The 251,137-nt window shown below is 40.4% G+C and overlaps 5 protein-coding genes across 10 annotated transcripts; 4 read left to right on the forward strand and 1 right to left on the reverse strand.

Moving 5' to 3' along the window:
• Nucleotides 1–77,518: 77,518 nt before the first annotated feature.
• epha6 (eph receptor A6) lies at nucleotides 77,519–209,230 on the forward strand. The gene is made up of 17 exons (XM_068571845.1): nucleotides 77,519–78,051; nucleotides 87,035–87,099; nucleotides 111,230–111,893; nucleotides 147,962–148,117; nucleotides 150,547–150,882; nucleotides 183,806–183,930; nucleotides 184,817–184,979; nucleotides 187,779–187,887; nucleotides 192,835–192,905; nucleotides 194,840–194,965; nucleotides 195,466–195,651; nucleotides 200,109–200,170; nucleotides 200,672–200,881; nucleotides 202,780–202,929; nucleotides 205,368–205,561; nucleotides 205,805–205,954; nucleotides 206,863–209,230. Exons 1-17 carry the CDS (start codon nucleotides 77,973–77,975, stop codon nucleotides 206,975–206,977), a joined length of 2,961 nt encoding a protein of 986 aa, XP_068427946.1. The 5' UTR covers nucleotides 77,519–77,972; the 3' UTR covers nucleotides 206,978–209,230.
• An 891-nt stretch (nucleotides 209,231–210,121) lies between these two features.
• LOC137783175 (ADP-ribosylation factor-like protein 6) lies at nucleotides 210,122–212,868 on the forward strand. Its single transcript, XM_068572971.1, has 8 exons — nucleotides 210,122–210,244; nucleotides 210,567–210,628; nucleotides 210,765–210,833; nucleotides 210,917–211,011; nucleotides 211,477–211,606; nucleotides 212,138–212,193; nucleotides 212,338–212,350; nucleotides 212,835–212,868. Exons 1-8 carry the CDS (start codon nucleotides 210,122–210,124, stop codon nucleotides 212,866–212,868), a joined length of 582 nt encoding a protein of 193 aa, XP_068429072.1.
• Nucleotides 212,869–213,602: 734 nt separating this feature from the next.
• Nucleotides 213,603–219,383, reverse strand: LOC137782801 (F-box only protein 47-like). 2 transcript variants are annotated; one of them, XM_068572437.1, is made up of 11 exons: nucleotides 219,188–219,383; nucleotides 218,765–218,956; nucleotides 218,238–218,399; nucleotides 217,966–218,042; nucleotides 217,644–217,718; nucleotides 217,275–217,383; nucleotides 216,807–216,980; nucleotides 216,193–216,342; nucleotides 215,924–216,066; nucleotides 215,030–215,189; nucleotides 213,603–214,014 (listed from the first exon to the last, which is right to left on the reverse strand). In XM_068572437.1, the coding sequence occupies exons 2-11, from the start codon at nucleotides 218,946–218,948 to the stop codon at nucleotides 213,914–213,916; spliced, it is 1,335 nt and encodes a 444-aa protein (XP_068428538.1). In that variant the 5' UTR covers nucleotides 218,949–218,956; nucleotides 219,188–219,383; the 3' UTR covers nucleotides 213,603–213,913. The 2 variants fall into 2 exon arrangements, with proteins under 2 accessions (XP_068428538.1, XP_068428539.1); XM_068572438.1 differs by having other exon boundaries at nucleotides 219,250–219,382.
• Nucleotides 218,793–224,269, forward strand: LOC137782467 (claudin-14-like). Of its 3 annotated transcripts, none has more exons than XM_068571753.1 (6): nucleotides 218,793–220,213; nucleotides 220,421–220,821; nucleotides 221,820–221,933; nucleotides 222,183–222,199; nucleotides 222,306–222,444; nucleotides 222,916–224,269. In XM_068571753.1, exons 5-6 carry the CDS (start codon nucleotides 222,349–222,351, stop codon nucleotides 223,423–223,425), a joined length of 606 nt encoding a protein of 201 aa, XP_068427854.1. In that variant the 5' UTR covers nucleotides 218,793–220,213; nucleotides 220,421–220,821; nucleotides 221,820–221,933; nucleotides 222,183–222,199; nucleotides 222,306–222,348; the 3' UTR covers nucleotides 223,426–224,269. The 3 variants fall into 3 exon arrangements, with proteins under 3 accessions (XP_068427854.1, XP_068427855.1, XP_068427852.1); XM_068571754.1 differs by having other exon boundaries at nucleotides 222,311–222,444; XM_068571751.1 differs by having other exon boundaries at nucleotides 218,793–219,694; nucleotides 219,971–220,213; nucleotides 222,183–222,444.
• Nucleotides 224,270–226,143: 1,874 nt separating this feature from the next.
• LOC137783106 (high-affinity choline transporter 1-like) lies at nucleotides 226,144–236,896 on the forward strand. Of its 3 annotated transcripts, none has more exons than XM_068572888.1 (9): nucleotides 226,144–227,236; nucleotides 228,302–228,548; nucleotides 229,039–229,152; nucleotides 229,656–229,811; nucleotides 229,913–230,061; nucleotides 230,526–230,669; nucleotides 230,872–231,025; nucleotides 233,081–233,298; nucleotides 233,624–236,896. In XM_068572888.1, the coding sequence occupies exons 2-9, from the start codon at nucleotides 228,365–228,367 to the stop codon at nucleotides 234,275–234,277; spliced, it is 1,773 nt and encodes a 590-aa protein (XP_068428989.1). In that variant the 5' UTR covers nucleotides 226,144–227,236; nucleotides 228,302–228,364; the 3' UTR covers nucleotides 234,278–236,896. The 3 variants fall into 3 exon arrangements, with proteins under 3 accessions (XP_068428989.1, XP_068428990.1, XP_068428988.1); XM_068572889.1 differs by having other exon boundaries at nucleotides 226,144–226,401; XM_068572887.1 differs by having other exon boundaries at nucleotides 226,144–228,548.
• Nucleotides 236,897–251,137: the final 14,241 nt, after the last annotated feature.

Raw genomic sequence — 251,137 nt, forward strand, 5'->3', positions numbered from 1 at the left:
AGGAAATCTAGATGCTTAAAAGCTCATATTAATCATCAGCAGACAGCCAAATTATTTCAGAGCATTAGTGAATCCAATAAATTAGACTCTTTTGCCAATATGTCTATTGACAGGGAGCAGAGTGAAATACGCTTTTAATGTTTTAGATTATTTATGTCATCAGGGTGTACAGGGAGTGGAGTTGTGTGTGTGTGTGTGTGCTCTTGTGTCTATCTTTGTGGGGACCAATTTGAGATAAGGACCTTGAGTGTAAGGACCTTTTTGTAGTGGGGACATTTTGGCTGGTCCTCAAGTTTTCAAAGGGCTATTTGGAGATAATTGCTTTTAGGGTTAAGGTTGGAATTATGTTTAGGTCAAAGTCAGGGTAAGGGCTGGGGTTAGGCATGGAGTTGAGATTTTACAGGTTAGAGTGAGAGGATAAGGAGCGTGTCTGCGTGTGTGTGTGTGTGTGTGTGTGTGTGTGTGTGTGTGTGTGTGTGTGTGTGGTTATGGTTATCAAAAAAGCTGATGTTAACTGCAGGTTTGCGATGGGACTCTCAGCATGCTGTTGTACTGCTCAATTCCCTGCATTAGACTGCTCGCTTCCCCTGCAGCAGTTCTAAGTACGGCAGCAGGCAATCAGCGCCCACATGGCATCACATTTGTGCCTTCCACTGTTATTGCCAAAGGCTTTGGACATGCGTATTGTTGTTCTCCCACACTCTGGGCACTTGACATTGTGAGTGTGGGCCTATTCCCAACTGTAATTAATACCATTTAAAAGTATTAAATCCAGCCACCGGCCTTGAATAGTAGCATTTTGATGAATAACAGCAGATGTTTTGTCGTGCATTGATCCAGGATTAGATTCATTTATTTATATTTTATGAATTTAAAGACTTATAAATGTTATACATTATTTTTTTTCCTGCTGCCTCTGCAATAGTCATGTCATAAGTAATAGCCGAGATTACCAGTAGTGTTTGTGGTTCTGTCACAGGAAAACATTTACTAAGCCTTCCTGCTATACGCTATAAGCAGAGAGCTTCCCTCTCTGTGAGGTTAAAGCAATTCAGAGAGAAGACAAAGCTCTGTTAGAGCTCCAGGGTACAAACAATGCATCTTGTACTGAATGCAAACATAACTTTTGTATTTCTATGAAAACTCCACATGCAGGACACCTTTACCATATAGTACGTACACAAAAACTAAACCAAACTACTTCATGAAGGTTATCCTTCACCGTCCAACAGGAGTTCTTCATTCTGCAGCATGACAACATTATTGCGTTGGTGTTTCCTTCCTTTTTCCCTCTCCTTCTCCTCTCTTGGTGTATGTCCTCTGACAGGCTCATAGATCAAATCCGCCCTCTTGTCATTCAGGAACCAATCAAAGGGACAAATGACAACTTGTGACATTTACACAATGTCATTTTACACTTGTGTCTTCCCAAATGTGATGTCACATTGACATATATTGATTTCCGTCAGATTGGAATAAAAAAAAAGGTCTAGATTGCAGGTCTAATCTTTACTTATATGTTATAAAGAAATCTTCAGCCGGTTATGTGTTATCTTTCATGTGGCAAAGAATTCCGGCAAGGTTTCATGTTCAACATGCTCCGATTAATTAAAGAAGACTTCAGCCTATAGTGTTCATGCTGCTGCAAGTGTTAAACATCCATGATGTGGTGCTATCTGACTTCCTCAGATTCCCTAAAAGACAGCAAATAAGGAAACTTAAAAAAACAAAAAAAACAAGTGGTCTTGCAGCTATTTTCATGCTCAGTGCCTTTCACTGCCCCTTCTGCACCCTGTGCTTCACACCACTCAGAGATTAGTTCCCCCTGAGCGGCGCTCGCTCCAGGAAAATGGCCTCATTAACGGCACACTGAGGGCAATCTGACTCTGTCTGTGATTAGGCCGCACAGGGCCCTTAGTCTGCCCAGCGCATGATGGACACTGGCGGAGAAATTGAAACCTTCCATGGCAGGGCAGCCCTGTGTTATTATAACATAAAGAACAGTTATTAAAGTGTCTGCAGTGTGGGAGAGTCAATCCTAATAAGCTCCACAGTGCTGCCTCTGCTCTCTCGCTGTGTTCTCATTCTCATTTCCTCCTCAATCTATATCTCTTTTCTCTCATATTCACTTCTCTCTCTTCACTCCTCCATGCGTGTGCTATGAAAGTGCTGTGAAGATGTGTATATTACTTAGCTTTAACAATGAACAACCTACCAGATTGTTAACCATATTAGAACTCAACATGGAAGTTTGATACTTTAGTATATTGGTAATACATATCATAAACACTGAAGCAAGTTTTCTTCACTTATCCCTAAGCTTTAAATTTCTTAGAATTGTATGGTAAACACTGGAAAGAATGTTTGATATTGTCTTTTCAGCACTTTTCAGCTATAATTATTGGCTTCAGTGAGACTGCGGTCTTTTGATGGCCTCCACGTCTTTCAGTGAGACCAAAAACTTGTTGCCATGTGACAGGAGACACACAGGTTTTGATTTTAACTAGATGGATTGAGGCTTATGAAATTAAAAGAGATGATGCTTCAGTCCATTAAACATTGCTCTGGAATTAATGCATGAGAATCACTCAGATGCTTTTGGATAAATTTGACATGGGTGTTAAAGTCTGTTCGTCGTGAACCCCATTTGTTCCCACTCTCATACAGATGGCGGAGAAACGGAGAAGAATAGCAGCAAAAATCATCTTTCTAAAATTGGAGTTGGAGACGCTGTGTCTCACCACTCTTTAACTTTACAAAATCGTCAATCCAACAAAGTCGTCCACTTCACACAGTGATTGTTCATTCTTTACACAAATAAGTGCAACACTACGAATGATTATCTAAAAGTGTGTGCCATTATCTGCATATTAAAATGATTAACACAGCTGATGGCTGGCAAGAGTGGCTGTTCAGAAAACAGCTGTGAGATCATTTGCCTTCTGACGAGCTCTTACGAAGTGTTCCCCAAGCGTTATCCCTTTTGCTCTGGTGCTAACAGACGCTGTTCATGCCTCTCTTCTCCATCAACATGACTCAGAGCTGTTTTTGAAAGCTCCAAAAAGCTAGTAACTGGACATGTTCCTAAAGGTTAAGAATAAACTTTCACTGATCTGATTTTAATGAGGCGGTGAAAATGACCTTTTGCTAATACTAACACTGCACCAGACAAGTACCAGACATGCTAAAATGTAGTCCATCCCATAGTGCAAAGGTTCTGTCGTGTAATTCTCTGCTCTAAATCAACTCAGGAAACTAAAACTTTCTCCATCACAGGTTAACAATTGTCTTCTTGAACCTTTGATGCAAATGAGTGCCAGTTAACAATTAATATTTATGTTATCCCACACTGAACTTGATGTACAGTGTATCTTCTCGATCAAAAGGTAGGCTCGTATTCCCCAGGCTTTTGACAATATGATACAGCATGCTGTGGTCCAAGTGATCTGTTAATGGTTCATTTAAGCCCCCTGCATACTGTTGCCTCTCCAGATTGCTTAATTTGTCAACATGCCAGGGCCTTGCATACAATGCATAATTACAAAATGATTTATGTGTGGAGCAACTAGCCTATAGAACTTTCCTTTGCCGGCACAGTATTGCTCATGATTGTGTGAAAGGCATCAAGCTGTAGAAGATTTGTTTAAGGTTGTGTCACTCGGCACTGCCATGGCAGATTTGCAGTTGATCACTGAGAGAGACTTACTCTCTTGATCGGAGTGAGTCACAATGGTCACACTCAGTGATCAGAGATGAGTTATTGACCTCTCACAGAACAAAGGCTTTAGTGGAACTGCAGCAATTCATCACAAGCTTCGTGGCTGAAGATAAAAGGCTTCTCGGAAGACTTTCGGGAATTAGGGGAAACTCAAGCTTCCATTTTGCTTTACTTGACTTGTATATTGCGTTGTCCATTTTAAATGTAGTTTCCACTTCCATAGGTGGCCTACATGTGAACTACACCTCAAATATCAAACCTATAGCTATTTGATTCTACTACTGTAGTTCAGTAAGACTCCAGAGTGTCAGCACCTTGCCTGCTTTCAATCCCATTTGATAACGAAACATTTTTTTTAACTGAGAATCAGGTTGTCCTGATTGACGTCTCATTTACTGTGAGATTTAACTTTCCCAACTGTTTTTTAGGCTTAGACACGAGCTTCTCCAGCAGAAACTTGGACTGTTCAGAGCACAGTGCATGCTGGAAAAGGATCTGGATGGATGATACAGGTTTGTTCATATATCGTTTACATTTATTAAAATCCACCAGACGTGCGAACGGTGGCCTTATCTTCAATGGCTGTTGCCAGGATGAATAGACACCAGCAGATGTCTGTCGGGGGGTCAAGATGAAAGCTTCCCGAGCTGATGTTTGATGTTATACTATAGGGTTCTCACATTATCAGGTAAGCACGTCCTGATCAGTGGGTGAGTGTGTGCTCTTCATTGGAGGAGGCTATCAGCCATATGAGTAAGAACACAATTGTGCACAGACAAACATCCAAAGCAGATACAAAAACATATTTTGATCAGACAGGGGCAGTGATTGAATGCCAACATACAAAGGACCCCAGGAGAAACATCTGGCACATTTAGGATTCGTGCCAATGTGTTTTTGTATGCTTGCAACATGGTATGTCAGCATATTTGTCATACAGGTACACAAATGTGTGCGAAAGGAAATTATTTAATCTGGGATTTGGAAGTGTGTGTCCGTATACATGCTAGACTACTACCCACAAGGTGAACCCAGCTCAATTAGGAAGAACAAACACAATGTTGCTCACTGTTAGAGCAGGGACGGGTCCTGATCAATAGCTGCCTCTCCGGGCAGAGCTATTAGCAAACAGCGCCATGCCTAATAACTGAGGGCTGACCTTTCAGTTTAATGCTTTCTCCGCTCGGCTCCGGGCCCCAGCCACAGTGCAATAGCTGTGCGGCAAGGAGAAAAGGTGAGTGTTGTTTTAGTAGTTTGTAAATGTAATGCAGATTGATCACTGTCTTGCAGCTGTTATTGCTGTTCGTCAAGGCTGCAGGGAATAAAAGGGACAGGGCTGAAGTTCTATACGAAAGTGATTCATGGACCTGCCTGTCTTTATTTATATTCAAGCATGACATTTGTCTATAGAAGGCCTGGCATTTTTACACTTGAAATCATTTTCATCTTTCATGCATAATAATGTCCCATATATCACTTAAACTTTTCCACGGAGGAGGGGCATATATTTCCCGTAATAACCTCCCTACTGCTTCAACACTGACTTGACTTGAAAAGCTCTATGGAGTGAATAAAACCCAAATTGTGAGAAGTTAAATCTAAACTACAGAACATTCCAGACAGTTAAAATGAAAAACTGTGACCCTCTTTTTGAAACAAAGGTGACGATGCCGTAACGTCAGTCTCAGTTTCCAAGCCAACATCTCCCAATTTATTCCCTTGAACTTTCCTTTCCCTTCTTTATCCAGCAACTCACACACTCTCCTGCTGCTTTTTGAGCGAGTGCTTTGCATAAAGCAGCAGATGGACATCTCCATTAGCAACCCCTGACTGAGCTACTTCTTCAGCCTGTCCATCAAACTCCTGATTTCTCTCTGATCTCTGCTTTTCCACAGGCATGACAGGGGGACAGTAAAGGCACCAGTCTGCCTGCAGTGGAAACTTCTGCTGGGAGTCAAGCGGATACTCAATAATGATATCACTTCCATGGGCTCTATCTTGTAGGGGTGACGGGCTGACGATGGCCCGGGAAAACTCTCATTTATCTGGATGATAAATTGACTCGTGTTTGGGCATGCGACAGCTGGCGAACAGGCTCAAATGTTTTTGCAGTTGTATGTATGTGTGCGTGAGGCTAACACGGCCAGCGATGCACCGTGTGGATTCTCTGCTTCACAGCAGCTGGTCTTCTACAGTGCTGAGAGCTTGTCGATAAAACATCCATTTCGAGATTAGTCTTCTCTCCCACTCGCAACATCCAATTCCACACTATTGGAGTGTGCAATTGGAAGTGGAAAACATGCTTAGTTATGAAAGTATTACATCCAGCAGTAACATACTTACTGTGAATTAGGTTGCAAGCTAAGCAATTAAGTCTGCACTGTAACAGGATAGTCAATATATTAAATATTACTCTGCAAGTGTTAATTCTTACAAATTAAATTACAAATTGAAGTAAATAGGTCTCGCTCACGTTGGAGTACTTTCAATTCTGTAAGTGAAGATCCATACGTTGTATCTGTATTACAACTCAAAATAACACTGTGCCATACATTTTTAGGCAGCCTCTACAATAAAAGGACAAAGCGGCATCTCGGACTGCCTGTTTAGTCAAAATTGATCAAAGGATAAAAGCAGCCATCTTGTTTACGCATGCTAATGGTTGGCCACCTTCAGCATTTATTTTTGCACTTGATTCTAAATGCGTCCACGTTCTCCCGTTCCAGCTGCTTTAAAGCACAACTCATTTGCATCCGGCTTCTCCAAACAGGAACAAGACAGGCAGGGCTGAAGCCGGATTAGATGTGACAGTGCCCCTGAGACAATGGCAGGTAAACAGGCTCATCACAGTCATGTGCAGCTCTTTGCCAGAAGTAGAGGAATTTGCTAATTCAGCTTTCGGTTTGTGTGCCCTAAAACTCCAAATAACTAAAGCCGGCAAGAGAAAAAGAAGAGGTTCAAAAGGAGAACCAACAAAGTCGTAGTAGTGTGCACTGGATTAACAGTATGTGTGAGGCTCCAATGGAGGCCCTCCATAATATGAGCTAATCTGAAAATAACCGTGCATAAGCCATGCGTAAGGTAATGTGATATAAGTGTATCATGAGAAAGAATATTATTGACGTTTATTTTCTTCTGCATTTTTATCTTTTTGCTTTCATATTTTATGTGCAACACAACCTGCAAATTGCAATTCCCAATAAAGAGTGTTGTGCATCCAGAAGTCATCCACAAAGTCAGGCTGCTAGTTCAGCTGCACTGATCTCACGAGAGTTAATTATGTGTTGACCTTATTTTTCTTAATTTCTGTTCAAAAGCTAAGGTTTAGTTATTACATTTTTCACAGAATTGTACAGAAACATTTGATTTGTATTTTCATTTTTTATCTATCCTGCTGCAAATCACCAAATATGGGCCAATCATAAGACAAAGGCCGATGTGAGGAAGAAGAAATGCTCTCTGAATCCTGTCAGAAGTTTCTTGTTGACAGATTGACCACTCAGACATTGAATACATGTTGTTGAAATCTTACTGCAATATATGTATGCACTGTGCAGCTGTGGGGTACATAATAAAACACAGGAAGGAATACTTGATTGCACTAACCTGTTTACCCAGATGCGTTTGTCATCCCTTTGTTGCTGTATGCACCTTTATAGTTTAAATGTAATGCTCTTCAAATTAAACTGCCTTCCCTCTCAGTCTGGCTTGTTGAGGTTGGTGTTCTAACAATAAACAGCCCAAACACAGCTGAGATGTTTGTGGAAAACTGTGAATGCGTGAGATCTGTCTCGAGACATAACAGGCACCGAAGGGAGCGTGTCAGCTCAGCTGTAGTGTCGGCAGATGGAGAATAAACAATATAGATAACACAGCTGGTCCTCTGCTGCATTGCTTATAGTGATCAGCAGGAAGTGTACCTATAATTTCCCAGGCATGCCTTGGTCCTTGTATATATCAGTGTACAGATACAGAATGCACAATTGCAACAGGATCATGTTAAAACTACGAAGATACATATGGGGTGAGTGTCGAAGGAATGCAACGTAATTGCACAACACCAATCACTTCAAGGCATGTTCAATGCAGAACTGATTGTCTTGCTTGCTAAGTTGTTCTTCACCTGATGTGGACTGCATTATTTTTACGAGGGGGCATGTCATTTCTTTTTTCTTCTGTGGCAACAGTGAACCAACTTGCCCAGGGATCAAGGCTAATGAAACCTTCAATTCCTTTAGCGCCACTGGGATGTATAATTATATTAAAGACACATGTGGTAGCTTTTACATCACTACAGTTACTACTGTGAAAATCACACTCATTGCATCTTGTATGAATTGAAGGGTTAGAGGAATACAAATAGGATCTGTGGCAGTTAAAACCTTTGTAAGGAAAAAAAAACAATGTGAAAATCTCACATTCATGAAATCAATGCAAAAGCTCTTTAGATAATTTTGGTTGGTCTCAAGAAATTTACTTTGAAGAGTCCACCTGGTCTGTACTGAGACCATCTTCTGAGAGTCTGCTGCTGATTAGAAATTATACCCAAGCCCCTTTTGGAACCCTCTGCTATCAAATTACCTCTCAAGTTTCAGTCCACTGCATGCCGTACATACCCAGGAGAACGGCATTTCAAAATCTGAGGAACACTTCAACCAGTTTGCATGTGCCTAAATGCACTTCCCTCGAGTAATGACTTTACTGAGGGGCATACAGTATATTTTGATGATTCATTTCTCGAAAGTTTTACATTAAATATAAGTAATTTGAGGGCTTATAGTGGCTCTGCTGCCTCACGGCCAGAAGTTTGCGCTGTCTTGAACCTGTAACCCTGCAGTCTGAAGTCATACAACTTATGTGAAGTGGATACATTTTCTATTGGTGCGAATGTGATTGGGAAACCTGTCCGGGATGTAGCAGTCTTCCTATCTGCTGGCAGGAATAGGAGGGTATAATAAATGGATGAACTGTATGTCCCTTTTGACAATGACGTGAATAAAAATGGTCAGAAATGTTACCGTCTGTGCTTTGAGGCAATAAGGATTGAAATGCCAATCATCTAACTTTGATCATTTTGTTTATGTGTCGCAGCAGTTGCAGTGACAGATGGTATATAGCAGTGTGTCAGCAGGTTTGTTTAGGTGCGTCATGGTAATGTGTGAGAAAAATGCAGATGAGAGTAATACCTTGACAGGTCAGAACACATACAACCCAATATCATCGGAGCTTTACTTGATGTATTACTGCCCTAATGCATTTATGCACCCTGTACTAATCTGCTCTGATTTTATGAATCTGTAAAAGCTATAATGAATGAGGAAAGCATGAATAAATGTTCAACGAGCTAATCCTATTTTGTGGCGGAGATCAAACACATGGTTACACAAGGGGTTGCTTTAAAATGCAACAGCTTGTAACATAGTGTTGCTGTAAAGATAGTCTGTTCTTTTACATGTATGGATAAACATTTAAAAGTCGTACCTTTACACATCAGATATATTCTTAAAACCTTTGGTCCATTTCCCAATGTCAGCAATTTACAATTGACACTGTTGCAGTATTACTCATAAGGAAGACTGCTAAGCTTCTTCAGAAAGTGGCATTAAGTTATCGCTTTATCCTGGCCCACTATGTCTCCCAAGTTTCTAATTTGGGTTAAAGTGAGAGTTTCATATGATTGATGAATACCACACAATAAGGGAAATATGTGCCCACAACAATAGGGCCAAGACTTCCCATTGTAATTATAGATACTGGATTTGCAGTTTAATTAAAAATGATGCGTTGTGGTTTTGTCTGAAACTCAACCAGACAATAATTTGTATGTCTCATACATTTTTGACATCCTGCCAAGATATAAACCATGACTTAGATTTGTTGTAGAGAGCTGCTATTTCAATAGATTACTAAGAAAACAGCACAGTACCCAGTATTCCCAATCAGAGGTTCGTCAGATACGTAACTGTATGCCATAAATGATAAGCAACGTGTAGTTTTTGGGTAAACAATATAGCAATCATGCAATCTGCAGGTGAAAATCCCCAAAAAGCTGCAAAACATATTTTTACTATTTACAGTGAGACTTAATCTTGGCACTTGAGAGAAACTAATGGCCTTATTTTCCTAAACTTTGATGCAAGTATTAATGCAAGTACAATCTCTAGCCACAAGCATAAGTGGGGTTTAAACAGCAGATTTTGAGTGACCATTAGTGCAACAAAAAAGTCTCCCCATCTGACTGGGATAAGTCAGACTTCAGCTTCACCGCTGCCTCCACCCCGGCAGGTGATTTTGTTTGGAGCCCGCCCGCCATAAGAGCAAAAAGATGGACAGCTGACCGTGCCAGCCTAAAAATAACTGTCCCTAATGTCGATTGATAGCATTGTTTCTGCAACTCATACTTCACATAATTTAAGTTCAATCTGCTTAGCTCTTGTTTGACTACTTAAAAAGAGACCACATACATACATTTATTTGCTTGTAGGTTTATTAATCCCCTTTACCTTATTCCAATGCCGTTGGCCTGTTGATCGAACAAAGGCAACAATTCCACAGCAGTTCCACATGGGGAGGAGTATTGACTGCAGGGGGCTGTTGTGTGTTTCAACATTAAGGAGAAAAGATGAGTGTGTCTGTCCCGTTATGATGGATGGCCGTGGGCTGCGGAGGAGCTAATTGGCTCTTGATGAGGCTGGTGTTGCAGAGAGAAAGCGTACTAGGCTAGATTAGCACATTAGCAGGGTTAATCAATGAGGAAATTAAGGTGTGCTGTTCCCCTTCACTGTTTCTCTTTTCTGCTTTCCCTACACTTCTTTTTCTTCAAGTACTCATTTTGCCTTATCTCATCTACACTTAACTCTGCTTACATAATACCCTGTATTTATGTTCAAATCAAAGAGTGGCAGTTTACTTTGCGTGAAGACTTTTTTTTAAACTCTAAAGCTCTTTGGAGCCTTACAGTTGTCATTTGGACACCCAAGAAAGCAAGAGCAAGTTAGAATTGTCCATCATTTGCAGGTATGTATTTTGCTTGTGCTGATCAATACGGGGTTACCGAACAGCAATATGATCTCATTCCTTTGTTGGAAGTTACTTAAAAAATAAGTGTCTTATCTCAGAACACTGCTACAAACAAGATACAAATTATAATCATATTCATAACAAACATGACGGAACCTCAACTCTGAGAAAAGAACAAAACAAAAATACACTCTCTTTAATCATAGTGTCTGAATACAGAGTGCCGTTTCCTTGCATTTCACTATGGCTTCTCCTGAGCAAAGGAAGAGTGAGATGAGCAGTGGTGCAGTATTCTAATTTAAACTCTGGCTGAACCCTGCATTTGAATTCTTTTGAAATCCTCTACAGCCCCGTCATGCAATTTTAAACACTTCTATACAATAGTTGCGCACCTTTCATGTCTACCAGCGTATCCTATTTTCTCGCTTATTGTAGCATATTTCAAAAATAGATTTTGCTGAATTTTTCATCTTTTTTTTCACTTTGTTTTATTTCAATAGCTTGATTCAAAACCTTTTTGAGGATCACTGCCCCCACACTGTTTCACACCTGCACTCATTTTCCTTTCATATCTTGGTTCTCATCCTCCCACGTACACACACATACACACACACACACACACACACACACACACACACACACACACACACACACACACACACACACACACACACACATATATATATATATATATATATATATATATATATATATATATATATATATATATATATATAACATGGCACTTTTTTTCCATCCATGCGTGTGTCCACACGTACAATTAAGTGTAATGTGTATCTTCAAGTCTTTGTATGTACAGCAGTGTATTCATTGTGTTCATTTGGGGGGTAAGCTGTACTTTTTTAGGATTGATCATCTTTATTGTCATGTCATGCACACAAAGGGCCCAACCCTCGTGGGTTTACGAGACACCAAAAAAAATAGTTGCAAGGGTCAAAGCTTTATTCCATTACCAAAGGTACAGGTTATGTAAATGGGATGTCGGTAATAAAATACTCTTCCCCCAAACTTGGTAAAACAAAACATTTGCGAAAAAAACACAACCCTAAATGCTCCTTTAAACTCAACTTAAGTTTTCTAAAGTCATCAAGCCAAAGGAAATCAACATAAAAACATCTTACTAAAAAGTACATCACTGTGTTTGTGATACTGGTGGAACGTGTGAAACAGAATGATTTTCCAACCTTGTGACTTAAAGTGAAAAACGGTAAACTCTATATTGATGGCTTCATTAAATGAAGAGACATGCGTGGCAGGCAGTCTTTGACAAAGCCAGTGTGGAGGAGATGCCGGAATCATCTTCCCTACCCGTCTTTTTTTTCTGTCGCTATTCTTCCGTTCTCAAGTACTCATTGAAGTACTACCATTCATGTATCTGTGCGTAGGTATGTAGCAGCAAACAGGAACCTTTGTTGTATTGCTAGGCATTGGGAGAATGCTTGACTTCAGCACAGTGTGTGAGAAAAAGAGACACTCATTAATAATGATTACATGGTGACTGGTCTATTTAGCCCATGGTAAAGTAGCTTAATTTAGCAGAAACATACAGTCTCTCATTAACACAATCATTTCTATTATAATCAGGATGTTCTATTCAGCACTCAGTTCTGTCTTTATACCCACCACTGATCCCACTAATATAGTTGGGGAGTGGTTTGTGTGTATCTATCCTTTGTCACCAATCCCTTCTAAGCATGTCCCAAAAAAACTCCAGGAGGCTTTGCATAGTTTATTTGTGATTCTGTTATGATTTCATTTGATTTTCTCGTTTTTCATTTATTTATTTTTCCACACAACAAAACTACTGACACCTGGCACTGTTTCCCCAAACATGCTATGTACCCAGATAGCTTGATTATTCTTACTAGTATATAGTTAGTGTTTAGTCTGCATTTCATGCAATGGTGTAATGTTCCCTTCAGTTCAGGGTGAACATAAGTCCTTTAGGCAATGTTGTTACTTTTGAAGAATTCAGACCAAGCTATACAGAGACTATCGCACAACACTTAGATATCTTTGAAAAAGTAACTCTGAGCATTCCAGGCAATTCAGTTCTTTGAGAACATCAAGTGGAAATGCATTCAGAAATGTAGAGCTATTTGTGGAACTGTGTCTGGCCTTTTATTAATGGATCAATCAATCAATAAATCAATCAAACTTTTTTTCAGACTCAAGGTCCAGATAGTACAAAACATTCATTTAAAAAAAATATATACAAAAACAATACGTAGACCAACCAATGCCTTATAAATAGACAGCTGGACCAATGTCTCCACAGCAGAAGAAAAGGGAAAGGAGCTGTGTAAATTCATGTCTATTCCCAGTTGTAGATCATTACCAAGATCACAGAAGCCTTCATTATTCTTCAGAATTATGGTGGGGCATGGAGGAGTCACCTGAGAGTAAAGGTGGAAGGTCTGAATGGGGAATTCAAAATGACCCCCCCTGGAGGAAAGTTGACCAAAATCAGAGGTTGAGACTCCCCTGAGAAAGATGTCATTCAAAGAATGTTTGAGTTAAAATGATAAGCCATGAGACAAGGTTGAGAAGGAAAAGGAACACACTGCCATAATGAAAATGTGCGCATTGTGTGTGTGCAATAAAGAACAAAAGCAATATGTTGTGTGTTTGATTAATCAACTCATGGTCCACTTACTTTCTTGATCTGGAACATTGCACAGTCTTCATCAGCAAATTGAATTTGCTCAGTTGCCATGAAAATGTCAACTGATTCTGAGAGTTTTCTACCATGTTGAGTTAAGGTGCAGTGCGTGCTATGTTTTTGCCAAGATGAAAAAGAAACGTTTTGATTTCAGCATCCAACCTTATCTCTCTGCTGAGTCAACACAAATGTTTACTCTTGTTTTGCTTATTTTTATATCACTTCCTCTGTTTGCCGCCAAAGGTTATTTCTTGTCAGGAGCTGGTCGTTGGGTTCGCGCTAAATGTTGATGAGTATAGAGCTTCATTCATCTTTTTGTTTCCTGTGCCACTAACTGGAGGATGTAACTTCAATGTGATGTCCTTGGGGAGCTCTACTTTGTTGTTCTTTCATGTTTAACTGAGGGCAGACTGGATGCTACAGCGACTAACTACCACCCTTGAGGTAGTAGAAGAGTGGGCGTAATAGTTTAGCACTCTCAACCCGTATATATCTATGCAATACGATACATAAAGGGTCTTTGACCTGACGGCGTAACTGTTGCTTTGTAGTTCACCTTGAAAGATAAACTGATATTGAACTTGTGATCCCAAATTAATGGTCCATTTGGAACAAAGCTTTTAAATAGCAGTTTTCAGTGATTTAAAGTGCCAGTTAACAATTTTGTATCATTAAATATTTGAATAAATGGTTCACTAAAGGAAAATAAAGGAAGCCTTCCGAATCTAATGTGTAATTGAAGGGGTGGCAGAAAATAAGAGATTAGAAATTGTAATTCTATAAAAAACCTTGTTGCTGGTAGACTGGCTGTCTGCCTATGACAGCCAGCACCCATCGTGATTGGCTTCTGCTGTCCTGTCTCCCTGTCAGGTTGACCCTTGTGTGAACCAGCTGCTTTGCATGTGCATAATACCAAGATGACAGCTCATCAGCACACTAGGTTCACAGGCTCCCCATTTCCCTCTTTCACTCTCGCACAACCAGGCCTGCTCTCTGTTTGCCTGCCACTCTCTTGTTCACAGATACTATATATATATATATATGACTGTAGTGATGTATCAGTTTTTTTTGCATTCAGAGAGGAATGGATGAGTTGACATTTGGATCATATTTTGCAATCTTATCAAGTCGATCGGGTGCCCCATAGCTTTGCCAGGCCAAAAGCAGTGTGTTATCTCTCCAGCGTATTCCCGGTCTACCCCAGGTTCTCGTACCAGTTGGACACGTCTGTAAAACCTCTATAGGGACGTGTCGAGGAAGGGTCTCGATCGGATCCCTGAAACATCTCTGGCCCCTTTTCGAGACAAAAGAAGCAGCAGCTCTACTCTGAGCTTCTCACCGTAGCTCTAAAACTGAGCACATCCATCCTAATGAAGGAAGCTCCTTTTGCCCGCTTGTAACATCAATCTCATCCTTTTGTTCACTACCAAAAGCTCATGTCGATAGAACAGGTTTGGAAAGTAGATGGACTGGTAAATTGTGAGCTTTGCCTTCTGGCTCAGTTCCCCTTTCACCACACTCGTTACAATGTCCACCTGTCTTCACACCGCAACCTACCACCTGTCCATCTCAAGCTCCATTTTACCCTCACTAGTGAAAAAAGGGCTCACTCCCAACACAGAACCTAATCCATCTATTTTCTGTAGAGCATTGATGGTCAGCAGACCTATGGAAATGTGGGTAAGTAAAGGGTATAAAACGAGCAATGCAGCAATAAACGTAAAGTTGTGTGTGGCAGGCTTGTGTGGGCTAGTGAGGGAAATCGCGAGATCTCCAGATTGACCCGTAAGTGAAAGACTACACTGGGGCTAATAGATCACACCGTGGCTGATAGATCACACCTTGGTCTTATAGGCAACTTCTAGGTGTAAATGTTTTTGACTTTATGTTATGATCAGGACAATTAAAGTATAGAGTATCAGTGCTCATAAAATTTAACATTAAATATAGGTCAATGAGTATGAGCATATCATTTAATATTACCATCACCATCTTAATTAAGTGCTGCCAGAATCAGTTTCTCAATTCAATATTTTTATTCTCTTTTTTATTTTTCCCTCCTGTCATGTCTTTTTTTTTTACCATCTCCTGGGAATACAGGTTGATTGACAAGTGGGAATTAGTCATGTGTACACACTGCACACAGTAATTTTGACTGATCAACTTTGGCATCACCAATCTCAAACAACCTCCATCACCAATGGTCCTTTGCACTTTGTTGTTTCTGCTGTTTCCTGCATTTTCATTGTTGGTATGAAAGAGATGCAAGGAAAGAGAGAGAGAGAGATGCATAGAAAGAGAGATAGAGAGAGTTTATGCTGCACACCACTTAGCTGTGTGTTGCCTTTTTAGATGGAGGAGTTTCAAGGTGCTTTGAATGTTTGCAGGCCCTAAACTCAAATAAAACCAAAAGAAGTGCATATACAGATGTATTAATTGTTATAACAATAATGTTAAAACTTCTGTGTAAGAAGTCATAATAAATTAAAATCTTGCATTGAGGAAACACCTGTTAGACCTAGTGTAGTCAGAAGATAGGACAGTGATAGGTGTATTTAAAAGAAAGAAAGAAAGAAAGGCCGAACGAGAAGGACAGCACATCTGGTCTTGCACTGCTCTGGAAGTACTGATGTGATCTTATTGTCATTGGTGTAAGTTTCCTACTTTTGGAGATATCAGGCGTAGAGTTGCACCATAGACGCAAACAAAACTATATACGCAAATCCATAGATGCAAAACCATAGAAGTAAAACCCAAACAATGGGAAATACTGCTGCAGAACGATGAACACACTGAACAGGAAAAGACAATCTAGCACTGGGACAGAGAAAGCAGGGGAGTGCATATGTGTGGGGTTGGCGGAGGGGAAAACCAGGGGCGGGTGATTGAACGCAGGTGTAGGAAATGACCAATCAGGAGACACACACCTGGGACTAACAGAATCTTACAAAAGATGGGAGAATGAACAAGCACACATAGTGCGAAAGATGGAAAAACAAGAGGAGATGCCAAATCTCCATGACTGAAAGCCGTATTGAACATGTGGAGGGAGGGCTGATGGTCCAGCACAAAGAAGTTAGAGACAGAGAGCGACGCACACAGTTGTGCTTGTGGGACACAACAAATGGAGGGTTATTGAGATGCAGTGCTTTTCAGAAAGTGGTTCCATCGGCAGGTCTAATAAGGACTATAACTAATAAGTATGAGGCTTAAATGATACACTAAGCATGAGAGCGACCAGTCAAATTGAAGATGAATGTCTAATACTGCATTTGAAAGTTCTACAGAAGTCTTAAGAACTGCATGTGAGCAGTTGTGCTTTTGACTCCTTTTTTGTATTGCAGACTGGTGCTCTATTTATTTCTATTTGTCCTTCATCAGAAGCGGGGAACATGCTGGTTAAATCCAGGCAATAGTGTTATTGATCTGGTCATTTTACTCAGCAAGTTCAAAGTTATTGATTACCCCCTCAGAAGGTTGTCCACTCAACAAGGGGAAACTCTAATTCCTGGAGTCCAAAAATACAGCTATACAACATGAAAACATCTACAATGTCGAACACAACATGCTACTAATAAAAAGCTTTCATTACAATAATAGAAGCTTTGATAGCTCAATTTTCTTCAAATGCTCTGACGACAGGCATTTCTCACTGGCAAATACACATCTAGAGACATATTGTATTAGGCTCTAAACCCCAAATAGATCACATGTTTATGTTTAAACCCAGACAAAACTTCAGTTTTCATTTCCTCAGATGCATTTGTTTGTATCTTGTACAGTATGTGTAATACTATGAATGTGTACATGCAATGTGTCCCCACGTGTGGTGTTTTAAGAGTCTGTGGTCATGGGATAAGTACTGGGAGCCCACAGTTTTATAGCACTATTATCCTCAGTCGGATAATATGACCATTAATCTCACCAGCTCTGGCATTAATGCCCAAATGAGCAATAATTAACTCAGACACTAAACCAGACGCATGAGACGCATGAGCAGCTTTGCATAAACTCATACTATACTTCCACATTCCCGACAAGATGTGTATATTTCTGTTTGTTCATTTATTTTCAACCCTCTTGTGGCATGTACGGATCGACTGTTTATACAGAGTTTGATTTTTTTATTTTATTTTTAATAATAATAATATTAATTTAATGACTGAGAGAAGATTATTTAGCATGCATTATTAATTCGTCAGCCCTTACCATCAATGCTTACCCATGCAAAAGGCAGTAAACTGCTATGGAAATGAGTAGGGAATGTGCAGAGATAAATGTAAAGTGATGCCTGAGCCATTCCATTAAGCTTCAGGGTGCCCATATTACATGCACAAATTAGTGCCTTACCCTTAGCATGAATGAACTTGCACATTGAGTATTTCTCATAAACAAATGAAAATGAAAATATCCACTTGAGTGACTTTTGTGGCTGTACAAGCAATGGTGTCTTGTCTTGTATTGTACCGTGATAAGGCTGTGCAGTACAGCCTTACGTATAAATCAAGCCATGGCACAGAAGCTGCACTCACATTCTCTCTCCGATACATGAGCATCGCTTGTTGGGAGACTGTTTGAGCTGCCAGAGTGCTGTGAGTTTGAGCACGTCCTAATGACTGACAGCAGCGAGCAGCAGCTCATGCAAATCAGGCAGTGGTACCAGAGTTGAACCCCTGCATCTGTCTTGCTGAATTCACATCTGCACTGCTTACAGTCCCAATTACAACAGTCCTTCTGTGTGTGTGTGTGTGTGTGTGTGTGTGTGTGTGTGTGTGTGTGTGTGTGTGTGTGTGCACTAAAGTTTTAGTACATCAACACTATATTGCTATTGATTATTGCCATTGTTTTAGCCCAAAATTCAAACTCTTAAAATGTATTTTCTCTCATGCAGTGAATATCATCAGTTCCGAAATCCGTATATGGCTAATCGATGAGCGATTTTTATGGAACAAAAGGGAGATGTGTCGAGTAATCTTACTTCCTTGAGGCTTTGCTCCTCACAATCGACAGTGCAAGTTTTTGTGTCCACTGCACCGCACAGCAAGACAAAGTTGTAAACATAGCTTTGATATCACATCTTCACAGTAAAATAAGGCTGGTATCTGAAAATACAGGTTGCTACGTCGGGTTGATCGCTTCGTCTGGCTCAATGACACAAGCCCAGTGGTTAGTCAGTCATGACGGGACTACCATGTTGTCAAACACACAAAGACAGACTTAAACCCTATTTGCATGGGACTAGTATTACCTGGAGCAATTTCTAATAGTTGTGAAGGTCATCTGTGATCGTAAACTTGTGCAAATCTGCCAATTCTGTCATTTGGGATGTAAAATATCCACACGAATCGGTATTGAGAATCATGGAATTCATCATGGAATAAATGGTCAGTGGTGTTGACTATTATTAATTTAGTTTTAGCGTTAAGTATTTTGGGTAGAAATTCAGTTTACTGCCCTTGATTGGATCCACAGGTGTCTAATCATCTACATTGCTTCAGTGTATTTAGTCTTAGGCCTCTGTGTCAAGCGTTTAAGCGATTTGCTTGTTCCTGCCTTCTTGTGATCTCTGCCTGTTTTTTTGTTTTTGCCTCACCTATGCCTGAATTTGTTTGCCTGATATTTTGACGGATCTCCTGCGTTCTGAATCTGATGAGTAAAGATTGTTTTTCTACACCTTATCATGCTGTCTGGGTGGTGCGTTTGATCCTTTTTTTTCCCCTGGGGTTGCACAAGTCTTAACACTTGACGCATACAATTTACACACCACTATGTTGAAGTGGTGCACAGACAACTCTGGATGACACACACACACACACACACACACTCAGCCAGATGTGAACTCATCTTTCACGCAGTAGCGATCAATTAGCAACACTGAAAAGGAAATAATTTAAAAAGTAACTCAACAGAGGTACAACGATCCAGTCGTGATGAGATCTGGTGGGGAAAATTAACTCATTCAAGATATTTGTGTTTTCATTTGTACAGTTAGCAGACAGTCACTTACTTTGCTAGGTCCTCCTTCCACACATAATTATAACAAAGCTTAAGGTGAAAATTTGAATCAAAATTAAGAATACAAAAAAAAATGAGAAACTCATAGCAACCTTGATGGAATTAGGTCACACGGCTTAAGAAGATGACTGTCAGCCTTTTGTCTTGTTTTTTTTTCTCTCTCTAAATATGTTCATGCTACAACATCAACATTTTGGAATGTCAATTACAGTCATGGTTAGAAAAGGGCACCGGAAACTTAAACAACTCATCAATCATACCCGAAAGTGACTGCACCAGTATACAGGTTACTGATAATAGAGTACGGCTACAGTACTGAAATTAGCATTTTCACAGAGAAAAAGAGGAGTAAGTGTCTAATATAGGCATATATATATATATATATATATATATATATATATATATATATATATATATATATATATATATAATCTCATGCGATTGCTCATGATATCCCGAACCCCAGCCGCTGCTCAGACTGGACGGGGAAAACAATTTGCCCACTTGTATTGTTTTGAGCAGTGTGTTTGGCTATTAGCTAACTGAATTACACACACAGCTGACTGCATCGCCACCACTCAGTCACTGCTCTGCAGCCAGAGACAGTTTTAGGTGGCTTTTTATTATTTACTTTTATAGTGCCGCTAAAAATTTCAACGTTTAATTTTTTAGTTTCTTATGGAACACAAACAGCAATCTCCTGGACAAACCCCATCAACCTTGTGTGGACCCTATCTTGCTGAATTTCTTCAGCCATCTAATTGGGATACAGGTGGGTTTCCATTGGAGCCAGTCAGATGGTATCAAACAAGGGGATCTGACCAAATGTTGGGATTTGACAAGTTGGGAGTGAGTCCAGAGGTTAGCCTAATGTGGGTTGTATTCATTTCATCACACAATACTGCAGTGGCCTTTGCAGACACACCTGGCAGGGAAATGCTCTACCCAGAGCACCTTTTATAGTTTTGGACTTTTAATCTCCAACTATGTAATAAATTGAACTTCCATTGTTGTTTTTTTAGGGGTTTAAGATCTACTATCAAAAGCGGACACTAACAGGTGTCCACTTTACTTCTCACTCACTGTATTCATGAATGTATTTTTTTTACATTCCAGCAAAAACTTACAGAGGCATCATCACAGCTGTACTTATGTATCACTTAATGAAAACAGCTTGCTGCTCTCACAATTGTAAAGCCCTGACATTCAACAGGATGATTGCGGCAAGCAAGTAACCCTCTCATCTTCTGTCTTCTGCAATCTGAAGGTGTGATCCTATTGTCAACATGTAGCACACAATAGCAAGACTGGGTGAATACAAATTCCCCACCTTTTTTTTCTCCAACTTACTTTTGAGACACTCCACAGAGTGCCAGGATGTTCCTTTTATCTTCCCATCCATTTTAGTTACTTCGAGGCATGTGAAGATTGATTTTGGAATGCTCACAGGTGCTTTTGTTATGTCATCTTCGATATAATTCTTTCCTGCTTGAACGAGGACTTGTGCAAGCAATCAAAAATGGAACAAAAGTAAAAAAAAACTGCAGAATATGTCCTCAGTTTATTAAGCTTTTTATAATTTAGTCCACAAAGGCTTTTTCGGCAGGAGATGCAAAAACAAATCATCACGGCTTGTATGATATTTTGTTCTGATTGGTAATGGTATCTAAATGTAACATGGCTGATATTCCATTTTTTATAATACGCCAATAGCTCTCTTTTAAAAATGCAGCTTCGCAGGTATCCAATGTCATCAAATGTCCTGGAGGGACACAAAGTTGTGATAAGATGAATAATATTGATATTATGAGATCAACAGCAAGAGGGAGGGGGTTGGAATGGCCTCTCAGTCCTCAGAGGTGTCATCACTCATCCAAACTCTTTCACCTTCCCTCTCTCTGCCCTCATCGCTTACCTTCAATTCATCGAGCTCATTATACAAATCATCATTTCATTGTCAGCATTCACCACATATCCTTTACCTGCATAGCAATGACTTAATGCGGTCTAATGGTGCGGGTTCTATTGAAGTAGGGCCTTGGGAGTAATATGCTTTGTACTGGCTGACAGGAAAGCCAACAGATGGGTCAGAAGGCAAAGAAATGATACCTCTGAGGCAAATTGGGAATGAAGACACAACCCTACACATAGTCATTCGGTCGGTAGCTGTACAGACACATAAAGTAGCTGGATCAATAACATTAACTACACATTATACGGAGTATACTGTATTTGCATATAAATAACTATGTGAAACATGCACACTTAAAATGCACAATCTTGCTCACTCAAACACATGCACACAGGTGAACCCATACGGGGAGTGTCCCCACTGGGTGTTAATGAGGGGTCATAAACCCTGAAAAGCCTCAGTCTCCCAGAGTCCAGGGTCAGCGGAGCCACAGTCTTAAACCCATGAATTAAACATCAGTCTATCTGTCTGGCAGGTATAAATATTTCTCTTCCATTCTGACCGGACGAGTGTGACACAAGGCCAAAGTCCTTCCACAGAGTCCCCAGCACAGTTTGACATATGGGGGATGAAGATGATGATTGTCGCCATAATGGGATAGCACAGTTGTAGAGTAGGTTTCATATTAGCCCCATGAAATGATGTCCTATACTGCAGAGGAGTTGTAGAGGTGTGTGTGTGTGTGTGTGTGTGTGTGTGTGTGTGTGTGTGTGTGTGTGTGTGCTCGTGTGTTTTTAGAGGTTGTTCTTGCTCTGAATTACACTCCTGGCTGCTTCTCGAAATTATAGTATTGTACTAGTATTTTTTTTATGCGGAGTTATGCTGCACTAAAACAAGACATCATGCTGCAACATGAAGTGAAATGGTACAATATGTCACTGGAGTGTGGGATAATCCTCAAAATGTTGCAATACCAGAGTGATAGAGAAGTCAATATAAAAGTATGAAACTTGTGATGCAGAAGTTTTTTGAGATGATGCAATGACATCACAAACAGGAAAAAAAAAGTATCTACCTGGGCGCTTGAAGTCAGCGGAACATAATGGAAGTGATAATCTACAATCAGTGAGAGAGACAGAACTGCTGATGCAACATCCTGTTGTTGCCGTAACCATTTTTAATCCGTTGTTGCTCTGCATTTGCAGATTTTGTTCCTAGTGTCTGGTCGTACTCAGGTGAGAGTTTTGCAAGAACTGACCCGCCAAACGTGGAACCTGGTGGAACTGATAACATTAACAATTTACAGCTCCTAAAGGCCAGCAGCAGGTAGACAAATCTGTGTTGGCCCATGAATAACAAATTACTTTGTTTTATTCTGGTAGGCAAAATAAATATTACTTTTATTTAATTACTAATACACTATACTTTCCTTGAATTTCATCCATTCTGGTATTCCATGCTAAACACATATAGGTTAGTGTTTGACACGTGCTATTAAAAACTATTAAAATGCATATTTATTAAACATGCATATGTACTTCCCCTGCCAATACTTTCTACATGAACAGAGAACATAAGTAGTTAATCAGTTTAGGTTCAAACGTTTCTTTTGGAGCAACATTGTGGATTAAAAAAGAAACCAGCAAGACTTTATGAGATTAAAAATAAATGTTCTCAAGATTATCTAGTTAATTCCTTTATTGTTATTGAATAGTTTACCTCAAGGCCTGTCTTCTTGTTCCATGCCTGACATCATGAGCTGCATCGTACACCAGGCCAGCAGTGCAGCTATCACTGCTTGTTTCAGACTGGCGCCAACAGGTGTGTTGGTTTTAAAATGAGGCGTGGTCAGGCACATGGTTGATGCATTGCTATTATAAGGGAGCAGAAATTGGGCTGCCTCAAAAAAAACACTCGTTTGAAGTCAACTACGCAATATTGTTCCTGTTATATACTTAACTTATTCAAAGAGAAAGATTTACCTGCATAGGAAAGTTCAAAAATCAAAATTATCAGCATCAAATACTTCATTTGCACTTTCGACCTTGTGCTATAGATCATTTAAATAGAGCCCAACATCTCTCTTTTCTCTTGAACAAATTTCTTGCCATCTTCTGTAATCTTCAAACTTTGGAGTTTATACTCATCTGGCTCCTTCCTGAGGTTTAGGAATGAGAACAAAGGCCTTTGTTTGAAATCATGAGGTCGACTGAAGGTCAAGCCAATAGAGGATCAAAGCATGTATTCCCAGGCACTGAGAAGGAACCGTTCCCTTTGATCTCCACCTTGCTGTGGACAGGATGGTGAACTGCTGCTTACTACTTTGGATCCGTGTTTACTTTACCTCAAGAGTACTTTTCAGGAAGAGGATTTTATATCCTCTGACATTCAGTGCGTTTACATGATAGTATCAATTTGAATTTTGCTTTAGTCGGACTATGCTCTCTTTCGGGGCAACTGCTATTATCCTAATATACATGGCAGTGAATAAATCAAATCATTGGCCGAAAGCATGTCGTATCCGATACGATAGGTGGCGCTGTTTTCATTACATCTAGTGGTGATACAGCCATCTCCGCTTGCCCTCTTCACTCTTCATAATGGAGAGAACCCCGCTAGCTTCGGTGGTTGTCAGGGAAATAGCGGAAAGCAAACAGGGAACTAGCAGCAGCAGCGCTAGCTAGCTACAACAGGGAGCTAGCGAGGACACCCACCGAATGGAAGTATCGTCTTGTAACCCGACTTTTACGTTTTCCATGCCACATGCCGCGATGTCCGAATTATCAACCGAGTCGCATCGAGTTATCCAGGGGTGTTAATCGGATAGTAGTCGGACTGTAATTATTCGAATAAAGGTGTTTACATGAAAGGGATAATTCGATTTCAATCTGATTAAGCCAGTAATTCGAATGCATGTACCTACAGTTACTGTGTTAAGAAAGAGAACATGCACGTAAAAAGAAATTAGTCATGGATGTGCAACCCTATTTTTCAGCCTCTTCAAAACATGCAATCATTGGTCATGGGCTTTGAGAAATACTCTGCTACATAAGCAATACTTTTGTTGAAGGTACCTCATAATCGTTCAGAACTGTTCAAGTTATACAAGTTAGGAAAACAATTTAATTTAAATCTGATCATGGTGTGGGAGTAAATAACTAAGGCTCAGAGGCAAGGAAGGACAGTTTCGGTAATCCATACTAAAGACTAGACGACATGATGCTGTATCTAAAAGAACGTGTAGATGTGGCTGAATTTGTGATGTGACAGTCTTAAACATATACAACTAAATATCGCTCCATTGTTTGCCTCCCTAAAAAACTGTAAGTTTGCAATAGTCAATTATATAATGTATTAAGGGGAAATCCATAGGCTTACCTTCCAGACCATACATGAGAAGCTATAGCTCACTAGACACTATTTGATGCAGAAATATAAATGTAAAAATACAAGAATAGATTAGATGGAGAAAAAGATGTCCTGGTTCATTATTTAGACAGTCCAAATACTTTATTCCCACATTATCCATCTATATTTCTTTCCCTCCCTGTCATCTTGAAGCCTACCAACATAAACGTATAGCTTGTGCAGTTCCCATTTGAACGTCTTTCGTTATTCTTCCTCTGTGAAAAAACATAGTTTAACCTAGATAATGGCTTAATTTTCTTAAGCTATTGTCAAGGTGTGCCATCAGAATTACAGCTCTTGCATTTCCAGCAGTTAGGTACTGCAGACAAAGCTTGGAAATGTACCAGACACATTGTTCCACACAATTATCTGCTTAGTGGGATGTATTTTAGTTGAGGATTTGTTCATTTCAACGTGTTCTCGGTACATGCAGTGCAAGAAAATATTCAAACAATTATGTGAACAATGACCACTCTGTAGAAGAGCACCTTAGGGGCCGATCACACCAGACCAAGCAAGAGGCGGGCTTTATTACTTTACTAATTTCTTCCTGTTTTCGTGTGGTATGATTAGCGGGGAATTCAAAAGAAAATGGCAACCTGCGACAAGGCACTAATATTAGCAGTATTTAATTACGAAGAGCTTTCCAATTCTAGAAGGAAACACTTACCCTACTGCTCAGAAGACTCATTCCTTTTTTCTTTTTTTTAATAAATATTGTCAACCCAAAACCTACGCTTTTCGTTTTTTTTTTCTCCTCATCCCACAACACAGCAAGGGCAAGAACGCAACGTCTACTTTAATCCATTTTATAAGTGAAGTTTCATCGCCCGGTTGAGCACACAGGCCCACTGTTTTGCGCGTTTATGTCAGGGCACTTTTTTTAGCTGCTGCGCTTTGAAAAGTCGCGTCTTAATCCCTTACAGGTGGGTTGTGACATCACAAGCAAACAGCATGATTGCTGCACGGTCCATTTTGACTTGAAACCACCACCATAGTCCCACACATGAAAGGCAAATGTGGAAGGAGGACACAGGGATAGAGCCAAGCTTGTGACTGTCTGTCAAAAATCAGCAGACGGGATTCAGGAGCAAAACCTGGTGTTCCTTGGGCTTGGGTAATCTTCAGCAAATCAATGTGCATGGGGAAAAGACCTTAGGTTAAGACCGCCCCCACAAAGTGGATTGATAACACCCGGTCACGTACTGCGGCCTTCAAGTAAAAATCTGCAGATCCTCAGCCGACTTTGAGACAGCACAGCAGCACTTACAGAGTTTGAGAAGCACAGCAGCACTTACAGACGATCTCCTCTCGCGTTCACTTTTGCCAATGGGTGAGCAAGGAGGGGTGTTTTCATCTGCATGCACCACACGCGCCGCAATGACACAGAGCCGGCCGAAGAACACCATAGCATCACCCCGAGTAAGCCCTTGTTGAAGGAAAGGCCAGAGGAATGGTTAGCTAGCCACTGTCTGGTTTTATTACGTTACGTAATACATGAATACATGCCAATTAGATGGTAGTCTCCATGAGAAATAAAGAAAAACAGAAAAGAAAATTGTATAACAATTATCCACTTATAGTGATCATTTGACCTGGACAGACCTGGTCAGGTACATGACCATTGAAAAAAAATGTAGTCTTCATGGGACTGTCTGGGTAGTCTTTTTAAAAAGCAATGGCCAAATCCCTCTTGACCTGTTGTTTATTAAGACAGTATCGCTGCTTGCTTTACGTCAGATGAAATATCCCTCTGGAGTGCAATGTGTGGTCAGAGACGGTAGAGTGCTGCTATAGTCATTAAAAAAAAACATATCCAGAGTAATACCCCTATAACCATAATCATGCTGTCAGCATACCTATAATTGTAGTACAATCGAGAGCTGAAGTCTTGAGACAGCAGCAGGGGACGCTCTCTGACTTTTTTCAGCACGGCCTGACCTGGAATCTTATTATAGAGCGATGTGTATGTTAGTGTGTGTTCCTAAAAACTCACTCCACTTCCACCCCTCCTCCTCTCCAGTCTGTAAGGGATTCACACCAACTTCATTTAAAATGTGTTTTGCTTGCACCATCAAACTCTGTCACCATCAGAAACTGTGATATTGGAGGAGGAGCTAGGCTAAAGTACTAACCCCGTCCCGAACAAGAAGAAAAAACGGCTGGTTAAATCACTTCTTGTCACGCAAGCCTCCACTTCTTCTTTTATTTATTCATGACTTCGTCACTAAAAAGTGAGCTGTTGTCATCGCTGCCTGTGGTGTTTAAAAGGCAGCAACCTATGTAGCGTGATGAGAATTTAAAAAATATACATGAAACCTGTTCCCACAACCAGCTGGATGTCTGCATATATGTATTTGTTAACGTACATGTTTTTTTTTATGCCTGCAGTCTAAGAACCCCAAAGTAAAATTCAAAGCTATTAGTAGTCTATAAAAAATGCATTAAGTCATATAAGACTGTAGTTGTATATTATTCGCCATTAGTGGGCTGACAAGTGAGATCATGACCCAGGCATCCTGAAGGTCCTTGCTAGCTTCTGGAAGAAAGACTGTAACTGGGATGGGAGTAACATCCTAGTCACTCCTGTCTGCCCTGATTCTGACCCCTGAACTTGCTTTCCAGTAAGCAGTTCGGCCGACACCTGCTTCTCCTTTCCATGCGATAGTCAGGCTGACACCGGTTCCTCCTGAGTTGCAACCGACACTTGTGCCTTGTGACCTGTTTTGTTGCCAGAGACCATTCCTGAACTCCAATTGCCAGAGTAAACAGGTCATTTGTTTTCCCCCAAATTGTTGAATCCACATTGCTGGTGATGGCCTTACAGCCAACTGGGCCGCCCATCTTGCAAATGCCAGAATTGACAGACGAGTGTGAGTCTGGTTGTGCAGCAAGGCACTTTAAATCCTCCCTGTTGGCTTTGGAATATGTGTAATGGAGTCACCAGAGCTTACAGCCTTTATTGTAAAACAGTGAAACAGGAGGGTAAATTAAAAGATATATGGCAACAAAAAACAACAGATACACAGATGATTTGAGATGTGAATATGACAAAGACATTGTGGAATTTTCTAACAATAGAATTTCAATATGAAGGAAGAAAAAAGTGTCTCTTACAATTTACTCGACCTTCTATTCTCCACTCTTATGATTATCAAATTCATCTCATTCAAAGTCGTAATTGTATGATTATTTAATCCACATATTGTATTTTTTTTTCAATTAATTGTTTACTTCTATGAGCTCAAGCAGTGGGAAGATGAATATCCTACACATGAAAAAGCAAATCGTGTGCGGTGTTGTGGAGGAGTGAAGCAAAGCCTATAGCAACAGAAGGTATACGGCCGCTAATAGTTTGTATACAGCTCAGTTGATTTAGGTTTGGTAAGTCAAATGTATTGTCTTGTATTTTGATGAAATATATCAAAAATATACCTTTTCATCCTATTGCATCCCAGAAAACTGAAAGAAATGGTAGGTATTTGTATTAATAAACATGCAGTGTGCTACATTATGCAATGTTTTATTATTTTTTGTAACTTGTCGCATTATTCCTCTGAACCTTTAACAGCTGTGCTAAATAAGGAAATTAATGATTAAAATGACAAAGACCAAACCAGCTCCTCAAAATGTTTCTAAAAATAATATCTGTAGGGTTACAGTGGTAATGTGGAAACAGCAGCATTTTATCAGATCACGTCTCATTACCGAAACATTCTGCAATCAGCTTTTGTTGGCTGAGTAGACAGAGCGAGCAGTAAAGCCAGAGTTTTGATTATTAGTCTAATAATGCATGTTCAGAATCTGTGACTACAAAATTAAAAAATAATGTGAGCAGCAGGTACAAAATGTATGTAATAGGTGTATTTAAATTAGTGTTCAGAACAACTACAACGGTTGTAGCGTAAATGTATTATCTTCAAAAAAAATATTTTTCTGTATCTGTTGCCAAGGTAATTTCTATGGGTGAAAAAAACATCTACTGTATGTTGTGGTATAAAGGAAAATTGTATCATTAAATAACATCCATCAATGTAAGAACTAATCATGGATATATATATATATATATATATACTAAACATGTATATTCAACAAAACAATAATGACATTATACAATCAGCCAGATTGTTTCACCAAAAAATATGTGTAGATATTTACGGCATTGTAAAGCCCACATCAATCAAATCAGACTGTGTATGTATTTTTGTTCCAGTTTCTTACTCCTTCTGCCCTTCTGAACACATCTGTCTCTCTGCCTGCATGTGAGAGACTGAGTTGGAAGTGCAAATTATCCTCTCAGCATGCCCTTGCCCTTGAGGCCCTGTTTTGATTCCTCTGTCCTCCTGACTCTTTATCCTTCCTTCTCCTTTCCTCCCTTCCTCCTTGATCCGTTTAATTCCCCCCCCTTCACAGTGTCCTGAACAGGTTCTGTCTTTATCATAAGCACCATTTAATCTGCAATGGAAAATACATTGTACACAATTGGTGGGCCCTAATCAATTTATACAATGTAATTACTCCATTCTCGATCGTCTCATAAACGACAAACCTGGTCCCAGAGCCACTAATTAGAAGGGAACAGGATTTGCGGCTAATATCATTCATTATTTTCAAATTAGAGGCAGAGAAGTTGTCACAATATAATGATCAGGCAAATGAACGCAGTTGTTTTCTGCTGCTGGGCCTCTTGTTTTGTTCTGAAAAGAAGGCTGGTGGCTGCGTCTCGAGCTCCGGCAATGCTGGGTCTCCTGGGTCGTGTTCTCTTGCCATGTTTACAAGGAAAACAATGACAGGCTTCTTTTTTCTATTTATTTGGGACATTACTGCTAAACACGATTTGCTATATATATATTTGTCTGCTTCTGTTTGTTATAGGTTCTTCAATAGTGAAGGTGTAGACATACAACATGTATCTGAAGTAGGGTTTTCTGATTTATTTTTTCAGAAATCAACTTCTTTCTTCATCTATTTTTGATAATAAAGCAAATTTAGACTTTGGGGTTGTCACGTTTAATTAAAAGTTGATAAAATATTCAATGTGACATGATCTTACTAAATTCAAAATTCATAGTTTCTAAACCAACTCCAATCATTCATGTGTTGGGTTGTTTGAAATGTCACTGTAATCTCTTGCAGGAAGCAAGGCGTGTTCATTCATCTGAGAAATATTGTAAGCAGCTTTTGGAATTATTGTGCTATCACAATGTGCTATTATATTGTGGATTAAGGTAAGACTACTTGCTGACTTTGAAAATGCAACCGCCTCATAGTCACATCGCCACAATAACAAATATATAAAGTCAACCGTCAGACCATTAAAAGTCAGTCACATAACAGCAGCAATATCTATATTGTAATGTGTCAAATTGCATATAGGTGATTATGTTTGGAGAAGGTAAAGTTCAGCATTTTACATATATTAAAGATCTGATGACTGTGTGTTTTTTAAGTGTTTTTAAATACTGTTGGAAGACTTTCCCCATTTTTCAGTAACCATGAAAGTAATATTGTTCATTAATAGTTATTTCCGATGCATTTCATACATACAGTCCCATTGATCCGATACAGTTAATCTTCAAGGCTATTAATGCAGGTTCATGATAAACAATTTGGCATGTGTGACTTTATTTATGTGACTTACGTGCAGCTATCATTGAAATGCACGTCCTTGTTTCATCTGTTTCAAAGCAGGGGATGTTTGACACAGTGTGCAGATAGTTTGGCATTTCATAAAGCACTTTAAGTGACATTATGATGAACTGGGACATGTCCTCATTTGGGAAACGATGACTCACGTAATGTGTTTGGGGCTAGATTTTAACTCAGGATGCATAATAATGCCAGGTGAGTCAGTCATGAAAGCAGTTTTTTTATGACATTTAAGTTGCAGATGTGAAGTACCAGAAAAGTAGAATAACACAGACACAGGAAAATGATATACTTGAGGTGTCCTTGAAGAAGACAAGGCCTAACAAGACTCGTAACCCTCCACTGTGAAAGCAAACTGCTCAACAGCTGCAGGTTGTGAATGTACTTGGTGAGAATTAATCCAACCGCATGAATGTAATGGTGCAAAAAATTTGCACGATAAGGTGATGAAAAAGAATGAGAAGCTGGAGAAGGGAGAGAAGACCGAGACTGTTTATTTCAGCCGGGTGCACAAGAAGAAGAAGTGTGACTCCGACAGGAATGTGGAGAAGGTTCTTCAGCTGAAGTTGGACGCTCTTCCTCCCCTTTGTCTTCTCTCAAAATCTGTGATCTGTCTTCATTCAAGTGATGTTGAGATGAGTCACGTCAGTCGCTCTTTAGATCAGGAATACGCTGATCGAGCTGTGAGACGGCGTGCAAGATGGAGGAAGAGAACGGCTTCCGCTTCAAGAGAGGTGTTGGACTCTGGTTTGATTAGCAAGTATAACAATGATTTATGGGATTATTAATAATATAGATTCATAATAACGGGTCACCCCCCCTGATATCAGGGACCAATAACCAAACTGTCTTGAGATAAAGTCTCAAAAGTGAAGTTCAGTCAACATGTCGACAGTCGACAAGGTTTGAACCAGAGTTCTGACTGTAACATGAAGCTATTATCTATATTTAGCTATTAACACATATGCACAATTTCTCTTTGAACTCCCACAGATTTAACCTGAACAATACCGATCAAAAATCCGTCGACAAACTATACATATTCTACAACCACAGGAATACGAACTCAAAGCGAGGAACCATCAAGCGGCGAGGAGAGAGTAGGCGTATGTGTGTGTGTGTGTGTGTGTGTGTGAAAGCGAATTCCTTCGATGCCTGGTGTTTGGACTATTAGAACAAACAGCCATAGGGGTGTGGCTGTCAACAATCATTAGTGCTGCTGTCACCGTCTCAGCTCCAATAATTACTGCCACTGTAAAGCCGCCAGCATCCCTCCACCCAGCACGCAGCTACCTGAGACACCATTAGTCCAGTTCTGTGCAGCCACTTGGGCCTGTCAATTAGCGTGAGTCACAACAGATTTATTTGCATGAGAATGTGCTTTTTTTTTGGCAATGTCCTGGTGAGAGACGTGCCGTTTTGCAGAAGTATGGGGTCGACAGATGTCTCGATGTTCTTTCACTTTCCTGTCAACTTCAATGAGGCAACGTGAACGTTGGTGGGTGTGCGGCGCGCGCTCCATACTGTGTGTGAAGCATTAAGGAGTTAAAAATAGGATTGCATGTTTCCTTGTACTTTTTGTAATTACACAATTATTCAGGATTCTTAATGCATATTCTGTGTTTTGCAACATATTTGCAGCAAATCTTTTTTTCTGTGTGAATGTCATACCATGCTGGTAATCTTTTGTAACATTTATTCTTGCTCACGTGTCGTAGTCCTAGTGTTTTAATAATACATTTGATATTGTATTGTATTGAGAAGCCATGGAGAAAAATCCGCCAACAGAATTCTTTTTTTTATATTTCTTCGGTTTAACATTTACTTAGGCCTTAGTGAGTGAGTGAGCTGAATGTATTACTCCTTTCAGCCATCGCCCCGTCAACAAGTCTGCTACCATCGTCCTTTTTGCAGTCCCCAGATATCATCACAGCTTTTCTCTTTATTTGTCCGACTCTGAGGTGATTATATTCCATTCTGTTTGGAATTTGCTGCACAACAAAGTGTGTACGTAGGTATGTTTCTTATTGTTTACATAAAGTAAGGGGTAGCATTTGAATTTGGCAAAGCTGGGAGGTTCTTGTTTACCCACTTATTGTTTTGCAAGGCATGCACTGAGCACATTTAGTTTTTGTAATTTGACATTTCTAATATGCATGTTCTCAATTGTTATGGAATAATTGGTTGGCTGTAATGTGCTGGCTGCTGGGTGCTCTAACTACAGCAGACCATGAATACCAATGTGGCATTTCCAGCATGAGGACACATGCAGGCATATTGTTGCTGTCAGGTGCAAAACACGCGGTTTTCAAGAAAAGGTTAATACATTTACTACGGACTAAATACTTTTATTAGACTAACAAGTATTGCTAAAATGTGCCTGTTATTTAGAAAAAAACACCTTCTATCTGTCCGCTTTGCCAAAGGTTTCATGGAGTCTGGCCTTACTGTTCAGATGTAATTTTTTTTCTGAGGGAAAATGTGCTTTCTTCGCCAAAAAGTTACAGAGGCTTTCAATTTGACTAGATGTGTCATGACATTGGGAGCCAGACAGAGAGCGAGAGTGAAAGGGAGAGAAAGTGAGCGAGTGAGTGCTCGGGATAAAACGGGCCAGCGAGGCTGGAAGAGGAGAACCAAGGATAGGTCGATCCGGGGTCGGTGAAGGCCCGGCGGCCATGGATCCTTCTCTAGGAGGACAGACACTGATAAGGCTGAGGTAGCTCATACAGAGCTGAGGTTTAAGAGGGCACCAAGATAACAGCCTGCTGATAGGACCAACCAACGCAGCTGGACTCCAGATAAGAGGCAAGGACTTGTTGCCCTCAACAGGAACAAGACTTCTAATTTGAGCGGGACAGGTATCCTGCCATGCCGGCATTACTGTCTGGGTAAGTGTATTCGGTGGGAAAGAATAGGATGTACACCAAGAGGCTGATTTGTTTTTGTGATCACAAACAATTCAGATTTCCTCATGTTTTTACAATCTAATGCCACCGAAGCATTTTGAATTAATTGTTGTGGACTAATCCTTTTAACATAATTCCTACATCATCTTGGTTTCTTATTGTAACTGTTTCTACTTGTCTCCACTTAATATCAAAATACAACATTTCTTTCAGTATTGTTCTGTCAATAGCATTTTTGTATTATTATTTAGGTGACTATACAGTAATTATCTTTTTGTTATTTAGAGCAGAAGTTAAACTGAACAGATACTTTAGTTTCTGTGTTTGGTTTCATGGCTTCTCATAGAAACATTGAGCAAAACACTAAAGGTTTGGGAAATAAAAGGCTATTTTGTCAGCAATTAGTTTTGACCCATATCACTCAAAACCAAATTTCCGCTGCTCTTGTGTGTATTATTTATGACACACAGCTGTGTGTTCTGTACACTTCTACCCAGAGGCGTGATGAACCTGAGTTGTGCTCTTTTCACCTTTTTTTTTTTTATTTTATTGCGCATCCGTTGAAAAACTAAAAGTCAGACCTTCAAATGCAGCCCCAAGGACTAAAAGACACAATAAGTAGGAAATGTGTCATTTTGAAAAGGAGCACGCTCATTCTCTGATCTCTCCCGTTGCACATTTGTCTCACTCTGCGTGCTCCTCCCGCGGTCCTGTTGTTTGAAGTGAACCTCGGCTCGTCTTGTTTTGTTCTTGATTTAGCATTACTTTAAAAGTTTGAATATGCAATCTAGGAGTGATTTATCACCCGCCACTAAAAGAGCCTCCCACTTACTCGTGGCTTTTGTTGTTTGACATATTTGTTTATTTTCCGATAAATTGCACCAAGTGTTATTATTTAACTCGGTCCAGACTCAACTGCGTCTTACACACTGTTGACTGTTTCCACTCAACTCTGTCATCTAAATTACAGTATCTAGATTCTAGAACAATCAGATTAAAAGATTCATTCATGCAGAAAAACATGGAGTGAAAATGGTGACACATGAAATCTGGGGCTCAAATCCAGCACGTTTTCATTAGAATAAATTAATTTTTTTTTTTTTTTAAGAGCAGAAGACCATGTTAAATAACGGTGGAGGTTATACTAATTGTTTATAAATACATGTGTGTGTGGCAGTGTGTGTCTCTCTTGTACACATGTCTGTATATCTGAGGCCATTATGTATTTACGAGAGCTAAATAATGTAAAATAAAGAATAGTTTTTCAGGACTAGTTACATCCGTTTCATAATTTAATGTTGGCGAAGGTGTTCAGGGAGGCCAGTCACGCAACGAGCGAAGCATTTCAACTCAACACTGTTCCATTTAGTGGGCCAACTTCTCATACGACCAAAGTTAACTCTCCAACTTCACTACATTACCATTCATGCTGTGGGAGGCCGTTATTAACTGCCTTATTAAACTGTCTCATATATTTATCTTAACATCCCTTGATCTTTCAGACCACTGTGTGGTGGGGATTTAGATTATTTTTCTCTATCTAAAGGATAAGTGAAAGTTATCAGTACATTCTGTTGAAGATCAGGTTCTTGATAAGTTAATAATGAAGAGCTGAGACAGAGATTGAATATGACAAGAAATGTCTTCAGCTTGTGTGTGTTGGTCCTCATTTCAGCCCCGTATATATTTGGACTCCATCGGCCCATATATGGGTCTGTACCTCTTGTTCTTCATGTTCTAGTGGTCATATGAACCCCAAATGATTTCTAATACTTGTCTTATTTTATGTATTTTTTTTTCAGATTTTTTAAAAATGAGTAGTGAAAACCAAAAAAACAAACCTAAAACAATATATATATATATATATATATATATATATATATATATATATATATATATATATATATATATATATATATATATATTTAATTTGTACATTCAGCATGATTATGAGTAAGATTTGCCAAAAATCCCCTCCTCGAGTGTTCCCTGAGTTTTTTCATGGCCTTAAGATCCCAAGTTTAGTGAAAGGTTACGATCGCTGCAGCAAGTTCACAGAGTTCCGTAATTCAATTTTACAGTTACTTTACTTTTACTGTTTGACCATTTGTATATTCTCACAGTATTGTATCACTTTAAATGAAGTTAATAAACATTGTGGTTATGGAGATAATAAGGTCCATGGTTGTTGTTTTTTTTTTAAGGTTTTTTGTTTTCTTGAAAATCAGGCACAAGAGGGGCCACAGAGAAAAAGTTAAGTAGTAATAGAACACAGCTAATGTAAATCTGCTTTTTAGTTTACCATATCTCTATCCCATCAGTAGGTATCAATAATAATGATAATAACATAAATGCGTTGGTCTATTTCTCTTACATCCCCTTTCTTCGTTTGATTTTTAGTGCAACTCCTGGAAGAGTTCCTTTCACCATCCAGCTCCCATCCCCTCAACATCACATACATTTGCACACACACCACACACCACTCCATCTGTCCATCTATCCAGGGGGTGGCTGCAGGTTAGTCATCAATCAAAGTGAGAATGAGAAAGACAGTTAAAAAGACGTGCGTTTCATGTGTTCATGAATCTCCAGTACGCGCGTGTGTTCCTCGCCAGTGTGACTGTGTTATGCAAACAGATGTGTGTGTGTGTGTGCGTGTGTGTGTGTGCGTGTGAGCAGACTCCTGCTACTCTGTCAGACATCTCCCGGTGTTCTCTCTGTGGCTCCACCCCTACTGTTTCTGCACAGGGAACAACTGCGGGGGAGGGGACGGGTATCAATAATGCTACAAACCCCTGTGGATATGTTCCATACGCTGCTGTATTGATGAGAGTGTGCTCCTCCCTTCATCAATATATCTGGGCGAGGTGTCTGGCTACAAATTCCTGTCGTGAGGAGATTTCACCGGCGTATTCAGGAACAAGAAGGGTGTGCGCACAGATGTGTGTTTTGTGGAGGATGCATTCATTCGACAGCCGTAAGGAATCATTTCAAACGCATGGAGATGGTGGGTTTGACAGATGTTTTGTCCAACTGTCTCATTTCATACCCCCTTGGTTTTTTATCTGGTGGTTTGTTTTTTTTTACACTCGACGTCTTCAAATCAACGCAGAGAACGCGAGAAAAGAAAAACCTATTCAGGTACAGCACCTGAGTGTCGAAAAGACAACAAAGAGGTCTGTTTGATTACGATTTATGATGTCTGCCTCTGATGTACAGTATCCAGGATTTGATTACAGATGTTCTTCATCAATGGGGAGCCATACAGGAGTGTAATAGTTTAAGGGTATGCAGGCCCGATAATTCACTGCTTTTTTATATTGGAACAACTCAGCTGGGAGCCATGTATAAAACCTCTGGGTGCAATCTGTCTCGATTACTGGCCAGACACCTCCTCGTGTGCTATCTTGAAGCAATTAGACCGCACTTAAACATCCTCAGTCGGAGTCATTTGCTCGCTTGCCTGTACGTTGTGGCTGTCATTTTTCCAGTTTGTCTCAAACAATATTTTTTTTCCAAGTTCCCTCTCCTTCATTTTTCCACATCTGTCATGATGAACTCTATTTATCCGTTACTTTAGCCAGCTCTCTTGCACTATGTATCACTCTCTCCTGAGTCACCTTCACTTCTCCTCCTTCTCCTCCTCCTCCCATCTCACCTCCTCCTCCTCCTCTTCTGCTGTGTTTTATGGCTAAAAGCTGTTATTCCGCTCGGCTGCAGCCCGACTCCTTTCTGTAATATTTCATTCATCAGAACAATTAAAGCGGAACATTGGTTTCCAGGGTGATAATTAGGGTTTGATGAGTGAACCTGAACGCCACCAGGACAAGACAGCTTGATTACTCTCATTTGCCGGTCTCTGTGCTATTCCAGGGTTATTATCCATTGTCTTGTCAAGCAAATAGAAGAAGAAAACAGCCATGAAATGGAGAGTGGGGATACTAGAGAGACAGATAGAAATAGAAGTGTGGAGGTAGAAAGAGTCATGGGAGAGTTTGTTGGAGATGAGTGGCTTGTAATAGGAGCAGGTCTTCCGGATAGCGATACACCACATTAACCCCCGTCTCCTGCTGCTTTTTCAGTAAAACACCCGTGGCATCTCTAACCTTGTGCCCTGCCAGCCCATTCTCAGTCCCTGTGCATCTAAACCAGGCGCGTGGATGCAACCTTTAGCGCAGTGGTTGTCAAACTTTTTTCTGTCACGCCCCACTTTGGAGGAAGAATAATGTTCGTGCCACAACAAAAAGCCAATCTCCGCGTTGTAGGCTTTTCTGCTGTTTTCGTTTTGACAAATCGTCAAGAATCTTGACCATTGCACATGCGCAAGCGTAGCCCGGTAACGGCGTGATGCAAACATTTCCGCGAAAGTGCAGGCATTTCGCCGTGTGTATATTAATGACGTTTTATGTCTTTTTACTTTTGTACTATGTAAAGTTCTCATGTAGCTCACGGGGAGTGTTTGTCCTGAAACCACAAAGTAGCCGGTTCGATCCCTGGTCTCCCCATAGTTTGCATGTTGAAGTGTCCTTGAGCAAGAAGCCTCAGTGCTCCACAGCAGCACTATGCTCCTTAATGAATAAGGATATGTAAAATGCAGAGAATAATTTCCCCACTGTGGGATTTATAAAGGAATTTTTTTTTTTTTTTTTTAAATCTATCCCCCTCATGTAATACCTCCGTGCCCCACTAGGCCGTCGCCTCCCCCCCACAGTTTGAGAACCACTGCTTTAGCGGATGAATTCAATGCACATGGCATGGATCTAACTCCAATGTGAACACACCCCTGTCCTTATCACACACTAATGTAGTGATGCAGTATAAAGCGTAAGAAATATAAACGTGTTTGATAAAGGTTTTGTTGCCTCCATCTAATTTTCCAGTCAAGACAAGAATGGAAAAAATTAAAGACACTATGCATATATTGACACGCTATACCTAACACACACACACAACTGGAGCTAGAGGGGCTTGTAGAGACAGTCGTAGTTTGAAGCTTCACCGGCCAAGCTGCCGTATTTGATGCATTGGGGTGAGGATGCGTTGTCTCTCCACTGGGGAACTTCCTCTCAACATTTTAGCGTGCATCAAATCCCCTTCTCTGGTTTTTCTCTGTTGATGATTCTGCTTTTACTCATAATTAGATGATTGTTAAGCCCACACAATAAGATTATTCATGAAACCGGTCACCTCCACTTCCAAACTAATTGAGATGCAGATGAGAGTTTTGCACCAGACCAAGTACTTATATAAAGTGTAATCCAGTGTGCTCTGTTATTAAAGAATCTCCAACTTCAAGAAGAAGAAAAAAACTAAGTGAAAAATACATGTAGTACAGCTACTTAAATCAAAAAAGAAAAAAGCTGAATATTAAAAGCTCTTCACACAAAAAAATGGTTTAAAAAAAAATCCTTATTTATGTAACGAAAAGGATAGATATTTTGACTTTTTCTTCACATTATTTAACCTTTGTATGGTGTTCGTGTCTGTGGGACCCGTTTTCATTTTTCATCAAAAATAATATGATTCATTATTTTTTCAAACTCAGACTTATTGGCCTTGGCTCATTTTCTGCAAAGAACATATATCAGACAAAATTTTCACACACATTTATATTACATACAGGGTGTTCGGGTCCTGTTAAATTATCAACCGTATTTGCTGTTTATATTGCTTCTAATTGGGATGAAGAAAACATCTGGTGAGTATTTTAACATAAAATTGTTTGATTGTGTTGAAATAAAAACGCCAGACCCACAACACCTGCTGAGTAACAACAAAATGAACACCATACAAGGGTTAAACTGCCAGCTACGCAGCAAAGTGTCATTGTTCAGGACACATCAACATAGACTTTGCTTGCAATGGGGCGAACAAAAGATCCACCAACTGATTCAGCCGTAGAGAGTCCTTGTTGCTGCAAGTAATGCAAATTACAATCACGCAATCATTACAATCATTGTCTGACACGCGTCAACATGACATGTTCTGCACCACTTCAAATCTCCCCCTTTAGTCTCAATGTAAAGTCGTTGAGGCCAATGTCAGTACGTCGGGGCCTGTTGGAACACGTGTGTGTATCACAGTGTGTGCATAATGTGTTCATACACGTCAGAACTATTCAGGTATTCATAGTCAATATGCTCAATATGTTCTCTCAGAAGTATGAACCAATCCGTTAATCGGACATTACCCATTCAAGGTTGTGACCCAGGGAGGATCAACCAATGAAAGAGCTGTTTAATCTTGACCTCCCGACTACCAAGCAGCACTGTGTGATAGTCGATACGAGTGTGTGTTTTTGTTTTCTGGTGTGTTTGTGTGTGTGTGTGTGTGTGTGCATGCATGTAGTTGTGATGCTGAATGGGGGACTGTAGAGGGAGTGACCCAAATGTGGCTCAAGAAGTTTGCATTAGCTCGACAGGTAAGCAGCTGTCAGCCTTTTTTTTTTCTCGATGTAAATGTTGTTGACCTTCTGGAGAAGCTGTTTCTCACAGCGTGCAGCACTAGAATAATAGCCGTGTGATGTTTGAAGCTCGAGCTGACCTCTCCGTGTGCACACAAAACAGCTTTCCCAAGTGGAAGTAAATTCCTTCCAGTCCTTCGCCCCTTTATCTTTTTTTTTTCTTCTTTTTTTTTAAGGCCAGCTGAGTGACATTTCATGGGGCCGTGGCACTCACATCTCAATAGTAATCACTTCAAACTTGTGACGCTTCATTTGCTTAACGATTAAGCACAGAGTGGAGGCTGAAAGAATTTTGCTGCTAATTCGATGCTTTAATGAGCCTGGTAATTAGAGCTAAATGTTAGTGAACAGTCGGTAATGCAGTTCAGAGCACAAGCAGGGGTTTCGTAGACCCAATGGGACAAGATGTCTCTGAACAGCTACGGTGCCATGAGATAAATCAGAACAACACGGACCTCCAGCAATAACATGTGGTGGCTCCTTTAATGAATAGCCACAAATTACAACCAATAGCCACTACAAAAAAAAAATAATCTGTGATTACAAAGATGCAATTGCTAAAATCAAAGTATAATATAATTTAAAATAATGTGCTGGAACCTCACCAAAATGTTGTACCTGATCAAAAATAATTTTCAAAGGCATGTACAGATGTATCGACCAGATTCCCTTCGAAAACATAGTCATGTATGTCTTTAAATTGCTGTCCCCGAAAAGATTTTAAGAATATTACAATATAAGGATTGATCTTGAAATTTGATTGCACTCAAAAATGGGTCTCGGGAGGAGCAAGAGTGGGAAACTGGTAAAAAGCTGCTGTTGGGTGAGGATGCCAGAGAGGAAGGGGAGGAGGGAGGAAGTGGTGTTCCCCCTGCAGCACTCTGTCGGCTCGGCGTTCACGGTGGCTGAGCAGAGTGGAAGGCACAGCCGGCCCGCAGGGAGCACTTGGCACGCCATCAGCTCTGCACCGGGCACGCTCGCCGCCCAGCCAGCACAGCCCAAACACACAAGCATCGGCGATCAAAACAACGCCAAACAAACACGCGCCGAACACACTGACAACATGTGCTGGGGTTGGAAGTGGGGGGGAGGAGCCACAGACTCAGGCGAGCAGCAGTGTGGGCTCCCGCGTCTGCTGCGGGCGCCTCGGCCTGCTCGGCCATATTTACACTCAGAGGTGGAAGGAAGGACCACTGAACTAAAACTGCTGAAACTTGACTCACTCTGAAAATGCATAACTGTTCCCACTGTACCAGCTGTAGTTTCACATTTACAATCAGTTCCAGAAAAAACATAAATTGCTATATGAAGGAATTAGAGCCCTGGCTTGGAAGCATGATCCGTGTGACGATGTATGTTTTACAAAAAGAGAGAAAAAAGAGTTGAATACATTTTGGTGTTCCACTCCCAGAGACATGGTATAAAAAATCCCCAAAAACTATAGACTATAAGCTTTTTATATTGACTGTTTTTTAAGCATAGATTTTAAAAAAAAAAAACAGTCAAAACCCCACAGTAATTTAGTAAATAAATATTGCATTTGTGAATTAAAAGGTTTGACTATAGTACATTACTGTATGCCTCTCATTGGATTATATCAACTTTGATTAACAGTAAAACTGTTAAATGTTTTTACAAATGCTTGGTTTGTACAATAAATCTACATGGAAAAAGTTATGGATGGTTCAACAACATATGCTTGTGTATTTTGGGGTTTTCAGTGGGTATGATTGCGCTTCACGAACACCATTCCACTTGCCTCATAGAGAGGATACACTCTCTGGAGCAGAAATGTTATACAGACATATATACAGACCATATGGACTTGTCTAATATATCATTTGATTCCTCCTTTAAGGATAACACATGGATCCACCACTTCCAACTGCAAATTTCTGACCATTACGTCATTCTCACAGCATGGAGAGTGTTTTGACATCCAGTGATGAAGAGCAAAGTAGTTTTCTCTTTACTGGCCTCCTCATAAAGGTGAGACACTGTGCCGGTTCCTTTATCTTGGTGCCAGTTGTCTATGTTCCAGTAAAGCCAAATAAAAAGAGATGTAAATGGCAGCACCATCTGGAGTGTGCCCTGCTGAAGAGGGAACAGAGAGGTGGACGACGTTTGTTTTTTAGTTGATTTCAATCAGCTCCTTTACTGCACAGGAGTCACTCTATCAGCAGCCCTCAGGCAGCAGCTCTTAGAATACCGAAATATGCCAACACAAGTGCCAATGGGAGTCAAATCCCAGGCTTCAGGTTCCCTCTGGACAGCCCTGATGATGGACAAAGCATGGGCATGTATTGCCTCTGCTGCCTTGGGTTTGAAAACTATAAAGAGCAGTTATTTTGGGATTCACTTTGCAGCCTGGAGGGCGAGACAGAAACACCTCAGCACGGGATGGCAATGACTAAAGTGAAGAAAATGTGTGATTCCTTGTAACAGCCAGAAAGGTTTTTAATTAGAAGTTTGAAAGGATTTTGAATCCAAGTGGTCACAGTTGTTACTTTCTGAAGCAGGAGCACGCTCAGCCCACCAAAGGCTACACTCCCACCACGCCTTAATGCTGTATTGTGGTGTAGATATCTTCGTTTTTGTCAGGTCATACACATTATGTTTTGATGGTGAGGATGTTCAACTTGTTGGTACACTCACTGGCCCAAATGTAGGTTGAAATAATTGTTATTAGGTGACATCATTCCTCCTGTTATAATAGCTTTTTTCTTTTTGCAAATTGCAAATTTGCATTTAAGACAGGTGGAGGAAAACTGCAACTTAGATACATAAACAAGAATCTTTTCAGTGACTAATATACAATGTATTTGAATGTGCATGGAATGTATTAAGATGGACTTAATGCCTATCCTTTAAAAGTCCATATTTAATCAGAATTATAGGGCATTACCCACTTGATTTTAGACTGAACATGATTTTAGACTAAATGCATATGTTATAATGTAAAATGTAACACCGGAACAGTAATGTAAAAGTCCTTGTAAGAGTTTTAGAGTTCCTGAAGTTTTTATACCACAGGTTTTCAAAGCACCAATCAAATCTGGTCATGAAGAATTCCATACCGGTCAACCATGATACACTAATTAATTAACAACTTCCTGTTTAATCTAATTAAACAGGTTGTCAGCTCAGGAGTCCAGCCTTGAGACTTTCATCACTCACCTTTTCTTGGATCCAACCCCACGCAGTTTGACTTGTATATAATTAGACAGGTGTATCCATTTTAATTGCTTTTTCCTCGCATTAATTAGCGATGGATAATTAGTTAAGATGAACACTAATCTGGGTAGGACACTGTAGCTCTTTATCCTCTGGAGCTGAGGGAAGTCACGTAACTGAGTGAAAGGTTTAAATGCCAGTCAGCAACTCAGCCACTGTCTTTTATCGCTTTTTTTTAAAAATCATTTTAAATGTCACTTCAGACTAAACCTTTTATGGCACACACATGCAGGTGTGATGAATGATTTGTCTTCTTAAAAGCAGCGTTAATGTTTTTTCTAACTATACATTTGTATAAATGTACAGTGTAGTGACAATTACACACAGTGTACAATGTACATGTTTCAGCAGCAGAAGTTCTAACAGTTGTCTGCTGCTTTAATGCATTATTCCTCCACTATGTGATTGAAGGAATTGGAACATACTTTAATGAAGGTTTCCCGTGGGAGAAGAGCTGACTCAAGCGGCAGTGAAGCGATAACAAATCAAATGTAATTTTTCATTTTTCAAACCAACAGATTGATTTTGCGGTAGGTAATAAAAGTGTGACACAAAAGAAACAAGACTAAAAGGTGTAAACAGACAGTTCACCGTACAGAGGAAGCACACGAGCAGCACAAGTGATGGCCACGGTTATCATCACTGTCAAACACCATTGTCATTAAAATAAGCCCCTCTGCCTACGGTTTTAAAAGTAGGAGAGATTGATTTAGGAGGGCAGTAGGGAGAGGATGACGATGGACAGAGGAGGAAGAGAGATTTACATCGGACTTTGATAGGTAAAGAAAACATGAAGCAAAAGGACATATACGAAAGGAGATGCCGGTGTGTGTGTGTGTGTGTGTGTGTGTGTGTGTGTGTGTGTGTGTGTGTGTGTGTGTGTGTGTGTGGGTATGGGGTTGAAGGGGGTTGGCAAGAGGACAAGATAAGAAGAGACAACGAAAGGAAGCAGAGTCAACCTGGTAAGATGTAGAGGAGGAAAAACGAGAAGGGGGAGGAAAATGAAGAGGAAGGCGAAGAAGAGAAGAATGGCACCTACGTTCTTGGCAGGTTCACATGCGTCTGCATCATTCATTAACTCCTCCATTTCCGAGAAGCCGTTCCAAGTCTATCCTTTTCATGAGCCTTTGGAGGTGTCTACACACCATCCTGGGTAAATTTAGCGAGCTATACCTCTCACAACTTCTGCAAAAGATGAAGAATATTCTGAAAAAATAAAAGCAAACTTTTCCACCAGTATTCATGTGATAACATTCTTAAATGCAGGGACATAATGAAACATCACCAAAGTACACATCACGCTACTGTTCTAGTCCTGGACAGCACTCAATTAGCATCGTAAATCTTCTATTTCCTTTTTGGTTCTGGTACAAATGTTTGAGGCAGGGAGGGCTGAACAGAAAAGGCTTTCCTCTTTCCTTCATTAATAAATCATCTGAACTTTCACACATGCCCACACAAGTGAAAGAGTGAAAGAAGAAATACATAAAAGGACGGTGACTCCACACAGTACGTAATCGTCAGCCAATAGGCCGTTCTCATTCATGTCTTTAAATGGGTTAGTTGAACGTGTACAACTGTTTACAACAGAGCTAATAGACCTATTAGCCAATATAATATGCAGCAGCTTTTAATAATGTCTTAATAATAATAACTGATAGTGACCTAAATACAACCCTCTCCCAAACAGAATTTTATACAGTTGTCATGCTGCACTTTCAACATTCTCTAATCCACATGCAGGCTTTTTGGAGTCGACGTTGTGTGCTCCAGGTTATATTTCTGAGTGATGTGTTTGATGAAGATGTGTATTACTTTCCCTTGTATGTTCATGCCGCTTCATGGCGGCACTGTAAGATGAACTGTCATTAGTTACTAACACAACATCCCCCAGCTGGACCCGGTGGTGGCTGTGTGTGTTTACAGGCGTGTGGTTTTCATAATTGAACTTCTGCCTATCAAAAGGTTTCAATATCACATCTGTCTATACTTCAGCAATGACACCACTCTCCTTTGGTTCTACACTCTTGAATGCTCCTAATCAAGCCCACCCCTTCATCTGCGGGGGTAGGCGTGTGGTAGTTTCCATCTCTGGGCCTGCTGTCAGCTATCATTTGTAGTGAGCCATCAGTCAAAATTAACAGCCTCATCGAGCATTCAGGACGGGCATCAATTAAAACCAGTGGAGCTCAATATTGTTTTATGGTATATTTACATTTTAAAGCTTGATTTAATTACCCTGGGAGAAGAGAGCTTTCACAGTGGCCCTCCCTGGCTTAACGCCCACACATCACTTCCTTCCATTAAAATATAGATGGGAAATAATCAACAGACTGAGTGCTGAGCTGGCCACAGCTACCACTTGGTGCAGGATAAAGAGTTTATAGAAAATCTTTCATTGACAAATTGCAAAAAAAATAATATATATATATATATATATATATATATATATATATATATATATATATATATATATATATATATATGGTTATTCTTTTAAAATGTTGTGTTTCATGAATACATAGCAGGCATGAACTACCCTATTCTGTCTTCACTCCAGGAAATAAAGGCTCAAAATGCTCTAATGGGTGTTCAGATGATTAGCTAAAGAATATAGATTGATGTGGTCAGCCTCACTCCCAAATTATAAATAAGGCGTCGCTGGTTTTAGAAAATGCTTTATGAAGTACCCACAAATATTGATATTTACATAATATAAAGATAGAGAAACTACTTCAAAATGCAGTTGCGCAACATAACATTTGCATTATGTTCTCGGATATGTGCGAATGCATACAGTTTGTGTGTCATTAACGTGTGGTTGTGTTTTCATGTATTTCTTCACAGTTGTTCATAAAGTTTACTGTATTTAACTTTCAATTACAAATGATGTAGTTCCAGTCTTCTGCAACTTAATCTGTTTGAATGTGTTAAAATCGCCTATTTTGCCCAAAAATGATATTCCCACATAATAAGTGTGTGTGCGTGTGTGTGTGCGTGTGTGTGTGTGCATGTGTGTGTGTGTGTGTGTGTGTGTGTGTTGTAGCCTGTCCAGACTGTGTGTCCAAATCAACACACAATTAAATAAAAACCAGAACCCTGTTCGCAGCCTAATTAGCTCCATTGCATAAGGTTCATCACCATGATTGTTGACATCATCAGGCGGATCCGGTGCCTGTTGTTTCTGTAGGTGTTGACAACAAGCTTCCTCAGTGCATTGTCACGGCAGTAGCTGTCTGTGTTGCTGAAACAACAATACTGTGGAAACAGTGCCGTGATTTGGTTCCTTTGGCTCACAGTGTACCTTTTCTTTTCCCTCACTTTGGGAACGTGTGCCTTCTAACGGCTCACCTCTTAATTGGTGTTGAATCCCAGTGTCACAGCAGCAACACGGTTTGATCGCAATAAGGGATGGTGTGCAAATGGTGTGACAATGCTATAAGGTGTATTTTGTATTTAAATTGTAATAAAAAAAAAAGCATTAGCGAAAATTCCATACATTTTCCAATTTAATTAGCTTGACTACACCTCATCTATTTATGTCCTGTGTCCTACGTAAGCAGCTGTGATGCTGTTATTTGCTTGCATGCAGGAAGTTCCTCCAACTTTCAGGAATTTGTGAGGTGTGGGAGAACCTTTATAAAAGTATGTTCCTGCTGCCATCCTCAGTCAACAAGAACTTCTCCCACTTGACAACACTGCTTGCTACCTATAGTGTTCAGAGTGTTATCACTCGGAGCTCTTTTTTTATTGGCGTAAGTGCAACAATGAAGAACAATCCTCTCAAAGGCGTGGACTGGATGTGTTATTTTTACTCGCGAAGGCGCAGTTAAAGTGCTGTTTGCCTTCTCTGGCACCCACAAGACAGATATGTTACTTTATATTATAATTATGCTGCATATAAACACTGATTATGCATATGTATGTGTTTGTACAGCATGTGAATGTAGGCCTGTGCGCATGTGTGTGTGTTTGCTTGACCTACATGTGTTTCAATGTGATTTAAAGTGCATGTCAATATACACCATATTTGAGTTTTTGGAATTTTAGCCAGAAAGGGAAACTAAAACTCACACCTAGTTAAGAGCAGTCCAAAAGTGAAATTCAGGGTCCCTTTATATTAGTGTGGTAGACGTCAATTAACACCTGGAAGTGAAAACGGTGTTCTGGCATTAAATTGCACAATACCGAGAAGAAGCAAAGGTCTCTCTCCTCAATTTGGGATGAATACAATTTTAAGGCCATTACATTACAGCGGAAGAAGAAGGAGCTGGCAGAGACTGAAGGAGTGCAGCTGAGAAAACAAAGGAGCATAATATAAGAGAAGAGGCACTCAATGTGGAGATGGATTGAGTGGATTAAAGGAGTGAGAATAAGGGGGGAAGACGAAATGGCAGACTACTGAGAGCAGGTAGATGTGCGACGTGATGGGGAGAAAGGACTAAGAGATGGGAAGCTAAGTGTCCACTGTGGGTGGTATGGTAGGGGGATTTGTGGAGAAAGCATTCAGGGATCTACAGACAAATGTACAATATCTGGAAGGTGGATGGAGAAGAAAGAGAGCGAGAGACAGGTGCTAATGGAAGAAGGAGGGTACGGTAGAGGGGAAACCATGTATTTAGTCAATGGGATAATGATGTGTCAAAGCATGACCAAGCTGGGTAAATGGGAAAATGTCTTTCATCATCACTAAGGTGTCCTCTCCCTGACCCCTTCAGGTGAAAATTAAAATGGTGGGGACTCGATAGAAAAACTGTTTCAATTTACTTCTAAGTGGAGCAACATTGATTCTGCGTTGAAAGCAGGGCCTGGAGGCTCACCAAGTTTCTCTCCCTCTGATAGAAATACAGTTTACCATGACATCTATCTGTGTCTGTATATCCCTTTATTGATCTGTTGTCTTTCATCACAACACCCATAATAATTAAACACATTATTTTTCTAATAACAAGGTTATTTGAACATGTTTCACAGGCACAACTGATCCTGTCCCTCCATCATCAATTAATGAAACACGGAAAAGGTCAATAGCATCATAGAAAAGGAGATATTAAGAAAATTACCATATAAATACATATATATTTGTAAATGATATATCACAATCGTATCCCATTTTATGCACACGTTCACATTTTCTGTGTTGGTTATGTATTTGGAAGACTTTTTCAAGACATTTTCCTCTGCTTTCCAGTGTGTTTAGGAAACCAACATTAAGAACAAAAAAAACACACCACTTACAGTAAATTCATACGTTGACAATACAAGAGCAAAGACGCCACAGTGCGATTTCTGTTGTTCAAATGATACGTGATTAAGATAATGTTATACATAGATAACAAGCCATATCTTATCCAAAGGACCAAATTCCTTTGGGAATTTTCGCTTTACTTATTACCTAGCAAGGCTCAGTATTTATTAGCTTGTCAGTCATAATTCTAAAGCGCTGGTGCAAATGTCAATCACTGATCCGTCTGGGGTCCATCCAGACTGCCTTCCAGCTTCAAACTAGAAACTCTCCCAAACTGACCCTCAAAGCACTTTGACATGTGTTTGTGGTTTCTTTGTACATTTAGTATCACAGTATTTGAATTGTTTTTTATGAATTGCTGGATATCATCAAACTAATATATTCCTTGGGATAATCCCTCCAAAGTTGTTGCATCCGAGGATGACTTTCAAGGATAATGTAAAATGGCTTTGAGGTTGGGAGACTTGGGTAGAATTAAAGAATGTCATCCTAATGTCTTAACCACTTCCCCATGACCTTGGTGGAAAACATTGTGAGACGTGAAGGAGAAACCACAAGGACTTAGGAAAAGAAAACCAAGGTGCCAAAAGAATCTGACTGCTATTACACAATATGTAACTACGCAACGGCACATGTTATCGACATTCTTCAATTTACTGTTGCTGCAGCAAGGAACTTTTGCATGATCTCCTTTCCTTTCCTAAAGAAGGGTGCAGCGTATCGTATGCTAAAGGAGATGAGAAGCTGAGCTTTTAAATTAATCGTCCTGCTTTTATTGTGACTTCCACGTAATACTTTTAGGTCATTGCACTCAGTCAGGAATCTTCCCAAGCAAAAAAAAAAAAGTCTTGGACCGCATCCCATATGTCTGGTCCCAAAGTCCCATCGCGTGTTGTGTGTGCTGTAACCCTGCATGAAGGTTTAGCCTTTAGCGTGACCGAAGTAGTGCCTCAAGGGCTTAGGCGAGAAGAAAAAAGAGGAGACAGCTACAGGCCTTTACACACACACACACACACACACACACACACACACACACACACATTAACAAACCTTCAATATTTCCTCATGTACAAAATAAGAAGAAGTGTAAAAACACAGACACACAAACACAAGGATGCCCACCCACACACAACTGAAAATAGCGATGAACAAATCCTTGAGAAAATGTGTCAAAGCATACGTTCTTGTATTAACACATGAGGAGAGATGTCCTACTAAATATGCCAAGAAAAGGAAGGCCCTTGTTTTATGGATGAAAAATACCAAATTCTGACAATAAGTGGTGTTTTTGGTCGACACAAAAGAATGATGGCAATGCGTTTCTTTTTTTTCCTGGAAAATAAAATGTGTCAACTTTACCGGACAGAGTTGTCAGTGAGGAGGCCACACATGTCAACTAATATCCCTCCCTGTTCTAATATCGTGAAGCAATTAAAGTATAGGTTATCCGGAGTGCCGTTTGAGGGGAAGGCTGGGTTTTCAGCAAATGATTATTATGAATGGGAAGAATTGCAAATCAATGGTAATGAATGTAATTCAAAAAGGCAATAAATGAATACATTAATGTGTTCCTCTGACTTCATTGAGGTTCATTGAGACTCTTTGCTCAAGCCAACAACAGAATTGAAGAAATTACAATCATAAAAAAAAAATAAAGAATTGACATAAAGACCAGAAAATTGACCTCACTTTCCAAGGATTTACAGTCCATTTGTCTGAAAACAAGGCCTTCTTATATTCGATTGGCCTCACATGCTGTGTGAATGCACCCACACAGTCACAGCTATGCAACACTTATGAATTTGAGAGAAAAGGCACAGTGACACATATTGACTTCTGCTGGGCTGGAGACAGTATTGATTTCCCAGTCAGAGATCCACAGGCAGAAAGCGGGGGAGAGAGAGGGCATATTAACTCACCGGATGCATTCACGGCCACATTGCTGTTTCTCCAAACCATTTCTAAACCTGTTCAAACCAGATTCCTTCTGCGAAATAAAAATGCCAAACCTCATACTGATGCAAAATTTCTGTTATTTTTTTTTTTTAACACCTTGTCATGTAGAACGAGTGAAAGTGTGCGTGGCACGGCTGACTTGTGCGCTGGCTTGTGTGCATTGCTGGCGTGTTTGACACACTCGTGCAGTATAGTGTTCACCTTGGTCAAGCGCAGCGAGGTTAATGTTGGCCACATCAGCGGGTGACTTAAAAAACGTTTAGCAGATAAAATTGATGATGCAATTACTGTCCGGATAAAGCCAAAGTCTGTTTCCCTCTAGCATTGTGCCCAGAGAGCCATACATCTTGCTGCAGGCTGGCCTCTCCTTCTCATTCCTCCACGCTGCCGGCCACCCTTCAAGGAAAAACCGCCAGTAGGATTTTCGATCAGTGTAGTTAGTACTGTAAATGTAGCCATTTTGTCAATATTGGCAAAGAGCTGAAAGAGAGGTAGACTTGAGTACAATTACGTAAAACTCTTTTTAATAGCATTGCCAATAGTTAATAACCCTTTAATGTGATAATGTGATTTCCCTTTAATTAAATTAGTGTGTATGCAAGCACTCAAAAGTCAATTTTATAGGTACGCTAAACAGAATAAAAAGGTAAGTACACTCTCAATGAAGTCAGAGGAAATTACTAAAAGCGGCCGGAGCGGTTTGAAAGAAGCCTGAATAAATACAATGCTAATCTACGGTGGCTCATATTGACGAGGCTTTACTTGAATTAAAGCTGATCTCCCTATTCACCCATATGTACAACTCCCAGCCACGTGAGAATAATCACCCCCTGCCCTGGTTCAACTTCCAGGTGAACTAGTGCAATGACGGGGTCAAGATACACTCATTCACGTCATTGGGTGCGTTGATTTGGGTTTGGATCGGCCACCCTTCACCCAATTAGAGCCTCGTGAGACCTCCTGGCCGGCTGCTGCTGGAACCCTGCAATCTAAGCACAACCTGTCCGTGTGAGGAGTGTGTGTGAGTGGCACAGAGTTCATTTCACACAGCAGGTGGGAACTTTTACCGTTATTACCTCAGGGCTGTTATGCAGACAGATGCCTTCTCAGCAGGAGATCCTCGCGTGAGCAACACACACTTATAGGTTTAGGGTGTGAACTCACACCCACCTCGCTTCATTTGTATTTACTCACAAAATTGTTTGTATCAAACACCAAAACCGAGACCTACTAAGATTTGTCTTACATGTAAAAAAAATAGTTTGTCTTACATGTATACTAGTAGGTCTGGGTATTATTGCTTGATACCTTTATGAAAATAGTTTCGTCATTAATAATTATGTCATGTATTTGCTGATTATTTCTTATTAGTGTAAATATTACTTCAACGTGTTATACAATTTTCTCCACCAGATCCATTTCATAAAGACAGAGTTTCAGCAGGACCAGTTGACACAGTTTCTTAGTACAAAAGGAGAACTTTTCCAACTACTTGGCAATACCAAACTGTGAATATGACACGCGACATACTTCCCTGCTGCTGTTGACACATTCCCTGCCCTTCAGTTCATTAGCTCTCTCGACTGCTGGCTTTTCAGGCTGAAATAACTGAAAACATAGGAATGGGTGATGATAATTATTGTAATACATGTTCTCATTGTTACACATACTATATGTCTGGCTGTTCAAGTGGCCACAGCTGTCACAGTTGTATTACTGGTTTACTTGACAGTTTCTCTTTAGCTCCATGTTTTTCAGACTCACTGTAGGTGGTGGAAGGCAGAGAGACAGGGCCTTGTGGCTCACCAATTTATTAATTGGTGAGCCTGTCAACCTGTGCTGCAGTGTCATGACCTTGTCTTTGCTTTAGTGTTTTCCTATGCAGGCAGAGCCACTATTATTCCAGAGATTTCAATGGAAGCTTTTTTTACAGCAATTCCTGCTGTGCAAAACAATGTTACTAAATGTGTTCAGGTGCTGATGATGCTGATGTATCGTATAGTACACTGCAATATATATATATATATATATATATATATATATATATATATATATATATATATATATATATATATATAGTAGTATGTTGTAGAGTCCAAACGTAACGCATACTATATAGTTTAGTTCATTATGGAATAAGTAAGTATAGTATTGTATATTACAGTATATCCTAGTATATTATAGTATATTTTGGGATACATATGTGCAAAACATAATGAAACATTTGCTCTCTAGATATTCACTTTATTAACATACTTGGGTGTTTCTGTGGCACTAATTTCAAAAACTTTGTATTGTTGTCTTTTCTTAATACCCGTGACACTGCACAATATGTTTGATGAGCTGTGAAATCACCCATGGGCTGTCTGTCATTGAAATGCCCTTACCTGTTAACAAGTCGGCCTGCCTGTGAATCTGTGTGCTCTTATTTGCAGCGTGTTGTCTTTATGTGGCATGTGTGTGTGTGTGTGCGTGTGTGTTTCTGTTCGTGCATATGATTCACTGTACAAGATGAAGTGTTCAAATAATGCGCACGTTAAGTGCTGGATGAATGCATTTAAGCTTTTTCCACAGTGGAGGTAGAAACGGTGTTAAGTATGGATTCACACATTTCTTTTTGTGAAACTGTAAAATGTATTGATTAACAGAACAAAACTGTGATATTTACGAATGTTTTGGTTTTGTTGTCTTAATTTGTGAATTTATGAACCACAAGAATTGCAAGTTTACCCCAAAAATATCCATAGTATATTATAATGTACTACTGGGTCTAAAATAAACATGAATGGAAGACAAACAATTAATCAATCAATCAATGAGAAAACAAGCACCAGTTAGTTTTCACACCAGCCGTTGTAAGGATCAGTAAAACACAACAGGAGGAAATAAAAACACAAAATAAAACACTGCAAGGTCAAAGCCAGGACAAACAGGAGCCCAGTCTTCATGTACCTCACTATGCTAGCGAGACATCCGACTCCTTTATGCATCTCATGTGCTTCTTGAACTGCCGAAGTAAATATAATGGAAAGAAGCTCACAAAGGCATGATTTATTTTCTATGCTTAGTGATCTTAGATGATTCTTGCTGCTGAACGCTCCATTACTCACAACGTATGCTTATTGAGACCCCAAACTACTTTTTAATGTTACACAATATGACTCTGTATGTAATCTAGTTTTTACCTCCCGAAGTAAAAATCTTGGCTATGACAACGCTCAGCCTCATGGGTGGGTGTCATTGAAGTCAACCAGCTTGACTTTGATAATATGGAAATGGGAGATTTATTCAACTAAACAGTGCAAGACTTATAAAGGAATGATATAGCATAAACAGTCATATTAAACCCAGCTGAAAATGTTATGATGAATTCCCGCTTTGCACATGGAAAAATAATCAAAACAAATCAAGCGCTTCCTCATATTAAAATGTTTGTTTTTTTTGCCTCTCTCTGTCTCTTTTTTTCTCTCATCACTCTCTCATTACTGCCATAATTCTGTTACCTCGCCCCAAGATGAGACATCAATTCTTCTGCCACTGAGAATTGCAAAATCAGCTTTGAGGAGATGGGAGGAGACAGGGGTGGGAGGTGGAGAAGAGATACGCTGTAAAGTATGTAGCCCTTAATAACAGTGGGAGAGATTTCTGAGTCTTTCAGTTACAAATTGGGACGTCATGCACGACGGTTTGCATCAGAGCAGCGTGCTGCGTTGGCTATATTCCAGTGTGGTCCGGGTCTCGCGGAGCAGACTCCAGCCAGGGAGAAATTAGCATGCCATCGAGACTCAAACTGGCTTTGCAAGGTCAGTTGAATGGAAAATAATGAGCAATGAGCTAAACATAGGGGAAATTAGACCAACCTGTCTAAGCGCAAAGCAGAGTTATAGAGGCGTTATAAAGTTGAAATCTCCAAAACACACTGATCCTTTACTAATGCACTTTTCCCATCCATGCATGTTTTGTCAAATACTGCCTGCTTTTGATATTTGAGCATTTCCCCTCGTTCTCTTACACAAAAGCCAGACAGGGACAGATTAAATTTCTAGCATAAATAAATATTGTGAAAAGGTCACCTTTCCATCTGTTATTTGTGCAACCTCTAAAAGTAATTACATACAGAATGTTGTCGGCAAAGCTTTCGTTGTCTAAACAGCATATCTCCCTGAGCTCATTTCATATACACCTGAGCAGGTAAACAGGTGAAGTAAACACGGATAAATAAATACAAAATCGGATTGCTTTCACACTGATGTATAGGCTCATTTATAGGTAATAATTATAAATTACGAAAAACTGTTTCAGTTGTGTTTACGTTTTTTGGACAAATATATAATGGTCAGGATTTAGTCAGATTTGATATTTGTGTGACTCCTTGCGTCTATATTACATCACACAAATACCTTGACATGAAAATAAATATTCATAATGCTTCAAAACATTTGTGGAGTGCTGATTACACATTGCTATGAAGAGATAATACATTTGAAGTACATTCACGCTGAGGAGACATTGACATTGAAGGCATTGCCAATGTGTTTGCTTTGCTAATGTGAGTCATAAAATTAATTTTTCTTTTTCTTGGATCTTACTACAAATATCCCCCTTTAAGAAAAGAAAATACCATTGTACAAAAACATGTAAAGCTTTTACCACCAGAAGAATACGGTATATACAAGCCTGTGTTATCCCAGTGCCGTGGAATTAAACCTTAATCCAAGGCGTTAATGCATGCATTATGAATGGCATAATAGGCTGCGTCTTCCCTGCAGCACAGGATCGCGTGCTTGCCTCCTTTTAGGAGAGGCAACAGAAAGAGGTCAAATGTGACATCAGGGGAAGGCAAGTGATGGCACTGAAGCACCACACTGCACTTTGAAGAGAGACGGAGAGCGAGAGGGAAATTTCTCTTGGGAAGGATTTGAAAGGCCAGGTGGGTATCTGTGCTGTAACTTTAGAGCCAGGTTATCTTGGCTGTTCTCACCAGGAAAGTTTTCTTCTACGATAGAATTTGCTGCCGTTTCTGGAAAAATAAAAGCACCGGTGTGTCGTTAAAGGACATACATTTTTGCCATTTGTGTTTTTTTTTGTGTTTTTTTTAGATATTCTAGATATTATTTTGATAAACAATCTGAATTAATTGATGTATATCAGTGTTTTCATATTTCTACTTTACTATCTTACGACATTGGCTTTTATAACGTCTCGTAGACCAAACAGAAGTACATCATCACAGTCGTCACCAATCACAACCACTTTCTAGTGGTCATTGGACTGTTTCAGGCTGACCAACCGGCTTTCCAAGCTCAACATTTGACCAGGAAACTAAATTCATGTTCCCATTTATTACCGCAAGGTCAAAGCAGTTAATTTGAGGCAACTAATCATGTGATCATGCAGATCATTTACCCCATAATAAGATAATTTGACAGGCCAAATGAATCTTACAGCATGTTCCAGCTCCTATTACACTCATATTCATCTGTAAATGAAAAAGCTGTTCAGATGAGTGAAGCTATTGAGGAGCTGAGACTGTGAATACAGTTGAGTGGCAGAAATTGCTCTCAGCCGTCAGAGTGTTTGTTTGCTGTTCCCCAACAGGTTTCTACTCACATTCAGAGGAAACCTGCTTCTGTTTGCTCCCTCGCAGATGTAAAGAATGCCAACTCTTAACTGTATTATACAGTTGGCAAAGCAAAAAAATTAGAGACGGCGTGATAGCATCATGAAAAAACGCACAGTTATGAACAGTTGCAAATTCCTTCTAGAAAGCGTAAACTGAAGTGAGAACATCTAATCGAGTTACAAATATTTCAACATCAGCAGTTATTCAGAATTTTATTATTTCAACTCTTCAATATTAGAGGTAAGAGAAAGTAAAACAAAACAAAAAATGTCTTTCAAAAATTGTTAAAAACTTAAAAACGTTGATAGAAACAAATGAGGAATGATCACTGCCGACATATTCAGCTTGAGATCCATGCAAATGTGTATTACACACGTCACCTTAAACAATAAATAGGAATACAATACTCTTTACATCACTTTCATCCTTGAGTATAATTGACCATTGCAGCAGGTAAAAATGTGCCATAATAATAATTTCTTGTACAGTATTCGTGGGTTGTGTGTCAGTATTGCACCACTCGCCATTCGTGTGCCGCGAAAGAGCTCCTAGAAGTGGGATTGGACCACATTGGTGCCTGTACTTCACAGGTTTCTTCACGGGTAATATACACTTTTGAACCACACAAAATGGACAAATTGGACAGTCTGTGTTTAAAATTATGGCGACAAAAGAAAGTTTGGAATTGGATCTTTTTGGGAAGATTACTGAAATGTCCCGAGGAACACCACGGACTTGCTTGCTGTTGGCGATGACCGGCAGGTCAGCTGTCATTCCAGTAAATCAATGCAATTTTGGAGTCTGGTATCAGGCTCTTATATATCAACGGCATTTATTTCTGCTGTATGTATAAATATCGTTGACAATCCCAGAGATCTAGCTTGCGTCCAAGAGCCTGTTTAGCATAGTGTGATTTTTACTGGTGATCTTCCTCCTAGCGAGTGTGTTCAGGCTTCTCTGTCTGATGCTACTTTAAATGTTATGTTAAATTAAATCCAATGAAATATACTTCCTTTGAGTTTTATCTAAAACATTATCCTTTCAAACTAATAAATCTGTGATCATCCGTCTGCAAAGTTTAGTGAAATGAAAAACAATACATTTATGTGACTGTCGAAACACCCGCTGTGTGAGATATTACAAAGTGCTTGGTGTTTTATTGATGGAATGAAACTGTGCCTTTTGTGGTTTTGTAGTTACTGACCCATTGCTTTACCCTTGGGTGAACCTGCACACATTGGAGCAATAAATTAGAGGCAGAGTCCTAAAGAACTGATCACTTGGATGACTTTTTCGGTGATGGATCTGTAGAACTGAAACAATATTTCTCCTCGGTTAAACTCAAATAAACTAGCCATCTTGGAAACTCCGATAAGGGTATTTTGTTTGCAGCAACACAGCAATTTGTGTGTAGCAAAAAATGCTTTGAATTAATCTGCTGATAACCAACTTGTAAACTGATGTAGCATGTCTACAACTATATATATATATCAATTATATAAATGAATACTAACGTGACTACATGTCGGCCGGGGTGGTTGAAATTGATTAAAGACACTGTATGTGTGCACTTTGTGACACATTTGAATGGGTGCATAAGACATCCACTCTGGGGTTGTGTAGTGCTGTTTGACACTCCAGGATTGCAGTTTAAAAGCCGGAGCCATCTGTGCCAAGGTCTAATGTGAAGCAGCTTGTCGTAAACTCTTTGTTGGCCTCACAGTCCAGGAACCATGAGGCTAATAACATCACTGTTGTTAAAATTTACTGTGTTTCTACTGGCCCGAGTCAGATCCCTCATTGATCAGAGTAAATCAACTCTCACCAAACCGTAAAACATCATCTCGGAGTGATAGCGCTAATGATCTTCCTCCACGGACGACACCCGCTGTCTGGAGGGTTGCCGCTGTATCGAAGCCGTGATCTCGGTCTCTTCTACCCCCGTGGCTTCATCACACTTGATCTAATAATGGGAATTTACTGGAGGTCTCTTTTTTTTTTTTTTGCTCACTTGGCGAGATAAACAGGCGATTGATGAATCTGGCGTAATGCACAGGCTTACGGGCACAGACAGCACACAGCCCACAGTAAATATGTGCAGACAGGATCGGATTTCAGCATTAGCTGTGAGGAGATGCATTTATTTCCCTCTCACCCAGACTCATAACAGCACTGAGTCTCAATTACCACGTCTGAGAGGTGCAGATAATACATGCAAACGGCACCACTCCCAGCCATTACCAGCACATATATACAGTTTGCTTTTCACACTGCCTGTCTGAACTGCACTTCATTTAACGATGTTTGTAACGTCGACAGTGGAGAGATTATTCTCGGAATGACGAGTGAGTGCGTGCGGTTGGTACATGTGTTTGGACACGTGTGTTTACGTGTGCCAAGCTACTCAAGCCATGGAGAAATAAAAGGATCATAGGTCTTCGGCCACTGCTCGTACATTTATCTGATCACCGTCACATCATTTCAAATGGATCCAGACCACGTGCAGTGAAGTAACATGCTTCAGCTACACTTTTTCATGGCACAATTTACTTTTATTTATGGGGCATTTATAGTTTACAAGGACTAATAAGTTAGAGAAACTAGAAAAAATGTAAATGTTGGCCTTCGGATTCTCACTGCATCTCAAGCTAATATGACCTAGGGTTCCATAGAGAGGCCTTGCATACACAGGAATCCTAAACATTGTGTTATGTGGTCCATGCACTGAGCAAGTAGGTCGGGCTGTCTAAAAAAATGATTTTCTTAAAGCCCTGACTGAAAGGTTTTTAAAATGTCACATACAGTCATTTCACACAATCAGCTTTCAGACCTTAAACAAAAACAAATTGAATTGCCAGTTGTGAATTGAAGACTTGTGATTTGACTAAAATACCCGTGAATTGAGACTCGACCTAAGCGCGCCTTTTAGAAGTAAGACTTTCTCCATCAGTATTAAAACAGGAGGTATATCTGATGATTTAAGACTTGACTTGGAGACTTAATCTCGAGACGAGAGCGTTGCCTCAAATCATTTGAGTCTCGACATGCTCCAACAGCTTTCACACAAATTGCAGGGAGCCCCATGATTCTGTAACCTTACACCCCCCTCAACTTCACATTCTCCTCCCCTGGATACCCAGACTCAGCACCAGGAGAAGGCCCTGTTAAGCAGAAGCTTAGCTGCAGTGTGGCGCTTGCAGCCTGGGTACACTGTCAGACCCCTCCTCTCTCCTCCGCCCACTGGATGTCAACCCTGAATTGTGTTTTGATGTTTCTTCAGACCTACAATTGAGCTCCATTCTCAGCAGCCAAAACAGACATTTGTCAATTCATATGCATCAGGGCACTTTTTTTCTCCCTCTCATCCGCCGCCACTTCCTCTTCCCAACTGTGCCTCCCCCAGTTTTAACTCTACCACTGCACTCAGTAACATCAACCAGTATGAGGATATGAGTGGCCACGAGCCCCCCTGCTGTGAGTGGTGTCACATGTGATTACCATTATTTATAAAACTCACTCAGGCTTGGTTGCGTAGTCGGCCTCTCCCGGCCCTTGGCCCTGCACACTACAGTCAATATTTGCACGCAATCCTGAACTGTTGAGAGTTTCCATGGTGGTGAGAGCCTCCATTACATGAAATATTCAGGGCGCGCGGAGACTCCCTTGAGGCCCAGCGCAGGGTTTTTACTCCGATTTGATTATACGACATGATTTTTTCATGAGCTATGACAGTCCTGTTGAATTAGAGTCAGCTCTGAATCCTTGTGATAGTCACGGAAGCCAGAGAGGAGGAGGAGGTGGAGGAAGAGGAGGAGCAGGCTGTCCTCTTCCCTTAGTCCATCTTGAACTCTCCCTGTCTGAAGAAGGGGAAAACAAATTCAACCAAAAGACGAGGATCCCTTATAGAAAACACAAGATACACATGAAATGGACACTTGCTCGGTAGTACAAATTGACATCATGTCACAGATAAAAAAATCCTAACAGCATCAAATCCCTTTTTCTCTGTCTCCTTGGAAAGGTGTAACAGATAACAATGTTTTTAGACTGATATTAGGCATGTCCAAAAATAGTTTTGCGATATTTAGAGGGTGGGGCAAACAACTTTATTCAAAAATTCAAAAATCCTCATGATCATAAGTCATATTCAGCGATCACCGGTTGTATGTAAACCTGAACAAAGATAACAATACGGTCAGTTGAAGGTATATCGGCATCTTAGTCAGTGCACCACTAATAAGCCTTAAAGTGAATGTTACTAAATGAATACATTAAAAAAGTTTGCCTGTCAACGCATTTTTTGGTCTCACTTATTACATTTTTTGACATGTTTTTATGTTTTCCATTGTGATGTATCAAACCTATATCCCTTCAAAATGGCTGCTTGACCTATTCAAGATAAAGTAATGCATAAATAGTCAGGAGTTTTCACGCAAATTGGATCCTCTCACAACTTCAAAATGTCCAATCACGACTTAAGCTGCGATGATTTCAACCGAAAAAAAGTTTGGGAAACTTTACTCTCAACCTTTTCAGACAGCCAAGCTGTGCTGGATATCAAGGGTCAAGTGTTTGTTGAAATCAGCTCGAGTCCTTGACCACAAGAATAGTTGAAGGAGTGTGAATGAGAGAGAGAAAAAGGGGCAATGCATAATGAAGTATTTGACGATAACACTGGTGCCACAGACAGTTACGGTATAATGAGCGTAAAATGATCATTAGGCTTCAAATGGCAAAATCCGTCATGCTACCACTCACAAACACAGACCGTGTTATACATTAACAACGTTGTGTTGTGTGATCATTTTATGCTCCGGTAAAATATTATATATTCTTCTATTGTCGAGAAGCAGAACTTGACATGTTTTAAATATCTTGCAATGGCGAAATGGCTTGACAGCAGTCAAAATAGAATCTCAATGTATCACATGTATCATTGACTTATCAAAATAATCTGTCTGTTCACCACTAAAGCTACAAATCCTGCACCAGTTGACTGGTTTGATGAATACATCAGTGTAGAATACAAATAACAGATTATCATATTAAAAGGAATAATATTTAAGAATCAATTCCTGCAGATTTCTGTATACATTATCAGTGAAAAAAAAGATTGATAAAATATCAAGATATTTTATCACATTATTGATCAAGGTATTCTATGTTTTTTCCAATTCTTTTAACTAATTCAGAGCAAATTAGGTTATTTTTTAATTAATCATAATAAAAATCAGTAGTTGTTGCCCTAATGACACTTTTGAAGGACCCTCACTCTTTAAGGTGAAAGTTGTTTTGAACATTCAGTGTGTTTGTCAGTGGTGAAAAGTTTCTGTGATATTCTCAGACACTTTGGAAGTTTGCTCCATACAAGGATGGTCAAGGTCATTCTCAACACATGCCTTTGGTCCACTGCACTGGATGATTGTCAGCTGAATCCAACGTTGTCGGTTTGCTCTTTTGATTCACAAAAACACGTATTGAAACACACACACATACGTGCTCACACACACACACACACACACAAAGTGAGAGCGTATTGGCTCCTGGCGTTGACAGACTGAATCTTGGCTTTCCAACGAGGGACCTGTTTATGTGTGACCCATTGAAACGATGTGATTGGTCAGGGCCCACCAACGCACACCGAACGACAGCAGGGAGGAGTTAACACACACACACACACACACACACACACACACACACACAGGTCTGGCTCGAATACAAATAACTTCCCTTTTTCATTGCGAGGCTAATTGCTTTCCTTAGCTCCACTGCATGCTTTAGTGACACCAGCTTATTTTTCTAATAACAGCATACATTGATGCATGATAGAGCTTGATTCTTTTTACATCCATAAAAGGAACCTTTTAACTTCTGATAGATGTAGTGTATTCTTGAATGTGACCATATTATTCGAGTTGCCCTTTTATGATAATCACTTTTGAATAAATTCAATGATTTTTAGTGAGGGAAAAATATATTTTTGTCAGAAGAGGATCAGACAAATTGAAAATAACAGTTTTGGACTAAAAAGCTGCGTAATTAATTGACATTGAAATTGGGGATTTTTAAAAAATATATATAATTCTCCACCAATATGGCTAGTGTTTGTTGCCAGCTTGTTTTTGTTTGACTTAAGCACAGTTCTTTTTAATAGCCATCTTTGGGGCTATTTGCACTATTATTCAGAACTGTGATGTGTTTCTTGCTCTTAAAAAGGCCTCATAATTTATCATACAAGTGGAATATTCGGTCTATAATTTGTTTTGCTTTTGTTTTTTTAGCAAATGTTAATGGTATCAAAATTCAATTTTGCAACAATTAGCTTATTACCAAATAAAGACAGGATGCTCTTCCTTAAATGTCACAATTTTCAACCCAGCACTTCTGATGCTAGGTCTGTGCCCTTTGGTGTCTGATAATGATGCTCCATGCTTTCAACTAACTCCAAAGTAAATCCACCAGCATCATGAGGAAAACTTGCTCAGAGCAACGTGCGTATTATAAAGATTGACACAGGGCAGCTGGGAGCACTGGTGGGTGGACAAAGCAGCACTTTCTTTCAGTGAAACTCAAAGTAAAGGTTAACATTTTGCCAAGTCAGTCGTTTGTCACTCTGAAGCGACACGAGCCGTAAGCCAGTTAAGTTAACTTCAACCACACTCTTTTCCTAAGCCTAACTATGTTTTTTTATTGCCTAATATTAACTTATTGTGAAGTTTATTTTGAAAAAGACACAAGCATGTTACGAGTGGAAATTGACACACCGTTCCTGAAATCTCCAATTTTTAGAGTTTTTAGTTTGGACCCATGTTTGGGTACCTGACGAGTAGGGAGTTAGATTATGTCGCCTTAGTGCCCACAGAATAATTTGGACTACAAGATTAAATGAATCAATTATTATTGATAAAATGTTGTGCTACAAAATGTGCTACAAAATGTTTTATATTCCACTTTTAGGATTTATAAATATAGCTTGGCTAGCATGTAAATAAGTTATAAATAAAAATGAATTACAATTGTACTTTTATATTAATATTTACATTTAAAATATTGCGTATTGACTCATTGTATCATAATCGTTACATTTGTTGAGTTGTAAATTTGCTGTCGGACTTTAAGAAAGATAGATGGGGAAATATGCCCTCTGCACTGTGCTTTTTTTCCAGCATTTTAAGTACATCTCCCAAAACACTTGCACACAGGACATAAACTACATATATGCATATTTATATTGACCGTCCAGCCGTTCTTTGAGGGCCATCACAAATCTATGATTCTTCTTGGCTGCTCTCATCAAACCCATCCATGCAGACCTCCAATTAATCAATTGTGTCAGGAGAAAAGGTCAAGTTTGCATATTTGCTATTCAAGAAGCCATACTTACCATTTTATTTCAGAGCGTATAGGGGCGCCTGCTGCTCTGGAACGAATCAAACCCATCACTTGAGAGTGCTGCTCTTTCTGATGACTGCGGGGATCAGACTGAGCGACTGTGTCTGATTGTTTGACAATCAGTCCGAGGTAGAGCGCCTCACAAATGGCTGAGCGAAACAGCAGACAATGTCATTGTCTTTCTCCAATCGGGACATTGCGTATCCTCTTTTTTTTTTCATTAAAACAATGTACCCTGAAATGTGATTAAAAAAAATAAATAGAAATAGAATGTATTGATCCTCAGGAAATCCATGCCAAATGCCAAAATGTTCATGATGAATGATGAACAGGGATCCATAATGTAGGAAAAGACTACTGTTAGTCGTCACTGGTATAATTGACGGGGTGAGCGCTTCATCACTATAGCCGTAGGGTAAAGAGAAATGAAGAGTGCAGACTGTGACTATCTGTTATGGCGCTAATTATAGAAATATGCCTTCGGCTTAGCAACTGTCCCAGGCACTACGCTATCTGTAATCTATTCCAAAACTTGAGAGTACTTTACAAGGTTAGAAACGGGATGAAACAGACTGCACAGTGGGCGTAGCTGATGCTGTATCATCTGCCGGTATTGTCTTCAAACAAAAACAACACAATTAGCTTGGAAATTAAATGAAAGTTGGATTGCTGCTATTATTAGTGTGTTCCTGTTTGTGTGCGCAGCTGTGCGAGGGTGAATGTGGTTCGACAGCTGTGGACAGAGAGTCCGACTCGAAGGAAGTGAAGAGGTGTTAAATAAGGCAGTAGCTTTCAGAGTAGTTACACTCTTCTCTGTACACTTTCCCACTCTCTGAAAGGCTGCAATTACCATGTCATCTGCCATACTGCTAACATGAAGAAGATAGCTCAAGCAAATTATTCACTCTCTTGTTCAGTCAGCAGAAAGCGAGAGGACGAGGGAACACAGAAATTGTGAAGTGGACAAAGGCATGATCATAATTCCAACTAATGACACAGTGAATGTGATTTGATATTTAATATATTTATAATTTAATCTCAATGATCTGCAAGCTTTGTGAAAATACTAATATACTGGTGGCTTACATGTGCGCTCTAAGAATGGGAGACACCGATTACAGTTAAAACTTCAAAGAAGCAGACACCTCGAGTTCTTGGGTGTCTCACCAGGAGGGCTCAGTGAAGTTTTGATATTTTCATTTTGATGACTTTAGGACTGTGTTCATGATGATGACCTGGTCAGCCCAAACTTACATTTAAGCTAATTTTATCTTAGCTTAAAGACTAACGCAGGAAGAAAAACATGGCATTGGGTTGATTGGCACAGGCAAGTCCAACACATCTGTGCAGCAAGTCAAGAGGATGTGCGTGGTTTCTTTATTTTATTTCTTTTTTTTTTGCTCATGTTAACTTAGTTGACTAATCTTGCGGAACAATTTATGTTATCAATAGCGTTATTATCAAAATGTTTAGTATACACTTTCCATTTGTATTAAAAAAAAGAGCCTATGGCCCATCAGGCAGCCATAGAGATGGGCCACCTCAGAAGTCTCACACAAACGTGTACTGTATGAGAGTGTGCATGTCTGTGCGCAGTGAGATAGACACTGCCAGTCATTCTAAGGTGGGAAAAAAAAGGAAACTAATTAAGTGACTCAGAGTTGATCAATTAAATTCCGTTTGATGTGTTTGTGTTCACAACCTTACAATACAGCATATTACAACATTGCACTTGCCTGCCAGAGCATTGGATCCGCCCACTCTACCAAATTGACTGCTTCGTCAGGCATCATGACATCAAACCGACGTTTCTTGGTTGAAAAAGCAATTGGTCTAATCGCTTCCAAGGGGCGGGACTAACGCCCTTGTCAAGCACTGTCAACCTCTGCATCAGAACCAAGGAGAAGTGATAACAACTATGTCACTCGCTATAGACAAGTCACCACAATCAAGGCGGTTCTAAAGCACATATGACGACGGCAGGTCTTCTCAATATTGCTCATAATGGGAGATTGTTTTATGTCAGCAGTATGTTGACACAACTACGCATCAGTGTTGACAAAAAATGGCATTAGAGTCAAACATATACCTGGAGATCAAACCTCCCTCCCCCACAGAAGTCAGACTGGAGGGAATGACGGACTGAAGAGAACTATGAGGTGTAAAAAGATGACAATTTGATATCAGGCAGATATTACACTGGTTTTCACTGGGAAAAAAAAATGACTTGAATGGTTTTTCATTCATATAACTGTGAAATTGTCAAAAAAAGAGCCAATAGCGACACAAAAAAATACTTTTTCAATCACATAATAATGTCTGCTTGCAAAGTATGACTATACTGTTCAAATAAACCAGGACATATGCCCTGCAAATGAACAGAAAAAGTCTTCTCACCATGTATATATATATTTTTTTTTTCATTATTTGTCAGTTATGAAGTGATTTCTTATCAAGTTCGGATACTTTGACCAGAAGTAAAGTCCTCTTCAAAATCACTCAAACTCAAAGGTCATTCAGAAATTCTGCTACCGCTCACAATTAAGCAGGCCCCTGGTGAATTAAAGTGTATTTAAGTCTTTGAGGCTTAAAAGATTATATTGTGTCTGATGTTTATCTTTCTTCTCAGAGAAGTTACTTACAAGTACTTGCATTAGCCTAATGTGACAGCGCTTTACGTCTGACTGCCTCTCTCCATCCTCTGAAGTGACCCTATCCTCATGTAACCTACATATTTGTTATGCTTCCACATTATGAATTGTAAGAGTAATGTCGAATGTATCCGTTTTTATTAGTAGCCTTAAGACCTTTATACACGAAAGGTGCCACAAATAACTGTCAGAAAAAATACTTATACCAGGCAGCATTGGAAATTTGCGACAGTTGCAACATTTTCTATGTTAAAAGGTTTGAAAAAAAACCTTGAATATACCGGAAAAACGATTGAATAGATTTGCTAAGGCGGGCAGTCTCATGAGATCCTATTGACCAAGAGCAGCGTCTGGCAGTCTGTCTGAGCTAAATTGTTGTATAGCCGAAGCTACTGTACTTTTTTTTTTGAGGATCCTTTTAGTGGAATGCTGAGTGAACTCGAGTTCCCTCTAGTAAACAATTACGCACAGCACACGTCTTTTATTGTGAAAGGTAAGCACAGAGGGAGGGGATTTGAAATACGCTGCCTTTATTGAGGTTGAAAGGAGTAATAAAGTTTGCCGTCTTGGTTTGGAGCTTCCATGCTATTTTACAACATATTGTACGTATTGAATACGTCTGGTTTGCACAATGTGATGGTCGGTTCCTTTATTCACTGCGTGAAACCTTAGAAAAACCAACCAGACTCCCAATAGATTGACTTTTAAGATTTCATTCAGAATAACAGGGAAACTTTATATTTGAAATTGCCATGTGTAAAGGCCGTCATATATGAATAAAAGTGTCCTTTGAATGTGTGTTTCTAATCTATGCAAGAGAGCAAGGCAACACACTTATTAATAGCACAAACCTACCAGTAAGACATTCAGCAATGTGTTTTATATGCATGCTGAGGTATGTTATTGTCATTTCACTTTATAAATGATATTGTGCCCACTGTATGATGACAACGGCTTTTCTATTGCTAACGGAGAAAGGCAGCAGCACAGACACTTTGCTATTACATTATTTATCAGGCGGTAGCACTTAACTATTAGTGGGGCATTTTACATCACACACACGCATGTTGGCAGTAGAAGTGTATGCACACTCGCTTGTCCGCACTCTCACACACACTCACACGCGCACACACACGCACACACACACACAAATCTGCACCTGTCCATGAGTGACAGAGGATTTTTGCCTCGTCATTGTTTATCAACCCCGCCACCATTGATTTAACTGAGTCGGACGTGTCCCTCTCATCCCTCGGGTTATTGGGATTTTGTTTAAAAAAAGAAGAAAAAAAAGCTTATGCACAGGCGTCTTATGGGCGAGAAATTCTCCCAGAATCCTTCAAATTACGGTGCAGCAGTGCTGACGTGTAGGTATCGATGCCATCCCCTTGTCCGGATGATTGTGACAAACACGCAAAGACATAATGATAAAAAAAAAATACCAATACGCACTTGTCAAACTTCACAACAGCATGACCGAGTTACTCGTATTTACGTCTATCAAATAATTAAACACCATTAGTGTTTTAACATCTGAATCAGGTTCAGGGGTTATAGAATCGCAGCTCATCAATATTGAAGAGCAAATGCTTATATTGCAAATGTTGAAGCGCAGGCGACAGAGAAAACATTTGCGGAGGTGGTCTGTACGGCCACTAAAAAAAAAAAAAACTGCCGGAAATTACGTTCTGAGCGGACCAATCACGGCGCTTGCGGTTCGCGTCAGCGCAACGCATAGTTAAGATTTTTGGGAGGTGCGCGTCAGGCTGCGGCGTAGGTACGCCATCGACCTGACGCAGAAGCATAAGCTAGGCTTTATGATAGGTAATGATGGATGCTAATTATTTGCATTATTGCAACAGATCTCTTAATTTAGTTTAATAGGATTTAGGCCAGAAACAACAATGTTTAAATCCAGTGACACAAACTTATTTTAATTCAATGTCAGAAATCTTTGTAGATGGATTTGTTTGGTTTAGAATATTCTTCAAATTCGATGGAATACATTTCCATTTCCAAATTCTATAAGATTTAGTGTAAATATTTGTGTAAACAGTAGAATACTAGCAAATATTAGCGAAAAAAAAAAAAAAAAGGGAGTTCTAGTGCTATTACGTGTACTATAAAAACAGGTTCCACGTTGCCTAATACGTACTAGTACCGGCAGTTCTATAATCTATCCTATTCAGCTGGGGATGTGGACGTGTTGTAGTTCTGGGTGTGTTGCTCGGCTAACCATCATTGGGCCATTCGTCTTTGCATCATGTTTCTTAAGGCCTAAAGATAAATTAGCATAGTGAGCATAATATACTAAAATGAGTCAACGCAATACATTTTGTTATTTATACTTTTTTTATACACATTTAATCCAAATAAATGTATGAGATATATTCAATTTCAATATTGTTCATTGACATGAGGTCCCATCCATCTTACATGCAGGTCACTGCTGAACAAGAAAAGGGAGCATAATGGCCTTCACAGTTGGTTTGAGTACAGAGGCTTTTTTTATTCATTTTGGGGGGAAATTGTCTTTATTTTTAAAATTCGCCAAACTTTGAACTGTTAATATTTCAAAAAGAAGCTACTGAGGGAGTTGAATGTAGGTTTAGTTCAGGTGCATACCGGCTGGAGATGCGCAAGCTGAAAAAGAGCCGTGGGCCTCACTCTCTTGTGTTGACCAATGGATTTTGCTATGCTTGTTTGACAACTGCTTTGAGCCACTTTGTTTGTCATTGTAAACTGCAAATAAACCATACACGAGGGGAAAATGACCGTGTGTTCTACCTCCATTATCTTGATAATTCACTATTCAGCTATATATATATATATATATATATATATATATATATATATATATATATATATATATATATATATATATATAGGTGGCCCCTTGCTCTTTTACTCTTTATAAATGTGATGTTTTGATTTTGCGCATAAAACCAAGGCCAACGCTACCTTGAGGTTGTGTATCTTCATTGACTTGCAAATGCATTTGTCAGTTCAGTTCATTTCGGCTCCATCAGTACTCGGTATTGGTTTTAAAATCCGTTTATAACAGCAGTCTTTTATTTTTTTCAGCTGAAAGAGTGTTTTTAGAGCAGGAAAAATAGAGACAAACCGCTGCTGTATCTAGTTTCACAGAGGTCATGAGAACCAGGCTCTGAGAAGCCATGTCTGACAGAGTGGTGCTCTCTCACCCCATTTAGCCCCTGTGATGGATGGATCATTTTATACTCCATTAATCCATCCATTTGTCAATTACTAATGGAAATTTTGGGGTTGAGAGTGGGGTGTTGGCAGCTCGCAGGAACTGTCAAGTTGCTCACTGCTGACTGTAATTACATAACCTGTCTGAAAGTAACAGAAACAATAATAATACAAAAAAGGTTACAACGGGTGATAATGACATTTTTCCCATCCCGTTATCCCATTTCGGGTCACAGAGGCACTGGAGCTGAGCATTGGGTGAAGGCAGAGTTCACATATACGGACACACAACCATTGAAACCTACGGGCAAATGAAGAGCCTCCAATTAACTTGAGCTGCATGTCTTTGGACTGTGGGAGGAAGTCGGAGAACCCAGTGGGAACCCACGCTGGCGCGGGGAGAACATGAAGAACCACACAGAGGGGCCGCCCGGGATCGGGGATCGAACCCTGGTCCCTCTTGCTGTGAGGTGACTGTGCTAACCCCCAATCATGATATTGTGCTTCATTATTATTATCAACACAACATAATTCCCAGCGGGATTCATTTTGCATTTGTACTGTGCACATGATTGGCTGAGTATCATTCATTGTTTGGTTGTGTAATCACCCTCTGCAAGACAAGTGGTTTGCTGATGGCACTCCGCTGAGAAAATTATACTCTGTTTCTACTAGAGAACATTGAAAACACAACAGACACAGAAAACAGTGATGGATTTGTTCCCAGACACCTTTCAGAACTCCTTTAATGAAAGAAAAATTGTAGGAATTATGGGAGCTTATGCAGTGTGCAATGTTCTACTCAAGGGTTTGTTATGTTGTTCTGTTCGTTTTATATGAAGTCTAGAGCCCATGAGAAGAGTCTTTATTTTTTGATTAATTCACTTACACATTTTAAATGCTGTCTATCGCTCTGCGCTGTCTTTCTAATTGGTAGTCTTTAAACGTTGTACATATATTTATTGAATCTCTACCCGGCTAAAAGGTGTTACTGTGAGGATGGAAATAAACCTTAAATAAAACAGGTACATATAAATACCATTTAAAATTGTATGTGTATCATAGCCAGGAGACAAAAAAGCCCTTTAGATAGCTGAAGGGACATTATGGAGGTTGAAAAAAAAAAAAAGGGTTCATGAGAAGCTATCAGCTGTCAGTCCCTAGAAATTACCCGTGCCTGTGAAGGCGTCCTGTTTCCTTCCCTCGTCTCTGAACGATGGGCGGATGTCTCTTTAACAGCTGGGGTTAGCGACACACCGGCTCGCAGGCCTGATGAGCTGCTCTGTCTATTTGCTCTGCTCATTCTCCTGAGCACCGTGGCCATCCAGATTAGAGCCTATGGCCCATTAGGCAGCCAGGGAGGTGGGCCACCTCCGAGGTGTAGCACAATAGTGTACTGTATGAGAGCGTGCATGTCTGTGTGCAGGAAGATAGACACTGCAAGTCATTCTGGGTGGTGGGGGGGGGGGGAAGGAGAATTGGTCTGTGTAGGGTAGTTTGTGCTCCTGCTTCTCTGTTCTTTATAGGGACCAAATGCTCTAACAGGGACTGAAACCTGAGGAAAATATACTTCTTGTGAATTCGTATAGCATTTTATAGTTTTTATAGCAAGTATGGCAGGTATTATGGTTTCATCCAGATTAACCTGTGTATTTATTTATTACTGGGAACACACTGAAGAATGCAGTATAAAAATGTCAGAGTCGGCACACAGAAATTGAGCAAGACATTTTTTATTTGGTGTCCTCGACTGTGACATTACACAGATTTTCTATGAATGAAATTGGAGTTTTCATAAGTAGGGTCCTTTTCTTTTCATCACATACTGACTATCCCGGTCTTCCTTTTCACAGTCGTCTATACAAAACAAGCTCACTCTATTTCAAAGGTGAGTGAAAGTTGAAAACATTTCAACGTGTCATCAATGTGGACATGTTGTCGACAAGTATATTTAAATAAAACATATACAATTTTAGATGTGTGCCGAGCAAATCAAGTATGAAAATCAAATTTATGTCACAATTCGTGTACAATTCTATTTCACAAAGTATTTTAAAACCCATTGGGAATGCGTTACTGGAAACTAGTCTTCATGTTTAGTCTTTCTCAGATGCCGGCAGGTTTTACAGTCTTTCCTGAGGCTGTCGACAAAATCCGCAGAGAAAGCTCATGCAAACAGTGAAGCAATTTTGTCTTTTTATTACAAATTTCAGACAAATACACAATGCACTATAATACAAGTCAGCAACAACACTCTCTTTCAATGGCATTTTTTATGTAAGCCAATATAATTTGAGGAATCAGTGATTATCTGCTTCATCTGGGTCAAACTGCACCTACCATTGTTGGTTGTTAAAGTAAATGGACTGCACTTGTGTCTCGTCTTCTGACGACTCAAAGCACTTTAACAGTAAATGTCATTGTTCACCTGTTCATACATGCACTGATGGGGCTGTGGGTACCATGCAACTATCTCATATCCATTCACACACCGCAGGAATAGCATGCGGCAGCAGATCGGGGTCAAGTGTCTTGGCCAACGACACATCAACGTGGAAGCGTAGAGCTGGGGATCGAACTGTCGATCCTTCAAATGAAGGACGACCCTGCTCTGCCACTGAGCCACAGTCATGGATAAACTTAACTTTGTGAATTCATACAAAACACCTTTAAGTTTAGCTAACACAACTATTTGGTATGGTTTATGGAAATACTGTGGTTTGGGTTCAAATAGTATGTAAGTAATGTAATAAAATGTATAGTAAAATAAGTCATTTTTTGGTTTTATAGGGGACATGAACATCAGCCTCCCGACTGAAAGTCCTGTGTTTATGTTTGTTTGGCCGATTCATTGACCCCAACCGCCCCCAATACAGGCTTTGTTGCTCCTTACGCCGTGTCACGTGACTTCTGTCCTTGCTCCCGTCATAATTATCACAGCCAACTGAGGTTGTCATCATCCTCTTGTATTCTTATCGGTGATCAACCATATGAATAGATGATAATGTTGATGTCGCCGGCCATTTCTATCCCATGAGGCTGACATCCTCACATAACGTCCATTCAATTGTTTGAAGACATGCACAGGGTGGTCGTCCTTTCACTTCTGGAGTGTGTACACAATTATGCGAGCTTTACTGTTAGAGTTGTATGTTTAACTTGTTTGACTCAATCTTTGTTTCATTAAAATGCATTAAATGACAACTTGAAATGAATGTGACAACGTCACTACAGAGAATGTTCCTTAAAAGTTGACAGTAAGCAGCTGTTTTCATGAAAGAAAATTTAAAAAAAATCGGAAGAAAACTAAATAAACACCCTTTTTTCAAAAACGAGAGAGGACCAATTTGCAGCTTGAGCCATATATATATATATATATATATATATATATATATATATATATATATATATATATATATATATATATATATAATAGGTAGAGACCAAAATAGAGCTACGGTGAGACTGAACATGGGACTCACAAGCGGGTGGTCCCAAATGTGACAAATGAACAAAGATGTTGCTCTGTAACATCGTAACTGGATGTGTTGATCGGCAACTGTTTGCGAACAAGTTGGCTTTATCAACGTCATTGAAATGTTGTGTTCACAACTTGTTTCCGCTGCCGCCAAATGGCCAAAACAATCAGTTGTCGCAGGTTGATGAACATACGTTTCCTCACATGGTAGGCTTGATTTTACTCTAATGACAATGGAGCCATTGTCTAACAAAACACTGTTGGCCCAACACAAGAAGTCCTTATTGGAGTCAGTGCGCAGAAATGCATCCACCCATGCCTGTATATGTGAAGGTTAATGCTCTGCCTTCAGGGGCCTGTGTTTACAGGCAAGACAACTTTATACCAACGTGTCATTTAAATCTAAATAAAGCCGAGCTTGATTTTGAAAAGCAAATTGGAAGACGAGGCAGACTTTAAATTGTTGCAGGCAATTTCGAAGCACTGTAAACATGGTTTGTTTTTCAGAAATTGTTTTTTTCCCACTGTCACCTTTTCTTTGTGTGACGCCGTTTGAAAATATTCATTGTCATCTTCGTCTTGGGCAAAAGAATAAATCTTCACATAGATCACTGAGTGTTTCCTCAGGGCCAAATGTAATGATCAAGAATAGGAAAATGGGTTTACTGGTGCAGTGCAAATCCTTTGAGGCTCAAAAGTGTAAGGAGGATGAGGCGCTGTGTTAATGTCTACACTCTGTATATGATTATAACAGCAACATCCACATAACTTAACTTCGTTTTGTTCTGTGTATTTTCTGTAACTGGTAGAACAGTGGGCAATCAACATTGAGATGCAGGTGCCAAACCAGAATAACCCTGTTAACAACTCCTCTGACATCCAGTATCTTTAGTAGGTTTGAACTGGAGAGTTGGATTTAATTGGGTTTTTGAGGCAGAATGTAGTATTGTTATACCGCTGAGATATTTACTGTTTTGGAATTAGAAAAATTGTCTTTCAGACTAAAACATGTTTGTAGATTACCCCGAAATTGTATCCTTGTCGGTATCCCCTCAATGTTTAAGGGGATTACGTTTAAGGCTTAAACATCACATAAAAAGCTAAAACGTACTAATTAAAATGTTATACATGTGTGTGAGCAGCTCTGTTCAGTATCATGAGAGCTACATTGCATATTTAAGACAAAGACACCGCAGACAATGTTTAGATATGTTCTTGCCTCACCGTTTTAGTGGACAGCTTTGAATGGTTCATATTAGCTGTTTGATATTCACTTATTATTTAGACAGAATAATTAAAATTAAAAAAAACTCTTATCGCATGATATTTATAGATATTTTTGTTTTTAAAATGCGTATGCACTGTATCTAACTAGCACCCTTAGGATGTACGATTCTACCTCAAATGTACTTTTTTTCATTTGCATCCACGACAAGACTATCAGTAACCGCAGGCATCCTGTCTGAACTTATTGCATCCAGATGTGTCGAGGTGCAGAGAGGAAATGTTAATGTGAGGTTAGAGTGATAGGCCACTTTCTCAAAGACATGTCTTGTCACACTGCCGTTGGTTCTGTTGAGGCAATTAAGTGGAGCAATTGATATTCTTTTTGACAATTTAGTTTGGTGAGACTTCGTCAGCACCATGGCACTGGTGTCACGCATATCAATATCAACAAAGCTGCGTGTCTAGAATGCAGCCTTAAAAAGACACTCAACATTAAGGGAGACATCATATTATTTAGGAACAGAACACCCTGGCTCTGAATGGGTGGAGACCTAAAGAGATAGACATAATTTATTAGAACATATGAAAATATTTGAAAAGAAGGTTCAGGACAGAGACAAAGGCAAGACATCTAGCTCTCAACATCAGACATGACCTCATAGATGATGAAAAGGTCCGCTGTGAGTAATGTAACGACTTTAAACACAAGCTTGTTGGATCGATCACTTAAATAACCTTGTTTATTTTACATTTATTAAGGGTATTTATCTGAGCCAGAATGTTCTGTTTTTGTTTCTTAAATAATTGTTTGTTTTTGTTGATGCTGATAGGTAGACTTTTCCGAGAAGTTTCTTGATCAAACTGTTTTTCTCATACGTTTGAAAGACATGAAGACAATCCTCAGACAATATGTGATGAAGGACACTCCTCCCTCCCCTTGATTGAACCCACCTGTGTCTTTATCCCATATTGAATGCCTGTGGAGCGGTTTTTGTCCCTCAATACCCTGAAGAAGACAAATAAATGTCAAAACATTGGTAAATTATTAAACACTGTTTTGCATCGTGGCTCGGATTTCTCTTTTCCTGGTGCAGCACTGCAGTGCGTGTTCCTCCTCTCTTTCATCCTGAGAAACATTCGGGCGTGAGATTCTTCTTGAGGGCAAAGTTTTGAACAGCTTGGACTCAATCCGCGTGTGGGGCAGTTCTGTATGGGCGGGCGCTACATTGGGAACAGAACATCAGTGAAGCTATCAGCGTTGTAAAGTCTCATTGTCTCTGTCAGTTGTGCTGATGTCGTCTCGTTCCAGTTCTTTGCTTGGGATGAGTACAGATGGACTGAGCTGGTTCTCTCTGGACACGGGGACTCATAGCTCATAGTTAGGCCCCCTGTACACGACAGTCACACCTCATTGGCCAACATTACAGCTAAAGAAACCAAATCATTGCATGGGGTGGCAGTAAAGGACCTACTCTCCGCAGTCTGCCCTTTTTGCTCCGTTATCATCCTCTCCAGGCATGAGTGATAATTTAAGTCATCAGCAGTATGTTCTGTTTGTTTTTTTGCAGTAGTATGAGTAGAAATAGAGTAAGAAGTACAGTGGTACATCATGTATTCATATGCAAATGATAATCCTAATAGCCAAAGGATCAGTAAAATAAGAAGTTGGTTTAACTGTCGACAAAATATAGTAGAGTAGATGGAAAATAGGCAATTTCATGCAGAAAGGCAAACATCTGCTGACATGTAATATGTTGCAGAAGTGAGAAAGTGCTTAGAATACACTTTGCCACCAGTCTAACAGTTCTACAACATTTAGCCATCTTTTTATAGCTGCTATACATCTGACCGGTGACGTTAATAGCTTCATCCATTTCTGTGCGGCCTCCACGCAGCTACAATAGACACAAGCAGGCCACTGTGGTCAATATATTCTACTCTCCAACCCTCCGTCCTCCAATGTGTTTGCACATAGCGCCGTACAAAGTCAGTCGTCGGTTGGCAGCTTCTCTGCATTGTTTGGTGATTGGCTGGTAGCTAAGTGGTGGTGACAGATTGCGATGTTGATGTATTTACCTCCTCTGTGCTGACAGGAAGCGGTTGAGTCCTGATTGACTGGGTCTCATCACAGAAGCCAGCATTGCTTTGTTTAAGCCGGTCGGGTTGGGGAGGGTTTGCTTACTCACTCGATGAGACGTCCATGAAGATGAGAAGAAGACCTTCCCTAATCTTGGCTGACATTGGCCGCTTGGCAAGCACAGCAGTTCACGGACGCGCTGCAAATGTGTGGATGTGTAGCTACACTTCCTCCGAGACAACGGGCGTTATGTAGAAAATGCCGAGGTTTTGAGGAGATAAATCCTGATTTGTATGCCTGCTGCAGCTGCAAAGGTCACAAGTGTCCGCATGGCCTATGTGACATCACACCATCAGACACGGCCCTTTGCGGGGGTTCAGAGTGGCCGGGGTGTCCCTTGCCCGTGCACATCCCGTATTTTCCAATCATGCAGAGTCGTTTCGGCAGAGAAAATTGAGAACTTTCAGGAGCTTTGAGAATGTTCGCCGCAGGGAGTATAAAAGATCCAAACTCTACTCATCATAATTCCATATCGGCTTATGTCCGTGCAGCCAACCTAGTGGGAAGTATAACAGAGTCTTAAGTGTGACCCAAACAGTGCCCCTAAGCAAGTAATAAATGCATTATGACTTTAAGTGAGGGATTTATCAGACGACACATTTTGAATTGGACAATTTGTACCGGGTTAGTAATCGACTATCGATTCATCATTTAGTATTGTTTATATTGATTCAGAGATTCATCAAAGAACCAAAAATGTGCGCACATCCCAATAAATCACTCTGCTGCCAATGGAGTTTTGATAACTCACCTCATGGGGGTCCCAGAATGTGTCTGCTTGGTGAACCTCCTCCTTAACTTCAGGTAAAAGAGGCTGTCACAGTAGATTAGAGTGAATGCTACCACTGAATGCTCTTGCTATTTTCGGTAGTTCTAACTTTTTCATCACACATACTAGTCTCATTATATCAATCATGTATGTCATATGCATTACATGTGTTTCAAATATATTATGCTGTTAATAATGTACACACAACATCTATAGTCTTCCTGAACCAATGTGAGGTCCTGGGACAGAGGATGTCGTATGTGTATTTTGCAAAACCCTCTGAGGCAAATTTGTAAATTTGGGCTGTAAAAAATAATTTGAAATCCATCTATTCTTGTTTTATTATTCGTCATTTAAGGGTTCAGTTTAAAAAAAAAAAAATGCTTTTATTTAATTCACCATATTTTAAAACCTCTGAAACATGTTCCCTTCCATCTCACAGCATGTTCTCTCAGGTGGGGTTCAAAGGAGGAAAAAAAAAAAAAATCCTATCACGGGTCTATTTTACCATATCGAGGTCCTTGTTGAACAATTTGGAAAGCCCTGCACTTGAACCAACGAGATAACACACGTACACACACATATACACGCGCGCGCGCGCGCGCACGCACACACGCCACTGCCTTGTCAGCTAACCCCCTCTAGTGCCGAGCACCCCTGCACAGATGCGTACAGCCTCCCACCGCAGCCGCCGCTTCAGCTGCTCCTTCGCTGCATCCCCAACGCGCCTCTCTGCTCACCGGCCCCATCTCGCCGCTGCAGCGGACCGGACTGGAGACCGCCAGGGAGCTGGAGACAGACAGGGGGGTCCAGGCAGTGAGCTGCTCGTCCGCCACATCGCTGCGCGAACAGGATTTCCTCAACTCTGGCACGACTCTGTGCGCTCTCCGGAGACGCGCACGACTAACGAGGACGTTTTTAGAGTGTTTCTTTGAAACAATGCAACACCAGCGGCTGAAGTCCACGGGAGGTTTGCAAAGTTATTACGAGCTATAGGTGTTCCTCACGTGTCGGAACATTCTGATTTCACTTTCGATAATTGCGCCACTTTATCCAAACAATCGGTCCGTTCCGCGCCGTCGCCGTCGCCCGCAGGTATGGAGCTCCTCGTGTTGTGTTCCGTCAGCCGGCAGGTTTCTCCAACCGGAACCGAATGTAAGGACCAGTGGATCGGTGCTTGAGGAGGATCCCAGCCACGCTTCTCCGTGAACACGTTACCTCTCGGCTAGAAGTACCTCGTATTAAGCCGGTGATCAATGTTGCAGCAGACATGAGTTTCGGAAACAGATTTTTCCTCTTTTCACTCTTTCTTGGATTTTCCCTCACTCGCTTCAGCCAGAGCAACCAAGGTGAGTTTCATGGTTCCTTCCCACAGTAACTTATTTTTCTCTCATTTCACCACAGCAAGAACCACTACAGTCACAGACTCCACACAAGAACAGATCCTGATACCATCACGGCAGCAGACTGTCACGGAGGAAAGGTCCTGTAGTGGTATCCAAGCAGTGCGCAAAGACATTGGGAACTTGTCTATATTGTTGTTGTTTTTTGGTGAAATACAATATAGTATCACTATTTTTAATTGCTACCTTGCACATAACCGTACCATGCCACAGTCCAGATTCAGATTAAACGTGTATTTATTCCCAGTGCAGTTCAACGTGAAATAAACTTCAGCTCAGTGTTTAACAATGTCACCGATAAAAACATGAAATACAGTTTTTATGGAAATCAGCTGCTGAAGTGACAAACCTGAGGCTGCTATAATTACTCACGCTGCATCACGCGCACGCGCGCGCGCACACACACACAGTACGGGCAGACACAGGAGACAGTAAAACAGAGCAGCCACAGATTGAATCATAAGTGGGTGACAGAGTGAGAATGTGCGTGCGCCTGTTTGAGTGCAGACTCGAGTGTATGTGTTGTGCACACACAGTGAAAGGTTCTGAGCGGCCAAAGATGCACTTATTCGCGAAAGCGTATTCATGTGCACGTGCACGTGTACTTGTGTGTGCACTTTGTGTTGCTCTTAAATGCCCATTCTGTCTTCATGTGGTGTGAGTGCAGTGGCAAACGTGCCACTGCACTCACACAGGGCAACACTCCTGCACGTGCACCTCTTTTGCAGAAGCTTGTCTTTGTGTGCGTGTGGTGTGTGTGCGTGTGCGCGCGTGTATGTGCATGTGAGTGTTCCTCCGTGGCTCTATGCACACACACACACGCACACACACACACACACACACACACACACACACACACACACACACACGCACGCACACACAGCCGCAGCATCAGTGAGGTTTAAAATAGTCGTATTGATTGTGCGGGACACAGCGGGATCTGCCCCCCAGGTTATATTTTATTGTTCTCTCAGTTCAATAAGAGCGATGCTACTCCATGTTTGCCAAGACAGCTGCTACATAACAGCCTCGCTCCGTGTTTTTCTCTGCCACAGATTGAATGATTGAACTGATGTCTGCTTTCTGCTGTACTTTAGTTTCTCATATTGACCAGTCTGGGACCAGGTCCTTGTCCACCACAGGGTGGTGCAGCTCAGAATAGAAGAAAAAAAAAACTAAACAAGTGATGATAACTCAGATGACAAAGAAAAGTGTCTCATTAGAGGCTGAGGGATTTACGTTTCTCGGCTTGCCACATCACGCTGGTTTTTCAATTTATTGCAATTGCCCAAATAATTCCAGGTTCCAGCTGCGTGGCTTGTTGAGGGCAATTTAATGTCGGGCTTGCGTGGTTATTGAGGAGACTAAATTGCGCAGGGGCATGGATGCAAGTGTCTTTCTCCACCTTTGCACCCGATTCATGTTGAGATCCAGCAACCTCATGACCATAAAAAGATAAACAAGTAAACATATTGTTTTTCCTGCTGGGCGACATTACACACAGGCGTTTTTATTGTAGTTTGATACGTATGAACACAGACAAACAGAACTCAACAGATTGGGGATTTCACAGACACAATTGGGAAAGATGTCGGCTGTTAGAAGAGCAATAAAAAAAAAACAATCACCTTTTGCTTCTCACCTGTGTGCCTCCGTTCACAGCAACACATCAGATAATCCCTCACATCAACCCTACTGGGATTGCAGACAGTTATTAACAAAGCTCTACTCACTCACTGCCCAATTTGAACAAAGCTGTTTTCCCCATCAATACATCTCTTCCCATAATCTTAACTTTTTTTTTTTACCCATTTTACTCCCTTGTGAAGTCGGCAGCAGTTATATTTATAATTCAAATTCACGGATCTCGTTTCATAACCTGATTTATTGAGGCCTTGTAGAATGTTTCCGAGCAGAAGATTGCTCATAGCCAGCAAATCAAGAGAAGATGCTTTTATTTCACACTTCTGCCATTGTTCAGATTGAGGGATTCAGACATGAAAAATCAAGAAAACAATCAATCCGTGGGAAATAGGAGAAGGATCAAAGCCCCGCGTGTGACTGTTATTTTCTTTTTCGGTCAACTGCATCCTACTGACACACCGCTGGATTGTTGAAAGTTCAAAGCAAGTTAGTAAAACATAAGAGGAAACTGGCTATTGGGCTGCTTACAAATTTAGATTGCAAGACTCAAAAGGATCTAAGAAATCATCATCAAAATAATAGCTTTCTGCATGTATTCATGTGGATGGCTGAATAAAGCGTTTGCTCTCATTGGCACCACCTGCAGAGCTGCAAGATCAGCATCACTGCTGGAGATTAACAAGATGTCACCAGAAGTGTGCTGTCAAGGAAAATCAATCAATCAGTCAATTCACTGCAGCCGCAAAATTGTTCACTCTGCACCTCTGACTCGCAAGCCACAGTGTGTGTGTGTGTGTATATATATATATATATATATATATATATATATATATATATATATATATATATATATATATATATACACACACACAATTCAATATTAGTGTTTACATTGTGAAGTTCTTTGGATTTTTCTTCCTATTAGTACAAAACTGTGCATGTTCTAGTAAGCTATGTTATGATTGTCAGATGTAATTTTATCCGAGTTTAAGTTCCCTCAGTGTATACCCGACATTAAGTGAAGCACATGCTGCTACATGCAATAAAATGTGTTTCCACGAAGGTCCTCTAGCGAGAGAGATTGAAATGATTTTACACGGGAGACTGGAGTGTGAGGGCCCGGCTTCCTCAAAGGCATTCCTGCATTAAGATAACGATTGTTGAGCTGTGCCGTATGTGAGCTTTATGGAGATCTACTTCATACTTTACACTTGAGGAAAATAACTCATACCACTCATGAATAGTCAAACAAATATGCGAATCAGTGAACGCTGTTTCATTTTGTCATTTCTATGAATTAATAATGGAAAAGCTGCCCGTTGCTGTAAGCAAATCTGGAAAAGCAACTACAAAAGCTTCTTTTCGTTGTGAGTAACATACATATACACTAATGTGATCTAAAGCTGATCTCATTGAAGACTGCTGTGGCTCTCTGTGAGCCCGTGTATAGCTGCACTCTAATCAATGATACCACTGCAGGTGTTCTGCCTTTGAAAGCAGATTAAAAACACTTGTTTTCATTGCCGATGTGTGGCCGTAACTGCAACATGCTCATGTTTAACATTGTGCCAGCACTTAAGCGCTGAATGGATGATTCACATGGTATTGGTATTAATTCCCTTTACTAATCTCTCACTTACAAACACTTCCAGCAGATGACACCCGAGGTACCCCTTAAGCATCAGTTTGGGGAAGAGTCGGGGACTCTAGTGGCTCACGTGACAAACCAATGTGGAAAGAGTCATGTGACTAGCGACTGACGTCATAAACTCTACGGCAAAACTGTTTCACACCGGACATGAACAGTGGGCTCATGGGTGAAAGTCCTGTGTTTGTTTGTTTTTTCCCCCCCATCCACCAACCAATCCACACGGCTTTAGCAGACTCCTTGCTCTCAAATATTCTGTCAGTTTTTCTGACAATCTAATAACGATGCGGGAGGGTTGACTCCGGAGCACTGCGTCGCTCCAGACGCTGTGTACCAGGCGCTAAGGGGCCACTGATCAAGCTGTGAAACCGAGCGGTGAGAACGGGTTGGTTGTTGATTGTTTGATCTTCGTGGGGAGTGGAGAGAGTGTTGAAAATCTTGTCATGCCTGTCAGGTTTCCTTTGCCATGGATAGTCATCCATTACGCAGCATATCATCCCCTCTGTTGAGAGCCCAGCACTTTGTTTACACCACTAAACGACAGTGTGCCATCCTCACTTAAATACTCACCAAAATCAATTTTCACAAGACTGTGTTCATCAAATGCTGTTGTTTGTCTTTAGACTTGCTGTTTACCGGAATGGGAGCCTGCAAATGAAATGGTTTTGTTCAGAAGTAAGGTTTGCTTTTCTTTTTGAATCACCGCAAAACATTTCTTCAGCATTTAAAAAAATGTTTATTTAATCTTTCTCCACAAAAGAAACCACAGTGCTGCTGGAAGCAAATGTACCTAATCAGCCCAATAATGGATGTTTTAAGAACCACACGAAATTCATACCTTTTTCAACACTCCCTTTTTGATTCACGACAGTCCTGAAGGGAGGAGGGGCGGGGGGGGGGACACATTATAACACATAACCCACCAGGAAGCACCATTTTTTGTAGGATTTCTTCAACGAGGTGTAGATATAGCCGTTACACTAGTAGTCAGCTGGCATCACTTTTTTTTTCTTTTTCTGAACACTCAAATTGTCCCCAAATCTAATTTACATGATGTAACACTGGTTCAGACTGGCTTTGAGTCTTTTGTGCCGGCTGTAGTTATTTTGAGGTGTTTGTGTGGCCTGAGAAGGCTGTAGGCCAGACAGGAGATGTCATAATTCTACTGTAGCTCCGTATATTTATGAGCTGGCCAGCTCATGTTCTATTTATATCCAACCAGTGGAAGTCCCAAAGGACCCTCAGCTCCAGGCAGGGTTTGTGGGTGCGTCGTTGAAAGATAACTCTATGGAAGAAGAGAGAGCGAGAGAGAGAGAGAGAGAGAGAGAGAGAGAGAGAGAGAGAGAGAGAGAGAGAGAGAGAGAGAGAGAGCTCAATAGACGTTGACCCAGCCAGCACGAACAGTGCCTGTATGTAATGTTTTTTAAATTAATACATAGTTTTCGGTTGTTGTTGTTTTAGGTCATACCTGTAACTCCTCTAATGTCAATTCAAAGTCCACCAGATGTTTCATTCCAAAAGTATTTCAGTATTTTGGTTTTGGTTAAGTTTGTTTCCTGTTTTATTTTGAAGTTCCCTGCTTCTTTTGTCCAGTGGGTGTTTGACTTCTTGCCCATGTGGTTTTTCCTCCTTTCAGCTGTGTTAAGTGTTGGATTTGTCTGCTCTTTTTCGCTTGAGTTTTCTTCCACGTATTTCCCTGATCCTGTTTTATGTCATTTTGCCTGCTCATTTTTTTGGGCCCGTCCCCAGGACACAGTTTTGCAACGACACAAAAGTTGTTTCTTAGCTCTTATACAGTTTGAAAATAAGGTTTTGACCACATTTCTCTTTTAGATCCTTCCCCACACCGCCTCCTAATGTACATCTGCTGTTCTTTATTTATAGCAAAGGGAAGTGTGAAAACGCTCACTGCAGTGAGTAACACGGCCAATTCTCAGTAATTAGGCCATCATCCAGGGACAGTGCTGCTTGGTGCTTACCTGCCCACAGTAGTCTAATGGTGTCCATTAACACCATTGCATTGCCAGCGAATCGTCCAGCAAGGCTCTGGCACTGAAAAATATCTGCATGTCAACTTCTCTTTGCTGTGGTGGACAGGATAGTCAGTCACTAGAACCATCCTGAGTCATCTTCTGCTATGCTTTCATAGAAATCAATGTCCATTTTTGACAGTTTAGGCTCCGATTGAAAAAACTTAATATGTTTCATTAAATTTGCTGTTTTCTTTTGTAAAGTCTTTAGTAGGAAATATCATCTGCAGTACAGGATTTAATACACTTTATGACTTCAAGTTGTCTGGAAGTTACCAGAAGAATACCTGGGTAGGTATCATGAGTAGTTTTTGGCACAATGCTTTATCTCGCAATGTAAACGAAAGGAAAACATTTAATTTGTGTATTCGCCCCAATGATTAAGATTTGTTCCTTTGGCCCTTTGGTCCTTCTGCCAAACAAACCACACCAAAAAACAGAACCTCCTTGGCGGAGGTAATAGGAAGAGTAAAATGTTTCATGTCAGTCTTAATGGTAGAGTTTAAGCTAATTATCATAGTTGAATTACATTAATCACAAACCTTACTGAAAATCTATTGGTATTATTCAAATTGCAAAGTGGTCAGGCCTTACATATGATCAGTAAAACGTCAACTATTGCATGAACTTGTCTCGCTCTCTTCTCTTTTACTCTTGCTGCACAGGATGTCTGTCTCTTTCCCTGAGTCCTCCCTTTTGCTTAGGGAATGTGATTTTACCAATTCCCAGCTGTCAGTCATTCACACCGAATATGGATTTTTACAGATAACATTTCTATGGCACTGCCTTTAAATTTAAGGGAAAGCACATTTCTCTCTCCTTAAAAAAGCTCATTTATAGCCGAGGTTACAGGAAGCACACATAACCATTATGTTTTAGAATACATTCCCTGGCACATGAGGAGTTCCCGCTCCATTAACATGACCTCAGCAGCTCATTGCGTTTACCTCTCCTTGCATATGCCAATGGCTGTTTGGTTGGTGAGGAAATGAGACAGTGGGCAAAAAGTGTGTGCTTAAGTGGTAAAATAAGGATTCAACATTTACGATATATATTTTTCCCCCTTTTTTTCTTTTTTTCGTAAACATTAACGAGAATAATAAAGTATCTTCAATATTCTTTATTGACAAAATGTTTTAAGCATCCTGTTTTTTTTTCTCGTGGCAACTGGTTCACTTTCCAGCAGGCAGCTGTTTTCCGTAACAGAACTCTAATGAAGTTCTGTAGACGACCAACTCAGCACCAATTAGCAACTAGCTGCTGAACATAGAGGAGCGTATATGTGCTAAACAGCCAGATATGTTCCTCAATGCTTAGTGTAAACCCATGCAGTGGGTTTCCAGAATCACAATTCCAAATTAATGCTAATGCCAGTTAATATTTGTTATACTGTATGTGTAAATAGGCAACTGTTTGCTAACAAGTTTTCCATGCATATTCATTTTAAAGGTGATGCTATGTCCTTGTTTACAGCTTGTTACGCTGTCTCCAGTGGCCTAAAGTTAGATTTATTCTGTTTGTAGGCATTTTATAATTCGGATTTAATAATGAATTTGAACAATTCTACTGTTGGACAAGTGGAACTCCAGGAAAGAGTGATGTTAGTCCCTGTATCTCACTGTGAAAAACAGCTTTTTTAATTCAAATTATGGACGGGACTATGACAGAAGCTCATAGAGAAACAGGTTATATTGCATTCTTGACTATTTGAAAGAATATTTTGTGAATCAGTTAGCAGCTGTTATATTTGAGGATACTGTATTTGTTGCAGAACTCCTTGCAAATACAGAATCACAAAATCACAGAATAAATAAGCATTTTATGGCATTGTTTTTTATACATTTGCCTGCTGTACAACCACTCTGATGCTGGAAGCATCACTCTGTGTATAACAACTCGGGGGTCTCGTATCCTCTATGCTTTTCTTACCTCTTGAATGTTGTGATACACCTGTTTGACTCGATCCAAAACAGGTGTCACACTATGTTGTGTGTCACATACCAGTTCTCTGGGAGGTGGAAGTGGAGGAGCATTTAGTTGTATATGACACGCACGCAAAATGAAAACCTCAGTGAGCAGATGCTTGGACAATATCTGTCAACCACGCTCCATCAAAGGTGTACTGGCTCGTAGCTCGGGAACAGAGAGCATCAAAACTGTCCCTTCTTCCTTTATGCTCGCCTTGATCTTGACAGAGTGCATTCACAGGTATCACTTGATTTGCAAATATCACTTTCAATTTGTAAAATATATGAAAGTAGTACTTTCTTTGAGGTACATTCAGTTGTTTTAACTATACATCCCAAAGCAGTGATGTCAATGGAGATTTAGTCAGGAGATATTTCCACTGATAGAAATTTGTGTCGGCATAATTTGCCCCCAAGGACCACTTCCAGAGCTGTAAGTGGTCAGCCTTGACTGACTGATACTTGAAACGCAGTCGTAGAAGAATACACTATGATTTGTCAGAAATCAGTGTCCGTAACATTTTAAGACCGAAGTCAATGGCTACTCAAAGACAAGTTTAAAGATGAGATTTGTGTCGACTGATTTTTGATGACTCGGCACGTGAGATAAATGATTGGCTTGGACTCGAGCCTCTCGAGTCTAGTGCGGTGGTTTTTCTGCCAGCTATCACTCTGACCCTGATTACCAGTTGGTTCCCTATACTTACTTCATGATGCAGTTCATTCACACACAATTGGGACATTACGGTATTTTCACACATACTGTGCCAAATGCACATGTGACAAGGTGACTGGATGGGCTCCATGTAATATGTATGGATTTTTGAAAATGCTACATTATTTGTGTCCACAGTCTATTCCCTAATGTTGTCACAAATGTAGGCAAACACGTTTTTTTATATTTAGTCGAGTTATACTGGCATCACACTGAAGGTAAATCCAGGAAGCCATGTCTGCTCCTTTTCACTGTGAATCAGTTGTCTTTGTGAGAGACACGTTGCTCCTGAATTATTAAATATTCTTTCCTTGAGGACATGACAAAATATTGTCGAGGATGGTAATAGTTCCAGTGTGAAATGGCTTTGCCTTTTTAACACTACCTGCAAGGTTGGATTCAACTGACAATAATATCATGCTGTACCAATATTAATGTCACTGTATATTAATAGCTATACCCAAGCTCCATATTACATACCTAAAAACCATACCAATGATATTATTCCTATTTTGCATGAAGAAACAAATTAAACAAAACTACGGAATTGAAGATGTATGTCTATCCTTGATTACATTTCTGGAAGAGGCTCAGCCATAGGCAGAAGAAAAGCGTGTTGTTGTTAATGAGATCGGGGTAAAGCTGGGAAAGGGATGGCCGGGGAGGGAATGGACTGTTGACAGCAATCTGACTGTAATCCATCAGTCCCCAAATTGTGTTGCAAGTGGTGAAAATGTTGCTCCGACTGTATACGCCGCCATGCTCATAAATATTCATCCATAAAACTCAATTCTGTTAATATAAAAAAATGTCTAAATGATCACGCCTATGACTGATATTTCAATTTCCGTGTGAAAATAGGACTTTTTGTGTTTTGACAGATTGCTAATGGTTGTATTTTCCTTGCCTCTTTTTCCCATTTCAGTTGTGCTGCTGGATACAACGTCTGTGCTTGGAGAGCTTGGATGGAAGACGTATCCTATAAACGGGGTAAGGAGAGCAACTCTTGCCTTAGCGTACTTTTCCGCGCGCCTTGATCAAATTGCAGGACCATATCTGCACCGACGACATAAACTATTATCAAAATGGGTAGCAGTGATCTTTTTCATATTCACATCCTGGTATTTTTAGATCCCTTTGTCCTCATGGGAAATCCTGTAACCTCACGAAAGATAATGAACAAGGTCTCCAAGGAATCTTCACCTATGCTGTTCAATCTTTCCCTATCAATTGGGCCTCAGAAATGTTTGACTGACTCTTTAATGTCAGCCAAAGGAAAGCCGATGCTCACAAAGCTAAATCCATATTGCGAAAATGCAGTGTTCAAGTCTTCCTTTTACCTCTGGTTGTCTGTCAGTAGTTAGCGAGACAGTATAACTGCATGGCCTGTACCTTATTCTGTATTTTGGTCAGTCAATTTCCCAAAAGGGTATTCCCATTTTGTCTTGGCAGTAAATGCCTCCAGCTCTTCAAAAGTACCATGTCCGACTGAAAATCTAAACTTTTAAAACTGCAGCGAGTGCCAAACTGAAGGTATCATAATAATGAAATATAGATGTGCTGACAACAAACTGTGGTATCCTCAGATCAAAACCTTCATGTTGCATCAAAACCTCTCTCTCTCTCTAGTCTGTCAGAATCCCTGAGGGACTGATAGAAAGTGTCCTGACGTTATAGAGTGAGCAACAAATGCAGAATTGCCCTACATCCACCTCTTTCTTCACCTCCAATGTCCTGCTCTTGTCTCCATACCTATCAACTACGGCACAGGCTACTTTCAAGATGGAGAATGATTACGGGATAGCGGCTGTCCAACTGTGTCCATGCAACTCTGACTATAAGCGGTTGTTGTTTGACCATGTTTAACTCCCTCCTTTCTCAAGTGTAGAAAATCCATAGTTTATTGCCAGGAAAATGCCTGGAGCTTTAACCTTCTTTTATGTAGTGTCTTTCAAAATGTCAAGTGCTTTACTCAATGAGCTTACTGCTTGTGGGTGCAGTGTCGATCTGTGTCGTATCTTACCGGTTGTGATCTCTCGGAACATAATAAAGATTCATAAATAAGTCTATTGAGGAGAAAATTATGTTTAGAATGTGCTGTGTTTACAGTGTAAGCAGAAATAGTCTGAGGAGCTCGTGCTAGTGTGCCACCCAAAGCATGATGGGTTCTGTAGTGCCAGAACATTCAAAATAAAAAAATACAAATACTCAGGGAATATTAGTCCTCAGAACACAGACGTTTCCTTCTGTTATCTTCAATATCCCTGCTAAGATCCAGAGGCCGTGTCATGAACCTGTATTTGTAAAAAAAGAAGAAAAACAATGGTTCAAAGTGTTTACGAGCAGCACAAAGTAGTGCAAAAATAGCAGAAAAATGAGCTGAAACTCTAACTTTCAAGAAGGGGTTCATCTTGAACTCACTGCTCCATCTATCTCACAGGAATGCAATAATCAGAATGGTTATCGTGACTGTAAAAGAGGAAATAAAAACAAGATAAATGACTGCAAGCAGACTGAATAAGGGGGGAAAAAGCAACAGTGACGGATCTAACGGATCCTCTTGTTTAGGTTGTCTTTAAGCGTTTGAGAGGCCTGCCAGTAAGCACAAAATATTTTGTCTTTCTTTTTTGAGCTATGCAGTGTGTCCTCCACCCTCCACTCCCCTTAAAACTCCACACTTACCACATAAAGTCTCCCTGGGTTTTGACTTTACATGATCCTCTGCTGGAAGATCCCTAAGGTCCGCCTAGCCCTTCTCCTTCTCTCTATCTCTCCCTGCAAGGCCCTCGGTGGCCCATATCAGGGTTATGGAGGTGATTACATCATGTAGGTCGTGGTGACAGCCGCCCACAGCATTAAGGAAGAGGAGAGAGGGAGGCTGCTGCTGCCATGATTAAGCTGTCAGCCCGCTCCCATCCTCACTCATCCGCTATCCTCCGATTTACCATTAATATTTAAGGCATCGAGGTGAGAGGGCCTGAGGGAAGGTGTGAAGATCTGGGGAGGTAAAACAGTTTAAATCCCCCTCACTACCAGGGAGCCAGCAAGAGGAAGTCAATCCCCACCATATTAGACACAGCCCGGTATCAGTCCGATACAGCAGCACGCCATGTAGTAGCCTATCAGAGTCGCACACTGGTTTGAGTTCTGGATGCAAACTGCTGTCAGTCAGTCCTGCCCAATGCACACCTTAGAATAATTTCAACTGCTCCAATATGATTACCTGATGATGAGTTTGCCAGGAATACAGCTGGTCGTATGATATAAATGTGAAGGTGAAGTGGAAATTGGGGTGTATATTTATGGATGAGTTTTTATCAAAAGCCAGTAAACAGCCCTTGTAAAGAGAGTAAGGTGAGTGGTTTTGTAGAAGAGGAAGGTTAACCACAAATAGCCTAGACAGTGGTGGCCTGCCAGCATTAAAACACAGGACATTGTGGCATTCTTTACACCGTGGTCAGCACCTCTCCAACACTAGTGTGCATTCCCCCACTCGCTCATCCTTTCGGCATAATCCCCAAAATGTGTCAAGTGCCCTTGAGCAAGACACAGAAGCCCTAAAGCTGCTTACTCTCAAAATGTAAAATGGATGGAAGGTTCAATGCCAAAATCAAAAGAAATTGCATTTGATTTTGTCAATGTGAAAAGTTGTTTACTTGTGTACTTATAGCCTACTTTTTTAATTTTTTTTTATTCATAATTTGACTAATCTATGTGTAGGGCTGTAGTATTTTGCAATGTTTATATTTGCGTCCAATTTGTGATTTTAATAGATTTTAATGTATAATCACAAATACCACATCTTTGCAATTGAGAAACACTGCATGCATGGTACAAGTTAAAGATAAGGTTTAGCTGTCGGTCTGGGTAATGTAAGAGTGTGTTAGTAGTGCTGGACTATGAATTCCTCGCTATGGGCATACTTACCGTATAATTATCTCAGTTGCCTGGGAATGGTTTTCATTAAAGCAAAAGACTGAGACGCTTCAATCAATTAAATAATTGTGCTTGGTCTCCCTCATCACCAATGTATTTCCCTACAGTTCCACACCCCAGGGGTCTCCAGCTCAAAAACAGAAAAAGATGAAAACAGATGTTTACACACTGTAAACACGATCATACGTCTTGGTCCTGCCCAGCCTTCACTGGAAGGTGCCCTTTGATTATTTTACCTGCTCTGCTTGCAAGGTAAATAGACCTGTTTCAATTGGCCCACAAGGGGAAACCACGCACGGAGGACTGGTATGTTTGTTAATGACTTTACGCAATGTGGGAATATCCTCAGAGTCAGAAAACCCATTCACCCTCAAAGCTTTTACTCATTAGATGTATGCATATTGAACAGCAATTGATCTATATCCTGTCTTTCAAGGACTTTGACTCTGCAAAGTTTTCTCCCAGTAAAAGTTAATAATTGTGCGTGCTCGAGAACCCCGACGGCAAGTGGATTCTTCAGTGGGAAAGATGCAGGGAGGTTGTTTTCATGAGGCAAAGATGCGTGTCTCTATTCTCAGTCTTTCTCTCCATGTTCTGAAATGCTGAATAGTGATGAAGAACATCACGTCAGTGGGGTGAATGAGAGAGAGACAGGAGAGAGGAGAAGGAAAAGAGGGTTGATTTGGCGTCTGCATGCAGCCACAATAAGCTCCACTCAGAATGGGCAGACACACTGCTGAAATATGCATGAGTCATTTCCCAGTGGCGGGTGGGGGTGTGGAGCAGGGAAAGGAACATTTTATTTATTAAATTACATGAAACAGCTTTCAGGGATTAAAAAGGCCTAATGTTGCCTTTTGTTTTCACTCATTGACATCATAATGGCATCTGAGCATCAGCAGGTTGGACCACAGAGAGCGATGGTTGTCCATCATAAAGGGAGGGAATTATCCTATTTTTATCTATTGTCAGAGATCCCAAGCAGCTAATAAGTCAAATCTACCGGGGGCAGACAAACACAGCATGATGTAAGCGGGGAGTTTTCTTTAGCAGCCATCTACTTTGTCATCACAGTCACCTCTAATGTAGCTATGATGCAGGATTTTGAATGTGAAACAAGTTTATTTAAGTACGTTTGAATATGTACATGCATCTTCTTTTTGTCAGCCGCTGCTGCAAACAGGACTCTTTGCTTAACTTGACTGTCCATGGAAGGGACTTGTTTCTTACCCTCATTACAATATGGTTCCCATAAAGTCCCAAAATGCAGAATAGGCAGCAACAATTGCAACTGGATTGCAAATATGGCTAGTAAGATGAATCAGTGAGAATGGTTTAATTCCATTAAAAACATTTCGAAAAAGCAATCTGCACGACTTTGTATTGTATCTTATAACGTATTAGAATCCTACATGGAATGGGAAGTATTTTGTGTTACATACAATTTGTGTCTTATATCCTGCTCTTCCATGGCATCGAGATTGACTGTTGAACAAAAACTACACCATTTAATTCACATTGCTCTAAGTAGCAGGAGCGAATAGACGTGTGATTGACAGGCTGGGGAAGCAAAGCGTAGTATCTATAGAGTTTTGGATTCCAAATCATTTATGATTTGGCTACTGTAGCTTTCGCCATCAGCTTCCCACTGTGTTGCTGAGTGATGATGCACCGCAATAATACCCAGCTCTCTTTATCATTCTCCCAATACAACATGAGTAAGCTCAGGCAGGCGCTAGTTGACATAAAGTCCTCTGAACAAATAGGTCTGTCAGTTTAGAGGAACGTTTTCAGAGGATTGCCGTCAGATTCAGGCTTTGAGGCTTTTTTTTGTGGGGAGGGGTGAGGGAGGGCTGTGGGCTGTACTGGGAAGGGAGAGACTGGGCTGAAAAGAGAGAGAGAAGAGATTGAGGGAGATTGGAGGCTATGACGGGGAGGGATTGGATATAACGAGAGAAAGTAATGAAGACGAGTAACACATCAAACACACATTCAACTGCTTACGCACTCGAGAAAGCATTTGCACGCCCTCTCAAGCCTCTTTACTTCACCCCAATACTAATCCGTAATCTTTTTATTGCAATATTTAACCACAGTAATTGATTGCAACTACACGACCTGAGGCTTATCTCAAAGTACTTCCCGCATCCCTAATACTATTAGCCTTGAGAGTGAGCCCCGGACAACATGGAGGAGGAGGAGGGAGCGGGAAATCTGTATTTCAGTGTCCTTCATAGCTCAGATAAACTTCTCTAAGGCGTGCTGCTGAGTGATGGCCAGCAGCGCTGCAAAATGGAGGAGAAAAAAAAAAGGGAATAATCCAGAATCACTCCACTTCTCCCCACGGAGGCTCTAATATAAAAAAGGTATGATGATTTAGCACACCAGTGTTCGTCTCAGGGACCTCTGCCATAACCGGGCTTAAGCAGTGCCGGGGGATTCCTTAATTGGCTTGTTTCTTGTCAGGGACACACCGAGGCCAATATCTAATGCGCTCCCACTCGGCATCTCGCTGACAGCAGAACATATTCTGACAGCTTTTTGGGCTTACCCTCAGCATGTGAGGAATACAGTGTGGCTGAGTTAGAGGAAGACAGTGGAAGCGAGGGGGACCGAGACACTGGATGGATGCAAATGGGAACGAGAGGAGAAAATAATGGAGGGAAGAGTGAGGAGGTTATTAGTGCCTCGCTGAATGCAGGAGCTGAATACTTGAATATGGGAAGTAGCAGAAAAGAATTGAATATTTTGTTGCTGGAAGACAGGCGGAGTTTCGACAGACAGGCTTGTGTTTCTTTTGAAGAGTGAAAAGCTCTGGAAATCTTGAACATTATGTTTCAAATACAAACAGGTCAATAGTTCAGTCTAAAGAGACATTTCTAGATATGGGCTCATATCAATACTATTTAAAAAATACTGTCTTAATACAATACAAACCTACTCTGCCTCTGATTGGCTTACCCTGATATTCTAACCTAAACCAAGATTACCCTTTATTCCTAAACCTAACCAATTTAACAATGTACACGCCAATCAAAGGCAGAAATGGGCGGGAGTTGTTCATAAGCTCCCGGAAACACAGGAAAGGAATGTTATATTAAAAGTCTATAGCTTCGGTTTCATGTATGCTTCAGTTGACTCTAAGAATGCATAAATATCCTTTAAGCGTTCTTACAGGTGATTCTGTTTTAGTTTCATTTTATAGTTTCTAAAATACCCTGATATGATACTTTACTTATTATGATTTATTAAAGAGCTTTGCACAAAACATAGTTTTGAAGGTTTTCTGGAGCCGCATATCACTTTCGCTGACTGAAATGACAAATAGAGCCGCTGGCAGATTATGGCAGATTATAGCAGCCGTATCTAATTGAAAATATTGCCTTAAGTAACCAAAAGGCCAAAATGAGCCTTTGGGTTACTTACTCTCGCAACAGTTTGTTGTTACAGCAGTTTGTTGTAAGAGAAGCATTCTGTGACACCACGTCTTCATGTGGTGTTCTTGCATTTCCACAAAGCTAGCAGACTTGTGGCGTTCTCCAGCAGCTAATCACGGCCCCGCACATTGCTTTTTGGAATTGGCAAGTGCAGTTTTCTCTCTCTTCAGTTGCCTTGGTCTCGCCTTTTGGTTGTTCTCTTCTCCCCGTGTCTCATGATGCCCTCCCTCCTTCCCTAGTTTGACAACCCTTATCCCCTCTCCTTCACCCCTCGTCCTACCTCTGCTGCATATTGACGTTTGCACTGGAAGGGAACTATCTTGGTGTGTGCGTGCGTTTGGTTTAAGATGAGCTGACAAATGCTGGCAGAAGACTCCAAACACAGCCATAAGGAGACGGACAAGGAGAAAGAAAGCGATGCAGAGAGAGGTCGAAGCCAGAAAACAAATACTTTTCTATCGGTACTGAGACAAGCAGTTACACAGTTATACCTGTAGTCAAGCAGTCAATCATACATTAGCACAGACACGCAGATGAGCATATGTGATATATTCAGACAGTAGGGCAGCCAATAAGACAGTTGGTCATATACATTCGGAAAGATAAAAAGGGCTTTTAATATCGCGATATGGAAACATGTTTGAACAATTGGAACAGTCTGCTGACACACTCATACTTACAGAAACATTCATCTCTGATTTTTACTCGACAGTCTTCACATTCAGGTAAACAGGAAGTTCTTTTTTCTCGACTCAAACCTCACCAGTGTCCTCTATCTTTTTGTTTATGCACGCATATACGCGCTATTGCTCAGATTCTCACGTGCATATGGATTAAAAAAGAAGAACGAGGTTGCCCAGATAGAGAAAAACCTGCTCAAGGTCACAGTGCTTTATCTTCCACTCGGCTTTTTACTCCTGTCTGTTTTACTTGACTTGCATCAGAAAAAGAACATTACAGTGACACTGTGGCATTAAAACCTCAACTCTGCAATGTTCCAGCTGAGGTTTAACTGCAGAGCCAGCAGGCTGATCACGGCCCCGAAAAAGACCTTACATGTTGCTTGACTAACCTGGAGGAGTATTCAGGTGTTGGGTATAATTTTCTTCAGACTTAAAACACAGTATTGCTGGTGAGAGATTCAACCAGGAATTATAGCACATGTGTTATTGTTTTAGCTGTAGATGGTCATAGTCACACATGACCACGTGACTGATTCTGGTGATGCAGATGAGCGTTGGCTTCCTGCTCTGTTATTTTTGACCTTGTAATAAAACCTGTTCAAATCTGCCTTTTGTTTCAAATTATTCTGATGCCTCTCAGCCCTGACAGGCTCCATGTACATAATCCCACTAAATGACACGCCATCTTTAAAACATCGCTGACTTTTGAGTCTGATTTGAGAAATCGTTTCAGTGTGGTGTAAGAAGAGCTAGTTATCATTAATATTTTAGAGGTTCTAGAAATCTGCACTGGAACTTGTGTTACATATCTTAAGAATTGGATTTGTCAAAATGTTGGTGGAAAGTATTGTGTAAGGCTTCATGGTTGTATGTACAATTCTGGATAAAGCGCGGAATGACGACATGTTTTAAAGGATGTAGGCAAATGGAAATATGGATCATAATAATATAGAACATAGTAATAATTTCTGAAAGTACAATAAGCAAAATGTATTGCCAGCTCTGTTTTGTAATATTAATCTTAACCCAGTTAATAACCCAGTTTGTACAAATATCTTTAATCATGGTGAGTAGTGAACCACAACTAGGTCTCTGAAATCAGCTCCCTTTTCAGCGTTAGAACGTACTATTGTCCATGTCCTAGGTATCTTTTTGTGACTTTCTGTGACAAATTGTACACAAATCTGATTTCAGCTTTCTGAAGTACTTCCAGATTTACATTCTGAATATGATCTTCCTTCAGGATGAGAACTCTTTCTATCAACAGTTGGACCTTGTTCGTTGTCTCCCAGAGCATGTGTGGTTGATTGAAACAGGATTTTTTCTTTAGGGCTGTCTATAGTCTTGTAATAGCTTTGTGCGAGCAGAGCAATCACAGTGCTCCATCAAGGTCTGACACATCCATTTGTCACACTCTCTGTGGTCTGAAAGAAAACCACGGGAAGATGTACACACACACACACACACACGCACACACACACACACACACACACACACACACACACATGTACACGCTCACGCACACACAAACTACCATGTAACTCCCAGTCTGCAGTACATATGGTTTATTGTATTCTCCTGTCAAAATAGAACAAAATGCACCGTCATCTGTTTTGGGCTTGGACATGTCAGGAAGCTCGGAAAGAGCCATTGAAAAAAAAAAAAAAATCCAACTTCACACTTTCAAATGGAAACCAAAAAGGTTCCAACGAGAGATTAATCAACAGAAAGCTGACATTTTTATACACCATGTCTGATCAATAGAGTCAGGGAAGTGACAAGCTAGAATAGAAAATGCATTATTAGTTGTAGAATTACAAGAAAGTACCTTTGATTAGGTCATTTGTAAATGGTAGGCACATACCACTTTATTTAAATGCTTCCTTTGTTGTCAATCAACATTTTTAGCCATATAAGAAGCAAGGCAACTGGATAATACCAAAGCCATCCAAATACAAACCATAAATACATGAAAGAAAGGAGACTGTAAGGTTTACTGTATGAGGAATGGGCCACTTTATAAAATCACAAAACTTTGCAGGAGACATTACTATGGACCATAAAATAATAACCATACGAATCGTAAAATGAAGTGACATGAAGTACACTTTTAAACCAAGTCAACGTGTTTGAAAATCCCTATCATGCCATCTTAAGACAAAAACACTGAGCTCTGATTATTCTAGCAAATGGAGTTTTTATGTTAGTTTGTTTTTTGGGGGTTATATTTTTGCTTTTATTAGATAGTAGTCAGTAGATATGAGAGAAAAAGAGGGAACTCTTGATTTACTCTAAATCTAAATTTACTCATTTCAGGCTCACTGTGATTGACAGGTTGCTGCCGCTATCAGAGCCGTATACAGTGTCTCTACATTCCAAATATGGTGACTTCCGTTCACCGGTTGCAAAAAAGTCAAGATGCCGACAGCCATAAAGCAAATTGCCAAACTCTACAAACGGATGCGTGACATCCCATGACTACATCCACTGCTTACACACAGACTTTGTGTGTTACACGTGGATGACACCCTTTACCGTCGCTGATGATGCTCAATCCGTAAGCTGTTGCAGCTGCTAAAGGTCACGTATCCTGTCATGCCGAAAATGAAAATGTCTCCCTTTTCATATTCAAAAAGTCAAATCGTTTCCATTGGGTTCAAGTAACGTGCATCCATGTCCACAGTCAGTTTTTACTCTGGTCCCACGAACAGAGGGAGCAGAGAGAAATGTGCCACGTTTAATGGTCTCTCAGATTCAGCTGATATTTGATCTAATGTATCTTGGTAGCCGAGTAGAGTTTACATATTTCTGTGTAAAGCTGCTTTTGGCGGAAACAGAAAACCTTTGATTTCAGCTCATTCAATCTGAATGAAGATCACTCGCTTCCCAAATTCCCTCAATCCCAATTAACTACAGTGGAGTGTAAGGATGGATAGGAGCTTTGCTGCATGTTGTAACAGAATGCTGGAGTAGAAGATTGATCACAGCACCGCAGGACAAAACTGACACCTTCCTCTCTCCTCTCTTCTCCCTTTCTTCCTTGGTTTCAATTTACTAAACCCTCAACGACGGCAAAGTCCCCGAATTCAATAGCATTTGTTTCTAAGGCTGCCAAAACACACTTGTAAACAATATATCTGGGGAGTACGTGAAGCACAGACATAGCATATATATATATATATATATATATATATATATATATATATATATATATATATATATATATATATATATATATATATATAAATATATATATATATATATATATATATATATATATATATATATATATATATATATATATAGCCAGTGAGCATGTGTGTTTGCAAAATCAGGATGGAATAAATCAATACAATTATTTCTGTTTTTATTCATCTTAAAATTACAATTCATGCAATTTGGGGTTAAGTATCTTGCTCGAGGGCACATTAACTTCAGCTAGCAGTGCCTGGTATCAAACCATCAACACTGCTATTGAAAGTAGATCGTGCTCACCGCTGACCCACAGCCACAAAGATTTGTTTAAATAATTCCAAAGTGACCTTTCTCTGCATTTAGTTTCATCTCCTTTATATTCTTCTTCTCATTCTCCTCCAATGCTAGAGAGTTAGAGCTAAGATTAGAGTAAGATTCCTTCCCCGAATCTCCATATTTTACCGTCTGTGTCTCTTTTACAAGCAGAGAGAGAAGAATTCGCGAGAGAAATATCTTATTTTCTTCTCAGCCCTCGAGTCATTCTAGATCTTGGATGTTACATGGGAAGGTGTGTGGGGGCGCTGGGGGTCAGATGATGGTTCCCGTAAAAGGGATTCGGTTTCATCTGAGATTAATGTTTTGTCTGGCATGCTCTCTAAAATGCACTTAACATTTCATACAAATTCTGAGGATGCTGAAAGCCGTGCCGTGCCGCACCGCATGCTTTCTCCGCGCTGCTCCCTCTGTCCTAATTGATCGAGCCGGCCAGACAATCCCGTTTTGTCTGCACTCATTTCCAGTCAAGCTTGTTTAAGCGTTACAGACTGGAGTCAGATGGCTTTGCTAAGGGAAGATGTCTCCTGCTGTCACCAGACAGACAGGGAAGACAGACACAAAGACATGGGTGGATAGACAGCAACACACTAACTTAAAACCCTAGAAGGCAAACGATGTTCGGGCTAACCTTCGCATGCACACTCATTGAGACGTCAATACAAACTGCTCCTTTAAAATTCGGAATGTCGGTGTTTTATTTCAAATCTCTTCGCAAAATGTATGGTGTATGTTCTTAGGATCTGACAAATACAGTTGCCAGTTTATGAGGTACACCCAGCTGAAACTAATGCAGTCTAAGACAACAGCCCTGCAATATATCCTGCATGAATTATCTGTGTTTTATACTCAACTTTCTGAAAGCTGCAGCCTGTGGTGCAGTCGAACTGTGTTGTGTTATACTGACAGGTGATTGTGGTATGTTGTTCACCACATGTATGGAGGGAAGCAAGCAATCCCTCTGGCTTTTTTTTTTTCCAGGAGAGCATAATCATTATTTTCCCAGCAGGGAAAGGTCACTTGTCAGGAAAATGTATTCGATGAATCTTATAGTCTATCTGTCTATATCTTTCAAAAAGACAAGACGATTAATGGACGCCATTATCATTATCAAAATAGCAGAGGACTGAGAGATAGAGAATCCATTATATATTCTGGACCTTTCTTTGAAGAATTAATGACTTTGCAAACTTAGTAGTATTTGTTTTGTTTTTCGGCCCATGTTGTGTTTTACTTTTGCATTTAATTCAATGTCAGGTGTTGCCGGCTGTCCACAGCAAAAACTGTGCCTACGCAACATCCCGCCCACCCAAGCTTACAGCCATCTTAATTCTCACCTTAACCTTCAATCTCTATCCTAAAGCATCCCTTGAAAACTGTCCTCCAATTTCTTTCCCCCCTTATCTTTTCTATTGTTACGAGAGAAGCTGTTGGCCCTCGAGCATTCAGAAGTGCTGTAACACACACACACACACACACACACACACACACACACACACGCACACACACACACACCTCATCCTCACACATTGTTACAAACAGCTCTGCATGCACCATCCTCTCTTTACCTCTTGTCCACTCTGTCTTACTGTCTTGTGCCTCCGGTACGCTTCATCTTCCTCTTTCCCCGTCCTCGTGATATCTTTCTCCCATTTTCTTCCTTTTCACCACCCCTTTGTCTCAACCCTCTCTCTCTGTCTCTCTGACAGCCTCCTCTTAACAGAGAGCAGCAGACTGTGAAAACAGGCAAGAGGCACTGTGTTGCGGTTGCGTTTGTGTGTTGCATCCTGTATGTCTGCAGAGGGAGGGCAGTTTAATTAACTAAATGAAACGGTGGAATACAAGTGATGTGTATAATGTTACTCTAGATGACGCAGTTACTTCCCGTATTCTGTTTAATCATAGCTTGTCTCCTCTTAATGCTGCTGCCTTGAGCTTTAACACTTAAAGTGAATTGGGGCAGAGAGAAAGAACAAATCAGATAGTGCTAACCCTCAACAGTTTAAAATGTCAGTTGTCCTTATCATTGTCTCCCGTGTTTGGCTAAAGTTTACACCAGTTAGACCCCTGCTTTTGAATCATGAGTGCAGATCAGAATAAAGATTAGCTTTCAATACTGAAAAGGTTAAAGTGTAGACAGAACTGATGATCAGATACTCTTCTCATGAATTACAGAGTCACACAATACAGCATAAAATAGCTCCAAATAACTATCTACTCGTATTTAAGTATGAAACAATTATAAGTCGACACTGAATTCATGTTCTGGGTCGATTCTATTCGTGTGTGTCTGTGCAGCAGCTTCCCTCTACCTGGGTGACCTGGTCTTATCTAAGCTGTCTATGGATGCACCCTGATACCTCACCCACTGGCAAAGTCTGTGTGTGTGTGTGTGTGTGTGTGTGTGTGTGTGCCGCTGTGTGCAGCCGTCACTGTGATCTCACATCAGTCAGAGGCTGCTGAGCCAAACATTGACATTCCAGACTGCCTGCCCGCCCGCTTGCCTCTTTGTCAAAAATAGATATGTAAAACGACAAGCTCTTTCCCCCTCGTTTTTCCCACGCACAGTTTGCCTGAGCCGGTGGAGGGATAAAAAAAAAGAAAAGAAAAGGTCTCTGGTCCGTGTCAGCTCAGATGAGACAGAGTCAACGTATTTGGAGGGGAGGGACATAGCACCGTTTAGGCAAATAAGATCAAGGAGAAGAGGTTAATAGGAGACAATGTTCATGCCCTTATCCAGGGTTAATCCTGCAGGTAGATGGGGTTTTACTGGCATGTGGGCTTTAAAGCTGCAAAAGAATTATGGTTTTGCCAACAGTGAAGATGCTGTATGTTCATCGTGACTTGAAATCTGGCAGTTTTCACGTGCAAACATCAAGGGATTTGGTGCTTTTGTTAGCCAGGGGGTTGAATTTGCTCTTTGTTCGCCCCAAAACGGCATTGTAATTGAAACAGGAACATTGCATGAGTTTCTCTCACTGCAGAGTAGCACTCTTACCTCTTAGTCGAGCATTATAGTTATGTTAGCTATGTAATAAAAAGTACAAATTTCTATCACTTTTGCTCAAAACGGTTTTACTTATTCCAAAAAAGGAACAACCACATATTTCATGCTAATAAGACACTTTAATGTGACACAGACAATATATCTGAAGCTAATGGGAATGCTATTGGTTGCAGGTATTTGATCATTAAACAAAGTATCAGACACGTTATAATTTCAAGCCGATGACGGACGCTAGATGAAAAGTTCAGGGACCATGCAAAGGTCATCCTGAAGGAGACATTATTGAGTGTCCAAAGGTTTATGGCATCACATGCTGTCGCCGACATTGCACCCAAAACTATCACGTCAACCTGCTTTTGGTGCTACAGCTTTAAAGTCAATGCATCAGCAAACTCTCTTTCGTCGGGCACTAAAGTAGGCACCCCAGAATCTTGTTCATGGACAGTTCATGAGGTCACATGTTTGTGATGCAGTGTGGGGAACAAGGCCGTTTCTTCTTAGAGGACTCCCTCGTTGACTTCAAGGAATGTGGCTAGTTTGCAGCCGTTAATGGCAGCCTTGATTGATTTAATATCAGTGAGAGGAGGGATCTCCAGAGGGCATCGTTGTGATGGACATTATACTGGGCTTCATGGCATACATGTGTTACCACACCAGCAAGCGCTAAACTGAATCCAGTATACAACAAAGACAGAAACCAACATGCTGAATGCTTTCTTTGGCCGAAATGTATTTTTTCTATGAAAGGTGACACTCTTTATTTTATTATTTTCCGTATTAGCGATGACATTTAGAATAAGCCACTCTGTTGTCTTTTTAAGGGAAACACATGCTTGGCTTTACACAGCAAATTCATTTTGCATGGATAAACAAAAGATCCAAAATGTGGAAATAAGGTGCCTCTGATCACTGCACATAGTTCAGGTTCAGTTGTAATACATTTAGAAATATGAAGCGGTGATATATTCAATATTCTGGACCCTTAATGCCTAACCTAATGGTGAACCTAATATTGTCTTATCTCAAAGAAGTGTATACAAGCATACTCTGCAAAGATGTCACTGACAGTAAAATGTGCTTTACACTTTCAGAAGGGAGCTGTTTGCTTTGCTGTTGTTTATTCGGGTTGGTCTGTTGTCTGTCAGAGCAGAGCATTGTGACAGTTTGCTCTGTGTGCTGCAACTTGGGGAAATGTTGCTTTTCCAAATTAGATGGCAAAAGTGGAGTTCAAACCGGGTTTCTGAAACTCAAAGAAAAGCCAGGGTTAGCCCTCGTATTGGCAATACAGGCTTATGCTTGACGTCAAAATCAATGAGCAGCCAGGCTGTACTCAGCGCTGATAATGATAGAGGTGTATGGGTAAATTATTACGGTGTCAATGTCTGACCGAAGAAATAATTCCAGTGTAGTGGGAGGAATTTACTCAACAGTCTGTTAAACCTGCAATCAAATGCCTCAAGGGAACACTTTAATTTTATGAGTTTTGCTCACTGGTTTGTCATTAATTTTCCGAGGTGTTTATACTATGGCCAGAGTACAACTCTAGAGGAACCACTTAATCTGTATTGTTTGGCTGTTTTCAATGCTTCACACACGAAGATAGTGGTTATCAGCTCCACACAAACATCAGTCCAACATGAGCAGTCTTTAAAATGTCAACACGGGTCGAACTCTATCTTCAGTGCCCTCGGCTCTCTTAGGAGGATGACTGAGGCCATCACCAACAGGGTGTCACTTTGTGAGAGCGCCACAGGGATGACAGATGGATGCGGGTGCTCTGCCTCCACCCTGCTGGCCGCCCAACCACTGTCACTGTGATGGATGCAGGAATGAGTGAAGCACGGGGCCTTTGGATTTCATTTGCTCACCACTGTTCACTTCTCCTATTGATTTGGGGATGTGCCGGCGACAGGCAGTGGGATACAGTGTGTGTGTGTGCGTGTGTGTGTGTGTGTGTGTGTGTGTGTGTGTGTGTGTGTGCGTGTGTGTGTGTAAAGAGTAATGTGGCTTGTATCTTGTTTTGAATTGAAGAATCAGTCCCTTAAGAGCAGTAAGACACAACCAGATATATAAGAAGTACTAAAAATGCATTCAACTTACACGTCAAATAATAAGCATCGCACTCTGATACAACCAAATTGTCTACTAGAAAATGATTTAAGCTATTGTCTAAGTGCTAAAAAGTCTAATTTCTCAAAAAGACATCTATTTTTTTATTTGTGAAACACTTGCAGTTCGTCATCACAGCTTTGTATGTTACAGATAATAATGAAAAGGGAAATCTCTTTCTGTTATATCGTTGAGATGTGGATGCAGCTTAGCCAGACACATGTGTGTAGCAAATGCTTATAAAGTTACATTTGTAGATTAATATGGCCAGGGCGGCACATATTAGCGCTGCCGGACGATAGCTCCCATTAACTTTGCAACATTTTTGGCGACTGTTGTTCCCACAATCTTAACTGGGAGCTGCTCCATTATGGCCTCCTGGATCAAGAGGAGGCGCACTTTGTCTCCATCAGCGATGCTTTGTGCTCATAGTTGAAGTTTTCCTTGACGTCCAGTTTCATTCATGTGAAAATGCAAGCCGTAATATCTGCCCAGGGAATTGTTTACTATTGTTTTTGTTTGGTTTGGTTATGTTTTACTTGTCTAGCAAATGGGCTTTAATTGCATTACATTGTGCAACGCTGTGTCGCATGATGACAATATATTATCCTTGAATATGGACATTGCTAATCAGCTGATCGCCACACAGCTGTGATTGTGACGCATGCATGAAACAGATGATGGCAGTCAGCTATAGCGAGTGTAACTTCAGTGTGCTGTCTGAACTAACAGTATGCTCCATCTGGCGTACAGGTCTGGGTCTGAATGATAACGATTATAGCGATAATCTACTGAAATATCAGACGTCTGATATTTGCAGTCAGCTTCAGAATGTTATGTTCATAGAATTGTGTCTTTATATTTCTGCATTCCACCTGCAAAGCCTCGTAATTATAGATTGCAGTCATTAGTAATTATCATTATATATCCATTGAGTGTACTTAATCGTCCATATCTTAGAATATTTATATAAAGCCAATCTAATGGGTCGATCTAACTCCTAAGGAAAGTGTTTCAAAGACAAAATGCTATTCTCAATAATTTTAGACAAACTTAACGAACTGTCGGCTACCCAATAACGTTAAGGTTACTGGCTCTGTACTCATATAAGTCTACCACCAGGCTGTAGAATGGAAGATATGACATGTTCAATATTGTTATGCAGGTTCTCTCCAGTCTATTGATGTCAATATTCCTCATTGGCAAACCTTTACTTATTGAATTGGAAGTCCTAAAGTACACAGTGGAAATCTATTTCCATAATTCCTCAATCAAAGTAGTGATTGTCTTGTGGCCACTGTCAGACACAATGACTTTAGCCCCACTGGTCCCTAATGAGCTTTCGATAGACCAACTCCTGAAACACACACACACACAAAATGATGAAATGTACACACAAATGCAAAGATTTTGGGGTAAATAATGCTGCATATAATAATTGATTGATTGTGTTCAATTAAGCTTGTACTTAAACACAGTGAGATTTTAATTAATATATCAAATATATCAGATATCCTATTTGTAATTGTTTAGAGTAAGAGTAAGTCTGTTTTGTAGAATACATTTTATTATATTTTATGTTATTTGGTGGGTGAGTGATGAGTTGCAGGTAAGGAAATGGTTTTGAATATAAAAATGTTCCTGATGGTCTCTGAGACTAAATCACAGGAAGTGGTTGGTGAGGGGCTGGCTGATTTTATTCACTCTCTCCAACAGTCGAAATTAGCAGCCAGTGATCGTTAATATTCAGTCATAAAAATGCCGCATGAACATATTCAATTTTGCATTTGCACATTTTCTCCTCACTTTTTCCCCACTCAGTTTTAGTTGTTTCACTTTCTTTTCCTTGTTTGTTCTTTTCTCATAAAGTCAAAGAGCTGACATCAAGTTCCCTCGTGAGCAAGGACTCTTCATCCATCTCCCTCATTTCTATTGCTTCCGTGTGTGCGTGCGTGCGTGCGTGCGTGTGTGCGCGCGTGTGTGTGTGTGTGTGTGTGTGTGTGTGTCTGTGTGTGTGAGTGTGAGGTGGAGGCAGAGGCAGAGGCAGAGGTTTTTCATTCATCACTGAGGGAGGCTCTGGGATTAAATAAAAATCTCTCAATCCCACTGTCAGTGGCATCACACACACACACACACACACACACACACACACACACACACACACACACACACACACAGTTAAGCAAGATGAGACAAAGTGTATAGGGGGAAAACGGAGATAGAGAGGGCATCAAATATGAGACAAACAGAAAGGCATGGGGATTGAAAGGGGAAAAGGAGAGAAAGATAAAGGAATAATGGGGAGATAGTTTAGATAGAGATATAGAAAGAAATAAAGAAGCAGGGGAAAAGAATGTACCAGAAGAGAAAAGAGAAATGGTATTAATTACCGGGTGAATGCACACTAGGTATGAAGAAATAACAAGTCACCTAAAAACACTATGCAATACTTCCTGTTACAATAAGAACAAATGGAAATGTCCTCAATAGACCCTGACGCTTCAGATTAAGTTATCATTTTCTACCAGAGTATTAAGTGTATCATGTTTAAATTGTCTTCCGAAACAGAAGCGTTAACATCCCCTTCATGGGATTAAATGCGTATTTCGAGTTTGACAAGGCGCTGTGGCATGTTGGTGCTGCCAAATGCGACTAAGTGGTATCTTTTCCCAGACAAACTGTAATGTGATATATAGTAATAATTTAATCACCCGGCTGTGAAGTTAATGGCAAAAAGGACGAGAGAGATAAATGACCCAACAGGGGTAAGTCCAGCAGAGGGAGTAATTCTCGTTGTTTTAGAGTTAATTAGTTTGTCCTCACATTGATGAAATAAAGTATAGCAATTTTAATTTTGTGTCAACTTGTGTCAAAGATGGCAAAAGGAATCGCTTTTCAGTGTTTTGTGTGGACATATCGTCTGCAGGAGGGAAAGAAAACACAAAAAGAGAAACAAAAAAGATGGAGAATGATCTGAAGAAAGAAAAGTGCTGTGTTCATGCTGGTTTTTAAGTTTTTCTCTCCTCCCTGGTCTTTATCTTTGCTTTAATTAAAAGAGGAAGCCTCCAGAGACCAGACACACCTGCTCCCAACTCCACTGACACCGTATGTGTGTGTGTGTGTGTGTGTGTGTGTGTGTGTCTGTGTGTGTGTCTGTGTGTGTTTGTGTGTAACCACAGCAAGAGCATGTTTTGTTCTAAGAAGAGCCGGTGAGGCTACAGGACACTCGGTAGTGTCCTGCAATCCCCAGTGAGGACAAAAGAAAAATGAAATTATAAATATTTATACAGATCAAGTCTCCTGTGGCACAAATGAACACCTGCGATTTGACTGTATTCGTCTTTCACACCAACAATATACAATATGCAGTGTCCTTGTTTCCCATCGGACATTTGTAATTCCTCCCTAAAATTGCTCTGGGGCCTGCTAAATTTCAGCCTCCGAATGAAATTATGTACTGTATTTATTTTCAGTATTCATTCTTCAAGCACACAGATATTTTTTACGGAAATTCAGTATCCCAAAGTCCAACCATTTCCATACTTTGGACTATCAAGACTTGTTTATTTATTGCCATTGATTGAAATGTATATTATAACCCAAATGTACATAGTTGTATGTGAATCAGTGAATTGAGGGGATTTTAGTTCTTACTCATGGCATCAATAAAACACTTGCTCCATCACGCAGTAACTGCACAAAGTAGACTCTCCTAAGTAACAGAAGGACTAACTGCCTTGCTATTCCCTACAGTGGGAATTGCACTCACTGTATGTTTGTGTGTGTGTGTGTGTGTGTGTGTGTGTGTGTGTGTGTGTGTGCACTTGTGTGAGAGGTTTACCACAATGAGCACACACGTCTCCTGCCAGTCTAAAAGTGCTACTCCTTAACTGGCCCCATAGTTGCTTTCAGTAATATACCTAATTATTAAGTCATTCTTTATTAGCAGGTCTTAACACACTCTCGTTCACACAGAGCGACATTTGACTTTTAAAATATATTGAATTCTTTTCTTTTCTTTCTTTTTTTTGACCCAACCAAGCCGAACTCATGGAACTACTAAATGTTTAATTTCGAATGAGGACGAGTAGAGCGGGTTATGACACTATATTTAAAAGTGCTGTCCTCCATAGGGCTCCAGGTTTCACAGTTTAAATAAAAAGAGCCCATCTCCGGGCGAGTGGCCAGTGAAATGACTGGCTCTCTTTCATGCGCCAGAGCGATGGGCTATAAGGGCTTTGGTCTCAGGCTTGCAATCAATCAGACACATATTCTGACCGTTTTTCAATTATGCATGTTCAGGCTCGATGGCACGTTATTGAGGGGGCTTCACTTCAAGTTTTCTTCTTTGAAAAAGAAGCTCTTATTCAGATGCCACGCCAGCGCGACACACACAATAAAGTGGCTCTGATGCCGTCAGGTCGGTGATTTCAAAGGGACTTTAGGCTTTGGCCCCTTCGGGTGTGACGCTGTTACCGGAGCGACCCTTATATCTGGAAGTCAATTAAGAGGAAATCAATTTCATTGCTTGTAAGACAACTTGGAAAAACTCAATTTCTAGCTCTTGTAAACGTAAAGCAGCAGAGTGACTCATTTTAAAGTGCTGACTCCACGTAGCTGCTCGACATTATCCGCTAGCTGAGAAGATGTGGAAGTCTTGGAGGCGTTTAGATCATCTTTGAAAGGTATTTAGTTGGGGATTGGAGTAGCAATATGTTCCTATCACTGTGGGTTGTTTTCCCCCTTAGGAACAAGCCACAATAATATATCTGCCTCTATCTCTCTGTCTCTGGCCACAGTCTATCTACAGTGTTGTTTGAGCTCATTTAATTGCCTCCTAACTTTACTCATTCTCTTGGATCTCCCGATGAAACACTTTGCAGCATCCCTCCATGCATGCTTAACATGTTTTATTTTCATGTCTTTCTTTACCTCCTGCTTTCTATCTTCTCTCTCTCTCTCTCTCTCTCTCTCTCTCTCTCTCTCTCTCTCTCTCTCTCTCTCTCTCTCTCTCTCTCTCTCTCTCTCTGTTTCACACAACCTTCACACCCTACATTGTAACAAAAGAATGTAGTCCATTAGGAGGAATGTTTTCAGTCATAATCAAGACATTAGAACTCTGATCCCTTAAGTACAGCAACCAGCCTCATAATACGTTAGAAAATGTCCTGAGAAGAAAGGCTAAAAGCTATTTCTGACTTTGCTCTGTCGACTCACAAACACAGTTCTGTGAATGACTTTTCAGGCTCAGTTCTGTAACAGTCACTACCGATAGCTAATAGACTCAGTGGATTGCTTGGTTGCCCTTTAGCAACCAATAACGGAACATAAAGTTTAATGAAGACACTTGACACCACTCTGTACTTTAATGTCAGTCTAGCATCATACACTGAATTTAAAATAATTGTCAGAGACCAGAAAACATGTATTTAGTGTAGAAAACATTCTGACAAATACAGAATTTGCAACAATATTGATAATCTGGATTATTAAATGCTAAATCTCATCTATTTATCTCTTTGAGCTTGAAGCCATTGATACAGTTTCACAACACGTCTTGTCGAAACACCTTTATCGCCAATCTCAGTTTGTTTGTGTGTTCAACAGACTTGTACCTTTTTTCATACATTTTAATGATGACCTTCTTAATTCCCAAGTCATGTTTCCAATGTGGAAATATCAAACATCCTTTTGAACCAAGACAACGTCCTGTATTATCTCAGTTTGTTCAGTCTCTCTTCTAAACTGTCGTACTTTATTGTTAAAGCTTTTGGAGCCCGAGGATGCTGAGGGTTAGGATCTTTCCTCCTACTTACACCTCTGCAGGTCCACAGCGGACTAAGTGGTCAAATCAGATAGAAAAGGCCTGAAGGGTTGATTGAATCAGCATGTTTAAACACTTGTGCAAGTTCCATGGCCAGACCAAGCTGAGCAAATGTGTAATAAAACAGCAGAAGCGCCAAAAATATCAATTTCAAGTAAAAAAACAAACAAAAAAGAAACACGATGTTGCCATCTTTCTGAGCTCAGCCGCCTGTTACACCATGGAGACCGACCTCTAGTGGCCGGACTGTGCTCTACCAAATATCACATCAATGCAGCATAATAGAAAGTGCTTCGGTATTGAAAATCATTCCGTTTGGGTCTTTCTTTTCTGGATTTCTTCATACTCAGCTATAATACCGGAACCCTGTCCAAGCGCAGCTTACTGTAGCTTCATACTTACAGGAAAGACAGGACAGTCGTTTTAATGCTCTTTCTAAACTCTAGGTAAAAAAAACAATCCATATATAAGGGGAATACATATATCTCCCATGATGCTGAACTATTCTTTCAGTCAGAAAATAAACTGATTTACAGTATGTACAGTACAACAAGGCAAATATGTAGGTAGACATGTAAATAAGGTTGAATCTGGTTATGAATAAACCCAATGTTTAACTTCTATTAATGTGTAAAGCTACACACAGTAGATGTCTGTGATACTGTTTCTTATTTACTGCAAAGTTAACAGAGGTGAATTTATCTCACCTTTTAGAAGCATATTTTCGGCTTTTAATACAATACGCATATTTTACCTTAATTTATTGAAGTTATTTTGTATGGCCAAGAAAAATCCATCGTGCATCGCCTCACATGTAATGGGCAATATCACATTTAATCAGAATCTAATTGATTGACTGTAATTCTACAATTACACCTTGAGGGAAGAGCAGATTAAAGCCTGTCGTCCTTGGATGATTGAATTAGGACATGTTATTAAAAAGGATAATGAGTATGTGAAAGCAAACATTTGGCTTTGATTACCACTCTCATCAAGAGGTAATATTTAGCTAAGTGCAAAACAGCTTATTAAATGCACAAGCTTATCAGGCAAATAGTATTGGTAGATTAACCAGCAGCTCCATTGCAACTCTCTGGACTGTGTTTGTCTATAAAGGAGTTGTTTTCCAGCCATTAATTAGAATGGGGGATCTCTTCTCTCAGACCGGGCAACGGGGACATAACGTATGTGTTTGTGTATGTTTGTTGTCGTCAGTTTACATTTTCAACACAAAAATGATAGTTGTGTGACTGTGTTGTTTGGTAATTAATAGCTTCATCGTTAGACTTCCTTACCTCACCTCCCACTTGCATCTCTTGCTTGTCTCTGTGAAAATGTGTTGATTATAGTGTTTGGCTCCTACCAGGAGACAGTACTCTGTGTACAAGTGTGGCTGAAGTTATGGTGGGAGTAGTAATAGTTTTAAATTATACCCTCATCCTATAAAGATTAAGCAAAATGGTTTGGATATCAGTCTAAAAATAAAGCCAGACACACACAAAGGCCAACGCAGCAGCTTGTGGGCCCAGTGCTGCATTGTAAGCGAAGTGATTTGAGAGCCCCTTTTCCCAGACAAGTAATTTGATTCTTGGAGGTCGGGGTTGGATGGTTTTGGGGTCGCCCATGTAGCCAGTCCCCACTCTAATAAAACCAGAGAGCCGTGCGGGACCAGGGGGCTAAAAACCCCCATTAACTCCTCTCCCATCAACATGGGGACAGGTAACCTCATGACCCTGCAAAGCTGCCATACGGCCTGATCATGTGACCTGGGAGGTGCAGAGCTGATGACTGGCAGCTGGAGTCAGACAGCATTTAGGAGGAAACACACCTTGGAAAGTACCTGACGGAATAAGAGCAAAAAAGATTTTTTTTTTTTCTTTCCTGCCAGTGTTGAGGATATTATTCTGTCCGTTTAAATCTCTTTATCATACCTATAATACACATTTTGAGTTACAACTGCTAAAAAGTCAATTCATTTCCTGCTTGGCAGTTTGCGCCCATGTCCAGTACGTGCTGTGGATGGGAGCTCATTCAGCAAATAATGTGTTGATTGAAGTTACAAACAACCAATACCTGTATGTGAATGTAATGTAATCCATTTAGAAATTAGTAGCCAACATTAAAGGAGCTTTGTCATCAGGGTTACAGCTGCAAGCTGGAAACGAACAGCAATCTCATGTGATGATGGCAGATGTTTTGTTGACATATCCCTCCACCCAGATCAACAAGTATTCTTGGGAGCCCACATATCACCTTTACACAAGGGCTCCCATGAAGGTAGAAACAGGCAGATTGCAATATAATTTGCATACTTTAAAACAGATGAACCATTTGGATATCCACGACTCCGTGGCATGTCTTTAAGTGCCACAATCAGGACAACATTTACATTTAAAACCTTACTAAAAGCAACAGTGTGCTTCATTCTGGCCATCACATATTGAACAGACCAGCCTGCTGGGGCCACCCTCGGGACTTAATACTTTGAGTCTTATCATTTAATTACTATTGATTCATTAATTACTATTCTTTGCTTTTCCCTCTTTCCCTCTTCTTTCATCTTCTCCCCCCCATTTTCTTCTAATTTCGTATTTAGTGGGACGCCATCACGGAGATGGACGAGCACAACCGGCCCATCCATACTTTCCAGGTTTGCAACGTGATGGAGCCCAACCAGAACAACTGGCTTCGCTCCAACTGGATCTCTCGGCAGGCTGCCCAGAAGATCTACGTGGAGCTTCGCTTCACCCTGCGCGACTGCAACTCCATCCCATGGGTGTCTGGTACCTGCAAGGAGACTTTCAATCTCTTCTACCATGAGACTGATGAGGCTCACGGTGTCAAATTCAAGCCCCCACAGTACACCAAGATAGACACCATCGCCGCCGATGAAAGCTTCACTCAGATGGATCTCGGCGATCGCATCCTTAAGCTCAACACAGAGGTGCGTGAGGTGGGACCCATGACCAGAAAGGGCTTCTATCTGGCCTTTCAGGACATCGGGGCCTGCATTGCCTTGGTTTCAGTGAGGGTTTACTATAAGAAATGTCCGTTCACGCTGAGGAACCTGGCCTCATTTCCGGACACAGTTCCTCGTGTGGACTCTTCTTCATTGGTGGAGGTGAGGGGCGCTTGTGTTGACCACGCTGAAGAAAGAGACACACCCAAACTGTTCTGTGGAGCTGATGGAGACTGGTTGGTCCCCTTGGGAAGATGCGTCTGCAGCGTCGCGTATGAGGAGATCGATGGCTCGTGCGCTGGTGAGTTTTTCCCCGTTACGTCGTTCATTCCGCTTTAAACTCATCAGTTTAGCGTTGGTTGACACTTCAGCAAGTCTCGCAATACAGCGACATATGATGGTGAAACTGGCTCTAGGTTTGGAGTATGGACCTTGTCAGTTATATGCTTCAGCTAATTCGTGCAGCTATCTCAGAATACCAACCTCTGACTTAAGCATTATTTCATGTTTTTTATCAGCATCAGTAGCCCCTAATCAGCTTCTTTCCCTCTGGAAACGTGTTTCGTCTGAGCAAACCAAACCGCCAAGATGATGATTGTAGTCTGCTATGGCCTTGAATTAATCATGTCCAACACAGAAGTGTACACACGTGTTCATGTGGTCAGGATAAATGTTATTTTCCTTCAGTGTTCACCACCTGAAAACTGACATGAAAGGTATTCTTTAAGATTGTACAGCTTTCAACTGAGGGTTTCAGTATTTTTAGCACTATTTGCTGTCTGAGAACTGAGGTGAATTGCACTGTCAACTGGGAAGCTGATATCTTCGGTCTAGTCTATTAAATATAAATGCAGTACTGTTCTTTTTTTTTATACAAACATGCTTCCCTTACTTGCACACTTTCTGTATATCCCCTCCATTTTACAGTCGTCTTTATTTGTAATCTTTCATCATCATATTATGACATACAGAGTATAGTAACTAGTCCAGGAAGTCAGTTTCCTCTCAATAATACACTGCAGATATTAAAGTATCAGCCAGTCAGATAGTGTCTGATGGGAAATCTGCAGGGCTTCGTTTCTATTTACTTCATGTGTTATAACAATACATGCGACGACTACAAATGATACATTATGTGTCAGTGACTGTCCCTATTGCGGGGCTGTCATACACAAATGATTTACAAAAGCCAGTTTATCTTTCACCTTCCCTCTTCATTCCTTTCTGCTCCTTATCCCCCCTCCTTCATTTCCCTCTGCTCCCCTGGTTATTGCTTGCTGCTAACTGTGGGGAATAAGATCAGATGTAGGGGGGTTAGAGTGTTTAGGGCTGTTAGTGTGATTGCAAAAAGCTGCCGTGGTTATGTCTTAGGCTGTATTAGTGTGTGTGTGTGTGTGTGCTAGGGTAGGGTGTTACGCTCAAATTCACCAACCGGCCACTAACAGCAGAACAACCGGGAAATTATTGATGTATTCACACACGGGAGAAGATTGTCTTCAGGGATTTCTGCCAGAAAGGGTTTTTTTGTAGCCCAAACCGTGATCTTTTCCTTAACCTAACCAAGTAGGATTGTTGCCTAAACCTCAGAAGATTTCTGACAGAAAGAGATTTTTGGTACAAAGCCCTAAAAAATCCCTCCCTACACACACACACACACACACACACACACACACACACACACACACACACACACACACACACACACACACAAGCTGCAAGTTTGTCACCTTCCTCAAGCTCTCGTCGCTTTTTTTGTCTAATAAATAAGCAAAATTAACTCTTTATTTAACTCATTAACTTGTTTAGGGAACATAAAGTCCGTATTTATTGAAATTCAAATGTGAAATTCAAATATAATATATATATGCAGGCTATATGCACTGTTTTTCTCTTTTTGGGCAGTTGGAGAAGGTCCTGTGCCCCGTAGGTCCAGACACAGTGAGGGCGTGGTAAAGATGCTGGCGTCGGTGGATCTGACGTTGCGGGTGGGAGCGTGTCGGTGCACATAGTGCTGTGTCTTGTGTCGAAGCTGAAAATCCTACAATTGGAACTCTTTCAGTGGATGTGTACTGTGTCTGTGTGATTTGTATGTGTGTGTGTGTGTGTGTGTGTGTGTGTGTGTGTGTGTGTGTGTGTGTGTGTGTGCGTGTGTGTGCGTGTGCGTGTTTGTGATCGTGCAAGCGTATAGGAATATTGTTGTGCATATCAGTGGGCTACCACCCGCTGTCCCAGGGGCTACCTCGGTGTGACAGATTACCTCGGCTGGCTTGGTAGCAGTTTGATCCTCAACTCTCTGATATGAGCTTTGGGTTATCGCTGGTCGTACTACTCACTGTGAATGCAATAGCACAACAACAGAAATACCTTCATGAAGGTCCAGTGCAACTTATTTTCAAGCCATGTAAAGGCCTGATGTCAGGGCAACTGGTCTATGATACAGTGCAGATAAATCTGCAAATCTACAAGCGGCCCAATGTGCTAACAGAGAAACTAGCTGCAAAAACAGCTGTAACAATATATGTTATGCAGTTACTTCATTGTTACCTGCAAACAGTTTAAGATAAAGAAAGATACTGGCTCTTAAAGATAGCTACTAGTTGTACAAACTCTTCTTGCTTTTATCTGTATTGACTTGGCATTTGTTAGACTTAAATAAAGACAATGGACCCTTATATTCCTTTTCCCCGAATGAACTCGGAGCACGATAGATGGAAGTATTGCCACAAATTGGATGACATAAGTGCAGTTTTGTTCCCCTTCACCTATCGAACATCACAGCAAACCTGCTCTTTCTGAAAATGATTTCAAGACTATTCACTGCTCCTCTCCCACCATCCAGAACCAGATGTCCTTGTACAGTTGATTACCATTCATCTTGTGACGGGGACCGGCGCCGTTTCCCAGCTGCACTCGCAGCTGCATCGCAATCAGCGGGCCAGGGGTTAAACTGCAGCTGTGATTAGAGCCGGACTGTCGCAAACTGGTTACTTAATTTATGTCTGTCCCTTTTATTAATTTGCCAATGCTATATATAGTGATTTTGTGACAGAACAAGTGTTATAATGATGAATAAACTCACTCTTGAGGACTTGTAGGGAAAAACATTGTGCATGGTGAGTTTGCTTGCAGCTTGAAATATGTTTTCAGGCTTGTTTTTTTTATAGAGGTGATTGCATATCCAAATGTAAATGTTAAGCGTACTTTAAATCTCTCTTGGATGTGTTTGCTTCACGTCAGATCCATCATAATTGTGTTAAAAAACAGGAATTTCTGCTCTTTTCCATTTACAACAAAAAGTGTGGACAACATGTTCACCTTTCGGCATCCCCATAGGCCCGACAGACCACAATGATGTGCCTTCCCTCTTCCCTCCTTTCTATCCTTCACCCCTCGCTCTCTAAGAATCAGATTTCACAGTTGGGTTAAGATTAGCCCTTTGGGCAATGTGATGGCATTTTACTGCAATGTCAGACCTGAAATGCAGCCCTTGCTCATTGTTCCAGGATTTAAACAAGCGTCTTTATTAAAAGCCTCCGCACAAGGTACCACTGGAACGCCCTGGGCATTGAAGGAGAAAGTCTGAGGTGGCTGGCTAAGCTAATGCTTCAATTCCCAGTTTACAACCACCCGGTCCCTTAAGTGCTACGGCTGCCTGACTTGGCTGGAAAATAATGACAGGTATAAAATGATCTGTGATTTCAGTAAAATACCCTTGTTGATGAATCTTTTTAACAGAACAGGAGTGACCTTTGTGCTCCTCATCTTTGCTTGACTATGTGTTAAATTAGATTTATATGTGTGCATAGCAGTTCAGTGTTTGTGCTTACCCTTGTTCTATTGTTTTTGTCTGTGTATGTCGATAGATGGATGGATGGATGGATGGATAGATGGATGGATGGATGGATGGATGGATGGATGGATGGATGGATGGATGGATGGATGGATGGATGGATGGATAGATAGATAGATAGATAGATAGATAGATAGATAGATAGATAGATAGATAGATAGATAGATAGATAGATAGATAGATAGATAGATAGATAGATAGATAGATAGATAGATAGATAGATAGATGGATGGATGGATGGATTTTAAAAAAATAGAATCAAATGAAAGTACATTGAGAGAAAAAAAAAGAAAAACCGGAGTCAAATTATTTTTAAGGTGCACATACAAGCTATTTCTAGTGTAGCTCATGCGCTCACTTTACAGTAATACTGCATTCAGATGGAATCCGGCACCCGGTCGACAGCAGAGGAACAACTCTGTCTCGATGGCACAGAAAACACAAACAAACCTGACAGCCTGACAGAATGCAGCACCTGTCACACAAACCAATTGTTAAAGTCCAACATGGAACTGTCAAATGCATTTTAATTAGAAAAAGTGCTTAAATTGAAAGAGATTCCTGTGAATCTTGCTGTGGCGCCAAAGAGCCCCATAGTGCTGCCGTCCTGTTTAGTATGTAAATAGTTTAAAATAACCCCAAACAAAAAAACACTCCAGTTCTGAATTGCAAACCTTTAATCGTCCCAGAGAAGAGATGAGTGTAAATGAAGACTCCACTGAGGTAAGAAAAAAAAAGGACACGCTCTCCAACCAGCTAATGCCAAATAATCATTTTTTTCTAATTCAAACCAAGTGCTTTTGGTCACAATAGTACTCTAATCCCCTATTCATTTCCTGGATGAAGTTTGGAGTGTCAGTGTGCTGCAGTGAGGCTAAAGTTAATCAACTCTATCAGCAAGACCCCATACAACAATAACCCATACAAGCCATGGTTCAACTGCCACGCTCCTCCGTGTATCGACTTCGAGGCTGGTGACCGCTTCCTTTTAGCACACATTTACTTGTTATGATACTTTGCAGAAATTCATATTTGTGCTGTGATCACAATAGACGGCAGCTGGCTTTGTGGTACAGACGTGACGCAACCAGTTGCACAAAGGCTATGTTGTATGAGTTATAAAGACAGGCGACCCAATGCACAGCCCCACTAATGGTTCAGCACTATTCCACTTATCTACAGCTGTGAGTCGCACATTAGTTCTTTAATAGATTGATTTGAGCTGCCTGAATCAATTATTCACAATGCGGCTTTGTGAGAAGAGTAGAGGATCAGATGGGAGGAGAATAAAACAGTTTAAGAGAAAAACGTAAATGCATTATTAATTGTTTAAAATGAACATACACAGGTCGAGGTGAGGTGCAATGTATAAAAAATAGTATTTTATCAAAGAAGAAAATAATATTTTTTTTATACATTGCACCATGGCGTATTCTCTTTGTTTTAAAATGTATGCAAGGAGACATTGTGTGGACTAAAATATCCTTCAGTTAATTATTCTTTTCTTCAAGGAGCACAGTTAATCGGTGTGTGTGTGTGTGTGTGTGTGTGTGTGTGTGTGTGTGTGTGTGTGTGTGTGTGTGTGTGTGTGCGTGCGCGTCTCTCTCTCTCTCTCTCTCTCTCTCTCTCTCTCTCTCTCTCTCTGTATATATATATATATATATATATATATATATATATATATATATATATATATATATATATATATATATATACATATATATATATATATATATATATGTATATATATATATATATATATATGTTTATATACACACATAATATGTATATATACATACTGTTATTTAACCAAAATATAATATGTACCTCCACCTCTTCCTTGGCACTTCTCCAGCACTCCGGCATGCAACCGGCTAGTGTGCCTATGGCTAAATATAGAGCTGCACACAGACAGACACACACAAACAGACCATAACATCAATAAGAGCAATCCTCGGCGTTAATGCAGGAATACGCCTCGCTTCCCCTAAATGATTGACACACACATTCATTCAGTCTCTCTTGCTTCGTCCTTTCCCGTCCCTCCATCCCTCTTATTGTAAGACAATCTCGCTGATGCTGTTACCAGTCAGTGTTTTACAGCAGCTCTTGTGTGTGTTTGCTGGGAGAGCTCTCTGCAGCGCTATGAATAATGTAATCACAATGTGCTTGTGTGTGTGTGTTTGTTTATATGTGCGTGTGAGCCAGTGTATTCAGAGCTGGGTGCGATTTGTTATGTGCTGAACAAAAGCGGTTCTCCCCAGTGTTGGGCTGGAGCAATAAAGCAATCTATTTACATTTTAAACTAATGCAGCGCCACACACTTTGAGAATTACTGTGCGCCTCTCATTTTAAAGAACGATGAATACCCCCGAGGAGGAAAAATAACACAACACAGCGTAACATTTTAGAATTTATTTTTATTTTTTATTTCACAGTCAATGTTTCGAAAAGTTTTTCACAGTGTAAAAATAATGAAGAACAAAGCTGGAGCTGGATAAGGCTTCGATGTGTACAGAAGCAACACTTTTGTATGTATTTGACATCATTTTTTTATTTTTCAAATAAGGCTGACATTTCTCTCAGACTTCAATTTTGAGCAAACATTTAACACTGCCCGGGATGCCACTGAATGCACATTTGGTGTCGAAGGTCTGCTACACATTGGTAATTGGGCAGCTAACAGGAGCGACGGCATTCATCTTAATTGGAACGCTGGTTTACACATCCAGAAGAAACTTTCACATGAGACATTTTCAATTACAGCACGAAGACAGTCAGACAACAATTACAGCACATATCCTTCAACCTGTCAGCCCGCCAAATGAGATGTCACACACAAACACACACACACACACACACAAAAGAGGGCTGCACAGGCGAAAAACACACATAATGAATCGACACACAGGGGCAAAGACGCAACACCAAACCACCTGGCATCGTGGTCAACAACAACATCCACGACGCGCACAAAAGCCTGAAATGCGCTCAAGCGGTTGGTTTTAATGCAAGAGACAGCATTTTGCTCTCACAAAGTATGCTCTCACAAACACACACACACACACAAGGAGACGCACCAGGGGGCTCTGGCTGGCATCAGCAACAGAGCTGTTTACAGACGGGCCACACTGCAGGGAGACACTGTGACATTTCAGAAAAGGATAGTTTTAGTTTAACAAGCATGACCCTTCAGGCTTAATTGGGAGTGTCTGGAACGGAAAGAGAGAGAGAGGGAGAGAGATAGATAGAGATAGTGTGTGTGTGTGTGTGTGTGTGTGTGTGTGTGTGTGTGTGTGTGTGTGTGTGTGTGTGTGTGTGTGTGTGTGTGTGTGTGTGTGTGTGTGAGGGTGAAAGTGCTTGTAGCAAATCGGAGATTGTTAGATAAATTTAACCCCACTTCATTCAGCATCAACACACACACACACACACACACACACCCACACATACACACAAACACGCACACACATACACGCACACCTAGTTCTGAAGGACAAATCTCTTCCTAAGGGCAAAGCTGAGGTATATCATCATCTGCAGGGTCTGGAGTTCCTCCTCGTACAGCATGAAGATGACGATTCTCTTCGTCTTTTTCTCGTTTTCTATCTCCACGCATCCGCCGCTCCTCAGGACATTTCTAATCAGACATGAGGACATGTATGAATGTCCCATTGAACTGAGTATTTGTATCCACAGTCCTGTGTACTTCATACTTACGTGAATGCAAATTATACAGTGCGACCGTATGGCTCTTTGTTTGTTGTCTACACAGCCATTGTATTAGCATTTGCCTCGGCAGCCATCAGGAATAATATAATTGAAAGCTCTTTGAACGCTGACGATATGCTAATGCTTATTTCCCCCTTCCTCATTACGCTCAGTGTACCGCTGAAAGGCAAGGCGTCCCTGCCAATAGCATGATGCGGCTTGGATAATGCCTGGTGTAAATAGCTGTGATCTGCCCACTGCGCGTCTGTCTGTCACTGCATGCTGTCACAATTATCACTGAAATGATCCCAAATCAAAACCATTAACATCCGATGAACCATCATGAACACTGAAGTATACATATGGAGTTGTTGTTTATTGAAGATGTTGACATTGAAGAAAATGTTATAACCTTACCCCAATCTGTTGGTAAGTGGCTTGTTTCCAACTAGGAATGCCTAAAGCTATGTTTAAATTGACTCGTGATTGCTTTTGTAAGCGGATGTGGTCCTCAAATCCCACGGACCGTGACTGTGTTCTGTATTCTCGATATGTGGAGCTCCTCTGTCCGACTGAAAGCTGTTGACCATTGCCGTTGGGATCAATGGCCTCTTGGCACAGTGAAATATGGGTGCCATTTGGAGCAGGTCATAGAGGTCGTCATGTGGGTGGCAGTGAGTGAAGAGCGGTGGGGTCTTCCTCATGAACTCAGTGGCCATCTTCCCACTCAAGTCACGGCTTGATCTGGCAACTGACTCGCTGACAGTTGCAGACAGAGAGAAACCAATTGTGACCCCCAACATTGCTGAAAAGGCTTTAAACCAATCGTGATATATGTTAGATAGTATGTATGTATGAAATAGAGGTCTTTGACCATCACGCTGGTACTGTGACTCCACCATCAATCACTGGTTCTTCCCAGCAATAGCAGCTGACCTCTGTTCTGCAGTCAGACTGGACCGTTATCTTAACTGCAGTGTTTATAGAGGCCATTGTTCATAAGCTAATGAATGTTAAAATACTTATTTTAAAATAACTTGTATTAGTTTAACGTGATTAGGTTTTGAGCCCCACATTTAAGCTAGCTTTAAATTCTCTCCGCAAGAAAAACTAAACAAATAAACAATCTTTTTTATGTAAATTGTGCAAGACCGAGTAGTCTCACTGGATCTACTTGACACTCTGCTGTGTGACCCAATGACCTTCAATCTCTGTGTGCCCCGATTCCAAGCTTATCTGTACTTGTGAGGACCAAAGTCTGACAGTTCATTGTTCTCGTGAGGACATTATGACAGCTTTTCACATTAAGAAAAAAAATAGTTTGAGCTTGACTTAATGGCTAGAGATAATTAAAGTTACAGTAGAATTAAATTGGGGTTGGGTCAATTGTAAAGGATCAATATAAGGAATTGGGAGCATATTGAATGCCTTTCAACAGATGTCAGCATGGCAATGTTTCATTTCAGGGTTTCAGAGGAGGGACACAAACAAATAGCTCGGACCAACAAATATAAAAAATAAAAAAAACTATACGTTTGTCTGAAAGGTCCGCATTGAGTCATTGGAATTTGACTTGCTGTGATGATAACAGGGTTTTAAAGAGCACCCATCAACATGCAGAAACTCTCAAAATGGATGAACACGCGCAACCACACAATGGTTGCAAGCTAAGACACACAAATAAGTACAAACTGCCAGACAATGCAGCGTCTTGTGATGTGTTGCTTTTATTGATGTTGATAGGTGAGTGTGTGTTCATGAGCATGTTCACTTCTGTGCGTCCTACACGGCGAACTCCGTTTGCTCATTTACATTGTACATCAATTACATTTCTCGTGGTGCTTTACCTTCCACTGTCTCTCTTTAAATCAGTCACTTGATGAGCATTAGGAGACTCTCGTGTTGTCGCTCTTCAAGCTGTAATTGAGAACAAATGTGGAGAGGGAGAGTGGTTAATTGAGGTTGTCAAGCAGGGGGGCGGGTTTGTTGGGCACCTAGAGATCTGCTCATCTCTTTGCGTTTTAACAGTTTAAAGAATACATTATGCAGATTGCCGTTTTTTGCGAGTCCTAGTTACGATGTGAACTTGCGGTGACTTCTGCTCGGCTTTCCCCCCCCCCCCCTTCACTGAGAGTTACTTCAAAGCCGGGAAGTGATCAAAGACAGTTGAAAAAATAATAAATTCCCCAACGTAGCGGCACCCTGCATACATACATACAGCTCCTGCCTGTCTCGACACCGCAAACTCTCTCACTCAGAAAACAAAAGCGAGCGACACCGTATGATGTTTTTCTCTCTCTCTTTTTCTTCCCCGTCTCCTCGAGCACAGTCCTGTCAAACGTTGCAACATTTCAATTGGTTTTCCTTTTTTTTCTCATACGTGTGTGTTCTATTTTGGTACGTAAGAGACCAAGAGTCTGAATTAGTCATTAAAGGGTATGTATAGCGCGACATGGCCCAGATAAGACATCACAGGGCTGGATTGAAGAGCAGACTTGTCATAAATGAAAGAACATTTTAGAAGCTGGAGACAGCTCCTCCCTCGCAACAAAAAAACACGAGAGGAAAGGAGCGGAGGAAAAAAACGAGGGTTATTGGGGGTTCATCGTCAGTGATGACTGTGTTTTCGTCTCAGTGGCAGTTTGTGAAAGAGTTATTACTTGTGTGTCCAATAATTCAAACGTACATGTTTCATCAGACATGTACAAATGAATGATTTATAAGCAGCCCTCATTAGTAAGAGGGGTGGAGCTGGGTTTTGAAAGTTGTTCTCGTGAAGATATCACTATCCAGATTTTTTTTCATGCATACTGATGCATGAGTCAGAATTTCTTAACTTACTGCCCCATCAACACAATGACCTGTACGAGCGAGCTCCTCACCTGTACACATTTATCAATGTCCCTGTTTAATCTCATTGGCAATCTGTTCATGCATTTGCTCCAAAACGTTTCCCTTCTTTAAAGCAATTATTTTGTTATTTTAGCCCACATATGTAGCTGACTATTACCACGTTGGCTTTGAAGTGTCTTTTTCTAAATACAAGATATGTTTTAAATAAAATAGATTTATTCTTGTTTGTCGTAGCATTTTATGACAGAATGTAGGACTATAACTAATCTACCAGTCGGTTATTGAGAGATTGACACGTTTGTTAACGTCCCAGCCTTTATTTTCATGCTGGCACATATTTGACAGTAGAGTAATCGCATAAGGAATGGCACTTCCGTTGGCCGCGTGTTGATTTCTTTGCACCTGCACCTGTTTTTCTGGCTCCAAGCGCGCTTTTTTGCGCCAAAGTGGGTGAAGTGGCACCGATGAGGTTGTGCTTTCACAGAACAGACGGCTCAGTGCTATTTTGATTTGGTCATGTTGGCAGGAAAATGTACTTGTATTGGATTTCCAGCTGCTAAAACCCACCCCTAATCAGAGACGCAAGTATAACTCGTAGATTTGTAAGCTTGGATTTAAAAAACAAACATGCTCGGAAACAACCACAAAACCCCATTCATGTGAGCAATTTAAATCTTCAAAAGTGCAGCCATGTAACAAATGTATAGACCACCTCAAGAGAGCAAGTCGAATACATTCTGACATTTAGGATGTTATATCAAATGTTGCTGTGTCCGTACAGCTTGAGACTAATACAATTTTTCAACATTGTGCATAAACCAACCAAGTCCATCTCATTGCACAGGAATCTATATTTTGTTAGGATGATCTGATGAAAAGCTTTGCCGTATTCAATATGTTGCTATTCAACAAAATATGTGAATGTGTATTTATTCCAACTTTTACAGAAATGTCAGTACCTTCACCTCGTTGATACTCTTCCTCACCCCATGAGAGGCAGATGACCCGAGGGTATGAAGGGCTTTAACTAGCAGTAGGTGTCTCTCAATCTGCCGGACTGCAACAGCCAAGCTTGTTAGTCACACTGGTGGAATTGCACACACACACACACACACACACACACACTCATCCACTCATACAAGCGTCCTGTGGATAGACTTAATCCAGCCGTTGAATGCGGCCAGCAGCGATAGCAGAACTGGGTCAGTTCTAGAGAAGGCCGGGGTGTGAAACCGTTCCCCTCGGGGTGGATTGAGGTCTGAACTTTGGCTGACCCTCCCGACAAGTACAGGCGCACAATGAACCCTCCGAATTTGCTGGATGAAATCTGTTTGAATTCATGCTGACAACTTCAATGATCAGGCTAAACGTGGGTTCAAGGCATGGGAAGAGTATTTTGGACATGGATAAAATAGAGCTGTAATTGGGTTTTTTTTCATGGTGAGATTAACTAGAGGGGAGGAAGTTTAAAGCGGAAGAGCTGGGAACGATGGTGACTCACTCCTCTCGCGGTTTGTACTCCGCGTAGACGTCGTAGGAATTACACTTCCTAATCGTCATATTAAGGGTGGTTTTAAGTCGCCATTCTTGTAGCAGTTGAGTGGAGACCCTCTTTTGGAGGATTTCTAAAACTAGTTCCAAGGAAGGTAAAGAGGGTTTAAATGAAAAGGACATGTTTTGGTAAGGCCAATTATTTTGTCGTGCATGTCATATACAGGAAAAAGTTGACCTGATTTTACAGTGTGAAGTTGTAAATGAACTGATCATATTCAGTTTGAGGTAATGGTTTTAAATAATGAGGTGGCGCTGGAGGTGACCCATGTTCATAACACATTATCTCATATTGTCTTTCACATTGCAGGTGTTTTTTTTACATATCTTTCTTCATACCATTGTGAAAACTGGCTCAAAATATGGCCCTGAAAGTAACATCCTGATACGCAGAACAGGGAGAAATGTCTAAAGCCATCATCATATGACACATAACCACCACATCCTTCACTGACGATTGTTTGCAGCCATGATGCAATATGTATTCTGTGTTTGTCTGCTCATCTTGCAAGTTACAGTACAATAAACAATGTCAGTGTCTAAATGTGTTCCGTCACTGAGCAGGAATAGTAGTGATGGAGGAAAATTATAATAGCGAGTTTAAAAAAAACCCAGTGTGCATGCTGTACGTCGTGTATATTCAATTTTCTGTGCGTATTCTTTGAGTTTCCATTTGGATCCATCCATGTACAGTTTTAAGTTGCAATTTAAGTGGTAGTACTTGGCCACAAATCAGCTGAACGTTAGAATATTGCCCTTAGTGGAGCCATTTTAAACCGCCATTACTCCCTGTAATGGTAACACTCTGCACCATTAGGCTTCAGCAACTAGTCAAACGGATGGTTCATCTGAAATTCCCATAACCTCCAAAAATGCAAAGTGGCTTTTTTATAACACAGTAAAGGCCAACAGTTACAGAGACAAAAGAGCACTGTGCGATGTAATATTTTCAGAAAATGTGTGTGTGTGTGTGTGTCTGAATCGGAGAAGAAGGAAAAGCAGTGATGGTGTGTGTGTATGATTTTTCACGTGGACACTTTCCCACTGAGGGATAACTGATTGATGATGATTTCGTAAAGAAGAATGTGTGGTAAACTGTGTGTTTTTCTGATTCTCCTCTCCACATTCTTTGCTGTGTGTGTGTGTACCTATGTGGTTATTCGTCCTTATTATCTATGACCAGCTGCAGCTAGTAGGCAGCTCATCCCACTCAAGCTGATGTATGCTTATTGGGCAGCCGGAGGCTGAGACTGGAGAGCTGATTTATAAACCAATACAGCTTGTTTCATGGGGGATTGATCTGCCTGTGTCTCCATCAGTGAAACATTCTCCTTGTCTTTGTATAGAGTGACAGCAGGTAATAAAGGTATGGCGGTGAGAGAAAACGATGAAAGTGTTTACAATTACACTGCTTAGTGCCTTCACCTTTTCTGACATGCATGCAGTAAATTATGCTGCATTTCAGATACGTCAAAAAGTTTAAAGTACTTTTTTTGTACCAGGAACACAGCAGGGCACACACTGGAGACATACACTTGTATATTATTCATTAACACAATATGTAAAGGATCTCTTAAAATTCTGCTAGAAGTGTTGATTAACTCAAGATAAAACACTAATACATTTTTCGTGATGCAATATATTGTGATATGTGCTATATTGGAAGTACAGTTATCTTTAATACATGATGTATGTAACAAATCTACCAATAAAATAAAAAATAAGATAATACACTAAAATGGATGCTCTATATATGAAATAGATCATAATCCCTGTGCATTGCTTTACTTTTACATTTACAAGTTATTACAGACCGCTTGGACAACGTGCTTTGAACTGAAAAGCAGTCTCACATTAAGGTTTATTCAGCAGCTTTTCTGTAGCTTTTGATCATCAGACATGATCTTCCTCAGCAGATGGACTTCTCCATGTTGTCATTGAATTGTAGATTGTTCATAATGTACAGTATGGTTGGATTTCTTCTTGACAATTTATTATTGACCTTAAAAACAAGTCAAAGGTCAACGTAAAGCATGAGACTGAACATTCAGGACACACACAGCTGCATAGACGTTTGCGGCATTATTCAAATATTAAGCCATTACAAGAAGGATGAAGGCTGAACTACACCTCTGCGCATGAGAGGTAAGAGAAGGTGTCACAGAACTACCAGCATCATACAAGAACCATGTAAGATGTGTTAATTGCCTACATCTTATTCAATAGGTAGAAAAGCAGTACTGACAAAAAGACAATGGTGGAATCACACTTGAAGTGTCTCATAACAGTATATATAACATAGTGTAAACATATGGAAAGTGCCCAGTTTAGTATTGTTTCTATCATATCGAACTTTTTCACATGGCCCCATACTCTTGTCTAGCGTAGAATCACTTTTCTACATTGAATGAGTCCCTTTCTCCTGAGTGTTAGAAGCAGCAGGACCGGATCAGAGTCAGTGGTTAACACTACGTGGGTGTCAGGACATCAGAAGACCCCAGGGTGTCAGACCCAAACCTCGAAACCTGACTACCGTCTGTTTGCCGTTTCACACAAACACACACACACACACACACATAAAAAAACACACACACACATGCGCAGAGAACTGCCCACAGAATCAATGAAGAGGCCACTTACTGGCCACCTGGGTCTCTCTCGCCGCTTCTCTTTTTTTGTCCCCTTTCAATCAACGCAAGTTAAAAAGAAATGGTGCTGTAAGTGAAAAATACCTGCAGCTGTCGTTGTTTTCAAAGCCCCAGACAACAGAAGAAACACACACACACACACACTCTCTCTCTCTCTCTCTCTCTCTCTCAGTATCGAAGTTGTAGTGGTGCAGAAGTAACTGCAGTCCAGTTCATGTGCGGGGATATGAAAGGGATCATTTTGTTTCACGCTGTGTGTATGTGTGTGTGTGTGTGTGGGGAGGAGGGGTGTGAGAGAGTGTGTGTGCGTGCGCGTGTGTGTGCCTGCCCCTGCACTAATCCAGTTGATACTGATCTCTCTTCCAGGGAGAGACTAGAATGGGCAGTGGCGTCGGCAGTAATTCATTTATTGCCTCTTCATAAAAATCTGATCTTGATTTGTTGACGCTGGGACGTCATATTTCCTGCATTTCCACATCCCACGTATTTAGGCTGACGATACAAGGGCATTTAATTAAAACTTTGTCATAAAGTTCTGACAACAATCTGTATAATAAAACATCAACCTCATGTTATTTGCTATTGTAGCACCATTTCATTATGCCGTTTATTATTTGACAAATGGTTTCATAAAACAATTAAGCACCATTCCACTTAGTTAGCAATTCAGATCCCTTCATTTATGACCTCGTTGCCTGTGGTCAGTGTCAAAAAATACTTTTTTATCAAAGTTGAATGAATGAAAGCCATGAGCCAATTGACAGGGTTGACATCCTCAAATATAGGTGGATGTGTTTCTTCTGTCTTCATTTCATAATGCTTTAATGCTTTATTGGCTCAAAATACATCTGTCACACTGCCGTACATCCTAGTATCCTACCTTACCTGCTCATCCTTTTTTCACCTGTTTCGGTTATCACATAGTGAAGTCCATTGTCTCAGTAGTCTATTCCCACCCTTACCTTGCAGCAGATGGTACGGTATTCACTTTACTTGCCTAAAGGTGTGATTAGTCATTTGAAACTAGACTAAAGTGAACGTGTTATGCTTTTCTTAAATTCATAGAGTTTTCAACACCATACTTTTTCTTCTTCTGGAGGTAAACAATAGAGACCTCGGTCATGTTTCACTCGGTACATTATGCGGCGCCTACAGCCTAATTGAATACTGTCTAATGCACACCAGGTGGACGAGTGCGTAGGAGAGGTAAGTCTTGCTAAACAAAGTACTGGACTCCTGCACGCTGTCAGCACTATCACCGTCTCTGACCAAAACATTTTTTAATAAACCTACCGCTGAGGAGTTCATTATCTTTATATGCGCGTCTGCAAGGGGAAGCTGTTAATCTTTCTACTGACATGCTCCTTCAAACATAGAAATTATTCAGTCAAATTGCAAGAAGAGGGCAGCTGGGAAGGCTCCATGTGGAATTAGTGCTGACCAGCAAGGGGCCAAAAGTCAACTAAACACAGTGTTAATGTCGAATGGGACTGTATACAGCATGTTATCTTCGAGACAGTTCAATATGCTGATGTAGTCAGTGAGAGTATAACAGGCTGAAATATATTTAAAGGCAGCAGGAATGTTGGATGATATGCATTTGAGATGTGTTCAGAGCATAGGACTTTTAATAATCCAAAATCACAGTGAAAATCAGTTTTACATTTCTTTTTGTTAAAAATCCTTTTATAGTACAGGTATATTTTCAAGTTTGAGTGTTGAAGTGTGCCGGCTTGTGTCTGTCTCTATGTCGGATCACAGTACTGTACTGTATCGTGTGTCCTTTGTTCTGGGTTTGGCACGAGCACAAAGACAGATGGGGGATTTGAATTAATGCTAGTAATGCTGTTTCTGCATGCTCACTTGTCACAGCGTTACACGGAGACCTTTGGTGTACGCTTTCCACTCTTGTTTTCAGTTGTGTTTCTTACAGCAAAACAGAGAGCCAGACAGACCGAGTTTGTGCTCTCCTTTACATTTCGCTGTTTTTTTTCTTTCATGCAGACAATTTCCTTACATTTCAGGTTTGCTCTTAAAGGAAGGAAGATAGTCTTTTTGTCCCGCGTCTCAAGCCTCTTTGTGCATTGCACTAAAGGGGGAGTCGCTCCAGAGGGAAGGAAAACCTCAGCTCGAGTAGATAAGACAGAGAGGAGGGAAACAACAATGACTGTGGCTGATTCAGTTGAAGGGTTTTAAGACTTCTGTTTGAAATTGTTTGCAGCTGCTTGGGTGCTCAGAAGGGTCACCTGCTGGAGAACAGGTGTTTGTCAGCATCACGGCTGCCTGCAGCTTCCTACAAAAGAAATTAGCGTTTAATTGCGACGGCAGGTCCTCATCGCAAAACTCTGAAAATTGCTGTTTTTCAGATTGTGTTCCATGTATCTGTGTATTGATAATTCGATTTGTACCTCTTTTGACACTTTATGTGCAGTTTAAAGAGTAAAGGCGGGAGGGCCTGAAGGTTACTCTAGTGCTTGTTGTGTTTTTTAACAAAATCTTCTGTAATCAATTGCCGATATCAGTTAAATCTTGTCACCATATTCGATACCATTGAAGATGCTACTATATAGATCTGGTTTTATATTGCATTCCACATAATGTATAAATCCAGAGTACAAACAGGCACATTTTCCAACTCGCATCTCCATTTTGTATTTATTTTTTGGATCTAGTATTGGATTGCCCACGTTTGAGCTCATCTCCAACTAAACGGCAGGAAGTGAGTTTTGCCGAGCCCAAGCAATCACACAGATGTCTGACCATCCTGAACCGGCCATGTTGAGAGCTGAAGAGCCCACACACACACACACACACACAGAGGAACACGCTCAGTGTTCTGATTTGTCTGTCTGATAGTACTGTCAGTGAGACCGCATGTCAGAGAGAAGGAATCTATTACAGGATCGATTTGGCCATGCAATTAGGTGGCAATGGGAATTTCTCATTTCACTTTTCTCTCTGTTACAGTCGTCTCTGGAGCTTTCAAGGAGGGATACATTGATATACTGTGATGGCTAGCAGACCAGTAGGAAAGAGGCAGGATTATGAGAAGAGAAGCAGAAGTGTTTACATATTGTGTTCCTTCGGTAGATGTTGGAGGAGTTCATGCTATCGCATATAAAGAAAGTAATCTGTGTGTGTGTGTGTGCGTGTGATCATATATGCTCATCTTCTTTCACCATTTAGGAATCTCTCACCCATTGACCTGAAAATGTAACAAGTGTAAGAGCAGCGTTACTCTTGCACTTGGCTTTGGATTGGCATCTCTGAAATATTCATAAATGAGTTCATTTTTGACGCAAGTTTGGAAACGGGCCAAACACTTCTTCTGTTTTACATCACAGGCATTTTGCGTGTGTGATTTGTTAATGTATGCATTGTTGTACTAAAAAAAAAGGCTCCCTCAAAGCGCAGTCATGTTGTTGGCAACCTGACAGTGCTGTGCTTCCTCAGTAGTGCCAGAACATCAAGTTGTAACACAACATGATACAACCCTTTGGTTTAAATATGAACGCTGACTATCCCTATTACTGTATGAATACTGTTTGAAGAGACCAAAATATTTTTGTAACATATGAAATCTGTCTGGTTTAAATTGTGTACTCTCCCCGAGTCCAAGTTATAACTGAATACATGTTCAAAATATGTAAAATGATTTTACATGTCGGGGGTAATTTCCTTTATTTATTGTTGCAGTAATTCTATCGAGCCAGGTGGAAGCAAATAAAAACCTTTTTCACATCTTGATGTATCCATTTAATTAAGCCAACAAGTAAAAGTGCAGTTAAAATAAAGAAGAGGAAACATTATATTTTAGCCAAAAAAACAGCAGTGTTTGTTGTGCAATGTAAAATCTGAATGGAATTTACTTATATTAGTGTATTTTAGAATTTCCAAAGATATACATCTTTCAGTTCTTGGGCAAGAGAATACCTTTTTTCTTGCAGCCGATCACGATAATAAATGTCCATATTTTGCATACCGCTAAAGTTTCACGTTACGCAATTCGCAGCATTGAAAGTCCAAAGATTTCCATCCACATAGAGCAGGAAAATTGCCACGCCATCAGCAGTGTCAAGCTGAGTGGAAGATTTATCTGATTTCCCCCTGCCACCATGTAGTCCTACATAATGGCAGTGAGAGTTGTGTTTCAGGACAGCGCCTGGCAGGATGGAAAACGAGAGATTTAATGAAGCTTCCTCTGCTGGCTAATTAAAATCTTCCTCTCCCCCGCTCTGTCATTAAGCAATGTTTTAACAGGAAGACGGGAAAGAAAATAGCCTGGGAGTTTTCCTTTTGAAACTTTCCTGCATTGCCAGGTGTGTGTGTGTGTGTTTTGCTACACGGTACAGTCCTGAATGACTCTGTATATGGGCGGTTGTGTATGAATCTGTTCATAAGTGTTTGCGTGTCATGCCGCCATAGGTTTCCCTACACTTTGTGTTTTTCCCATCACATTGGACCTGAGGGGGTGACTTTGAAAACACAAACACAAACTTGCAGCCAAAGTGCTGCTTGAAAAACAGAAATAAAGTCTTAGCCACTATTCATTCTTCTCCACACCCTCTCTGTGCCTGTGGATAGGCTAATGGGCTGCGGCATCATCCTCTGACACGAGACATTTTTCTAATATGTTTGAACTGCTGGAGGACTCCACTGGGGTTTAATTGCGAGGGAAGTGCACAGATATACATAATTAAATCCCTTCACCGAGCCTTGTTGTCTGATATTTGTATTTCATTTAGAGGTGGAGCTACTTTATTAACTATGTTGTGATTTACAGAAGAGCTCGTCCGTTCTTTAGTGTGGAGTATCAGTTGCTCTCTCTCTCTCTCCCAGTTTATATTTTAATGTAGCAGAGACGCCGTCTGGCTCAAGGGAGCTTTTTGTCTCGGTGAACTTGTTGGAGAGCTGCACATTCAACAACCTTTAAATGATTTCAATATGCTTATTTTGATATACTATATGTCTGCCGGAGGGAGTACCTCGCCCTGGAGTCTTTGTGACTGTATTAAACTTTACTATGCAGGCTTTGAGCTACATATTGGCAAATACGCTAAACTCAAAAAGAATAGAACGCAGTGCCCTGCAGTGTGAAGCTCAAATATCATGGTAATAAATAATTTGAAGAATGGGAAAAACTCATATTTTGGCTTATGAATCACTTCATTTGTGCATTGCTTTTCATGTCTTCAGTCTGCATACATTAGTTCAACAACTGCATTTTCGTTGTGAGTGCTGTACAAAATGGTTGCAGGCCATTGTTTATACAGCATCATGTCGCCACAAACATGCGGGTTCCACTCCTGCCATGTTGACATATCGTCCCCATATTGTTCTCCCCACATTTCACACTGCTATGAGCCAATCTCATTAAATATATGCACTAATCGGGCTGGCGTAACATGGCGACTATTTCAGTAAGAGGGATTCTTTTGTGTTTAGTTTGTTTGTTTTGTTGCTACTGTCTCTGTTACCTTATTCAATGCATCTCCTGCAGATAAGTTCTTGTGCCAACCATTAGACAAGCATTTTCACACTAAATCTGTTTTATATTTTTTTCTCTCACTGGACGCTCCGGGCAGCCTTTGGTTTTCATTCCTTTCAGTAGAATATGAAAATAAACTTTAGGGCACGAGAACCTTGCTGTGGTTAGATAATCCATCACAGTAAACCTCGGGTCTTCTTGGTCAAAGTAAAATGTTAATGTTAATGTGGTAGATGACTTGTTTCCTGCAAGGGCTTGTGGGAAGGCAGGGGAATGCGTTGGGACATCTCTCTCTCTTTGTATTTATGTGCACTACACTATGTAGTCGTGTTAGTGTTGCAGATTAACCTCATTAAATAACCCCTGCACCATTTTCACTGTATATACTTCTAGTACATAAATATATATATATATATATATATATATATATATATATATATATATATATATATATATATATACACCCGCATGTTTGCATTTTCTAATTTTTTTAAATGAATATGTCCTGCTCCGCTATTTTATTATATAGTATATATTGAGTATTTCCCCTACTTCATATTTCTATGTTTAATCTGTAACTTGTTTGCTGCTGCCACAAACAAACACATTTCCCCATGGGGTTGAGTAAACTATCTATCTATCTATCCATCTATCTCTCCATCTCTCCATCTATCCATCTATCTATCTATCTATCTATCTATCTATCGATCGATCTTTTTTATCTATCTATCGATCTTTCTATCTATCTATCTATCTATCTATCCATCTATCTCTCCATCTCTCCATCTATCCATCTATCTATCTATCTATCTATCTATCTATCTATCTATCTATCTATCGATCGATCTTTTTTATCTATCTATCGATCTTTCTATCTATCTATCTATCTATCTATCCATCTATCTCTCCATCTCTCCATCTATCCATCTATCTATCTATCTATCTATCTATCTATCTATCTATCTATCTATCGATCGATCTTTTTTATCTATCTATCGATCTATCTATCGATCTTTCTATCTATCTATCTATCTATCTATCTATCTATCTATCTATCTATCTATCTATCCATCTATCTATCCATCTATCCATCTATCCATCTATCCATCTATCTATCTATCTATCCATCTATCCATCTATCTATCTATCTATCTATCTATCTATCTATCTATCTATCTATCTATCTATTGATCTGGTGTACATCCTTGATTTGGAGAGAACACCTCAAATTGAATTCCCAATGCCTTCACATGAGAGCAGTGTCTGTGTGGCAGACTATGATAGGAACGGCCCCTCGCGGTGCCTCCATTTAGCCATTGGAAGCCACATTGCTCGGACCAGTGGCGTCCAACAAGCGCCAGTGACAGCCTTCATTTGGTAGCTGGCGGTCAACATGATTAGCGAACTGCAGGAGGCTTTTACAAAGCGGACCAACTGCCTCACCCTCCCACTGCGCGGGAGGAAAGGAGCACAGAACGAGCGATGAGAAGATTGTCAAGGCAGATACACAGAGGCTGTGAGAGATCATGTGAGGAGCGCTTTTTAACCGGTATTACTTTGAGCCACAGGTGTTTTGTTTTTGTTTTTACAGCCAGACACCGTGTATGTGTGTTTACATATCACACGTTGAAAGATGTTCCACGTGCACACTCGGCATGCACGCGTTTGTTTTCCGATGCAAGCAGAAGCCCAGCCACTGCTTCATTTTCCAGTTGGCAGGGAGTTGACGTGTTCAGATATGATTTATTGATCATGTTGAGCACATTAGTTTACCCACTGTGTTCAGTTAAAAAGCAATAACACATTTTACACCCTCTGCTCCATGAGAATGCAATAACACTAAACTAATTACGCAAACTGGGGACAATGGTGTGATTTGCAATAGCGCAAGCTGCGTGCCGACTCTGAACCCTCTTCAGCGAGAATATTGGAAGTAATACACAGATATTTGATTAATTTATACACATCTTGTCTCTCTTTCCATATACCGATGTATATGGAAAGAGAGACATAGGGCAGTGACTGATTATATGCCAGAGTATTCCAGCTATTGGCTATTGTTTGCCCTTACACTTGTCAACGACACACATCATATGTAATGAATAATTCAAAATGTGCGATTGGGTTTAATAACATTGAGGATCAACAAGGAAAAGTCTGTTTTTTTTTAAAGAAATGATTGGACGAAGCATTCAACACCTAGACTGTCGATGAGAAGTGGATGAAGCGTACTGCCATTCTGAAGCCTTCATCTTGTTTTGTTTTCTGCATCCAGAGGTATCAAGAGGCTGGAGCTGCGGACAACTGAAGGCTGAATAAGATGTTTTAAGGTGATCAAAATGTTGCAATTAACATTAATACACTAAAATACAAGTTGCAAAACAACGCCAATGGGACCTGCCTTATCGTCTAGACTTGGACCACAATGACCTTATTAATTCACATAATGCTGTATTGGAAAAGTCTAATGAAGAAGATGATTCACTCATGTTTATAATGTTTACTGAGGTAATAATTAAAGTGAGAAGTAGGGCAATTTTCTCATTGACTTCGATACAATCAGACTTCTTCTGCAACCTTTCCCCTTTTAATCTAATCCCTACATGCTCGGACATGCACAGAAACACAAGATGTAAAATGCTACATGAAGCCTCTCCAACCTGGATTACTGGATTATTAACCTGGGCAAAGTGAACAACCAACAATTCGCACTACTAAAATACAATATCAACTGTAAGTCTTTATTGTTTTTTTTATACTTTATTATACATATTTGTTTGGCCCTGGTTTGTAGATGGGTCATGTGACAAAATGTAGGATTACCGACTTCATTATTTTAGTGTGTATGCACATAGTGTTTCATTCACAAACTAACTGTCACCCAGAAGACCTTGGGCCTATTCCAATCTTGGAGTATAGTGTCTGGCGTCCCTGCGTAGAATAAAATAAAGCTGGAATCTACAGTGTACTGTGTGCACTGTGCGTGACGGTAACTTGAAGGCACAAGGGTCCGCGACCTGGTTAATCTGGTCGTGGACATACTGCACACCTCTGGGCGCTTTTATCTCTCGATAAAGGGGGTGGAACTTCGGAGTTAAGAGAACAACATCTCTCGACTCTCAAAGCTACAGATAAAGTTGTAAAAATCGGCACTATATGGCTGATGCGACTTCAGTTTTCAAGATCAGTGATTTGTCACAATAGAAACATTGCAGACATGAGAGGATATTTACCAAAGCCATAACTGCAGGCGTTTGCAACCTGTGAAATATTCTCCTATAATGGTCTTTCTTAAAAGACTGTGGAGAGGCTGCAGCCAGAGGGACTTAAAAAGAGAGCATATTATATCCGTCCGAAAAACACTACATCGGCTTCAAGTACGTACTGTAATCGGCTTTAAGACACTTAGGTTGCCTATAAAGCACTGAATGGTCACGTTCCACAATAGTAGACATGCTGAAAAGTCATAAGCAACACACATCTCTCAGGTCATTTGACACTGTTCTTCTTCTTGTCCCAATTGTTCATCTTGGTGAATGCCACTGAGGCTGATATTGGTATTCATTCTCTCAGTCGCTGTAAGGCAGCCTTCCAGAGGACGAGGAAATGTGCTCAGTCTCACGTATTACTCTGTTGCCTCCCATTTTCTCTTTGTTATAGACTCGTTTGTGTGCTTGTTGTGAGCAAATGGATGTAAAATAACCGTTTTGAACCTTGTATCATTATTAGTTTCTGATTTTATTTTTATTGTATTTTCTCCGGTGTTTGAAATGTAATATGAATAGATTTTGCCCTGTTTAACCTTCACACTGAAAATCATCATCTCAACCACGTTAAGTTGTGACATGTTACGTTTCACTGCAAAGTTACACAATTTATTTCAAAAACAGACTTTTCCCTGATCCTTTTTTCATGCAAATACAATCCGAGTGTTTTCGTTCTGTCCACACACAACTATAGAAATGAATACACACACATTCAAGGCCATACACATTTTGAAAGCTCTGCAATGTTGCCACCCTTTAGCCTCATATTAGGCCAATCAGTATAATTTCTTCCTCATCATATGCTGTTATCGCTCTATAATAAAAAAAAACATATTAAACTAAAATGAAAAGAATAGCAAAGTATTTGAGGAAATGTAGCATCCATCAGCTTTTTCTCCCTTCTCTCATCATTGGTAATTGATATTTGAGGCCTCGTTTTGCGCCCCGGCCTCCTTTTCTTGAAATGAGCTTTTGGAGCGCAGAGAAAACAGCTGAGGCGGTAGAAATGGAATTGGTTGTGTGTCGGTGCATGAGAGAGCGGGATTATCCCAGCGTAATGTCAGCCTTATTAAACACTATTACACTCTATAGATCAGAGAGGGATCTGAAAAGGATATACTGCCAGCTCATATGTGTGTGGAAGTGTGTGTAAATTGGGATTATATGGCCATGAATTAGAGTTTTTAATAAGTGTCAGGTATGATCCAGTGAATGTGAGCCACCTCTGATACCGACAATATGTCTGAGGATATAATTATTATTGTCATTATTATTATAGTAGTAGTAGTAGTAGTAGTAGTAGTAGTAGTAGTAGTAGTAGTAGTAGTAGTAGTAGTAGTATTGGAAATGGTATCAGTTTTATTGGTATTATTTTCAAGAGCATTAAATATTGTTGTTATGTTAGCCAGTATAACATGTTTATTATATCTTTCGAAGAAACAAAATGATTAATGAACCACACACACACTGCTGTAAGGGGATCATGCTGGGCTAAAAGAGTTTCACTTTGATTTAGTAATTGTATGGATGTAAATTATTTCACCACACAAACAAGTTTTGTTGCCATCATGCTGTCAGATCAACGACTAAAAGCCAGCGACCAGCTGCTATTCTGTATCCGGTGCAGGGTTAATTGTGGCTGTTTATCAACAAAAATTAAAATAAAAGCAGTAAAAACTAAATTTGCAACTGTTGGAGAACATCTGACTGATATTAGCATAAAATTAACAAGCACTTTATTCATGACTAGTTTTACACCAACACACTGTCACATGAAGCTCAGCATGAGCACATGAAGAGATTTTCAGGTGAAAATTGAGCTGCTGCATCCTGCGAATCAGGATCGCAAGCCCGACAGCCAACAACAATGTGTGTTACATTGTGTGCCAAGCAGTCTCAAGGCAAGTTGAACTTGAAATATTTGGCTCTTAAAGCAGCATAGATTCACACACTGAAGGGCTAAATAACAATTAGATAATGACAATAGCATAATGTATATATATACACACTTGTATAGACACTCTATAACAACCCCTCTTGCTCATTTTGTACAAAGCAACCAAACTGATCCTTCAGTTCCATAAGGTCTGAGTAGAAAAGTCTAGTGGTAAAGTAGAACTTAGAGACTGAGCCAAGCTTTTGTGTTAACTGCCACAGCATGGCTGCAATTGGGAGGCAAGGACCCCCCTTTACTGTGATTGGACCGTTCCCTTATTAGATGGGAGGCAGGTGGAGGGAAAGCAGAATACATCCTGTAGTGTTGCCCTGTGGGGAGAAAAATGAAGACATAATGAACATGGTCAAACCCATGAACAGTATTTCTTCCAAACTTAGCACGGCTTCTAGCATCTGTGATAGAGGACGTGTGTTATTCATGTTGAGTTCGGGGAAACATGCTTCCCGGCTCGGCCTCGGTGTATCTTCGCCCATGCTTGGGTCCATTGCTGCAGCGTTCAAAGGAAACGCGATTCAATCAGTTTGACTTGTCAGATGTTACTTGATGAAGCTGCTTCTCATGCAACACAACTGTAATGACGTCAACAACTTTGGCAATAGGAATGAGTTTGGAAATGTGTGCGTTTGATATTTAAGTTAGCATGCAGGGAGAGCCTGTTCCTCAGATCATTAACAAGAGAAGCATGTGCTCCAATAGTGCTCATTCTTTCCTATTTACTGGCAAATGCTTCCCGCAAATCAATGTCAATTTACATTTTCTATTATATTACATCTTAATACTGTAAGTTCAGTTTCCACTGCAATGTTATCTACAATGTGATCTACAGCAATTGTTATTGCTGTAGATCTGCACGTTTAGTACATTTATCGCACTATGTTGTGTCCAAAATGCAGTCTGGTTTTTCACATAGGATCTAGTCTCTCATGGCGAGCCCTGGAAGAATAAAGGTCTGGGTCTACACATTATCATTCTGTCATATTGGATACAAAATGCTCTGGCTTGTTTAATTCTCTTTCTACCAATTACAGTCGTGTTGCTCGGCACCAAGCAGAAGATGCAGGGACGATCCAAGAGTTTTTTTTACTTTTTTGCAACTTATAGTCAGCTAATGGCAAGTTTATACCCACACGCTACATTTGGTAACTCGTATTATGTTTGATAAGGATAAAGATATATTTATTGTCATTATAAAAAAAAACATACAACGAAATTACGTTGGCAACAGAAAGTTAAGTTAAGACAGCAGTAATAGACAGCAGTGATCAGACAACTGAGTGTATTTGCCTTTTTCCTGAAAAACTTTCCTTTAGCTCATTGACTGGCCTATATTCAAATGGTGGTTCACACTCGCGTTGTACATTTTAGCAAAGATAAATAACTTTCTGGCAAATATGTCATTCAAAACTAAAACACTAACAATTCAAAACTCAAATGAGCAAATTCTTATGAAAGTAACTCAGCTCTTATATGCTTCCCTTAAGAGAAACCCTGGGTAGATCTTTCTATTTGCCTTTTTTTTTTCCTTTACCCCTGGGCAACATATCAAAGCTGCCCACACTGCTTCTCAAATCTCCTGGGCAGATTGTCATAAAATTGTCAGTGTTAATGCAAAACCATTCATTTAAAGCAAGCTTACTGTTTTGCCATTAATTACTGCTATGCAGGATTAAACTAACCACCATCAGTAACCAAGGCCAAGTTTTGTTTTACATTTCTAAATGCCAAAGAAGGAGATCATGCTTCTCCCAGCTGACGGACTCAACAGTGATACGATGCTGTCGTCTTTCCCCTCATTCTGTTTGGCAAATCAAAGCAGCTTCATCGAGTTTTGCATCGTCGTTCCATGATACAAACAGCGCCATCGCACTCAAAATGAGTATCTCACTTCACTCGCGCCATGCTGCCCTTGTTAACTTCCCCACAGCTGCTTCTTAGCAAGACAATTTCACACTTATTTTTCTGTTACAGTATAATTATTTCTTGTTTTTTTTTTTTTTTTTGTATTTTACCTTTATACTTTACTAACACCAAGAAGTATCTGTCTTGTAATCTACTGGCTTTTCTAAGGAGTATTCGTGTTAGGCAGCACTTAAACAACTGCAGGCACCTTTTGAGATTTTCATGTTTGTTCTATCGCCTCTTTTTTTGTCAACAGCAACAATTTCTCTCTTTGTGCTGTTGGTCCTTGAGAGACACCGTAAGTCTGAGTTACAGATCGTGATGCTCGTGGTTTACAGTAAACGTCTCTGTATCCAAAAATATTTTCCTCTTATGCATACAGCTGGTTGTATTTTAAGGCAGTTAGCGTACGTCTGTGAGAGAGAGAGATTTAAAGAAAGAGAGAGAAAGCATCGCCGAAGGCATCTAAATTGACTGCTCCATTTTAATTTCACTCCAGCGCCATTATATTGTTGTTGATGTTACTAAAGGGCTGCCATGTCATTATCTCCCTCCTTTGTTTGTGCTGTTTTTGAGAAGACATTGCTGTTGTTTATTTTCCACAAGAAGGCCTTTATGCTAATGCGACCTCTGCTAAAGACCATTTGCTGTCGATTTAACAGCGTGTTAAAATCACAATCACCATCAATCATGCGGAAGGGAAGCAGCGACTGAGAGGACCGTTTGGGGCTAAGTCATGCCAATATTCATAACATCTTGTAATAAATGCATTAGGGCCTCAGACGTATAGCCTTGTGAGTGTCATAATGAAACTTAGTAACAGGGAAAACAGAAATAAATGTGAACGAAAGGCTCACTCTTTCGGCGGCAGTAAATGAAGGGTTCCACTATTAAGGAGCTGCCTTCTTGTAAATGCAGCAGAATACACAGGACTTTTTTTTCATCCCATAACCTCTCATATTGAGATCATGCAACACAGTCTTTTTATTGATGACACCGCATTTTCATGTGGTGTTTTCCAAGCAAATCAGCTCTCAGTAAACTGACATTCGCGGAGGGACGGAAGCTTACTGCAGATGCTTCTGGGAAAGCAAAAGACAAAGAAGCCACACAAATAGGTAGTGATAATAGGAAAGGATTGAGACGGCAGAAATAAATTACAATGGAGAGTTTTGTCATGCGTACTCGGGGGATAATGAAAATTCACAGGAAATTTATCATAAGCCTTTACCCATTAGTTTTCGAGACATCGTGTCTCAGAAAATCCGACTTGACTTGAGGGCACCAAAATCAACAGAATCCATATGCATCCATATATATATATATATCAATGTGATCTGTGGTTGTTGAAGAACTTGTTTTTATTGAGTTGAAGTTTTATGTTTTTTGAGGATTTTCTTTCTAACACAACAAGGCTAATAGTTTCCAGTCTTTATTTAAGCTAAACACTGATTGTATCTTGGCTGTAGCCAAGCTACATTACAATGCAGACACAAGATTTGAATTGATCTAATCTCCCAAAATATCAGACCTTTAAGACTCCTTAAACGGGACCAAACCGTTCAAGAGACGGACAAAGCTACCGACTGACATCACCATCCTTAAACTCCAGCCCTCGCAGGGCAACAAGTGTCACATTCCACTAGTAGTTGAAGAGGTTCATGCCCACTCGCCAACGATAAGCACTATAATAGATTTACTGTTGATCATGCATTAGAGATATCCTAATACAGGTCAGCGCTTTCTTGGAGCCAGTCAGGACATTATCTCATCCGTCAAGCTCAGACCATAAAAACACAGCTTTATTGTTCATCCCGAAGCCGCTGTTTTGTCTTCAAAGTGCGATTTAGAGGCAGGCTCTTTTCTATCTGAGTTATCGGATGTCTTTTGCAAAGTTTACTACTCTGTTCCTTCATTTGGCACAAGACTCTTTCTATGTTGCTATAAACATTGCCATAAAGGGATCAGTGAGGCTGACCTCTGTAAAGTCCATAAAAAGATCTGTGTCTCTGATAATGTCACTGAGATAGAAGTGATGGCTGGCCCTGAATGAGCCCATCCAGCACATCATCTTCCTCTCATTGTCTCGCTGTTAGTTAGCACTTCTGTTTTCTTATGGGTTTGTCTTTGTTCACCTCTCACTCGTACCTCCCTGAAAATAGATAAATCCATTGTGCCAATGCATTGTACTAACCTGGATGCAAACATTGGCACTTTAATGTGTGCTGAATAACAACCATAAAGGTAAAACACACTTTTCCATTGATACTAGACATCTCTGCTGTTGCTGCAATTAATCTTCCAGTCGTGTAGTAATATACAAGTCCATTCATATTCCACAACAAAAGGAACATATTGTGTTAAGTCTCAGTATGTGAGGAGCGTTTTGTAACAATTTGAGAGGACACGTGCTGATTGATGGGCTGCATGTCCCAGAAAGCCAATAACGTAAACTGTGAAACTGTAACTTAAAAGTTAGTTCCAGTACACCTGGTACAGACAATAACAGTCACATAAGTTGAAGGTATCTTCTGGAGTTTTTAAAAACTACGAACACAATGGAGCGATACATTTGTGTCCTCAAGGATCCACAAACGGTTTGAGTGAGCAACGCTGAATGTAAACACTGAGGAGACTCCACAGGGTACCTTTGCTGAGAAAACAAGGGCGAGGTGTGTCTTGATGAGGAAGTAAGCAACATGTGTGCCGAGAGGAGCACGTTCAGGTGAATGACAGGAGTGAGAAACAAGGAAAAGGGTCTGAGTGTTTCATAAAAGCCTTACGCTGCTGTAGTTGAAATGACATTAAGCAGTGATTGTAATGGTACTGTAGAGCTTTAAGTGGAGGTGATTCGAATCCAAAGTCCTAAACATCTCCTCATCTCCATGTTGTCAATTGAGGTAATTAGCTCTGATTATCCTCGTTAATAGTATTGTTTTTTTTTCTACCAACAAAAATGTCCTGTGTTAAAAGAGCTTCTATTACCTGTGATCACCAATCATTGTATCTTATCAAAGACTGATTCAAGGCAATAAACCTTCAAGCTGCAAAATACCAGTCTAATTATACTGAGACGGGGGGGGGAAATAAATCCATGCAAAAGAAAAAGTTCAAATAATTGGCACAAAAGAATACATAAAGGAAAAAAGTTTAAGAAATTAATCGGAAATAGTGAAACATTCGCCTTAATGGCATTAACTTTATTCAGAGATGGTAAGCTTGCTTTGCCCAAGTTTGTATTTGTATTTATAACACAAGGTAAAGGACATGTAATGTAAATACTCTGTGTACAATTACACACTACACGTAAGGGAAGTCGAGAGAAATTGTCCGTAAAAGAGAAGTAGCTTGGCATAACCTTCGACATATGGTTTTGAAGATGACGATACTGATTGACGATTAAGACCTATATAAAAGTTTTATAATTAATAACTGGCTCTCACACACCTGTCACCCTGTGTTTCTAATTAAGAACGCACCTCTTCTAAACACTTCAACGGAGATGTGCTGGAGAGAGCCACTAAGCCTCCAATCAGAGATAATCCTTTCAGCTAATGAAGACAGAGGGAGTAAGAGAGACGAAGGGCTTTTCATTCTAAGAGTCTGAGAGCGTTGTTTCTGACATAAGATAACTCTGTGCTGTTTTCCAACGTGTATCATGGAGTTGCATCACATATATTGGCAGGCAAGTATGTCTGAACATCATGTATGAGCTCAGGCTGAAATGACCCCCTTGATGGGTATGATAAATACTCGTATATGTATGGAGAAAAGGGAAAGGGAAAAGGCACGATTCTGATACGCTATGCATGGACAAGATGTGTACTGTGTCACCACAGAGAAAAGGCAATAAGGCTTTTATTTGTGTTGTATTATAGTTTATTTTTGTACTTGGGGCACTGAGCAGGGTAATGTCTGTGTGGAATGAAACTGAAAATAGTCCTGCTTTTTTTTTTTCATATGCAATAAGTTTCAGGCTGCATCTCGCCTATAACGCCACCATCTCTGCAATGATCTCTCATCCTTTGCATCGCCTCCTCACCACGCTGCCTTTTGATTTCAAGAGCTGAACTATTCTGCAACATTTGTTGATGTGGTTCTGCAAGTAAATGCTGCAGAATTGTGCTCCTCTTGGAATTGTTCTTCTTCGCTGACCACCGGGAGAGGCTCCCTCCATCATCGGCAATGCACTGCAAAGAATGACACACACACACACACACACACACAAACACACGCGTGAATCTTCCCACGCCTAAACTTAAAGCCCAGATCTAAATCAGGGAAACATCCTGTGACTCAGAAATTGATCGGTCAGACTGCATAAACAACTTGAACAAGGTGTAAAGGTTATAAAATGAAGCATGTTTTTAGTGTCCGCACATCATTATTTTGGGATGTTTGTACGACCTCATTAGGTTGCTGTGGTAGAGAGATGAAAGGAAGTAAGGGGAGAGGGATATGAGGATTGGTCCATGGCTGTCATCTTAACCCAGAGGCCACCAAGGTGCCTCCATTAATAAGCTTTTTAATGGGTGTCACCTACATTTGATTCAACAACCATAATGTGCCCAGTGATGTGTCCAATGTAGTAAGGATTATGGGTAATGTTGGTGATTAACTGAGTGAGAAATGCTTTGTTTACTATAAAGCTCAATGAAAAAATCTTCATTCACTTTCTATAGATTCTGGCTATTCAATATTTCAACCTCTTTGCCAGGCAAGAAGGTCAAAATTGCACAATACAGTAAAACGTCAGGTTCAATTGCAACAGTTGCTTGCAAATAATTTTAGTTCCTCCTATATGGCATGGCAGGAACAAGGGTGAGGTCTAAGGAGAGAGAAAGATTTTACTTTTGGAAATGAAGTAAGTTTCAAACTAAAACATTTACTAGAATCTGGGGAAAGACTTTGTCAAATGAGTTGATTCTGCCTCAGCATATAAGGCGCACACTCTCTGAGCAGCAGGTTTTAAACGTTGACTGAACACAAATTGTCGACAATTAACATAATTCCGAGAGAGAGAAAAATCCCGCTGAACAACCAATTTTGGTCAGCACCTGGCTTGAGGCAGGGTGACGCATTTTTCATAATTATTCTATGCCTAAACAACTCTCACAATCTATTTCTGTTCTGAATAACCATAAAAAAAAAACATAGGTGGAAATTATCCAAAGGGGCCACTGCTTAGCGACCCAATATGTTTATTTAACCAATACAAAGTCAAACTCATCGGATGCTCATCCAGTACAGTGTGGACTATAGTAGAGTGATAAATAGACAAGCAGAGGCAGACAGACAGATCTACTCCCTATACAGGATTTGCCTGCCAGTTTCTCTGGTGTTGTTCAGGTCCGATGACTATGAAGTGGCGAGCCTCACCAGCCAATCTGCTGCCTTTGGGTCTCAGGGCCCGGCTCGGGGCTCTGAGATGTAGATGTTCTGGTTGACTTCCAGATCTCATTAACCTTGGGTAGAGGCCCGAGAGTTAGATCAGAGCCTCAAAGACCTGTGGGTCAGGAGACTGTTCTCTCATCCCCTGCTCAGCTCTGCTATAGCTTCAGAGGTGTGTACGTCATCTACACACTCTCACACTTTGCTTTACGTCGTACAGAAGGAATCATCACAACATACTTCATGTTTCTTTTTAGTTCTATCTTACATAAAGGGCATATCTATCATGGACTGCATGGATAATGCATTATGTAAGGTAGATATTATACAAAGCATTGTGACTATATCTAATATAGGTTGCCAGTTTTGTAATTTAGAGACCCTCATGCTTGATGAATTTCATAATGCCATCTATGATACATCGGTGTATGCGATGTCCGTTGAGTCACACTCAGCAGCTGTGTCTCTGTTTCCTCTGTGCGCCCACGTGTTCACTTTAAATATCTGTCACAGGCTCTGGTGTCAGGAGCCACAAACGGCACCATGGGAAAGACACATAGAATACAATATGTCCTCTCAATATAAAAACAGCCTGAGTACAGCTGATGCAGACATGATCTGTGTATTTGCAGTTGGTATGAGGCGTCACAATGGTCGTAACACTGTTTGACCTTTATTTTCTAAAAGATTTGGTTGACTGTGTTCAACTATGGGGGATAATAATTGTACTAATTATCATTATAATGTAATAACACAAAAAAATAAAACACATGTTTGTTGATACAGCCGATCTTTTAAGATATCTGAGTGTGTTATGAAGGTTCATAACTTTATCTATTGCCTTTATCTATTGTATTCATGTTTTTTTGTCATGTTTTGTGAGATTTCTAGGACCTCGATGAAACTGTTACAAAAAGGGATTCATTTTAGTAACACACACACACACACGCACATCACAAGTATCCATCCTGTTGCCTCTTTCCATTGTGCTATTTTGTTTTGGCTGTCCCACTCACTCGTCATCAGCAGCCTAATGTGCAAACTCTATCCTGTACAAAGGGTTATTGCGTCTTCATGGATCTGACGTGCAGCATATTAACTGGGGAAATAAAAGAGGTTTATTGTAATAATTGCAATACTCATTTGGTCCATGTGTGTTTGAATGGGTGAACACTAAAGACTAAAAAAGACTATTGAAATACAAGTGAATTTACCACCAATCAACCATATAACAGCTTAATAGTCAAAGTCTCCTTCATTTCACAAGTTCAGAATATTTGACTCGTTCAATGTTCTGTTAGTAATGACTGTTGTCATATCCACTGGTGTGTGTGGGGGTGTGTGTGTGTGTTCATACCAGCATGTGTGTGCTAACCTCCTTGCCACCATGTGCGTGTCCATCCTCTGGTGATGCATGGTCAGTCATTGTTCAGCACCGCCGCGGCCTTGGAGCAGAGGCTGGCCAGACGGATTGCAGCAGGACGCCGCGCGGCTCGAAAAGAAACATCCCCTCAGTTCAGCAAAGGTCAGGCAGAGGCATCATTAGGTTGTCAGAGTCTAAAACAGGGTCCAGAGAGGTGGGGGGGGGGGGGGGGGGGGTTGACTGAGGTTTTCTGACTCAAGGACATGCCGGTACCAGAGGTTAATGACGGAGGCAGCCTTGGTACGCCATAGGGGATGCCACTTATCATGCTGATGTACAGTGTGTGCTCGTGTGAGCTGAATGTAGGAGTGTATGTCAAGTTTTTGAAGGCAAATATACACTTGAATATTTGAAATTAGTCAATGGTCAGTGTTCAAAGCTGATTCTGATTCTAATTCAGCATTTTTTTTAATACTCGTTATCTTACTCACGGGACATTCATACTTTGAAATAGAAGATACTATTGTAAAATAATTTTGTATGAAGTCAGATCAATACGGTAACCTGTTGACCGCAACCTGTGTTATGTACACAACTGCTACGACTGATGGGACATATCTTTGGAAAGACAAGATTACTGAGATTTAAATTCTGCTAAACATTTCAAGATACAATCCCGACAGCTGGTACAATCAACGCCTCTGTCAGTCAACAACAACAAACAAACAAAGAATTACAACATTGAGGCAACTCACATATGAAGCCTCATAGTAATCCACCGATCGTCAACATCCCGTCTTGCTGCTTTGGCTAAGGTCCAGACAATCCAATCCAGTAAAATATTAAGTCCCAAACACATTGTTACATCAAAGAAATACCCACGGACGGCTCTTGCATTTGAAATCCCAGTTCTCATGTAAACATTGCCGATATCTTCGGATAGGCGGTGGTAACATGCTGAAGACCTGAATCTGACCTAAACAAAGGGCTGGCCATTTTCAACGGTGTACATTTACATACTTTAACAAACATGTACAGATGAACACTAGAAAAGTTTACACAGACTCATGCGGTGTGTGCGCGATTGCGTGCGTGCGTGCGTGTTAACCTCTTTGCCTCCGTCCTAATTGTCCCCATTTGATCAAAGCAGTCGTGGGTTCAGGCACTTCCTTGCCTCCCCACAGCTCCATTTATCACAGGCAGCAATGGAGACACACAAAGGCACTCTGTGCTTCAAGGTGAATTTCCAAATGGCTCAGCTTGTGTTACCTTGTTAAATCGATGTGCTTGGTGACAACCGATGGCAATGGAAATCTCACCAGGCTGAAGACTTTTACACATCTTTGTGACATGGAAGTGCTATGGAGGTTGTGAAAGGGCTATTAAAAGCCTCTGCAGCTGGTCTCTAATTAATTTCGTAAACGTCATATTTATAGTTTTTGCTAATAAGAGAGAATGCTTTTATGTATTAAGTTGTATAAATCAAACACATACTCGAGCAGCGGCTTTCTTTTTTTTCTTCTTTTTTTTAAAGGAGTTTTCGTGTTTCCTTTTTCCTTCCTATCATAAATTGTTAAAAGTTATACAGCTATCTAGGCTAAGCTGAAAAGGTAGAGATAATGTTGATATGAATCATGTTTTTAAGGTTCCTTTTCAAGGTATTCAATTCTTATTTACTCAGCTTTTACACATGACTGATATTATTTGCCTGGTCAGAGCAGAGAGTATGTAGAGACTTTGAATATTTTTTTCTCTCTTGTAATCGTAGGAAAAGCTTTGGCGTTAACATGACATTGCTGCTCACATTATTTTTACATTTAGGAAGGGGGAAGAAACATCTGTGTGGAATCCTGAATTGCGAGTGTTTTCGATTCCGGTTGAGAAAAGTGAATTTTTCTGATCAAAAGAAAAAGACATAATAAATATCTGAGTCGTGTGTCCTTTGAGCTTCCTTTGTTTTCATGTGAAGTGATGAAGATCATACTTCTCTAAAATAATAATGAAATCTCTTTATTTTAGCGAACCTTGCTGCATCAATTTCCATATTTGAAAAGCAAACCTGATTTGGATGAATCCGTTAAAAGTCTGATACCAGACATTAGCATTACTGATAATGCTGAATTCCTGATTCAATGTTGACAGACACATGGCCACTTCACTTCCTCGTTATACTATATGGTTGCTTTTAACAAATATTATATAATATTCTCGAAACATTATGTCAGCAAACTATGTGTCCTCTCGGGTCTCTTACATTGGGAAACATCATGCGGGTATGTGGTTTTCTTTCTCATGTGATTTTTTTTTCCTCATGTGACATTCAAACCTATGTGCCCATACCATGGTCTGGCTTTGCTCTCATATTTATGTCCTATTCTCATCCTGTCACCACCAGCATGCCACCCAGGCTTCTACAAGGCGTACGCTGGAAACACCAAGTGTTCAAAGTGCCCTCCGCACAGCGTCAGCTACGGAGAAGGGGCCGCTGTCTGCCGCTGTGAGACGAGCTTCTTCAGGGCTGAGAGAGATCCTCCAACAATGGCTTGTACACGTGAGTACACGTATTACTCATTAGACACATAACCACATAGATGTTCGAGGCTTTTAGTCATCTAAATTATAAATACATGTTACAATATCTCTGCACTTGTGTGTGGCTGACAGTCAGGGTAAGTTATTGGTTATGGTCCCTCAGAATTCGCTGTGTCTCATCTGCAGGACTTCTCTGGTGTGAAACTATGCATTAGAGAGTCTCTGGATGAATTACATGGCTTTTGTTCAGCTGCCTCGTCTTCATTGATGATTTACCGACTGTCATTACGACTTCATATTTGCATTAAATTACAGTTTAACCGGACTAATTCTCCTTTAATTAAAAAGCTATTTAGCTGTCACTGAGATAGACGGGGGCCACGCCTGAGAGCTCCACAGGGTGGAACAGTGTATTTGTCTCTTACGGAGAGACAAAGCCACGTCGTTGTGGAGAAGCTGTGAGTTTACAGTTTCCCTGCAAGATACACAGTTTGTCCAAATCCATGCATTTATACGTGCAGGCTTTCCAATGCAATATATATATATATATATATATATATATATATATATATATATATATATATATATATATATATATATATTGTATTAATCAAATATGCTAATTATAAAATCAGCAGGAACCTGGACCAGTAAAGAATAATGTGGAGTTTCGTGATTTGCTGTGTTTTAACCCTCACATGTGGATGCATTAGACCAACAACCAGTCCACAATATTAACAATAAATAGATAAATATAACACCAGCACAATGCCACACGTCTACTTTGAATATGTCTTTTTCAAGTGCTCTTCAACCGTTGATATTGTTAGTTGTTCAACTAAATCTTCCAGGAAAAAAGAAAATCCTGAAACTCCAACATCACGTTTGCTCCCGATACACACCCTGTGTATAAATGCTTATGGGAAGTATTACAACCCAGCAAGCTAAGAGGTGTAGACTACCTCATCTACTCTACTCAGCTCTAACAAGCTGTGAGTTCTGTGTTTACTCATGATGCATTTTAATCAGCAGCCTGTTGGCCGCAGCATAAACTATCTGCCTGATGTCTAAGTAAGAAAAAAGAAAGAAAAAGAAACAGAGATTAAAGACTGAGGGCCTGAGAGGAAGACAAAGACAGGGAGCAAGAAAGAAAGGATGTCACAGGAGGAGAGATAAAGGTGGAGAGAAAGTGTAAAGGCTGGATGGAGTAGACAGTGAAGAGAGAAAGGAAGGAGGGTGCTGATACCATCTCCCCCTAGAGGAGAATAGGAGCTGATTGATGGCAGCAGGGTTGCGCTGCAAGAGGGGAGGTGGGTGGATTCTCCTCGATGGAGAGAATAGAAGAGGTGAGATAATGGCCGATAGACGCAGGAACCGATAAAGAGAGAGAGAATGGACATTCGCTGACAGAAGTGGAGGAGGGGTAGGAGGAGCTTTTCTGTCTACGGAGATTTTTAGCAAAGGTGGTGAGGGAGATGGAGGGATGGAGGGATGGTGAAAGGAGAGGGAAGCATCCCATTGTCTAGGCAGACAGTGAGCTTGGCAGGACGGGACTTTTTAAATCCCTCAGGCTTTTTAACTCCACCCTGTTGACAGCTGGCTGCGTGCTATGGCACAATGCTGACCCTGACACACAAACACACACATGGAGAGCACAACAATACCTCAACAAGGTAAATGTGAGGTGAAATAATAAAAGTTCATACAAAGAGTTATGTGGAACAGCAGCACTGTGTTATATTTAACAATGTTATACTCCAATGTATTTGTATGTAGATTTATACATGTATTAGATGTGAGGTATCTCAGGGGTCCATTTTGGGTCCTTTGCTTTTCTTTAGTATACATAATATTGGCAGCTCTGTTACTTTAAGGGAATGATGTGTTGAAAGTGTTGAAATCCCACGCACTGATCGATAAGGAGACATCACCTGGAAATTGAAGAAACATGTTTGAGGTCAGCAATAGAAAAATACTTTAGCGATTAGAATCTACAGATTTGAAGCATATGCATTAAGCGTGGGCCCTAGAGAGGAAACAGGACAGGATCCCCTGCAGTCTGGAAGATGAGTAAAGCCAGCTGGTGTCAGATAGAAACTTTCAGCTATGGGAAAGTGGTGGATTGAGCATCGGAAGGTCAGAAATACATAAAATAAAAGGTGAAGAAATTCACCCTTAGAGGAATAAAAGCAGAGGGTGAAAGAAAGGATCATCCTGATACAACTTTCTAAGCCTCATTAGAGTGAAGAAAAGGCATCTGTTTGGCTTTTAAATGGTTCTGTAAGATGTCATTGCCACCAGGGCTTATAAGCCATAAAATGATCCACTGTTTAAGCGTCACACACAGCAAATTGTGTATCTTATGTTTTTAATATCAGCTTAAACACTGTAAAAATATCGTATCACTGATTTATCGACTCATTCACTTTTTTTTTTCTCCGGCTGCAGGCCCTCCATCTCCACCGCGCAACCTGATATTTAACCTGAACGACACCTGTCTGATGCTGGAGTGGTCGCCTCCCGGCGACAACGGGGGCCGCCGGGATCTCACTTACAACGTCCAGTGCAAACGTTGTGGCCCCGATCCCGACCAGTGCCACTTCTGCGACGAGGAGCTGCGTTTCCTACCGCGACCTTCAGGCCTGACCAACGCCACGGTCACTGTCATGGACTTCTCAGCGCACGCCAACTACACCTTCGAGATCGAGTCCCTCAATGGTGTTTCAGACCTGAGCTCCTTCCCCCGGCAGGTAGCCTTCATCACCGTCAGCACCGATCAGGGTGGTGAGTAATATATTTACATTTTACTTGATGCTGAGAGTCGTATCATGGGACCCTTTAAATGCAACACTGGGATCTTTAAAAAGTAGATTCTGGTTTATGGTGCTTTAGTTTGGGCTGAGAAATTCATAAATGTCATGACTAATGAACCCTGAAGGAAAATTGTTTCCTGCTGGATTCATAGTACAATGATTGATCTCACTTCCTTATAATGCAATGTCTATATGAGTCAATACAAACCCCTGAATGGTTTCACATGATCAATGTGAATGTGAACTATTGTCTAAAATGTATGGCCAGACCACCATATTCCACTGCGCACTGTATTTTTTGGATGATAAAGAGTCCTAAATATTTGATACTGTAAAATGTGCTAAATGTGATATTCACAGCATTAATATAGCGACAAACAACTATTTGCTGGGTAAACATCTTGTAGAGTAATGTCTTTCTGAGCATAAAGGAAGTCGCTTTCAGCTCTGTCAGCAGTGTTGCCGTTGTTTGTACTGCTAGCACCGTTCGCTGCGAGCCGCTGTCTCAGCCATCGGTATGTCGTGAACTGCTTGAAGGCCATAGATATGCAATGATTTTTTTATTTTTTATAAAGAACCTTTAAAATATAGATATAGGATTGTGGAACTGTGTTTTTTCAAGTCTGGATTTTGTAAAAACTGCTAATAACACAATCTTTACTGTATGTAGCCGTTGAGGCAGAGGGTAAAGAAAGTCATGGTTGATATTACAGTTGGCGCTCCTCTGATATTTCTAGTTTTGCATCCTTAACTGCCGCTGTAAATGATGAGAAAGGGCCAAGGAGAGGTTGTCTCTACCTGCCTACTTGCTCAAAATAAGGTGTTTATGCTGAAAGCCTCATATTTCTTCTGGGACCGTGGTCTGTATGGGAACACTTATGCTTTTAATTTTGTGATTTGCAAACATTGTGTTTGCTGTTTTCTCCCTCTTCCCTTGACTATTCTCTGTTTTTTTCTTCTATTGGTTGTTTGTCCTGTTTCTAAACACATTTGTTTAGTTTTTTCTTTCCTTCTTGTTTCTTTCCTCCCTTCGTTTTCTCCTTCCCTCCATCCTATAGTTGCTGTGGGAGTCTGGGAGTAATACATTTTCTCATACAGCCAAAATACATTAAATGCATTATTCTGTGTCACAGGGGACAGCTCTGGCCTTAACAGGTAACTCAATGTTACATGCAGCCTTTTTATGTCATTAGGATACCCAGTTTAGCACATGGTCTTGGCAGGTCCCCAAGCTGTACACAAGACCCATTTCAGCGCTAATATACCCAGCTGCAGCTGTTTAAAATGCTCGAGGGAAGAGGCAGATAGCTGGCCATGAGCCACTGATAAGCAGACTGAAGATGTATTTCACCACCATCACCTTTACAGAAATGAGCGTTTAGGCCGAGAGTCAATGGTCGGTGTCAAAGTAAAATGATTGTACATGACGTTTTGATGGTTTCGTGCTAAAATATGTGATCATCTCTGTGTATTCTGCGCATGATACAACTTGCACAAGTGTGTCAAGTAGAATTCTGGGAACTCTAATCAAACTCAAGCTATATTTCACACACTGTACAGTCCAACTTGTTTTCACACCTCAACGTGGAGCTAATTTCAAAGGATTTGTGACTGAGGTGGATATTACCAAATATATAAGACCTGCTGTCTCTTGGAGGAAGATGATTCATGCCCACAAGCAGCCCACACAGTGGCAATTACTACTGTCAGTCCTCAAATTATAATGTTGTGACTTTTTTTCCATAGTGTTTAACATATAATTATTCATGGATTACAGCAGTGCATTTTACAAACTGTAAACAGAAGCTACTGTTTTAGTGAAATGTAATGTATCTTCGGAGCTTCTTGAACATGACCCATAACTGGACAAATTCATGTGATGTATTCACACACACACACACACACACACACACACACACACACACACACACACACACACACACACACCTGTAGATGAAACTAGCTACGGTGCAGTGATGTATACTCTTCCTGTCATTACAAGAGGAATACAGACCACCGTTCCAAACCTGAATTGCTTACACTGTGAAAAAGATTGTCCTGCAGTCAACTATTGAAGTGGTGATGACACACAGCACGGTGAAACCCAGCGTTGCATTTGTCCAACCTGAACATCATTTTCTTCTAGAGTATGTAACAGTCATACAAACACTGATGAACAGCAACCTCAACATGATACTAGAAGAGGGATCTGCTCCGTTAGCCAGGCACATTGTTTTGAGAAAGATTGACATTGGCGGAAAGATAACACCTGCAGTGGCTTATGAGCATTTTTGAAGTGTGCTTAAGGTCAACCTTACTCAACTCAGATTGAGTTATTGAGAACCAGGCAAAATATATTAGGAAAAGGAAAACTTGGATGTTGCTGTGACGTGTGTTTTTTTTCTGCAACTGCCGTGATATGCATACAAACAAATAGCTTTGCACGCACGCTTCCTGAGATTCATCAACCTAAACCTCCATGTGATTGTTTGGGAAAGGTGTACAGCAAATTTGAACGCTATTAGCATAGTGTTGCCATAAGCAGAAAGGTGACAGCCATGCAAATGTCTCAGTGTTGTGAGGAATCAAGAGTCTCCTGTAATAATGCACAGTGGCCCAAGATAAATTAGACGTTGTCATTAAAATGCAGACGGTCCTTTTGGTAAATGCTTTGTGTCAGTGGGGTTAGTATATGATTTGTTGTGCCTATGATGGGCTGCTTTGTACTGTCCATATTCATGAGTGGCATATAGAAGTTAAGGCCTGTGATAATTTCATGTCAGGCGTAACCTTTTCAATATTTTGTGATTTATACAGTGAAGCACATCTAATGTATTCACAAACAGCATTCTTTATAACACACACATGCACTGAGACTCTGTGGGGAGAATTATAAAGCATAAGGATTAACAGCAGGGGAGTGTCTTGGCCTGTAGTAAATCTCCTCATATTTGGAGAAAGAGAAAAGGAGTCTGGGGAAATCATGTGCGCATTTGCAGTTCTCGAAGTCGGCACCAGGAACGTGGCACTGCCGCGATCAGACAGACTTATAAGTTTACACCTCTGGGAGGTTTACATCTGCCATGATCCATCTGCCAACTTTTTCTTTCCAGCCAGTAGAAGCTCTTGATGGTCATCATCTGCAGCCGTAAACGTAAACTCCTGTAAACTGCACCTTGGAACTTTAAAAAAAAACAACTTCCGATCCTCTCCAGTGATGACGTTTTACTTGCACATAGCTCTAAAATAGACTCGGTATCTTTCTACCTCAGACAATAAGTGTAATTGCCACACGCTGCTTTGCTTAAGGGAACCCAGGATGCCTTCCCAAAGTAGGTGACTGGGTCAGGGAGGCAAGGCTAAGAGGACAGAGGAACGTGAAATGAGGGAGAAAGCCTGAGAGGTCAATAAAGAGGATGTTATGAGATCAGAAGAAGAGCTGGACAGAGACAGATGGAATGAAATAAAAGTGTAAAAGGGAGAAAGAAAAAGATGCAGCGAAAGTGAGGAGATGATCGAAAGATCAAAGAAGGGTTGGACAAGAAATGTGGATAAAGAGAGTGCGGGGTAAGAGATGCAGAAACACAGAGACTTCTCTGCACTTGTGTTTGTGCACTGTGAGAACTCAAACTTGGAAAATTGTTCGCCTCAATGAATTTCTTGATCAAGCTAAAACACAGAATCATAAATACAGCAGGTAGACTCTAGCTGTGGTTTGGCATAGATATGAAAGGTTATTTCTAAGCTCACAAACACACTACAATTCTTGGTTTCAAGTGATGATACTCTAATGAAAGCACAGCTATAAATATTTAATTCCATTTCTATAATATATCCCCCAAATACTACCCACTGGCACTTGGATACATTTTTTAGTTTATTGTCATAAACAGCATGCACTTATGCTAAAAATCTCAAGAAACCTTATTTTTCTCTGACTTGAGGAAAGTTTCACGACTCAAGATTGTACTCAAATTGTGTTTTCTGTGATGAATAACCAATGATACCAACCATTGTAAAGATAAGTATCCACTCTCACATACTCAAGGCTTTATTAGGCACTTTTGGGACAGCTTTCTAATTCGTGATTCAGCATTGATCATGTGACTACCAGCCGTACAACCATTCAAGCTGTATTGATTAGGCATGAAGCCCAACTACCAACTCTTGTCAATAAATCTTCAGAGGTATCCATTGATCTCACTGCCTCACAAAGCAACTCGTGAGGCAGTGAGATCAATGAAGACTTCGGTTGAATTGAGAAGTTAACTCATTTTCCATCATCTTACAACTTTACAAACAGATAGATTTGGCTGCTTCTCACGTGGAGCTGGTTTAGGGATGAGGGTCGAGTTGACAAAAGATGTTTGCACTTGAGTGAGAATTTTAAAAAAAAAATGTTTTAGACTCAAATTAAAAGAAATCTGACAAACCTTTCATGGTTTGGTTAAATAGAAGAAAAGTTGGGTCTCATTCATGTCTAATATGTGTTCATGTGCAAATGCTGTCTCATATATCTCAAATAATGTCTGTGTGTATATACAACATATGAACAGGGATGATCTCAGAAGTAATTGCTGTATTTCATAATCCTGGAAATGAGTGGTGAGAGGGGGTGGACAGGTGGATGTTCGCAGAAAGGCAGAGGAGGAAGAGGAGGAGAAGGAAAAGGTGGAAATAGACACAGGCCTAGAGACAGGAGAGTTGCTTTAATCACAGGAAGCAGCTGGATAATTGTGTCTGTCACTGAAAGCAATCAGGGACAGATCTCAGTTCAGAATATTCTCTCATGTTCTCGCAACAACCTGAGAGACTCTAATCAGACGGTCTTTTGTAGATGAAACGCTGGTGGGTAAAACCAACAATCTGGGATCTGCATGATGATATGGAATAACGTGGGAGGAGCTGGCGGGGAAAGTGCTGCTCATTGACTTGGCACTGACTGCAATTGTCCAGATCATTTTCATTTGTTTCACTCACCTGAAGGCTGATGTAGAAATTGTGAAAAGATGTTATGCCACTATCCACTAAATCGGAGTCGACATGAAAGCGTGCATGTCTGCATGTAAGGGCTAACCCGCGCGCACGGCTCCCGGGTTAACGGTGATGTCACGTTAGTGTTATTATCATAGCAAAACAGAACAGAGCATGCAATCAGACCTGTGCATAACTGGTGTCATGCCAGGGTCTCATATAGCACTGATTTCCTTGGTTTCATCCATCAGTATCTTTATCATCCTCAGCCGTCGTCTGCTTCCTCCAGTAAATGGTGCAGACCACATGGATATGCCAATACCGCGCATAATCTGAGACTTCATCAAAATCTAAATTGATTTGAGAATGTGCTTACCTGGCATGGAAGCTACACCATGCACACAGAGAGTTTGGAGTTAATGGTGTGCAGAATGGGGCGTAGCGATGAAAGATTAAAAGAAATCGTGCTCCTACGGCAAACCTGAACATGTCGGTGCTGAAAGCTCTGGGATACTTTCCAATCCCGAAAGCTTATCCACACAGTGTTGTGGTGGCATGGCAACATTTTTTGTTGTTGTCGACCCCTGTATATAGTTTAATAATCAGATTTATTGAGAAATGTATCATTTAAATCAATTCTAGGGAATGGTTTAACATGTAGATCAAATGCATTGAGTGAATAGAGACGCCCTACACCCAATGCAGTAAAATCAAAATGTGGCACTGACCTGAGACTGAGAGGATTGTTCGAAAGTGTTGGAGCTTAAACAGTAAAAGTATAATCTACTTTTCTTCTGTGGATCTTTGTTGGTTACCACACCGGACGATCCAAAATATAAAAAGGAAACAGGTTTGAAATATAATCAAACCTGCATTTGAAGGAGTTCTCAAAGGAATAGGAAGCCAATGCCCGACTGGAGACCCTCTGGAGAATAGGCTTTCATGAGCGTTCTCCTTGTCCCCTTTATTCTTTATTTTTGTTATGAATATTTAATCTTTTAATCAACAACATCGGGGGTAAGTGATGGTCTTGAGCTTTATAGAATATTGACATTAACATTCCTCTCTGCAGTTGTGTCTTTTTTTATTTTACATGCCAAATTCTTTATTTCTGACTGTTTGAACTAGCAGGTGTAAATTTTGTGGCAATGTAAATGTTGTTCTTTAAGCATTTTGTTCAGTTACTCCATAAAACACAAAGAATAGCAATCATTGTTTCCAGCATGTGTATGAAATGTTTTAGCATCTGACAACCCCGACACTACAAAACTTTCATTACCACCACCGGCACTACAAATGTGTCCACACTATCGCGTCGTTTTTCTGGACCCACAATATCTCAGAAAAAAATAATAACTTTTCAGTTATATGACTCATAGTCCTCTTTTGCAGGCGTATTGCTGTTTTACTTTAAAGTCTGTAAAAAAGTAAATGAGCTCCTTGTCGCTTTGACACATTGGCACACAGTTTTCAAGATGGGTTGACATCTATAAAGGCAACAGTCCATCAAACACAATTGGAAACCTCCTTCGGTCTGACAGAATCAGACTGAAGGAGGATTTCTAAGTGTTCTCAGTTTAAAAGACAGGTCATAGATTGAAGACTGGTATGTCGGCACATTTAATAGGTTTTAGGCAAAGTCAATGTAACTCACACAGGGTTCACACACTCAAATATATTCAGGACCAATATATAATCCATAGGAAGGGCTGAAAGAGAGAATGTCAGACAGAATAAACAACTGGAGCCATACTTTAAGTTTAAAATGCATATTGAAGACTTCCTACATGAAAACAAGAATGAAAGTCTCTAAATTATCCCTTTCGTGTTAACCAGTGAACACTGTACTTAATGCATTCAGTGTGACAGAATTATTTTTAAAGTGCTTTGCAGTTTGAACACATAACATTGACACTGGCTAATTAACACTTTTCTCTTATATGACACTGAAGTATAACAGTTATATCGGGTGTCAATTCAATCTTAGTGCCAAAAGGCTCTCGAATTTGACAAAAAAGTCAAGTGGTAAGACATTTACGAGTTCTACCACACTGGTGTACTCCAGTGATGGCAATGAAGGAATGGCAAAAGGTGACCTTTGTCCAATTCCTCTGGTTAAGGCGATCGGATTCAATGACCTAGCCAAGACACTTCCGAAAGGGGTTGACTTTCGGTGCTCAGGTCTTTGAAACACTTCTTTCTTTTTTCAAATAAGTGTCGTCTGACAAAGTTCATCTGTCCAGTGTAGGACACCCTCTATTCTTACACCCTCCAAGGTACGATTTATTCACCTGAGACACGAGAATCTTGTTTTTAGAATGAATTAAAGTGGCTCTTGGTTGTCAAACACCCATAAGTGTCAAATAGTGATAGCATTATGTGCACAAAATTGTGTCAGTCAGATTCTATAGAGGAAAACCTCTGGCCCACCTTGATGTGCGATGGCCCTCTGCCATGCCCCGAGCCAGCACCAACGTAATTATGCAGCACCGGCTATGAATGAATGGTGTGTGATAAACTCCTGCCCTTCTCAGCCACGGTGCCCCTCCCAGGCAGCAGTCTCCCGGCATCGCGCCACGCTCTAACTAACTATGACAAATTAGCCCCACACTTAATTACTAGCCTGGGAAAATCACAATGATGTTTATTAGGCGCGGCATCATAAAGCGGTATGTCCGTGCCCCAAGACCAAAGCTCTGTGCCGGAGAAACACTAATAATAACAACAGCCATACAAATTGGCTGAGTGGAATGACCGGGGTTCCCGAGGCGCCAGCCGGGGTGGGGTGAAGGGGAAGGTGACTTTCTGCGGATGAATCAATACTGTGCTCTACTGTGCTGTGCTGAGCTCCGGCTGCTACCACTGTAGATCTGCCTGAGATGGCTGAAATCCACTACGTGTGTGTGTGTGTGTGTGTGTGTGTGTGTGTGTGTGTGTGTGTGTGTGTGTGTGTGTGTGTGTGTGTGTGTGTGTCAGTGGGGTAGATTTAGCTGCGATCTCTCTCCATTATGGGTTAATAGGAAAAAAGAGCACTGATGAAAAATGCTGAATATATCACATTACACACTTTTTTTTTTCTTCTCCTTTGACATATATGGGCACGTGTATCTTGGGGGTCTTCTGTCTGATAAAGAGTAAGTGTGTGCGTGTGTGTGTTTGTGTGTGTGTGTGTGTGAGAGTGTGAGAGACCACAGCTGGGCTGGTGGCACTGGCCTTGTGGAGAGAGCGGTCGTAAATACAGCCTCCATGCTTGCTGGCTTATTAACGGTTGATTTATCTGCCTCTCTATGAGGAATTCTCGCCCTTGGCACCCAAGCCCAGAGTTCGGCTCGGGGGGTCACAATTACCCAGTGGTGTGTGTGTGTGTGTGTGTGTGTGTGTGTGTGTGTGTGTGTGTGTGTGTGTGTGTGTGTGTGTGTGTGAAGATATGTCAAGGGGATATTTTGCGTCACAGTGTCGTGGATATTGCGGGCGTGTGCACATGGCTTATGATGCTGTATACATCAGTGTAACTATTTAGTACCAGGGTCATCTTCATCATCACTCTCTCTTACACACACACACATACACACACGCTTTTGATGCCAACTATAGGAAGAGATACGGGGTGGGGAGGGAGGGGGGGGCAATAGGACGGGAGGAATTTATTCGACAGCTTTCTGCCGCTACAGTGATTTATCAAAGTGTTTATCCTGCTGATGTGCCTTTATCTTTTTGTTTTATCTTCTCTCTCTGCCTCTCCCTCGTCTATCTTCCTCTCCCACACTTTTACATAAAGGCCATGTGCATGTTTGAATTGCCCGGGTTCATCATAATAAGCACTAAGTCACTACTTGTCATTATACTTTGTTGTGTTAAGACAGCTGTATGGCATTGATTTACTGAGTTTAGTTTGAGGATTAAAGGCCTCGTTTTATTCACATTGTTCAGCTTTCTTCCCTCGTGATTTTCAAGGATGTGTTTTTATAAATTGTCATATTTCAAGTTAGTTTTTTTCATCTCCCCCATCTGATGTTTTTGTCTTGCAAATTCAATCATTCTGGGAGCTCGCACTTTGTTTGCATCTTTTTTTGACAATGTAGTCTGATTAGGATTAGTGCAGTAAAGTGTGAAGAATTAATTCCTGAAGCCTAATGACAGGAATTACAATTACATTATATTCACTTTGTATTTAAATATAATTTGTTTAATATTTCCATTACACAATAATTTTACTATTATAGCGTAGTACAATTTTTGTTTCGACTGCAGGTTTTCAATTGAAAACCATAAAGCAGTTTATTAAATGTTTTATTGTTAATCTGGTGTATCTTTTCCTCCAGGTATAATCTATGTTGCACTTAATATACATCACCATTTCTGTAATGATTGAATATTAAAAAAAACATTGTAGGATGGAAAACGAACGGTCAGAAATGTTCTCAAAAGTTGTGAAATAAAATTCTGTTATTCCCTCTTTCACACGACATAATACCTGATCGGTTGTCATCAAAAATCCAATCCACTCATTAATTAGTATTTGAACACTATGTTTGGTTTTCACGAGGCAGTTCAGTTGAAAGTTCAGCCAATAAACAGCTCATGTGAATTTACATAACATTTCATTTCAGTTTGAGCACATGTCGTTTTCCGGCGTGTTGTGTTGCACCTTCTTGTTGTCCTCGAGCTCCCTAGTGGGTCTGCAATGCCGTGCTTACGGTGATCAGTGAGGTGCAAGATGAAAGACTCGCTATACTCCATGAAAGTGTTACCTGGGGGGGGGGAAATGAGTGTATCAACACTTTGCAGCATGAAAGACTTTTGCAGTTTGTCACTACAGCAAAAAAAAAAAAAAAAAGGTGTAATTTTCACAGTGAAGAGTTTTACCCCAGATATCTATTTTTACTGTTTTTATGTGAAGGTGTTTGGAAAATGTGATTAAAATGTCTTCTCGAACCTGAAATAATGTGATCCCAATTCATGGAGATCAGTTTGGGCACAATTTGAGAGACCTCAGATTGTTGCTCCTCAGAGGAAACCTCAGTAACTATCACATGTTCCTGCACATGTCCACCAGCGGCCGCATACCTCAGACTCAGTCCGGTGCTGGGTCACCCACAGTTGCAAGTTTAATTGGAATATTTACAATATCGCTCTCCTTTTCTCAGCCGCTCAAAACAGTGTGTCCCTCTGTTTGTCTTGTTAGTTATCTAGTGACGATACCTCGGGAAATGATGGAGATGGAAATTTCATCAGCTCTTGTTTGCATCACTAATGAACCTGTCTGGTCCCACTGGACGGTGAGCAGCTCAAACACACAAAGATTCAACGTTGCAGCCGTATCGTCATCACTCTTAGTTCCCTTGATCAACGCTCATATGTTAGCATTAGTGCGTGTAAAATGTGGGAAATATGTTTTTTCAAGTGCAATTAGTCGTTCATGTGATTCCCTGCATGGTGAAATTAGCACTACTGATTGCTCTTGACATAACTCGCTGGAACAGGAAGGATAAAATTATAAATAACACAACTTAAACTTGCAGTAACTGATGTATTTTGCCACTTGAGGGCTCGCTCAACGGCTGCTGAACTTTTGATAACAATGAGAAATATGTTAAGTCAGAATTTGCCCTATGGTTTCGGTGTAATTGTAACAGAACGAGCTGCATGACTCACCTGCTATGCAAGTAGCAGGTGACCAATCCCATCGCATTCTCCTCACTGCCATCATGCCACAAAAACGGATGACTGGAAACCATCTCAGAGAGCAGTGTTATAAGATTAAAGTGAGATGGACATGACTTATGGATAGTTAAACCTCTTATTTTCATGTTTGTAGAATGTATTGCAGCTTGTTGTAGATACTGTATTTGTGTTTGTGCACACTCTCCAGTGCATTCAATCATTTGGCTTGATTTGTTTTTGCAAGCACTTTTAGCACGACAATAGCCGGTGACGTACTTTGACTCAAGTTCAACTTATTATCTTTTTTTTTTGGGGAGATTTCCAACATATCACAAAATCTTAGTCAACGGATGAGTTTTGCAGAGTTCAAATGGAGACGGCTTTGTTGCCATGCTATCTCAGTGGCTGCTATGATTTCATAAACCTGCAATCACAAGAAACAGATATATTTCAAAACTAAAGAAGTGACCTTAAGACACACAAAAAAGCTGCAGTTGATTGAATGCTATGGGCTCTTTATCGCAAGCAACACGTTAGCATCACAAGTACTATGATCCGTTAAAAAGAATATTGCTTACACACACAATAAGTCCTTGAAGTCGTATTTCTTTCTTTTAATTGTGTATCTATGACGTTGTATCCGTGACATTTGGAGCAGATGTTTACTTGATGATTCCTTTTACAAACTTGTCCTTCTGTCCCAGTGGTGAGATAACACAAGATTTATTCGGCCTTCACTGCAACACACTTGTCCAAAGCTGAATTAGCCAGACAGATAACTTCCTCCACGTTGGCTTCTCTTGTGTGACGGCCTCAGACATCAACACAGTAAAGACAGCTCGCTAACGGCCAACATTGTTGAATCAAATGTTCAGCAAAGTCCCCCCACTCTTGTACTAACTACAAAAGTGCTGTGAGGATTCACTCCACAGCCCCGCTGCCTTCCAGCTCAAGACACCCTGCCTCCAACATGTGTATGTGCTCATGTACATACGTATCATTTTCATGACATGTAAGAGTTGCTCATTAATGTACTTGGTATTATCAGCATGCATTGATGTTCATGTAATAGACAACCCAGTTGTGTTGCTTATTATACAGTATATGAGAAACTATTAAATCTAGAGAAAATTCAAAGCTTGTGGAAAGCCATATCTCCCACTAATCATATTTCAAAAACATGTCAAGGACATGGCACGGTAATGACGTGACAATTCTTCCCCCAACTTATCATCACGGAGGATGGCAGATGGATGTAACATATTATCCAGTTCATCTTTGACTACAATGGTTGGTGATTTAAATGTACTATTTATAAATAAACAACTTTGCTTTGGATGTTAGAATTGTGATGTACTGTCTTCAGCTTCTTTTCTGTGGACTTTTTGTCCTGGAGCGGTAAGTGGATTTGTTCTGTACAATAACTACTGTACCAAACAGTGTGCAACATACATTTAGTTTTATATATAGCCACACTAGCATGGAACATGGCAGTTAAACTGGGACCAAATGTGACTCACTGTCACTTACCAGCTGCCAACAAACCAAAGGAGCTCTCGTGCTTTGAGTACGAATCTGCGCTGCTTTGAAGGTGTTGACCCTCAGCGAACCTCTGCCCTCGGACTCGACCTCTTTTCCTCTTCTTCTCTGGTCTATCCACTGTACCACTACAGTGTCTCTCTCCCCAGTCCTTAATCATGACAGCAGCCTTTGAAGTCGGACACAAACAGATGAAAGAGAATAGGAAAAAAGGACGACAGTCTTTCCAAAAAGGCGAAGATGTAGTGGAGGTGAGGAAAGACAAGACGGCACTTTATCATCTCCGTGCTGTTGGATACAAGTTCATTTGTGATACAAATCTTGCTAACATGTTTTAATTTACACGTTGGTGTATTTTAAAATACAATTTGGGTCTTGGTGGGAAATGTGACATTATTTTTTAATCAGATGCAGTTTCAGTCTTAATTCTGCATGACACTTTTGCAGACACAATATTCTCTGTCGACTGGTGGGAAATCATCAGTGAATCTTCCAACCGTGCCCATATCTCAAACCTGTCATCAGACGGAGTATTGATGTACTCAAGAACTGCACAATCCAGATTACCTTCAATTACAATGTGTTTTATTGTCATTGCAAATGTGTTTTTAATTACTTCTTCCCACAACATGTGGGCACGGCAAGTACAGTAGCATTGGACTCGGGGGACTTTTTTAATACACTGCGATACAGCGCTGCACATGATGCACAAAATGTATTTCCAAAACTGGGATTTGTTGTTGCATTCAAGTGCTTGACTGAAACGCTAGTATAATTTCAATCTCTTTATAGTCGCTCTGTGCTGTGAAGCTCCTCTCATCTTTATTGAGCAGATGAGAAGGTCTCAGCGGTAAATATGTGTTTGGTGGTACACACTTTATAAAGCGGACAAACCTTCAAGCCCACCTATCACTTTGAGTGCTTTGGGGAAAAGATGGTGGGTTTGTGTGTGTGGCACAGTAAGTTCTTTGAGTGTGTGCCTAATGCTGTTTGCTCTCTGGCTCTCCTGACTTTTAATAGATTAAATCCGAAATCCTCCAGGAGAAGAAGGAGACACACGCGAACACTTCCTTCACTCTTTTCAAGACATATTATTAATCTCCACATAGAAACCGGTCTGCCCGTGAACACGTCAATTGAAGTGAAATAACAGTTGGTTGTAAAAAGGCAAAGACAGACAAGAAAGACAGAAATTAAAACTGTAAACTGTAGCTTCACCATAACTAGCCATTTTGTTAACGGCCAGCCATTTCACACACAAATGAGTTTCTATAAATTCCTTCTGGGCTTTTGGCCTTTACTTTTGCATGCATTGCTGTTCATATGTATAATATACTGTGTGTGAAGTTGACTCTGTTTATGATGGTAAGACATCATGTCATACTCAAGCCTTCTCTAAGCAGTAGATATTATACTGTACTTTCCTGCAAATCATAGGAATGAAAGTCGATTGAGCTGAGCGCCAGAAAGCTCAGACCTGATTCATTATCACTTTAATGGTGATAATGAATCATTTCTGAAAGTCATTGTAATAATGCAGCATGGCACAAAACCCAATTTGTACTGAAAACATCTAGTTTTAGTCGCATTGTTTGTAAATCTTGTGTCGCAGTGGCCGCTCTTGGCATCATTGTGTCGCTCCAAAATTGATTTAACTTCTGGTGTTGCAGAACGAATAATCTGATGAAATAGCTTACATGTTAGATATTTTTAGTAACAAAAAAAAAAAAAGTTAAATTAACATGAAAGCCAAAATACAAGTGTGCTGGTAACTCATCAACCTTTCACAAAAGTTTATGGCGGTAAACTCGCAGTTTTGTCCACGCCAGTTGAATAATGCTGCATTCGTAAAAAATTAGCATGATTGAGTGCACTTGTCAGGAGAGACCACTGTATGTATTAGGGGAGTGGAGTGCTGCGTTTGCAATTGTGCAACTCGCACCGTACACACAAACACAAACACACACACACACACACATGCAGACACACATGCATTACAAACTCACAACAGAAAGAGGGCTCTGTGAAAAAGCCTGCACCTGTAATAGAGTGATAATGCTGAGTAAGACACACACACTTTTTAAAATACACAAACACACACACACACACAGACACACAAAAGACATAATGACTGTAGCTCCATCAACCTGGCGTGGGCTGTAGAATAGTGACCTAAATGGATTGGGATTGCAGCATCATTGGTGATTACCACTGAAAGCTTTCTGATATATCGCACCATAAACAGTCTAGAGGGAAACGCATGCAGACTGGAGCACACGGCTATGTGCAGCTCTTCAGTTTGAGATAAATACTGTAGATCCATCATTAGGAGACACCCCTTTACATTGGGTACACAAATGAAAATCATCAATTCTTAAAGTAAAAGCAATTTAACTTTTATAGCCAGATCTACAACAATAGTGGCTTAAGTTAGGTTGCCAATTTGTCTGTTGCCTACGTTGCATATTTCTATTTTATTTACTGGACCCCTATTAGGTACTTGACAGATCAATTGAAGTGTGTTGGCAAAACTCTCCGGGTTGTTTGTTTCTACATATTATTTGAATAATATGTTAACACAAATGTTCAAAGGTGTTCCCCTTCTGCCATCTTAGCTATGTAATGTATATTGAATTTGAAATATTCTGTATTTTGGGAGAAGTAAGCAGTCAGATTAAGATACATTTTGACAAAAAACAATTTCAATATAAGGGTATCCAACTTGCAGAATAAAAGTCTTAACAACCATCGTATTCCAGGTTCAGCAGTAGCATTGAGGGAAGCATTGCAGAAGTGTACGGTCAGCAGACAAATGCAATAGAGGGCAATGCTGAAGGACTTTAGAAACTACAGTGCAATGACAGTAAAGCAGGTGGAGAAATGTGGAGGTTTAGAGATAAAAGAGATGAACAGGTAAATCAGACAGATTGTGTTGTCGTAAATGTAAGATCATTGTAAACTAGATTATTCTAAAATGACAGACCTTATAAATAAAATGACCTATTAGTGGTACATTGGTCAACCAAACCAAATGTTATTCTTCTAATGTGCCAGAGTACAGAGCCGAACATTGTGGAAGGTAAAATAAAATCAAGAGTGTGTGATGGACAATTCATTCATGAAAAGAAACAAGAACAGAAAAAAGGGACAGAAACTCAGCAAAGTTATGCACACCAGTCACCAGTCTGCACATCTGTAATTTTTTTTCCTTCGTGGATTTATTTCCATTTAGACACATGACACATTATTGATTCTCACGCTATCGACTCATTAGATCCTGCTGATGGCCAGGTATCTGCTATTGTCCAAGCATCACGGAGAAACCACATCTATTAGATCGTGTACGTGTGTGTGGACGTTAAATGGCCATCAATTAGGCCAGTCACCACTTTGTGTGCAAAATTCCTCCGTGCTCGTGCGTGCAACAGAACCACAGATGGACGACACACATAACTCACACACATGCTCCGCTAGCGGTAAATCCCCACAGACTACACAGTCCTGTTACCAGAAGGCTTTCCTGTCAAAGTGTCCTTGAGTAAGACAGTCAACCCCTGCCTGGTGACTCTTCACGATTTGTAAAATATGCTGTGAATATTCTTGTGAAGAGCTACATAGAGCCGCCACAGTAGCACATAGAATGAAGCTCTATCACACTGTTTTAACATTCATAATTTTATCAAGTTCCTCTGCGATAGAAAGACATTTTTTTCCACCTCAGCCGTACTTTTCTCTATCAGCGGTCTCATTAATAAATGTTGCAACAGTAATTAATTATCACATCGCACTCGTACGCAGTTTAACTGTTCACTCTTTCACAACACTCTGACTTGTATTACTAATGAGCATTTTCCTATTTGTGTACCTTAAAACATTCATTGACATTTACATTGTCAAAGACATTTAATGAATCACAATACGATCTACTTTGATGCTGCAGATAGTGTCACAATCCATCATATAGAGTGAGTATAATAAACACACCCCTGCAACCGAGCCTTTCAAGTGATTGTTTTTGTTTGGTTTGGTTCTCTTATTTGATGGGATTTTATTAAATGCACTCAGAGGAAGCGCCGCACAACTCTGAAGTGAAACGTGTCCAACCGAGCTGTCTTGGAACATCTTTAGGGATTCATCAACCAATAGCCGAGGGACAGAGGAATGTGTTGAGGGGGTTGACGGACAGAAATATAGAAAGTAGTTTGAGAAAAGGGAGACTGAAGGATTAAAAGACAGAGTGAGGATGACGCTCCCCTGTGTGATTAGAGTTATGAAGCAATTTAAGAGAGGTGGGATGGTTATAAAAAACAAAGCTTGTCTACAGTCCACTTTATAAGATGCTCACATCTAACTGGTTCAAGCCAATAACATTATGCCAATCTATTAGGGCAAATAATTGTTTAGAAAACGGCTACATTTCTTATTTAGTGGCTAATACCAGCTGACTGAACTCACTAACTTGCCTACTCTTCACAAGTAGCACCTGTGTATTTGAGAATGTGGTCATGTATGTAACACTTAGCATAGTGAAACAATGAGAATTGTGAACCCCAGAGAGGGTACAGACTGAATAAAAGAATACTAATAAGTAAACAGAGCTACTGTGCCAGTCAAGGAAATTAGTCTAACCCTTGAACAAAGCTGGAATGAGTAAGCGGAACAAAGTGCCTCCTTCGCTAAACACACACAGGCACACAAACACAAACATTTTCTCCTTCTTGCATCCCATTATTGCAGTCTCTATAAATTGTCCACTGCAACAATCCAATTCCCCCGAGGGAATCATTAAAGTTTCATCCTACAAAAGGAAGATTTTGGGGGAGGTGGGGCTGCAAAGACTGGGGAGAAGAGATACCCGAGGAAGATGTCAGGTGGAGAGATACAGACAAAAACAGGAGAAGAAAGAGAGAGAAAGAGAGAGACAGTGATTTAGGCTCAGTGGTGCGTAACGGCTACCAGCCCATGTTGTCATTGACAGGAAGTGAAGGGTATGTCTTCCCAAAACCAGCTAATCAGGCTGACCTCATGGGGACAGTGTGTGTATGCATTATTTCAGGAAGACCGTGGCCTCACATTCCAGGCCTGGAATGAATGATGCTCCCAGTGGCTTGGTTTCACCCCAGTGAGCACACACTGAGCTAATGGTGAAGCTGTGAGACCCGATGTGTGTGTGTGTGTGTGTGTGTGTGTGTGTGTGTGTGTGTGTGTGTGTGTGTGTGTGTGTGTGTGTGTGTGTGCGTGTGTGTGTGTGTGTGTGTGTCTGTGTGTGCAGCACTCAAACTCACACTCAGTTGGGGCAGAATAAAGCAACTTCTCACACACATGTATGTTTGTGTGTGTTTGCAAAATTGAGAATATACATTGGGGCTTGGCCAATGTTTCATCTTTTTGAGGCAACTGTCACGGCACATGTTTCATTTGTGCCAGTAAACCCAGAATAATAAAGATCCAAGTGTAAAGCTGCTCTAGAAGGAGGATGCAAGATCTACATCAGTGGTCCCCAAACTAGTAGTGGTAGTGAAATGTATTGTGCTGTGTAGGTGCTGTATCAGTTAGTCTGGTTTCTCAGCCTGCTTGCTTTGTGGTTTTCACAGGGAAGCTGATGAGCGAGAGCTGCAAACAGCGATGTCCACAAGCCGAAAGAAGCTACAAATTTTGCTCTGACAACTAAGCTGAACTTTTAACTGTTAGGATTGTGCACGGCACAACAGAAAGTTAATGTCCCATGGACTTTTTTTCTGTGAAGAACCTAGAAAGGTTTTTTTTGGTTATTGGTTATTTTACAAATAGTGTTATTTATTTCCTGACATTTTTCTATGTGAAGAACCCGGAGAGGGTTATTTGATTTTTATTGATTTCATAAGTAATGTAATGTAATTTCATTTCAGAAATAGTGTTATTTATTTCCTGACTTTTTTTTCTGTGAAGCTCCCGGAAAGGGTTAATATTTGGTTATGTGTGGCCTTCAGGAAAACAATAAATGTTTATGTTTACACACCCCTGCGATCGTCACACTTTTTCTGTTACAAACTGACCCCGGCCCCCCATCAGAGAAGGGAAAAGTTATGTGGCCCTCACAGGAAAAGGTTTGGGGACCCCTGATCTACATCGTTGGGCCACCATGAATTCCTAATATAGCTCCCGTTGATTACGCAATGAAGAAAAGATATTTTCCCCCGGGGTTCAATTTAAATTATTAAAGACTACATTATACGTATTATACATTTCTCATTATTATAATTATTGCAATTAAAAAGAGCCAACCCACGCTTTAGTGAAAGCTGATAGAAATGTTCCAATGGGGTTAGACAACAATTATAATCTGTATCAGTCACATCATAAAATGTAATCAAAACAAACTGATTCATACCCATCGTGTCAAAGGCCGCTGGATCTGACTGGACAAGATTAGATGTTTTATATATTTACATTGTATTTCAAATACACTGCAAAAGGAATCTTGTCAGGTAGAAATCACAGTCAGGATCCAAATACAAAAACAGATGTTTGAATAAACTCAACCGTATAGGCTCTTTTGTATATCCATACATTAGCTCTTATTTTATCATGATAATGTTTAAAACTGAACGAACAGACACTCCACAAGCTAAAAAGGGCCTAAGTTGTAAGAGCTGTGTACTGTGGCGTGTGGCAGCGACAGTGTTGGATGCAACAGTGAAAATAGACGCACAGCTCAGATGTTGAGGTGCTGATGAAGGTCACAGGATGCAGGATGATTTGGGTTTTTCACACCGCCAAAGTGTTACTTCCTGGAGATTAGTGGCAGTAATAATTAATTCCTGTGAGCTGAAATAAACACATGCTTGCACTGGTAGAGAGGAGCATAGTGGGTGACCGCGTACAGTCAGTGGTGGAACTTTTGGATTACATGGAATAAAATCATAAAACTGCAGTTTAACTGTTTTCAAAGTGTTGGCCATATTTTGATAGCAATGACTGTGATTTCTCCTTCTCCATCATATATGAAGGCGGGTGGCTGCTATCAGTTAGAGAGGCAGTCCACTTAGAGCCCATTGTGTGCCTATATTTGAATCATTGTGTGATTTTCAATCACTTTCCCAGAAGACTATGGGGAATTAGCTCAGTAGTGGCACATCTGAATTACTACCAGCCAGCAGAGTTTTTTTCTTCTCCTTTTTATCCATTTCCACGTATTTTGCAGATTTGTTTCAATACATGGCTTACTTTCATACCATCTGTTAAATTACCTGTGGGATGATGATACCACCTAAACATACCTGACATCTCTGCCTCTCTAAACTTCTGTGAGACTTCATGACGCTTTTGTAACCCTTTTTTGAAACAAATATTTCAACAAGTTAATTTAATTAAACACTTAGAAAGCATAACTGCTTAAAGTTGTCTTAGTCCTGACACAAATGCAGGACAAGGACACAGTAAATAGGGCATGCAGTATGTTAGAAGCCGGTGTAACATGCTCAAAAATGCAGAACGTGAAGGTTAGAAATGCACCATGCAGAACATGGGATATTAGATGTAACACAATCTGGTCAAGGCCTTGAGAGCCTTGTTGTCAGAATATAGATATAAAGCACCACACACACACATATATTTGGATTCATTCTTTCATATAGCCACTTGTGTGTGGGTTTATATGTATGAGCTATTGTGTTTTTTATGAACAGCACCTGTGTGTATTGCCTGATTACATTTTCTCTTTTCATGTGGTTATTCATGCTAGAAGGCAAATCAAACCTCCTCTGTTACCTCTGAGTATTTGGGGATTCAGCTGTGATATTGTGCATTGAAGATTAGCTTTTCTTCTCTGGATGTTTAAATATGAAAACTAAAGCTCAGCTTATTGATCTGGGAGTTTGGGCTGCAGTGTGTGTAGCTTTGCTGCATTCACTTAGATTTTACTTCAGCCTGCGCCTTTGTGCACTAGTGAGGCGTTGCAGGGCTAGGATGCAGCCTTGCGTCATATTCTAAGATGTATTGATGCACCATATTACTGTACATGCGAAGCTAAAAGCATACAGACACACACAAGATATATAACAGTGTATTTCAGATACAGAAGTTGAGCTGATTGAATGCTCTCGTGTCATCTTTGTTGTTCAATCACGGCCGTCCCACCACACAAGCACACACATTCATCGCAAACTTTTGCACAGAGAATGAAAGCAATGATGTGGAGTCAAGAAGTGGGATATAGATGCAGGGAGAAGATCTGTGTATTTGTCTGTGCGCGTTCGTGTGTGTGTGTGAGTGTGTGTGTGTGTGTGTGTGTGTGTGTGGGTGCATGAGTGTGTGCATCAGTATGACAGCTTTCAGAGCGGCACCTCTTGGCCAGCTGATTCGCTCCCATCTGAGATCCTGAGTGAGGATTATAAAACCAATCAGCAGACGGTGATTGCTGCACCCAGCCTGTGATTGGATCACAACCCGGCCTCCGCCATCAGCGCTGCAAAGAGAAAGAGTGAGAGAAGGAGACGCAGGGAAGGAAAGAGGGTAGAGAAGAGATAAATAAAGAGAGTCGTCAGAGGGAGGCTTGTGGTGGGTGGAAGAGAAAAAAGAGAAGAGGCGATAGAGGGAGAGCAGAAGATCAGGAACTTCTGTTTCCCATCATCCTTTTCTTTCCAAGCCATATTTGCTACTACCAGCACACACAACACATTCACTATGTGGGCTGCCTCTGTTGGTTAACTACGGTGTCATACGGACCACATTTCATCTCTCTGCTTCCCTCCACAGCTCAGAAGAAGGCTTTTAAGAAAGCATACATTTCTGCTCTAGTCACATTAGAGTTTAAAAGCTCGATGTGTAATATTTGGTGTGATATAATATTCTTAACTATGTTTTAATTAGTGTATAATGCTTGTGTTTTGGGGCGCTTATAATGAGCCTTTCATATCTACTAAGGAGGCGGCTCCTCTTCACAGAGTCCGCCATGTTTCCACAAGAGCCCAGAACGTACAAATATAACCCTTAAAGTGATGAAATGGTTTATTTCAGTTCTTTTTTTCTTGTTTGAGGCCGATTCTAATGCAAGGATGGTAATGTTAGTTCAGGCTTCCCGTTCCTTATCCTTAACACAAGCCGCTGTTCTTTCTGTGTTTGTGTAGCTTTCCTCGTGGTGCTAATTTCAGGTGGGTCTGTCTTCGTTAGTCCTCCGGTAGGCCGATCTAAGTTATTTCCCTGCCCTTCTCATGATGCATCCTGGGATACGCTCCAGCACGGTGATAGTAAATTAGTAGCTCTATAGTCTTGGCCCCCCCACAGTCTTCAAAGAAAGTGCAAAGGGCAAAAGCTACGTTGAAACTACATTATTAATTTGATACGGAGCAGACCTCTTTCATCGACCGTAACCATAACTCTTCAGCCATGTTATCATGGGATGTCATGCTCCTTCACACAAGAGAGCAAAAACAACCTCATTAAATGAATTAACTCAAGCTACCTTGTGGTGCAGGCAACTGGGGAACGCTCAACACAAAATGTAAGTTGTTTGGCATTTGTGTCACTCATTCCTGTTCTTAATTATTCATTTCACATATCACATTGAAAGCTCCGCGATGCCAAATCATCGCAACACTTCCAGTGTGAAGCAAAAGTGTTAGCCGTTTCTAAATTGAGCTAATTTCTTGTTCGATACATATTTGGATATGTCCTGGAATGTTTTTGTTCAGTTTTAGGTGTTCTACCTTTGCACACTTGTTGCTGGCTATTGGCTCCATGCCGACATTGAGTGTTTGTTCACAGGTTTGTCTGGAAGGGGTTTGATCAATATGTGAGCTAGTATGTAATAATAATAATAATTATAATAATAATAAAAATATTGTAATGCTAATAATGACAGAGATAATTATTGGGATTTTTAGTCAATATTTATTCCATTTAAATGGCAACTTTCTTGACGAATAAAAATAATAATTGTCTCTGCTTAGAATTAAATGAAGGTGGCTTTCACATAAAACATAATGCACTGTGATTAAACTTAAATACATCCTTCTATTAAACAAACTACATCATATTAGAAATGACAATGAGCTAAATATATTATTCCTACAGGAGTATAAATAACAAGTACAGCAGGGCTTGGGTATGTTAAAAAGTGGAATGCATGTAACGGGATGAAGTGTGCTTGTGGAGACCTAATGAATGTGTGCATCTGCGATGTGATGTTAGCAGGTGTTGCTCTCTGTGTTGGTTGGCACTTTTGTAGAGCCTTTCTTCCCTTGGGGCTTGATGTGACCTGGGACATCTGCTGCCCCCTGCCCATTTTCTGCCCTTCAGTGCCCTCTTTTATCTTTGCCCATGACCTGCTGCTGCCACACACACACACACACACACACACACACACACACACACACACACATGCTCACACTGATATACAAGGATACCCATAGGATGAAACTAGTTTCATGCATGGAGAAAAACAACAGATGCAGAGTCTCACAATTACAATACAAGAAGTGATTGTCATCAAAACAAACTGCTTTTGAGTTGAAAATGTGGAATGAGATGGTCACATTATATTCAGTCATACATTGGAGAGAGTTGAATTTGAGTACACGCTTTGTGGAGGACAATAAGAAAGACAGAGGTGATAAGGGCTCGAAGAGGTGAAAATGAGGTGAGAGGGGGGATACTAGCACAGCTGGGCCAAGTAGGGAAATCTGTGCCTATGTTGACTGTATCTGCTTATTTACTCAGACAAATACCCAACTGCTTAATATGGGTAACATCAGACCGGTTGGGCTACAGACAAAGTCATAGAGTCAACACAAACTTCCAGGACCCACAAAAAAAGATTAGTGTGAATTTCCTGTGAGATCAGTACGAAGTCCCAAGTAATTGATAGACCCTTGTACAATGTAGAATTGCCCCAAGGCTTATCTTTTGTCATTGCATTGCAGGGTCTGACACCAGCGTCGATAACAAGTCAAAAAGGGATTCGCTCAGGGCCAGCGCTTCACTTGTTTAAAGAGTTTGCTCTACAGGATCAAAATAATGTATTCGGATGAAACACCGCCACTGATCTACTGATACTTTACAGGAATAAGCGTTTCTTTATGCGATGAACGTTGACGCGTATGTCAGACAGCTCACACTTCAATCAGGAGAGACAAGTCGGATGAAGTAAAGATAATTGTGTATCATTAACAGATGATATGTTATGATAAAGAGTCATTGGCGCTTGGACTCGGGCGAGACATTTGTAATCGAGGGGCGGCGGTGGCCCGGAGCAGCAGCGGAATAAAAGCAGGTGGTGGTGCTGGTGGAAGCTGATGAGGCTGATAGAATGATGAGTTGATGAAGACTGGAGGAGATGGGGAGGCGGAGGGGCGCGTGACAGCAGCATGAACGCACTGAAGGTAGAGAGAATTATATTTTTTTTTTTAAAGGCAGCAGCAGGACGATAGGCTAACGATGATAGAGGAGACCAGTCGATGAGACCAGCTGATATCACGGTCGATCAATAACAGCAAGGATATTATGAGTGAGAATGTAGGAGGCGTGAATGGCAGACATGAGAAATAAACTGCAATCCTAAGCAATTAAAAGTACAGTCTTCCTGAATGAATTTACGCCATTAGCTAATACATGGACTAAAAAGTACAGTTGAGTTTGATGGAAAATGTCATTGGTGATGAAAACTCACTTTCTGTCAGTCCTTAGTAAAATAAGTGGTCTTGCAAGAGTATTTAAAAAGCCGTTGGAACCCGACAGAAATAGAAAGAGTTAATCACAGGTTACACTCTCTATTGCAACATATCTGATTTCAGAAAGAAATTAAAGGGTTTACTCTGCCGTCACTGCCTCCATGTACAGCGTGATGGGGGGGCCATTTACAGTACATCCTCAGCCAGCTCCTGTGACACACAGTAAGTCACCTATTCACTGGTCAGTGTTAAGAATAGCTATTCCCCAGCATCGCTATTCAGCAGTGTTCAGAGCAGGTGGGGAGTTTGAGGAAAAGAGATAAGCTATTTCTACTCTACAAAATGATTTATGCCCAGACTTTTATCAGAAACCCCCTCCCCTGCAAAGATCATTTCCCCTGACTTCACCTCACAACGGGAACTATTTTAAGCATTGACTCATTAATACAGAGTGATTGGATTCATTGTTCTGCAATCCTGACGAATGTTCTCTGAAGTTCTCTCTCTCTCTCTCTCTCTCTCTCAACTCCCACCTCAATCCCCTCTTCAATCTTTCGGGTTGAATTTCCTCCCAAGAATGCAGCCCCATTGTCTTTTGAAAGTTAGATAAATCAGTAGCCGATGCCTTTTGTCGCTTCAGTTCATTTAAATGAATTTGCATTAGCCTCACTCCATAAAGCCATTCGTAATGACAGCAGTTCTAACTTCAATCTCCGCAGACCTTTACACATTTTAACAACCATTAAACCACGCTCAGCGTAAGGTCTTACAGTTTATACTCCATTTCCACATTGAACTAAAATGTATTGAGAGTGAGACATCAATTACAATTGAAACAATTGACAAGCCTTTTTTTTTAAATCCTGCTTTAGTGAAACGCGTCATGTACGCTTCACGCCAGTCAACACTCGTGCATTTACTTCTTGTTTTTGTGATATTATCCTTCACTTGTCACTTTGAGCAGTAGTCTGCTAATATTGATGAGTCAGACAATTTTCTATCAGTTTGTCCCACATTTGCTGGCCGGTACATGAAAGTGCCAGCGAGTAAAAAAAACCAATGTGAGGTGCCTCACCAACAAAAGAAAAAGATTAACAAGTACTACAAACACCCCTGCAAAATGGCATTTTCTTTGTTCCACAGAAAACATGAAACTGTGACCTTTTGCACATTTGTAGACGTTGCGAGTGATTGGCCCACACGGGAACTTCATTATGCTTCCACACCTTTCACTGTCAACTTGTGCATTATGAGTGCTTTTAAAGTACACGCTGTATCCTGCATTCAAGCGATCCTACATGACCCCTCCACACCACATTATATCAATTGTCCAGGCTATTTTAACTCTCGAATGGTCGACTATGACAGCAGGCTTGTGTACGGGAGGCTGAAATGAGCTCTGTATGAAGGAGTGTATTGCCACTCCGCCTGCTGTGTGTTCTGCTGCAGTACGCCTGCTCTGGGTGCTATAGGAGGGTCGGCTGCTATTTATACTGTACCTCCACTGCAGTGGCACTCCACTCCTCTCCCTATGCATTCGTATCTGGACAGGAGATTTGAAAGCTCCTGAAAGTTTATGTTTGGTTCTGATATGCATTGCTATATTTTGTGTTTTCTTTCTTTTTCTCACAATTTGGGTTCCTATTTAGGAACCTGTGGAAACAGCAATTCAATTCCTAATCATCAAAACCACCACTGTCATCGCCATCACGTTTAGGTATTCATCAAGGCATCAAGAATGAAATGTTTTGGTTGAATCAATTCAAGTCAAAGGCTTGGGAAGTGTTTTAGTCGGGCTTTCTTTTTAAGAATTCTTCCGTGGTGGTCCAAAATGTTTCCATATACTACTTCATGGATGTTTAGCTGTCTACCAATATATCATATTGCTGATTTAATCGGTGTAGAATGAAAAGGCATGTGTATTTTATCTAACTACAGATGAGAATGACACCTCATCTTTTAGGTTTCAATTCTAAAAGAACACTATGCCCATCAGCATCTGTGTCTGCCCATATCTGTGTCACTTTCCAAATCTGGAATGCTTGGTTTCAGCCATAATGAAGCTTTTAAGTAGCAGCATGAGAAGCGGACAGGGTGTTAAGGACAGCGACCGGCAGGGAAATCAGCTGTCAGCGCCCAGATAGTTCCGTTCTTCTCATTAATTACTTTTGGGGGAAGAAAGGTGGAGACCAAATGAGTATTGATTGTGGTGGGCCAGTATAGGGCCGATTTCACTGGCCTTTTCCACACGTCATTGCTTCTCCACGTCCCCATTAAGTGGGAACAAGAGGGATCAGTGGCGAGTTGGGACCCTATTAAAGACGGGACCTCAGAGTGTCAGACACGCTAGCGAGCACACAAACCTCCGCCACAAGACAGTAGATAACATTCCTTTCTGCTTTGTGTTAAGAGTGCTCTGATCAGGATTTCAGCACCTTTGCTTTGTTTCTGTCTATAAATCTGTCCGTCTGTCTGTCCGTCTGTCTCTTTTAATCCCTTTTCCACTGCTTTAGTCCAGATTGTCTTAAGAAAATTGGTTTAAATGGTACACGCCGTTTGCAAGTCAAAGGCCATCCAAAGCCAGATTTAGTCTTTCTTGGTTTCTTTGTTTTGCCTCTATCCTTCTTATTTTCTTACTCTCCCTCCTCCTATTGTCTCAGTCTCCACTCTCCTACCCCAACTCTCAGCCACAGAAACAGGGTGGAAATAGCTCTTAACTTGCAGAAAGGTCTCTTTCCTTTTCTCTCTTCCACTCTGCCTCTCCGATCCCAGCTTTTGTTGCGTGACTGATGATTTTAATTACCTGTTAACTCCCCGTACTCAGCAGATACACATGATAAATGGTCCGGGGGACTGCTGTAGCCACCATCTGGATGGGGCAAAGGAGTCTTCGGAGCTTTTCTATACTGTCATACTAGAGACAGCCACCACAGCAGGGGGGATTGCAGGTGTACCGAGGGAGAACAAGAAACTGTCCCAGTTTAGATCCAGTTGACAGCTATTTAGTGTCATAGGGGTCACATCCATTTTTCCTGAGACGGCAGGTAGCAACAATATGCCTCTGGAAAAAGAAGCCCATATCACCACAGTGGGTAGAGAGATTGCTGTAGACGATTGGCCTGCAAATTGCAGCACTTTATATGGAGATTGTAGAGAAGGTGATGCAGGAAGGAACGTGTAGCTACTATAGGAACACAGTCAAATGGATTCAGAAGCAGGCATTATGTGCCATGTACCGATGCTAGGCAATGACCAGTATAATCTTTAAAGACTGAATCCAAAGCTCTCAGAAGTTCTCAGAGTAAACTTGCTGCGTAAGTGCAAGCAAAGCAGAAATCTCTTATTGAAATTGATAGAAACCCTCCTCTGGAAATAGCTAGTCACTAATCTGAAAGATACTATTAACAAAAGCTGGAAGGCGGATATTTCATTTCAATGTTTGGGGGGGGGGCAATAAACATGAAAAAAAGTCTCAAGAGTGATTCCTGAAGGGGACACTAGAGGTGCTAAGACTATCACACACACATAACAGCGAGGTTTTTAGAGAACGTGAAGTTCTGCACTGAATCCAAGTAACAGAAATATTATCCAGTCAGAGAAAGATATTCTGTGGACAAGAGAGAGAGGGTGTGGGATCTTCTTCTAACGGGGGCTTCTATTGTCACCGCTCTGCTTTCCTCTGGACAGGAGTATCTGGTCACGGATCAGATTCCTCGCCCACATAAATTGGGCTGGGGGCGGATAATATTGTCCAAAATAGTCTTTATTTGTAAAACCTCGACAGTCTCCATTTCTACTTCTGTTGTTTCATGAATTACCAAACAAAATAGCACAGATTAAATGTAAGTGCAAGGCAGGCTTTGAACTTTGGACAGAACAAAGCTAGCTGTTTCCCCTTGCTTACAGTATATATGCTAAGCTAAGCTAATTACCTTCTTTAGCTCCAAATACAAAGGGAACGTGCAGATTTTGTTGTAATGTTGGGGGTATGTGTAAATAAACGATGCTTGGCTTCCCTCCTTGTTGCCAGAGGGAAAGGTGGAGTTTACCTGTGCCCAGACATAGATAAGTATCAATCTTCCCATCGAGCCAGAAAGCTAATCATTTCAAACTACATATCTTGACAGCCCAACACACAGGCACATGTAGGGAGGACTGATGTTCAGCTCCACAGAGGTCAGTGTGGATGCAACAATTCCAATTATGCTGCGCTTGATTGAGTTGAGCAGATCAGTCACGTTTATGTTCTTAGACTTGGGCCCAACAGTTTATTTGACAGTCAGGTCTCTGTGGTGTGGTCTGTGTGTTTATGCATGGAGTTCATGGCAGACGACCCACAGTGCCGTGGGAAGGACCTGCAGCATTAATGAAGGGTAACGACGATAGTCCCCAAAGCAGACCCCATGTCATTTCAGTTTTGTCTTGTGTTGTAAAAGCAGCACACTTAACTACCGTTAAACACACACACACACACACACAGACGCTCAGACATGGACAAATTACAGGTTGTATAAATAGGACATTGCTCCAACTGATTACTTGAGGTCCCAGTGGTCACATTGGAGACAACTTCAATTCATTCATTCCCTCAGCTCCCTGAAGCAACTAGGAGGTACTTCTGAGGCACGCCACAAACCTGTCAATGAAAGGCGGCGCTTGGAATCAATTTGAATTGTATTGAATTTAATTACTCTGAAGCAAATCAAATCAAATTCAGGTGAGTTGAATATTTGTGCAGCAAATGTGCGCATGCATGAGTTTGTTCCAGTAAACATTTTTCATCCCATTCACCCATGAAAATGCATGATGAAAGAACAATTTGGGGCCGACGCCGCAAGCCAAACACCACCAGACGCCCAGAAAAGAGACAGACATATCAATATGACGGTTGTAAACAAGAGCACCTTTTTGTGGCTGTGTGTTTCTCTCTCACTCGCTTTCTCTCTCGCTATCAGCAGTGAATCAGCGGAGTGTTAGGACATCGTTTAAGCTCTCGCACAGCATCAATACTGGCTCTATTGATTTTTTCAAACAGTTAATGGAAGCCTTTAGGGCAGGAAAGCTAATTAAAATCATATGCAGGTCAAGCTCATTTAAAGACTCCCCATTAGTTTATGTTTAGCTTAACCACGCTTGACTGGAAAATCCATCCATTGGGCATCGTAATTGACTGGTGTTTCTAATGGCTTTCCAATGCTCCTGAGTTCCTCTGGCAGATTTCCTGCTGAAGCTCTAATAACCCACGTACCGAATCTTTAAAGACAGTTGTTGTGTGTCCTGTATCCTCAAAGTATCTCGCTGATGCCTGGAGACAGTGATGTGTTTCTTACCCCAGCCTTTGGAAATATGCCACCACAATGCTCACAGAATCAGACAAGTAGAATTATTGTGACGAATTATTGTGACGTGTTGTGTGCGCTTCAGTGCCACGTCTTAAATGTTTGGTTGGATAAATATGTCCACAATAGAAAGTGGACTATCCATGCATGTAGATGAGTTCCACTGTTTTTCATTAACTTCAGATGTACAGCTCCCCCTCCTCAATGTATGAGGGTTTATATCGGTTACATCACATCTTGACAATACTTTATAACTTATGCTTTTTCCAAAGAGCAATACGAGTACTATATTTAAGGTTGCTGTTAGGAATTTCAACTGTTTATGAAACAGTCTTGATTTAAGACAGATGACTCTTTATAATCTACATAAGTAAATGAGGCCATCAGCGAGAAAATTAGCTATTTTTCTTAATGCGTTTATTGGTGCCCAGGAGATCCTATTCTGGCAAAATCAGACAACATTATGCAGGTTCACCAGAAACTCCGTGTCAGAAAGCCCTTTCAATTTTATCCACAGGGAGAACCAAAATCAAACCAAAATGAAAGTTCTTTGTAGTAGCTTTTTTGTACAATGTATTTAACACTGATTGTAGTCCAAAAAGGCCCATTCAATTCTCCCTTTCATTGTGTAAAATAAGCATGATTGCATCTAGATCACATACAATTTCATCCACAATGTGAGTTCAAGAGGTAGCAAAGACTCTAGTTGAAAAAATAGATTCCATGTATTTTTTTTTTCGAAAATTTGGGGAAATGGCTCAAATAAAGTAACTCTGGCTTAGGAGTGATTGTATTTTTCTAGCGCTCGGTCATTATGAGTTCTCTCTTGACATACAGGCACATTTGAGCTGGCTATTATTTTCTGCCGGTGGTCCTGCTTCTCCAACAAACATGTTGTTTACACACTTGTCATCTCTGGACTATTGGTGTGCGTTCGCACGTCTTGTGCTTCCTGCAAACTGCCTTGCGGTTGGAGGCTGATTTGAATCTGTGAGTCAGAGGGATATTGTATTTAGGAAGGTGTTTATTGTTCCCTCTCAGGGGCCAATATGCTAACAGCAGGTGCCAACCATCTTGCTGGGTCTTTGTTTGATGCGTCCACTGTACGACTCTAGCCTCCAACCACACCACCCTGCGACCGCTGTTGTACCCAGCCGGCAGCGCAGGAAACCCTCACAACGCCGCAGCTTCAACAGAGTGCTTCATTAGACTGAGTTAGATCAGATAAAAATCCCTTGAGATGAAATTTCTCTGCCACTGTGGAAGGACGGAGCAGAGGATACGAGCAGGCTCTGAGAGAAATGGTCATATTAGATGTTATGTGTAATAATAACGCCGACTGAGATGTCACAAGTGTTTGCTTATTGTATTGCTTGTCAAAAAATATGGTTCATTTTCTACTGCGGCTGCTCCACACTAAATAAATACTCATAAAAATGTAAACGTACATTTGAAAATTTGTCGGAGTATTTATGAAGTAAAAACGCAACATACACACACACACACACACTCTCAGCTTGCTGATTATGCCAATATTATTAGCAGTTTTCACTAAAGCATGATATTATGTTGTTATATTTTTGCTAACATTTCAGACAACTTACTAAATGTTAAATGGCTATTTAGTTGGTGGTTTTTATTGAGAAGCCAAGCATTAAAATGCTTGCAATGTGCGTGCTGGATGCTGCACAGTATTGTACAGCAAACCCCTCAAGCCCTATTTGAGCTGTCACGAATGATGAGCCAGTTAAAATAATTTGTTATGAAGAGTTCTACATGTTTGTGACGTATTTTAGCAAAATGAGTTGTTTCATAGATATGTCTTTTGAAATACACACTTATTTTGAGTTGCTTACACACACACATTCTCCACATTTTTTTCACAATCACAATGCACCTTAAGATTATTGAAATGGCGTTCTTATATTGGAACCACGAGCCAATGAGAAACATTTTTGATTTGTCCTTCACACCAGTTTGCTCATACAGCTCATTTAGAATTTGAGCATTTCTGCTCCCCTGCAATTTACATCCTACCAACAAATTTCAAACACTTCACCTTTTTGAGTTCCTGCTTTCCATTACAATAAGAGTAAATGTTCACTTTCTCTCCGATTGGTAGCAGTAGGTCTCTGTTAGCAGTAAGTCTCTGGCTAACAAGCTCAAACCCCTCCAGCCCATAGCTCTCATATCTCGCTCTGTCCCTTAACCCCAGGACTCCCCCACAAACCCAAAACCCTACACCCCATCTCTGACCCCCTATGTTTCCTCTAATACCCAGCCTTGGGCAAAGTGAGGACTGCATTCCTCAGGTTTACTACTAAAGAGTATGTTTTTTAAATAGTATCTTTGGCATAATTTTACTTTGAATACACCTGAGAAAAGCAGGCCAACATTTTATATCCACATAACGAGTCCGCTCTGTAACATTAGATGATATACAATAATGGCTCTCTGGGCAGTTACATCTGCTGACCTCTCTTGGGAGCTCAGTGTAATTATTCACCCAGCAGAAATTCATAGAGCAGAGCTAATGCAGTTCTGTTCAAGAAGAGAAGATGTAGCTTCCTCAACCTATTTTCAATTAAAACAAGATGATCTTATGGGAGAAGGGAATAGCTGTGTAGATGTTTTTATTTTCGCTGTGACTTGAAAGGAATTCAGCCTATTTTGAAATACAATAATTGAGTGCCAGCATGAATGTGTGATAATTATTGCTGACGAGGTGGACAGGTGGTAATGTACTGTGTAGGGGTGTATACATGCACACGTTGTCAACCACAGGATTTCCTTATTGTGCTATACAGCCTCATTGTATACTGGCTGCATCATAGAAAAACACCTCACTCTGTATTCAGTGCACATTCTTATCAAACTGACAGCTTGCTGAGGTCAACTGGTTCTCCTTAGATCAACAAGACTAAGAGTCTGCAGCCACGCCAGCAGCTTTGTGAAGCTGCACTTATAGGCGAGAGCATCAGCAGTGAACATACTTAAAATAACTATAATAGCATGCTAATATTTAGCTAATAATGATTAACAATGTGCTGTAGCCTAATTAGCATGTGAGCATGCTGATCCCTCCTACTTTGGGTAAACTACATGAAAAAACTACAATGTACTTAGATTTACAAGAATTTGGTAGGACACCAAAGTTTTAGACCAGAAAGGAACAACACGCTTTATTAACGCACATGAGCTTGATGCATTAAAACGTCGTTTTAATGTAATCCATTAACCACGGACCATGCCAGTGGCCTGCAACATAAATAACACTGTGTACACAGGGTTTACAGACCTGAAGTCAAAGTGATTAACAACATGATTTTAACCTTCAATTGGTTGACTATGTATTCTTGTTTAAGGTCACACAACTGCAATGTCACTGCAGATCATGTCCAAACATATATGGTTTGTGGTATTTTTGTAGTTATCATCCTCCCGGGGTCTTTGTAGGAAAGCAATTAGACAAGCTGAATGATTGGAGGGGAGTCATGTAGCTTCCATTCAAATCTTCTTTGCAGCTCAGTGCTGTGGTTATTTGCACATAGTGCAAGTGTGTAAAAAAAAAAAAAAAAAGTATGTACTGTGCCAACCTCTTTTGTAAAAATCAATAACCATATTAACTTTATTCTTCAAGATACTCACCAAAGATGACCTGGCTTATTGAATTCATGAGACTGTAGTAAAGCTGATGTAGCTGAAGCTGTGTATTTTGTGTTCATATCAGGTCCGTCTCTGGTAGGGACTCTGAAGAAGGACTGGGCTTCTCCAAGCAGCATCGCTCTCTCCTGGCGGCAACCTGAACAAACAACGCTGCTCATCCTGGACTACGAGATCAAATATTATGAGAAGGTACAGAGACTTCTGCTTATGTCCAGAAACTTATTTGTAACTATTTATTTCTGAGGAGTTTCTAAAAGGAAAAATAAGGATCATGCAAGTGTGTACAACTTGTTACAGGTTCTCCATTCATTGTGTTGTTTTTTATAATACAATCAACATTTTTTTTGGCGCTTACTGTCTGAACATCCTCGCACACCAATGTAGTACATTGATTAAAGTGTCACATAAAACACAGTTGATGGGGGATTTTATCCTGCGAACACGGCTTATCCATGATGTTGTCCAAATAAAGGGAAGTAGTGCGTGAAAAGTTAAGCTCTGCAACACAGCATCAGCGGAGACTGTCCATGCATCCAAATAAGCTCAAGGAGAGCTCAAGTTGTGGAAGTCTTGTTGGACAAATATATTCAGTTGCAGGCCCATTTTTGTTTGAACAGAAAAGTATTTTTCAATGTAAAGATGTAAGTACAACGCTGCCTCACAGTGTTGTCTGGAAGAGGAGTACAATAGGTCTGATCCTGTCATTTAAGGGTCTCGAGGCACAAATACAGTCTATAATCATCATTATAAAGCAATCCAAATGTGCTTCCAAGGACAAATAATAACCCTTTTTAAGCTGATTAGACGTTATACTCTCACTGCATGATTGTGTGCACAGCATTATATATATATATATATATATATATATATATATATATATATATATATATATATATATATATATATATATATATATATACAAATCATAAATTTTTTAATTCATTTCATAATTATTTTTATTTGGTCCAAGTTAATTTGAGCACTGTGAAACCAAACCAGAGTAAATAGAAAACTAATCCAGACTCTGGCTTGTAAGAAATGTATTATTTTAGGCATCTTCCTCTCACCCCTACAGGAACATGAGCAGTTGAGCTACTCGTCGACGCGCACCAAGGCTCCCAGTGTGATCATCTCAGGTTTAAAACCAGCCACCTGGTACGTCTTCTGTGTACGCACCCGCACGCCAGCTGGATACAGCTCCTACTCCCCTAAATATGAATACAAAACAACAGGAGACTGTGAGTACCTGACGCCATCAGCATTTGTTACTGGGGAGGGATACACCTGTCTTTTTACGAATGCATGCACTTGTTTTCACAGCAAAATGACAAGATTTAAAAAGTACTCCAAAGCATGTGGCGACACCTCACCCCTGCAAACAACTATTACATTAGGACAAGTCTAGGGGTTAACTCCTGATTAGCATTAGGTTTGTCTTTCTTGCACTAAACCTCTCAAGGTGAAGCGTTCTGAAATAATGGCAGCAAACAAAACATCTCACTCTTAGTGTCAGGTTGAGAAGATGCTTCTGAGAAGTGATCGCCCATCCGTTGTTAGTCCACGTAGTCGACAAGGACAGACGACAGTAGTGGCTGTATGAACAAATACTAGCAATCTTAAAATCCACGTACTTATTGGCGCTATTAGGACCAGTTCAGACCTTTGCTTGTGCATGCAAATGCCAACGGAGGCAGAACTTCTGCAGTAGGAGGCTGCAGGGTCAGAGGAAGTTCATGTCCTGTAGCCTGGAGCAGTGCTCAGGGCAGCCTGCACCATGAGCACAAGAGCAAATAATAAGCCTGCATATGAGCCCCCCTACAGGAGCAGCCAGAGTAGGATTCTAACTGTTGTAGCAACTTTTACACGAGATCCAGGAAAATGTACACAGGAATGAAATGAACATATACAGTCAGGATATCACAAACACGATGGCATTAAACTGGTACCTCTCAATCCTAGCACAACTTTGCTTAACGTGAGTAGATCCCAAAATTACCCTATTAAGTATAAATACCACACTCAGGAATTGTAAGTGTCTATTGTAGCACGCTTTCTACAAAAGCAAGTTTATTACTGCAGATATGAGTACATACCCCACTATACATTAACTTATATGCATGTTATGTCCATGTTAGTGTTGGGCCAGGGAGAAGTTGAACAGTACATAAAGGGAAGATTGATTTTAAATGGTAAAATCATACAAGATCAGACAAAATGGTAAAAAGATATATGGTGTTAGAGTAGTTAAACGCTTTGGAGGTTGTAATGACCAAAACAACAGTTTTAGAACATATTTTAATGTGTAAATTGAGTGGACGAAACAAACAACACCCCAGGTGTGGATCGACGTTCAGTCTGAAAATTAAATTCAAAATTACGCGATGATTGGAAAGTGTTGTGAAAGTCAGAAATATATATATATTCATTCTTTTAATGTAAATTCAGACTACATAAATTTGAATATCTTTGATCTCTTGAATGGAGAGAATATCATTTGACCTGCCGACAGTATGTATTTCATATAGGTTGCATTCACAAACCCTTGAACACCTGAAAGGTCAAAATATCAGTTACAATCGAAGAATTAAATCCCATCAACAAGGGAGTCCAACAACACAGCCTTGATGTTCTGTGTATTTTGAATGAATGTTTTTTTTTGTGTGCGTCTGAGCAGTCGCTTTATTGTGAGTCGACTTGTAGAATACAAAGGTCCAGCTGCCCTTTTATGTTGGTTCAGGTATTGTTGAGGGGTGATTTGGCTCAGTGGCCCTCTCCCTTCCAAAGCTGCAGAGCTTTGCTTTATCTCAGGATCAGACGGTGCTCGGCCAAGCCTTTGTATTGCTTGGCCTTTTATCTGAAAGAGAAAGCACACTCGGCCTCTGTCGCTCGCTCGCTCCCCGTCAGTCTGTCTGTCCACATGTCAGTCACTGTCTTGGCGTTAGTTTTTCCGTCCGTCGATGTGTTCGTCTGTCTCTTCCGCCTCTCTCTGCCTCTCTTGTTTGTCTTTGCTTCTCTTCTGCCATTCGTTTCTCCGTTTTTCTCATCCCTCAAAATCGTCTAATCGCCATCCTGTCCTCCAAGACCCTTCTCTCTCTTTCTCTCTCTTGCTCTATGTCTCTCTTGCTCTATGTCTCTCTTTTTCCACACACACACACACACACACACACATCATTATCACATCAGTCCAACACATCTGCTTAGTTAGTGATGTGAAGAGTGTGTGAAGTTGACGTCTGGGTTGAATGTTCTCGTGTGATCTAGCCACCACCAATTTTATTCTTCCTCCTGAGTGGTCAGTAATTAGCTTTATCCAACACACACACACACACACACACACATTTGTGATACCCTGCCTGCGCTCATACAATATCGTGACTGAACCCACATACTGTATAACCCACCACAAGCTTCACTCTTTAGGCGAGCTACGGCACACCCTGATCTCCAATTCATATTCATTAAGCGTGAATTATTACAGAAATAAGTTTGGTAATAGCAATCATCTTTCAATTATCTTGGATTCGTTAGCCTTGTGACAAGACATAGAAAAGAGAAAATCATGAATATCAAATGGGACCAATTTAACCAAATGATCATGGACTAAATCACAATTTCATGAATGAATAATATTAATTAAACAGCAGCAGGCATATGAATCATTCCAGTACGAAAGCTGACGAAAGGATTTTTGCATCACAAAGAGCTGATCAAACATCTCTCCGTAATATTTGCCTATCAAGAGAGCGTAAATGGTCTATGTATGGTGCATTGAGGAAGAGGAATATTGAAGATGATGTTGAATGGAAATGTGCTCTTTCTTCTGACTTTATACCGCCGCCCGTCTAATTTCCTTCTTTTCTGTCCTCACTGCTTTTATCATCCGAACCGTTCCTTCATATTCAACTTCTCCTCCTTATCCTCTTCCCACTCCACATGGTTTATCTGTTCTTCCTCTCCCCGCCATCCTCTCAAATTCTTTTCCTTCTTTTTTTCCACATCGGCTCCGCCCAAACCAATCCATTCTCTGGCACCTTCAGCATCAGACATCGCCTCTGACCAGGGCCAGGTGCTGGTCATCGTCACAGCAGCGGTTGGTGGCTTCACTCTCCTCGTCATCCTCACCCTCTTCCTCCTGATCACTGGAAGGTAAGAGCGCTCCACTACCTTGACTTTTAGAATCAAGCGGTCGCTGTTGCCTGCCCCTGATAGATTGTGAACAGCATCAATGGCAGAAACAACATCATTTGTCTCTGCCTCAGGAAGTGCAGCGCTACGAAGTTCTTTCACTTTCGAACGAGTGGTCTCCGACGTTTTCTCCGTGATGCCGTGCAGCCTCAGGTTCAATTTACTGCTGTATCTGTCAGTTTCATTGACTTTTTGTTTGATCTCAAGAGTTTTCCATGAAGCCATTGCACGTACGTTCAGTTGTTGCGTTTTCTTCTTTTAGATCAGAAAGCAGTGGATTTGTGGAAGGCCCTCAATACTCAGTTCTAATTTTTGTTTACCAATTTATTTAATTTGTTTTGTTTGTCAGGACAGGAACTCTGATAGTCTGTACTTCAGTTAGAGATAACTCACAATCAGGATTCATCTTTGACTCTTGGCCGCTGTGTCGGTATAAGAATCACAGTCGTCACTTTTCTTTGGATTTGCAGGATCTCATTTTTCTTAAAGTATCAATTTCCATATTGATTTATATTGCCGGTTCTTCTTAAAGATACAATTGGTAGTCAGCAGCAGCATCTTTGCTCCTTTGATAATGTTCTATCTCAGAAAAAAAGTTAGGACTGTGACATTATCAGCCTAAATTTATGGTCCGAGTAAAAACGTTTTACAACAGCAAAATGGATCCGCTTCATTTTTTTGAAAATAAATCCACAAAATGCTTCACTAGTTCAACTTGTGACACACAAAGTTGCGCTATTGATCAATAGCAAACCATCTTGACAGTGCTGGCTTTAGAGTCTAAAATGGAGCAAACTATTATATCTTATTGGCCGCGTTGCGACACACATTTCCATTGAACTCGTCGCTGTCAGAGTTTAAGCCGCTCCACTAAAGAGGGATGCTTTGCAGACAGCTGTGAGACAGGAGGCAATGGGACCAAAACGTCTCTTGAATGTGTCTAAACTGTCTTCACCAGGCTGCGAGTGGTTAGTCTGTAAGTCACCAAGCTTCCACCACAGCCTGCTTCGTGAGGACGCACGGACCCTTTGCCGTGACACTTTCTAGTGGGATGCGGCCTTGATACCTTTATCCACTTATACTAAATATCAGTTATGCTTTCTGTTTCAGCAAGTTAGAACATCCCGAAAAAAAATATTTGAATTAGCAGAAGTGTAGTTTTTTCACGAGTGAATTTTATCGTTGGCCTTAGCGAATGTTTATTTTTTGTTTTTTATTGTATAGATTGTTACGCCCGTTATATATTTTGGGAACACTGCAAAACTGTTCATACATTTGTCCCTCAGGCTCACTGGAGAATGTGCCGTGAAAGACTTACATATTCGTTTTGGGATTGAACTGTGCTGGTTGCCAGATAATTTCCCCGAGTGAGCAGTAAACTTAACAGATACGAGATCAATATTTTCATCAAACCAGGTGCACGACTACCTCACAAGAAAAGCCCTTAGCGTCGACATGATGTGAATGTCAAAAGATGTTTAATAAGGCCACCACCTTAACTAAAAGCAGTACGTTTATGATGAAGAGTTACATAAATCATCTTCTTATTTGTATGGTGGGATTACAGTGTGTCGGAGTGTCTTTTTTTACTAGTTTATTTATGAAAAACTTACACAGGTGCTAAAACAAGCCCTTCAGGCTTTTTGTGTTCGAGCACAAGAAGGAGCTTTTTTATTTCAATCTAGCTAAAAGCAGTCACTGCAACCGTTGGAGTGTCTTTTGACTTCATCACGATCCGTCATATCTGTGACTCTTTTGCCCTGAGTGGGAAGGACTTTTACTCTCTTTCACTAAAAAAAAAAAAAAAAAAACTCCAAATACATTTGAGTTGCCAGGGAGAGATGAGCGCTTTCAGTCACACAGCGCTCATGGATGTAAGGTCCTACCACACAAGTGAGGATATAAGAGGACCCGCTGTACGAGGGAGTTTTCACACCTGGTTGCCCTAAAAGCGTCCTTGATTTCCATCTATGTTTGCATCTGCTCGTGGTAAATTTGAAGAGCGAACACTTCTACTAGAGCAAAGCTGTCACGACTGCACACCTAGCTGGAGTTGCACTGTATGTGTGCTCTTTATCCTTGAGCTGGCTGTCAGTCTACTGCTTCTTTTTTCCTCATATTTTCTTTCATCCTTCCTTCCTGTGCCCTCTGTAGCAGCAGAGAGTTGTGCCATGGTGAGGTGACTGAGGGATGTTGGGGCCAGAGAGGAGTGGTTTGAATTACACTGATGCTTTGATTAGGGCTCTCGGCAAGGTTGTTTGTACGGAGCCGCACGTGCACGTGCGGGTGTGTAGAGTACTCGTGAATATGTAATGCAACAATGCTCAACAGCCCAGAGAGCGGTGACAGAAGCCAAGGTCTTTGGCGTGTGATAACTGTCTTTGTGTGTGTCTGTGTCTGGATGTGCGGCCTCTTTTCAACATAAAAGCCAGTGAGACAGAGGGATAGGCGGATAAAGGGGATCAGAGGATAGGACTGGAAAAGACTGATAAAGGCACATGCCACCATTTCTTTAATGAACAGCTTGACCCCATCACCAGAGGTCAACAGTAGCTTTCCAAATCCCCTTCTTGTCCTCCCAGCCAGTGTCAGCCGCCATGTTATCTGCCCAGTCTATCAGTGTCCGGGATCCCACAGACTTCACTTAGCCGAAGCCCAATCTGGCAACCTGCAGCTCGTAGCCCCCTGACACCTGCTCTAATGTGGCAACCCGGATTATGTTAAGTCTTCAAAGAGAAGGAGGCTCAAATATGATCACATGAACCCACACACATTCATACAAGCAAGCGCTGCACACACTTTCTCCCCGAGTACACTGTGGGCATTTTGACTGCTGATTTATTCAATATCACCGTGTATTACTGAATAATTTGGCCACTTTATGAGGCAATACTCTGGGCTGTTGTTTCCCATTATAGACGAAGGGAAATTATCCTTTAGGAAAATTGGAAATTTATACTCACTCGCGGGTTGGTGGAGACCCAAACAGAGCTGAAAGGAGAGTGAATACTGGACCGGCGTCGTCATGTGGACACAAACATGACATGCTAGCTCGCAGGTGCCACATAACTTTCTTAGTTATATTTGAATATGTTGTGTGTTGTGAGCTGTGAGTCAAGTTCCTGTCTGCTCATGAGCTCTTCTTGGTTCCATGTGCTGACGAGGTACTTTGGGTTTTCTTCACTTTTTATTTCACTGTAACATCCAAGCATCGATTTGGATAAATTCCTCTCTGGTATTTTGCAGATGCTTTCATCTAATCTTTTTCCTGTTCAGACTTTCTTGGCTGCAGCTTCTTATCGGCCGTTGACTGTCTCTCGTTGTCTCAGTGCCGAGATAAACACACACACACACACACACACACACACACACACACACACACACACACACACACACAGACAGGAGGATGACAGTGTTTTTGAAACAGTGGATGCATTTAATTCTCTCTGTGAAAGCATTTCTGTTCCTTTAAGTCACATTTACTTTATTTTCTCAAGAGTTTTGAATATGTGTGTGTTGATATATTTTTATATTTCCACTTCCATTTGCATGACATTAACTTAATCTGTAAACCATCTCTTCCAAGGCCAGACTCTCACCGCCTGCCAAATCTCTCTTCAAATGATGGGTTCTAATAATAAAATAACCTTGCAATATTGTTTAGATTCATTCCGTTTCATTCCGATTCATATACACTATAGCTTTGAGCTGTTCCTCGGCTGTGTGAAGCTTTCATGAGCTGCTTGTATTCATCTGTGTTCCAATGAAGATGTCATGGATTGTAACTTTACTGGACTCATTAGCCTCTGAGATATTAGGCTACCTCTTTCTCTGTCTTTACTTTCTGGTCATATTTGTCCATGTCACAGCTCATAGCAACCTCCCAAATGAGCTGTTTATTTGTTGTCACATCCATCAGTCCCTGTTCATCTGAAGATGTCACTTTACTGATAACAAGTGTGTCATTCTGTTATGAGAAGTAAAGTGTGAGGAGCTGCTAGCATTCTCCTAAAGAGTCCCATTGACACCATAGTGGCAACGATACACTATTCACCACAGTTTTAATGTCTGTAGCTGTAGAATATGTGACAGATATGCATTTCTATGTGCTTTACATTAGCTCAATATAGAAGAATAAGAAACAGCAGTGAATTTCGATATAATCTGGATTATGTTTTAAATCAGTCCTTTTAATTCTGTATCTTGCATTGGAACATGTTTTATTGGGCTAGTAATAATATCATGTCTTGAGGACTCTGGTGAAATTGTTCCACCTGGAAGCAATTTGACCAAATCAATTTGTTTTCTACAGAAACAAGGAAGTTTTGATTAAGTATCAACTCAATTCTCAGCCCACTGACTTTTACGAATGAGCGCTCAATTTATTATCTGCACTATATATCGGCCATGAGCCGCCCTTCTCTCTAAATATCAGCATTTGCTATTGAAAAATCTATATTGGTCAACCACAAGGGTGAAAATCTGCCTCTCCTGTAGAAACTTTGCACACCGAACTTTATGGCCTGTAATATTGCCACATTAAGCTGTTTGCACAAGATGCTGAAATGTGGGCCAGCAAGTGTGTTACGTGAATGGATAGCTGTTGTCTCGATAACTCAAGAGTTGACATCAGTCTCTTTCTGCAGCAAATTGGTTTTCAGTGGGGATTTACATAAACGTGTTAAATGTAAAGTTGTTCTTGTTTTCAGCAAAAAAAATAACAGTTTTTGCAATACTGCTCATTTTCTGTTACTCAAGTAATATACAAACTTGTTTTGCTGGCCTCTGTTTGTTATTGTGGCTGAACAAACAAAGAAAAGACCAACAGTTGATAAAACGTGTGCAAATGCAACGACAAAAACTTTTTCAGATTGTGACTTTAACTCTGTCCATCAATGTGTTTTCCAGGTGTCAATGGTACTTTAAAGCCAAGATGACTTCAGAGGAGAAAAGGAGGACCGATTATCAGAACGGACATGGTAAATACATCTGTCGACATCTCTCTTCTTTGTTGCTTTTTTTCTCTGACAGTGACTGTCATTTTTCACCAATTTCACAAAGTAAAAAGATTGAGTCAATCATTAATTTTCATGTGTCTGGAAATGACGGTATGAGGAAGTCTACATGTGTGGTATTTAAATGAAATGTAAAATGTGTTTGGCACATTACTTAATGTTTGTGTAGAAAATGACTTTTGCCAGTATTCTGTGTCTTTGCCGATAAACAGAAAGAGTCTGGGATCCACCGGCGGCAGCAGGCTGGCCACGTGCTCTTCTCTTTGCATTCAACATGCACATTTACTGTATTCAATTTAGTTCAGTTTATTTTGTATTGCCCAAAATCACAAATACAAGATTTGCCTCGGAGGGCTTTTCAACCTGTGTGGATCATTTTCCATGTGTTTCTGTGCCTATGAATATTTAAATATTGCTAGATGTTGACTTGTTATTGTTTCAAAACTACCAAGAAAAAGAGTATGAAATTTGCTATTTGTGTTATTGTTAACAGAGCAAAATTAGTGTCAACCATTTGTCTCCTCTTCTTTCTCAACATTGGATCTTCTCCACAGGCTTTTTTTTCTTCTCTTTTGACTGATCTGGTTACGCAGCTGCGTCCCTGAGCCTTCTGCTTCTGCTCTCCTGTACCTTTCTGTCTCTTTTGTCTTTTTATACCTAACTTTTCATTTCCGACGTGAATAACAAAACTTGTAATGAGAGCTGTAAAGTGGAGGAAAAAGAAAAGAAAGATGTTTGAAAGTGAGCATACAAACAAAGATTGAGGCGAGACATGGGAAGATTGCTCGAGCAGCAACCAAGAGGTGAGAGAAAAACAAATTGGAGAATAGGTTGAAAAGTAGAGGGAGCCACAAGAGGACAAAGAGAAATGAGGCGGTTTTAAGAGGACACTTTTCTTGAGGCTTGAAAGGCTAGCCAAAGGTAAAAGAACGCATATACATAAGATGTGTTTTCTGAAGGTGGCAAACAAGCTGCCACATAGCGCTCTGATAGCCCAGATTAAAACACCCACCTTATACGTGAGTGTGCCTGTGTCTTGTCTCAGCTGTGGTGTGGTGTTGAGCGGAAGCTTTGAGAGGGAAACCGGGCTGTTTGGGTTTAGCCGGTGCCGAGGATATTCAGCAGAGACAACTCATGTGTTGTTTTTTCGGGGAGGTTTCGTGACACTGTATCGATCTTGAAGGAGAAACACAGGTTTTGTCTAGCCAGCCCCTCCCTTCCCCCTCTTCCACTGAGGTCAGGGTCAGAAGGCAGAACAGCAGCAGCCTGTTAAAGAGTCACTGACTTGCTCAAGGACACTTCAACAGGGTGGACGCTTGCTTCAAGCAGCGGCTGAAACCTCGCCCCAGTTAAGAGACTGGCTCGGCGCGCTACCCTGCTGCTTCTCTGCAAAAGACAGAGGAACAAGCTGCGTGTGTGCGTGTGTGTGTTTGTTTTATTTTGGTCGACATGTGCATGTATGTAAGTGAGGTATCACTTCTCGTGCTTTTGCTGGAGAGCAGATATTGAACATTATGAATCTAAAAATAGTAAGGAAATGTTTTATTCAATGTGTTACTTTACAAATAAAAAAGTATGTTTAGTCTTCACCGAAACCAAAATATGTCTTTATATTTTTTTTCTTCTTCAAATCCCGAGTCTTGTTAATTGCAGATGTTGAGTGTATTTGGAGCCACGGCAGCAGCAGTTGTGGTAGAAATAGTAATACTGCCGGTAAAAGCAGAAGCAGTACTGTAGCTGTTCTTGATAGTGGCCTTTTTTTCATACATTATTTCATTTGAATACAAATCAATGTGACTTTTAAAAAAATGGTCATCTAAGTTCAGAAAATGTGACCTTTAAGCCTGGTCAAGATGTTCGAAAGTACTCCCTCTCTCATTATCTCTCTGTTCCCACAGTCCCTTTCCCGGGAATAAAGACCTACGTGGACCCGGACACGTATGAAGACCCGACGCAAGCTGTCCACGAGTTCACCAAGGAGATCGACCCCTCCAGGATCCGCATCGAGAGGGTGATCGGAGCAGGTATACGCACACACAGTTACACACTTGTGTCTTTACCGCTCACCATGTGGATGGGAGAGGATTGTTTCATGTTGGTTAGAATAACAATAGCTTTAAATATGCCAAAGGAGAATATCTATTTTCATTCCACACATGTAATTATGATGAACCCCACCCGCTGCTTCATTGTACATACTAAAGAGAATGCCTTTTCCCATCTCCCAGTGTCTTACTGTCATTTTCTCTGTGCAGACTGTAGGAATATTTGAGCTGAACGGGTTTAAAGAACAAAAGAAAATATAACAATAGATTCAGGGCTTTTTTTAGAAGGTGAAAGAGAGACTTTCAGGAAGTTGAAGTAATCAGAGAAGAGGCAATAATGCGTTGTGTTGAGATGGGAACTGCAACAGTGCCCTCAGGTGGCGGGCGGTGCGGCCTCTGATGTGTGAGAGTGATACGGTGGTGTGTGTGTGTGTGTGTGTGTGTGCGTGCGTGTGTGCGTGTGTGTGTGTGTGCTTCAGGTGAGTTTGGCGAGGTGTGCAGTGGCCGGCTGAGAACACCGGGGAAGAAGGAGATCGCCGTGGCAATAAAGACACTGAAGGGCGGCTACGTAGAGCGCCAGAGGCGGGACTTCCTGCGTGAGGCGTCAATCATGGGCCAGTTTGACCACCCCAACATCATCAGGCTTGAGGGCGTGGTCACCAAAAGTAAGTTGGATGACCAGAGAGATGTCATTTGACTGAAAGTTACAGATACCAAAGTTTGACTTCTTTAACCGGGAGTCTATTTTTAAATCGTCGTGTGTGTGATAAAAATAGATATGTTCGGTCGCAATGTGGTTCAAAACATGAGAAACAACCACTGTCACTCCCTCACATTGTCATCTAGTCACAGCGAAATGCATGAATTAGTTTTAAGCTCTAAAGCAACTACTCTGGTGCCCGTTCAAAGCAACTCTTCTCTTGTATATATGTGGTGCATGTCGCTGCGTAGAGTTCCAGGTCCTCACAGAGACAAAGTTAGGAAGAATTTGTCATATAAATAGTTGCACTTTCCATAAAAACAACTCCCTCCAGTTCTGTTGTCTGTGGGTGACCCAGATGCTGCACTCGCACGAAGTGCTTCGCTTTAAAAGCTCACAAAACAAGAGCATTTGAAATTGCTATCTCTTTATCCATCACAGTGTTAACCACAGTCTGATGGACAAATTCATGTCTTTGGTTGTCCGAATGGTAAATTGCAGTAAAACATTTTTCACGGTGGCATTTTTCGGTCGACAATAACAAGCCGCTCTGTGATTTTCCTAGTATTAGCAAAAATAAGTGAGCTTGTTGTGTTATTTAGATGCACAGTATTGTTTTGTGTTGTTGTGAGGAGCAAGCAGTGTCCTCTACACGCTCATAAGTGCGTGTGTGCGTTGAAATTGTGTGCGAGTGCATGCGCGTTCATGTTTTTCTTGTGCAGGAATGTGCTTTACCCACAAAAAAAGAGTGTGTGTCTTGAGTGTGGACTTGTTAACGAGCTCTGTTTTACGGGGCTCACCCTGCGCAACATATGGTTGTTTTTACAAGGGTTGTATAAACTGAGACATTGCTGTGAATATAAATGGACCCCCGCCCAAATGTAGATAGAGGACACATCTCAGCTCTGACCCTGCTGACAAGGATTCAGCTGATAAGGGTCTTGAAAGGCCGATGCTGCCATTATCGCATAAAGCTGCTGATTACTGATGTTTTGCATGGAGGGATTTAACTGTGGTTTTTATGGTTGATTATCACCGAAGCTGTTGAGTGAAAAACAATCCTCCCACACAACGTTGAGATGTTTTTTTTTTTTTTCTGGTTAGACATCTGATGATAATAGAATAAAACCATTTTGAGTCATTGTGCCCGGGAAGAAGTTTTTATCACATCAGAGGTCAACAGCACCGACTCGCTGCACAGACTAGACTTTCGAAGGTCTTTGATTTATGAATAACAGTCGACTCTTGAATCTGGAACAACTTCTCTTCCCCTGAGAAGCATTGAAGTGAAAGTTTCACCCATGTAAAACACTTATTACTCTCTTTATTTCTTAACATGTTCAAAAAAAAAAAACATTTATGTCGAGCTTCTTCTGAGTTTGTTCCAATAACACTGAAACGTGGCTCTAGATTAACAAGTTATTTACCGTATATTAATGTGAAGTGTCAGAAAATACAGTGCTACTGTATTGTTGTTTAGGAAGAATCATATTTCATGAAACTAAAATTTGAATTGGAGCCTTTTGACATCACAAGTAACAAGTTAGAAATACATTTCAAGTCAGCTGCATTTATGAGGGAGGAAGTTATCAGAGCAAACCATTTCCAAAGGTGCATGCACACACACACACACACACACGCGCGCGCGCACGAAATACAATACACACCAATTCATGCAATCAAAAGCCGTTTGTGCTTGGCATTGTGCTATCATATATAGAGACATATCATTCTGCCGGCTTCTCTCTTTGTCTTCCACTCACTTTCTCCATCTTTTACTGCCTACATCTGTTGTTGTTCTTTGGAGACTAATTATGGAGTGTATTGTGCTGTGACTGACTGCTATACCTGCTCGGAAATAACAGGTGACACACTCCGGGAAACAGGTGCGTTTGTTTTTGTTCAGGCGCTGCGCTGCATAAGTATATATTGTTACTAAAGCCTTGCTAATTGGCTCAGGAAAGCCAAGCTTGATCAAATCATTTCCTGCCTGTCCCTCCTGGATTAGTGTTGGGTTGGGGGAAAGTGTTTGCAAATTTACAGGTGCGATGATACAATTTTGCAGAGCAACATCATGTGCCTATTTGGTCTGAAGTAAGTCTTCTCATCCATCCATCCGTATATATTTCCCCCCCCCCCCCGTGCCTTATTCTCTCCGGTGACAGCAGTGTGGTCTGTGAGGATCAACATTCCCTTGTTAATGTGTTGCTGGAATCAGCTTTTAAGTGTTCAAGCAACACTTCAAATTCAAGCTGTTTATCAGTTGTATCAGTTTGTATCAGTTGTGTTTCTGACCTGTGAAGGATTATTCCAACACTCAATGATATTGATAATAATAATGATGGACCATGCAAACAACATTTATGAAAATGCACAACACAAAGCATGTACATTTTCTCAAGGGGCAATCATGTTCAACATTTGTTAAAACGTCAGTGGATGGTGCAGTAGGAGGGGAGCCTATGGGTATGACTGTGGCGTTCACCATCTTCTTTTCTAGTTATGTTGGAGTTGGACAGTCCCAGATTCTTTCAGTTAATGACGTGTTTTTGCGAAAGCCCGGTTGCCGGAACAATTTTTGAACATCGATGTTACCGCAGACGGTTAAAACGTTAAATGTGGACGAATGTTGCATTCGGGGTGAGCAGGTCACAGACTCAATGGAGTTACAGTATTGAAAGTTTGCTGGATATAGTAACGAGTTGATCAGTCCCAAAGAAGTTCATCCACTATTAGAAGTTAAACATGAACCGATTGGCTGATCTCACTGTCAATCGATTGCCTTGCAAGCAAATGCCATGGTGGCCTGTACGTGAAATTTGGTCTCTTCATTCAACCCATCCATAGCAAAGTAGGAGCAATGGGCTGCTGAGAAGCGCCCGGGGAGCAATAGCATCATAGACTTGGACCTATAGTGCCAATCCATGTGTCCCATTCTTCCTAATGGTGAGGTAAAAGATCAGTTTGACCAAAAACTGACAGCTTTTGCTAAATTGCGTTTTCTAACATCATAAATCTTGAATGCAATGACTCACATCAAATCATTCTTAAAGTTTAAAAAGTTCTGGTTATTACAGAACTAGAGTTGATGAAAGGAAGTAACACAATAACAGCATTTTTTTTTTTTTTGCCACTCTCTAACACCTCTAACATTGTGGTTGTTGTTGCGTGTCTGTCACAGCAATTATCAGATGTGGTTCTAAGGGGGTGAAGTGGTGTTGACACATGTCATTTCGACCCGTTGTAGCATGTCACAAGCTGTGTAATATCCTTTGTGTCTGAATTTCTGATCTTTGAAATGAAAATATGGTGACACTGCTTTAGTGTGATTTGTGCTCTTTATGAAACAGGAAATAACCCTGTATCCTCCAAAGCCATCAACATGTACCCACGTAATCTTTGCATAGATTTCAGATACCTTTCACCGTGTGATTTCTCGCATTCCCACGTGAGTAAAAAAGCTGTCTTGAACCTGGAGCGTGGCATCATGGTGTTACTTCACGACAGCACCGCTTTTATTTCTCCTTGGAGCAGCTCAGAATGTTTTACAGCTCACCGGCGGCACACGGGCCTGGACAACTGCCTCCTAGCTGTAAACCAGTCAATCTGTAACACCGGAGGGATACTCTGTGGGGCAACAATAACATTTGGAAAGAGAAACTGCGCCTGCACCTGTTTCTAAACCAATGTTTCATGTCATGCATGAACTGCATACTGAACGGATCCCACTTAAAGGGTTGGAGGAGTTTTATGAATCGAGCGTCTTGACTCAATCCATCAATCAACTGCTGATGGCCTGTGTGTTTTTCCCAACCCTCTCCCTTTCTCAGACTGGCAGTTATACACACACACACACACACACACGCAGTGTGATTTTGTCAGACAGTGTTTACCAGATCCCAATGTGTCACCTATGAACATTATCTTGTGCTTCATCGGGGGATCATTTGGGGCCAGTGTCCCTTGACTAATAGCTTGATGACCTTCATTCAATCATTTATCATGCTGACCAGTCTTTGCTCCATGTTGCCATGTGACATCCGTCTGCTCAAGTTTAGATGCTTACATAGTAGATGATAATAGATGCAAAGACGATTGAAAATTGTGAGGGGGGGGTTTGCATATCAGGTGCCGACAATGCAGGTTCATGCAGCATCATGCTCAGCTGATGTGATGGATGTAATTGCAGTCATTTTTTATTGGTCAAATAGATTTGTATCACAGCCTAAAATCCTCTTTGATCAAGTAATATGTACCTTGATATTTACTCAGGAAACCTAATCCCAGTCAGAAAGCCATTTATTAGTTTATTCAGCCATTGTCTTGTCTTTCTTCACTCTTCTTAGCGAAAGAAATCCAAAGCTGCAAAATAAAACATTGTTTGAGAAATTGAGAAAGTGTGTTGTGTTTGTGTGTTTGCAGGCAGGCCTGTGATGATTGTGGTGGAGTACATGGAGAACGGATCGCTGGACTCGTTTCTGAGGGTGAGTGTTGAGACTCATATGTTTGTCTGCTTTCAGCCTCGGGTGAGGTTTTCTGTAGATACACATGACACAGAAACACTGATACAAATATAGCTTTTAAAAAAAAAGACGTCATTTCATATCTATAAGGGCTTTTTCTCAGTCCATCAAAGCAAAAACACTGTGTGTGTGTGTTGCTGGCTGGATAGCAAGAGCATCCTTCTTAGGTTAATATTGGTCACAACTGTGCAAGCAGAGTCAAATAGTTTGGAGAATTTTAAGAAAAATCGTCTCTGTTTTGTCTTTTAAGAAGCTGGAATGGGAACATATTGTCATGCCAATAAAGTGCCAGCATAATTCTGACTGTATGTTCTCATTTACAACATCACTAAAGTATTTTAATGCAGAATATTCTGTTGCTCCAGGAGGTTATTTTCTGTGTCCTGCCCTCCTTTTCTCTTATTGTCTGCGCTCTCTAACAATGGCTCCTCATTGTTCTCTGCATCCCGCTCTTCCTCTCAGCAACATGACGGTCACTTCACTGTCATCCAGCTGGTCGGCATGCTGCGCGGCATCGCCTCGGGCATGAAGTATCTGTCGGACATGGGCTACGTTCACCGAGACCTGGCGGCTCGAAACATCCTGGTCAACAGCAACCTGGTGTGTAAAGTGTCCGACTTCGGCCTGTCCCGAGTCCTGGAGGACGACCCGGAGGCTGCGTACACCACAACGGTACACACCCGACACAACCCTCTCAAACCAAGCAGCTGCTACGGACTCATTATGGGTTTTTAACAAAGCTGAGGTAATCCTGTTGCAAAAAAATATACCCTATAGCACAACTCCAAACTGGGATTAAATGGATTCAATAAGTTGATGTAACTTAAGGGATATTTTAAGTCCGATGCGATGGACATAATAACTTTAGTTCTATATAACACCTTACCTGAATGGGAAGCCATCAACCTGGACAGACTGACATTTTGTGTTATAGGTAATGAAATGGTCAAATGTTACGTGGGCTTTTACATCTACAGTCAAGCAACAGTGACATTTTGGTGCACATCCAATTTCTCTTCCTCAAGCTTATCTGAAACACTCGGTTGGGGATTCAGAGGGGTGCACCTGCCGTACAGCCCTCTGAATCCCCAATCATCAGCATTTTGCTGAACACAAATACAATATTTGGGAAAATGTATATAGTATTTGCATTCAAAAGCCTAAGATAAAATATATGTTTTGATGTATCTGTAGTCTACCAAAGATAACTGTTGTCCGTCTTGTCTCAGCAGCATGTTTTGCATGTTGTAGCTACACAGATGTGTGAAGTTTAGATAACCAAACAGTTTGGTTAAGTTTAGTAAATAAAAAAAACATCATGTTTTGGCCTAAAACTACTAAGAAATTTAAACAAAACTGTTATGTTTAAGCATGAAAAATATGTTGACTTGGTTTACACAGGACACGGACTGCAGTCTTCCAGTGTACGCTTTAACCTCCTCCCATTGAGGACGTTGGCAGACTTATTGGAAACTTATTTGTTCTACCCTTAAAGCCAGGGCTTAAAAAAAAAAGGATCTAAAGGAGTTTTCTAAAGCTAGAGATGGTTTCCTTGAAATGAGAATCTAATGTCTTTATGTCGTTGGTCTTAAACTTTAGCAGAGAATGAGAAGTATTCAGTGTAGTGTATATTACATATTAAATAAGAGTTGCAAGTCTTGAACTATGAAAGTCACAGGAAAATAGAGGTAAAAAATAGCAACTCAATGTACAGAGATGTACTGGGGGTTTACTAGACATACCAGCTGTTCTATAGCTGGTCCTCCCTGAATCGATGTATAACTAACATCATTTACCTGCTGTTGTATCTTATCACTGCTATTCTCGAAAGAATGTTAATATTTTCCTCTAAATATGAGTCTCGCTAGTGCAGATTAGTTATCTGGAATTGAGGCATTTACATGTCCCATTTAAGGCTTGAGTTTACAGACTGATGCCACTGTGTCTGTGTCAGCTGGAGACATCAATAAACTGATGCTCTGCGCTCTACTTTTCTGCCTTCTCCCCTGAGGCCAGCAAAAGATGGAGTTGCCTTAGATAGCAAAAAGCCAAACTTCAAAAACTGAAATGACGCTGCACTGTAAATCTGTCTGAGCCCTGGGTGACCTCCATTTCCTGGTTCCTATTGAGGTTATTGTGGGAAGGAAAAGCTGTTTTTATGGTTCCAAGTTTAGCTTTCTGCTCCACAACACTGTGGATGGGATCCACAGAAGGGAAGCGGAGGGTGAGGTGAGGTGAGGAGAGGGGAGGGGATGTGGAGAAAGGAGAGGAGAAAGGTTAGCCGAGGGGAGGTGGATTCTGGCAGTGATAAACACAGAAATAACGATCACGTTTCACGATTCGGATTAGGAGAAAACTTGAACAGCAGAATTTATGAAATATTCAAAGTGCGGTTTGAAATGGCTTTGCATTCTTTCACAGCAGAGTCACAACGCCGCTGCAAAGCAATGTTTGCAGGTTGAGGTACTTTGAATGATTTACCAGATGTCGTACGTAATAAACCTGTTTTCAGTCTTTGATGTGTGTGTGTGTGTGTGTGTGTGTGTGTGTGTGTGTGTGTGTGTGTACAGGGCGGTAAGATCCCCATCCGATGGACTGCTCCTGAGGCCATCTCATACAGGAAGTTCTCCTCGGCCAGCGACGCATGGAGTTATGGCATCGTCATGTGGGAAGTGATGTCATACGGGGAACGGCCTTACTGGGAAATGTCCAATCAGGATGTGAGTATTGTAGTCATTTGTTTGTTTGTTTACACATGTTTGTGTCACATGCGAAACTGTAAAACGCTCTTTAAGTGTTACAAACCTCCTTAGCCCTCCTCGATCAAAAACCTCTCAAGCCTCATTGACTTAATCTGAGAAGGTTCTGCCGCCATGTGTGTAAGTCCCAAATACAGTGTTCAGCATATTTAAGACACTTTGAATCAGGTTTCACCTAAACCTCTTTGGCATAAAGAGTTTTTTTGTTAGAGCTGCAGTGAAAGAGAAGAGGATAGTAGCCATCAGTTTTGTGACTAATTTATTATTTAAATTTTTTCTTTTTGATCACTTAAATTAGCTTCATAGGAATGAAACACAATTTTATTTGACGCCAACGCGTCCCAAGAGAATGAGTAGCAGCTTATAAAGCCGACTGTATATAAAATATGTCAAACAAATGTCAGTCAATTCATTTAAATTAATACGCAATGATAATAGTTGTCCTATTCATCCTGTCGGTGACAGGATGCTACAATCAGATTCTTAGAAATGTGATTATGAGCCATTTTTACCTGCCATGGGATGGCAGTTTGTAGCTACGAACTAAATTGAAGCCTAAAAAATGAAGCTACAATTGATCCAATTGACATATCTGCATAGCTAACTCCCAGAGTGCATTTTAAACATGCCGGTGTTTTACCTTTTCCATTAACTGTTGCTTTAAATGAATTTCTCTAAAGCATCTCATTCCTGAAAATGTAATGGACTTGTTCATGCTGTTTCTCCGAATATTCTCCTCACAAGCCTGACTCTCTAACCTCAATATTGACTTCTCAATTCAAGCCCTGCTCCACTGAGTAAATTCTGAATTTATTTACCATTATATCTGTTAAAATGTCTGCCCTTCAACCTGCTCCCTGGCTGTTTTCTAACATGAAAAGCCTACCTCTGAGGGAGCGGAGGGGAGGAACAGATATGCTGGTGAGATTCACCAAAAGGATGAAAAAGATGAGTGAGAGGGAAAGGAAAAGAGCATTGAAGGTCAGAGGTTCAGAGGACTTCAGGCCGACAGAGGGGGAGTTTAAAGCTGTGGATTCAGTGTGGCTGAGCAACCCGCTGATCCCTGGGCTGTGGTCAGGGATTGGAGGGGCCACGGAGGAAGCAGATCCATCCCTCTCTCCGCTGAGTGTGAAAGCGCCACCGTAATCCCTTCAACTCCTTACACACTGACTCGCACACATCCGCGCACACACGCGCACACACATTCACGAAGGTCCCAGGGTTTGGGGAGGATTTTTGCTGTTTGGGAATTACTTAGAAGTGCTTTCCAAAGCAAAAGGCCAGCCAAGCCGCAAAACCAGCCAAACACTATCTCTTCCTGGTCAGCCACTTACCACTGCTCGCTACAAAGATACATGGATCTCGACTTCCCCACAGACTCACAGATATGACATGGAGATCTATGGAGGCTACAGTAACACAGCTTATCAGATCAGATAAAAAAAAAGGGATTTACGCTCGTATGAGATGCATGTTGGAATTGATTGTCGGTACAGATTAGGTGAGGACACGTAGATAAAAGTTAGAACGTATTTGTGTGGAAATAAAAGAGGAGGAGGCTATGGAAAATAAAGCTGTTGTGACATGAGGGATCAAGTAGGTAATTTGCCCCCAAGTGGCTAGAAAGGTTATATTGCAGGCTTAAGTACTCCTACATTTTCTTGTCATTCATACGTTATTGGCTATTAGCATGCTTCTAATGTAAGCAAATGTCCCTTTGTCAGTTGGCCTGACAGTCCACCACTTTGTTCGAGACTAAACTCAATAACTATCAGATAGATTGCCATAAAAACAATAACAAACACTTATGGCCCCCAGAGGATTAATCCTTCTGACGTATGTTAGCGGCATCATTTATATCGCAACTGTGCAGCCTCACACAGCCTGGATGGAGACGCTTTGTTGTGCTACTCCTCAGTGTTACATCTGCAACTAGCCAACGTGAAACTATGTGTGAAAGGGACATAAACGGCCCACAAAAATAGAAGCTCCTCAGTAGAAAAAGGGTGAAACAAAGGATTTTAATAGACATTTTAATTTTGTGAAACACAATTTTACCCTTTACAATATCTGATGCTGAGAAATAAGATATTTCAAAAATAATGTTCACACAATTTGAGAAGGTTGAGTTCGGTGCACTTTAAAGCTTTGTAAATGAAACCTCACATCTTTTGACAAATCTATACAATGCCAAACAATGCTACATATATATAGATATAGTTCAATAGGTGTATTGTCTTTGTCTCATCCGCTGCAGCCTCCAAGATCAAATATAAATCACGATTTCAACTAAGACCTTCCGACCGAATAGATCAATTTCCAAGTTAATTAAATTCTAATACAGCAGCCTTCTACCACATTTAGACTTCGTCCTTCATCGCATGCGGCTGTCTCTCCAGGTGATTCTCTCGATTGAAGAGGGCTACCGGCTGCCTGCACCAATGGGCTGCCCCGTGGCCCTGCACCAGCTGATGCTGCACTGCTGGCAGAAGGAGAGGAGTCATCGGCCCAAATTCACCGATGTTGTTTCCTTCTTGGATAAACTGATCCGTAACCCCAGCAGCCTGCTGCCGCTGGTAGAGGACATTCAGAGGTACAGTGCTGAAGACTTCCTCAAAATGCTTTCAGTGCAAATGTTTTCTCGAGCATCTCTGAACTTAGAATAGAACTTTGAGGAAAGACAGTTTATCTCCTACGTGTCATTCTGAGAACTGTAAACCAGTGAGGTCAGTTGTCCACCTCGGAGATGCTTTATAAATACTGCAGGATCTGACATTATCTTTGTGTGTGTGTGTGTGTGTGTGTGTGTGTGTGTGTGTGTGTGTGTGTGTATCAGTCTCCCAGAATCTCCAGGGGAAGATATGGACTACCCAATGTTCATCTCCATCGGCGACTGGCTGGACGCCATTAAGATGAGTCAGTACAAGAGCAATTTTATGGCAGCTGGCTACAACACATTGGATTCTGTTGCGAGGATGAGTATTGAGTGAGTAGCAAAGCCAAAATAAAACTATTATTAATAAATTGCCTGAAACTATATTTGTTGTAGACGTGGGGGGATTCAAAGGAATCAATTTTAGCCATGAACTTCAGATTGTTTTTTACGAGGAGTACTATTCAAACTGTGCATGTTTTTTGTGGTTCTATGATCGGCTCAAAATAACTTGGTGATGTCATAGAGTTGTTATCTCAATCTAAGCTTGAGTCTTAAACCTTTAACATAATGCCTGTGGTTCACACTGTGTGTGAAGATTGAAAGACGTGGGCTTTAAGTATAACCATTATGCCCAACATTATGTCTGTGGAATCTAATTTACAAGTATATACGTATTATTGAAATAAATTCTAATTATTGAAGTAATGCAAAACACTGACAGCATCAAGCTCATTAGAGGAACAATGTTTAGGTCATGGTCCAGCATGAAATTCACAACGTGAATTAACTTATCTTCAGCCTAAACTAGAGAGTGTAGCAACCAATCAAAAGAAGAAAGCCACATCTCAACTCAAGAGACAATAATTGATAAAAGCATGTGTTTGACATTCTGCTCCCCTTTCCTGATTGCGTGATACAGCCTTGTGGTTGCAGCGTAAACACATTTTGTTTCACATTGACCGAAAGGTTAAGTCTCAGTGTGCACACGTGCTTGAATACATAGTGTGTTGTTAGCTAAATGAGGGAAGTACTTTCAAGTAAAAATCATTTTAATCCTCACTCAGCCTACAAGTGGGGGACAATAAATGAAGCTCATAACGCACTTCTTAGTGTAAACACCGTCTGCACAACAAATGAATTACAGTAAATAAGTCAACAAAAAGTCCCCACAAGTAAGACTTAAAGCGTTCTGTGTGTGTGTGTGTGTGTGTGTTTTTGTGTTTCCCCTCTCGGCCTAGAGATGTGAGGCGTATAGGGGTGGAGCTGATCGGCCACCAGAGGCGGATCTCCAGCAGCGTCCAGACCCTCCGCCTTCAGCTGCTGCACGAACAAGAGAAGGGTTTCCATGTATGAGGACAGCCGGTAACACAGCCTGGGATGGACAGATAGATGGATCAGAGGGAAGTGAAGTCTAGAGCTTTGGATCGGCAGTCTACAGCCTGTGCTGGAGTCTAAACCCCTCATACAGGAGGTCACCGGACAGACGACCACAGCGGACTGCCCCCTGGTCTCCCTCACATCCAGTAGTAACAGACTTTTTCCTACTATCCACCCCTTCCCCAGTATACCTGGCTCTGCAGCCTGATAGACTTTAAAGACTGGCCCGGGCCCTCTCTTAGGGGAATGTATTGCCTTGTTGCCGCAGCAGTAATTTGTGTGTGGAGCAACAATATCTAGAGATGTAGATTTGCAAAAATAATCTACTGAATCTTTTGACTCTTATTTTCTTGTTGTTATTCTTTCCTTGCGCCGAGTTAAGTGCTCATTTAGCTGCTATTGGTTGTGCAATCGACAAGTGTTTGGAAAAAAAAAAGTATCGTCAATATCTTTTATTTTGGAGTTGGATAAGTTATATATCATGATGGTATGATTTGCATTGCTTCAGTTGAACCTCTCTCCAGAGAATCTGGTATGCTAATACTTGAAGAAAGAAGTGAGAAGCAAGTGACGGAGATTTCTTGAATGTTTAAAAGTGTATAGACAATTAATCAATAATTATTATCATAACCTAATATCTATATATGTGCAGTCCTGTATGTGAAAGCCCTCGTAAATCTGGATCTTATTCAAGATGTTTTATTTATTTAAGATTTTTATCCAAAATCAGCAATACAGTATTATGCAGTCACCTCAGTATCTCAGAGAGAAATGAAGAATTGTGCAATGAGAGAACTCTTGTTGTCATGTAAACATGAGGCTCACACCTCCCCATCCACCTGTTCTTATCAACACATGCTGAACTTGCAGAACTGGATCCGTTGCCTTCAGATGAACAACCATACAAGTCCATCCCGACGGTTTTCAGCAACCAGCGTGCTCACAGTCGTGTGATGAGCCTGATTCATTTTGGATTGTGACTGTTATACATTGCCTGAAAGTACACAATCTCCACCGTCTTAACATATGAATGTTCACACAGCTTACGTAGGAGATGTTTGAAATCGCCTGGAAATGTAACATGGACTTATATGGTTTTTCAGATTGAGCCGAAATGCTTTCATATACATTCATAGGTTTCTTTTTGCCTGCACACACACAAACACACACACACACTAATGCAGTGTACTTCTGAAACAAAGTTGGTCCCAGATGTCAGAGCAGAATCCTTTGTTGAAGGTGGCAAAGCTACTGGATGGATTTCACAAAGTTTTTCTCCTCCAGTCTGCTCTTAAATTGTTGTATAGGTTGTGGCATTTGTGGCAGTACGGCAAACCAGTGTACATAGACGTAGTCTGAGATGAAAACTGTTGGATCTGCAGTAGGTGATGTCAAGTTGTGAGATGTTTGCCATTAAAAATCAACCTTTTTCTTCATTCGCTTTGTCAGTGGTGAATAGGCAGTGCTGCAGAATGTAATTATAGTTAGTTGAACGGGGGAAAGCAGGAGTAGCTACAACCTGCTGGATGGAAACGGGTGAGGAAAGGCAATAGTGTTTGGTTTGTGTGATCAGGACAGAGCTGTCCAGCAGAGACAGACAGTGAGGGACTTTTAGGACGAGAGAGAGAGAGAGAAAATGAACATAAACAGCAGCATCATAACTCATCATGTATCCTTCTAACATGTACAGTAACAAACACACACACACACACACATACACACACACATACACACACACACACACACACACACACACACACACACAGAATGCCTTATAGTCTGTTTACCATGCAAGACAGAAACACTTTAGAGTGGTTTGTACGTTTCAGTGCCGTTACAGGACCTAGCCATTAGTTTGAGTTGATGATGAATGTCGAAGGCAGACGGGATCCAGAGATCTGTGCCTTTCGGCCGCACCGTAGTTATGCATCCAGGCCCGCAGGAATCGAAAAAAAAAAAAAAGGTGTCCGCACACATCCAAACACACACAGATTTGCACACACACGCTCACCTCCACCACCCCTCTACAGAATAAGGAGAATATCAGATGCTGTTTGTTTAGCATGTTCTACTGCTGAGCAATGTTAGAACGTTCTTTTGTACAAAGTACAAGTATACTTATAATTCTTGTATTTTATTTTTTTATAATTTCCAAAGAGATGTTGTAGATCTTGCACACTGTAAGAGGCAGTTACAGCGGATATTTATTTGCAAATAAAGATGAACAGTTCTGGTGGTTGACTGCTCATTTAATTGTGTTGCCTTTCTTTCACTAAAAAACTAAACAGCATTGATTCTTTTAAGTTGGGAAATTAAACTCTAAACTGAAGGAGAGACCTCACCTCATTCAGGAAACCGCAGAGAGTCCAATCTCAGAGCCAGACCCTTATATTTACACAGTTTTTGTGTAATTTATTGTCAAATATATCAAGATTATATACCAGGTTAATACGTAAATATGAACCTGGTTTCTTCCATGAAGTCGTACGCAGAACTGATAACCAAAAGATGGAGCTGTTGGACCACTGACCTGCTCTGGCCCTGACATGTGAGATACCCAAATCCTAAGAGTTTTCCACATCCTCATCCTTTCATATGCTTGAATATGTCTTCATCGTTTATTCTGATCACATTTTAAGATATTTACAACCGCCGCCTATCTTACTGCGCCATTTGAGTCCGATATCTCGAATTACTTTGTCGATTTACATCATCCCTTTATCCCAGATTGTTGGAATTAGTGTGAAGCAAGCAGTCTGACACAACAGATACCGTCTCCAATTACGATAATGTAAGGTTGATTGTTAGACGGCTAAATCAAATGCATCAGGATGGCGGGGCCTGGAAAGCTGCATGCTCCACGGTGAGGTCACCGGGTGGTTCAAAGAGCTTAATTCGTCTTAATAGGATTACCTGTCCCAAGCTGGGAAGCCCAGGCGGCATCTCAGCCCGGGACACTTCTCACCGCAGGTACTGGGGACACGCTATCCACGGCTATGATTATTATCATTGTTTGCCTCCATAATCATTTTCAAATTCAGCATATTTAACTCACAGTGGTCAGACTGTCTATGGGGTGATGCGGTGAATATTTAAATAGCATAGCGTCGGTCAAGTCTAATGGGGCTGCTGGATAAGCTGTCGGGCTGGCTCGGCCTGAGGAAGAAAGAGGTCAATGTTTTGTGTTTGGGACTGGACAACAGCGGCAAAACTACCATCATCAACCAACTCAAACCCTCTAATGTAAGTCCATGAAACAGTTAGTACAAGAGGCGTTTGTGTGCTGTATGTATGCTAGTTTATATACCATTATTAAATACTGTGACAAGGCCTGTCAAAAACTCTTTATTTAACTGCAATCATTCACTGATTGCTTGTTTTCAGCATTCGAATCATTTAGGCCCACTGTCACCCGACTGGAAACATGTTAGTCAGGTAAAGCCCGTATCATACTTTCCTCATATTATTTTTTCTTGTTGACATACTTTTGCCGTTACTTGTCTGTTTTTGTGTGTTTGGGCGTGTGCGCGCGTGTGTCTCTGCGCATGTTTGTGTGTGAATGCAGACACAGGCACAAGAAATAGTCCCAACAATTGGCTTCAACATTGAAAAGTTCAAGAGTTCAAGGTAGAATTTTACAGACAATTGTGCATATTTATTGTTGTTTTTATTGATACACAGAAGTGAAAATTTTTTTTAAAGTCTGAAACACCACTAAGTATGATTCTAAGCTGTCTGTCTTTCTCTCTCTCTCTGAATGCAGCCTGTCTTTTACAGTCTTTGACATGTCTGGGCAGAGCAGATACAGAAACTTATGGGAGCATTACTACAAGTATGAGACTCATCAAATATTAAAACTTGTTGCAGTCCCGAGACTCTGTGTCCATTCCAACTTCTCCTTCTGTCCTTCTTTAGAGAAAGCCATGCCATCATATTTGTCATTGACAGCGGTGACAAACTGAGAATGGTTGTTGCCAAAGAGGAACTGGATACTCTTCTCAACCACGAGGGTACGAAACACCTGGAACAGTGTTTTAACTCTTTGTGTATAAAGACACATTAGGAATACTACTTCCTGTTAAAAGCATGATTGGCATATACGTCTCATATGTTAGGCCTTTTGTAAACTATGTTAGCAGGCATAGTTAAGGGTTCATGTTGTGAAATCTGTTCAATATTAGAAACAAAGCCATTTTCGTGAACATTTTATTTTATTTCCATTAGCATTACAGCTAACTGTGTCCTGGGATTCAGATTTTAGTGACCTCATTGCTTGCATCTGGCATGATAAAACTGCTCAGTTCAGTGAAAGATTATTTTATTGTCCACCATACTTTCATAAGATAGAATGTGCCAGTCAAACTGTACATCATCTGCTGGTTTTCCTTAACGTATTATTGTTGACATAAAAATATGATTTTTATCTTCCTCTTCGCCGATCATTCACTGACCTTCATGTCTGATTCGTAATCCAGATATCCGCAGCAAAAAGATGCCTGTATTGTTCTTCGCCAACAAGATGGATCTGCGGGATGCCGTGTCTTCTGTCAAGGTCTCCCAGATGTTGTCTTTAGAGAACATCAAAGACAAACCCTGGCACATCTGGTAAAATATGTCTTTTTTTTTCCTCTAAACTGGCTGCGCACTGTCAGTCAAAATCCACATTTAGTTTATTATATCCTCTGATTCTCACTTAAGATCCTCGCATCACACACAGAGTCCTGAGGAACACAGGACTCATGCTAGTGTCAGGTAGTCTTGAGGGAGCCCTGTTCCTTCCACATCCGCAACATGTTGTGCCTCCGGAGTGGCGGCTTGAAGTCTTAAACCAAGATAATAAAGTGACCATGCATACTAACTCACTCCTTCCTGGGCAGGTTCCTAATATCTGCTTGTTTGTCTTTTTCCATGGCTCGGGTTGAACATTATTAGGAGGCACAGCAACCTGCAGCTGTTTAAAAACATGATTAGTTTATATACATGTGTTTGCCATCCTGTTGACTCATTAGACAGATGGAAGGCAGATGGATTAAGAGCAGGACAGCTTTAAACAGCTAGGATCCGAGAAAAGTCATAAGAAAGTGAACACATGCCAGAAGGAGATTAACTTCTTGACATCTCCTTGTGTATTTTCAGTGCCAGCAATGCTATCAAAGGAGAGGGCCTCCAGGAAGGGCTGGACTGGCTACAAGGTAATGTCTGTTCAGGAACATATAGATTACACTGTCAAACTGGGCCGGAAGAAATACAAAAAAGCTGTTAAATTGTGCAAAGATTTTATTGTCAATGTGTCAAGTGCTGTCTGTATTAAGACATGTCTTTGTTCATACCCATAGAACAAATTGCACAGTAAGTATCATCATGTAAAGTCATCGTGGTGGTAGACTCTACACTCTGGGTGGGATTTAAGTCATGGTAGGCCTAATGAGCATTACCCAAACAATAGGTGTTGACTGTAAACAACACTTAAGAGAAAAATCATGTAATACTGAAATTACTCAACTACAGAAATAAATCCCATCCAATTCGATGTTCTGTGCTGTAGAACGTTCAGTTATCTTTGACCTCCCCTTTTTGAACATAAATTGTATTATGTGCTGTGTACATTTCCTGAAGTTACTAGCCATCAAACACACTCCAAATCTGTCCTATTTTTTCAAAAAGAAATGCCACAAATAAGATCAGATATGGTATTGAAATCTTGATGAATCATTCGTATCAGTTTCATGGTTTTCTGTTAGCAGTCAAACCCCTCCAAATTCATCACATACAAAGAAAGCACAACCAGATGTAATTTAAAAAAAATCTATCTTTGTTTTGTTTCTCCTGCCAGATCACATCAAAACAATGAACATGTGAATGACTGAAATGAAATGCCTGACCGTTGACACGATGGGGATGTGGTGACCGGGTCTATTTTACCACTTTGGAGTATTCATCACACGGGATGTCGTAGGCCTTAAATGTCAAGGTCAAATAGTCTAGTACTTCTTGTGCTTGCTGTGACTTTGAGTCCGGAATCCTTCCAATATTGTAATTGGTATATTACTACTCTCTCATATGAATATTTAAAGCGGCCACTAATAGTAAGTCACCTAAGTTATATATTAATACTGACTGATGTTGTTTCTGTATAAAGCAACATCCAAACTTTTTTATTTTCATCCAAAGACTCATGATGAATTTCGTGATCTGAACTTGTATTTAAATTGCTGTCAGTGCTAAATATTGTATACAATATATATATACATATATATATATATATATATATATATATATATATATATATATATATATATATATATATATATATATATATATATATATATATATACTTACTTCCTGGAGGGCAATAAAGCTTGTTGCTGAGTTTGTGCTGTGTTTGTATTTGTAAGAAGGCAGCCAGAACATTTTGCCTGAAAAAACACAAATGACATATGAAAAATACCAATTTTATAAATTATGCAAAAACAATGAAATCATTCAATTACAACTATATTTACAGAAAGGTTCAATGTGAATAAATACTAAATATCAATAAATATTGGTTAATAAAAAATACTAAATACAATTTATAAACACTAACATGCAAGATGTTTAAGAAGAGCAAGATTTAAAAGCATTTGGATAAATATAAAATGTGTATAAATAACCATGCTGTTTGGATAAGTAATGAAACAGCTCTATTTACAACCCAAAAAACAGTTTTGTTTATAGTATATAATGAACTGTAATCCTCCAAACTTTCAGGGATACCATGGCAAGTCTTTCTGTACGAACAATAACAATACTGTACTATTGTTATTATGGTCCCTCACTCTCTCTTGTTCCCATCTTTCGTTAACCCCTTCATTATTGATGTTTGTTTCTTCCTCAACTCTTCTTCCTCGTGTCACTTTATCTGCATCTTTCCTATTTGAGGAACAAGTGGAGGAATTTAGTGTGGAAGCGAGCACTGGAGTCCAGGAGGAAACTCAGGGTCTGGAAAGTCTCCCTGTCCTCAAGATGGTTTCCTGAAAACACATGATGGCATTAATTACTTGTTATATTGCTTTTAATCTGAACCAGAGGCACCGCGAAGGTATTCAAACCCCACCCATTGGAGTTGCAAGATACATCTAGGTGGTCACAATAGGATTAACAAGAAGAAACATTTCTACTATGTAAAATTATGTTTGTCTTTTCTCATTTTCACCTCAGTTTAAAAGCCAATAAATTAAACAATCAGAAACATCACTCTCAACTTAAGCTGTTAACTGCAAATAGACCCATTAGAAATATAATGAGGAAAATTGCCTTATCCGTATGTTCACATTAGCAGAGAGTTAAATAATGTAATGAATACACTACTCCAGGTGCATTATTGCCCATTGGCATGGGTGCCGATAAAATTGGTGCAAAAAAAAAATACAAGGTGGGATGTAATCACAGGCAGAGTAATAAGAGTTTGCTCTCGGTGCCGAAAATTGAAACAAAAAGAGACTAAAAAAAAGGTTTTCAATTACACACACACACAAACGCACACACACAGCCACCCACCAACACAGACATTTAAAACAAGCCGGTCCACACTGCAGATAACATCATATTCCCTTCTACCACTCGCCCGTGCTCACACACACCCTAAATACACTTAAATACTTTTACTCTAGATGCAGAATACATACATATATCACATATTTTATTCACGGCTGTACATCTCTACATCTGTTAATTTAACATATTGTTATTGCTAACTAATGCGAACTGCCTGCTCCTCAACATGGTTTGCATGATCTCTTCTGATGATTCAATTCCCTTTATGTTTTGTTATTTTTCCATATTTTACTACAGTAGATTTTTCCATCATTTTAATGCTGTAGTTAATTTTTCGACATACTTTTATGATTGCAATATCACAATAGTATGGTATTGGTTTGTGGTGTTACATTTCTCAATGCAAGGAACAATTTTCTTCAGAGTTTATTCAATATTAATTTTGAAAGGTTTTTTATTTCATTTAAACCCCAGGAAGCCGTTCCACCTCACCTGTTACAGAAAACTCGAAAAACTCCCTGGTGACCTCAGCAAACATGCTCTCCAGTTGTTGGATGAAGCAGAACCTGTCAGAAGCCGTGCTGAAGACCTTGCAGATCTGCTGCACCATTTTCACAGCCCACGTCATGTGATAGCCGTCTTTCTCACACACCTAAGGTACAAAACAGAAAGCTGAACCGATATGCCTTTTTGCAGCACAAATTATGTTATAGATTTAACTGTAAGTTAATAATAATTTATATAAGCTGTGTCAGTTCCAAGGTCCTGTATTGTTCAACGGTTACCTGGCACTGTGTTTCCCACCAAGAGTCAATATGAAGTCAAACTGGTCAAGGAATTTAAATCAACATCAAGGGAATTGAGCGTATAATAAATTACAAATGTTTAAAACTGTTTTTGCGGCCCATTGAGGAGGGAATAGAATGACTCATTAAATTTAAAACCATGGACAGCCCAGGTGACTTTAAAAGCCCACAGATGACAGTTAGGCGACTGGGGACAGTTTCAATAGAAGAGAGATCAGTCTGAGTAGGTCCCTGCCTTCTACTTAGAGCATGCTGGGTCCGGCTCCAGCCCCCTGACCCTGAACAGGAATAAGCAGACTCGGCCAAATGAGTCCCACCAGGGCAAAGCAATAGGTGATGAATTTAAGATGACTCATTTTACTGTCGGCCTCAAGCTATTCCTGGATGCACACTTTTTCTGAATCTATGTTTAATCTGCTATTAATCAACTGTAGAATGACAATGTAGTCTAACTGCATTGTATTAAATCAGAGATAACTGACAATGACAATTAAAAGGCAATAATGGTCCAACATACAACCAATAACACAAATGTTAGCTAAATTCCTTGAGCTGATGATATGATAACTTATATTCTTACCAGTATGATATACACTATCAGTCTGGAGATTTCCGGAAGTCGTCCATTGATGGCCTTGCTGGCGAGAACGGTGTAGCAGATATTACTGCCGCACAGCACCAACAGACGAGCCTTGTTCTCCAAATGCCATGGCTGAGGAATGACTGGAGATTATCAGTTGAGGACAATATCTACAATTAGTTTTATTTATTATCACATGTTGGGGATCTGTAAGAATAATTTGTTTTTATCTGTGACGTGAAAATATTTGGACCACAGAAGCACGGTACCAATGAGCTCCTCCAAAATTGCCAGCAGGGAAGTGGCAGTCTGGCATTTGGCTTCTAGATTGCCGAAGAGCAGGAGGATGGCTCTGGCCAGGTCCCATAGGGCGCTGTGAGGCAGCCCCCTCTCCACCAGATCCTGCCAACCGAAGGTGCCTGCATGGAGAAGAGCTCCTTAATAACTGTGTTATACTTTACCTCATCTATATGCGGGAAAAAACAGGCAAGCTGAATAGGAGGCAAGCCACATTTAGACACTATGGTGTTTATTTGGGTTTCATAATACTACTTTACTTTGCTTTTAACTACTGACCACTTTGGGTTGTTCAAACTGATGACCTCACATTGTATTTCAATCAAATTATAACACATTATCAAACACAACCAAGAGGTAAGAGTCATTGTTTTTAGAAAGATAATCATTTTCACAATAAACTCACCACTATGCTATGATTTGTTTGTTGCATTTCTTAACTGCATTGTACACCGCTTACTGTCAGGAAAGAAGATTATAGTCTTATCGTGTTTTAAGAGTAAACCAATCCATAAACTTAATTCTTAGCTAAACTAAAATCAGACCGATAAACATGTGAAGTCAAATAAACACATGGCACACTTACCCTCGGGCATTAGAGGTCCATATAGGACGAACAGCAAGTGTGCCTGGCTGACCAAGGGCCAAGGCTTGAGGAGTTGCGTCAGCCAGAATTGACACTCTAGCTGGTTCGGCCACGGGTCCAACAGAACCTGGCGGCAGAATAGACGGAGCTGCATCTTTTGGAACCACCCCACCCCTGAGGATGGAAAAAAGGAGAAAAAAAAATCATGTTTTTTTGTATCATGTCTTTTAAAACTTTTACAAGGCTCAAGAGGAAAATGCTCAGTCGATAAAAAAAAGTGTAAAGTTAGTCACTCCCACTTTATAACACCCACTGCTCCATATGACACAGGGAAACTCAGATGTTTACACAGTAACCTAGAAAGAATCTGATGGGACTGCTCTCCATATAACACTTTAGTATGGTCTGTTCAATATTAAGCAATACTTTCACTTCCAGGCATTGAGACACACACACACACAAACACACCTGGTTTTCCAGTGATGACTGCCTCTATTTTTTGCAGCAGATTTGTGAGCTCACTCAGAAAGTTGAACACTCTGTGGCACTCCAGCTCATCCCACCCTGCGATGAGTGTCTGTAAAGTATTCAACAGAACATACCTTAACATTTTAAAGAACAGAAAATAGTCGTATTTCCTTACCAAATTGTTTTCAGGTCCTGGGACATGACAGAAAGGTGAGACGTGATTCATAAGAAGCCCAAGATTTTTACAACCATAAATACATTCTGTGTTTCTACCTGGAGTTTATCCAAACATATTTGCTTTAACATTTCCTTAATCACAACCAAGCTTCAGTTTATTACACAATTGTTCATCTTTTTAGAGGCCATTACCTGGAGGAAGACTCCATAACTGGAAAAGCCAATGCAGTCTGGTGTTAAACACTGCTCCAACATGAAGCAGGGAATCTGAAACAGATCAGCGGGACAAGTTTATTTACGTTGCCTTATTATTATTAGCATAGGTTATGATCAATATACAGTGTATTAGGGCTGAATACTATTCACTATTACACTGTGTAAACCAAATAGCTTTTTCAGGACGAGTCTTACAGTTAAATCCATAAATCATAAAGTTTTGCACCTGGTGCAATACATTTTCAGCATTAAATTATCTAACCTTGCTGGCTTGTCCTCTTACCTCTCCTTTTCTTACCTGTGAAAACTGGCTAAAGATAAACTTTAACCTGTCCTTTGTTGGTAGCAACAGGGTACATCTCTTGAACAACAAACCTGAGACATTGAACACAAAAGCACATTCAATAATTACAGATGTTGACATTGTGACTTGTCCATAGTATCATATGATATCAGTAATATGCCTGCCACAGGTCAAAAGGTTGTTCATTATAAATCTGCCCCTATATACAGTCTGGAGAGGAGCTATACAACATAAAGCATTTAAGCTAATATTGCAAATCCACGTACCCAGGTCTCGGTAGTGTCCAATAGTGGATCTCTGCTCAAGGCAGGTGGAGTTGTGAAAGCTTTGAATGATTGTTTTATTCTTCCAGGCCTGGGTGGAGATGTAGTCTAAAATGTAACTCGTGGTTTCCTTGGACACCATGCTGAGCACACTGATGTCCAGCACTGACAAAGACATACATACCAGTACATGTTTTTACCTCACACATATACAAATATTTAAATTAAAATGTCCATTGAAAATAAACAGATTTTGAAATACATAGACTGAAAAGACATTTTTTTGGTTCACTAACTTAAAAGTAGTGGCATAATGTAATTATAATAATATCGTAATAATTTCATAATTGCTACAAGTACAACAAGTCTTATGATTAAAATATGCTTTAAATGATGACAAACACTTAACACAGCAAAATATGTGTTATTTCTTTCTTTTTCTTATCCTTACGTTATTTAGTTAAAATGCAAAGGGACTAAAGTCAGCAAAATACATGACAGACCTGTACTGAAAATGGTGTTCCACCTACCGGACAGTTTATCCAGGATCATGGCGGACACCTCTGCCGGGAGCTGGTGGAAGAAGCCGGGGTGACCGGAACACTGGCTGCGGGTCACGATGGTTCTGGGTGGACGAGGCCGACTACGAGTCCTCTTGTGGGATTTGTGTGTCAGCGTGTATTTCAGGACGTGTCTGGTGTCTTTCCTCACCATGACTTACACTGTATTGAACAAGAAATTAAAACAATTTAAAAAAAAACCTCACTTTTCAGGGGAAAAGCCAGAAAAGTCAGTATTACGAGCCACGCTAAGCTAAGCTAACCTAGCTAAACTGATGAAGTAAACTCTTCACAAACCAGAATATTGTTTCATTAACATTCATGTTCACGTAGTCATTGATGAAGACATATAATTAATTTGAATATGAGCTAATAGTTAACACAATACCTTACCAGTATTGTTAACTTAGTTAGTGGCGTCGAAAGGAAGTAAATGTGAGCTGTGGTCGAGTCACCTGAGGCCAACGAAGCTAGCTGTCTTTGATGAGTCGGTGTCGGACAACGGCGCGAAACAAAGTGTTTTACAGACTGAGGTCTGCTCGTGAGGATGCGTCTTTGCAGGGAGAAGAGAAGACACATGTTCAGGGAAGTATCCGTGAAGTACCTTATTAGTGCAATCAAAAGTGAAGCATTAAAAATATTCATTGAGAAGTTGCTCAGGTGCAAATTACCACTGTTAATTACTACTACTGTAGTAAAGTAGAAAAGATGTGGATCATTCATGCTATATGTACATACACATATGTAAAGTTGAGCAGCAATATTTATTTTGCAAATTAGTGTGAGTGACCATCTACTGTATATAAAAACTCGCCTGTGATATTAATGTGGCTTTACTTAATTCATTATCTAATCAGACAGAATGATCCACACCTGTGTGGGACTGCAGCGCCTCTAAAGGTATGCTGGTGCGAACTATATTTTAAAAATGTTGTGTATAGCCACAAATATTTGTTGTTGAAAAGGTATGTGCAATATAAAAAAGACTCCAGCAAGACAAAAATACACACAAACAAAATAAAAAGATGGCCCACACTACTACACACACCATTATAGTTGTGTGTTATCCTCCAGCGCTGTGCACAACAGACCAGCTATGCTCAGCTGCTAATCACAGGATTATTCTGCTTAACTAAGACTATTAAGTGTTCCACATTCAAATGGCGTCTCCCACAGGCAGACCTTGGAGAGGATCATCCCTTCTCTATAGAGCTCTCGCAGAGAACCGAATACAACACAAGAGTACCAGGGGAAGGGCTGGGAAATTGCCCTTGTTTACCAACAGGATGTCACGGTAGGTTACACCTGGGCCACAGAGGGGGAGAGAGAAAAGAAGAACTGCAACGGAAGAAGATGGACCTCAGAGGAACCCAGAGATAAAGCTGCCGTTTTGAACGACCTCACCTGGCTTGCAGAACAGTATGTACCACACACGCATACAGTAGTACATAACTAGAAAGTATGGTTTAGCTATCAACTTTGCAGTGTTGCTTCTACTGCTTAAATGCCTGCTGATGAACCCTGATTGTAGTTGATGTATATTCATGTTGCTTATAAGTTGAAGCGCTGATTAAGTCATTGCATTTTTTTTCATTCTTTCTTCTCATTCTGTTCTCTATTCAACAGATGTGGAGCTCCAGATAGCTTAATTATTGAGGCAAAAAACAGCACAACTAGTGAGGACAATATCTCTTTTGTCTGTCTCTGTGCTTGGAAACACTTTGCTCTGCCTCCGGGTCCACGGGTTTATCTGTCGAGAGCAACGAGCCATCACTGGGACTGTCTCTCATGTCATCTCTAACGTGATGCTCCTGATGCTGACGGGGATGATGAAGACGATGACGATGATATCTAACACTGACCAGTCACATATCTGACAATCCTGGAGCATAGACACATATCTCTTAACTTTTGACCGACAGAAGGAGCTGGACAGTGAGGAATCAGTGCCAATGGCCTGTTTATTTGGATGTACACCATCTGGACACCTGTGACCGTGGAGCTGTAGTCATCCTGAAACCTTGTTGGTGAGTATCCAAGTGAGGCGAGCTTTTACTCAACAGTATAATGTAAAAAGGTATATGAATATTACATTGACTTTACTCTCTGGTTGGGTGATTTTTGAGTAAACCAACAATCAAAACAAGAGGTTTGTCACAGCCCTGCCTTTGTTCCTATTGCTCACTAGTTATGCCTTCGGTGTAGTCAATCATTAAGTCAACACAATGAGGCTTGTATCCGATATTTAAAGAGGGCCCAACAGTGCCAGGTCTAACACTGAATAACAATCAGGCTTTGTAATAAGCCACTGTTCTCCGAGGAAGTCAAACAATCTATATGCACAGTTTTTTTGTATTGTTTTGACATTTAAAATCAATCTGCTTCATTCTTGCCGGGGCAAGAAAGATTGTTGCACATAAGTGAGTAATTTTCGTCAGTTAATTGAATTACATTTTAATTGTTTACATTTTTTTTAAAGACTTGGATAGTCATTGTTCAAATTGATGTTCTCAGATTATTTCGGTTTTTCTTCCCTTGCGCTGTTAAAAAAAGTAGAAGAAAAAAAAAACGGTTGAAAACATTTTGTTCAAAACATTCAGAAGTAAATGCTTAACTACCAAATGGGTTTCTTATCCAGAGTCTTCGGGGAAGTTTTGGAATTTGTATAGTCATGTGTGAATTTATGAATGTAGTACAAGGTAAGAGATCAAATTGGACATAATATGAGTTGGTTTGTTAGTACAACAGAAGTTACGACTATTCCTTATTGTCACAGTTTTGCACTCAGTGCTCTGTCATCAAGTTATTCAGTCCTTTCTCAAATACCCTGCAGAGCTGTGAAAAATGTTCAAAGTTAGTGGTTTATAACAGTACTCTCAGCTTGGGTGGTTCCTGTAAATGTTTAATTTCCTCTCTCTCTCTTTTCCTTCCTGAGGGGTGGTGGGGGAGCTTAACAAATAGACTGCTGTGGTTTGCCCTCCGGAGGAGACGTTTAACAGGTGGAGCTGAACACTGCTCTCATTAGTTACAGATGCAGTCACCTGCCACTCACCAGAGGCCGATGCCAGAGAGCTTCCACAGCTATTTCTGCACACACTTCGGAGACGCTTGAGGATTGGCTCAGACTCTGTGACTGGATGTAAGCTCAGTGGAATTTACTGTACTGCTGGGGACCATGCAGATAACAGGAGGAATCCAGCCTCCTCTTCAGCCTGCGTGACTGGAGTTTTGTACTTGAAGTGTTTCTTTTTTTATGTGGCAACATTTCCGCGTGTCGATTGTCCCTCTTTACTTATGTAATCTGTAGATCCAGTCAATATTCAATTGCTCTTAAATGTCACCTACCTTCATCAACAGTGACTCAAAAGTGTAACTTTGTACTTTGCAGTTTAAACGTCCATACCGGTGAGTGAATCATGGCCAGCACAGCGGTTCAACTCCTTGGCTTCTTTTTGGGGCTGTTGGGGTTTGTAGGAACTGTTGTTTCAACTCTGCTCCCCCACTGGCGCAGCACAGCCTATGTGGGCTCCAACATCATCACAACCACCGCCTATATGAAAGGCCTATGGATGGAGTGTGTATGGCACAGCACTGGTATTTACCAGTGTGAGTTGTACAGATCTCTACTGGCACTGCCACGCGACCTGCAGGTAACTACACATTCACCATTTAGTGAAAGCTTGAATCCAAAGCTTTGCATCATGGGAAACAGCAAAATAATGAATTGCTAATTGATCATCCATAATCTTTTCAGTAGTTTAAAAAAAAAGCTCAACGAAAGTGAGGATTTGCTGCTTTTTTCCGTTTCATATCATTGTAAACAAAATAATACTAAATAAATATTAATAAAGGCTTTTAACTATTGGTCACAGAAAACAAAGGAATTGAAGATGCTGCCTTGGAGTCAAGCAGTTAAATCGTTAATTAGAAAAAATATTTATCAGATTATTAGACAATAAACATTCTTTAGTTAGTTGCTGCCCTACTGTTTGCATTGCCCAGATGTATACCTGGGTGGTTCGGTATTACCAAGTGGTTGCACTTTTCTAGCTCTACAGGCTACAATCATAATTGGTTTTATTCCCAATGTTGAAGCACTTGTCTTTTCTCTTGCCCTTTAGGCTGCTCGGGCTCTCATGGTGCTCTCCTGCTTCACCTCAGTCCTTGCATCTCTGGTTTCGGTGATGGGGATGAAGTGTACCCGCTTTGTCCGTAACTCCATGATCAAGTCTTCGCTGGTGCTATGTGGAGGGATATGTTTTCTCTGTGCTGGCCTGCTCTGCCTGGTCACCGTGTCCTGGACCACCAACGATGTCATCATGGATTTCTACGACCCCTTCCTTCCCAGTGGAATGAAATATGAGATCGGCCTGGCCGTGTACCTCGGTTACGCCTCGGCCTGCGTCAGTCTGACCGGAGGTCTGGTGCTATGCTGGAGCAGCAGCAGTGACAGGCCGCGGAGGCCGCCCCTCCACATGCAGAGGAATCAACCATTATCACCGCCCCCTGCCTTCCACCACATATACCCTCCCGCTCCGCCCTACAAGCCCCCCGAGGCGTTGAAGGACAATCGTGCTCCCTCACTTTACTCCCTTTCCAGCAGTGGCTATAGGCTCAACAACTATGTCTAGGACTACCATCTGCAAAACTATGGAGACTAATATGACTGGAAAAAGACATGACAAAACAGTCAACTGAACACTTCTCCAATTTAATATCTTAACAAACATTTTAGCCTCCAAGAGTGAGTTTAAAAAAGGTAAAAGGAAAGAAGTTACACCACCGTGTTGGACCAAAAATCTGATTTGGGGAGGATAGCAAAATCTGCTTAGGCTTTCCTCTAACTTTAACATGACCTGTTCTTGGCTAAGCTTATTAGCCAAACATTACTCACAATGTGTGTGAGAGAAAACTGAGCGCTCAAACCTCTTGACCTCCTGCCGTGTAACTCAAGGACCAGAAGGTGACAATATGTTACAGCAAATAGCCATAGAAGAAACAACATAAACATGCAAATTCAGCATTGTATGTTGTAACACACATGTTAATAGTTGAGCTATTGTTCTGTCACTTCCTTGTTGTAGCCTACTTTCTAGTTGGGATTAACTTTTTCCGAGGGTCCGTTCGAATATTATACTTCTTTTACAGTAGATGGATGATGTTTTACATCACAGTATTTAAAATTTTCATGCCAAAGAAAATAAAAAAACAATGGCCATTTCTGAGAAATTAAACACGGAGGAGTACTTCATATATTACTTTTTAATTGTTTTTCATGAGCCGATAAAGCAGATATTATGTCATGTGTGAAAGTAAGAAAAACACAGCTGCATCTAATTCTATTGATTACCCGGTGTTACTGGGATACAGGGACAAGGCATCGTTAACAGTATTTGTTCCACCTGTGCTTTTCTTCCTATGGCACGTCCAATTGTCTGTGGACAAAGACCCACAGTAGGTGACAAAGTGACACTTTTTGGCCTTAGTCATTTTTAACAATCAGGAGACCCTGCTGTTATGGATATTTATTATTTATTTGGCACATCTCTGTCCAACTTTTTATGGACAGTAACAATTTGAATGTAAAGCGGAAGAAAGCCACTGGATGGCGACAAAGGTCTTTTGAGAAGACGGCCCTCAGTTAGAACTTCTTTTTAGTCACGCAATTTTATTATACAATGTCTTTGTCAAGATATTAGGACGTTATATTAATGGATCTAACACAAAGTCTTAGTACTTAAGTAAAATGTGGAAAAGATCATTTTGTCTCATTTGTGGATGTTGAATGTGATTCATCTGAGGCTTTCCAGGATGCTTATTTATCCTGTAACACTGGAGTGTTTGTGAGAAAACCCTCCAATTAGAGCTGCCCTCAGTCTGGCAGCCTGCAGCCACACAGACACTCAATTAGAGGACATGTCACAATTCAAGCGAGTCACTTCTTTTATCGCAAGTAGTCAGCATCAACATATTTACATCAAAGAGCTAATTCATATGGCCAGTAAAGCCCAAACAATAAATTCAGTTTACTTTGTAGTTTAAGAAAATACGTGTACAGATTGATTGTGGAAATGTATGAAACTTCTCTTTTAAAAAAAAAAAAAAGGTTTAGAAAAACTGCCACGGAAATATCACATCACAGTGATTATTTCTGTTGAGGGCATATTTTCAGCACCATGGACAGCTCCAGGCATACAACCTTTTAGAATAATAGCTTTTATAGTCGTGATTGTAGATCTTGTATTACTTTTTCCCAGTTGTGGTTTGATGCAGGTCATACGAGATAACTATATTTACATAGATATGGGTAGCGCATAATGACTCACAAGACCCTTACAACACAAAGCAAATACAAGTTGCATACTCAATTACATGAATCATCAGTATGTCCTTAAAAAAAAGAGTTGTTGTCTCTGAAAACAAATGTATGATCATGTTCAGATGCATTGAAGTCTAGATTTAGAGACATATACAACATCAAGTGTACTCAAAGTGACCATAATGATGCTTCAATGTTGACGTAACAAATGCAAAAAGCTTGTCAAAGTGAAAAAGTTGGGCACCCCTGATCATTTTTAAGATTTTCCTTTATGTATCATTGGTTGTTCGGAACAGCAATTTTAATTAAATATATCATATAGCAGACAAACACAGTGATATTTAAGAAGTGGAATGAAGTTTATAGGATTTACAGAAAGTGTGCAATAATTACCTAAACAAAAGTAGGCAGGTGCATAAATTTGGGCACCCTTGTTGTTTTATTGATTTGAATACCTTTAGCACTAATTATTGGAACACAACATTTGTTTGGTAAGCTCATTGACCCTTGACCTACATACAAAAGTAAAGCCCATCATGAAAAAGGGTGTTTAAGGTGGCTATAGTTGCAAGTTGTTCTACTCTTTGCATCTTGCACAAGGAGATGTATGGGAGAGTAATGCGGCAGAAACCGTTTCTGTGCCCATGCCACAAAAAGAGTGGCTTAAGGTATGCTAAAGCACATTTGAAAAAGCCAGCTTCATTTTGGAATAAGGTGCGGTGGATTGATGAAACTAAAATTGAGTTATTTGGACATAACAAGGGGCGGTATGCACGGCAGAAGAAGAACACAGTGTTCCAAGAAAAACACTTGCTCCCCACAGTAAGATTTGGTAGTGGTTCCATCATGCTGTGGGGCTGTGGAGCCAGTGCAGGTTCTGGCAATCTTATTAAAGTTGAAGGTCGCATGGATTCCAGTCAGTATCAGCAGATTGTTGCGAACAATGTTCAAGAATCAGCAACAAAGTTGAAGTTGCGCCGGGGCTGGATACTTCAACAAGACAATGACCCTAAACACTGCTCAAATTCTACCAAAGCATTCGTGCAGAGGAACAACATTGTGGAATGGCCTTCTCAGTCCCCAGACCTGAATATCATTAAAAATCTGCGGTCTGTTTTAAAGCGGGCTGTCCATGTTCGGAAACCATCAAACCTGACTGAACTGGAGATGTTTTGTAAAGAAGAATCGTCAAAAATACCTTCAACCAGAATCCAGACCCTCATTGGAAGCTACAGGAAGCGTTTAGAGGCTGTTATTTCTGCAAAAGGAGGATCTACTAAATATTGATGTAAGTTTTCTGTTGGGGAGCCCAAATTTACGCACCTGCCTACTTTTGTTTAAGTAATTATTGCACACTTTCTGTAAATCCTATAAACTTCATTTCACTTCTGAAACATCACTGTGTTTGTCTGCTATATGATATATTTAGTTGAAATTGCTGTTCCGAACAACCAATGATACGTAAAGGAAAAACTTGAAAATGATCACGGGTGCCCACACTTTTTCATACCACTGTAGACATGTAGATATGTTCTTGGACAAAATAAATGTGCGTGCGTAAAGTGGGTTTCCATCCTCAGCGTTACCGCCTCGCAGCCAGAGTCTGCAGAATAAACGCGTCTGCAAATAATTGCGCAGTAAAAACGTAAATCAGGTCGGAAATGTAACCTGGCAGAGTAAAGGTTTCTTCCAATGCCAATTTAATGTTATGATATTGGAACGCTTTCCCGAACAGGTTGTGCGTCATACCACTCTCTATTAGGTGCTATTTTCGTCTTGTCCTGGAAGACATTCATCCACCATCTACTCACCCTGACAGCACCCAATAAACTCCCATTCATCTCCACCCCTCCACCCTCTCTCTCTCTCTCTCTCTCTCTCTCTCTCTCTCTCTCTCTCTCTCTCTCTCTCTCGCCTCTCCTTTTCTCTCTCTCTCTCTCTCTCTCTTTCTCTCCTTTCCGTCGAGCATTGGTGACTTCAAAAACAACTAGAATTGTGTTTGTTCGCCAAGAGGATTATTTTGGGGGGTTTCCTTATAGTTTTTTTTCCAACAAAATCGCCTTTGCACACTTTGTAAATCTTTATTTGAAGGACCTGTTCCCGTATTTTTCTCCTGACGAAAGGTAAGATAATGTCAGTTTCTAATAGTCTCTTCTCTGTTTTGGCTGACTGGATTTGCATTTAACCATCGTGCCAGATGTTGATGTAAAGAGAGATCAATAATGCAATTCTGGCCTTCTGGAACCATGGTGTCAGCGCAACGGGGAGCTGAAACCTGAAGGTTTGATTCTAGTGATGCAGCACATCGCTCACAAAACCCTTATGTATCTGTTTTAGGTGTGTTGTGTTTTTTTTTTTACGATGCGTAACCTTTGGGAAGCAATGATGAACTTTTAGGCACGAAACAAAACCAGGCAGGTCTATTTTATGCATCACGCTATGCCACAGGGTAGCCTGAACACTTTTTAGAAATATAACATCTAAAAGACATCACAACTGGCAACAATAATTGGAGTAAGCCATATCTGTAAAGCAAGCTGAAATGAGCGCGTAAAACATCTTAAACTGCCTTAACAGCTGAACAAATGGAACACTAATACCATTATTTCTACTTTGGGATTTTTCTGATTCATATCTTTTGATTTGATGGAGTGCCGATTGTTCCCAGAATGCACGCGTCAGCTGGGCACGGTAAGGTATTGTTATTTGTGGCGGGAGAAATGATAATATATTTCTCTAATATTAATTCCATCTGTGAGGTTTAAAAATGATATTCATGTATATTATTTTAGTGATCCGGCGATGTTGTTACAGTTGAACCTGCATGAGGCGTGAAGTTGATCGATCCGGGGAACATAGAATTTATATTTATAACTTTTAATTCTCTAACTGGAAACAACTTGGTGTCAGTTTGAAATATAAAAACTGTGACCAGTCAACATGATGATATTTGTAATCTTGTCACTTTTAAAAATCTGGATGCCTTACATGAAGTGTTTGGATAGTCGCGTTTTAAAGTGGTCAAGTTATTTATTCTTATTTTCTCAACTCCAAAACGCGCACTTTAATTTAAATCTGTCTGTGGTGATACTCTTACATTAGTGTGCCATGGGGTGAGGCTTCTGTGAAATATTTAGTTGTGATTCAAACACCATTGAAATTGGTTTCTTCCCCTTCTTTCTCAAAAGAGCTTCCCATTCCCCGCGCGCAATAGTACTTAAACTCGGCGGGAGGAAGCGGACGAAAGGAAGATGGCCATCCACGTCGAGGGTATCGTGGCAATCGTGATCTTCTACCTCCTGATTCTGGGTGTTGGGATCTGGGCCGCGTGGAAGAACAAGAGCTCCGGGGCTGCCGATGGTGGAGACCAGAGCGAGCGCATCATGGTCGGGGGAAGGGACATCGGACTGTTTGTGGGTGGATTCACAATGACCGGTGAGTTGCTTACGGGGATTCTTAGATTTTTTTTTTTTTTTTTGGTGTAGGTGTTTAAAGTATGAGGTCAGACAAAAAAATAATAAATTCCATCAACGCCGTCGTTTACGCACGAACAGCCACACACACACACACACATAATCGATCGCCACTACTTTCAGAATTACAATCAAGTTAGTTCTGAACGTTTAAAGACGCTGCAACTTATTACTGAAACGTTTTAAATCAACACTGTACGTTAAATATGGGCCGTGAGTCCGGAGGTACCGTTGAATGACTTAAAATCTGTTCTCCCAGCACCAAATGTAATCAGCTGGATTATTTTTTTTTTTTTGGATCACAACTATAAGCTGGTTTAGTGAATCCTATCCATCCACACTATACAACAATGACTCATATGGGTTCTTGTTATTAGCATTGATTTAACATGACATACACCAAACCAATGTTTTTTTTGTTTTTTTTACAAAATGTTCTTTCTTGGTTTCAGCCACCTGGGTTGGTGGGGGCTACATCAATGGGACAGCAGAGTATGTCTACCTGCCAGACTTTGGCCTTGCTTGGGCACAAGCGCCCTTTGGATACGCTCTCAGCCTGGTCGTAGGTAAGAACCAGTGTCTTTGTGTAAACCCTTTCTTTAATGTAAAAAGCAAGTGTATTAAAGAACCACAGTGAGAAGGCATTGAGGTACTCTTCAAATAACCGTACCAGTAGTTTTTATTTTACGGTATTATGGTAAGAAGGTTCTTTTGATAATTTATCTTCTGCTTTTATTTTTGTCACCCTGCAGCATTGTTGTGTGGCGATGTAATGTAAACTTTTAAAATGTGTCTGCGCATAAAACGGCAATCACCTACCACACAATAATGACATATACCTTTCACAATCAGTTCTCTCAGAAATATCATGAACAGGAATACTATAGTGCTTCAACCACAGAAACAGGACGTTGGGTCTTGTAGTTCCAAACGACGCACCAGATTCAAATTGCCTGTCAAGTTATGATAACAAAGATCATATATAATTAAATTGATTCAGAGGTCGTAGACTACCGTTCAGTTGTCTCTTTTCCTATTTGTCTGCCTTATCTTGTTTGAAATCATTCAGGTGGCCTTTTCTTTGCCAAGCCCATGCGTTCCCGTGGATACGTCACCATGCTGGATCCCTTCCAGCAGCTGTATGGGAAAAGGATGGGCGGCCTGCTCTTCATCCCCGCACTCATGGGGGAAATCTTCTGGTCTGCGGCCATTTTATCTGCCCTGGGTGGGTGATTACTGAACAGGAACCCTTCAATAATACCACCTCCATGTTAATGAGTACGCTTCTATGACTGGAACTGGTGAGCTGAGTGTATTGTCCCGCAGGTGCCACTCTGAGTGTGATCGTGGACATAAACATCAACATGTCGGTGGTGATCTCAGCCCTGATAGCTATCTTTTACACGCTTGTTGGAGGACTCTACTCTGTTGCATACACAGACGTGGTCCAGCTCTTCTGTATCTTTGTGGGCTTGGTGAGTTTCACTGTTTATATCTACCAAGCCAGGGACTCCAAAGATGGCAATGAGTTCCAGCATGGACTTCTGTATGATTAAAAAGTTTTTTTTGTTACCTGTAGACTGGAGGACAAAATCATAACCTGTACTGCATTGTCCTGCTCAAGAAACGGGAAGCTGTTATTAGCCAATTCTATAGTGTGATGTTTTGTCTTGCTAAAAGCTTTTAAAATCTATGAACTTTCATTAAAATGTGATTTAAAGTGCATTTATTATACAAATCATCATGTCACATTGGCATGGACGTACGTACTTATACCTACGGACATTAATCCACTGTGTACCTAGCATTGAAATGCTAACAGACTTTGTGGAACAATAAGTAGAACTAGAATGCAATGCCAGAGAACTTTGACCGTGGAGAATGAGTAAAATCACAGAATATCTTAAAACATCAATACTATTTGCATCCTCTCCATCAGTGGATCAGCGTGCCTTTCGCTCTGTCCAATCCTGCCGTGTCGGACATCACTGTTACAGCCAAGGAAGTAATCTACCAGTCACCCTGGCTGGGCAAGATAGAGGCTGAAGACAGGTGGCTCTGGGCGGACAACTTCTGTTTGCTGGTAAGCCTTTTTTCAAATGTTGATATATTAAGAAGCTTTTTTTTTGTTGTTTACGATACCAGAGTATGATTTTGAATTTCTGGAAACATGTTGAATGGCTTAGTCTCTTGTTGTGCCAAAAGCATATCAGAGCTGTGGAGGTCGAGCTGACTGTTCTGCATTGGTTTGGTGTCTGTATTTACTGTGGTGTTTCTGTTTCTAGATGTTGGGGGGGATTCCCTGGCAGGTCTATTTTCAACGGGTTCTTTCTGCCTCTTCAGCTACCTATGCCCAGGTCCTTTCCTTCATCGCTGCCTTCGGCTGCTTGGTCATGGCCATCCCCTCTGTCCTCATAGGAGCTATAGGGGCATCCACTGGTAATTACACAAACACACACACACACACACACCATGAATGTGGACCTCAGCACCCAATTACTGTTAGAAACGTTGTTGTGGATGCTTTTAAAATGCACTATAGTTCTAGAAGTTGGGATGGTTTATAAAATATAAGAAAGCAGAGCTCTTGCTATGTATTTATTCTAATAGCTAGCAGAAACTTTATCGGACATCTAAAACAGTCATACATAGAAACTGGCTATGGATACAAATGACTTAAAATCTAGCCACTTATTTGTATTTGTCTTTAAAAAAAAACAACTTACATATCATTTGATTTGATTGTATTTATCCAATTTTTATTTTTTAAACTTTACTTTGATGATCTTTGTTTTGTTGCCTTGTTTGGTACAGCTTCATTGTGTAAAATACTGTTCAAATACATTTAGGTTATTGTCTTTTGGTTGCACATGAGCCAAGTACTGATTCAGATCAATTAGCTTCGACTGCATCTGGATTAGTAATGACACAAAAATCACCAAACTGTAATAACACCTAATATTTCTATACACACACACAGTTACATCTGAATCTCAGCTGTTACATCACAGCTGAGCACAAACATTTCAGACACTGATCTATGAAGGATGTGCACATGTTAACAGACACACACACACACACACACACACACACACACACACACACACACACACACACACACACACACACACATTGATTAAGCAGTTAATGAAAGATCACAAGACAATTAAAACATTCAGCAATGTGATCCTTTATGCAAACAGGAAACCGTGATCAAAGGAAAAAACGATGCCTTCCTAGCTTGTTTCTACCCCAGGAGCTTTGTTTTCAGATGCATAAATGCAGATGCATGAATGCAGATGCATACAGTGTTTGGAGGGTAAACAACATCTGATGGATCCTGTCACGACAGGCAGAGGAGAGAGTCATCAGACCGTGCCGATTTAGTGAATATTACATCTGAAGAGGAGCTAATTAATCTGGTTCGTCTGAAGCTGTTTCATGTGCGACCAGCGCTAAACAACTGCTTGGGAATATCCAGGGGGAAGGAGAGAAAGACACCGATTGTATACTTAGACCTGGAAGATTTTAGAGAGACATTCATTGTCCCCAGACAGTGAATAATAATGACTTTGATGATCTCCTCACTTTTCCTCTAGCGCCACCACGAAGTCCACATTTTCAGTTTTGACGGCAATATCTCAGCAACTATTGGATGAATTTGATACACACAATTCATGTTCCCATCACGTTTAGCCGGAACAACTTCGGTGATCGTCGGCTAATATTTCAATTTGTACAATATTTTGGTGAATGACAATACCTGAGACACTACTGGCACTGCCTGTCAAACTCTGACGGTGTACATGGTGAACATAACAAATTGTATCATTGCAAATTATATCTTTGCAAAACAGAATAAATGGCTTCCTGCACACTTGAATCATTATTAATGTAATAATAGTTACCATTTATAAGTAAAATGCAATTAAACTAATATAGTCTACATATTAGAACCAATGATCCATTCGGCACCAACCATTGTATTGCCCATAGTTAATATTGCATGGTTGTAATATTTTCAATAAGTAACCTGTTATTTATGACATCCCTCTTATTACTGTTGCTTTTTCCCTGTGTTTGGACTACCAGAACAGCATTACAGTGATAATCCCTGCAGTATTTTAGACGTGTGAAGCCCTTTTGTTCCACAGCAACTAAAGCGGGTATATCCACAGGCAGCATTATAATAAAGTCTCACAGTCAAGCCTTTTGTCTGGAAAACAAAGAGATTTGTGCAAAAATTGGAATTATTTCATTAGTCCATTTCAAATTTTACAAACTGCCCAGAGAACATAATTATATTAATCTTATAAAAACATGGGCCGAGTGCAGCCTCCTCAACACACAAGCCCTTGCATTGTTTTTGTGGGGTTTTTTTTTTGTTGCACATATAGATAATCTTGATACTTAGTGAATATTACTGTGGTGGTCAAAAAAAAATATCTTTATACTTCTACTTACGTTTGCATCTTTTACCATGTCTTCTCCCAGACTGGAACCAGACCTCTTATGGGTCGCTCGCTCCGAAAGACAAGGATCAATCAGACATGATCCTTCCCATCGTGCTTCAGCACCTCTGCCCGTCTTACGTCTCCTTCTTCGGTCTGGGCGCGGTGTCGGCCGCGGTCATGTCGTCGGCAGACTCATCCATTCTTTCAGCGAGCTCCATGTTTGCCAGGAACATCTATCAGCTCGCCTTTCGGCAGTCGGTAAGAGTAACAATTTCAATAAACAATGATACTAAAAACACACATCTGCACAGTTTAAGCCAGATTCTAAAAACATCAGTCAAAAACTCTAGAAATCAATTATAGTGCCTTAAAAGTATGTCCAAACCTTGAATCAACATTGAAACAGTCAATCTCAGACACAAAAGAACTGAAAATGTAATTTATTTAAAACATAAAGTAATTTTAGGTTATGTATGAATCCCCTGCTGATGTAACATGTGTAGCTTGTCACTGGATTATCTACATTTATCTACATTTTATCTTCTTCCTCTTCCCTCTCTTATCTCTTTCTTCCCTCCGCCAGGCTTCCGACAGGGAGATTGTGTGGGTGATGCGCTGCACCATCTTTGTGTTCGGCGCTCTTGCCACCGCTATGGCGTTGTTAACAGGATCCGTGTATGGCCTGTGGTACCTGAGCTCCGACTTGGTCTACGTCATCATCTTTCCCCAACTCCTCAGTGTGTTATTCGTCAAGGGCACCAATACCTATGGCTCTGTGGCTGGCTATATCTTTGGTCTTTTGCTGCGCATTGGTGGAGGGGAGCCCTACCTCAAGCTCCCGCCCTTCATCTACTACCCCGGTTGGGTCACCCAGGAGAGGATCCACCATGTCACTGGGGATGTGGAGCACTTCATCCAGCAGAGGTTTCCGTTCAAGACGATGTCCATGCTGGCGTCCTTCTTGGCAAATGTGGCCGTTTCTTACCTGACAAAGTACCTATTTGAAAGCGGTACTTTCTCACACAAGTACGACTTCATGGACGCCGTGGTGACAAAGCATAGCAAGGAGATCATGGACAAAGCCACGCTGGTGAGCCACCAAGACAACATCATTCTTTCGGAGATGGCGCCCGTCGGGCAGGTCCTGGGTGGATCACTCGCTGGGACATTCATCAACTCGGAGGTCCTCAGTGATGACGAGGCATCCAGTCCAGAGGCTTTTCACAATGAAAACTAGGCAGCAAAGGCACAAAGAATACTAGAACCAAGGGATTTAAAGAGGAAGGAATACTCTAAGAGGTATCCACACTTGCCACTGCCGCACTAGAAGCCAAATCAACAGAAATCTGCTGTGGCTTCCGAGTGACTCCACAAGTTTGTTTTATGCTCATTACATGGTGCCTCCTTCTTTTTTTCGTATCCCTTACCTAGAACCAAGAAGATGACAATTAGCTGTGTTGAGAATGACATACTCATTTCTTTTTTTTTTTAAATCATGACTCTGTGAATCTAAAACCACTGCAACCATTTTAATTGAAGTGCTCGGAGGGACTTTCAGGGGAAAACAAGTAGCGGGTGCTGTGGACAACGACGTCCAGGAGGGTAATGAGAGTAGTGCAATATCTAACCAAGGAATTATGTTTATGAGTGTGCGTGTGCGTGTGTGCGTGCGTGCGTGCGCGCGTGTGTGACAAAGCAGTAAATGATCCCGTAACTTTTCCGACTCTGAGGTTTAAGTTTGCGTACAGTATTTGTTAATAGCAATAATATTTGTAGGATATATTTTGTATAGGCAGATACAATGTACTGAATTTGCATATGAATGTCTTTCTGTTTCTGTTTAATGTGTTTCCTGTGTACCGTCAAGCAGCCATACACTTCCATTCATTTCCATATACGTTTTGAAAATCAATTTGCACTTCATCAAACTCAACCTGCAATTGTGTTGTGCTTTGAATTCATTTATAACTGCATTAACAATAACATTGACATCAATTAAAGCACATATGATGTTTTTGCAAGTACATTTTCATATATATATATAAATGAATGGAACCCAATGGCTGCCTGGATAAGAATTCAAAAAATCTAAAAAGCTAAGCTTTAAAAATGATTGGCTTTAACAAACGGTGTACTTCATTGATGTATAAAATGGTCACACGGACGCTTTTTTTTTAAACCTGTGTGTGTGTGTGTGTGTGTGTGTGTGTGTGTGTGTGTGTATTTGTGTGTGTGCCTATCATGGTTTGTTTGCTCATCCTAAACCTGTATTGACTGGCCAGCCGCAGCAGGTTAGCGGAGACAAGAAATTATTGTTCTTCCCGAGACGGAGTCAGTAGCACCGGTCTTTATCGATCCAATCCCCATTCGATTAGCCCTCAGGACATGTGATTAATGCTGCAGAAATGTTTGAAACTGCTGTTTGTCAGGGTTTGTTTGACAGTGTGTCATTTACAGCGATGAATTTTGAAAGTTTCTCACTGATTGAGTAGCATTGTTCATAAATTCCCCAACTTCAGTCCTCTCATTTTTCCAGGTCTGGCTGTTTCTCACTGCTGCTCTGTAGGACCAGAACCGAAAAGGAGTTTTCACTTCATACCGTGATTTTTGGCATTGTTAAGTGTTACTGTCCAATTTGCTTCTCTGTGTTGATCATCTCTCAGAATTGCTGTGGTTTGTTGGTGTCTTTTTGGACTCTATGGACTCACCTTAGTTCAATGGTCAGTCATGGAGAATTCCTGAGTTTGAAACGCCGGGAAAAAGTGACCACTTTTTTTTAGAAATCACTTTCTCAGCTGTCGATATTCTACATTTTATTTTATTTATTTATTATCAACAATTAAGAGCAAAACAAAAGGTGTGTTTGACCTTCTGACCCCGTCTACGACGGTCAAGCCCATTCATTACGACGTCAAATCTTTAAAAAAAAAAATAAAAAATAAAAAAGTGGTTATGAATATAAAGTTTTACTAAAAGGTGGAACAATTTGGTAACATGGCTGGGCACTGCAGTTTTAAGAAAACAGGAGTAAATGGTGCATTTGTTGGGGGGACTATTTATAAATTAGGATTGGATATCAACAGGACAAAGTATGTGGAACTGACTTAATTTACAGTTGATTTTAATGAAAGAATACATCATCCAATGAAAGGTGTGGTTCACTGTGTTTGAAGTAGTTTGTTGGACAACAATGGAGCTTCATAGCATGGAGGAACCAGCTAGATCTGGCTTTGGCTGCTCAAACGATACTCGTTAGGATTCATCAATTGTTCATTTTGGTCTTAGGTACTTAGTGACAAAAAGAAGAACAACACCAGCCTTATCCTTTAAGGTGGCACGATGGCCTTACAGTTAGTCTTTGGAGAGAAGTGGACTTGATCCCTGTGTGCAGCTACTGAGAGAAAGAAAAAACCCACAAATCCCAGCCTCATCCTATCTGGTCTGTAAAACATAAATATCAATTATAGGATTTATGATTTGCCCCCGAGGAGACGTCAGCTTGAAAGTGAATGTGGTGACTGCTCGTCTGATGCTATGCAAAGTGTCAGGCTCTCCCATTGGACTCAACTGTGAATGTAAACCTTCTTCCTCATCAGAAAAAGCTTCATAACGTGTGTCGTGGCTTCGGTTCATTCCCGAACCAGAGCGCCCGCAGAAAAGAATCTACGTCAGACGTTGAACTGGCACATTTGTGTCTATGTGTCGTAAATTGCAATGATGCTGTATTTTTGTGTGATAAATGTATATACCAAAAAAAGCATAGAAACAAATTAGTCTTTTAAAATGCAGCATTAAAAATGATGTTTGTTGACAGTGAACTTACAGCTATTTATTTATCCATGCAGTGTCTATAAGAGTATAGTTGTAAACATATGTAAAGTCAGTTGAATAAATTATATTATTTAGCACATTTGTTTTTTCTCTATATATTTATAGCATTTTACATTTGTACACAATTTGCATAAGCGTCAACTTTCTATTACTATTTCATTCAACTGTTTGATAAGGTATGAAAAAAATATGGTAAGATGGATGTGTGTGTGTGTGTGTGTGTGTGTGTGTGTGTGTGTGTGTGTGTGTGTGTGTGTGTACTGTTTAGTAGAGGGTTTAATCTTGAGGTTGCCGGCTGCTTGGGCGCATCAATCAAAATGCCCACCTCAAAATTGTTAGACTGCAGAAACGCAATGCTGTCAATCTTTCTCATACACACTCACACACACATACCAAAACACACACACACACACACACACACACACACACACACATTTCTCAAATCGTAGCATGATCCCTCTCTGATGAAAGAAACATTCAAATTGAGTTACTTCTCAAAGTAGAAGAGAAGAGAATATATTGTATTTTCTGAAGTTCCTTTTTTACCGTATTGAAGTGGCAGTATATCACAAGGTTCAAACTTGAACTTAACTTTATTATGTTATGGAATAATCACTCTTAACTAAAACATATTTGGGACTTAAGTTAAAGTGAGAGAAAGAAGTCAGGGCTGCATTTGCAATCTGAAACATCAGGAAACCAGAATGGACAAAAGTAAATAAAATGCAACTTGGCAAATTCAAGAATAAATGTTGGTTCTATCAAACCATAGTTCCATACAAAAAAAACATGAATAACAACAATAAACCACTTGGTTGAATAATGAATTGATCAACTTGCATCACAGGATTTAAAATAGCAAAACTTAGTTCAACTAACTTGTCTATTATTATGTAAATTGAAGGTATAACATGAAATGAAAGCATGGCACGTCTTCTCTGAGTACATTCGGTTCTTTTCACTTTCTCTCGCTCTCAGCCTGTCGAGGAAGTCACCAAGTGCTTCTATACAAACAGTTATTGTAGTGTGAAGAGTCATCTTAAAAAAATCTATGAAAGAGCTCCATGCGTCTCAAAATAATCTGCATTAGTATTTTTTCACTAATGATATGGTTGGTTGAGTCATTATCGAGCCATTGAGAGCCACTTCTATCACAATCCCTCATGTGCTTTTCAGTCTCGCTCATTTTAATTGAGACAGTCAGCTGATGTGAGGAGGTGATTTATGTGTAGATGTAACACTTCTCCCTGTCACTACTTCATCATGTGGGCATCACGTATGCACCACGCCTCCAGACTAACGCCTAACAGCTCGCTATTATTCTGTGTGTAGGAAGACGATTGAGGCAGGTGGGCAGGTTCAATCAATATACGCAGTGAGTGTTGATGAAAAACCTGCTGCATGCAGTGGCAGATGATTCACCTGCAGGTGACAGACATGAGATATCACGGAAATTATAAAGAAGAATGTTTAAAATATGTTATTTTCTCACAAAACGCTCTTTAGGTAGTTAATTATAGTTCATTTCCACCTCAATTATAAATCAAATTATAAAATAGTCTCATGCAAGAAGATAATTGTAACATTATCTTAACTTCCCTACACAAAAGAAAGGACATTGACATTGTAATAATGAAATGATTTCCAATAATCCTTGTCTTACACACCGGTGGTCGTTAAATGAACTGCAGTCAGCTTCCTCTTTCTTGCACTCCGTAGCTCTAATTCATTTTATGTTTGATGTATCCTTGGCCTTTTCATAATCCCTCGGAAAAAAACTCTGATGAGCTGTGTTCGTCACTCCTATCCTTATCGTATCTCCGTTACCCAACCCTACAGCCCAGCCGCAGGCTTCACATCTCAAGATGTGTCCTCGCTCACACGTCCTGTGTTTAAAACTACAGTTAGATTCCCTTAACGTCGTCAGTGGCATGGACATCATACATAGCGAGAGAGACAAACACACACATACATTCAGCCCCGCAGCACAGCTCATGCCTTATTCTTTCTAAAAATGACACACAAAAAAGTCATGAAGGCAGTTGCCAGAAGCTAACTCATTACACTCTTTGACACCCCTAATCTTTTATTTATGGGTTACATATTATTATACATTTTAATTGCTTTGAGCTTTTAATAACAGCTATGATTTAGTATCTAATACTAGATAATTTATGCCCTGAGACAGTTTAATTAAAAGCTTTTCTTGGCTGCTGCATTACACTGACACCAATGTATTTGAAAAAACTGACTGGCTGGTCTGGGAAGATGTCAATTTAATGTTTAACTCCGGGCCGGAAGTATCTATCTCCAGATGTAGCTGCTTGGCTTAAGAATCAATTGTCTTCAAAGCGAGAAAGAGAGAGTGTCATTTTTTCAAAAATAGCTAGCGATACTTTTTTATTGTGATTTGCGAGCCAAGAGAAAGTAGCCTCATACATTTTAAACCGATGGGATAACAGGAAGAGGTGGTAAAAGATCTGAATGGCTCGGGGCCAAGAGGCGTAGCTGAAAGAGAATAAAGGAGGAGAAGGAAGGAAGTTGTTTTAGTAAATTAAATGCGTTGTTGAGACTGAATTTATCTCAGATAGACAGAATGGCGAGCCCATGCAGCATAAACCAAACCTGGAAACGAGAGCAAAGAAAATTTAGAGAGAAAAAAAGACATAAAACAAAAAGAACAACGGTGCAGTTAAAGAAGAAAGAGTGGCATGATGTAATTTATAGCAATAAATCTTGACTCATTTACTGTTTTTTCAATAAGGGCAGCGGGTAATGGCCAACCTGGAAAACAGTCTTCGTCATTATTCGCATTAGACTAAGTGCTCCACTTCTCAGATCAGAAGGAGGGGGAGAGGAAGGAGGGAGAAATGGACGGGGAGGCCAGACATTTACTGTCGCAGCCTGAGCTCATATGAGGCATAGGCTGGACCGAGAGTCTCCTCCCACCGGCTGTGTCCTTGCTTCTGTCCTTTGTCATTTAAGAGCTGATTTCATGGGAAACTGGAGTTTCTTCAGAGTAAAACCAGTATCCATCTGTAACACCTGTTGGGGCTGAAATGCTTCTTGTTTGTTTTCTGTTTATTGTCTTTTTATTTTCATATTTATTCATCTATATTGCACTGCACTTCCCTGAGATCACTTGGCATCCAACAATTTATCAATTACTTTATTGCTCTTTTCCTTTAGTGTTCTGTTCCTGATTGACAGTCTCTTGGCGAGAGAATTGTGCTGACAAAAGTAACCATCTGATCAATTTTGTTGCTGACAATTGCCTCATCAAACTCTTTGAGAAGTGTAGAGCTGAAGCAATACTCTCTTGAATCATTGTTACATATGTAATCCTTTAAAAAAAAATTGTATTACAGTAAGACGTTTACAGACTGTTAGTACTGGAATTTTCTCAGCTTTCATGCACCCTGTGCATGAAAAACCAGACCCAACAATACATTAATCCATCTCACTCATACCCCCCTTCCTGCCCTCTCTCCTTTCTCCCAAACACACACACGCACACACACACATACAGAGCCCTTTAGGCCCAGGAACAAGTTATTAATACTGGCAATACTGTAGACAGGAACATAAAGGATCAAAGAAGTTATTATGCAACAATAACGCCATAACAAACTAAAATTGGGCAAACAGATACCACTTCAGCTTATTGTTATGAAGCACACTTTAAATGCCATAGTTCAACTGTTTATTGTGATTACATGTCTTTCTTGCAATCGATCCAACATCTAATTTTTTATAAATAATATGCAATATTCAAATATTTCCTCTAAAAAAGGCGACACACCCAAGCTCCTGACAGAAATACTAACCCGACTCTTAAGGTGTTGTTTTGTTCCTTTTTTGTTCTGATATTGCTTACTTAAAGGAATCATTTCAGAACTTGGGGAATTACTATTATTTGTGTTTTTGCTTTGTTTTAGATGGTAGGAGGCCAGGAGTCACTTATCGGCTTTGAAGCTATTGTTAAACAGTGGCCAAACCGTAGAATTACACCTTTCAGGTCCGTAATGTGATGTCATTGGGCCCGAAAAATACTTTTCCAATAGACTCACACTGTCATGATTTGCAGTTTTCTGTTTCCTGTTTTATTTTGTAGTCTTGTGTCCTGTGTCTCTGCACTTCCTGCCCTGGGGATCGTCTGGGATTGTCTGTTTAACTGGGTCCTGATTGTGGGTTCCCTGCACCTGTGCTGCCCTCGTTGTGTCCACCTGTTCCTCGTTACCTCCCTCTCCTGCCTCCTTGTCGGTTCTTTGTGGTCCTGTTCCTGCTTTTTGTTCCGTTTTGTTGGAGTCTGGTTTGTTTTTTTGTGAAGTCCTTTCCTTGTTTTTTTGTGGGAATTAAATATTATTTATTAGATTGTTGGCGCTTGGGTCCTTACTTCCTCCATCCCGTGACAACGTTCTTTTGCTTTGTAAAGTCTGTAAATCAACCATTTGTTTTTTAAGAGGAATCAACTCCCCCATACAAACACATGAAAAACCTTTATTTAAATTGCTATATTTAACATTCGTTCATGTGCTTGATTCATACAAAAAGAGAAGTGTTTTTTTTGCCCGATTATATCAACCTGAAGTGTTGTCATCACTCAAGGAAAGCTAACATGAGGTACAGTCTAAAAGACGTGAACGTAGCAATACGTCACATGACCTGGTGGGTGGAGTTTGTTTGTTTCTTTGGACATAGTTAAGCATACACTGTCTGTTTATGCTAAGCTTCAATGTCATAATTAATGATATTCAAAGTGTACTGAGTGAAGTTATCCACATTATGAAGTAATCCTGCTCTGTGAGACAGCTGGATCTGAGCTGTGGAAGACTATGCTACAGAATAATAAACTGAATAAGGATCTTCTGACTGTATGCTGTTAGTCTCGGTGCAAGGAGAAAACATTTTCAGTTTTTCTTTATTCCTTTGTGTTTCCAGCTCAGCTGTGTCATTAGCAGCCGGCCTTCAGTCTCACGCGGGCTTCATACGAGACAGTTAGACACAAAAAATACACACAGACACACAGGCAGAGCTCTTTCTGACAGTTAAACAATATCCCTTGTGGTCCAACCTGCCAGCATTAAAAAGATAACAAACAACTCCAATTTTCCAATTTCTTTTTCCCTTGACATTTTCTCACAACACATACAAATATTTTGAAAACTGCATCTAGTCAATTGATTGAATTTGTTTGATTCTGCCTCATTGTCATGGCTGATTATGTTTAATATACCTCTCCAAAAAGCAGGAGTGTAACTGTTACGATAAGATGAGATAAAATAAGATAATCCTTTATTTATATTAAGTTATGTTGTGTGATCTGGATGTACTCTGGACAATACCTTTGGGCAGGTGCCATGTCAGGATTCATAAAAATAATCCATGGAAGATATCACATGCGTGTAATTGAGTGAACTCCAGTCATACTGACGTACAACACAATGCATTATATTCGTTTTCAATGCCACGTTTCGTGCGGAAATGGAAAAATAGAGTTACTTCAAAACCCTTTATCAGCAGATTTTTTTGTTTTTTGTTTGTGTATGTGCAGTAGTACATGCATCTGAGATGTATTGACAAGCCTATGAGTGTTTCTTTCCTTGTAACTTCTGCTATATCAAGCTTTCAGCTGACCCAATGGGGCTTATGTCTTGTACTTATTGACATCCCTATTGTTTGTATGTCTAAAAGAGCACGTTCCAATGTGTTACAATAACACTGAAGTCATTAAAAAAAAACATGGATGATGGTCAAATGATTTGGCAAAAACTGTAATACAGCTTTCGTCTCTCATCATTCCAGCGAAGCAATCAAACAGTTGTTTTTTTTCTTGATACAAACCACGGGTGTTTTTATTTGTGATGCCGAATTAAATCTGTTTGCAAATTGGATTTTTTTTCTGATTGCGACAACAACTAAGAAAGGTTCTCAAACCGTTTCTTTTGTTCCTGCTGCAGCGAGACTGACTTTTGACAGATAGCAGCCGGTGCCATGATTCAATGTGATTGACAGTGTTCTCGTGCACATTTGACTGACACACTGCGCCTATTGATTTCCTGTCACTGCAGCATGGCAAGGAAAGACCACCTGTGTGTGTGTGTGTGTGTGTGTGTGTGTGTGTGTGTGTGTGTGTGTGTGTGTGTGTGTGTGTGTGTGTGTGTGTGTGTGTGTTTCACAAATGAAAAACCCACCATTAACCATGAATTCTCTGCTTTATAATCTTTATTTCAATTGTGCCACCACTCTCATCTGGATTCACTGCATACCATCAATTGCATTAATGCATTGCACTGCACTTTAAACTCATTTTTAATCATTCAATCATATTCGGTTCACTTGTTGAAAATGACCATCCACATTATGGAATATAATTCTTTTGCACCTCTTTGTTTTGACAGATTCTTCAGCTTTTATTATTACCGCTGCACTCACGCGGTGGCTGCTTATGTGCTGCAGTAAGTAATGAAAATTATGTGTGTCCACTGCTGGTTGTCCCATTGATCCCATCAGAGGTAAGTAGCTCTGCTCCAATTAGGCCTTAATAGGCCCAATGGGAGAAGAGAGGAGAGGAGAGATCGTGAATGTAACAGACTGTGTGAAATGTGAAGCGAAGGTTCCCTGTAAAAAAGAACACAAAGCAAAATTCCCTGAATAAAGCATAACTCAGTGTAACGGGCATGGTGTTGTGGGACAGAAATAAACTGCTCTATTCTGACAGCCAGTCATTAAATCTTAAAGTTTAAGGTGAAAACAAATAACCTCCCAAGAAAACAGACTATTTATCTTATTATTTACACGTAAGGATGGTCACAATGTAGAATCAATTATATCAACTCCCTCTCCTCACTAATACACCGCCATCTCCTGGAGCCTGAATGCCCAAGGCTTCCTTTTCCTCCTCGTTCAAGAGCTGACAGGAGCTGACTCTCGTCACAGCAATGCTAACGTAATCAGCTGAACCCACACAACCTTTCGATGCACAAATTGTATTACACCACAGTTTGGAGGACAGGGATCCCTCAGACTGATTTAGTTAATGTCTGCTGGACTCACAATGAATGAGGAGTGGGGGAAGGAGGTGCCGCCTTGAAGCCACATTAAAGACATACAGCAAAAGCACATGTGTGTGTGTGTGTTTGTGTGTGCGCGGGTGTGTCTTTAGTCTTACTCCACTGCTGCTGCGCATCTGGCTTCCTTATACGTAACGATTTCAGACTGCACTGACTGAAACAAAAGCAAAAAGTAGAGCCATCCAAGGCTGAGATAAAAAGATGAGTGCTGGCAGGCGATATGATGCTCATACATTAATATGGAAGAAATCAAAGACATATTCTATTTCCTACTGAAGTTGTCGATTCGTATTTAATAACAGTTCACTTGGCACAGACAAAATTATTCTTTATTCATTCTCCACTTTGATGATGAATAGTCAAAAATGAATGATTTATCCTGTTGGAAATGATCATTTGAGAGGTTGACGTAAAAATTCCTGGCTGTGCCATTTTAGAAAGAAAAGTAAAGCTCTCAATCTAATTGACCTCTCTTCCACTGAGTATTCCCCCTGTGCTCAAAAGGATATTGTAGGAAACTACTTAATAAAAAAAAATAGATTTAAAATAATCTCACAACCTAAAATTCCGAGAAATGTTTTAGCATTTCTCTCACTTCATAATTTATATCATACTCTGATCTTTCATCCACAATGCGCTTACACTAAGCAACATATGGAGCTAGGGACAAACAGCAGTTAGCTTAGCTTAGCATATATGGTGAAGCCATCAGTGCCTCCAAAGCTCACTAATGAACACGTTATAATCTTGCGCTAAAAAAAAGCAAAATGGCGTGTTTGGTTATGTAATATTTCTTGGCAGGGCGCGGTCACTTCCTGCAGTTTTGTCCTTAGTGTGGTGTTGCTATAGGCAACCAACGGAGACTCCTTTGGCCCGAGGTTAGCCGTTTCCATCCGTATTTAACAGAGTCTAATTTCCTCCTGCATATGGCTCTGTGCTCGGCGCTTCGACGTAGGTGAATATTCATAAAATAAAGAATACAGAATAGAAGACATGATCATTAGATTTGATATTGGTCAAACAGTATCTGTGTTCTTGTTTTTCTCCCCCAGCTAAAGGACACCTGTTGCAGCCGGCACGATGTGTCTCTGATTAGAAGTGATGCCAGCTGCTGGCCAACAGGCTCACGGGGCAGAGACATTTATCTGGCTAACAAAGCCCTGGCAGGGCCGCTCTCCTCCACTCTGCTCGCCGTAATGCTTTACGACGCTGTCATTTAAAGATGACATATGATAGGACCCAGTTTAACTTGCCAATATCCCCGGTCGTCTCACAAACACACACACACACACACACACACGAGCACACAGACACACACACACACACACACACCTGCTGAGGAAGCAACCCAGAGAGGCGGACAGAAAGGCGGAGATGGATGAGCAGCTGCTGTGTGTGTCTGTGTGTGCGTGCGTGTGTGTGTGTGTGTGTGTGTGTGTGTGTGTGTGTGTGTGTGTGTGTGTGTGTGTTGGCCAGTGTCTTGGTTATTTATTTGATTATACCTTCCAGTTTTACATCTCTCATGAATCAAGTGAAATGGTTCCGTGTTACTCTGGATATTGTCCGTCTTCCCGGTTAAGTGCGTGCGTGCGTGCGTGCGTGCGTGTGTGTGTGTGTGTGTGTGTGTGTGTGTGCGTGCGTGTACGTGCTTGTACGTGCGTATACGTGCATGTGTTTTAAACCAGAAACACTGTGACTACAACGAGCACAACAGAATACAGTCTGTTGGGCCCGATGACTCCCATGGTCTCATAAGTGATAACTAATTAAACAGACACATTACTTATTAACTAATCAATTAATAATTGATCTATTAATTTAAAAAAAAGGCCAGTGACACAACAAAACCTAATTATAGTACATAGCAGAGGCAGAGCACACTGTTCAGATAGACAGACAGACGGATGGATAGATGGATTGATTTTCAATTAATTCATGATATCTTTTTGTTAGATCCTCCTGTCCTGGCCTTTGCACACGTCTAGTCCGCTTCAGACCTCCATCTTTCGAATGAGTTCAGATGATGAATTCACACCGCGATCTTTTTAGTGTTTGTTTCTCAAGAGCGATGGCTGGTGGAGCTGTCGTTTGCAAGTGCAATTTGAGGCCATGAACAGAATGTGACTCACGAGAAGCCAAGGTGAAACAGCTGTAATCCGTTTGAAAATAAAAAATTGGGGTTAGCGTCACAATAAATGATATCCAACACTGTGTAGTCATTACACTGCCTTTGGTCAATTAATGACTGCCTTGAGAGCATTCTCCCTTTCACTTTGCATCTGAATGTGCATACTAAAAGGTTCTGCAAGGCTTCTATTCTTCCATGACATGTTTCCATTAGTAACAAAAGGCCTATTGATTTACTGCTGGCTCAGTCTTAGTTATCGCAATCAACAAGGGAGTATGTATGTGTTCTTTAAATAAAGCCTTCCTTAATGTAATTGCTCTAAATATCTGCTGGGAAGAGAGTTCCTAGTTTATGTGGAGTCCGTGTGCAACTACAGCCGCACTAATTGTGGACGTTTGTCATGAAATAATTCAATGAGTAGCAGTAATTAGTGTAGAGTTGCTTGGGCTTCTTTTCTTGATCTTGTTCTGTAGTTAGTGTAAAGGACAGAATCACCAAAAAGCTGGAAGAAAAGAATAAAACTTGGTCACAGTCACATGTAAATTAAAAAAAGAAGCTGTTTTTGTATTTCTGTTGCCGTTCCGATTCATGTCTACCACTACTCCATACAGGAAGCGGGGGATAACGAGATTACCTGTTCAGAATGGGAAAGATGATTAAATCTAACATGAGCTAACCCATTTACCAATGTATTGCCCCTGTTACGGATGGGGACACCCTTTCCAAATGCCCAGGAATGGCTCTCACATTGAGATCAATACAAAATGAAATTGCATTGTTTACGATTTTTCCTTTACTATAATTGTAAAGACTGTGTTTGCATGCATGTTTATATAATAGTTTCATGGTGGGTTTTGCTTTGGGGGACAGAGTGAGGAGATAATGTGATGAAGCCCTAAAGACTTTGATGCTCGCTGCGGCGACAGCCGGAGAAAGTCTAATCTACTTGGGGTCCGATCATACTATACTTTGGTAAATTGAAGACTCTCTCATTAGATTCATGAACCATTTCTGTGCTTGCACGGTTTTATTTTTGATTTAGTTATCGTGCCGCTGTTGTAGGAATTACTAATAGCAATAACTTGTAATTTCTAAAACTAAACTGTTTCTGTTTGTCTGCGATACCGTTCTACACCATTTTTACTTTTGTGTGTACTTGAGCTGTGAATACTGTGATGTGATTTTTGACAATTGAAGCAGTGTGATTTGTTCTGTGTAGAGGGAATGTTGGGTGGGAAGAAAATGAAAAATGACATGTGCAATGTATAACTGTATATTTAGCTTTTGAGAATAAACACAATAAAAAAAAGACTGTATGATGAAGCTCCGAAAACAACAAACACACTCAAAGTTTTTGTCTGTGTGTACACACGGAACTGGCTTTATAGGGTGATGTCTATACATTTTGCATATAATGCCGTATTAATCCTAATAAGATTGAAAAAAAAAGGATAATCCTTTATTATAATCCACTGGGTACTATCTTTTATGTAAAGTAGTTGTGAAAAGGATCAAGTTAACAAAGGTATTTTTCTTTTAATGACCAAACAAGACAAAAACTCGAGAGAGCAGCAAGACATTTGTTAGATAAAACATTTGTTTTACCAGTAAGCAAAATTGTTCTCTCGAAGCACGTTCACATATCTCTATGAAAGATTTTAAATAAAACCAAAGAAAGAATATAATACAATATGCAGAGGTATTTGTATTTGCTTTATGTATGCATTTACTGCTTCATAATTAAATGAAACACTCATGTTAAATGACAGTTGTTTAGCCCTGAATGAATTGTTTTTATTGTGACATGAATTTTCCATTCCACATCAAAATCATAATTGTGAAGAGATACATTGCATTGCAAAAGTTCAGATAGTGACCAAAGATATTTACATTTAACCTCAAATATAGAGCTTTTGGGTTCTTAGACTGAAAACTGAATGCTTCATCATTGGGACTTCTCAGTTTTAACACTGTGTCATTTCAAATTATGCAATTTAATTTGTTTTTTATTGAGTAACATTTCGATCATCTCTGTTTAACCTGCTAACATATAAACTCCATTTTCTGTCATTCATGAACAGGCTGACTACAACCCAGAATAACCACGCAATCAAACAGCGTTGCAGAGATCGTCCGTCTATTAAATATTTTGTGCAATAAGAAATTAGAAGCGATGGCATGATGCACAGACACAATGTGTAATAAATGTCACAATTAGCATGCAACCTTGATCAGGCGGGGATAGCAGGGTCTCTACCCTTTTAGTCCACCAAAAATGTTGCCATTGCATTGATTCATTTGACAAAGAGCAGCTATAAAAGAAAACAACAGTGGAAGAGAGAGAGAGGGAATTGATTGGCCAACTCTATAAATAGGAGGGAAGCTATACTCACAGATCTGGAGAAAGCGCCTCCCATTTATCTGAAGGAAATTTCCAATCATGGCTCTTTGACGCCTATAAATAAATGTGAACATGTGTACTCCCAAGTCAGTCAATGTGATAGAAATAATCATAAATAAATGCAGCATGCATGAATGGAGATAATAATAATACAATAAAGTTTCTAGTCCCATATCCAATCTTTGATATTGTCATTTATGCATGCAGTAGAATGACATCAGCAGCGGTAGATGCAGTAACATTGTGGAGTAACTCTTCTTGTTAAATTAAATGGGTTCCTCGAGAGAGGCGGAGAGGCTATTTGTCTCCGAGTCCAAACAAGCTGAATCTAAGCAGGAGATCAATATTGATATCTTTAGGCATCTAACTGCTCCTCTAATACATTATTGATGTCTGGGTCTCGCTGGATTAAATTTGGGCTGCACACAGCAGTTCATCTTGATCAGCGAACACAGAGAGGAGATGCAGCGACAGAGGAATACAAGAATTCCCCTGGAAATGTGTATATGATGTCCACGAAGCCGCAAAAGACCGAAAGGTAGAAGGTGTTAAATGAACTCTCAGAGTGAGTAATGAAGGAGGTTACACAGTGTGACGGTAAAAGGCCATCACAGCTTTTAGTTTCATTCGTCCAGTGTTTGATTTGAGATTGGAGGCTGTTGAGTTGACAACAGGAATGCTTATCCAGGACCGAGGGGTGAGCGGGGGCTACTTATCACTTACCCGTCACTTAACCTTTGACCTTAGCAGACAACACATAAGGGATTTTCTCGGATGCTCTATGGCTTTCAGCAATCACAGTTATCGCCACATGTCCATCATCGGGGATGTTTTGGACAGTTGAAAAACAAAAGAATAGTCAACTGATAATCATCCTTTACTTGTTTATTACATCAACTTGGGTTGCATTTGCCTGACAAGCAATCCACATGTGTTCATGTGAATAGCGACTGTCCTTTAGCTGAGGTAAACGCAGGAATAGTGTGTGATGTTTTTATACTTATAGAGCAGGTCAGGTGGATGGTTGAGCTGAGTATTCAAAGTGTCACACTTTGACACCAGAGACACCAGAGACATTGCTTTCTTATAACCAAGAATCTCTTTTTGACCTTAGGCTAGTGTAGTCTTAGTTGTCTAAACTCAACCACATTTATATTTATGACCAACTAGACCTCACAGAAATGCGTAAAATGACCAAAAAATATGTGGTTGTGGCACATAATGTGTTAAAATGAAGTGTCGGCACCACGGAAATGATGTGATGTTAAGTTTAGGCAACACAAAGTTAGCTTCAGGTAACGCAACATGGTTGAATACGTAAGTAAAGTTTAGGTTTCGACGTCCTTGCTGGTCGTGCTGGTAGAAAACCAACAAACTCACTATCTTGTTATTATTACAAGGACTTGTTCCAAAAGGAGGTGATTTAACATTTTGAAATGACATATTGGCAGCATAAAAGCATGTTGGTTAAAATCAAAAATGAGATAAAATTAGATATTATGGAGCAACGCTAGAAAAATCAGCAAAGTATATATTGCATCTTGTGTGCCAAGACAGTGAAAACATAAAGAGATGACTAAAACCCCTCTATAAAGTCCAGGCTCAATAGACTCAAGCTAAACAGATATTCAAATGTTACTACATCGTGGAGACAGTGTGCAGAAAGCTGACTTTCTATCCCGCAGTTAACACATCTATTAATAAATCTGTAGTTTAAATGGATTCCTAAATCAAACAGACACCATGCTGTTGTGTAATTAGTAACTGTTTTCTTATTCAATTAGTGTTTTCTTATGTATTCAGCCAAAGAGGCATCAGACACAGTCTTCCAGTGTGGCCATCTGGAGTTCCTCAAAAAGACCACTGTAATTACTGTTTCTACCATTATCCACCTGAAAATGCAAACAGTTCATTATTTACACCTTATTGTACGCTGTAGGTTTGAATTGTGGATGAGTCATTTTTCTATTCACCTTCTCTCCACACAGCGAGTGTTTTTACTGCAAAAGAATGATGGACTACCAATTGGAATTCATTAACTTCCCTGGTTTGCCCGTCTCTTTCTGCAACGGTCTCTGAAGCTGCTGTAATTCCACTAATGGAGTGCTTACCATTCAGGACCAGTTTTTTTTGACAGTGAATGATGTTGCTTAATTGCAGAAAAAATAGAGGGTGGTTCCATTCTGTTTGCTAAAATACAGGATAACTGTAGCTACAGAGCGGTGGGGGAGCTCTCATCACGGCAGCCAAGATGTGTTAAACTTAAGCACATCCTGCTGGGGGTCACTAGGGAGCAATATTAAATGATAAGTCTGCACACTAGTGCTGAATCAGGACTTTCCATTTCTCATGAACAAAATGAAAAGCCATTATTTTTGCAGTGCTATGCACACAGAAAAGGCACATGTGTGTGAATGTGGGTAGTAAAATAATCAAACACTGAATGCAAATAGTGTACGAGTGAATAAAAAATGGTACAAATGGAGACAAAAAAGATATAATATGATACAATATATAAGTGTGTAATGTAAGAGACTACAAGTGAGACAAAATATGTGCAGATATCAGCAATGCAAATATTTAACTTTATTTTCTTATCTTAAAACAGCTATAATCTATATAGTGAAGTATCAAAAGATAATGTAAAAATAATAGGGCAATGGA

This window comes from Clinocottus analis, unplaced genomic scaffold (genome assembly GCF_023055335.1).
Source record: "Clinocottus analis isolate CAN_PGR_092001 unplaced genomic scaffold, fCliAna1.0.p SCAF_12, whole genome shotgun sequence".
In the NCBI taxonomy this organism is placed as follows: domain Eukaryota; kingdom Metazoa; phylum Chordata; class Actinopteri; order Perciformes; family Cottidae; genus Clinocottus; species Clinocottus analis.

What these genes read in the sequence shown, in the direction of transcription:
- epha6 (XM_068571845.1), top strand. Translation starts at nt 77,973, where the DNA reads ATGAGTTTCGGAAACAGATTTTTCCTCTTTTCACTCTTTCTTGGATTT. An exon ending in GATCGATGGCTCGTGCGCTG is followed by an intron (nt 111,894 to 147,961) that starts GTGAGTTTTTCC and finishes TGTCACCACCAG; the next exon opens with CATGCCACCCAGGCTTCTAC. An exon ending in TGAGGGCGTGGTCACCAAAA is followed by an intron (nt 195,652 to 200,108) that starts GTAAGTTGGATG and finishes GTGTGTTTGCAG; the next exon opens with GCAGGCCTGTGATGATTGTG.
- LOC137783175 (XM_068572971.1), top strand. Translation starts at nt 210,122, where the DNA reads ATGGGGCTGCTGGATAAGCTGTCGGGCTGGCTCGGCCTGAGGAAGAAA. An exon ending in ACCAACTCAAACCCTCTAAT is followed by an intron (nt 210,245 to 210,566) that starts GTAAGTCCATGA and finishes GTGTGAATGCAG; the next exon opens with ACACAGGCACAAGAAATAGT. An exon ending in TACTCTTCTCAACCACGAGG is followed by an intron (nt 211,012 to 211,476) that starts GTACGAAACACC and finishes TTCGTAATCCAG; the next exon opens with ATATCCGCAGCAAAAAGATG.
- LOC137782801 (XM_068572437.1), bottom strand. Translation starts at nt 218,948, where the DNA reads ATGGTGAGGAAAGACACCAGACACGTCCTGAAATACACGCTGACACAC. An exon ending in AATTTTGGAGGAGCTCATTG is followed by an intron (nt 216,067 to 216,192) that starts GTACCGTGCTTC and finishes GATAATCTCCAG; the next exon opens with TCATTCCTCAGCCATGGCAT. An exon ending in TTTCGAGTTTTCTGTAACAG is followed by an intron (nt 214,015 to 215,029) that starts GTGAGGTGGAAC and finishes ATGTGTTTTCAG; the next exon opens with GAAACCATCTTGAGGACAGG.
- LOC137782467 (XM_068571751.1), top strand. Translation starts at nt 222,211, where the DNA reads ATGGCCAGCACAGCGGTTCAACTCCTTGGCTTCTTTTTGGGGCTGTTG. An exon ending in CACTGCCACGCGACCTGCAG is followed by an intron (nt 222,445 to 222,915) that starts GTAACTACACAT and finishes CTTGCCCTTTAG; the next exon opens with GCTGCTCGGGCTCTCATGGT.
- LOC137783106 (XM_068572887.1), top strand. Translation starts at nt 228,365, where the DNA reads ATGGCCATCCACGTCGAGGGTATCGTGGCAATCGTGATCTTCTACCTC. An exon ending in CGCTCTCAGCCTGGTCGTAG is followed by an intron (nt 229,153 to 229,655) that starts GTAAGAACCAGT and finishes GAAATCATTCAG; the next exon opens with GTGGCCTTTTCTTTGCCAAG. An exon ending in AGCTATAGGGGCATCCACTG is followed by an intron (nt 231,026 to 233,080) that starts GTAATTACACAA and finishes GTCTTCTCCCAG; the next exon opens with ACTGGAACCAGACCTCTTAT.